General features: G+C 38.1%; 1 protein-coding gene across 1 annotated transcript; it reads left to right on the top strand.

The window, feature by feature from the left end:
• Nucleotides 1-222,238: 222,238 nt before the first annotated feature.
• On the top strand, nt 222,239-224,440 carry LOC132649893 (endogenous retrovirus group K member 7 Gag polyprotein-like). Its single transcript, XM_060374679.1, has one exon. It carries the CDS (start codon nt 222,239-222,241, stop codon nt 224,438-224,440), a length of 2,202 nt encoding a protein of 733 aa, XP_060230662.1.
• Nucleotides 224,441-288,358: the final 63,918 nt, after the last annotated feature.

Raw genomic sequence — 288,358 nt, 5'->3', positions numbered from 1 at the left:
AAATGTCCTTATTATATGATTGATCATATTTGGATATATACTCAAATATATAACTGTATTTTGAGGTAGCACTATTTCTAATTTTTCTGAGAAAATACCAGATTTATTTCCAAAGAGGTTGTAAAAGGTTCATTCCCACTGAGAGATCAAAAGATAAATTAGCAGCTATTATTAAGGCCTGAACTAGGTGGGTGGAGAAGTACAGTAATGCCCTGAGGGGAAGGGCCACCTCAGTACATTCTTTCCCCACCCAATAGAGATACAGTTGCTAGAAAACTGGACCATACCCCTAGGGAGGGACACTAGATCATTAATGGCCTGGGAACCTTCCTATAGCCAATCAATTCAAAATGTTGCATTTTGACCAATAGATGCTTTCCAGGCAGGAATTGCCCCTGCCTTGGGCATGCTGGGATAGACCAGTATCTTTAAATGACCCAACCAACGTGGGCACAGTGCTCTCGGCTCCCACCCCTTTGGCTGTGGGGGTGTGTGGGCCCAAGCTGGAGCTTGTAATTTACAATAAAAAGAACCTCATGTATTTACAGCAAATTCTGTTTATTCCTGGTCTTTTGGGGTTCGTGAACTGGGCAGAACACCACCAGCATTGTAGGAGGTTCCTCTTTCTCCATATCCTCTCTTGCATGTGTCATACCTTGAGTTTTTGACCTTATCCAATTTGAAGGGTGTGAGGGAAAGTCTCAGGGTCATTTTTATTTGCATTTCCATGAGGACTAAGGACATTGAGCATTTATTTGAGTGTTTCTCTGCCATTCAATATTCCTCTATTGAGGATTCTCTGGTTAGCTCTGTATCCTATTTTTTAAATTGGATTACTTTGTTTGTTGGCTATTAATTTATTGAGTTAATTATATATTCTGGATATTAGCCCTCTATCAGAGTTGGTGAAGATATTTTCCCAGTCTCTGAGCTCTCGTTTTGTTCTGTTGACAGTGTCCTTTGCTTTACAGAAGCTTTTCAGTTTCATGAGGTCTCATTTATTGATTTTTTTTATCTTAAGGTCTGTGCTTTTGGTGTTCAGTAAGTTGGCTCCTGTGCCAATGAGGTTAAGGCTCTTCCCTACTTTTTATAAAGTATTTAGTGAGTGTGGTTTTATGTTGAGAGCTTTAATCCACTTGAAATTTAACTTTGTGCAGGGTGATAAATATGGGACTATATCCATTTTCTACATGTAGACATTCAGATAGACTAACACCAATTGTTGAAAATGCTATTTTTTCCATTGTATGGTTTTGCATTTTTTGTGAAAAATCAAGTATGCATAGGTGCATGGGTTTATTTCTGGGTCTTTGACTGGATTCAATTGATCCATCATTCTGTTTCTATGCCAGTGCCCTGTTACTCTGCATTACAGCTTGTGATCAGGGATGTAGATACCTCTAGATGATGTTTTACTGTACAGGATTGTTTTAGTTATTCTGGGTTATTATTTTTCCACTTTAAACTGAAAATTGTTCTGTCAAGGTCTGTAAAGAATTGTGTTGGTATTTACATGGGAATTGAATTGAATTTGTAGATTGCTTTTGGCAAGATAGCCATTTTCGCTGTGTTGATCCTACAGATCCATGAGCAGGGTAGATCTGTCAATCTTCTGATATTTTCTTCAATTTCTTTCTTCAGAGAGTTGAATTTTTTCTCAAACACGTCGTTCACTTGCTTGGTGAGAGTCACTCCAAGGTACTTTATGTTATTTGTGGCTAGTGTGAAGGGTGTTGTTTCCTTAATTTCTTTCTCAGCCTGTTGGTCTTTTGTATACATGAGGGCTTCATTTTTTTTTTGTTGTTGTTTTTTGTTTTTTTTTTTTTTTAGTTAATTTTGTATCCAGCCCATTTGCTGCAGGTATTCACCAGGTTAAGGAGTGTTCTGGTAGAATTGTGGGGGTCATTATGTAGACTATCATATCATCTGGATATAGTGATACTTTCACTTCTTCCTTTCTGATTTGCATCTCCTTGATCTTCTTTACTTGTCCTCTTGCTTTAGCTAGGATTTTAAGAACTATGTTGAAAAGATAAGGAAAGAGTTAGCAGACTTGCCTTGTCCCTTCTTTCAGTGGGATTTATTTAAGTTGCTCTCTGTTTAGTTTTATGTTGGCTATAGGCTTGATGTATATTGCTTTTACTATGTTTAGGTATGTACCTTGTATCCCTGATTTCTCCAAAACTTTAAATAGGAACTGGTATTGGATTTGGCTAATGCTTTTTTTAGCATGTAAAAGGATATTTATATGTTCTTCTTTTTTATCTGTTTGTTATATGGTGGGTTACATTGATGGATTTACTTATGTTGAACCACTCCTGCATTCCTGGGATGAAGCCTCCTTGGTCATGGTGGATGATATATCTATATCTATATCTATCTATCTATCTATCTATCTATCTATCTATCTCTCTCTCTCTCTCTCTCTCTATATATATATATATATATATATATATATATATATTTGCTTGTTGGTTTTTTCTTTATTTTTATTATTATATTTTATTAACTCTGTATCTCAGCTGTATCCTGCTTCCTCATTCTCTCTCAATCCCACCCTCCTTCCCTCTTCTCCTCCTTGCCCCTTTCCAAGTCCACTGATAGGGGAGAACCATATATTTAATGTGTTCATGGATTCAGTTGGCAATTATTTTATTTGAGTATTTTGTGGGTCAATGTTCATAAGCAAGATTAGTCTGAAGTTTTGTTTCTTTGTTGGGTCTTTGTGCAGTTTTATGTATCAAGGTGACTAGGGCCTCATAGAATGAGTTTGGTAATGTTCCTTCTGTTTCTATTTTGTGGGGTGGTTTGAAGAGAATTGGTGTTAGCTCTTCTTTGAAGGTCTGGTAGAATTCTGAGCTGAAACCATCTGGCTCTGGGCTTTTTTTTTTTTTTTTGGATGGGAAATTTTTGTCGACAACTTTTGTTTCCTTAGGGGATATAGGTCGATTTAATTTATTTACCTGATCGTGATTTAGCTTTGGTAAATGGAAATTATGAAGAAAATTGTCCATTTCATTTACACTTTCAAATTTTTTTGAACATAGGATTTTGAATAGGACCTAATAATTCTTGGATTTCCTCAGTATCTGTTGTTATATCCCCATTTTATTTTTGATTTTGTTGATATGTGTACTGTTCCTCTGATTTTTAGTTAGTTTGGCTCTTGGTTTTGTTCATTCTTTGAATTGTTCTCTTTGTTTCTAATTTATTGATTTCAGCCCTGGGTTTGATGATTTCCAGCAGTCGACTACTCCTTTTGGGTGTGGTACTTTTATTTTTTCTAGTGCTTTCAGGTGTGCTGTTAAGTAGTTTGTGTGAGATGCCACTAATTTCTTTATGAAGGCACTTAGTGCGATGAACTTTCCTCTTAGTCTTGTTTTCATTGTTTCCCATAAATTAGGGTAAGCTGTACTTTGATTTTTGTTGGATTCTCGGAAGTATTTAATTTCTTTATTTCTTCCCTGACCCAGTTGTAATTGTGTAGAGAGTTTAGTTTCCATGTGTGTAGGCTACTTGTTTCTGTTATTGTTTTTTGTTTGTTTGTTTGTTTTGTTTTGTTTTGTTTGTTTCTGTTATTGTTAAGGTCTAATTTTAGACCATGGTGGTCTGATAGTGATAAGAGAGATTATTTCAAACTTCTTGAATCTGTTGAGGCTTGCTTTGTGCCCGATTATTTGGTCAATTTTGGAGAAAGTTCCATAAAGTGTGGAGAAGAAGGTATACTCTTTTTTGTTTGGGTGAAAGGATCCGTAGACATCTATTAGATTCATTTGATTTAAGACCTCTGTAAGTGTCATTATTTCTGTGCTTAGCTTCTGTCTCAATGATCTGTCCCTTGGAGAAAGTGGGGTGTTGAAGTCTCCCACTATTAAGGTGTTGGGATCAATGTGTGATTTAAGCTTATTAAAAATGTTTCTTTGACAAATGTGGGAGCCATTGTGGTTTTTGTGCATAGATGTTCAGGATTGTGACATCTAGCTGGTGGATTTTTCCTTTGATGAGAATGAAGTGTCCCTCTCCATCTCTTCTGATTAAAATTGGTTGAGAGTCTATTTTATTAGATATTATGATGGCTATTCCAGCTTCCTTCTTGGATCCATCTCTTTGGAAAACCCTTTTTTCTGCCCTTTACTCTGAGGTAGTATCTATCTCTGTTGCAGAGGTATGTTTTGTGGATGCAGCAGAATGTTTCGTCTTGTTTCAGCCACCATTCTGTTAGCCTGTGTTTTGTTTTGTTTTTTTGAGAGTTGAGACCTTTGATGTTAATAAATATTAGTGACCAATGGTTTTTCGTTTTTTTTTTTTTTATATTGGAGTTGGTGATGAGTGGGTGTCTGCTTGTTTTCTTGTACTTTTTTGTTGTGATGATGTTTTTATCCTGTATTTTCTTGGGTGTGGTTGATCTCATTGTGTTGAAGATTTCTTCTAGTATCTTCTGTAGGCTGAAAATTTTGCTGGATATAGTAGTCGGGGTTGGCATTTGTGATCTCTTAGTGTCTGCATGATATCTGCCAAGATCCTTCTGTCTTTCATAATCTCTGTTGAGAAGTCTGGTGTGATTCTGATAGTTCTACCTTTATATGTTACTTTACTGTCTTCCCTTGTAGCTTTTTATATTTTTCTTTGTTCTTTAGGTTCATTGTTTTAATTATTATTTGAAGGAGGAGTTTCTTTTCCAGTCTAGTTTATTTGGTGTTCTGTAGGCCTCTTGTATGTTTATAGGAATCTTTTTCTTAAGGTTGGGGAAATTTTCTTCTATGATTTTCTCAAACATATTTTCTGGGCCTGGGAATCTGGAACCTTCTTTTTCATGTATTCCTATTATTCTTCTCATGGTATCCTTGATTTCCTTGTTGTTCCATGTCTGTAACTTTTCCAATTTTATTTTTTCTTTGACTGATATATCAATTGCTGCAATTGTATCTTCATTGCCTGAAATTCTCTCTTTCTTCTCTTGTATTCTGTTGGTGAGGCTTGTCTTTGTGGTTCCTGATCTCTTCTCAAAATTCTCCAACTCCAGGGTTTTCTCTCTCTCTCTCTTTTCTTTATTGATTCTAATTCTCTTTTCATATATTGCATCATTTCTTTCATCTGTTTGATTGAATGTTGATTTCTGTCCTTCCATGATGACCTCTATTGTTTTCTTCATTTCCTGGTTATGTGTCTCTATTTTTTGTTCGTTTCTCCTTATGTGTTTCAATAACTGCATAATTATATATTTATGATCATTTTCATTTGTTTCAGCTGCAATAGAATATCCATTGCTTTTTAAAGATTCATCTGAAGCAGTGATATCCGGGTTCTTGTTGCCTGTTTTTTTATATCAGCCTCTAGCCATTTGGTTTTCTGTAGCCTTGACTGGTGCCTGTACTGCAGACTGGGTCCACCTGTCTCTGGAGTCTCAAATAGTTTCTCCTGTATTCACTTTCTCTCCTGGCTCAGTGTTTGTGACCCAGGTATACCAAGTACCTGGGGCACATGCAGAAAGATCACTGGGCCTAGAGCTATTCCAGGGTCCCTCCCACTGGCTTCCTTAAGATGGTAGAGGATGGAATTATGTCTCACACCTGGCTCAGCTCTGTGGTATTCACTGGCTGTTCTGGCCTCTTGTTTCCCACCCAGGTGAGCTAGACTGGTGTTGAGCAGGCAGAAAGATCCTGGAGCCTAGAGATGCTCCAGTGCCTACAGACCTCCTTGGGGAAGATGACAATTGAATTTGCATCAGATGCTCTGCTGTATTCTCTGTCTGTGCTGGGCTAGCTGTTTGTGGCCTAAGTGAGCCAAGTTATTGGAGTGCCAGCAGGTAGATCTCTGTGCCTAGAGCTGCTCCAGTGCCCCACAGGCTTCCTTAAGATGGTGGAGAATGGAACCTGTGTCTGTTGACTAGCTCAACTCCACTGTATTCACTATCTGTTTTGTGCTGGCTAATTCTGAATGTGGTGAGCCAGCTAATTGGGAGCAAGCAGAATTGAGCTTAGCTTTCTTGACAATAGGAGAATGTATACCCTCTACAGGGTAGTGGGAGTGAGTGCCACTATCCTCTTATACAAGGAGGTTGTCCACAGGATGTTAAGTGTGATCTCCAGGCTTTGGAACCAGGAGCCAGCAGTACTCAAAACGTGTCCACAGGACTATGAGAGAGGAAGCAGGGGTTTGGTGCTCTCTCCCTCAGTACAGGAAGGTATTCACTCCACAGGCAGTGAGAGTGAGTGCCCAAGGTCTTAGCTGCCAGGTGCTCATTACTAAAAGATATTCACAGATGGTGTTTTTGGGTTGGTGGCCTAGGGTTGCAGCAGTGCAGGGCGGGAGCCTGGGAATTTTCCTGGTACTAGCCAGGTGGCCTGAATATGGACCTTCGAATATCCCCATGGAGTCTCCTCTCTCCTGAGAAACAGAGAAGTCATGGTCCACAGTACAGCCTGCCAGTTACTCTGCTCTCACTGCTGAGCTGCTGTTCAGATACTCAGCTTGTTCAGTGCCCCCATCTTGGATCTCTCGAGGTACACATTTTTTAAAGTATTTCCTTATAATAATCTGTTTGTTGTTGTGTATTCTTTATGTGCTTTCTTGTTTATTTCTGATTATGTTAATTTGGTTCTTCTTTCTTTCTTCTTTTATTTTGTTTTCTTTTCATTGTTTCCTCCTCTTCCTTCTTTTTTGGTTACTTGGGCCACAGGAATGTAAATATTGTTTATTATCTCAAAGAACCAGCTCTTAGAATTTTTGAGTATTTGTTATGTTTACTTTTTTCAGTTTCTTTGATCTTTTTTGATATTTATTATTTCTTCCAAGTTAACTGTGTTTGGATTTAGTTTCTTTATTTTTTCCAACGTTTGAATTGTATCATGAAGCTATTTGTTTTCTTTTCTAATTTTTTTAAATGCAGGCATGTAGAGCTATAAACTTCCCTCAGGTACAACTTTCAATGTGTCTCAGAACTTTGTTTGTTGTTTTGTTTCTTTCTTAATATATTCTTTGACTTGTTTATTATCTAGTAACAAATTCTTTAATTTCTATGATTTTGTGTGTTTACTAAAGATTTATTTCATCAATTTTTAGTTTTCTTGCATTATTTTTAAATAGTATAGAAAGAGCAATTTCAATCTTTTTGAATTTGTAAAGATATAATTTGTAAAAATAATGTATATTTTGAATGTTCCAACATGTCATAAATTGTAGAAAATATTCCATGTGCTGCTGAGTAAAATGTGTATTCTTTATTACTTGGGTAGAGTATTCTGTATATATGTGCTCAGTCTCTTTAGTAAGAATTCAATCAATTCTCATGGTTCTCTGGTTATTATTATTATTATTTGGAAAGATGTCCTATCTGTTTGAGAAAGTAGGCAAGTGAAATAACTTACTACTAATGGACTAACAGTAAGCTGTGTCTTTAAACCTAGTAGTAGATTTTATATAAAATTGGGTATCCTAGATTGTGGTGTATATATGTTCAGGATAGTGATGTCATCTGAACTGTTTCTTCTATTAGCATCTTATGCCTGTTTTTATCCTTTTGATAGTTTTAGTTTAAACTCAATTTTGTTAGATAGGATAGTGATGCCTGTCTGCTTCCTAGTCCCATCTAATTAGAGTGCTTTGTTTATCATCTTACTCTAAGTTGGTTTCTGTCTTTAAAACTAGAATTTGTTTCTTGTTGAAACAGATGGTTTTGTTTCTTGATACATCAAGTCAGCCTGTATCTTTTAATTGTAGAATTGAGGACATTGCTATTTAAAGTTATTATTGAAATGTGTGTGGTAAGTTTAGTCACCATATTGTTGATATTTGATCATATTATTTCTGTTCTCAGAGGCACTTTGTATTTTAATAGTCATGACTTTTATTTCATCCCACAGTTTCTCTGTTATACTCATTCATTTTCTTCACCCCCGAAAATGTTTACTGTATTTTCTTTAATTTGAATATAGTTTTTAAGGCTAGTTCTGTTGTGAAATGCTTTTTTTTATTTCTCCTTCAATTATGGCTCATACTTTTGCTGTGTATATTAATCTATTTGAGTTTCCTAGTTGAGATATTAGGTTTTATTTTTTAAATGATTTATTTATGTATTTTATGAATATGGGTACATTATCTGTATGTACATCTGCACTCCAGAAGACAGCACCAGAATGTTGTGAGCTACCATGTGGGTGCTGGGAATTGAACTTAGGACCTTTAGGAAGAACAGTGATTGCTGTTAACCACTGAGACATCTCTGCCGCCCGGTATTAGGTTTTTTAATTCCATCTTAATTTCAGCCTGAGTCCTCTTCAGTGTTTCTATCTCCTGATTTAAATCTATTCTCAAGTCTTGGATTAACTTTGCCATTTCTTACAGCATCATGTTGTGTTTTCTTATACATCACTTGGGCATTTATTCTCCTTAAGCACTTTCTCCTTAACTTCATTGAACTGTTTCTTTGTGTCTTTTTTTTTTAAGTTCCTTGAGGTTTTTGTGAATGAAATCTGTGATTTTTCTTGTGAATTCTGTGTCCTTCATTTTATCTAGGTCAGTCTCATCCTCATACATTTCTACTAGAATGGCAGGCTTTAGAGAGAAGATACTGACTTGATCTTTAAAATTGTTCATATAGCCAGAACAATTCTGGGCAAGTGGACTTCTTTTTGTTACTTCTGAGTTTGTTATAGAAAGACTATGTTGGAGCATGAAAGAACAGGTGCTGTTGGGTAAGGTCCAGAGTTTTGAAATTGCTTGGTTGAATGGAATCAGTGAGCAGAGGGGACTGGGTTGGTACATAGGATGTGCTCCGCTTTCTATGTCTGGAGTTTGGGGTGGGTAAATCTGACTTCGAAGAAAAGTGAATATGCAATGAGAACTTTCTGTATGTTGGGGGATAGTTAAGGAGGATCATTAGGGAATCCAAGATCTCCCTTTGTGGTGCAGACAGTGGTGACCTGGCTAGGCTGGTACTGGTATCTGACAAGCCTAGTACTGGTATGGGACATGTGCTAGATCTGTCAGGTTGTGGAGAAAGCATGAGTAGAGAGGTCAGGGATACTTACCAGGTTAGATCCTGGAGAAGAACATGCAGAGTAGGATTGTGGAGGCAGCACATAAGGAACCTGTTGGCAGTCAAACTCATTATAGGTTTTAGTGGAAGCCTAGACTTTGGGTGTGTCATAGACAGGGTTGATCAGACTATGCTGAAACGAGGAATGTGGAACCCTGGGGAATTCTAAAGGTCAGTTGCTACACAGGTCAGTAGTGGTGGTCAGACTAGGCTAGGACACTCATTGTGTGACCAGGACTAGATCTGGTAAGTCATAGAAAAGGCATGGATGGAATAATTGGGGTGGACCAGGGATAGACTCACCAGGCTAGACCCTAGAGGAGGATGTGAAAACTTTTGAAATTGAGAGAGGTCTCTATGTTGTAATAACATAAAACCTTTCTTAAACTATTTTCTTTGACAATGTCAGTTATGCTAAATTATAACCCACATACAAACACATGTTTTACACTTTTGTTTGAACTTGTCAGAATGAAAACAATTAAGAGAAAGGTAAAAATTGATTGAGTTGTCATGGAGAGTATATCTTAATACATTTACACTGTATTTGCATCACTTCTACCTGTGCCTCCCCCTACAAGTACTCCGGTGTCTCACAACCCTCTCCAAAACTTACAATATCATTTAAAATCTTCCTTGTGCTAAAAAATATAATGTTCAAGGTGTCAGTTTTCAAAAGACTATTCATTAGTTTACTCTTTCACAGATCTTATTTTTGTGCAGTAAAACAGTAAGGACACTATTTTTCTGTGCATTTTTATTACTATATAATGTTTATAATCACCTATCAAAGGTACTAAAAGAAGACAACTAGGGATCTGTTATTATAGAGCAACTGTGTCCAAATGAAATATAATATAATGCACTTGTGCAATTAGAAAAAAATTAGTAGTCACATGAAATAGTAACAATAAATTGATTAAATAATGTTTTAACATTATTTAACACCATCTATTAAAAACACCAGTTATATGTTACATATTAATATTTGATTTTGAGGTTCTATGTACATTTTAAATGTTGAACAATTTAATTTTGTTTAACCACATTTCAAATGATATTGTATCATTTTGGGCAGTGAAGTTCAAGAAATGGAGAGTAGTGTGACTTTTAAAATGATTTATAGAGTGCCCTTTGCATTACTGATAATCTCAAATATATCAGAAGAAGGACAATGCATTGATTTCATTAAGGAGTCTGGGCTAACTGTTTTGAAAATAATTTACATTTCATTGCCTGTATTATGAGACACAAACTGTAGGGATTTTTTTTCTGAATGGACAGAAGCAGCTAAGCTAGGACCTCTTTGCAAGTAATTGAATTGTTCAGTGGTTTTGTGACATTATCTTTCTTCATGGGGGCTTTTATTGAAAACTTAAAATAAATTCATCCCACTGAATTTGATTAGCTTATTACTTTTGTTACAAGGTCTGTGCAAGACTGTTGCTGGGCCATTTTAGCCATTTTCTTATATTGTTAGGGTACCTCTTGGTTTAGTTGCACATAATTAGAATAACTAAGGTGTATGGTGTAGGGGACCTAATTTCATGAAATTTGTGTATGGTTTTCTATAACCTCATCTTCCTCAGATTAAAAACTATCTATAGGAGTCTACTCAATAAATTTTCCTCATTTATACACTAACTGATGATGGTGGTTGTAATGCTTCTGTATTTCATTTACTGTTTTGACACCATTCTCACCGGTGTTGCTTTAATTTTCACATTTTTTGCATGTTAAATAAATAAAACTTTTAGCAATTTTCAATAAAATCCAACAGAAATAAAATGCTAAGGAGAGATAGTTAATTTAAATATATGTATTTTTAAATGTTATAAATATACAGAGTAATGAAAAACATGGCTACAATTTGCAAAGTTTACTCCTATTCTAACCCATTTATTAGAAGTATTTACTATATTGAAAATAAATGAAAGAGCACAACATTTACAGTAGTTAGAGAAAAAGATGAAAGTTATTTTGATCAATGATTTTTATTATATTTTAAGAGAGCATAGTTCGTTTTAATATTGTATTGTAACAGTTTGGCTTTATCTCACTTTGGGGCAGCTCTGAAAATCTGCATATCCAATTGCAGTTTTCAGATGTATTCTTCAAGATTTCATCAGATTTGCTCTCTGCTCAAACATGGCTTTCTACCTCTTAATTAGAATATGCCTTCAATGATTCCTCTTGTTATATGTTAATATTAGTTTCAATGATTGACTTTTATCATAAATTTTCCATTGAAAATCTGAATTTATTCTAGTACCTCAAATTAGACAAAGCATTTCTACTTTGATATGATTCAGCTCATACTTCCTATTTAAAATAGTGTATTGGAAAGATCACTACCAGTTAAACAAGTATTAAAATGACTCAGTACAGTTTAAATGAAGAGTAACTTGGTAACAAATCGAAAAATGAATCTGGAGAATTAGACACTAACCTGGTCTTGGTAATCCTGGTGATATTTTTCTTTCAGGGAATGTGGAGACTTTGAACATATATTAAACAATAAAATAATAAACACAGACATACAACTTTGTTATTTTTACTATTTAATTTATTTATTTACTTTTAAACTTTTATTAATTACGCTTTATTCACTTTGTATCACCCCAAAACCCTTCCCTCCTCCCCTCCGAATCTCACCTTCCTTCCCCCTTCTTCATGCATGCCCCTCCCTACGTCCACTGATAGGGGAGTCCCCCTCTCTTTCCTTTTGATCTTAGTCTATCAGATATCATCAGGAGTGGCTGCATTGTCATCTTCTGTGGCCTGGTAAGGCTACTCTCGCCTCAGGGGGAGGTGATCAAAGAGCAAGCCAATCAGATTATGTCAGAGGCAGTCCCTCTTCCTATTACTATGGAACCTACTTGGACACTGAAATGCCATGGGCTACATCTGTGCAGGGGTTCTAGGTTATCACCATGCATGGTGCTTGGTTGGAGTATGAGTCTCTGGGAAGATCCTTGTGTTCAATTTTTCTGGTTCTGTTGCTCTACTTGTAAGTTCTCCAGATCTTACTATTTACCACTTCTTTCATAAGAATCCATGCACTTGTCCATAACAACAGTTGTCCATAAGTCTCAGCATCTGCTTTGATAGTCTGCAGGGCAGAGCCTTTCAGAGGTTTCTAGATTGATTCCTGTTTTCTTCTTCTTCTTCTGATATCCATCCCCTTTGCCTTTTGGGATGGGGATTGAGCATTTTAGTCAAAGTCCTCCCTCTTCATTAGTTTCTTTACTATTTAATTTTTGAGATTATACTATAATTACATTTCTTCTCTCCTTTCCTTCTTCAAAACCCTCTCATAAACCCTTCTTGTTTTTAAATTTTTGCCCTCTTTTTCAGTAGTTATTTCATGTATACAAGTATATTTATATACACGTATATTTCTAGCTATAACCTTCTCAACTAATGTAATGTTACATGTCATATGTATGCATTCAGGGAAAACACTATTAAAAGATATCTGTGCTATCAGTGGTCGATAGTGGATTGGAGATACATATATAAAAATAAAGACTTCAGAGGGGCTGAAAATATTGCTCAGAATTAAAGCATGCTTATTTATCTTGCAAAGGACCAGGGTTCATTTCATAGAACCTACACAGATGTTCAGAGCAGTCTGTAACTCCCATGCCAGGAGTTCTAACAACTTCTTCTGGCCCCTGCAGCACCTGTGAATATTGACACACAGACATAAATATATATAGTTAAGAATAATATATGGGGGGGGCAATATGGAGGCGCCGGGAGAGCATTGTGTCTGAGACGGGGACAGCACTCTCCGTGCAGCGACCAGGAGACTGAACTCTGGGCCCTCAAACTACAGTGATCATATTTCCCAGGTGAGGGAGGCTCCCACTGCGTGGGAATCAGTCAGGTCCACTCTTGTGCCGCCAAACCAGAACCCGGAAGAGATCCTGGGTTACATGGGCATTGGGTCGCGGGGTTGGAGCTGCACACTTGCGTGTCCCCATCACTTTCCCAGGATGATCAGTGGGCACAAGGGAGCCAGAGACTGGGAGTCGCAGTCACAAGAAAACCCCACTGAGAAGGAAAGTTGTGAGTCTGATCACAGGTCACCCAGTCTTTCCCTGGAAGGTCTTGCTGACTGCGGGTACCCGCCGCCATCACAACTGAGCTCCTGCCGCGCAGAGAGCAGCTGTGTGCCCAGCTCACCAGTATAGAAGAGCTGCACGCCCCAGTGCAACAGAGACTGGGAATCTCTGTCCAGAGAGGGCCCCACAGGGAAGGAAAAAACTGTGCTGCTGGGGTCACCTAGGCTTTGCCTGGGGAAAGTCTTGAAGCCCTCAGACCTCAGACAGGCCAGTACACCCAGCCATCATGAATCCAGGCCCAAGCAGGGAGCACAGAGTTATTGGGAACCCAGCTCACGCAGACTACCAGGTGGGCTCACGCACCACCAACCCAGAGACCTGCTTTGTACCAACTACTTCTTACAGACAGAACTGTGTGCCAAAAGACACCAGAGTCTTCCAGTCACTGTCTGGAGAAACCCTCACAAGGAACAAGGAACAAAGCAAAGGGAAAGGACTTAGGCAACCCAGTATATCCCCGGAAAAGGTCCAACTGACTGGCCCAACCCAGGGAACTGCTGTGCCACAGATAGCCTGCTGTTACCAGGAGAGCAGTACTCATCCGCCACAGATTCCCTCTCGGGTTCTGGCGCATAGAGCCCCAACCTCAGACCTTTAAAAGACCGGGAACACTGAGATCAACACCCAGATACTGTTCCAAGGGGCAACCAGTTATCCTTAACAAAACCGACCAAAACACTGAACACACAGGTTACAGCAGATGATCACTAAATTTACAGCAAGAAACCCAGAAGCAGGGCAGCTGTCTCCAGGACTTCTCCTGGTGAGAGGAAAGCCCTCTATACTAATAAGGACCACAGTTACCACCCAGGTCAATATGCCTGAGGTGAGCTGTAGCAACTCCTGAAAAACAGCGACCATCCAGTGACTATACCCAAAAAGCTGAAGAGGCCTCTTTCAGGAAAAACCATCTTCTTGCCAAAAGGATTCTCTCCACCACAGGACTCCAGGAACAACCAGAAACTAACCTCAAACATCGAAGTTAGCCCAATGGGTAGAGAACAGTGTAAAAGTTCAAACAACAAAAGCCAGAGTAATATGGCATCTCTAGAACACAGTTATCCAGGGGCAAATAGCCCTAGACACCCCAGCATAATTGAAATTCAAGAAGATGACCTAACATCTATGCTCATGAAGAAGATAACAGAGGAAACAAATAAAATACGAAAAGAAATACAGGAAGCTGCAGTCAAACAGTTTGTGGCCTTTAGAGAGGAAATGCTTAAATCACTGAATGAAATAAAAGAAACAGAGGATTTTTCAAACAAACAGCTGAAGAAATTGATGGAAAAACATGAAAATACAGTCACACAGGTGAAGGAAACCAACAAAATGGCTCAAGACCTGAAGATAGAATTGGAAAAATTAAAAAAACACAAATGGAAGAAATTGTGGAGAGAAAGAACTTAGGGAAGAAAGCAGGAACTACAGAGGTTAGCATTACCAATAGGCTACATGAAATGGAAGAAAGAATCTCAGGTGTGGAAGATACAATGGAAGAAATAGATGTATCTGTCAAAAAAATGTTAAATCTAAAAAATTCCTGACACAGACCGTCCAAGAAATTCAAGACAACATAAAAAGACAAAACCTAAAAATAATAGGAATAGAGGAAAAAGAAGATTCCCTGCACCAAGACCCAGAAAATATTTTTCAACAAAATTATTGAAAATAATTTCCCCAACTTAAAGGAGAGACCAATAAGAATACAAGAGGCCTACAGAACACCCAATATAAATTAGACCAGAAAAGAAAATCTTCCCGCCACATAATAATCAAAACAGAAAGTATACAGAACAAAGAAAAAATACTAAAAGCTGCAGGAGAAAAATGGCCAAGTAACATATAATGGCAAACCCATTAGAATCACACCTGACTTTTCAACAGAGACTATGAAAGCCAGAAGGGCCTGGACGGATATCATGCAGACCATAAAAAAAACACAGATGTCAGCCTAGGCTACTATACCCAGCAAAACTCTCAGTCCTCATCGACAGAGAAAACAAGATATTCAATGACAAAAACAAATTTCAACAATACCTACAAACAAATCCAGCATTACAGAAGGCACTAGAAGGAAAAATACAATCCAAGAAAACTAGCTACATTCAAGAAAACCCAGGAAATAAATAACCTCAATACAGTAAAACAAAAAGCAACCAAGCACACAACCATATGAGCACAGCCAACATCAAATTCAAAGGATCTAAAAGCCACTGGTCATTAATCTCTCTCAATATCAATGGACTTAATTCTCCAATAAAAAGACACAGACTAACAGAATGGATGCGTAAAAAAACCCCAGCAATCTGTTGTATACAAGAAACACACCTAAGTCATAAAGATAGACATTACCTGAGGGTAAAGGGATGAAAGACGGCTTTGCAAGCAAATGGATGCAAGAAGCAAGCAGGAGTAGACTTTCTAATATCTGATAAAATAGACTATAAAACAAAATTAATTTAAAAAGATGGGGAAGGACACTTCATACTCATCAAGGGAAAATTCCACCAAGAAGACATCACAATCCTGAACATCTATGCCCCAAATACAAGGGCACCCACATTTGTGAAAGAAACCTTAATAAAACTTAAACCACACATAGATCCCCACATACTAATAGTGGGAGACTTCAACATCCCACTCTCAACAAAGGACAGGTTAACTAAACAGAAATCAAACAAAGAAACAATATCTCTAACAGAGGTCATGAATCAAATGGACCTAACAGACATTTACAGAACCTTACACTCAAACACAAAAGAATTTACCTTCTTCTCAGCACCTCATGGAACCTTCTCCAAAATACACCATATAGTTGGTCACAAACCAAACCTCATCAGATACATGAAGATCGAAATAATCCCTTGTATCCTGTCTGATCACCATAGAATAAAGCTGGACCTCAACAACAACAGAAATAACAAAAAGCCTACACACACATGGAAACTGAACAATTTGCTACTAAATGACAGATGGGTCAGGGAAGAAATAAAGAGAGAAATTAAAGTCTTCCTAGAACTCAATGAAAACGAAGACACAACATACCTAAACCTTTCAGAAACAATGAAACCAGTGCTAAGAGGAAATTTCAGAGCACTAAGTGCCTTCAAGAAGAAATTCGAGACAGCCAATTCAAGCAACTTAATAGCTCACTTAAAAACCCTAGAAAAAGAAGAAACAGACACACCAAAAAGGAGTAGACAGCTAGAAATAATCAAACTCAGGGCTGAAATCAATCAATTAGAAACAAATAAAACAAGTCAAAGAATCAAAGAAACCAAGAGCTGGTTGTTTGAGAAGATCAACAAGATAGACAAACCCTTAGGCAAGCTAGCAAAAAGGCAGAGACATACCATCCAAATAAACAAAATAAGACATGAAAAGGGGGACATAACTACAGACACTGAGGAAATCCAATCAATAATTAGGACTTACTTCAAAAGTAACAAAATTTGAAAATATAAACGAAGTGGACAATTTTCTTGATTGATTCCACTTACCAAAGCTAAATCAGGAACAGGTAAATCAATTAAATAGTCCTATATCTCCCAAGGCAATAGAAGTAGTCATTGAAACTCTCCCATCCAAAAAAAGCCTAGGAGCTGATGGTTTTGGTGCAGAATTCTACCAAACATTCAAAAAGGAACTAACTCCAATTCTCTTCAAACTATTCCACAAAATCGAAACAGAAGCAACATTACCAAACTCATTCTATGAAGCCACAATCATGTTGCTACCTAAACCTCACAAAGACCTAACCAAAAAAGAGAACTTGAGGCCATTCTCTCTTATGAACATTGATGCAAAAATTCTCAACAAAATACTCGCAAACCAAATACAAGAATACATCAAAGATATCATCCACCATGACCAAGTAGGCATCATCCCAGGTATGCATGGGTGGTTCAATATATGGAATCCATCAATGTGATCCACCATATTAACAAACTGAAAGAAAAAAACCACACGATAATCTCCCTAGATGCTGAAAAAGCATTTGACAAAATCCAACATCCATTCATGTTTAAAGTCTTGGAGAGATCAGGGAAACAAGGCACATATCTAAACATAGTAAAGGCGATATACAGCAAGCCTATAGCCAACATCAAACTGAATGGAGAGAAACTTAAATCAATCCCACTGAAATCAGGGACAAGATAAGGCTGCCCACCCTCTCTCTATCTCTTCAACATAATTCTGGAAATCTTTGATAGAGCAATAAGACAGTTGAAGGAGATCAAGGGGATACAAATTGGAAAGGAAGAAGTCAAATTATCACTATGTGCAGATGATATTATAGTATACGTGAGCGACCCCAAAAACTATACCAGGGAACTACTACAGCTGATAAATACCTTCAGCAAAGTGGCCAGATACAAAATTAACTCAAAAAAAAAAATCAGTAGCCCTTCTGTTTACCAAAGACAAAAGGGTTGAGAAAGAAATTAGGGAAACAACCCCCTTCACAATAGCCACAAATGACATAAGGTACCTCGGAGTAACCCTAACCAAGGAAGTCAAAGACTTGTATGAAAAAAATTTCAAATCTCTGAAGAAAGAATTAGAAGAAGATATTAGAAGATGGAAAGATCTCCCATGCTCATGGCTTGACAAGATTAACATAGTAAAAATGGCCATCTTACCAAAAGCAATCTATAGATTCAATGCATTTTCCATCAAATTACCAACACAATTCTTTACAGACCTGGAAAGAAAAATTCTCAACTTCATATGGAATAAGAAGAAACCCCGAACTGCTAAAACAATCATCTACAATAAAAGATCTTCTGGAGGTATCTCCTTCCCTGATCTTAAGTTGTACTATAGAGCAACAGTTTTAAAAAACCAAGGACCATGTATGGATATAACCTAGAACCTCTGCTCAGATGTAGCCTGTGGTAGCTCAGTAACCAATTGGTTTCCCAAAGTGAGGGGAACAAGGACTATTTCTAACAGGATCTCAATGACTGGCTCTTTGGTCTCCCCACCCCCGAAGGGAGGAGCAGTCCTGTTAGGCCACAGAGGAGGGCTTTGCAGCCAGTCCTGAAGATACCTGATAAAACAGGATCAGATGAATGGGGAGGAGGTCCCACCTATCAGTGGACTTGGAAAGGGGCACGGTGGAGATGAGGGAGGGAGGGAGGGAGGGACTGGGAGGGAATGAGGGATCGGGACACGGCTGGGATACAAAGTTAATAAAATGTAACTGATAAAAAAATAATAATAAAATAACAAAAAACTGCATGGTACTGGCATAGAAACAGAATAGTGGATCAATAGAACTGAACATAGGACCCAGAAATAAACCCACACACTTATGGACACCTGATATTTGACAAAGATGACAAAACCATACTATGGAAAAAAGATAGCATCTTCAACAAATGGTGCTGGTCCAACTGGAGGTCTACATGTAGAAAAATGAAAATAGATCTATACTTATCACCCTGCACAAAACTGAAATCCAAGTGGATCAAAGACCTCAACATAAAACCAGACACATTAAATGGGCTAGAAAAAAAGTGGTGAACACCCTAGAACTCATTGGTATAGGAGACAACTTCCTGAACAGAACACCAACAGCACAGGCTCTAAGAGCAACAATCAATAAATGGGACCTCATGAAACTGAAAAGCTTCTGCAAAGCAAAGGACACCGTTATCCAAACAAAGCGACTGCCTACAGATTGGGTAAGAATCTTCACCAACCCTTAATCTGACAAAGGATTCATATCCAGTATATATAAAGAACTAAAGAAGCTGAAAAGCAGCAATCTAAATAATCCACTTAAAAAATGGGGAACAGAGCTAAACAGAGAATTCTCTGTAGAGGAATATAGAATGGCAGAGAAGCACTTAAAGAAATGCTCAACCTCACTAGCCATTAGGGAAATGCAAATCAAAACAACCCTGAGATTTCACCTTATACCCTTCAGAATGGCCAAGATGAAAAACCCAAGTGACAACACATGCTGGAGAGGTTGTGGAGAAAGGGGAACCCTCCTCCACTGCTGGTGGGAATGTGAACTTGTACAACCACTCTGGAAATCAATCTGGTACTTTCTCAGACAACTTGGAATAGTGCTTCCTCAAGATCCAGCCATACCACTCCTAGGCATATATCCAAAAGAGGGTCAAGTACACAAAAAGGACTTTTGCTCAACCATGTTTTTAGCAGCTTTATTTGTAATAGCCAGAAGCTGGAAACAACCCAGATGCCCCTTAACTGAAGAATGGATGCAGAAATCGTGGTACATCTATACAATGGAGTATTACTCAGCAATGAAAATTAAGGAAACCATGAAATTTGCAGGGAAATGGTGGGATCTGGAAAGGATAATCCTGAGTGAGTTGTCCCAGAAGCAAAAAGACACACACGGTATATACTCACTCATATAGACACAACATAGGACAAACCTACTAAAATCTGTACATCTAAAGAAACTAAGCAAAAGAGAATACCTAACTAAAACGCTCAATCCCCATGCTGAAAGGCAAAGAGGATGGGCATCAGAAAAAGAAGAAAACAGGAAATAACCTAGGAATCTTCTACAGAGGGTCTCTGAAAGCCAGAAGAAGTAAACAGGAAACAAATTAGGAACCTGCCCCAGAGGGCCTCTGAAAGCCTCTGCCCTGCAGACTATCAAAGCAGATGCTGAGCCTGATGGGCAACTGTCGGGCAGAGTGAATGGAATTTTATGTAAGAAGTGGGAAATAATAAGAGCTGGTGAGGACAGGAACTCGACAAGGAGATCAACAGAACAAAAAATTTGAACACAGGTTACTTCCGAGAGACTCATACTCCAGCCAAGGACTATTCATGGAGATAACCTTGAACCCCTGCACAGATGTAGCCCATGGCAGTTCAGTGTCCAAATGGGTTCCATATTAATGGGAAGAGGGACTGCCTCTGACATAATCTGATTGGCCTGCTCTTTGATCACCTCCCCCTGAGTGGGGAGCAGCATTACCAGGCCACAGAAGAGGACAATGCAGCCTCTTTTGATGACAACTGATAGACTAAGATCAGAAAGAAGGAGAGGAGAACCTCCCCTATCAATGGACTTGGGGAGGGGCATGCATGCAGAAAGGTGAGGGAGGGTGAGATCGGGAGGTGAGGAGGGAGGGGCTTATGGGGGATACAAAATGAATAAAGTGTAATTGATAAAAAATAAAAAAGTTAAAAAAATAAAAAAATAAAAGTCAACAATAAAAAAAGAATAAAATATGTCTTAAGGCTTGTAGACTAAAATAGTTTATTTCACCCTTTATGAATTTTAAGTATGCATTATTATAGCAAAATATACAAGTGAGTTACAAAATACAGAGAGAGAAGAGATGGTATTTCAAAAGATGTGATTTTTCAACCCATTTTGGAATTGGCCATAGCAAAATAGTACTTTTGAGAATAAATAATGTTTTTGTGATTATATTTGTTCAAGTTGATGTTCCTTTTCAGTCATATCCTGTACATTATCATTTTATTAAACATACATAATACAGGATTTCATCTGTTTTTACAATAAATATCATCCTATATAATTGTGTCACATATTGCTATAATAAGAAAAATATGTGATGTATTATATTTGATTCTGGAGATATATTTTGATATACTATGTGATGTTAGCTGTTTGGATCCTTAGCAAGTGGTCATGAGAAGTGACAGACAAAAAAATAGCTAAGGATTTCATCTTTTCTCAAACTTGGCAGTTTGAGAAACTTGATAGTTTCCCACTCTAAATAATTTTTTTTGTTTGAACTTTTAAAGACTCAATGAATAATCTTTCTAAAGATTACAAATTGCAAAATATCTTCTGAACATTAGTTGAAAGTTAATACTGAATCTCATGTTAGCAAATTATAATTTTAGTTTCAATTCAGAGCCAAAATAAGGGGAAAGGAAGACATTGTCACCTTTTCGATTAGTGGCACAATTTTTTGGATCTTGACCAGCACCCAAGTACCTTGGTTTCTCCTTCATCAAGTGGTTGATAAAAACCTATGTTAACTACTCTAGTTTCTTTTTGTTAATAATTTTTTTTATTTATTTTTTCTTATCAGTTACATTTTATTAACTCTGTATCCCAGCTGTATACCGCTCCCTTATTCCCTCCCAATCCTATCCTCCCTCCCTCATCTCCTCCCTGCCCCTTTCCAAGCCCACTGATTAGGGAATACCTCCTCCCCTTTCATCTGATCCTGTTTTATCAGGTATCTTCAGAACTGGCTGCAAAGTCCTCCTCTGTGGCCTAACAGGACTGCTCCTCCCTTGGGGGTGGGGAGGTCAAAGAGCCAGCCATTGATTTCCTGTTAGAAATAGTGCCTGTTCCCCTTACTATGGGAAACTACCACGGGCTACCACAGGCTACACCCGAGCAGAGGTTCTATGTTATATCCTACATGGTCCTTGGTTGAATACCAGTCTCAGAAAAGACCCTGTGCACAGATATATTTAGTCCTTGTGGAGCTCCTATCCTTTCCCCATTATACTAATTCCCCTTCTTTCATATGATTCCCTATACTCTGCCAAAGGTGTGGTTATAAGTCTTTGTATCTGCTTTGAAAACACTACTAGTTAGAGTCTTTCAGATGCCTTCAGTAGACTCCTGTCATACCTTCAATGCACATCCTAACTGTCTTTCTAAATTCGGATTGATCATCTTACCCTGTGTCCACTCTCTTGATTATCTTTTTTAGGTGTATAGATTTCATTATGTTTATCATATCTTATAGGTCTATATAAGTGAGTATATCCCATGTTTGTCTTCTTCTTCTGTGATATTTCACTCAGAATGATCTTTTCTAGATCCCACCATTTGCCTGCAAATTTCATGATTTCCTCTTTTTTGATTGCTGAATAGTATTCCATTGTGTAAAAATACCACCATTTCTGTATCATTTCCTCCATTGATGGAGATCTGGGTTATTTCCAGGTTCTGGCTATCACAAATAAAGCTGCTATAAACATGGTTGAGCAAATATCCCTTTTGTGTACTTGAGATAAGTTTGGGTATATACCTAGCAGTGGTATAGCTGGGTCTTGAGGAAGCAATACTCTTAATTGTCTGAGAAAGTGCCAAAGTGGTTGTACCATTTTACATTCCCACCAGCAGTGGAGGAGGGTTCCCCTTTCTCCACAACCTCTCTAGCATGTGTCATCACTTGAATTTTTCATCTTGGCCCTTCTGATGGGTGTGAGGTGAAATCTAAGGGTCGTTTTAATTTGCATTTCTCTGATGGCTAATGAGGTTGAGCATTTTTTAAGTGTTTCTCTGCCATTCGATATTCCTTTTCAGAGATTTCTCTGTTTAGCTCTGTTCCCCATTTTTTAACTGGATTACTTGTTTGCTGCTTTTCAGCTTCTTTAGTTCTTTGTATATACTAGATATTAGTCCTCTGTCAGATAAAGGGTTAGTGAAGATTCTTTCCCAATCTGTAGGCAGTCGTTTTGTTTTGATGAGGGTGTCCTTTGCTTTGCAGAAGCTTTTCAGTTTCATGAGGTCCCATTTATTGATTGTTGCTCTTAGAGCCTGTGCTGTTGGTGTTATGTTCAGGAAGTTGTCTCCTGTGCCAATGAGTTCTAGACTGTTCCCTACTTTTTCTACTAATAGATTTCATGTGTCTTGTTTAATGTTGAAATCTTTGACACACTTGGACTTTAGTTTTGTGCCCTGGGCCAGATGTTTTCAGCACGGAATTCTACCAGACCTTCAAAGAAGTGCTAACACCAATTCTCCTCATACTATTCCACAAAATAGGAACAGAAGGTACATTACCAAACTCATTCTATGAAGCGACAGTCACCCTGATACCTAAACCACACAAAGACCCAAGAAAAAAAGAGAACTTCAGACCTATCTCTCTTATGAACAATGAAGCAAAAATACTCAATAAAATACTTGCAAACCGAATCCAAGAACACATCAAAGATATCATCCACCATAACCAAGTAGCCTTCATCCCAGGCATGCAAGGGTGGTTCAACATACAGAAATCCATCAATGTAATCCACCACATAAACAAACTGAAGGAGAAAATCCACATGATCATCTCCTTAGATGCTGAAAAAACATTTGACAAAGTCCAACACCCATTCATGTTTAAAGTCTTGGAGAGATCAGGGATACAAGGCACATATCTAACCATAGTAAAGGCAATATACAGCAAGCCTATAGCCAACATCAAACACAATGGAGAGAAACTTAAATCAATCCCACTGAAATCAGGGACAAGACAAGGCTGCCCACTCTCTCCATAACTCTTCAACATAGTACTTGAAGTCCTAGCCAGAGCAATAAGACAACTAAAGGAGATCAAGGGGATATAAATCGGAAAGGAAGAAGTCAAAGTATCACTTTTCGCAGATGATATGATAAATATATATGAGCGACCCAAAAAATTCAACTAGAGAACTCCTCCAGCTGATAAACACCTTCAGCCAAGTGGCAGGATACAAAATCAACTAAAAAAAAAATCAGAAGCCCTTCTGTATACCAAAGACAAAAGGGCTGAGAAAAAAATTAGGGAAACAATACCCTTCACAATACCCACTAATAACATAAAGTACCTTGGGGTGACACTAACCAAGCAAGTTAAAGACCTGTTTGAGAAAAACTTCAAGTCTCTGAAGAAAGAAATTGAAGAAGATATCAAAAAATGGAAAGATCTCCCGTGCTCATGGATTGGTAGGATTAACATTGTGAAAATGACCATCCTGCCAAAAGCAATCTTCAGATTCAATGCAATTCCCATCAAAATACTAACTCAATTCTTTACAGACCTTGAAAAAAAAGATTCTCAGCTTCATATGGAGAAACAAAAAACCCAAAATCTCCAAAACAATCCTGTACAACAACAGATCATCTGGAGGTATCTCCATCCCTGATCTCAGGCTGTACTACAGAGCAATAGTAATAAAAACTGCATGGTATTGGCATAAAAACAGAAAGCAGGATCAATGGAACCGAATAGAAGACCCAGAAATAAACCCACACACCTATGAATACTCAATTTTTGTAGAAGAAGCCAAAACCATTCAATGGAAAAAAGACAGCATCTTCAACAAATGATACTGGTCCAACTGGATGTGTACATGCAGAAAAATGAAAACTACTCCAGTTTCAAAGAAAGAAAAAACTTATTTTCATCTTTTACTTGAAATGACAGGCATTTTAGTTACCATTTTATTAATATTAATATTATGTTAAATAATAACTAATACATTCAGTGTTGGATGTTAATTTTTTTCAAAACATACAACATTTCAAACCATATAGATAAAAAATGTCAGATTTTTGGTTGCTTGACAGTGAATTGGCTTTATAACTAGCTCTGGTTGATTACTTTAATTTTTTTTAATTTATTTTTTAAAATTTTTATTATTATTTACATTTTTTTTAACTCTGTATCCCAGCTGTATCCTGCTCCCTTATTCCCTCCCAATCCTACCATCCCTCCCTCATCTCCTCCCTGCCCCTTTCCAAGCCTACTGATTAGGGAATACCTCCTCCCCTTTCATCTGACCCTGTTTTATCAGGTATCTTCAGGACTGGCTGCAAAGTCCTCCTCTGTGTACTAACAGGACAACTCCTCCTTTGGGGGGTGGGGAGGTCAAAGAGCCTGCCATTGAGATCCTGTCAGAAATAGTCCCTGTTCCCCTTACTATGAGAAACAAATTGGTTACTGAGCTACCAAAGCCTACATCCTAGCAGAGGTTCCAGGTTATAGCCATACATTATCCTTGGTGGAGGGTCAGTCTCAGAAAAGACCCCTATGCCCAGATATATTTGGTCCTTGTGGATCTCCTATCCTTTTCACATCATATTAACTCCCCTTTCTTTCATATGGTTCCCTGCACTCTGCTACAGGTTTGGTTGAGTCTTGGAATCTGCTTTGATACACTGCTAGGTAGAGTCTTTCAGGGGCCCTCTGTGGTAGGCTCCTGTCCTGTTACTTGTTTTCTCCTATGTCCAATGCACATCCCATTTGTCTTTCTAAGTGAGAACTGATCATCTTACCCTGGTTCCTCTTTCTTGTTTATCTTCTTTAGGTGTATAGATTTCATTATGTTTATCATATCTTATAGGTCTATATGAGTGAGTATATAGCATGTGTGTCTTTCTGCTTTTGGGATACCTCACTCAGAATGATCTTTTCTAGATCCCACCATTTCCCTGCAAATTTCATGATTTCCTTGTTTTTGATTGCTGAATATTATTCCATTGTGTAAAAATACCACAATTTCTGTATCCATTCCTCTGTTGACAGGAGGAGTGGTATAGCTGGGCCTTGAGGAAACACTATCCCTAATTGTCTGAGAAAGTGTCAGATTGACTTCCAAGGCGGTTGTACCAGTTACTTTCCCACCAGCAATGGAGGAGGGTTCCCCTTTCTCCACAACCACTCCAGCATGTGATGTCATTTGAGTTTTTGATTTTAGCCATTTTGATGGGTGTGAGGTGAAATCTCAGGGTTGTTTTGATTTGCATCTCCCTGATGGCTAAGGATGTTAAGCATCTCTTTAAATGTTTCTCTGCCATTCTATATTCCTCTACAGAGAATTCTCTATTTTGCTCCATACCTCATTTTATTTATTTATTTATTTATTTATTTATTTATTTATTTTAATTACACTTTATTCACTTTGTATCCCCCCCCATAAACCCCTCCCTCCTCCCCTCCCGGCCCCACTTTCCCCTCCCCCTTCTTCAGGCATGCCCCTCCACAAGTCTACTGATAGGGGAGGTCCTCCTCACCTTCTGTCTGATCTTAGTCTATCAGATCTCATCAGGAGTGGCTGCATTGTCTTCCTCTGTGGCCTGGGAAGGCTGTTCCCCACTCACGGGAAGGTGATCAAAGAGCAGGCCAATCAGATTATGTCAGAGGCAGTCCCTCTTCCCATTACTATGTAACCCACTTGGACACTAAACTGAGCTACAGAACCAGCTATTTGAACACAGGGGTCTTCCCAGAAGACTCATACTCCAACCAAGTACCAGGCATGGAGATAACCTAGAACCCCTGAACAGATGTAGCCCATACCCCATTTTTTAATTGGATTACTTGATTTATTGCTTTTTAATTTCTTTAGTTCTTTATATATGCTGGATATAGGCCCTCTGTCATATAAATGGTTGGTGAAGATCCTTTCCCAGTCTGTAACCTGTAGTTTTGTTCTGACGCCAGTGTCTGTTGCTTTACAGAAGCTTGTCATTTTCATGAGGTCCCATTTATTGATTGTTGAACTTAGAGCCTGTGCTGATGGTGTTCTGTTCAGGAAGTTATCTCCTGTGCCAATGAGTTCTAGGCTCTTCCCCACTTTTTCTTCTAACCAACCAGTTTAGAGTATCTGGTTTTATGTTGAGGTATTTGATCTACTTGTACTTTAGTTTTGTGCAGGGTGATTGATACCTATGGATCTATTTTCATTTTTCTACATGTAGACATCCAGTCAGACCAGTACCATTTGTTGAAGATGTTTAATTTTTCCCATTGTATGGTTTGGCATCTTTGTAAAAAATCAGATATCCATAAGTTCGTGGGTTTATTTTTCGGTCTTCTATTCGGTTCCTTTGATCTGTTGTAGAGGATCATTTTGTAGATTCTGGGTTTTTTTTTTTTTAAAGAATCTCTATTTAGTTTCTGTTTTTAGTTCATGTAAGTTACATTTTGAATACAGGGATGTAAAATAAAAATTTGTGTCTCATCTGCTTTGTCACATTCTTTTGAAAATCACAGCGAAATTATTCCCCAAAGCAAAATCTTATAAAAGTGCATCCACCCAATTTTCTTTGTGAGGATTGCTTCTACAAATCCTCACACGTAAAATTGATACCCTATGGCAAATTGCTCAACTTGGCTGTCAATGAAAATATGCTGGACTTTGAGTCACTAGCATATAACATGAGAATTTTTCCTGTGCTGCAAATCTGTCTAAACAATTGTCGAGCTATATTTTAGGTAATTGGACTGGAGAATTCGATACTACGATGGAGCAGCTGAGAGTGGCCATTGTCACAGTAAATTCTACCACAGTGGACGCAGGACTAGCCATAGGATTATCATCATGGATTGCTGCAGCCATGAATCATCTGAAGGAATGGGCGGGCATGGGAGCATTAGCAGGCCTTCTGGTGTTGGTCTCCTTCGTTTGCCTGTGGTATATATGCAAGATTAGAGTCTCACAACAGCGTAATGCAGCCATGATCATTCAGGCCTTTACAGCCATTGAAGCAGGACAGTCTCCCCAAGCATGGTTGGCTACCATAAAAAGCTAAAATGTTATGCTCAGGATGTGAGGCTAAGCACTGCACTCAGGGTCAGCCGCTTTGGACCCAGAGAAGAGCAAGTCTGATTGCATGTGGGTTGATGCCCCAGGTCCCGCCTCTGAGAAAAAGGTATTGGACGGGTCTGATGCTCTTTGGGTGGATGACACCTAAATGAACATCAGTACAAAGTCCCAATTTATTTCTAATATCAGAGATCAGACCTCTACTCTTGCCTGATGCGTCTAAAACAAAAAGGGGGAACTGTAGAGAGCTGCGGAATGCTGTGCCTTAAAGATGGAGCTGGTTTCCGCCTTCCACCTTCCCGATGGTGAGTGCTCTCTGTCATGAGCAATTCCACATTTGGCTAAGGCTGAGGATCTGGCTTGTTTCCATGTATGTGGACTTATCTGCATTGCCCACGTGGCACCCTGGGGTTGGCTACCCAGAGGCTATTTAAGCTGTGGGCTGGCTTTCCCCAGGGTCAGATGATTGTTCAAGGTTCCTGAATAAACTGCATTGAAAAAAAAAAAAAAAAGAGTGACTGTGTCCCCATTAATCACAGTTATTGCCATAGACATAAGTGTCAGAAAATTACAGGAGGCAATGTTGATCCCTGTGTATATGCTCATTAATAATCATAGCTTTTGTTTCAAAGTTGAAGTGAGAGTTTTCAAAGTTCCTCAGGTAAGTTCTGGGGGAATTTCTGTCACTATCACAAAACGTACTTTTCTTGTTTCCATTTAATATCCCTTTCCTTATCATAACCAAGCTTCTAACTCAACATTTTAGTTGTCTTGGGAACACATGATATCTAAGCAAATCTAGAGTGAATTAATAGCTTTAGTTATTTGTATTTTGTCTGGTCTTTACATCTTTTACACTTGCTATGGTGTCATAACTCTCAGAATTTTTTGTTTTCTTATGGTAGCAGTCTGTTTCCACTTCACTTTATAATTATGTGGGAATTTTTATATTTACCTAACAAAACCTGAAGCAGTCTACAACAAGATTGTCCAAATCTTATGCAAGTTTATGTAACTACATTTGCCCAAATCTTATATGATCATCTGGTTACCTGATTATCTAGGATTTTCCTTCAAATGCTCTTTTTCGCACCTTATCTGCTGCTTCCTTAGAGAACAGGATAATAGTTTCCTAGGTCAGAACTCCACTGAAATTCATTTGAATTTCTTTCCTGAAATCATTCATTTAAAGTATATTGAATTTCATCTACTTCACACATACATGTTAGAAATGAACAATGAAATATATCTCAACACTTCTATTCTCATATTTAATAGTACTGAAGTCTGGGTAAATTCCACATTCTATCCTCTCTTTAGCATTGCCAAAAAAAAAAAATCTCTGTATTCTTTAGTAATTACAGTATTATCCACTTCTTTTTCATCTTGGTGCTCTTGTATAAATTTTAAAGGCTGTTTGCATTCTGATGTGAATCTTCAAGAAAACATAATCTTATTATCAGATCTTAGAAGACATGAACACTTTAAGTATATACATTTAAAGTGCAGTTGATTAATCTTTTCATATATTTTCTGAAATATTTCAAAATACTTAGTATTGCAATATAGCTATCTCACAGCTTTTGAGTTCATGTAGGAACTTTTACACTTTTAAATGATAGGAACCTACCACAAATGTCTTCAAAAAGATTCCACCCAGCTGATGCAGAAACTCACAGAAAACTTTGGACAGAACACAGAGAGTCTTAGGAAGAAGGACCAAGACGGGACAGGAACTCCACAAGGAGACCATCAATGCAAAAAAGCTGGGTCCAGTGGTGACTACAGAGATTGATGCATCAACCAAAGACCATTAATAAAGAGGACCTAAACCCCAGGTTCGGATGTAGCCCATAGACAGCTCAGTATCTATATGGGGAGAAGAGGCAGTCTCTGACATGAACTCGGTTGCTTGGTTCTTTATTACTTCTCCCTGGTGGGGTGACCTAGCCAGCCCACAGAGGAAGAAGATCCAAGCAGTCATGATGGGACCTGATAGTCTTGGTTCAGGCAGTAGGAGAGGAGGACTTTCTTTAGGGGAGTAATATAGGAGAGGAAGATGGAGGGATGTTGGGATTGGAAGGAGAAAAGGGGCTACAACAGGGATACAAAGGTAATAAATTAATAATAATAATGATAATTAGAAGGAGAAAAGAAAACAACAATAACAAACATGCTAATATACAAGAACATTTTTAAAGTTAAAATATTTGAAAGTAATGTTATATTGTCCTAATATGCTTCTTTTGCATATATTGGTACATATTTTTTGCAATCACAATCCAATGTAGGTAACTTTGACATAATATAGTCATATCATACTTGATCGTTACTTTAATTAACTTTGACATAATATAGTCTTATCATACTTGATCGTTACTTTACATTTCGTCAAACATTTTATTAGTAACTGTCATTTATCCAGAAAGGATCCAGTTCTGAGTAATATGTTACATTAATTGATATTTATTCAGTCTCCATCAGCTGTCATTTTCTTGATCTTCTCTTTACTTTTTTGATCTTGATGATTTTCAATATTGTAGGTGAATTATTTTGTTTGCACTTTCTGTATTCCTTATGTTAGGTTCTAATTAATCCTTCTTATGCAAATACTATTGAAAAAATTTATACTCATATAATTTTACAAGTTTTATTTTGTATGTTACTGGTAATATTTAATGATTATTCAATGTGAATGTAATTATCCATTTAGATGTTTACCTTGTAAAGTTGTAAATTTTGTCCATTGTTACTAATAACCATTTTTTATATGGTTGTAGTGGCACAAACTTACCACTCTCTTTCAGGGGTAGAGGCAAGAAAAAGTCAAATTTGAAAGCAGCAGAAAAATATATAATATTTGTGGGAAAACACTTTGTAAACAAGAGTTATTCATGGGCATCATATTTCAAGTTTATATATTTATTTATTTATAACATATTCTATATTAAATTTCTTATGATTGTTAATTAAGGCACCATTAGTTATATTAACAGTAAAAGTGTTGCATTTCCAGCCACTAGACTCTCATCAAAACTTTAGAACAAATTTTAAGAAATATTTCTTTATTCTGGGACAAATGATGTTACAAGTGCATCTTATTTTCCTTACAACAGAGCCATTCAACAAGTATCCCTGTTTTATTTAGGTAGAAGATAGTGTCAGAAACTATGGTATGGAAACTGTTCAATTCTAGGTATTGGTTTACCATTGATTATAGGACTGTTTAGTGAATATAAATACACACACACACACATTCTTTTCTATTGTCTTATGTATAAGTAATTATTTTTATTTGTTTCACTTTAAGACATGAATAATTTCAAAATGACATGAAACATATTTGTTGTAGAACTCATTAAAGTTTCACAAAAATACATTAAAGTAAAAGCTAAAGTTCCAGTGCCAACTGTTTTTTAGACAATTGTACATTTACATTAATCAATTTCTTAAAAGTACTGTATTCACAAGAAATCTCATTCTGGTTCTTATGGTTATATTCAAATATCTGTTCACATCTTTGTTTTCAAGAACAAATGCTTTCATTACTAAAATATATATATTCAACTTATTGTATCCTTTAGATAAAGAAACTTCATTTTTTGAGGGAGACTGATAACTTCAAACACATATTAATTATTAAATAATTAACTTATTGTTAGATAATTGGTTTTATAACACTCTCAATTTAACAGTGCCAAATTTGCTTCACACATTCACGAAAATATTCTGGCCCATATGTCTATGAATATTTATGTGGTGCAAAGATTATGTGATATAGAAACATTGTGACATAGATCTTGACACCAATCATCATTTTTGGTTTGACAGTCTATTTCAAATTCATGTGGACTACATTTCAGAGGTCATATAAGGACATTGATAAAACTATAATCATATACCAGTAACATGTCTAGAAAAAAATATCTGAAATAGAAGGGAAGCAGAAAGAAATCTTTATTTATTTATTTATTTGTTTGTTTATTTATTTATATATTTTATTGATTACAGTTTGTTCACTTTATATCTCAGCTCTAGACCCCTCCTTCAGCCTCTCCCAGTCCCACCCTCTCTCTAATCTCCTCCCATGCCCCTCCACCTCTCATATCAGGTCTCATCAGGACTGGCTATATTGTCTTCCTCTGTGGCCTGGTAAGGCTGCTTCCCCCTCAGGGGGATGTGATCAAATAATCAACCACTGAGCTACTGTCAGTTATAGTCCCTGTTCCCTTTACTAGGTTACCAACTTGGACACTGAACTGCTATGGGCTACATCTTTGCAGGGATTCTAGGTTATCTCCATGCATGGTCCTTGGTTGGAGTATCAGTCTCAAAAAATAGCACTTCGCCCAGATATTTTGGTTCTGTTGCTCTCTTTGTGGAGTTCTTGACCCCTCCAGATCTTTCTATCTCCACCTTCTTTCATAAGATTCCCTGCACTCTGCCCTAAGTTTGGCTATGAGTCTTAGCCTCTGCTTTGATACCTGGCTGGGTAGAGTCTTTCAGAGGCCCTCTGTGGTACGCTGCTGTTCTGTTCCCTGTTTTCTCCCTCTTCCGATGTCTGTCTTTTGCCTTTGTGAGTGAGGATAAATAGTCTTATCCTTCCTAAATAGCTACTTTGAGTGTACAGATTTTAGTGTGTTTATCCTATATTATATTTCTAGTATCTACTAATAAATGAGCGTACACCATGTGTGTATTTCTCCTGGGATACCTCACTCAGGATGATCTTTTCTAGTTCCCAAACTTGCCTGCAAATTTCATGATTTCCTTCTTTTTTTAAAATGGCTGAACATTCCATTGTGTAAATATACCAGAATTTCTGTATTTATTCCTCAGTTGAGGGCCATCTGGGTTGTTTCCAGATTCTGGATGTTAAGAATAAAGCTGCTATTAACATGGTTGAGCACATGTCCTTATAGTATACTTACGCATCTTTTGGATATATGCCTAGAAATGGTATAGATGGATCTTGAGGAAGCACTATTCCTAATTGCCTGAGAAAGTGTCAGATTGATTTCTACTTTATAAATGCAAATGATAGACTTCTTTTAAATACTGTGACATTTGCCTTTGCACAGTAAGCACTGAAATGCCTCACATTTTCTGAGTTCTTGTGATCATATTTTTAAAATGTTGCTTTTTTATTTATTTTTTATTTATTTTTTTATCAGTTACATTTTATTAACTCTGTATCCCAGCCGTGTCCCGATCCCTCATTCCCTCCCAGGCCCTCCCTCCCTCCCTCATCTCCACCGTGCCCACTGATAGGGGGAACCTCCTCCCCAATCATCTGATCCTGTTTTATCAGGTATCTTCAGGACTGGCTGCAAGGCCCTCCTCTGTGGCCTAACACAATAGCCACTAATAACATAAAGTACCTTGGTGTGACTCTAACCAAGCAAGTGAAAGACCTGTTTGAGAAAAACTTCAAGTCTCTGAAGAAAGAAATCGAAGAAGATATCAGAAGATGGAAAGATCTCCCATGCTCATGGATTGGTAGGATTAACATTGTGAAAATGGCCATACTGCCAAAAGCAATCTACAGATTCAATGCAATTCCCATCAAAATACCAACTCAATTCTTTACAGACCTTGAAAAAAAGATTCTCAGCTTCATATGGAGAAACAAAAAACCCAGAATCTCCAAAACGATCCTGTATGACAACAGATCATCTGGAGGTATCTCCATTCCTGATCTCAAGCTGTACTACAGGGGAACAGTAATAAAAACTGCATGGTATTGGCATAAAATGTTGCTTTAACTAGCCATCTCTTTCTTCTTGTCTTCTTCTTTAATTTCAAGGAAATAGAGCAGGGGCTTCACTGCTCCCCATGCTTTCTTTCATTCATTCTTTCTTCTTGAAAAAAAGAGCTTTTGGCAGTGATTCTGCATCTGCTTCAATCCCTTCTGGGTGGAGTCTTTTAGAAGATATCTGTGGTAGGCGCCATCCTGTTCCCTCTCTCTACTGCTTCCTGTGTCTATCTTGTTTTCCCTTCTGAATGAGAATTAAGCATCTTCCTTAGGGTTCTCCTTGTTGTTTAGCTTTTTTGGGTCTGTAAATTTTAATATTGTTCATCCTATATTAGTTACCTAATATGCACTTAGAAGTGAGTATATACCACGTGTAACTTTCTGCTTCTAGTTCCTTCCATTTGCCTGCAAATTTCATGATTTCCTTGTTTTTAATAACTGAGTAGTATTCCATTGTGCAAATGTACCACAAAGAGACAGTTTCTTACATGAACTCTGTTGCCTGCTCTTTTATCACTTCTTCCTGATGTGTTGACCTAGCTAGCCCACAGTGGAAGAGGATGCAGGTAGTCCTGATGATATCTGATAGACTAGAATCAGACACTAGGGAGGGAGGACTGTATCTCTCAGTGGACTAAGGAAAAGGGATAGGGAAGGAAGAGTGAGGGAGGGTGGGACTGGAAGAAGATGGAGGGGGCTACAATTAGGAAACATAGCAAATAAATTGTAAATAATAAAAAATAATAATAATAAAGAAAAAAGAGCTAGTGTACTTTGAGACAGTCCTTTTGTTCTAGTTATAAAATCATTGACTTTATAGTCACATGGTCTCATAACGAATTATATTGAGAGGCTGCTGGAAAAGTTCTTACTGCATTTTAATCATTTCTTTATGTTGGTAAATTTCTAATTCCAGCCACTTAGTTTTCTTTTAGATACTGTGGGATTACATATTCATCATCAAAACCTACCAATTATACATTTCCATGTTTTTCATAAAAACGTTCCATCTTATTATACTGCTATGGGTAAGCATCTCTCCCTTAGTTTCACAAAAAAATGCCCCACAAGCTGTTTCTGCACAGTTTCAGATCATCTTCTTAAGGATCAAAGTTATCAGATCCTGTACTACCATTTATTCTTTCTTCTTTGGGGGAAATAACTGTCTTTTGCATTTTCAAAAAAAAAACAAAAAAGAAAAAAAGAATAAATTCTCAAGTTCAGCATGTTTTGCCTAAGAATTATTTTCTATAAATGTGTGTGTGTTTGTGTATGTTCTTGTGTGTTTCCATATGTGAGTGAACGTATGTATGTGTTTGTGAACAGATGCATGCCAAAGCCTAAATATGAAAGTTAGAGAATACTATGAAGTATCCTCCTGTAAGTCATTGCATAGGTGTGTCACTGTGGGGTTGACCTCTGACATTGTTAATGTTCAAGCTACATCCAGTGTAGTACAAAGTATCCATTTACTGCCTTTGGATCAAGATGTAGAACGGTTAGCTCCTTCTCTAGCGTAATGCTCCTCCATCATGATGATAATGGACTAAACCTCTGAAAGTGTAAGCTAGGCCTCATTAAATGTTATCCTTTATATGAGTTACTGTAGCCATGATGAGTCTTTGTAGCAGCAATAAAATCCTAACTAAGACACCCTTCAAACTTCACCATCAATACAAAAAAAAAATATTCAGCACGATGAGCTAGCTTGAAACATATATGTGAATAATGACACTATTTCTAATTTTTCCAAAAACCCAAATATGCTAACAATTACAGATGATATTGGTGAAATGAAGCAAAAATAAGCATTTATCTTCCTCTTTCTAATTTTTAACTCTAATAAGTATCAGTACTTTTTTAACAACTGAATTATATGTTCTACACCTGAATCCTGATCTTTGACAGACTAAACGGCATCCATTCCTTCTACTTAAGTTAAAAACTTGCTTTTGGCAGAACCAAGATGGCGACTAGTATGCACAGTTTCTGAGCTGTGGAAGAGCTTAACGCCTAAGTGGGTGAGTGGAAGGACTTCTGAAGCCAGGGAAATGACAGTGAGACTTTCTAAACGACAGGGAACATAGCACAAGTGAAATCTTTGGTATCAGGTCACCCATGGACATGTGTGGGGAAGGACAGAAATGATCCTTTGATCTCCCAACTCTCCCCTTTCTCAGAGCTCCCTCCTCCTCAGCACAGCCAGCTCACCAAGATTCTCAGTTCAGTGCTCATGGCCTGGTGTCTGCAGCGGCTAAGACAGAGCCCCTAGCTCCTGAGCAGCAACTGCCAGATCTACCTGTCTTGGAGTCCCAGACTCGCGGCACCATCCTCCCAGGGTCCCAGGTCTGCTAGCCACTATATTGGCTCTGCTGGGTCTCTCAGCCACTGACTGTATGGCCTGCCCAAACCCTCAGTGACAGATAATACGCTATATACCCACCAAAGCCCAGCAGACCTGATATACAAGCCAGGCATAGCAGGAGACAGGCCTCCCAGGCTTGGAGAGCACAGTGGAGGGCCCCCAGGTCTTCCCAGAAGACATCTGGACCAGCACCCCAGCCTCAATCTGCAGCAGGACTTCCTAACCTGGAGGCTGCAGCAGCACTGAGCTGGCAGAGCATGTCAGTCCTCTTACATAAGACCAAGCAGGGCCAAACCAGAGAGCAGAGAGCCCAGATACCCTGATCCCTGCTGATGTGACATGCTTGAGAGTGAGTGCACACGAGTGTCTGCAGAGCCCCAGATCCGTGGTCCTTCTAAAATAGAAGCCAGGCATCGGAACCCTTCCACCCACATACCTACTGTGAGAAACAGAGTGTCACTTGGGACATTGAAGCCCTTGCTCTGCGGGTCCAACTGAGGAGTTAAGGCAGTTAATGCCAGAAATTGTGCAGCGACCATCAGCAGCACCTGATAAATATACAGAGCATGCACAAATAACGCACTAGAAGCCTGCAAGGCAGAGCCCCTCCCACATACTCAAGGGTTAAACATTCTCTATCACTCTGTCCCTCCATACACACTTCCATGCACACTTTTCCATGCACACTTACACACACACACACACACACACACACACACACACACACACACACGGGCAAACGCGCCTGCATTTGCCCTTTTGTGCCCACAGACATTCCTCCCATGTGCCAATGCACATGCTGAAGCCACAGGACCTCTCTCGGCTTCCTGAAGAACTCTCCAGATGCCAGAGAGAGACAGGACCCGTCTGAACTGCAGAATCTAGAAAGAAACCGGGAAAGTTTCAGATAAGCCAATGGCCAGGGGTAAGGGAAAGAACACATCGACCATAAATCAGGACATCATGACTTCACCAGCAACCCCCAAACTGTATGGATACTGCAATTCATCAGAAGCACAGGAAAATGACTTTGAAGCTATGCTTACCCAATTATTTGAGGCTCATAAAGAGGAAACAAATAATTCTCTCAGAGCAATAGCCATGCAAATTCAGACAGTTAAAGAGGAAATGAGCAAATCTATCAAAGATTGGGCCAGTAAATTCGAGGTAAAGAAAGAGGAAATGGAAAAAATTCTTAAAGAAATACAGACAAATATGGCCAAACAAATAGAGACACAAGTAGAGATACAAGTAGTGGCATATAGAGAGGACATGAACAAAAAAAAAAAAAAATAGATACCATCATAGAGAGACAGGAATCCACATTCAAACAGATGAAGGAAATGGTGAGAAGCATGAAAACAGAATTAGAATCAATAAAGAAAACACAAAGTGTGAAAACCCTGGGGCTGGAGAACTTGGAGAATAGATCAGGAACCAAAAGGTTAAGCATCACCAACAGAATACAAGAGATGGAAGAGAGAATCTCTGGAGCTAAAGATATACTGGCAGAAATTGATATTTCTCTGAAAGAAAAAGTAAAATCAGAAAAGTCTCAAACAGAAAATATCCAAAAAATCAAGGATGCCATGAAAAGAAGAAATCTAAGAATAATAGGAATTGATGAAAGACTCCAGGCTCCAAGGTTCAGAAAATATTTTCAAGAAAATCATAGAAGAAAATTTTCCCAACTTAAAGAAAGAGATGTCCATAAATATAAAAGAAGCCTACAAAACACCAAATAGACTAGACCAGAAAAGAAACATCTCAGGTCACATCAAGGTCAAAACTTTAAATCTACAGAATAAAGAAAAGATATTAAAAGCAGCAAGCGAAAAAGGCCAACTAATATATGAAAGTAGACCTATCAGAATCACACTGGACTTCTCATCAGAAACTATGAAAGCCAGAAGGGCCTGGGCAGAGGTCATGCAGACTCTAGAGACCACAGATGCCAACCCAGACTACTATACACAGCAAAGATTTCAATCAACATAGATGGAGAAAACAAAACATTCCATGACAAAACTGAACTCATGCAATATCTACACAGCAAACCAGCTTTACAGAAGATACTAGCAGGAAAAATCCAAACCAATGAAAACAACTTCACTCAAGAAAACAGCATACAGATAATATCCCAACAAAAATGAAAAGAAAACAAGCAATGGAACACAGTAAGACCACCGACCCCAATATGAAAGGAAAGGAACTAACGTTCTTTGGTCACTATTATCTATCAACATCAATGGAATCAATTCTCCAATAAAAAGAAACAGACTAACAGAATGGGTACATATACAGGATCCAACATTCTGCTGCATCCAAGGAATACACCTCTGCAACAAAGACAAGCATTACCTCAGAGTAAAGGGCTGAAACTTTTTCATTTAAGCAAATGGACCCAGAAAACGAGCTGGAGTAGTTATCCTAATATCTAATAAAATAGACTTTCAACCAAAATTACTCAAAAAAGATGAGGAGGGAAACTACATTCTCATCAAAGGAAAGATCCACCAAGAGGACATCACAATTCTGAACATCTATACCCCAACTACAAGAGCACCTACATTCATAAAGGAAAAATTATTAAAACTCAAATCACACATTGATCTCAACACCTTAATAATTGGAGACTTCAACACCCAACTTTCACCAAGGGACAGATCATCTAGACAAAAGCCTAATAAAGAAATAAAGACACTTACACAGGTCCTATTTCTAATGAACCTAATAAATGTCTACAGAACAGTCCACCAAAACTCAAAACAGTATACCTTCTTTTCAGCACCTCATGGAATCTTCTCCAAAATATACCATATAGTTGGTCACAAAACAAGCCTCAACAGATAGAAGGAGGTTGAAATAATCCCCTGTATTCTATCTGACCACCACGGACTAAAGCTGCACCTTAACAACAATAGATTTAGAAAAAAAGCCTACAAATACATGGAAAATGAACAACTTGCTGCTCAATGACAGCTGGGTTAAGAAAGAAATAAAGAAAGAAATTGAAGATTTCCTAGAATTCAATGAAAATGAGGTACCTTAATTTATGGGACACAATGAAAGCAGTGCTCAGAGGAAATTTCATAGCACTAAGTGCCTTCAAGGAGGAAATTGTGACATCTCATACAAGCAACTTATAGCTAAAGCAATAAGACAACTAAAGAAGATCAAGGGGATACAAATTGGAAAGGAAGAGATCAAAGTGTCAATATTCGCAGATGATAAGATAGTATACATGAGCGACCCCAAAAATTCAACCAGCAACTCCTTCAGCTGATAAACACCTTCAGCAAAGTGTCAGAATACAAAATCAACTAAAAAAAAAACCCCAAAAACAAACAAACAAACAAACAAAAAACAAAAGCCCTCCTATATACCAAAAGAAAAAAAAAAGGGGACTAGAAAGAAATCAGGGAAACAACAGCCTTCACAATAGCCACTAATAACATAAAGTACCTTGGGGAGACTCTCACCAAGCAAGTTAAAGACCTGTTTGAAAAAAACTTCAAGTCTCTGAAGAAAGAAATTGAAGATATCAGAAGATGGAAAGATGTCCCGTACTCATGGATTGGTAGCATTAACATAGTGAAAATGGCCATGCTGCCAAAAGCAATCTACAGATTCAATGCAATTCCCATTAAAATACCAACCCAGTTATTTATAGACCTTGAAAAAAAAAGATTCTCAGCTTCATAAGAGAAACAAAAAACCCAGAATCTCCAAAATGATCCTGTACAACAACAGATCATTTGGAGGTATCGCCATCCAAGATCTCAAGCTGTACTACAGAGCAATAGTAATAAAAACTGCATGGTATTGGCATAAAAACAGAAAGGAGGATCAATGGAACTGAATAGAATATCCAGAAAAAAAACCCACACACCTATGAATACTTGATTTTTGACAAAGAAGCCAAAACCATTCAATGGAAAAAAGACAGCATCTTCAACAAATGATACTGGTCCAACTGGATGTGTACATGCAGAAAAATGAAAATAGACCCAAATTTATCACCCTGCAGAAAACTAAAGTCCAAAACCTCAACATAAATCCAGATACTCTAAATCAGATAGAAGAAAAAGTTGGGAAGAGCCTAGAACTCATTGGCACAGGAGACAACTTCCTGAACAGAACACCAGCAGCACAAGCTCTAAGAGCAACAATCAATAAATGGGACCTCATGAAAATGAACAGCTTCTGTAAAGCAAAAAATACTGTTTTCAGAACAAAATGACAGCCTACAGACTGGGAAAGGATTTTCACCAACCCTATATCTGATAGAGGGCTGATATCCAGCATATATAAATAGCTAAAGAAGTTAAAAATCTCTGAAAGGACCAGGGTATCAAAGGAGATACTGAGACTCATTGCCAAACTTTGGACAGAGTGTTGCAATCCTTATGGAAGAAGAGGGAGATAGAAAGACCTGGAGGGAACAGGAACTTCACAAGGAGAACAACAGAGCCAAAAAACCTGGAGGGCACCTGCAGACCCATACTCCAACTAAGGACCATGAATGGAGAGGATATAGACCCCTTGTTCAATGGAAGCTCATTGGCTGCTCAGTTCTCAAGTGGGCTCCCTAGTAAGGGGTTCAGGGCCTGTCTTTAACATGAACTCAGTGGCCAGCTCTTTGATCACCTCCCCCTGGGGGGTGCTACCTTACCAGGCCACAAAGGAAGATAATGCAGTTAACCTTGATGAGGCCTCATAAGCTAGGGTCAGATAGAAAGAGAGGGGGTCCTCCCATGTCAGGGCACTAGGGAAAAGGAATAGGGGAGGAAGAGGGAGGGCTAGTGGGATTGAGAGGAAACAAAGGAGGATACAAAGTGAATAAATTGTAATAAATAAATATGTAAGTAAAATTAAAGAAAAAAGAAAAAAAGAAGTTAAAAAGCAATAAATCAAGTAATCCAATGAAAAAATGGGGTATCGAGCTAAACAGAGAATTCTCTGTAGAGGAATATAGAATTGCAGAGAAACACTTAAAGAGGTGCTCAACATCCTTAGCCATCAGGGAGATGCAAATCAAAACGACCCTGAGATTTCACCTTACACCCACCAAAATAGCTAAAATAAAATCTCAAATGACAATACATGCTGGAGAGGTTGTGGAGAAAGAGGAACCCTCCTCGATTTCGGGTGGGAATGTAAACTGGTACAACCACCTTTGAAGTCCATCTGGTGCTTTCTCAAACAATTAGGAATAGTGCTTCCTCAAGACACAGCTATACCACTCCTAGGCATATACCCAAAATTTGCTCAAGTACACAAGAAGGACATTTGCTCAACCATGTTCGTAGCATCTTTATTTGTAGTAGCCAGAACCTGGAAACAACCCAGATGTCCATCAATGGAGGAATGTGGTATTTTTACACAATGGAATAATACTCGGCAATAAAAAAAAACGAGGAAACCAGCATCAGAAGGCCTGCTAATGCTCCCATGCCCGCCCATTCCTTCAGATGATTCATGCCTGCAGCAATCCATGATGCTAATCCTGTAGCTAGTCCTGGGTCCACTCTGGTAGAATTTACTGTGACAATGGCCACTCTCAGCTGCTCCATCGTAGTATTGAATTCTCCAGTCCAATTACCTAAAATATAGCTCGACAATTGTTTAGACAGATTTGCAGCACAGGAAAAATTCTCATGTTATATGCTAGTGACTCAAAGTCCAGCATATTTTCATTGACAGCCAAGTTGAGCGATTTGCCATAGGGTATCAATTTGCTCCTGCACGGGGTCAATCCTCTGATTGAACACCATCAAGCTTCCTTTTAGTTGAGCATTAATTCCTTTTTGTACAACTAAGGCATGAGCTACATTGGCTAAATGATTATTCAGGGTCTGAGCAGTCTGCCCAGTATGACTCATGGCTAATGCCACAGTGGTAGCTCCAACAGCCGCCAATGAAATGGCAGTAATGGTTTGCCTGTCTCACAACAGCGTAATGCAGCCATGATTATTCAGGCCTTTACAGCCATTGAAGCAGGACAGTCTCCCCAAGCATGGTTGGTTACCATAAAAAGCTAAAATGTTACGCTCAGGATGCGAGGCTAAGCACTGCACTCAGGGTTAGCCGTTTTGGACCCAGATAAGAGCATGTCTGATTGCATGCGGGTTGATGCCCCAGGTCCTGCCTCTGAGAAAAAGGTATTGGACGGGTCTGATGCTCTTTGGGTGGATGACACCTAAATGAACATCAGTACAAAGTCCCAATTTATTTCTAATATCAGAGATCAGACCTCTACTCTTGCCTGATGCGTCTAAAACAAAAAGGGGGAACTGTAGAGAGCTGCGGAATGCCGCGCCTGAAAGATGGAGCTGGTTTCCACCTTCCACCTTCCACCTTCCCGATGGTGAGTGCTCTCTGTCACAAACAACTCCACATTTGGCTAAGGCTGAGGATCTGGCTTGCTTCCATGTATGTGGACCTATCTGCATTGCCCATGTGGCACGCTGGGGTTGGCTACCCAGAGGCTATTTAAGCTGTGGGCCGGCTTTCCCCAGGGTCAGATGATTGTTCAAGGTTCCTGAATAAACTGCATTGAAAAAAAAAAAAAAAGAAAAAAATAGTAGAGGGTGGGTATGAAGAGAGAGAGAAATGAGTGGGATCGGGGTGTATAATGTAAAATTCACAAAAAACTAATAAAAAGTTAAAAGTTATATATAGATACATAAAAAAAAAAACGAGGAAATCATGAAATTTGTAGGCAAATGGTGGGATCTAGAAAAGATCATTCTGAGTGAGGTATCCCAGAAGGAGAAAGACACACATGCTATATACTCACTCATATAGACCTATAAGATATGATAAACATAATGAAATCTATACACCTAAAGAAGATAAATAAGAAAGAGGAGCCGGGTAAATGGGATGTGCATTGCACATAGGAGAAAACAAGTAACAGGACAGGAGCCTACTGCAGAGGGCCTCTGAAAGAATCTACATAGCAGTGTATCAAAGCAGATACTAAGATAACCAAACCTTTGGCAGAGTGCAGGACATCATAGGAAAGAAGGGGGAGTTAGTATGACGTGGAAAGGATAGGAGCTCCACAAGGACCAAATATATCTGGGCACAGGGATCTTTTATGAGACTGACACTCCACCAAGGACCATGTATGGATATAACCCAGAACCTCTGCTTTGACATAGTCCGATTTAGCTCAGTAACCAATTGTTTTCACATAGTAAGGAGAACAGGGACTATTTCTGAAAGGAACTCAATGTTAGGCTCTTTGACCTCCCCACCCTCCAATGGAGGAGTAGTTCTGCTAGGCCACAGAGGAGGACTTTGCAGCCAGTCCTGAAGATACCTCATAAAACAGGGTCAGATGAAAGGGGAGGAGGTCCTCCTAATCAGTGGACTTGGAAAGAGGCAGGGAGGAGGTGATGGAGGGAGGGAGGGATTGGGGCGAACTGAGGGAGGGGAATACAGCTGGGATACAAAGTTAATAAAATGTAACTAATAATAAATAAAAACAACTTGCTTTTACTTTAACAACAATGTGTCTGCCTTCTGTAGAAAAAGTAAGTGATTTCCCAAATAAATAAAACCTTTTTGTTATTAATATAATGATGCATAATAAAAATTGCTAATGCATGAAAAATTAACATCATGCCATGAATTTGCATTGCATTTCCTAATTGTTTCTAAGAAGGAGTATATACATTTCTGTTCTGCTGTGTTAGCACATCTGATCCACAGGATTTTCAGTACTTGAAATAAAATATAAGCCTCAGCAAAGCAAAACTTAAGTAATCTTCCCTCCAAACACTCACTCTCTTCAATCAGCATTAGGTGATAAATGTCATTACACTGTTCTTAGAAATTTCTCAGTCCTTCTTTAGGTGTCTGCAGCTCAGCATTTTGGGTATATTTCACTGCTTAAATATAAGTATGTCGTGTCTCTGCTCCTAAATGTTAACAACTCTTATGTCTGGTTCAATCCTGGAGAGAGAGAGAGAATATAATTAATGAGTTATATATAATTTTGACCCCATTTAACTTGTTTTGAAGCTTAACATTTTACCACATTATTGTACCTATAATAACAATTTGGAATTATTAAATCAACAACATTCATTTACATTCTTAGTGTGAAGTAAAGTCTAGGAAACCTACTATTTGATTTTTAAGAAAATTGTCTGCTCTTTTCAAATGGAAACAGAAGTAGTGGATCTGGGTAACATGCGAGGGGGAGGGTAGCTTGAAGGAGTGGAGTGAAGGAAAATTGTGGTCAAAATATATTGTATGAGAGAAAAATCTATTTTAAATATAAAGATATATAACTTTTCAATTATAACAGTACCCAGTTTACATTACAATTAGTCAGTATACCTTTCGTCTTTTATTTTTTGCTACAGATATATTAATTCTTGGGCAAAAGAATTGTAAATAAACTGGGACAAATATTAACCTTTTCCTCATTTTTAATATTTAACAAAACCTTCACTGATGATAAACATACCAAATGTCATAAACTGAGTCTTATTTCAATACCTTTTCTACTGCTAACCTGAAAAACAATATTTTGTCACTACTTACATCCTTGACATTTTTAACACTGCCAACAGGTTGTTGATACAGGTTTGGAACATAAGATTACAACAGGTAAAAGAAAAGAAAAGGATACCAATGGAGTAAGACCTAATGATTGGATTTCCTCAGTATCTGTTGTTGTATCTCCCTTTTCATTTCTGATTTGTTGCTTGGACAGTGTTTTTCTGCCTTTTAATTATTTTGGATAAGGGTTTGTCTGTCTTATTGATTTTCTCAAAGAACCAGCTCATTGATCTTTGAATTGTTTTATTTGTTTCTAATTTATTGATTTCAGCCCTGAGTATGATTATTTCCAGCAATATAATCCTCTTGGGTATGTATGCTTCCTTTTTGCTTTTTTGGGCTTTTAGGTGAGACAGTAAGTTGCTGGAATGAGATGTTTCGAATTTCTTCTTGAAGGCACTTAGTGCTATGATTTCCTCTTAGCGCTGCTTTCATTGTGTCCCATAAGTTTGGGTATGTTGTGCCTTCATTTTCATTGAATTCTAGGAAGACTTTAATTTCTTTCTTTATTTCTTTCCCGACCCATCTGTCATTAAGTTGTTCAGTTTCCATGTAAGTGTAGGCCTTTTGCTATTTCTGTTGTTGTTGAGGTCCAGCTTTTATCCATGGTGGTCAGATAGGATACAAGGTATTATTTCAATTTCTTGCATCTTTTGAGGCTTGCTTTGTGAGAACTATATGGTCTATTTTGGAGAAAGTATCATGAGGTGCTTAGAAGAAGGTAAATTTTGTTGTGTTTGGGTGAATGGTTCTGTAGATGTCTGTTAGGTACATTTGATTAATGCCCTATGTTAGAGTCATTGTTTCTTTGTTTAATTTCTTTTTTTTTTTTTTTTGACCTGTTGTTTGAGAGTGGGGTGTTGAAGTGTTCCACTATTATTGTATGGGGATCTATGTGTGGTTTAAGTTTTATTAATTTTTTTAAATAAAAGTGTGCCTTTGTATTGGAGACATAGATGTTCAGGATTGTGATGTCTTCTTGGTGGAATTTTCCTTTGAAGGGTATGAAGTGTCCTTCCCCATCTTTTTTGATTAATTTTGGTTTAAAGTTTAGTTTATTAGATATTAGAATGGTGACTCCTGCTTGCTTATTGATTCCATTTTCTTGGAAAACCATCTTCCATCCCTTTATTCTCAGGTGATGTCTATCTTTGTGATTTAGATGTATTTTTGTATGCAACAGATTTTTGGCTCTTGTTTAAGCATCCATTCTGTTAGTCTGTGTCTTTTTATTGGAGAATTGAGTCCATATATGTTGAGAGAAATTAGTAACCAGAGGCTGTTAGATGCTTTGATTTTGATGTTGGTTGTGGTAGTTTGTTTGTTTGCTTGGCTACTTTTAGTTTTTCTGTACTGAAGCTATTTATTTCCTGTATTTTCCTGAAAGTAGTTAGTTTTCTTGGGTTGTATTTTTCCTTCTAGTATCTTTTGTAATGCTGGAATTGTGGGTAGGTATTGTTGAAATTTGTTTTTGTCATTGAATAATTGAATATCTTGTTTTCTCGGTCGATGAGGACTGAGAGTTTTGCTGGGTATAGTAGCCTGGGCTGATATCTGTGTTCTTTTAGAGTCTGCATGATATCTGTCCAGGCCTTTCTGGCTTTCATAGTCTCTGTTGAGAAGTCAGGTGTGATTCTGATGGGTTTGCCATTATATGTTACTTGGCCTTTTTTCCTTGCAGCTTTTTTTTTCTTTCTGTATGCTTACTGTTTTGATTATTATGTGGAGGGAGGATTTTCTTTTCTGGTCTAATTTATTCGGTGTTCTGTTGGCCTCTTGTATGCTTATATGCCTCTTGTTTAAATTGGGAGAATTTTCTTCTATGATTTTGTTGAAAATATTTCCTGGGATGTGGAGATGGGAATCTTCTTTTTCCTCTATTCCTCTTAAACGTAGGTTTTGATTTTTTCCCCTTCTCTTAGATTTCTTGAATGGTTGTGTCAAGACTTTTTAGATTTATAATTTTCTTTGACAGATACATTTATTTATTACATTGTATCTTCCACACCTGAGATTCTTCCTCGCATCTCTTATAGTCTGTTTCCACACCTGAGATACTTTCTTCCATCTCTTGTTATCTGTTGGTTATGCTTACCTCTATAGTTCCTGTTTTCTTCCCCAAGTTCTTCTCCATGATTTCCTCCACTTGTGTTTTCCTTATTTTTTCCAATTCTATCTTCAGATCTTGAACCGTTTTGTTGATTTCCTTTAAGTGTCTGACTGTATTTTACTTCAATTATTTCACCTATTTATTTGAACATTCCTTGTTTCATTTATTTCTTTCAGTGATTTAATCATTTCATCTCTGAAGGCCACAAATGGTTTGGCTGCATCTTCTTGTATTTCTTTATGGATGGCCATAATCTGTTTGACTTTATCCTCCTCTATTTCTTTACACATTTTATTTGTTTCCTCCATTATCTTCTTCATAAGCATAGATATAAGGTCATCTTAAATTTTACTTATGTTAGGGTGTACAGGGTTACTCAGTTATGGAGATGCCATATTGCTTTGGTTTTTGTTGGTTGTTCCTCTACCCATCTTACTGCCTTGGGTGTTGGCTGTTAATTTCTTTTGCCTGCTTTAATCCTGGGGTGGGGAGAATCCACTTGGAAGGATTCTGACGGATTCCTCCTCAGCTTTTTGGGTTTGCTAAAATGAATGTTGGTGATTCCTAGGAACTGCAACAGCTCACCTCAGGTGTATGGACAGTGTGGTAACTGCGGTCATTTGCAGTCAGAGGTTCTGTCCTCTCACCAGAAACCCTGGAGACTGCTGTCCTGCTGCCAGGTTTCTTGTTCTGAATTTAATGAACTGCTGCTGCTGCTCTTAAACCATGTTTTCTGGATGCAGCCCTCTTGAAAACTCAGGGAGCACCTCGGTTTGGTCAGTTTAGCTAGGGATAACTGGTTGTACCTTAGTGCAGTATCTGAGGGCTGATCTAGTGGCTTTCAGGCTTCTGTAGGTCTGAGGTTGGAGCACTGTTCCCCAGTATCCAAGCAGTAATCAGTGTCAGATGAGCTCAGCACTCATGAGTGTGGCAGGAGGCTAGTGACTAGAGCCTGTGGGAACTCAGATACTTTTTTAGAGCTGGGTGCCCTGAGGTCTGAACTGATGTTTTGAAGCACTGTGGGGTTTCCTCCCAACAGGGAGTCCCAGTCTTTTTTGATTTGGGGTCTATCCCAGTTCTGTCTGGGATAGTGAGGAGAACACACAAGCGCAGGTGAGTGGCTCGCAGCTTGTGCCCAGGGGTTTCCTCCAGACAGGAAAACCCAGTCTTTATTTCTCTGGGGCCCACAGTTCTGTCTGAGATGGTGAGTCCAGAATGCAGGCAGGTCTCTGGGCTTGCAGTTGAATGCCCACCAGACCCTAGGACCTTTCCAGGGATTGTCTATGTGATCTGAGGTCAGCCCTGATTGCTTCCTTCACCATGGTGTTTTCTCTTAACTGGAAATCTCAGTCTCTGGTCTTGTGGTGCCCACAGTTCTTTCTGGGATGGTGATCAGAGCACGCAGGCATGTGGCTCTTGGCTGGCGACCAAGTGCCTGCTGGGACCTTGGAGCTCTTCTGGGGTTTAGCTAGGTGACCTGAATCTGATTGCTTCCCAGACCAAGGGGTTTCCTCTCAGCCTAGAAACACAATCGCTGGTGTTTTAGAGTCCAGAGTTAGGTCTGTTGGTGGCTGTGCAGTTACTGTTGTCCTGCTTGTCAGACACAGTGTCCTTCTGACACCGCCATCTTGGATCACCAGATACCAATGGAAATTGATTTTTCTTTTTTTTTTTTGATTTTTCTTCTTTATTCCATGAATTAAATCTAGGATGAAGGATGATACCATTAAAAGTGTATACCAAAGAATCTACATCTAATGATAAGCTTTCCCAAGATTAACAAAATATAGTAATTTGTTTCTGACAATGAAAATTGAATATGAATCATGTATCATTATCTTTTAGGATATTTGGAGCATTCTATCAAGTAATCATCATATATTTTTAAATGAATACTAAAAGTCTTACACCCCAAGTTTACATTAAAGTAAGATTCTTTAGGGTCTTTGAATAGTGATTGGATTTAAAGTGTTCATTAAGGTTGAGCTTGAGTACAGATTATATTTCAAATGAAAAAGTATATATTTGCAGAAGATGAAATTCTATATCTTACAATGTCCCTAAAGTCATCTGAAGGTCAATCAAGAAGGTAAGATCTGAAACTATAAAATTACTAGAATGACTGTCTTCACTATTATTAAACTGATTAAGAATACTTTTTCCCAGATTAACCTAGATTGTGCCAAGTTGCTATAAAAAAACTAGCCAACTTTATAAAAAATTAGTTGGCCATAGCTTTCTTAGCTTATTTCTAGGGTCTCAAATCTGTGCCTTTTGTTTTCCTGTCTGGTTTTATGCCATTCTTAGACTCTTTTAATTTTTTTTGAGCTTTTAATAGGCTTACATCATTTCCCTTCTGCTTTCCTCTTTCCAAACACTCCAATGTTTACTCTTTTGCTCTATTTCACATCAATAGCTTATTTTCATGATTGGCTTTTATATTCATAAATATATAAATATATTTGTATATATTAATATGTACGTGTGTATTCGTTTTTTACTAAAGGAATATTTTCCTATATGGCCAAATATAACCTTAGCAGTCTGCATTTTGCTATTTTTATATTTGTTTTCCAGGCTGTCCATTTGGTAGTAGATAAACAATTGTTGTGCTTTTCCTAACACTTTTTCTTCTACTCTCAGAATTTCTTTGATACCTGTAGCTACTTATATCGATTAAGCCATGGTGTCATCAATACTGAGGTCATGTTAAGAATCAATGTTGGAAGTTGACTTGACAATTATAGTACTATAGTATAACTTGAGGCCCAGTATTTTGCTTTTACTTGCTATATGGCTTTATTTATTTATAGCCCTTCTGTATCTATGTGAATTTTTTTTAATATGTTCTCTGGATTTATTAAATATGACATCAAATTTTTGACTTATATTGTAATAAATCTAGAGATTGCTTTTGATATTTCATAAATTTTGTAATAATCAACCAAAAGGAGAAGCATGGATAATCTTTTCATCATTTAGTATCTTCTTTGACTTCCTTTTTGTATTTAGTTATGTGTCTTTCTAGGCACTAAGATAGAAGCAGATATTCCCAGTTTATTTACATAGTGTTACTACATATTTTCTTCACAATATAACACATTTTTGGAGTAGGTTTACTATTTTTATACTAACCTCAATGAAGACAAAGATTGCCTTATTTCTGTATTCTCATCTAGCATTACCTTTGGGAATATAGTAAAACTTTCTCTGGAGATATCTCCATCCCTGATCTCAAGCTGTACTATAGAGCAAAAGAAATAAAAACTGTGTGGCACTGACATAGAAATGGAATGGTGGATCAATGGAAAAGAACAGAAGATTCAGAAATCTACCCACACACTTATGGACAGCTTATTTTGACGAAGATGTCAAAACCTTAAAATAGAAAAAAAGTAGGATCTTCAACAAATGGTGCTGGTTTAACTGGATGTCTATATGTAGAAAAAAATGCAAATAGATCCCTACTTAGAACCCTGCACAAAACTAAAATCCAAGTGGATCAAAGACCTCAATATAAAAACGGACACACTAAACCTGTTAGAAGAAAAATTGGAGAAGAGCCTTGAACTAATTGGCACAGGAGACAACTTCCTGAACAGACAACAAATAGCAGAGGCTCTAAGATCAACAACTAATAAATGGGACCTCATGAAACTAAAAAGCTTTTGTAAAGCAAAGAACACTGTCATCAGAACAAAACAACTGCCTACAAATTGGGAAAGGATCTTCAGCAACCCTATATGTGACAGAGGGCCAATATCCAGAATATTTAGAGATCTTAAGAAGTTAAACAGCAACAAATCAAGTAACCCAATTAAAAAATCGGGTACAGAGTTAAACAGAGAATCTCAATTTAGGAACATTGAAAGGCAGAGAAACACTTAAAACAATGGTCAACATTCTTAGTCATCAAAACGACCCTGAGATTTCACCTTCCACCTATCAGAATGGCTAAGATCAAACTCAAGTGACAACACATGCTGGAGAGGATGTGGAGAAAGGGGAACCATACTCTACTGCTGATGGGAATGTAAACTTGTACAACAGCTTTGGAAATCAATCTCGTGCTTTCTCAGATAATTAGGAATAGTGCTACCTCAAGACCCAGCTCTACCACTCCTGGGCATATATCCAAAAGATGCTCAAGTATACAGCAAAGAAATTTGCTCAACCATGTTTGTAGCAGATTTCTTTGTAGTAGCCAGAAGCTGGAAACCACCCAGATGTCCCTCAATTGAGGAATGGGTACAGAAACTGTTGCACATTTACACAATGAAATACTATTCAGCAATTAAAAAAAAAAAAGAAATCATAAAATTTTCAGGCAAATGGTTGAGTTAGAAAAAGGTCATCCTAAAGGAGGTATCCAGAAGCAGAAATACACACATGGTGTACACTCCCCTATAAGGGGATATTAGACATATAATATAGGATAATCATAATAAAATCAGTATATCTAAGGAAGCTAATCAAGAAGGTGGACCCTGGGTAAGATGCACCATCTTCATTCAGAAAGGCAAATGAGACCGATATTGCAAGAGGGAGAAAACAGCAAATAGGACAAGAGCCTATCATACAGGGCCTCTGAATGAATCCACCCAGCGGGGTATCAAAACAGATGCTGAGATTCATAGCTAAACTTTGGGCAGAGTGCAGGGACTCTCATGAAATAAGGGGAGATAGAAAGACCTGGAGAGGACAAGCAGATCCAAATGGAGAGAAACAGAACCAAAAAGTCTTGGCAGAGGGGTCTTTTTTTAGACTGGTACTCCAAACAATGACCATGCAGGGAGATAACTTAGAGTCCCTGCATAAAAGTGGCCCATGGCAGCACAGTATCCAAGGGGGTTCCCCAATATTAGAAACATAGACCATCTCTGACATGAACTCATGGGCTGGCTCTTGGATCACCTCCACCGGAAGGGGGACAGACTTACTAATCCACAGAGGAAGACAAGCCAGTCCTGATGAGACCTGATAGACTAGGGTCAGATGGAATGTGAGGAGAACCCCTATCATTGGTGGGGCATAGGAGAAGAAGATGGAGGAATGGTGGTTTGGGGAGGGGAAGAGGGAGGGGCTACAGCTGGGATACAAACTAAATAAAGTGTAGTTAATCAAAATAAAAGAAAAATTTAAAAAAATGTCTCAATGTTTTTGGACTATATGGTTAAACAATGAGAAAATGCATGTTTTATAGTAATTAAGGCAACTTGACAATTCCATTATCTAAATCTTCCTCATTCAGTAGAATATTCATTACATGCAGACTATTACTAATGAAATGACAAATTGTTTAGATACATGGTACAAATTAACAAAAAAATTATTTTAAAAATTGCTTCTGATTTCATTAATTCTCCATGGAATATTTTTCTTCACATCCTGTCACAAAATCCCATCACTTATTAGGAGTAGAAAATGCTAATGCCCTAATGATACCAACATAATTTATATCCTTTTTTTTTGTTTCTTTTTAAGTATTGTAATCATTGTTGTTTTTGAATGTTTATTAATTAACTTCTTTACCTTACTATTTAATGCATGTAAATACCACATTCTAGTTACTTTCTTCTTTATTCTTTCAAATATCTAAGCCATCCTTATGAATTTTTTCCCACAAATGCACAAATTCTTTCTCTAGTTCATGAATTTTGGTTTTGTTTTGATGCATTGAGATTAACTAGAACTCTCTGTGTGACCTTTTATTTGGAAGTATCTATCAGACTATGGTGTAGTCATTTATGTGTATACAACTTAAAGGCTATGGGTCTCTGCATCAGTTTCCATTAGCTGCTGGGTGAAGCCTCTCAGAAGGCAGTCATGCTAGGATCCTTCCTAGAAGCACAGCAGAGTATCATTCATAGTATTAGAGGTTGGCTCTCTACCATGGGGTCAGTCTCAAGTTGGACCAGTCATTGATTGGCCGTTCTCTCAATCTCTGCTCCATCTTTATCACTACACTTCATGTAGTCAAGACAAATATTCGGTAGAAGGGTTTATGGGTGGGCTGGTGTCTCCCTCCACTGGAAGTCCCACATGGCTACAGGAGGTGGTGACTTCAGGCTCTACATCTCTCTTTCTTTTTTTTTTTTTTTTTTTGGATTTCAGCTAGGGTCACCCACGTCGATTCTTGGAGGCCTCTGCCTACGAGATGGTCTCCCATGGATTTTCATTCTCCCTCCAATTCCAATTTTCATTCCCATCCTCACACTGCCAGCTCTTTCTCCTGTTCTCCCTACACCTGATCCTCTCCCAATACTCTCCCCATCCCCAATCACACACAGTCCTCTTCTTCCATCTAATCAGATGTCTATTTCATTTCCTCTTCTGCATGAGTATTGATGATTATTAATACTTAATATTGATTTCTCTTTTGGCTAAACAGGGGTTATTCCTAAACCAGCTTTATACCCAAATCAACACACCGAGACTAAGATTTATGTAATTAACCTAGAGCACAATGCTGGGCAATGATTACTACATCCTAAACCTCCAAGCCTTCATCGCTTCTTCCCATTCAGATTTCCCACATTATATTTGCATTTTAGACATATCTTAGGTCCAGTTCATTTCTCCTGATATTTACTGGTCCTCCTCTCTCAGATCTCTCCTTCTACTCCTTCTTTCTCCTCCCCTTCAGACCAGGATACCCTATCCTCTCCATTGGTCAGAATGGCTGATTTTTTTTGTTGTTTATTTTTTTTTGGGGGGGGAGAATACAGAGAACAAATGGTAGCATGTGTACACAAACTTGAGAATAAGCATCAAAATGCAATGTCAAGAATAAAATCAGATAGTGAGGTAAAGAAATCAGCATTTGAATGAACAAGTGTAAAATGTATACATTCTATAAGAACATTATACCAAGAGAGGAAATTCAAGCATCTTCCCTTGGGCTGTTTTAAGCTTCATAGAGTCTATGGATTATAAAATGATTATCCTGTACATTATTGGCAATGTCTAAATATAAGTGAATAGAAACCATGTGTGTTGTCCTGCTTTTGGGTTACCTCACTCAGGATGATATTTTTTAGTTCCAGCCATTTGTCTCAAAATTTCATGATGTCCTTGTTTTTAATAGCTGACTAAAATCCCACTGTGTAAATGTACCACATTGTCTTTGTCCATTCTTCAGCTGAGAGAGATCTATTTTGTTTCCAGGTTCTGGCTATTACAAATAAATCTGCACTGGTCTCATAGAAGCAAGAAAGAATATGCTTAGTCCGACTATAACATGAGATGCCAGGATGGATTGGTACCCCTTTAGGGACCTTCCTTTCTGTGAGAAGAAGGAAAGGGGTAAATGTGGCAAGAGGGGCATGTGGGTGGGACTGGGAAGAGAAGGGGGTCAGGGCTGGGAACAGGCTGTAAAGTGACTAAATGAATAAAATATTGAAAAGAAAATGTCTTTAATGGAAAAGGCTACAGAACCAGAGATATTTTTTCTTTTGCATTCCTCTAGAGAACTATATATATATATATATATATATATATATATATATATATATATATTTCAGAGCTATGACACAGAGAATTATTCTCAGGCTATAAAACATAGTTTAACCTGTGTGGTTGAAATTTAAAGCTGCTTATGCTCAGTAATGCTTTTTTTCTTTTGTTTTAACACTTTTACTTATTTAACCAATTCCTTTTTTAAAAGTCTCATGTAACTCAAACTAGCACCAGACCCATTATATATGAAAGTCTGAACTTGAACTCTTGTTTCTTCTATGTCTACTCCCCTAAAGAGATGGAGTTACAAGTGTACACCACAATACCCAGACTACTTTACTTTTCTAAAAGATTTTATGGAGTTTTAATTCATATATGGCAAAATTAAATCACATAGAATTTACAATTGGACTTTTACAATATTAATAATGTTTTGAAACTATTACAGTGTATCTAAAAGTATTTTCCTTTCTTTATTATTCCTCATAACAGTCATTCCCTGCTTTCTAGTCCACACCCATGTAAACCACTAATCTTTCATTTTGAGAATGAATGGATATACACACTACTCCTTATCATCCTACACAATATATTTTGGGGTCAAATGAGCTGTTTATTTACCTTCAGAGGTTCACAGATAGAGAATTTTGCTGCTATATTGATTATAACATACCTAGTTACATGAATGATATGATTAGAACAGAGATTTATTTTTGGATGATAAGTTGGTGAATCATTTGACTAGAGATGATGTTTTAATGGACTGAGAATTTGGAGGATATTAAAATATTCTGTATATATTCTACATTTGGGACTGCTGTGTAACTGGGAGCTAGATGAAAGATTTCCCTGTCATAGAGTACCATGACCAAGGTAACTTAGGAAGAAAGAGTTTGTTCTGGCTTATGGTTGCAGAAAAATAAGAGTCTATGATGGCAGGGACAGCTTGATGGCAGGTAGCAGATATGACATGGTGGCTGATGAAGCAAACTGAGGACTCATATCTTGAACACAGACATGAAATAGAGAGATTAAACTGAAAATGCACTTGGCTTTGAAAACTCAAAGTCCCGTCCCAGTGACACACTTCCTTTAATAAAAGGACATACTCTCCAAAGCTGCCTCAACATGAGGAACAAGTATTAAAACCACATCCTGAGACTATGGAGGGCATTTTTATTCAAACCACTATATTGTGTATGTCTAAACTAAGCTTCTGCTAATTTGCTACAACAGCAACAGTAAATGAATATATGTTTTGTGCATTTAATAAATTTATTTTTAGAAACCAGTAGGAAAAAAAGTGCATTTCTCAAAAAAAAAAAAAATAAGATAATACTATTCCCTACTCCAAGAGCTATTCACTGAGAGCAGTGAGACCTGAAGAACAACTTTTAGCTGGCTTGATCTTATGCAGTAAACACAGATGCTGTGAGTTCATGAGTGTGATATCTATTATATGTTTCGAGGACAGCATTTCACTACACTCATCATCATCCTTCAGTTCTTATAGTCATTCCATTTCCTGTGTGTGTGTGTGTGTGTTTGTGATGTTCCCAGAACTTTGGCGGATAGCTTTGGTATGCATGCCCTGATTAGGCTGATTAGGAATGAGCACTCACATCTCATTTTTTTTTTGTTTTAGCTCTTTGATTAGTTATGAATCTATCCATTGACTACTGCCCACTTCTTAAAAAAGAAGTTTTACTGATCAAAGTTGAAGGCAGCCCAGAGCTATAGGCATAAACTTAAATATTCAGAAGGTGATTTGAAACTTAAGCATTTAGGAAACTAAGAATAACATGTTGCACACTAGGACCTATGACCTTATTTTTCTTCTCCTAAAAAAATATAGGCTATTAAAGGAAAAATTTCAGTACAAAGCATGCAGTATCTTCTTCCAAGTAAATGGTCAGAGAGGTCCCAGAGGTCTCCAAAATAACACAGGCTGTTGACATTCTCATTGGTTGACACCAAAACTACATAAAAAGACCTTATTAATTAAGATATTTTGGACTTTGGCTACAAGACATGGAGAAATCTATCTCAAACCAGCTGTCAAAGTTCCTAATAAGTAAGTTTCATAGCTTTGGAGTGTATTAAGCAGACTTCTGGAGAATAAAGAGCATCAATGATCTTACCCAGCTCTAGACTCTGCATGCTGTAAAGTAAACCACTGATGCAGTAGTGGCATGGTTTTAAAGATTGGATCATTAAATGTTTCCTCGTTTTGTTTGAGGCAGTCTCTAAAGATGAAAATTTTATCCCATATAATATAATCTTGATCTTTTTTTTTTTTTCAATGCAGTTTATTCAGGAACCTTGAACAATCATCTGACCCTGGGTAAAGCCAGCCCACTTTAAATAGCCTCTGGGTAGCCAGCCCCAGCATGCCACGTGGGCAATGCAGGTAGGACCCCATACATGGAAGCAAGCCAGATCCTCAGCCTTAGCCAAATGTGGAGTTGTTTGTGACAGAGAGCACTCACCATCGGGAAGGTGGAAGGCGGAAACCAGCTCCATCTTTCAGGCGCGGCATTCCGCAGCTCTCTACAGTTCCCCCTTTTTGTTTTGGATGCATCAGGCAAGAGTAGAGGTCTGATCTCTGATATTAGAAATAAATTGGGACTTTGTACTGATGTTCATTTAGGTGTCATCCACCCAAAGAGCATCAGACCCGTCTGATACCTTTTTCTCAGAGGCGGGACCTGGGGCATCAACCCGCATGCAATCAGACATGCTCTTATTTTTTGAATATGTGTAATGTTGCAATTTTCACAAAAGTCATATTTTAATAATATATAGTAATAGCTTAGTCCCTTAAGATATCATATACTATTCGATAAAAATGTCATTAACAAATACTGAGATGAATTCATGTTTAATTTTATATCCTAACGAATGTTAACAAAAAGAATTTTAGATATATCTTCTAGTACTAGACAATACGCAAATTTAAAAACTCAGCGTGTAAAGAGGAATGCAAAGGCAATTCTCTTTATATAACACACATATTGTCCACATTTTAAATTTCACATGGATTATAACCTCTTGTACCTATGTCAGTTTTCTAAACAAAGAACGTTTCCTCTAACATGATTAATAAAAACAAAAATAATTGCAAAAATTATTTTCAGCTGTTTCCAGCTTCTGGCTATTACAGATAAAGCTGCTACAAACATGGGTGAGCAAATGTCCTTATTGTGTACTTGAGCCTCTTTTGGATATATGCCCAGGAGTGGTATGGCTGGATGTATAGGAAGCGCTATTCCTAGTTGTCTGAGAATGCGCCAGATTGATTTCCAGAGTGGTTGTACAAGTTTACATTACCACCAGGAGTGGAGGAGGGTTGCCTTTCTCCACAACCTCTCCAGCATGTGTTGTCAGTTGAGTTTTTCATCTTGGCCATTTTGATTGGTGTAAGTGAAATCTCAAGGTTGTTTTGATTTGCATTTCCCTAATGGCTTGTGACACTGAGCATTTCATTAATTGTTTCTCTGCTATTCGGTATTCCTTCTAGATACCCGTCAACTGAAGAATGGATGCAGAAATTGTGGTACATCTACACAATGGAGTATTACCCTTCAATGAAAAATAAGGAAATCATGAAATTTGCAGGTAAATGGTGGGACCTGGAAAGGATCATCCTGAGTGAGCTGTCCCAGAAGCAGAAAGACACACATGGTATATACTCACTCATATAGACATATAACATGGGATAAACCTACTAAAATCTGTACATCTAAAGATACTAACCAAGAGAGAGGACCCTGACTAAAATGCTCAATCCCCATCTCAAAAGGCAAAGAGGATGGACATCAGAAGAAGAAGAAAACAGGAAACAACCTAGAAACCTGCCACAGAGGGTGTCTGAAATGCTCTGCCCTGCAGACTATCAGAGCAGATGCTGAGACTTATGGCCAACTGTTGGGCAGTGTGCATGGAATCTTATGTAAGATGTGGGAAATAGTAAGATATGGAGAAGACAGAAACTCCACAAGGAGAGCAACAGAACCAGAAAATTTGAACATAGGGGTCTTCACAGAGACTCACACTCCAGCCAGTACCAGGCATGGAGCTAACCTAGAACCCCTGCACAGATGTAGCCCATGGCAGTTCAGTGTCCAAGTGGGTTCCATAGTAATGGGAAGAGGGATTGCCTCTGACATAATCTGATTGGCCTGCTCTTTGATCACCTCCCCCTGAGGGGGGAGCAGCCTTACCAGGCCACAGAAGATGACAATGCAGCCACTCCTAATGTGATCTGATAGACTAAGATCAGAAGGAAGGAGAGGAGGACATCCCTTATCAGTGGACTTGGGGACAGGCATTCGTGAAGAAGGGGGAAGGGAGGTGGGATAGGGAGGAGAGGAGGGAGGGGCTTGTGGCGGGATACAAAGTGAATTAAGTGTAATTAATAAAATTAAATTAAATTCAAAAAATAAAAAATATATTTTCAGAATAAAAAAGAGTAGAAGAGGAAACAGAAAAAGAAAACATTAATTAGCTTATATCAGGAATGCATTGCAATCATTTCTATTCTGGATAACCTAATTCACAGGCAGAAAAATAACTCTATAAAATAATCTGTTAAAATAGTTTATTCCTACTTTGGTGAATAACTCTAGTCAAAACTTAAATTAAAATATGTTGCATTTACATGACTTTAGATATTTGTATTACAATTATAATGAAAATTTCTGCAACCATTTTATTTTAACAATAATTTAAAAATTTTAAATTATAAGTTGTTTATTAATATTAAGCTATTCTCCAAAAATTCTTATATAAGATTAGTTCTCACTGTCCTTTTTTTAACTTTTATTTAACTTTTAGTAATTACACTTTATTCATCTTGTATCCCCCCCATAAGCCCCTTCCTTCTTCCCTCCCTATTGCACCCTCCCTCACCTTTCTGCATGCATGCCCCTCCCCAAGTCCACTGATAGGGGAGGTCCTCCTCTCCTTCTTTCTGATCTTGGTCTATCAGTTCTCATCAGAAGTGGCTGCATTTTCATCTTCTGTGGCCGGGTAAGGCTGCTCCCCCCTCAGGGGGAGGTGATCAAAGATTAAGCCAATCAGATTATGTCAGAGACAGTCCCTCTTCCCATTACTATGGAACCCACTTGGACAGTGAACTGCCATGGGCTACATCTGTGCAGGGGTTCTAGGTTATCTCCATGAACAGTCCTTGGTTGGAGTATGAGTCTCTGCGAAGTTCCCTGTGTTCAAATTTTCTTGTTCTGTTGCTCTCCTTGTGGAGTTCCTTTCCTCTCCAGCTCTTGCTATTTCCCACTTCTTACCTAAAATTCCATTCACTCTGTCTGACAGTTGGCCATCAGGCTCAGCATCTGCTTTGATAGTCTGCAGGGCAGAGGCTTTCAGAGGCCCTCTGTGGCAGGTTCCTAGGTTGTTTCCTGTTTTCTTCTTCTGGCTTTCAGAGGCCCTCTGTAGCAGGTTCCTAGGTTGTTTCCTGTTTTCTTCCTCTTCTGATGTCCATCCTCTTTGCCTTTCACAATGGGGATTGAGAATTTTAGTCAGGGTCCTCTCTTTTGCTTAGTTTGTTTAGATGTACAGATTTTAGCGGGTTTATCCTATGTTGTATGAGTGAGTATCTACCGTGTGTGTCTTTTTGCTTCTGGGACAACTTACTCAGAATGATCCTTTCCAGGTCCCACCATTTACCTGCAAATCTCATGAGTTCCTTATTTTTCATTGCTGAGTAATACTCCATTGTATAGATGTACCACGATTTCTGCATCCATTCTCCATTTGAGGGGCATCTGGGCTGTTTCCAGCTTCTGGCTATTGCAAATAAAGCTGCTACAAACATGGTTGAGTAAATGTCCTTTTTGTGTACTTGAGTCGCTTTTGGATATATGTCTAGGAGTGGTATGGCTGGATCTTGAGGAAGCGCTATGCCTAGTTGTCTGAGAAAGCACCAGATTGATTTCCAGAGGACTTGTACAAGTTTACATTCCCACCAGCAGTGGAGAAGGGTTCCCCTTTCTCCACAACCTCTCCAGCATGTGTTGTCACTTGATAGATTTTAGTATGTTTACCCTATATTATATTTCTAATATCCACGTAAAAGAGAATGTACCGTGTGTGTATTTCTGCTTCTGGGATACCTCACTCAGGTTGATCTTTTCCAGTTCCTGCAAATTTCATGATTTCCTTGTTTTTCATTACTGAGTCATATTCCATTGTGTAGATGTGCCACAATTTCTGTATCCATTTCTCAACTGGGGGGCATCTGGGTTGTTTCAAGCTTCTGGCTATTACAAATAAAGCTACCTTAAACATGGTTGAGCAAATGTCCTTGATTTATACTTGTGCATATTTTGGATACATGCCTAGTATCCAAAGTAGGGGTAAAGCCGGATCTTGAGGTAGCACTTTTCTTAATTGTCTGAGAAAGTACCAGAATGATTTCCAAAGTGCTTGTTAAAGTTTACATTCCCATCAGCAATGGATGAGTATTCTCTTTCTCTACATCCTCTCCAGCATGTGTTGTCACTTGAGTTTTTGATCTTAGCCATTTTGATGGGTGTAAGGTGAACTCTTGGTGTCATTTCAATTTTTATTTCCCTGATGATATGGAAAATTTCTTTAAGTGTTGCTCTGCCATTCGATAGTCTTCTACTGAGATTTCTCTGTTTAGCTCTGTATACTATTTTTTAATTGGAGTACTTGATTTATTAATGTTTAACTTACTAAGTTCTTTATAAATTCCATGTATTAGCCCTATGTTAGATATAGGGTTGGGAAAGATTGTTTGCCAGTCTGTAGGCTGTCATTTTGTTCTGGTAACAGTGTCCTTGTCTTACAAAAGCTTTCTTAGCTTCCTGAGGTCCCATTTATTAAAGGTTGATCTTAGAGCCTGAACTCTTGATGTTCTGTTCAGGAGTTTGTGTCCTGTGCCAATGAGTTCAAGGCTCTTCCCCAATTTTTCTTCTAACAGGTTTATTGTGTCTGTTATAATGTTGGTGTGTTTGATCCACTTGGATTTTAGTTTTATGCAGTGTGATAAATATTTATCTATTTGCATTTTATACATATAGATATCCAGTTAGACCAGCACCATTTATTGAAGATGCTGTCATTTTTACATTATATAGTTTTGGCTTCTTTGTCAAAAATCAAGTAACCAGAGGTGTGTGGGTTTATTAATATAAAGAATATATAAAGAGCTTAAGAAGGTAAACAGCAACAAATCAAATTAAGAAATGGGGTTCAGTGCTAAACAGAGAATTCTCAATAGAGGAATATCAAAAGGCAGGGAAACACTTAAAGATATGCTCAAAGTCCTTAGTCATCAGGGAAATGGAAATCAAAACGACCCTGAGATTTCACCTTCTACCCATGAGAAGGGCTAAGATCAAAAACTCATGTATAATTTTGCCCTGAAACCATCTGGCCTGGTTTTATTTTTTATTTATTTATTTTATTTTTTTGGAAAGGAGACTTTTGATTACTGCTTCTATTTCCTTGGGGGATATCAGACTATATATTCCATTTACCTTATCGTGATTTAATTTTGGTAAATGGAGTCTATCAAGAAAATTGTCCATTTCATTTAGATTTTCAAATTTTGTAGCATACAGGCTTTTGTAGTAAGACCTAGTGATTGTTTGGTTTACCTCAGTGTCTGTGTTTATGTCCCCTTTTCAATTCTGATTTTGCTGATTTGGATAGTTTCTCTCTGCCTTTTAGTTTAGTTTGGCTAAGGGTTTGTCTATCTTGCTGATTTTATCAAAGAACCAGTTCTTGCTCTCATTGATTCTTTGAATTGTTTTCTTTGTTTCTAACTTATTGAGTTCATCTCTGATTTTGATTATTTCCAATTGTCTGTTCCTCTTGGGCCTGTCTACTTCTTTTTTCCCCTAGGTCTTTTAGGTGTGCCCTTAAGTTGTTTGTATGAGATGTCTCAAACTTCTTTCTGATGGCATTTAATGCTATGGACTTTCCTCTTAACACTGTTTTCATTGTTTCCATTAAATTTGGGTAAGTTGTACCTTCACATTCATTGAATTTTGGGAAGTCTCTGATTTCTTTATTTTGAATTTTTGGTTTTAATTTTTATTATTATCATTTATTACAATTTATTCAGTTTATATCCTGGCTGTGTGCCCTTCACTCATTTCCTCCCAATCTCACCCATCCTCCCTTGTCTTCACCCTTCTCCCTCCCGTAGTCCACGGATAGGTTAGGGCTTCCTCCCTTACTGTTTTACCCTAGCTTATCAGGTTTCCTATGGACTGGCTGTGTTTTTATTTTTTTTTTCTCTGTGGTCTGGTAAGGTTGTACCCTCCAGGGGAAGCTGATCACAGAGCCTACCACAGAGTTCATGCCAGAGAAAACCCCTGCTTCCTTTATTAGGGAATCCATTTGGAGACTGAGTATATGGACTACATCTGAGCAGGGATATTAGGTCCTCTCCATGCATTATCCTTGGTTGGGCTATTAGTATTTGCAAGGCCCTGAGCGGTCAGTTTTATTGGCTCTGTTGGCCTCTTTTGGAGCTCCTGTCTCCTCCAGGTCTTTCTTTCTTTTTTTTTTTTCTTTTATTTTTTTTATTATTAGTTACATTTTATTAACTCTGTATCACAGCTCTATCCCACTCCCTCATTTCTTCCCAAACCCTCTCCCTCCCTTACCTCCTCCCTGCCCCTTTCCAAGTCCACTGACTAGGGAGGACCTCCTCCCCTTTCATCTGATCCTGTGTTATCAGGTATCTTCAGGACTGGCTGCAAAGTCCTCCTCTGTGGCCTAGCAGGACTGCTCCTCCCTGGGGGGGGGGGGAGGTCAAAGAGCCTGCCACTGAGTTCCTATCAGAAATAGTCCCTGTTCCCCTTACTATGGATTACTGACCTACCATGGGCTTCATCCAAGCAGAGATTCTAGGTTATATCCATACATGGTCCTTGGTGGAGTTTCATAATGAAATCTATACACCTAAAGAAGATAAACAAGAAAGAGGACCCAGGGTAAGTTGATCAGTCCTCACTTAGAAAGACAAATGGGATGTGCATTGGAACATTGGACGTAAGAGAAAACAATTGACAGGACAGGAGCCTACCACAGAGGGCCCCTGAAAGACTCTACCTAGCAGTGTTTCAAAGCGGACACTAAGACTCATAACCAAACCTTCGGCAGAGTGCAGGGAATCATTTGAAAGAAGGGGGAATTAGTATGATGTGGAAAGGATATGAGCTCCACAAGGACCAAATATATTTGGGCACAGGGGTCTTTTCTGAGACTTACACTCCTCCAGGTCTTTCTATCTCTGCTTTCTTTCACAATATTCTCTTCACTCTGCCCAAGGTTTGGCTACGTGTTTCAGCCTCTTCTTCAAAACCTCAACCAATAGAATCTTTCAGAGACCATCTGTGGTAGGCTCCTGTACTGTGACCTGTCTCCTGTTTCCAATATCTATCATATTTGTCTATCTGAATGAGGATTGCACATCTTCCCTAGGGTCTTTCTTGTTGTTTAGTTTCCTTAGGAGTATGGATCTTAGAATGGTTATCCATATTATATGGCTAATATCCACTTATGAGTGAGTATAAGCCATGTGTTTATTTTTGCTTCTGAGTTACCTCATTCAAGATGATCATTTCTAGTTCCCAACATTTTCTGCAAATTGCATATTTTGTTTTTAAAACCTGGGTATTATTCCATTGTGTAAGTGTAACACAGTTTCTGTGTCAGTTCCTCCACTGAGGGACATTTAGGTTGTTTCCAGTTTCTGGCTATTACAAATAGATCTGCTGTGAACATGTTTGCGCGAAGTCCTTGTTGTATACTTGAGCATATTTTGCATAGATGCCTAGGAGTGATATAGCTGGATCTTGAGGTAGCATTAATCCCAATTTTCTGAGAAAGCACCAGATTGATTTCCAAAGTGGTTGTATGAGTTTACATTCCCACCAGCAATGGAGGAGGGTTCCCCTTTCTCCACAACCTCTCCAACATGTGTTGTCAGTTGAATTTTTGATGATAGCCATTCTGATTTTAGAAGGTGAAATCTCAGGTATATTTTTATTTGCATTTCCCTGATGAATAAGGACGTCGAGCATTTCTTTAAGTGTTTCTCTGCCATTCGATATTCCTCTATTGACAATTATCTGTTTAGCTCTGTATCCTATTTTTTAATTGAATTACTTCTTTGGTTGGTGTTTAATTTCTTAAGTTCTTTATACATTCTGGATATTAGCCCTCTGTCAGATATAAGATTGGTGAAGATCTTTTCTAATTTCTTTCTTATTTTTTAATTTTTTTTCTCTGACCATGCTGTCATCGATTAGAGAGTTGGTCAATTTTCATGTATATGTAGGCTTTTTGTTATTTATGTTGTGGTTGACCTCTAGTCTTAGACCATTGTGGTCTGATAGGATACAATATGTAATTTCTATCAAGTTGTATCTGTTGAGGCCTCCTTTGTTCCCAAATATATGGACAATTTTTGAGAAGGTTACGTGAGGTATTGAGAAGAAGGTATAGTCTTTTGTGTTTGGGTGAAAATTCTGCAAACATTTATTAGGTCCATTTGATTTAGGACCTCTGTAATTATCATTATGTCCCTATTTAGTTTCTGTCTAGATAGCCTGTCACTTGGTGAAAGTGGAGTGTTCAAGTCTCCCACTATTAAGGTGTTGTGTTGTGATCAATGTGTGATTTAAGCTTTAATAATGTTTCTTTAACAAATGAGGGAGCCATTGTGTTTGCCGCATAGATGTTCAGGTTGTGATGTCCTCTTATGGAATTTTCCTTTGATGAGAATGAAGTGTTCCTCTCCACCTCTTCCTATTAATTTTTCTTGAAAGACTAGTTTATTATATATTAGGATAGCTACTTTTTTCTGAGTCCATTTGCTTGAAAACACTTTGTCCAATCCTATTGTTTATCTTGGTTGCAGAGATGTGTTTCATAGATGCAGCAGAATGTTGGTTCCTGTTTCTATATCAAGTTTGTTAGTCTGTGTCTCTTTATTAGAGAATTGAGTCCATTTTTAATTAATAGATAATAGTGACCAATGAATGTTTTCCTTCTAGTACCTTCTGTAGGACTAGGTTGCTGTGTAGATATAGTTTAAGCTTTGTTTTGTCATAGAATTTGTTTTTTCTCCATGTATGTTGACTGAAAATTTTGCTGGGTATAGTAGTCTGGGTTGGCATCTGTGTTCTCTTAGAGTTTTCATGACATCTGCCTAGGACCTTCTGGCTTTTATAGTTTCTATTGTGAAGTCTGGTGTGATTCTGATATGTCCACCTTTATATGTTACTTGGCCTTTTTCACTTGCTGCTTTTAAATTTTTTTTTAAATTTTATTAATTACACTTTATTCATTTTGTATCCCCCCATAAACCCTTTCCTCCTCCCCTCCCGGTCCCACCCTTCCCCCCTTTCTGCATGCGTGCTTCTCCCCATGTCCACTGATTGGGGAGGTCCTCCTTTCCTTCTTTCTGATCTTAGTCTATCAGTTCTCATCAGAAGTGGCTGCATTGTCAGGGTTCTAGGTTGTCTCCATGAATAGTCCTTGGTTGGAGTATGAGTCTCTGGGAAGTTCCCTGTGTTCAAATTTTCTTGTTCTGTTGCTCTCCTTGTGGAGTTTCTGTCCTCTCCAGCTCTTACTATTCTTACATAAAATTCTACTCACTCTGCCTGTCAGTTGGCCATCAGGCTCAGCATCTGCTTTCACAGTCTGCATGGCAGAGGCTTTCAGAGGCCCTCTGTGGCAGGTTCCTAGGTTGTTTCCTGTTTTCTTCTTCTGGCTTTCAGAGGCCCTCTGTAGCAGGTTCCTAGGTTGTATCATGTTTTCTTTTTCTTCTGATGTCCATCCTCTTTGCCTTTCAGGATGGGCATTGAACATTTTAGTTAGGGTCCTCTCTTTTGCTTAGTATGTTTATATGTACAGATTTTAGTGGGTTTATTCTATGTTGTATGTTTATATGAGTGAGTATAGACCGTTTCTTTGTTCTGTAGATTTTGTGTTTTGACTATTATATGACATGAGGAGTTTCTTTTCCAGTCTAGTCTATTTGGTGTTCTGTAAACCTCTTGTATATTTAAAGACATCTCTTTCTTTGAGTTGGGAAAATTTTCTTCTATGAGTTTCTTGAAACTATTTTCATGACATTGTAGCCTGGAATCTTCATTTTTGTCAATTCCTATTATTCATAGATGTTATCTTTTCTTTCATCCTTCATTTCTTGGATGTTTTTTGTTTGTAACTTTTCTGATTTTCTTTTCTGTGAGAGATGTATCAATTGCTGAAGCTGTATCTTCAGCACCCAAGAATCTCTATTCCGTCTCTTGTATTCTGTTGGTGATGCTTAGCTTTTTGGTTCCTGATCTCTTCTCTAAGTTCTCCAAGCATAAGCTTTTCTCGGTTTGTGTTTTATTTGTAGATTCTAATTCTGTTTTCATGGCTTGCACCATTCCTTCATCTGTTTGACTGTGGATTCCTGTCTTTTCATTATGTATGCTCTTTTTTTTGTTCATTTCCTTTCTACAATCCTCTTTTTGTTCCTCTACATTTGCCTCTATTTTGGGGGGTATTTGCCTGTAATTCTTTCAGAGCTGTGTCCATTTCCTTGTTATATTCATTTAATAACTAGATAAGCGAAGCATAGATTTTTAGAACTTTTCTTATATTTCCAATGAATTAAAATATCCATTGACTTTTGCATTTGCTGGTGAAAACATGATGTCTTGAATTTTGTTGGATGAGTATTTAAACTGACCTCTGGCCATCTACTTATCTGTTAACTTTGCTGTTCATCCTGGAATTTGTACTTCAGCCTGGGTCTGTCTGTCTCTGGAGCCTGGAATATCCTTCAGGAAAGTTGAAAGTGGTTCACTGCTTTGAGAGTAGATGTTGGTGTTTCAGTTAGAGGTGAGGAAAGTCACAGGTGCATGTGTACAAATTAGAGAATGTGCATGGAAGTGTGCCTAGGAAAAGCAAGTACTAGTGAATATAGATTCCTGGGAAGATGGAGCATAACCACTCAGATCTGTCTTGGTTGCACCATTGTTGCTCCATGAATTGTTTTCCTGTAGTCCACTGGTAGACCCACAGAACAGGGGCTTGAATATTGAGAATGGTGTCCCAAGGATCCCTATGTTGCCCACAGTTTGGGTGTGGATGAAAGGGATCAGATGTCTTGCTGTTAGCATAGAAGGAGCCAGAGTCTGGGCCTCTGCATGTAGTCACTTGAAGGCACACTAACTCACTCCAGGCCTAGCAAGGGCAAATGAAAATCTAGGAGGTCGGTCGAGTGAGGCCCATAGTGAAGGGTGCCTCTGTTCTCTTAGTAATGGAGAAATAAGACACATGTTTAGGGCAGTGACTGTCTGCAGCAGCAGCTGTGTAGGGACTCCTGTACTTGAGGACACCTCTGCTGTCTCAGTCACCTTACACCCATTAGAAAGGCTAACATAAAAAATTCAAGTGACAATACATGCTGGAGTGGTTGTGGAGAAAGGGGAACCCTCCTCCATTGCTGGTGGGAATGTAAACTGGTACAACCACTTTGAAAATCAATCTGGCACTTTTATAGACAATTATGAATAGTGCTTCCTCAAGATCCAGCTATACCACTCCTAGGCATATACCCAATATTTGCTCAAGTACACGACAAAGACATTTGCTCAACCATGTTAGTAGCAGCTTTATTCTTACTAATCAGAATCTGGAAACAACCCAGATGTCCCTCAACTGAGGAAAGGATACAGAAATTGTGGTATTTTTACACAATGGAATAATACTCAGCAATCAAAAATGAGGAAATCATGAAATTTGCAGGTGAATGGTGAGATCTAGAAAAGATCATTCTGAGTGAGGTATCCCAGAAGGAGAAAGACATACATGGTATATACTCATTTATATATACCTATAAGATATGCTAAGCATAATGAAATCTATATACCTAAAGAAGATAAACAAGAAAGAGGACCCAGGGTAAGTTGATCAATCCTCACTTAGAAAGACAAATGAGATGTTCATTGCACATAGGAGAAAACAAGTAACAAGACAGGAGCCTACCACAGAGAGCCTCTGAAAGACTCAACCTAGCAGTGTATCAAAGCAGATACTAAGACTCATAACCAAATCTTTGGCAGAGTGCAGGGAATCATATGAAAGAAAGGGTATTTAGTATGACATGGAAAGGATAGGAGCTCCACAAGGACCAAATATATCTGGGGACAGGGGTCTTTTTTGAGACTGATATTCCATCAAGGACCATGTATGGATATAACCTAGAACCTCTGCTCAGATGTAGCCTGAGGTAGCTCAGTAACCAATTGGTTTACCTTAGTAAGGGAAACAGGGACTGTTTCTGACAGGAACTCAATGGCAGGCTCTTTTAACTCCCCACCCCCCAAAGGAGGAACAGTCCTGCTAGGCCACAGAGGAGGACTTTGAAGCCAGTCCTGAAGATATGTGATAAAACAGGATCTGATGAAAGGGGAGGAGGTCCTCCCCAATCAGTGGACTTGGAAAGGGGCAGGGAGGAGATGAGAGAGTGAGGAAGGGATTGGGAGGGAATGAGGGAACAGGATACAGCTGAGATACAGAGTTAATAATATCTAACTAATAATAAAAATAAAAAATACATAAAAAATAAAGTCACACATGGAAAAAAAAACCTCAAGAATTAAAACAGCAAAAAATGAAGTAACCCAATTAAAAAATGAGGTACAGAGCTAAACAGAGAATTCTCAGTAGTGGAATTGTGAATGGCACAGAAACATTTAAATAAATGCTCAACATCCCTAGTCATCAGGAAAATGCAAATCAAAATGACTCTGAGATTTCACTTTATACCCATCACAATGGCTATGATAAAAAACTCAATTGAGAGCACATACTGGAGAGGATGTAGAGAAAAGGGAACCCTCCTCAATTACTAATGGGAATGTAAATTTGTACAACCACTTTTGAAGTAAATCTGGAGCTTTCTCATACAATTAGGAATAGTTTTACCTCAAGATACTGCTATAACACTCCTAGGCATAGATCGAAAATATGTTCAAAAACACAATGACACATGCTCAACCGTGTTCATAGAAGCTTTATTTTTTACAGCCAGAATATGGAAACAACCCAGATGTCCCTCAAATGAAAATGGATACAGAAACTGTGGTACATTTAACATAATTAAATACTGTTCAGCAATTAAATACAAGAAAATCATGGAATTTATAGGCAAACAGTGGGAACTAGAAAAGATCATCCTGATTGTGGCATCTGAGAGATGGAAAGACACACATGCTATTTACTCACTTATAAGTGGATATTAGACATATAATATACTATAAACATCATAAAATATCTATATCTAAGGAAGCTAATCAAGGAGGAGGACCCTGGGTAAGAGGATTAATATTCATGCAGAAAGGCAAAGGGGATCAACATCAGAAGAGAGATAAAACAAGGAACAGGAGAGGAACATACCACAGTGAGTAATTGAAAGAGTTTACCCAGCAAGGTACCAAAGGAGATGCTGAGACTCATAGCCAATCTTTGGGCAGAGTGCAGGGAATCTTATGAAAGAAGGGGCAGATAAGAAGACATGGAGAGCACAGGAGCTCCACAAGCAGAGGAATAGATCAATAAATCTGGGCAAAACTGTCTTTTCTGAGACTGATACTCCAACCAAAGACCATGAGTGTAGATAACCTAGAACCCCTAGAAATCCTGCACAGATGTAACCCATGGAAGCTCAGTCTCTAAGTGGGTTCCCTAGTAATGGGAAAAGGAACTGTCTCTGACATAGAATCAGTGGCTTGCTCTTTTATCACCTTCCTCTGATAAGCGAGCAGCCTTACCAGGCTACATAGAAAAACAATACACCCTGCCCTGATGAACTTGATAGGCTAGGGTTAGAGGGAAAGGGAGGAGGACCTTCCCTATCAGTGGACTTGGGGAGAAGTATAGGAGGAAATTAGAGAGGGATGGTGTGATTGGGAGAAGATAAGGAAGGAGCTACAGTGGGGATATAAAATGAATAAACTGTAATTTATAAAAATATAAATGAATTTTTAAAAAGTGAAAAAAAAGAAACAGAGAATAGCTAAAACAATCTACTACAATAAACGATCTTCTGGAGGTATCACCATCCCTGAACTCAAGCTGTATTATAGACCAACAATACAACAAACAAACAAACAAACAAAAAAAAAACTTGCATTGAACTGGCAGAGAAACAGAATGGTGCATCAATTGAATAGAATACAAGACTCTGAAATAAACCCACACACTCATGGACACTTGTTTTTTACAAAGAAGCCAAAATCATACAATGGAAAAAAGGTAGCATCTTCAACAAATGGTGCTGTTCTAACTCTATATTTACATGTAGAAAAATGCGAATAGATCCATACTGATCACTTAGCATAAAACTACAGTCCAAGTCGATCAAAGACCTCCACATAAAACCAGACACAGTAAACCTGTTAAAAGGAAAAGTGGAGAAGATCCTGGATCTCATTGACACAGTAGACTACTTCCTGAGCAGAACACCAACAGCACAGGCTCTAAGATCAACAATCAATAAATGGGACCTCATGAAACTGTAAAACAAAGGACACTGTCATCAGAATACACTCATCAGGCTACAGACTGAGAAAGGATCTTCACCAACCCTATATCTGACAGAGGGCTAATATCCAGAATATATAAATATCTCAAGTTAAACAGCAACAAACCAAGTAATCCAATTAAAAAATCAGATACAGACTTAAACAGGGAAGGAAAAGATTTTTAGAAGACATGAATCATACAACTATGATAAAGTTTCAGGTGTAAATTCAAGTATATAAGTAAGAATCTTGAGTATAGAAGCTCAGATAGCTCAGAGGCAAAGTATGTATGAGCCCAGATTCAGTCTTTCGAACTATAGGAATCAAGACCCCAAAGGCAGGGACTACCAGAGTGGATTCAAACAAGTACAATAGCCAGCCATGGTGCTGACTATTGAGAGTTAAGTAAATGTATATTATTTGTCAGAATATGTCCACCCATACCCTAAACAATTGTTGAAGTCCTATTAGTCAGTAACTTAAGATATTATTATGTTTGATTCAAGACATTTTTATATTAATAAGTGGACACTTGGTAAGTACAACTGGTATTATTATTATTGAAAAATATGGTTCATTTTATGTGCATATTTTTGTTTATTTATTTAATTGCTCACCGATTCCTGTATAAAGAGCACTTCTAGGTCTTAAAAATAGGCATTGAAATATAATAAAAACAACATCTGTACTAACGATACTACAAAATAAGTTATAAATAAACACAATGAATAAATGATGCATATATTTTAAACAGCTTTAAAGAGATATGAAGATGACTACTGCAAGGAATTATATGTAAGATAAATAGTTATATTAGATAATGTTTTCAAAATAGGCTTGTATGAGAAAATGAAATCAAAGCAAAAATCTTACATAAGATGAAAGAAGACATGTACATATTAGAGGAAAGGACTTTTGAGGAAGACAGTATATATCGCAAACTCATAAACACAGACACAAACATATTATGTAAAGAATAGAAGAGAGAACATGCTTAATATAGAAGTGCAAAATTAGAGTGTTAGTCTGATTTATAGAGTTGTCCTTCTAACATGTGGTGTACTTATAATAGGAATCCCTAAATAAACTGAAACAGTAGGAGATATATAGAAAGAAAGAAAGAAAGAAAGAAAGAAAGAAAGAAAGAAAGAAAGAAAGAAAGAAAGGTAGCAGAGGAGAACAAAAAGGAATTAAATACAGAAAAAAATAAAGGAAAAAGAAAGACAAAAAAGAAGAAAGGAGAGAAGGAAGGAAGGAAGGAAGGAAGGAAGGAAGGAAGGAAGGAAGGAAGGAAGGAAGGAAGAAGGGAGAGGCAGAAAGAAAGGAGGGCTGGAGTGAGGAGGGGAGGAAAGAAGTGAGGAAGAAAATGGAGGAGAGAGACGAAAAAAAAAAACACAGGAAGGATGGTTTAGTTCAGCCAATGTTAGAGAATATTTTTTTGTATGTGCAAAGTAATGAATTCTAATTCTTAGTATCATTTAATGTTCAACAAATGAGTTTTATTTGAAGGGAATGACTTATAGACTTACAGAAGCTGAAAACTTCCACATTTTATCATTTCCAATCTGGAAATCCTAGAAATTCAGGCATATCTTGCAGAAGAGTCAATGTTGTCAATCCAAGTCCAAGAAATGGATATGATAGATAGCCCATTTAAAAAAAAAACAAACAATAGCCCCACTTCCTAAAATCATAACATTTAAACTTAAGTTTTCTTCAGATATTTTGTTAGTACTTTCAGTAATTTTTGTGAAATACCATTTTATTTTTATCATATTTAACTCCTAGTCCTCAGAGATCATCACCCCCCTCTCTATATACCCCTGTACTTCATGCATTTTTCTTCAAATGTAACCCATCAATATTAATTTGTGCTGTTTATATTTTACTGGTCATATACAGGAAACTGGAAAATATAAAGGAAATGGATGATTTTTTTCATAGATTTCACCTACCAAAGCTAAATAAAGTTTAGTTAAACATTTAAACAGTCCTATTACACCTAAGGAAATAGAAGCAGTCATGAAAAGTTTTCCAACCCAAAACAACCCAGGTCCAGGTGGTTTTAGTGTAGAATTCTACCAGACATTCAAAGAAGAGTTAATACCAATGCTCTGCAAACTATTCAACAGAATAGAAACTGAGGTAACATTGCCAAACTCATTTTATGAAGCCACAGTCACCCTGATACATAAACCAGAAAAAGACTCCATAAAGTGAGAGAATTTCAGACCACTTTCGCTCATGAACTTCGATGCAAAAATACTCAGTAATATATGTGCAAACTGAATACAAGAACACACCAAATACATTACCCACCATGATCAAGTAGGCTTCATCCCAGGAATGCAGGGATGGTTCAACATATAAAAGTCCATCAATGTAATCCACCATGTAAGCAAAGTCAAAGAAAAAGAATCATATGATCATCTCCTAGATGCAAAAAAAAATGCATTTGACAAAATCCAACACTGATTAATGATGAAAATCCATACCTAAACATAATAAACATACCTAAGTCCATACATAAAAATAATAAAGGCTATATACAGCAAGCCAATAGCCAACATCAAATTAAACGGAGATAAACTCAAAGCAATTCCACTAAAATCAGAGACAAGGCAAGGCTACCCACTCTCTCCACCCCTTTTCAATATGGTACTTGAAGTTCTAGCTAGAGCAATAAGACAACTAAAGGATATCAAAGGCATATAAATCATAAAGGAAAAGAAGATGCCAAACTATCACTATATGCAGATACATTAGTATATATAACCTAACCCAAAATTCCACCTGAGAACTCATACAACTGATAAGCAGCTTCAGCAAAGAACAGTAGCCCCAGCAGGGTATCAAAGCAGATGCTGAGACTCATAGCCAAACTTTAGGCAGAGTGCAGGGAATTTTATGAAAGAAGGCAGAGATAGAAAGACCTGCAGGGGTCAGGAGCTACAGAGAGAGAGCAACAGAACTCAAAAATCTGGGCAAAGGGATCTTTTCTGAGGCTGATACTCCAAACAAGGACAATGTATGCAGATAACCTAGAATCCCTGTGTTAGGCCCAGTAAGAGCCCAATTCCCGAGAGGACAAGTGAAGAAAACTCAGAGACAAAATTGATGTAATTGCAAAAGGTTTATTCAAGCCACCGAACAATGGGGCATCCCTCCTAACCAGCGAGGAACAACCCCAAGAGACAAAAGCCTTGGGTTTTCTAAAGGAAAAGGCACAGTAAGTTCAGGGGTTACAAGCTTGGCAATGTAGGATTGGCTGAAAGGGCTATAGGGTGGTTGACTTTTAAAATGATTGGTTCATTTTAGGCGCTAAATACAGTCAGTTCTGCCCTGGACATCTGGGGGATATCTGATCTTTAAGTCATGCTTGGAATGTCCTGCTATGTGACTCTAATCATAAAACAGGGGCTATCTAGGTGGGGAAGCTGTGACCACCTAGACCACTTGCCAGGAAATGCTATCTTGCAGCTGTAGGCCTGGTCACTCCTCTGAAACAGGGAGAAGACCTTTGGGTTAGTTGCTGGGCAACAATATCTAGCAATTACTGGCCTCATCACTCTTTTACTACAGGGTGGGCCCTGTCTCAGTTTGCCCATTTGCCCATATTGTCCGTGTCCTTCTGCTTTCTGGAAAAGTACTGAGAAAACTTAGTTTAACATCGGGTATAAAATTCATAAAGAAACCTGTAAAACTAACTTGTTCCTTTCACCTGCACAGTAGTAGCCCATGGAAGCTCAGTGTCCAAGTGGGTTTCCTAGTAATGGGTACAGTGACTGTCTTGGCATGAACTCAGTGGCTGCCTCTTCGATCACCTTCCTCTGAGTGGGGTACAGCCTTATCAGGCCAGAGGAAGACAAAGAAGACAGTCCTGATGAGACCTGATAGACTAGGGTCAGATGGAAGGGGAGAAGGGCTTCTTCTATTACTGGACTGCGGGAGAAGCATAGCACAAGAAGAGGAGGGAGGGGTTGGGAGGGTACAAGGGAAGGGGCTACAGCTGGATACAAAGTGAATAAACTGTAATAAATAAGAAAATTTCAAAAAAGAAAAAAAAATCTGTAGCCCTCCTATAAACAAATGACAAATGAGTTGAGAAAGAAATTCGGAAAACAACACTCTTCACAATAGCCACAAGTAATATAAAGTATCTTGGTGTAACTCGAAGAAAGTAAATGATCTTTATGAGAAGAACTTCAAGTCTATGAAGAAAGATATTGCAGAAGATATCCGAAGTTGGAAAAATATTCCACGTTCGTGAATTGGTAGGAATAACATAGTAAAGACGACAATCCTACCAAAGCAATGTACAGATTATTTCCAATATCTATCAAATTACCAGCACAGGTTTTTACATATCTTGAAAGAACAATTCTCAACTTCATATGGAAAAACAAACAAACAAACAAACAAAAAACAAAATAACTAAAGTAATCCTATAAAATAAAAGAAGTTGTGGAGGTATCATCATATCTGACTTCAACTTGTACTACAGAGCAATAGCAATACAAACTGCATTGTACTCGCATAGAAATAGTCTGCCTCATCAATAAAACAGACGACTCAGAAAGAAAACCACATACATATGGTGACTAGATTTTTAACAAAGGTGTCAAAACCATTCAATAGAAAAAAAAGACAGAATCGTCAGCAAATGGTGTTGGTTTAACTGGATGTCTACATGTAGAAATATGCACAAAACTGAAATCCAAGTGGATAAAAGACATCAATATAACACCACATACACATCTATATTAGAAGAAAAAGTGGAAAAAGCCTCAAACTAATTGGCACAGCAGACAACTTCCAGAACAGAACACCAACAGCTCTGACTCTAGGATCATCAATTAATAAAAAATGTTTCTGTAAGGGACAGGGCACTGTCAATAGAATGAAAGGAAAGTCTACAGACTGAGAAAAGACCTTCACCAATTCTTCATGTGGCAAAGGGCTAATATCCAAAATTTATAAAGAACTCAATAAACAGTGTACACCAATAAACAAAATAATCCAATTAAAATTGGGCACAGGACTAAACGTAGCGTTCTCAACAGAGGAATCTTTTTTTATTATTATTATTTTTTCAATGCAGTTTATTCAGGAACCTTGAACAATCCTCGGACCCTGGGGAAAGCCAGCCCACAGCTTAAATAGCCTCTGGGTAGCCAACCCAGGCGTGCCACGTGGGCAATGCAGATAGGTCCACATACATGGAAGCAAGCCAGATCCTCAGCCTTAGCCAAATGTGGAATTGTTCGTGATAGAGAGCACTCACCATCGGGAAGGTGGAAGGCAGAAACCAGCTCCATCTTTAAGGCATAGCATTCCGCAGCTCTCTACAGTTCCCCCTTTTTGTTTTAGACGCATCAGGCAAGAGTAGAGGTCTGATCTCTGATATTAGAAATAAATTGGGACTTTGTACCAATGTTCATTTAGGTGTCATCCACCCAAAGAGCATCAGACCCGTCGGATACCTTTTTCTCAGAGGTGGGACCTTTAGCATCAACCCGCATGCAACCAGACATGCTGTTCTCTGGGTCCAAAGCAGCTGACCCTGAGTGCAGTGCTTAGCCTCGCATCCTGAGCTTAACATTTTAGCTTTTTATGGTATCCAACCATGCTTGGGGAGAATGTCCTGCTTCAATGGCTGTAAAGGCCTGAATGATCATGGCTGCATCACACTGTTGTGAGACTCTAATCTTGCATATATACCACAGGCAAACCAAGGAGACCAACACCAGAAGGCCTGCTAATGCTCCCATGCCTGCCCATTCCTTCAGATGATTCATGGCTGCAGCAATCCATGATGATAATCCTGTGGCTAGTTCTGCGTCCACTCTGGTAGAATTTACTGTGACAATGGCCACTCTCAGCCGGTCCATCGTAGTATCGAATTCTCCAGTCCAATTACCTAAAATATAGCTCGACAATTGTTTAGATAGATTTGCAGCACAGGAAAAATTCTCATGTTATATGCTAGTGACTCAAAGTCCAGCATATTTTCATTGACAGGCAAGTTGAGCGATTTGCCATAGGGTATCAATTTGCTCCTGCACGAGGTCAATCCTCTGATTGAACACCATCAAGCTTCCTTTTAGTTGAGCATTAATTCCTTTATGTACAACTAAGGCATGAGCTACATTGGCTAAATGATTGTTCAGGGTCTGAGCAGTCTGCCCAGTATGACTCATGGCTAATGCCCCGGTGGTAGCTCCAACAGCCGCCAATGAGATGGTAGTAACAATGGTGGCTGTAGTTCCAAGATCCCTTTTCTGTCTGAAGAGAGTCATAGCGTGAGGGGCATCAACGGGCACAGGCACGCAGTGAGGCATGCGAGTAACCAGAATCTTGATTGGTCAAGTTGATGATGCTCACCTTCCTTTCTCAAGGAAATCAAAACGACTCTGAGATTCCATCTCACATTAGTCAGAAAGGCTGAGATCAAAATCTCAATGGACAGTACATGTAATAGGAAGAAGCTGGAAAGAACCTAGATGGCCCTCAACTGAGGAATGGATACAGATATTGTGTTACATCTACACAATGGAATATTACTCAGCAATAAAAAAAAAACATGGAAATCATGAAATTTGAAGGTAAATGGTAGGAACTGGAAAAGATCATCCTGAGTGAGCTATCCCAGAAACAGAAAGACACAAACAGTATATACTCACTCATAAGTGGATATTAAACATATAATATAGGATAAACCTACTACAATCTGTACTCCTAAAGAAACTAATCAAGAAAGAGGACTCTGGCTAAAAGGCTCAATCCCCATTCAGAAAGGCAAAGAAGATGGACATCAGAAGAAGGAGAAAACAGGGAACAGGACAGGAGTCTGTCACAGAGGGCCTCTTAAAGGCTCTACATTGCAGGGTATCAAAGCAGATGCTGAGAATTATGGCCAACCTTTGGGCAGAGTGCAGGGAATCTTAAGAAATAGGGAGATATTAAGACCTGGAGAGGACAGGAGCTTCACAAGGAGACCGTCAGAACCAAAAAATCTGGGCACAGGAATCTTTTCTGAGACTGATACTCCAACCAAGGACGGTTCAGGGAAATAACCTAGAACCCCTGCACAGATGTAGCCCATGGCAGTTCAGTGTCCAAGTGGGTTCCATAGTAATGGGAACAGGGACTGTCTCTGACATGACCTGATTGACCTGCTCTTTGATCACCTCCCCCTGGAGGGGGCAACAGCCATATGAGGCCACAGAGGAAAACAATACAGCTATTGTTGATGAGACCTGATAGACTAAGATCAAAAGGAAGGAGAGGAAGCCCTCTTCTATCAATGGACTTAGGGAGAGATGGGGGAGGGAGAATAGGATTGGAATGGGAGAAGGGAGAGGGCTACAAGGGGATACAAAGTGAATAAAGTATAATTAATAAAAATTAAAATAAAAATATTAAAAAAAGAAAAGAGAAACTGAGTGTGTGGGTATCTCTGTGACAAGTGACCTAAGTCAGGGTAGGCTCCTTGTAGCATATGAGAGAGACCCAAGCAGAGACTTCTACTATCAGAGGCCTTAGAGACTGAAGCGGACACTCTCTAACTAGACTAGTCTCCTAGAAGAGTGGGAACACCAACCCACCCACAAAAACTGCCACCCACAATTTTCCCTACGTACAAGTTGTACAGGGATAAAGATAGAACAGATAGAGCAGAGATTGAGGAAATGTCCAACCAATGTCTGGCCCAACCAAAGACCCACCCTACTGGAGAGTGCCAGCCACTGACACTATGAATGATACTCTGCTAAGCTTGCAGACATGAGCCTGTCAGTATTATCCTCTGAGGGACTCTACTCAGAAGTGCCTCAAAACATGCTGAGACTCACAACCAAACATTTGGTGATATGTAGGGTGTCTTATGGAAAAGTGGTAGAAAAGAAAACAGGACCTGGAGGTGACAGAAGCTCTACAAGAAGACCAAGAGGACCAATTAACCAGGGCCCAGAGGTGCTTGCTTAGACTGAAGCATCAACTAAGGACCATGTATGATCTGGACCTTGGTGCCCTACAAATATGTAGCAGATGGACAGCTTAAGTTTCATGTGGGTCCTGTTTAAAAGGAAGTGGGGACAACATTGTACACAGACTCACTTGACAGGATTTTGATCACTTCCCCCTGGTGGGACTGCCTTGCCAGAACACAGTGGAATAGCACAGACCCAGTCCTGATACAACTTGATGAGCTGGGATGGATGGGAAAGGGAGCTATGTCCTCTCTATACATGGTCTTTGGTTGATGCATCAGTCTCTGTAGTCCCCATTGGGCCCAGCTTTTTTTTTTTTTGGCTTTGTTGGTCTCCTTGTGGGGCTCCTGTTCCCTTCAGGTCCTTCTATCTCCCACTTCTTCCATAAGACTCCCTATGCTTTGTCCAAAGTTTGACTGTGATTCTGTGCATTTGCTTCGATCCCATGTTGGGTGGAGTCTTTTTTAAATTTAATTTAATTTTTATTAATTACAATTTACTCACTTTGTAACCCAGCTATAGACCCTCTCCATACCCTCCCAATCCCACCCTCCCTCTTCTTATCCAATGACCCTCCCCCAGTCCAATGGAGATCTGTGGTAGGTGCCAGTCTTGTTCTCTGTCTTCTATCTCTTTAAGTGTCTATCCGGTTTTCCAAAACTGATAAGAATTAAGCCTATTCTTGGGTCCTCTTTTTTGTTTAGCTTCTTTAGGTCTGTATATTTTAGTACTTTTATCCTATATTATATAACTAATATATACTTATAGGTGGTTATATACCATACATGTCTTTCTCCTTCTGGGATACCTCATTCGGGATGATCTTTTCCAGTTCCATCTAATTGCCTTCAAAATTCATGATTTCCTTTTTTAATAGCTGAGTTGTATTCCATTGTGTAAATGTGCCACAGTTTTTCCACCATTCAATATTCCTCTGTTGAGATTTCTCTGTTAAGCTCTGTACTCCATTTTTAAGATGTTATTCTGACTTGATGTTCTTTACCTCAATTTACTTCTATAGGAAACTTGTAAACAGAGATCCTTTTGGTTACTGCTTGAACCTAACCGAGAAAAGAAAATATTTCTAGAGTATTTGAGGAAGTATGTAGCTGTTATGTCCAATTATACCATTGGCTAATTTTCACATTAAATAAAATGTCCTTGAGAAGAATATCAATGGTTTACAGAGATCAGAAATGAATAGAATTTTTTATGACATTATAAAATTATTTCTCAATACTTAAAACATGAGCTTATGACTTCATTCCTGGTTGAAATACTAAAATCATTGGGATCACTTGGTACTATTGATTATGACTAGGAGAAAGCACCTCAATTAGAGATAAACTTATTAGTCACTTTCTTCTTTTAACAAAAAGTTTAAAATTATAAAAGTTCAGTTATAATTCTTTGGATTAATATTTACCTACTTTATTCTTTTTTTATTAATTACTATTATTTATTAGAATTTATTAACTTTCTATCCTGGCTGTGGCCCCCTCCCTCATCTCCTCACAATTCTACCCTCCCTCCCTCTTTCTCCCCATTCCCCTTCCCTAGTCCACTAATAGGGGAGGACCTCCTCTCTTTCTATTTGATCCTAGCCTATCAAGTCCCATTAGGACTGGCTACATTGTCTTCCTCTGTGGCTTGGCAAGGCTGCACCCCCTCCTACAGGGAGTTGATCAGAGAGCCTGCCACTGAGTTCATGTGAGAGACAGCCCCTGCTCCACTTACTAGAGAACCCACTTGAAGACTGAGTCTATGTGCTACATCTGAGCAGGGGTTTTAGGTCTTCTACATGCATGGTCCTTGGTTGGGGTATCAGTCTCTACAAGAACTCCAAAACTGAGTTGTTGTTGTTTGTCTCTGTTGGTCTCCTTTTGGAGCTCCTGTCCCCGCCAGGTCTTTCTGTCTCCCCTCCTGTCATAAAATCTCATGCATTCTGCCCAAAGTTTGGCTATGAGTCTCAGTCTCTGATTCAGTAGCTCGATCAGAGGAGTCTTTCAGAGGTTTTCTGTGTTAGGTTCCTGTACTGTTCCTTGTCTTCTCCTGATTCAGATGTCTATTGTGCTTGCCCTTCTGAATGAGGATTGAGCATCTTCCATGGGTCTTCCTTGTTGTTTAGCTTCTTTAGGAGTATAGATTTTAGTATGTTTATCCTATATTATATGTACTTTTATCTAACAGAAACACAGAATAACTTAAAGTTTTGGTGAAATTAAGAAAAAAAAAGTGTATTTATTGAAGATTCCACAAATACAGAGGCCCACAGTCAAACATTATACTGAGAATGAGAAACCTTGGGTGGTTGAGCCATAAATGGAATGTCTCCTTTAAATTCTTTACCTAGGGCCCTGGGAATTCTTGACAGAGAAGACAAGAGGAATGAAAGAGTCATGGGGGATGGAAAAAGTCAGGATAGCTAAGCCCTCTATATCAACATGATAAAAACTCCCATGAACTCAAAGACAGAGGCAGCATTCACAGGTCCTGCACAGGTCTGCATCAGGTCTTCGATGTATGTATGATGGCTTCTAGTTTAGTGTTTTTATTGGATCCATGAGCGTGTGAACAAGTAAGTCTTTGTGCCTTTTCCTGGACTCTTTTTATTCTGTTGGTTTGTTTTGTTCAAGTCTTATGTGTGAGGTTTTCTTTTAAATTGTTAAATTTTACTTTTTATGTTTTATTATCATTTAGAAGGCTGATGCTTTTCTAATGAGAAACAGAAAGGAGGTATATCTAGATGGAAGAAGAGCTGCATAGGAACTGAAAAAGATAGAGGATGGGAAACCCTAATCAGCATATATTATATGAGAAAAGAATCTATTTTCAATAAAAAAGTTTAAAACATCAAAAACTTACTATGAATTTAGGAAAAAGAAAAGCAATAAATAAGCAAAAACTTATAGTACTAGAAAAATAAGGGAATGATAAAATCCATTACTACATGAAGCAGAAATATATATAATTCAAGTTAGAGAAAGATTAGTCTTAGTATGAAAATGGAACTGTTCTTGCTTTGAACCGTTAAAAGGAATAAAAAAGACAAGTGGAAATCTAGAGAGGTTGTGAATTAAAGAGAGAAGATGAAGAACCTTTCTGGATAGCTTCCATTTATATCAAGTAAGCTGCCATGTCAGCTTTTTCTGGTGACTTGGGGGAAGAATGTCGATATTTGAACAAAAGATGTGAGGTACATGAGAGGATGGCAACATGAAATAAGGGAAATAGTGAAAGATTTTTGAGATCAAGAAAGATTTAGCTGAAATTAAGTACTCTGAATGTAGTAGGGGTACAATCAAGCTTCCACAGGAATAAATGTCATTTTGAACTCAATATTTTACAGTGGCTTTCACATAAAGGACTGTTTTTCATCCAGCTTGTACAAAAATAATACTCAAGTAAAACTCCTATTACTACAGGAGTTTAAATTCCCAATAAAATGATAAAGAAAAATTGAAGGTTACAAACAAAAACAAATAAGAGAACATGTTTAAGAATTAACTTTAAGTAAGAAATTAAAAATGTTATTCACACATTATCCTTCACTATTATTTTACAATGTGCTTCTTAGGAAACATTCATATCATTTGGGAAAGGAAAATTACAAATATAATTAAATTCTTGTTTTATTTGTCATAACACTTATTTTTAAAACTAAATGATTACCTCTGAAAGGTTCTACCCTGAAGGGTACCGAGGCAGATGCTGAGATTCATAGCCAAACTTTGGGCAGAATGCAGGGAATCTTATGAAAGATGTGGAACCTGGAGAGGAACTGGAGAGGACTGGAACTCCACAAGGACAGCAACATATCCAAAAATTCTGGGCACAGAAGTCTTTTCTGAAACTGATACTCCAGCCAAGGCCCACTCATGGAGATGGCCTGGAACCCCTGCACAGAGGTAGCCTATGGCAGTTCAGTGTCCAAGTGGCCTCCATAGTAATGGGAACAGGGACTCTCTCTGACATGAACTGTTTGGCCTGCTCTTTGATCATCTCCCCCTGAGGAGAGAGCAGCCTTACCAGGCCACAGAGGAAGACAATGCAGCCACTCCTGATGAGACCTGATAGACTAGGATCAGAGGGAAGGGGAGGAGAACCTCCATTATCAGTGGACTGGGAGAGGGACACTGTTGGGTAAGAGGGAGGTTGGGATTGGGATGCGAAGACAGAGGGAGGTACAGGGGGGATACAAAGTGAAGAAACTGTAATTAATAAAAATAAAATAATTTTAAAATGATAAACCATTTAATTAAACTGCTTTAAAATAATTATAATAAGGTTCAGTAAGTCATGGATTGAAGCCACTTTGGTGAAAAATAAAGCATCACATAAAGTATACTACAATGTATCATTTTAAATATTATATATAAATACTGCTAATTCAATATGCAGCTCTAGTATTATCTGACCAAAATTTTATAGACCAATTAGGAAGATGGCAATACATAAAATATAAATAATGACTGACATATATATATATATATATATATATATATAATCTATATTATTAACAATGAAAGTTATGTGTATTTAAATAAAACTTTAAATAGCTATGGTATTTAGGAGTTAACACATTTTAAATGACTGTTTCATTTCTTAATGACAATAGCCCTTACACAGTGCAGAGTAATGAATTAGTTATGTGCTGATTATTTCAAATAACAATGATTTTGCAAGTCAGTTGCTTACAAAAAGTTTCTGTCATTTAGAAATTTGGAGAAGACTTATATGGGGAATAATCTTGCCTCATGGTGCCTTATGCAGTAACGATCATATTCTTTCTTGAATTAGTGTCTTATGAATAATATTGGACTGCATGCCTAAAATCACTTACATTTTGTATCTCATAGATTCATGTTCACTAAAGACTGAGATCTCAGTTGGAGTTGTCAGTTAGACAGACTGCATTATCTCTTCTCAATAGAACAAACAAACAAACAAACAAACAAAAAAACTTGTCTTTCTTCATGACATGGTGGCCCAGCTAGAAAAGCTTCTAATGTGCCAGTTCAAGGTTACAACTCAGGGAAACCTAACAGAGAGAGTGAAAGTTTCATTCTTTTATTTTTTTTAGAATGGTTTTTTTTTTTCAAAGCAAGGTTTCTCCATGTAACCCTAGGTGTCCTGGACCTTCATTTGTAGATCAGTCTGGCCTTGAACTGAGAGATTCCCAACCTCAGCCTTGAAAGTGCTGGGATTAAAGGCTTGTGCCACCTCCCCCTGGTTGTGTAGTCCTTTGATTTATTGTGATGTAACACAACATGATTTGAGACATAGGTTTAGAAAAGTTACAAATCTACCCAGATTAAGGCAGAAGGGAATAAACAATACTCATGGGAAACTTATCAGACATAAAAGCCTTTCTTAATATAGCTATTGAAGCTGGGCATGGTGGTATATGTCATTATTCAGCATGGAGGAGGCAAAGAAAAGTAGATCTCAGAGAGTTCAAGGCTGGCTTTATCTATATAGACAGTTCCAGGTCAGCCAAAAGGTAGTCTAGTCTTTCTTTTAAAAAGACAAATAAAAAGAAAAGTTGCCATTCGAGAAATGCAATGAACCATGGGTAGAAATGATTTTTTTTTATTTAACTTTTATTAATTACACTTTATTCCTTTTGTATCCCCCCATAAGCCCCTCCTTTCTCCCCTCCCAGTGCCACCCTCCCCCACTTTCTGCATGCATGCCTCTATCCAAGTCCACTGATAGGGGAGGTCCTCCTCTCCTTCTTTCTGATCTTTTTTTTTTTTTCTTCTCAATGCAGTTTATTCAGGAACCTTGAACAATCTTCTGACCCTGGGGAAAGCCAGCCCACAGCTTAAAATAGCCTCTGGGTAGCCAACCCCAGCGTGCTTCATGGGCAATGCAGATAGGTCCATATACACGGAAGCAAGCCAGATCCTCAGCCTTAGCCAACTATGGAGTTGTTTGTGACAGAGAGCACTCACCATCAGGAAGGTGGAAGGCTGAAACCAGCTCCATCTTTAAGGCACGGCATTACGCAGCTCTCTACAGTTCCCCCTTTTTGTTTTAGACGCATCAGGCAAGAGTAGAGATCTGATCTCTGATATTAGAAATAAATTGGGACTTTGTACCAATGTTCATTTAGGTGTCATCCACCCAAAGAGCATCAGACCCGTCCGATACTTTTTTCTCAGAGGCGAGACCTGGGGCATCAACCCGCATGCAATCAGACATGCTCTTCTCTGGGTCGAAAGCAGCTGACCCTGAGTGCAGTGCTTAGCCTCCCATCCTGAGCATAACATTTTAGCTTTTTATGGTAGCCAACCATGCTTGGGGAGACTGTCCTGCTTCAATGGCTGTAAAGGCCTGAGTGATCATGGCTGCATCACACTGTTGTGAGACTCTAATCTTGCATATATACCACAGGCAAACCAAGGAGACCAACACCAGAAGGCCTGTTAATGCTCCCATGCCCGCCCATTCCTTCAGATGATTCATGGCTGCAGCAATCCATGATGATAATCCTGTGGCTAGTCCTGCGTCCACTCTGGTAGAATTTGCTGTAACAATGGCCACTCTCTGCTGCTCCATAGTATCGAATTCTCCAGTCCAATTACCTAAAATATAGCTCGACAATTGTTTAGATAGATTTGCAGCACAGGAAAAATTCTCATGTTGTATGCTAGTGACACAAAGTCCAGCATACTTCCATTGACAGCCAAGTTGAGCGATTTGCCATAGGGTATCAATTTGCTCCTGCATGAGGTCAATCCTCTGATTGAACACCATCAAGTCTCCATTCAGTTGAGCATTAATTCCTTTTTGTACATCTAAAGCATGAGCTACATTGGCTAAAAGATTATTTAGGCTCTGAGCAGTCTGCATAGTATGACTCATGGCTAATGCCACGATGGTAGCTCCAACAGCCGCCAGAGATGGCAGTAACAATGGCGGCTGTAATTCCAAGATCCCTTTTCTGTCTGAAGAGAGTCATAGCGTGAGGGGCATCAACGGACACAGGCACCCAAAGAGGCATGCAAGTAACCAGGACATACCTAAATTCACTAGCATTCTGGCATTGGGCAAAAAAGCAAGTATCATTACCACAATTACTTGGCTCTATCTGGCTAAAAATGAATAAAAATGGGGGTTATAAGCAAACAGGTGTGGACTTATAGGAAATATTATGAGAACCCTTAACCGCCTCGTTGGAACATTCTGCATCAGTTCTAGAACTAGCAATGGTGGTGTCCAAGGTCTGAGTAGGTTCAGGAGACCATTGCCCCCAGGGGCGAGACATGCTCCATGTAAATTGACTAACTCCATGTTTTCCTCCACTTTTGAAAGTCATTTAAGGTTCTTAAATTATCTTTTATTTTTTTCCTTTTTTTTAATTTTTCATCAATTACACTTTATTCATTCTGCATCCCCCCATAAGCCCCTCCCTCCTCCCCTCCCGATCCCACCCTCCCTCTTCTTTCTGCATGCATGCCACTCCCCAAGTCCACTGATAGGGGAGGTTCTACTCTCCTTTCTGATCTTAGTCCATCAGTTCACATCAAAAGTGGTTGTATTGTCCTCTACTATGGCCTGGTAAGGCTGCTCCCCACTCAGGGGCAGGTGATCAAAGAGCAAGCCAATCAGATTATGTCAAAGGCAGTCCCTCTTCCCATTACTATGTAACCCACTTGGACACTGAACTGCCATGGGTTACATCTGTGAAGGGGTTCTAGGTAATCTCCATGAATATGCCTTGGTTGGAGTATGAGTCTCTGGGAAGTTCCCCGTGTTCAAATTTTCTTGTTCTGTTGCTCTCTTTGTGGAGGCACTGTCCTCTCCAGCTCTTACACTTTCCCAGTTCTTACATAAAATTCCATTCACTCTGCCCAACAGTTGCCCATCAGGTTCAGCATCTGCTTTGATAGTCTGTAGGGCAGAGGCTTTCAGAGGCCCTCTGTGGTAGGTTCCTAGGTTGTTTCCTGTTTTCTTATTTTTCTGATGTCCACCCTCTTTGCCTTTCAGGATGGGGACTGACCGTTTTAGGTAGGGTCCTCTCTCTTGCTTAGTTTCTTTAGATGCACAGGTCATAGTGGGTTTGTCCTATGTTGTATGTCTATATGAGTGAGTATATGCCTTGTGTGTCTTTTTGCTTCTGGGACGACTCACTCAGGATGATCCTTTTCAGGTCCCACCATTTACCTGCAAATTTCATGATTTCCTTAATTTTCATTGCTGAGTAATATTCCATTTTATAGATGTACCACAATTTCTGCATCCATTTTTCAGTTGAGGGGCATCTGGGTTGTTTCCAGATTCTGGCTATTACAAATAAAGCTGCTACAAACATGGTTGAGCAACTGTCCTTTTTGTGTACTTGTGCCTCTTTTGGATATATGCCCAGGAGTGGTATGGCTGGATCTTGAGGAAGCGCTATTCCTAGTTGTCTGAGAAAGTCCCAGATTGATTTCCAGAGTGGTTGTACAAGTTTACATTCCCACCAGCAGTGGAGAAGGGTTCCCCTTTCTCCACAACCTCTCCAGCATGTGTTGTCACTTGAGTTTTTAATCTTGGCCATTCTGATGGGTGTAAGGTGAAATCTCAGGGTTGTTCTGATTTGCATTTCTCTAATGGCTAATGAGGTTGAGCATTTCTTTAAGTGCTTCTCTGCCATTTGATATTCCTTTGTCGAGAATTCTCTGTTTAGCTCTGTTCCCCATTTTTTAAGTGGATTACTTGGTTTGCTGCTTTGCAGCTTCTTTAGTTATTTATATATACTGGATATGAGTCCTCTGTCAGATAAAGGGTTGGTGAAGATTCTTTCCCAATCTGTAGGCAGTCCCTTTGTTTTGATGACAGGGTCCTTTGCTTTGCAGAAGCTTTTCAGTTTCATGAGGTCCAATTTATTGATTGATGCTCTTAGAGCCTGTGCTGTTGGTGTTCTGTTCAGGAAGTTTTCTCCTGTACCAATGAGTTCTAGGGTATTCCCCACTTTTTTTTTCAAGCCGATTTAATGTGTCTGGTTTTATGTTGAGGTCTTTGATCCACTTGGACTTCAGTTTTGTGCAGGGTGATAAGTATGGATCTATTTTCATTTTTCTACATGTAGACCTCCAGTTGGACCAGCACCATTTGTTGAAGATGCTATCTTTTTTCCATTGTATGATTTTGGCATCTTTGTCAAAGATCAGGTGTCCATAAGTGTGTGGGTTTATTTCTGGGTCCTCTGTTCAGTTCCATTGATTCACCATTCTGTTTCTATGCCAGTACCATGCAGTTTTTAAAACTGTTGCTCTATAGTACAACTTAAGATCAGGGATGGAGATACCTTCAGAAGATCTTTTATTGTAGAGGATTGTTTTAACAATTCTGGGTTTCTTGTTATTCCATATGAAGTTGAGAATTTTTCTTTCCAGGTCTGTAAAGCATTGTGTTGGTAATTTGATGGGAATTGCATTGAATCTGTAGATTGCTTTTGGTAAAATGGCCATTTTTACTATGTTAATCCTGCCAAGCCATGAGCATGGGAGATCTTTCCATCTTCTTATATCTTCTTATAATTCTTTCTTCAGAGACTTGAAATTTTTTTCATACAAGTCTTTGACTTCCTTGGTTAGGGTTACTCTGAGGTACCTTATGTCATTTGTGGCTATTGTGAAGGGGGTTGTTTCCCTAAATTCTTTCTTAGCCCTTTTGTCTTTTGTATACAGGAGGACTACTGATTTTTTTTTTAGTTAATTTTGTATCCGGCCACTTTGCTGAAGGTGTTTATCAGTTGTAGGAGTTCCCTGGTAGAGTTTTTGGGGTCACTCACCTATACTATCATATCATCTGCAAATAGTGATAATTTGATTTCTTCCTTTCCAATTTGTATCCTCTTGATCTCCTTCAACTATCTAAATGCTCTAGCAAGGACTTCCAGAAGTATGTTGAAGAGATACGGAGAGAGTGGGCAGCCTTGTCTTGTCCCTGATTTCAGTGGGATTGCTTTAAGTTTCTCTCCATTCAGCTTGATGTTGGCTATAGGTTTGCTGTATATCACCTTTACTATGTTTAGATATGTGCCTTGTATCCCTGATCTCTCCAATACTTTAAACATGACTGGATGTTGGATTTTGTCAAATGATTTTTCAGCATCTAGGGAGATTATCATGTGGTTTTTTTCTTTCAAATTGCTAATACGGTGGATCACATTGATGGATTTCTGTATATTAAACTACCCCTGCATACCTGGGATGAAGCCTACTTGGTCATGGTGGATGATATCTTTGATGTGTTCTTGTATTCAGTTTGCGAGTATTTTGTTGAGTATTTTTGCATCAATGTTCATAAGGGAGATTGGCCTGAAGTTTTCTTTTTTGGTTGGGTCTTTGTGAGGTTTAGGTACCAAGGTGACTGTGGCTTCATAGAATGAGTTTGGTAATGTTGTTTCTGTTTCGATTTTGTGGAATAGTTTAAAGAGAACTGGAGTTAGCTCTTTTTTGAATGTCTGGTAGAATTCTGCGCCGAAACCATCAGGTCCTGGGCTTTTTTTGGATGGGAGACTTTTGATGACTGCTTCTATTTCCTTGGGAGATATAGGACTATTTAATTGATTTACCTCGTCCACTTTGGTAAGTGGAATCGATCAAGAAAATTGTCCATTTCATTTAAATTTTCAAATTTTGTTGGGTATTGACTTTTGAAGTAAGTCCTAATGATTGCTTGGATGTCCTCAGTGTCTGTAGTTATGTCCCCCTTTTCGTTTCTGATTTTTTTGATTTGGATGGTGTCTCGCTGCCTTTTAGTTAGCTTGGCTAAGGGTTTGTCTATCTTGTTGATTTTCTCAAAGAACCAGCTCTTGGTTTCATTGATTCTTTGAATTGTTTTATTAGTTCCTAATTGATTGATTTCAGCCCTGAGATTGATTATTTCCAGCTGTCTGCTCCTTCTTGGTGTGTCTGCTTCTTCTTTTTTTAGGGTTTTTAAGTGAGCCATTAAGTTGCTTGAATGCACTGTCTCAAATTTCTTCTTGAAGGCACTTAGTGCTATGAACTTTCCTCTTAGCACTGCCTTCATTGTGTCCCACAAGTTTGGGTATATTTTGTCTTCATTTTCATTGAGTTCTAGGAAGATTTTAATTTCTTTCTTTATTTCTTCCCTGACCCAGCTGTCATTTAGTAGCAAGTTGTTTAGTTTCCATGTGCATGTAGGCTTTTTGCTATTTCTGTTGTTACTGAGGTCCAGCTTTATTCCATGGTGATCAGACAGGATACAAGGGATTATTTCAATCTTCTTGTATCTGTTGAGGCTTGCTTTGTGACCAACTATGTGGTCTATTTTGGAGAAGGTTCCATGAGGTGCTGAGAAGAAGGTAAATTCTTTTGTGTTTGGGTGTAAGGTTCTGTAAATGTCTGTTAGGTCCATTTGTTAGACATATTGTTTCTTTGTTTAATTTCTGTTTTGTTGATCTGTCCTTTGTTGAGAGTGGGGTTTTGAAGTCTCCCACTATTAGTGTGTGGGGAATCTATGTGTGGTTTAAGTTTTATCAATGTTTCTTTCACAAATGTGGGTGCCCTTGTATTTGGGGCATAGATGTTCAGGATTGTGATGTCTTCTTGGTGGAATTTTCCCTTGATGAGTACGAAGTGTCCTTCCCCATCTCTTTTGATTAATTTTGGTTGAAAGTGTATTTTATCAGATATTAGAATCGCTACTCCTCCTTGCTTCTTGCATCCATTTGCTTGAAAAGCCATCTTCCATCCCTTTAGCCTCAGGTTATGTCTATCTTTGTGACTTAGGTGTGTTTCTTGTATACAACAGATTGCTGGGGTTTTTTTACGCATCCATTCTGTTAGTCTGTGTCTTTTTATTGGGGAAATAAGTTCATTGATATTGAGAGAGATTAATGACCAGTGGCTGTTAGATCCTTTGATTTTGATGTTGGCTGTGGTCATATGGTTGTGTGCTTGGTTGCTTTTTGTTTTACTGTAGTGGGGTTATTTATTTCCTGTGTTTTTTTGAATATAGCTAGTTTTCTTGGGTTGTATTTTCCCTTCCAGTGTCTTCCGTAATGCTGGATTTGTGTGTAGGTATTGTTGAAATTTGTTTTTGTCATTGAATATCTTGTTTTCTCCGTCTATGAGGACTGAGAGTTTTGCAGGGTATAGTAGCCTGGGCTGACATCTGTGTGCTCTTAGGGTCTACATGATATCCGTCCAGGCCCTTCTGGATTTCATAGTTTGTTGAAAAGTCAGGTGTAATTCTAATGGGTTTGCCATTATATGTTACTTGGCCTTTTTCTCTTGCAGCTTTTAGTATTTTTTCTTTGTTCTGTATACTTACGGTTTTGATTATTATGAGGCGGGAGGATTTTCTTTTCTGCTCTAATTTATTGGGTGTTCTATAGGCCTCTTGTATTCTTATTGGCCCCTCCTTTAAGTTGGGGAAATTTTCTTCAATGATTTTGTTGAAAATATTTTCTGGGCCTTGGTGCAGGGAATCTTCTTTTTCCTCTATTCCTACTATTCTTAGGTTTTGTCTTTTTATGTTGTCTTGAATTTCTTGGACGGTTTGTGTCAGGAATTTTTTAGATTTAACATTTTCTTTGACAGATACATCTGTTTCTTCCATTGTATCTTCCACACCTGAGATTCTTTCTTCCATTTCTTGTAGCCTATTGGTTATGCTAACCTCTGTAGTTCTTGCTTTCTTCCCTAAGTTCTTTCTCTCCACAATTTCTTCCATTTGTGTTTTTTTTTTTTTAATTTTTCCAATTCTATCTTCAGGTCTTGAGCTATTTTATTGGTTTCCTTCCCCTGTCTGACTGTATTTTCATGTTTTTCCATCAATTCCTTCAGCTGTTTGTTTGAACAATCCACTGTCTTTTATTTCATTCAGTGATTTAAGCATTTCCTCTCTATAGGCCACAAACTGTTTGGCTGCAGCTTCTTCTATTTCTTTTCGTATTTTATTTTATTTTTATTTTTTGACGTTTTGTTTTTATTGTTTTTTTTTTTTTCAATGCAGTTTATTCAGGAACCTTGAACAATCCTCGGACCCTGGGGAAAGCCAGCCCACAGCTTAAATAGCCTCTGGGTAGCCAACCCAGGCATGCCACGTGGGCAATGCAGATAGGTCCACATACATGGAAGCAAGCCAGATCCTCAGCCTTAGCCAAATGTGGAATTGTTCGTGACAGAGAGCACTCACCATCGGGAAGGTGGAAGGCGGAAACAAACTCCATCTTTAAGACATAGCATTCCGCAGCTCTCTACAGTTCCCCCTTTTTGTTTTAGACACATCAGGCAAGAGTAGAGGTCTGATCTCTGATATTAGCAATAAATTGGGACTTTGTACAGATGTTCATTTAGGTGTCATCCGCCCAAAGAGCATCAGACCCGTCGGATACCTTTTTCTCAGAGGCGGGACCTGGGCATCAACCCGCATGCAATCAGACATGCTCTTCTCTGGGTCCAAAGTGGCTGACCCTGAGTGCAGTGCTTAGCCTCGCATCCTGAGCGTAACATTTTAGCTTTTTATGGTATCCAACCATGCTTGGGGAGACTGTCCTGCTTCAATGGCTGTAAAGGCCTGAATGATCAATTTGTTGAAGATACTATCTTTTTTCTATTTTGTGTTTTGACTTCTTTTATCAAAAATCAAGTGCCATAGGTATTTGGGTTTATTTCTGGGTATTTGATTTGCTTCCCTTTATTTTATTTCCAGACTATTTCTATGTCAGTACCATGCAGTTTTTACTACTTTTTCCTTATAGAACAACTTGAAATCAGGAATGGAGATATTTCCAGAAGATCTTTTATTGTTGTTAAGATCTAGTGTTGTTTTAGATGTTCTGTGGTTTTTTTTTTCCATATAAATTTGAGAATTGTTTTTTCAAGGTCTGTAAAGAATTCTGTTGTTATTTAGATGGGAATTGCAATAAATCTATAAATTGCTTTTGATAAGATGGCCATTTTTACTTTGTTAATCCTACAGATCCATGGGCATAGGAGATCTTTCCATCTTCTGATATCTTCTTCAATTTATTTCTTCAGAGGCTTAATTTTTTTTTCATACAAGTCTTTCACTGGTTGTTTAGATTTGCACCGTTACTTTATTTTATTTGTGGTTATGTTGAAAGGTGTTGTTTCCCTAATTACTCTCTCAGCCCATTTGTCTTTTATATACAGGAAATCTACTGACTTTTTTGAGATAATTTTGCATTCAGCCACTTTGCTGAAGATGTTTATCAACTGAAGGAGTTCCCTGATAGAATTTTTGGGGTCACTCACATATATGATAATATTATTGGTGAATAGTGATACTTTAACTTCTTTTTTTCTTATTTGTATACCTTTGATCTTATTTAGTTGTTAATTGCTCTAGCTAGGACTTCAAGAAATATGTTGAAGAGAAACAGGGTGGTCAGCCTTGCTTTGTCCCTGATTTAAGTGGAACTGATTTAAGTTTATCTCCAATTATTTTGATTTTGGCTATAGGTTTGCTGTATAGTATCTTTACTATGTTTAAGTATGTACCTTGTGTCACTGATCTCTACAGGACTTTAAACATGAATGGGTATTCATAGCAGAAAAAGAAAGACATGCATGGTATATAATAAGTGGATATTAGCCATATAATACAGGATAACCATACTACAATCCTAAAGAAACTAAGTAACAAGAAAGCCCGTAGACAGGATATATAATTGTCATTCAGAAAAGCAAGCAGGGTAGACACCAGAAGAGAGAGAACAGTATAGGAATCTACCAAAAATGTCCTCTCCAAGACTCTGCCCAGCAGGGGATCAAAGCAAATGCAAAGGCACATAGCCAGGCTTTGGGCAGATGACAGGGAGTCTTAGGAAAGAAGATGAGGACAGAAAGACCTGGAGAGTATAGAAGCTCCACAAAGAGATCAACAGAAGGGGGGTTAAGAACCCAGACCTCAGGGGGCTTGTAGACACTGATGCACCAAGGATTATGCATGGAGAAGACCTATACACCTTGGTCAGGCATAGCCCACAAGCAGCTCAGTCTCCTTGTAGGAATCCTCACACAGGGGAGCAGGGGAAGTCTCTGACAAGATCTCTGTTGTCTGCTCTTTGGATACTTCTCCAGGTAGGTAAAACTTGCCAGCCCACAGAGGAAGAGGATCCAGGCAGTCCTGATGAAACTTGGTAGGCTAGGATCAGATAGTAAGGAAGGAGGATGCCCCTTTTAAGTAGGCTAACAGAGCAGGATGTCAGAAAAAGGGAGGGAAGGTGGGGCCAGGAAGAAATGAGTGAGAGGGTTACAATCAGGTTATAAAGTAAATAAACTGGAAAGAAAGAAAGAAAGAAAGAAAGAAAGAAAGAAAGAAAGAAAGAAAGAAAGAAAGAAAAAGAAACTATAGTTCTTTTTTTTTCCTCTTCTTTTTTTTTTAATTTTTTATTTTTTTATTTTTTTTTTATCAGTTACATTTTATTAACTCTGTATCCCAGCCGTGTCCCGATCCCTCATTCCCTCCCAGTCCCTCCCTCCCTCCCTCCCTCATCTCCACCGTGCCCCTTTCCAAGTCCACTGATGGGGGGACCTCCTCCCCATTCATCTGATCCTGATTTATCAGGTATCTTCAGGACTGGCTGCAAAGCCCTCCTCTGTGGCCTAACAGGACTGCTCCTCCCTTCGGGGGTGGGGAGACCAAAGAGCCAGTCATCGAGTTCCTGTTAGAAATAGTCCCTGTTCCCCTCACTTTGGGAAACCAATTGGTTACTGAGCTACCACAGGCTACATCTGAGTGGAGGTTCTAGGTTATATCCATACATGGTCCTTGGTTGAATGTCAGTCTCAGAAAAGACCCTGTGCCCAGATATATTTGGTCCTTACACTTAAACTTGGGCTTGTTTAAAGAAAGAAAATATTTTGGAAATGCACATTGTCCATTACTTGTTATTCATAACTGTGACATCCTTTTTCCTGGCTTGGTGCATCTTTGAACTATATTTTAGATCATGGGGTTTTGTACTTCAATGAAATATTCCTGTAACATCATTAGAACTCTGGCGAAACAGAATACACCAATTATAAAAGAAAACAGATCATTGTTGACATATAACTGAATAGATAGCCACAGAAAATCATTATATATATTTGTCTAGTGACTTCGTTTCTCTCCTGTAGTTTTGGGATTTTATCTTACTAGTTATACAAGTTAAGAACATTGAAATTGTTTTATGTCTTTCTACAATAACTTCTGACATATTATTTTTACCATTTTTTTCTAAATCTGACTGTATTCAATAGGTATGATAACTTACATTTATTTGTATTGTTTATTTTACCAAAAGAAGGGTGTTTGCTGTTGTTTGGCTCACAGTTTAAAGGTTCTATCTACCATTGTTCATAAATCAAAGCATTAGGAGCTTGAGAGATTATCTTGTTACCTTGTATTCATAGGTATGAAGCAGAGTGTGAAACTTCAAGGTTCACTACCACCCTGAAATAAATTTGCTCCAGTGATGCTCCACAGCTTATAGATTTACTGACTTTCCCAAAGAATAGCACAATGAGGGATGAAGTGTTTATACAGAGAATCCAGTGGAATTCATTTGATAGTCTATTCACAGCAACTGATTTCAAATTTAACATAAACTTACTTCTTGTATGAGATTAGAGAGAATAGGAGGAAACAGTGAGAAAAAGCCACATTTTCTGGCCACAATTTGTTACAGGTTAATGGATGTAGAACTTTATCCACATGAGAAGCAAGCCAGTTAGCAACATTTCTACATAGACATCAGTTCCTGCCACCAGGTTCCTGGCCTGAGTTTTTATATGATCTTCCCTAGATAATGGATAACAATCAATAAGAAAAATAAGGTCTTTCTTTCCCAAGTTGTTTTGGTAATGATATTTTATCAAAAAAATGGAACTCTAACTAAACAGAAACTGGTATTGGATTATGAAGTATTATCGCACCAGATCTGGCCTCGTATTTTGGATAATATTATGGTGGCATTTGAATATTTGGCTAGAAAAACCACTGAGTTCTTAAAGCTCAGTGGCTCTTCTGAAGGAGTGGAGAAGATAATAATGTTGAGGGAATGCAGAAAATTTAAGCTTAGCTTTTGAAATTTCAGAAGAAAAATTGATAGTACATTTTATGATACTGGGAATGTTGCTTCCACCTCCCAACTCAATTTCCTCCCCCTCCTCCAGGGTCAGGAACCATAATTAACCATTTTTTCTTTAAAAAGGAAGCCCTATTATGCACACAATTTGCTCTATAATCATTCATATCATTTTATGAAAATTTCAAAGAGAAAGTAATGAAAAATAGCAATACCAGACATGAAAAATCCTCTTCGACTTGTTGACCAGGGCTGTCTAAAAGAAATATTGCTGGAACATGATGGTGACCAGGAGAACACTGCATCTGAGGAGCAGGACAACATTTTCTGTACAGCGACCAAGAGACTGAACTCTGAGCCCTAAAACAACAGCAATCATGTTTCCCAGGTGAGAGGAAACCCCCACTGCATGGGAATCAGTCCAGTTCACTCTCAGGTCACCCAGCCAGACCTCAGAAGAGATCCCGGGTTCCACAGACACTAGGTCGCCAAAGCAGAGCCACATGTCTGCTTGTCCTGATCACCTTCCCAGGCCCCACAAGGAGAGCAACTGAACCAGAAAATTTGAACACAGGGGTATTTCCGGAGACTGATACTTTAACCAATTACCATGCATTCAGATAACCTAGAACCCCTGCATAGATGTAGCCCATGGCATTTCAGTGTCCAAGTGGGTTCCGTAGTAATAGGAAGAGGGACTGCCTCTGATATAATATGATTGGCTTGCTCTTTGGTCACCTCCCCCTGAGGGGGGAGCAGCCTTACCAGGCCACAGAAGATGACAATGCAGCCACTCCTGATGAGATCTGATAGACTAAGATCAAAAGGAAGGAAAGGAGGACCTCCCCTATCAGTGGACTTGGGGAGGGGCATGCGTGAGTAATAAGGAGGGAAGGTGGGATTAGGAGGTTAGGAGGTAAGGGTTTATGGGGGGATGCAAAGTGAATAAGGTGTAATTAATAAAATAAAAATGAAATATCATGCCTTTTTATCTTGTTCATGTATATATTCTTCATCCTAAAGTAGGTAAGCATACGATCTGTCTATATCTCAGAGGGCACATGCCATTGCAAAGAAAAGCTTTATTTTATTAAAAAATTTCAATTTTCGGTAATATCTAAATAACAAGGCTATATTACTTAAGGACAGTGTTTATGACTCTATTATTTGTTATCCCTAGTACTTAACACTGTGGATAAATAAATATAATTTTTCTTATTGAATAATATTATTAAGAATTGACAACTGATTAGGTGGAACAAGTTAGGGGAAGGTTATATAAAGATAAAAGATTGTCATTAAAGACAAGCTATTTTAGTGATTTTCATCTCTACTCATAGTGAGAATCAACTGGTAAATTTATTAAAATATAGATTTCCTGACTTCATTCTGACATATTCTATTTCCCTAAATCTGAGTATGCTGCCAAGTATCTACCATTTTACCAACTTCCAAAATAACTTTATTTTTTATGCATAAAATTGAAGAAGCATTCATTATCACCTAAGACCTATGTTGAGGAATTATACTTAGAGTAGGATGGATTCTTGAACTAGGGTATCTAATGGAAAAAAGACAACGAAATAAAACTCTAATTTATATAGTCTACAGAGACATTGTATGTTGTCAAGAACATCACATCATGGAACATCACTTACTTTAAAATGGGAAAGATAGTAACAGTCTCTAATTCATATAATTATTTTTCTGGATCAGATGAATATATTTGTTTTTGTTTTTCTTGCACTCTTAACATATTCTAATTTTCTGGAGGATGAAGTATTAATCAGTGAATTTGGATTGATGTGGAAATGTCATAAATTATAGAGGCTGTTAAAATTTGCCACTTAAATTTTAGAGTAAAGTTAGCATGATAGAATATATGCCATCCGTAGCCACTCTGTATCTATTACATCATCCCTGCCAAGATCTTACTGCTACTGCATGTAGGATTGACAACCAGCCAATGACCAAGCTTGGAAGAGCCACTAATGAAGGTTCATCATGGCGGGACATTAAAAGCTTAAAATGGAAACATTTTGAGTAGTATGTACTAACTTCACATATCTAATTCAATACTTATACTTAAATCAGTCTCTGAATGTTCTTCACGTCAAGGGTTCACTATCCTGTTTACATTAACTTACTGTCATTTTCACATATAAATATGACACTTTTCTATAAGTACCACTTTGTTTACTCAATGAATTCATATTTCATCTACTTTGAAACTAATGGCATAATTTGGTTTAAATTTAAAACTTAATTAAGAAGATTTTTAATTTAGACTAGCTAACAAGAAATTATCTTCATTTTTATTTATATATTTTTTCTTTTTTTCTGAATATCTAGTTCTCAGTATTTTATGTGGATAGATATGTGTTTATGAAACCATAGTTAGCTGAGTGTCCTCAAATATATGTTTTAAATTATACTTTCAGTATGTTCTGTCTCTTTTCATTTCCTTTATGATATTGAGAAATGTATGTTGATGCAGTTAGCAAAATTTGTTTCTTAGGTCTCTTTGTTCTGTAATGTGGATTATATAATGTATCTTTTTTGTTACTATAAATGTAATAGACTCATCAATTGAATCGCTGTACTTATCCATGTTCACATTTCTTTACGCATGTGTATGGAGGCCAGAATTCAACTTTGAGTGTCTTCCTTAATCACTTTCTGCCTAAATATTAAAAACAAAATCAGTCATTGTACTTGGAACTCTCTGGTTCATCAAGGATGGCTGGCAAGATAGCTCTGAAGAACCTCCTCTCATCTTCACCACCTAAATGAGAGACCTGCTCCACCATGCTTAACACCTCACTGGTTGCTGGAGATTGACTTCAGTTATTCATGGTAGTGTGGCAAGGATTTTACTTACTAAGACTTCTCCTCATCCTTCTAGTGCACTTTAATTTGTGATATTCTGTCCATGTTTGTCTAACTAACTGTAGGATATGTCTTCATTTTAAAAATGAATATTTCTTTATACATTGATATTCCGTAAAAGCTTTGAATCATATATTACTTTATTTAAGATATTTTTTATTTTTTTATCAACCATGTTTATAACTATTGCTAAAAGTTTCTGTTCAGCAAACCATCTGTGAGCAGGCAGTTTCTGTCACTTGGTTTTCTTTTTCTGTGCATGCATAATTTTCTTGCTTCTTTCTTTCCATGTTTAACATTTTTGTATAATATGGGCATTAGAAGTAAAAAAAAATATAGCCCTGATATTAATCTACAGTTTGTCCATTTGTTTTTGTGGTTCCTTGAATGTTTATTTAGTGACTTAGAAAGGTTCTTTTATAAATACATTTTTTTCTGAAGTATGGAGACAATTATTCCTCAGAAGTTACTGCTCAATATGTATAGACTTTGCTTCTGGGATGCTAGTGGTATTAGAAGAGCTAATTTCAATATTTTGATCTCAACTTTCAGTTGGACTCACAATCAGATATTATGTACCAATAATTGCCAATGTCGGTTCTATTATTTCCAATAATATCATGAGGCATCAACTCATACATAACGTAATCCAATTAAATACAATCCCAATTTGCCATAGCATTCTCTGAAAACAGTCTCCTTGCAGGCTGGTTTGACCCAAGGAGTTCTTTTTACAGAATTCAATTTGGCACATTATATGTGATATAGTTTAACATATTATTTCATGGAATTAGCATTAATCCTCTTAATTGTTCATGACCATATTTATTTCTCTACCTGCTATTATACAAATAGAATCTAGGTATTACATACATGACAGGAAAATACATGAAGTAATATTTTCAGCAATATGATTTTCATTCTTTGTAAAATAAAAAAAACATCCTGAGTATAGTATTTTAAATATTAAACCAGAAAATATGTGACATGCTTATTTATTAATTTTTTTAAATATATCCATTTTACTTAAAATATCATTATATCAGATCCAAAATGGAAGCACCAACCACTCAGGGTATCTGAACAGCAGTAAGCAGTGAGAGCAGTAGGCTGTACTGTGGTCCCCAAAACCCCAACATCTGTGTTTCTCAGGAGGCCTGTGGGGCACTGGAGCAGCTTGGAGATCTTTCTTCTTGCTCTCCAGTTGCTTAGCCCACCTAGGTCAGAAAATACAAGACAAACACCGCCAGTGAACCCAGTAGAGCTGAGCCAGACCTAGGACCAAAATCCCATACTCCACCATCTTAAGGAAACCTGAATGACACTGGAGCAGACTCAGTGAGCCAGCAGAACCAGTGAATCCAGGGGAGATTTCTCCAGACTGCAGAGAAATATAGATCTACTCTGTAGATAAAGATTCAAGAATAATTAGTCAAGGCTACAGACAATCAGATGGCTAGAGTCCTGCATAAGAATACAGGCAACAAAAGGCAGGATATCATGGCTTCATCAGAATCTCCAGAATCAACGGATATTCTATTATACCTGAAACACAGGGAAATTATCTTAAATCTATAATTATGCAATTAATCAAGGCACATAAAGAGGAAATGAACAGAAGAAAATGGAGACTATCATGGAAAGAGAGATATCCACATTCAAACAGTTGGAAGAAATGAATAAAATCGTTCAAGACAAGAAAATGGAATTAGAATCAATAAAGAAAAACAGACAGAAAAAATACTGGTGTTGGAGAACTTAGAGATCAAAAAGCACAGAGGTAAGCATCGCCAACAGAATACAATAGATGGAAGACAGAATCTCAGGTGCTGAAGATACAATTGCAGAAATAGATATATCTCTCAAAGAAAACTAAAATCAGAAAGTTACAAACACTAAACATCCAAGAAAGCAAGGACACCATGAAAAGATGAAACCTAAGAATAATAGGAATAGACAAAAAAGAAGATGCTCAATCCCCATTCAGAAAGGCAAAGAGGATGGACATCAGAGGAGGGAGAAAACAGAGAATGGGACAGGAGCCTACCACAGAGGGCCTCTGAAAGGTTCTACCCTGCAGGGTATTGAGGCCGATGTTGAGACTCATAGCCAAACTTTGGGCAGAGTACAGGGAGTATTATGAAAGAAGAGAGAAATAGTAAGACCTGGATAGGACAGGAGCTCCATGAGGACATCGACAGATCCTAAAAGTCTGGGCACAGGAGTCTTTTCTAAAACTCAAGCCAAGGACCACTCATGGAGATGGCCTGGAACCACTGCACAGAGATAGCCTATGGCAGTTTAGTATCCAAGTGGGTTCCATAGTAATGGGGACAGGGACTGTCTCTAACATGAACTGATTGGCCTACTCTTTGATAACTTTCCCCTGAGGGGGGAGCAGCCTTATCAGGCCGCAGAAGAAGACAATGCAGCCACTCCTGATGAGGCCTGATAGACTAGAAACAGAGGGAAGGGGAGAAGGACCTCCCTTTTTTGTGGACTGGGAGAGGGACACATGTGGAGAAGAGGGAGGGTGTTATTGGGAGGGGAAGGGGGAGGGATGTACAGAGAGGATTCAAAGTGAATAAACTGTAATTAATAAAAATAAAAAATAAAAAAGAAAAACAAATTAAAAAACAAATAAAAAAAACCACAAAGATTTTACTCTCTAAGGCCCAGAAAATATTTTCAAAGAATTTTCCCCACCCTTAAGAAACAGATGCCCTTAAACATGCAAGAGGCATACAGAACACCAAATACTTAGGACCAGAAGATAAATACCTCTTACCAGATAATAATCAAAACACTAAATCTACAGAACAAAGAAAAATATTAAAAGAAACAAGGAAAAAGGGCCAAGTAACATATATATGCCAACCTATCAGAATCACACCAGACTTCTCAACAGAGACTATGAAAGCCAGAAGGGCCAGGGCAGATATCAAGCAGAAAAATAGAGATCACAAATGGCAACCCTGACTACTATATCCAGCAAAATTTTTATCAACATAGATGGAGAAAACAAAATATTCCATGACATAACTAAACTTAAACAATATATACGCAACAATCCAATCCTACAGACAATACTTAAAGAAAAACTTCAATGCATCGACATCAACTACACCTAAGAAAACAAAGGATGAAGACACCAACATATCAATAATGCAAACAAACAAACAAAGACACAATGACCACTAATCCCATAAAAATGGAACAAACAATCATTGGTCACTAATATCTATTAATGTCAATGGAACCAACTCTCCAATAAAGAGACACAGATTAAGAGATTGGTTGCATAAACAGGATCCAATATTCTGCTGCTGTATTCAAGAAGAAGAAGAAGAAGAGGAAGAAGAAGAAGAAGAAGAAGAAGAAGAAGAAGAAGAAGAAGAAGAAGAAGAAGAAGAAGACACACCAAAGAGGAGTAGATGATGGTTGGAAATAAACTCAGGGCTGAAATCAAAACACTAGAAAAAAAGAGAATAATTCAAAGAATTAAGGAAACCAGGAGATGGTTGTTTGAGAAAATCAACAAGATAGACAAAGCCTTAGCCAAACTAAAAGGCTGATGGAAACACTGTCCAGATCAACAAAATGAGAAGTGAAAAGGGGAATATAACAAAAGACACTGAGGAAAGCAAAAGGCTATATGCATCAAATTTTGAAAATCTTAAATGAAATGGACAATTTTCTTGATAGATTCCATTTACCAAATCTGAATCGAGATCAGATAAATAAATTAAATACCCCTATATCCCCTAAAAAAATAGAAGCTGTCATCAAAATTCTTTCTTACAAAAACAGCCCAGGGACAGATGGTTTCAGTGAAGAATTCTACAAGACCTTCAAAGAACAGCTAACACCAATACTCTTCAAACTATTCAACAAAATAGAAACAGAAGAAACATTATCAAAACTGTTCATTGAGACCACAGTGACCTTGATACCTAAACCACACAAAGATGCAACAAAGAAAGAGAACTTCAGACCAATTTCACTTATGAACATTGATGCAAAAATACTCAATAAAATACTCACAAACTGAATCCAAGAACACATTAAAGATATCATCCACCACAACCAAGGAGGCTACATCCCAGGCATGCAGGGCTGTTTCTATATATGTGCATCCAAAGGTGTAATCCACCATATAAACAAACTGAGAAATAAGAACACATGATCATCTCCTAGATGCCTAAATCGCATTTGACAAAGTTCAACACCACTTCATGTTCAAAGTTTTGGAGAGATCAGGGATACAAGGAATATACCTAAACATAGTCAAAGCAATATACAGCAATCCTAGAGCCCACACCAAACTAAACAGAGAAAAACTTAAATCAATCACTCTGAAATCACTGACAAGGCATGGTTGCCCATTCTCTCCTTTATCTCTTCAACATAGATCTTGAAGTCCTACCTAGAGCAGTAAGACAACTAAAGGATATCAAAGGGATACAAATCAGAAAAGAAGAAGTAAAACAATAAATATTCACAGATGATATGATAGTATATACCTGAGTGTTGTATTTGGTCTTTAATATTTAATATTGATATATCTTTAAGTAAAGCTGTGGTTAATCTTAAACAGCTGTATAACCAAATCACCACACAGAGACTAGGATTTGTTTAGTTAACTTAGAACACAATGCTGGGCAATAGTGACTCCATCCTAAACCTCCAAGCCCACCTGGTTCCTACCATTCAGATTCAACCATTATACTTGCTTTTAGTGATCTATTAGGACAGGTTCATTTCTCCATGTCGTTCGAAAACCTTTCCTCCAGCTTCTGCTCTCCCAGCTTCTGTTCTTCTCTCCTTTCTACTCCTTCCTCTATTCCCACTCCATTCCAGGATCTCCTACGCTATCCTCTCCATTGCTCAGCATTGTGGCTGGTTGTTTTAACTGACAATTTAGAGAAAAAAAATGGCGGCATGTTTACACAAACTTGAGACAGGTGATGCTTAGAATAAGTATCACAATGCAATGTCAAGTGTGAAACCAGATGGTGGATGAGAGAAATCAGCATTTGAATGAACAATGTTAAGGTGTATACATTCCAAAAGAACATTATACCAACACATGAGTGAGCCCAAAAAATTCTATCAGAGAATTTCTTAAGCTGATAAACACCTTCAGCAAAGTGACTGGTTATACAATTAACTCAGAAACATCTGAGGCTCTCCTGTATACAAAAGATAAATGGGCTAATATGAAATTAGGGAAACAACACCTTCTCACAATAGCCACAAGTAACATAAAGTACCTTGGTGTAACCCTAACCAAGCAAGTTAAAGACCTGTATGAAAACAAACAAACAACTTTCTGAAGAAAAAAAAATTGAAGAAAATATCAGAAGATGGAAAGATATCCCATGCTCATGGATCAGTAGGATTAACATAGTAAAAAATGACTATCCAACCAAAAGCAATCTACAGATTCAATGCAATGCCTTCAAAATATCAACACAATTCTTTACATATCTTGAAAGAACAATTATCATTTTCATATGAAAAAAAAAAGAATTGCTAAAACAGTCCTGTATGAATAAAAGATCTTCTGGAGATGTCTGCATCCTGCACCTCAAGCTGTACTATATAGCAACAGTAATAAAAATGGAATGGTACTGGTGTAGAAACAGACTAGTGGATCAATGAAATAGAATAGAATACCCAGATATTAACACACACACCTGTGGAAACTTAATTTTTGACAAAGAAGCCAAAACTATGCAATGTAAAAAAAAAAAAAAAAAAAAAAGACAGCATCTTCCACGAATGGTGGTGGTTTGACTAGATGTCTATACATAGAAAAATGAAAATAAATCCATATTTATCACCCTGAACAAAGTTAAAGTCTAAGTGGATCAAAGAACTCAACATAAAACCAGATATACTAAATCTGTTTGAAAAAAAAAATGCAGAAGAGCTCTTACCTCATTGGCCCAACATCCTGAGCAGAACACAAAGAGCACAGGCTCTAAGACCAATGATTTATAAATATGACTTCATTAAGTTGAAAAGCTTCTGTAAAGCAAAGTACACTCTCATCAAAACAAAATGACAGTCTACAGTCTACCCACCTTCCATCTTATAGAGGGCTAATAACCAGAATATATAAAGAACTCTAGAAGTTAAACAACAACAAATCATGTAACTCAATTTAAAAATGGGATACAGAGCTAAACAGAGAATCATCAGCAGAGGCATATCAAATGGAAGAGAAACAATTAAAGAAATTCTCAATGTCCTTATTCATTTGGGAAATGCAAATCAAAATGACCCTGAGATTTCATCTCACACCTATCAGAATGGCTAATATCAAAAACTCAAGGGATGATGCTTGCTGGAGAGGAACTGGCAAAAGGGGAACCCTCTCTTGCTGCTGGGAATGTAAACTTGTAAAACCAGTTTGAAAATCAGTCTGTTTCTTTCTCAGAAAATTAGGAATAGTGCTAACTCAAGATCCAGTTATACTATTCCTAGCTATATATCCAAAAGATGCCCCACCATTCAATAAGGACATATGCTCTGCTATCTTGATAACAGATTTATTTGTAATAGCCAAAATCTGGAAATCACCTAGATGTCAGTTAACAGAAGAGTGGATACTGAAAATATGGAACATTTACACAATGGAGTACTAAGTAACAATTAAAAACAAAGAAATCATGAAATTTGTAGGCAAATGGTGAGAACTAAAAAAGATCTTCCTGAGTGAGGTAGCCTAGAATCAGAAATTTACATATGTTGTATATTCACTTATAAGTGGATATTAGCCATATAATATAGGATAAACAAACTAAAATCCTAAAGAATTCCTAGGATAGAGGCTTAATATTCATTCAGAAGGGCAATCAGGACAGATAACAGAAGTAGGAGAATACAAGTTAGAGGACAGGAGCCTTTCACAGAGGACCTCTAAAAACTCTAACCACCAGGGTATCAAAGGAGATACTGAGATGCATAGCCAAACTTTGGGCAGAGTGCCAGAAACCTTCTGGAAGAAGATGGAGATAGAAAGACCTGGAAGGAACAAGAACTCAATAAAGAGAACAACACAACTATAAAACAGCTGGGCCCAGGGGGGTCTGCAGAGCCTGATACTCCACAGGCTTCTCAGTTTCCAAGTAGGTTCCTGAGCATGGGGGAATGGTGTGTCTCTCACATGAACTCAGTGCCTGGCTTTTTAATCACCTCTCCCTGGGGGGTACAGGCTTGCCAGGCCACAGAGGAAGATGATGCAGCCAGCCTTGATGTGACGTGATATGCTAGAGTCAGATAGAAGGGAAGGAGGTCCTCTCCTATCAGGGGACTATAGAAAAGGCATAGTGGGAGAAGAGGGAGGTTGGGTGGAACTGGAAGGGGACAAAGTAGGAGCCTGCAGTGGTGGTACAAAGTGAATAAATTGTAATTTAATTAATTAATTAATTATTTTTTTAAAAATATAAGAAAATAAAAATTAAAAATGAAGTGAGAACCAAGATGGTGGCCCCAGGAAGACATACTTTCTGACCAGCAGCACAGAAGGATCTGCACAGTGAACAGCAGAGAGAATTCTGAGTCCTAAAACAACAGCAACTGTGTTTCCCAGGCTCTAGGCTCTGGACTTCTTCTGCAGGCATGAGTGCCATGCTCACCTGCCATTGATAATGGCTAGGGCACTAGAACACACCGCTGCAGCCTCAGACCTACAAAAGCCATTGGAACAGCCCTCAGATACTGCTCCAAAGTATGATCAGTTTTCCCTAGCTAAGCTGATGAAACGGCTGGACTCCCTGGTTCTTCAAGAGGGATGCACCACACAAATAAACCTTAAGAGCAACAGCAGTAGCTCACTAAATTCAGAGCAAGAAACCCAGCAACAGGGCAGCCATCTGAGGAAATCCAAACAATCATTATGTCATACAACATATGATGCCAAACTTCTCCTGATGAGAGGAGAGAATTCCTGAACACCACACAGTTCCATATGCCTGAGGTGAATTGTGACATTTTCTGAGAAGCACCACCATTCAGTTGACCATACCCAAAAAGCTAAGGAGATTTCCTTCAGAACCCTGCCAAGGGAATTCTCTACACAACAAGAACCCAGCAGGCACCAGAAATTAACAGACAACCTCTGAGACATCCAGATGGGTAGAGGCCAATGTAAAAATACAACCAACAAAAGGCAAAGCAATACGGCATCCCCAGAACCCAGTTACCCAGGGGCAAGTAACCCTGGACATCCTAACATAAGTGAAATTCAAGAAGATGACCTTACATTTATGATTATGAAGAGGTTAATGGAGGAAACAAATAAAATGCATAAAAAAATTAGAGAAAGATAAAGTAAAACAGATCATGGCCATAGGTAAAGAAATACAAGAAGATGCAGCCAAACAGTTTGTGGCTCTCAGAGAGGAAATGATTAAAACACTGAAAGAAATAAAAGAAACAGAGGAATGTTCAAGCAAACAGGTAAAGGATTTGAAGGAAAAACAGGAAAATACAGTCAGACAAGTGAAGAAAATCAGCAAAACAGTTCAAGTTCTGAAGATAGAGTTGAAAAAATTAAAGAAAACACAAACAGAGGAAATCATGGAGAGGGAGAAGTTAGGAAAGAAAACAGGAGCTAAAAACGTAAGCATAACCAACAGACTACAAAAGATGGAGAAAGAATCTGGGTGCTGAAGATACAATGGAAGAAATCGATGTATCCATCAAAGAAAATAATGAATCTAAAACAATCCTGAAACAAACCATCCATGAAATCCAAGACAACATGAAAAGACAAAACCTAAGAATAATAGGAATGGAAAAAAAAGAAGATTCCAGTTTCCAGGGCCCAGAAAATATTTTCAACAAAATCATAGAAGAAAATTTCCCAAACATAAAGAGAGTCCTATAAGAATGCAAGAGCTATTAAATTAAACCAGAAAAGAAAATACTCCCGCCACATAATAAAAACACTAAGTATACAAAAACATAATAAAACATAATAAAAAAACATAATAAAAACACTAAGTATACAAATGAAAGAAAAAATACTAAAAGCTGCAAAACAAAAAGGCCAACTAACATATGATGCCAAACCCATCAGAATCTCACCTTAATTTATAACAAAGACAACGAAAGGCAGAAGGGCATGGACAGATATCATATAGACCACAGAGAACACAGATGTCAGCCTAGGCTACTATACTCAGCAAAACTCTCAGTCATCATAAATGGAGAAAACAAGATATTCAATGACAAAAACAAATTTCAACAATACCTGTACACAAAACAGCATTACAGAATATACTAGAAGGAAAAATACAACTCAAGAAAACTAACTATTTTCAAGAAATCACAGGAAATAATTAACATCACTACAGCAAAAGAAAAAGTAGCCAAGCACACAAACACCAAACACAGTACCTCAGCCAACATAAAAATCAAAAGTTATAACAGCCACTGGTCATTAACCTCGCTCAATACCAATGGACTCAATTCTCCAATAAAAAGACACAGACTAACAGAATGCATGCATAAAAAAATATTCTGCATACAAGAAACACACCTAAGTCACACAGATAATTATTACCTGAGAGTAAAGGGATAGAAGACTGTTTTCCAAGCAAAAGGCCCCAAGAGGCCAGCAGGAGTAGCCATTCTAATATCTAATAAAATAGACTTTCAACCAAAATTTATAAAAAGTGATGGGGAAGGACACTTCACACTCATCAAGGGGAAATTCTACCAGAAAGACATCACAATCCGGCACATCTATGCTCCAAATACAAGGGTACCCACATTTGTAAAAGAAACGTTAATAAAACTTAAAACAGACATAAATCCCCACATATTAATAGTGGGAGACTTAAACACCCCACTCTCAACAAAGGACAGGTCAACAAAACAGAAATTAAACAAAGAAACAATATCTCTAACAGAGGTCATGAATCAGATGAACCTAACAGACATCTAGAGAACCTTTCACACAAACACTTAAGAATTTACCTTCTCCTCAGCACGTCAAGGAACCTTCTCCAAAATAGAACATATACTTGGTCACAAAGCAAGCCTCGACAGATACAAGAAGATTGAAATAATCCCTTGTATCCTATCTGATCACTATGGACTAAAGCTGGACCTCAACAACAACAGAAATAGCAAAAAAGATACACAACATATGGAAACTGAACAATTTGCTACTAAATGACAGCTGGGTCAGAGAAGAAATAAAGAAAGAAATTAAAGTCTTCCTAGAATTCAATGAAAATGATGGCACAACATATCTAAATTTATGGAACACAATGAAGGCAGTGCTAAGAAGAAAGCTCATAACAATAAGTGCCTTCAAGATGAAATTTGAAACATCTTATACAAGCAACTTAATGGCCCAATTGAAAGCCCTATAGGAAAAAAAAAAAAGAAGCAGATACACCAAAGAAGAGCAGATGGCTGGAAATAATTAAACTCAGGCCTGAAATCAATTAGATACAAATAAAACAATTCAAAGAATCATTGAAACCAAGGGCTGGTTCTTTGAGAAAATCAACAAGATAAACAAGCCCTTAGTCAAACTAAGTAAAAGGCAGAGAAAAAGTATCCAAATCAGCAGAATCAGAAAGGAAAAGGGAGACATAACTACAGACACTGAGGAAATCCCAACAATCATTTTGTATTACTACAAAAGCAAGTATGCCACAAAACTTGAAAATCTAAAGGAATTGGACAGTTTTCTTGATAGATTCCATCTACCTAAATTAAGCCAAGATCAGGTAGAAAGACTGAATTGTCCCATATGCCCTAAGGAAACAGAAGCAGTCATCAAATTCTCACTTCCAAAAAAAGGCCAGGGCCAGATGGTTTCAGTGCAGAATTCTACCAGACCTTCAAAGAAGAGCTAACTCCAATTATCTTCAAACTCTTCCACAAAATAAAAACAGAAGGAACTTTACCAAACTTATTCTATGAAGCCACAGTCACCTTGATACCTAAACCTCACAAGGACCCAGCAACAACAACAACAAAATACTGCAGACCTATCTCTCTTATGAACATTAATGCAAAAATACTCAATAAAATACTTGCAAAGCAAATCCAAGAACATAAAAAAGATATCATCCACCATGACCAAGTAGGCTTTATCCCAGGCATGCAAGGGTGGATAAATATATGGAAATCCATCAATGTAATCCACCATATATACAAACTGAAGGAGAAAAACCACATGACACATGATCATCTCCTTAGATACGGAAAAAGGATTCAAAAAAATCCAAAGCCCATTCATGTTTAAAGTCTTGTAAATATCAGGGATATAAGGCACATATCTAAACATAGTAAAGGCAATATACAACAAGCCTATAGCTGATATCAAACTAAATGGAGACAAAAATAAATCAATCCCACTGAAATCACGGACAAGGCAAGGATGCCCACTGTCTCGATGCATGAATATAATCTAGAACCTCTGCTTGGACATAGCCCATGGCAGCTCAGTATCCCAGTGGCCACCCTAGTAAGGGGAACAAGAACTATCTTTAGCATGAACTCTATGGCTAGCTCTTTGACCTCCTCACCCCCCATTGGGAGGAGCAAACTTGATAGGCCACAGAGGAGGACATTGCAGCCAGTCCTGGGGAGACCTGATAAGCTAGGGTCAGGTGGAAGGGGAGGAGGACCTCCCCTATCAGTGGATTTGGAAAGGGACAGGGAGGCGATGAGGGTGAAAGGATGGGATTGAGAGGGAATGAGGGAGAGGGCTACAGCTGGGACACAGAATAAATAAACTGTAATTAATAAAAAATATATATTAAAACAACAACAAGGAAATCGTGAAATTTGCAGGTAAATGGTGGGAACTGGAAAAGATCATCCTGCTGTGGTATCCCAGAAGCAGAAAGACACACAGGGTATATACTCACTCATAAGTGGATATTAGATATGTCTACTAATCATACTATTTTCTGTACATCTAAAGAAACTAATCAAGAAGGACCACTCTGGCTAAGATGCTCAATCCCTATTCAGAAAGGCAAAGAAGATGGCCAACAGAAGAGTGAGAAAACAGTGAACAGGACAGGAGCCTACCATGCAGGTCCTCTGAAAGGCTCTACCCTGCTGGGTATCAAAGCAGATGCTGAGACTTTTAGCCAAACTCAGGGAATTAGGGAATTAGGTCTTCTCCCTGAAGAAGACCAATTCTCTGTTTCTCTCTTTTAATCTTTGTTAATTGTCTGTAGCTCTTATTGGGAGTGAGGCACTTTGAAATTTTCCCCATTCACAATGGAATGTCAACTGGAATTGTCCTTCTCGAAGTCTTATATTTAGGTAGCCATATTGTTGAGATTTCATGGCTGCACCTTCCCTGTCATATCTAGAAGATGGAAAGTTACAATCGCCTTCCTGGTCTGCTTCAGTTTTTATTTCTGTTGTAAAAGTTGTCGGAAAAGAATGTCTTAAAATAATTACTATATATTCTTTTGGTTTAAGAGACAAAATCTCTTCAAATCAAGGTGTTGCAGCTTATGGAGTCTCTGTGAAAAAAAAAAATTTGTCTCCTCAGCAGCAGTTTCAGCACTCTTTGATAAGTGGCAGCACAACTCCAATGTGTGCCTCAGTATTTGTTTCTTTGTGATGTCTCCCTATATGTTAAAATTCCATTATTGTAAAGGCATGTCATTATATTTAAAGCCAACCATAATAGCCATTACAATTTCATCTTAAGTTCTTCAAATAATTGCATCTTCTATACCCTACTGACAAAAAGACTTCATATTCTGAGATTCTGTTTAGGTGTGACTTTTGAAAGGTGCTACTGAAACCACCATAACAAGCTATTGTAAACATCAGTTAAATTTAGTTCTCTTCTTAATCATTTTCTGATAGAGAAAAACATTATACTGCTATATATGAGAGAAGAATAAATAAAAGATAAATGCAAAAAATTTTTTGTATTTTAATACTAATAGTCAAGGATGGTATATTTATGGTTAAACTTCTTGAATAGGAAGAAAATGTCCACGTGGAAGATAACAGTAGTGTCCTGGCCAACTATTCACCCAAAGTCCAATTCCAAATAATTTTACCTAAATTGAGTTTATATATTTATCTATGAAATGAAAAAAATACTGATGACAAATGATCATAAGTTCTACATTTCTGAGTATTTGACATTTGTGGTAATAACCTGCCATATTTGTGCTCTTGAATTAACTGATGACCTCAAAACACTTAAACATGAATAAAAGATAAAAGGAGAGTAGAAAGCTGAATCTATATTTTGTACATTCCTTTGTTGAGTGATGGCTTTATAATCTGATCTGTTCTCACTTTTTCTCTGCTTATTCATGTGACATATAAATAGCTGGTGACTACTTTAAATAGAGCAACGCTTTAAGAATAACTTATCCTAAAATACTGGAGTACAGTGTTGCAATACACACATTATTTCTTCTGCAAAAATACTTTGTTTTACCTCACTATCTATAATTACAGAATTATGATTCTTTGGGGGAAGGATTTTTTAATTGATTTTTTTATTATTAGTTAGATTTTATTAACTCTATATCCCAGCTGTATCCTGCTCCCTCATTCCCTCCCAATCCCATCCTCCCTCCTTTATCTCCTCTCTGCCCCTTTCCAAGTTCACTGATTGGGGAGGACCTCCTCCCCTTTCATCTGACCCTGTTTTATCAAGTATCTTCAGGACTGGCTGCAAAGTCCCCCTCTGCAGGAAGAATTTATGAACTGATGATGCACAGATATAAGATCCACACTTTAAAGTTATTAATGAAGAATATATTTTGGTGTCTCAAAACACTTTAACTAGTAAGGCAGATAATGGAAAAATTAGCTTCAAAGCCTATTTAATATGACTGTATATGGTTGTGTGTTTTAAGGATCAAAGCATAGTCATTTTGGTAGTATACACCTGCTAGAGAATAAATCAAGAGCATCACAAATTCTAGGCCAGGTATGTCTATCACTTTATAGACATGCCTTTTAAAAAAAATAGTAGCCTGAAATTGCCATGTGAAATGTTAATGTTTTATGAATACTGTACACTTATAATTATCTTCCTTTCTAGACACTAGAATGATATTGAATTTATATATCATTGCCATTCTTTATTTTTAAAACAATATCAAGTTTGTTTGTATAAATAAATTATACATTAGCAATTCAGAGACTGTTGGTATAATGTTCTTTTTAAATGTATACACCTTACCCTTGTTCATTCAAATGCTGATCTCCCCCCTCCCCCGTTTACAATCCGGATATTGCATTGTGATACTCATTCTAATTATCCTGTCTCAACTTGGTGCAAACTTCCAAATAAAGCAACTAGACACAATGTTAAGCTGGGAGGAGCCAAAGGACAGGAAAGAGGAGGAGCTAGAGGGCAGGAAATGAGTGGGAGGAGAAGGAGGCAGAGGAGAGCTTAGAGATGGAGCTAGAGGAGAGATCTTGGAGGACATGGAGCATGAACCAGACCTAAGAATTCACAAAAAGCAAGCATAATGTGGGAAATCTAAATGTTAAGAAACTATCAGGGCTTGGAGGTTTAGGATGAAGTATTGTGCTCTAGGTTAACTAAATATTTAACTGAATATTTAACTAAATAAACACAATGCCCAGCATTGTGTTCTAGGTTAACTAAATAAACCCAGTCTCTGTGTGGTGATTTGGTTATACAGCTGTTTAGGATTAACAGCAAGCATTACTAACAGATAATTATTAGTAAGTATTAATAACCGGTTACAATAAGACACCTTCCCTAAATTGCTTCTGTATTAAGGAAAATAGCTACCATGCTGATTAATTTTAAGTAAATCCTGTGCCTCAAAGTAAATTAAGTTGTATGTTTCTCAAATAGCATAATTTTCAGAGCTCTGCTAAATCTTTTTCATCCTGTGAGCTTCTTAGTCATGAAGAGTCATTTCAAAGTCTGTGCCAGCCCTCTTTTCTGCAGGAAGAACAATTTTCACAGATTGCCAGGTCCAGCTGTGAATTCCTCCTTCAAAATACCAACATTTTTGAGGCAATTTTTCACTTAGACCACACATTTACTTTGCTTCTACAAGGCTGTACTGACTGATATATACTCAGATCTATACATTTACTCAGCAGAATCAGGAGTGGGCATGAATACTGAACTGTTATTCTCACATAAGGTAGAGTTCCTAAAATTCTCTTGTCATTATTGCTGGCAATAAATCCTGGGATCTAATTAGTGAAGTTATTTTTTTTTCTATAAGAGGTGTTAATATCATGCATCCTATTCTGCATCAGTTGGACTCCATGGCAATAAATAAATTCAAAGATTTCTATCTTTTATTTAGATATAACAGTAGGGCAAGTTATATCTGCTTTTCAATTGCATGGAGGGCAGGTGAATATTTAGCTCCAATTACTTGTATTGCTCTAAGATTCATATTTTACCTCAATGACACCAAAAGCCAGTTTTTAGGGTAACCTTTGGGCTAATATTTTAGGTTAGTCTTTAGAGGCTGGGGTCATGTTGTTGAAGATCATTAAAATGTCTTTGTTTCACTCAGAAATCCACTGAGCATTGATCATCTTACCCGGGTCTTTCTTGTTTATCTTCTTTAGGTGGATAGATTTCAAAAACATGGTCAGATGAAAGGGGAGGAGGTCCTCCCCTATCAGTTGACTTGGAAAGGGGCAGGGAGGAGATGAGGGAAGGAGGGTGGGATTGGGAGGTAATGAGGGAGTGGGATACAGCTGGGATACAGATTTAATAAAATGTAACTAATAATAAAAATAAATTTAAAAGGAAGAAAATAAATAATAAATAAACAAAGCTATAAATATGAAAAAAAAAAGAAATCCACTGAGCTTCTGCTGATACTCTCATGAATTTTGGGAAAATAAAAGGGATGTTGATTAACATTCTAAGTAGATAATGTGTTATTTCTCCATTGATACAATGATTTGTGTCTAAAATATTCTAAAAGATTTGCTTCTTAGATATGAAAAGGTGTTATATTTTTAACGACCAATTTATTTTTATTTTTTAATTCAACACTTATTAAATATCTATGCATAACAGACACATTATTCTCATGCCTAGAGGAGCAAGTATGAAGGCTTATGTTTTATTTCAGTTTATTTGCTTTACATTCCTGCACCTTCTCCCTTTCTTCTCTGTCCTCCTTTCCCCTCCTTTCCCCTTTCTGTCTTCCTTTCCTCCCACAAAAAGAGAGCCCTCCTCCTCCCATATTAACCTTCCTCAGCACACAAAGTCACACCATAACTGAGCAAATTTTCATCCACAGAGGTCAGGCAAAGCAGCCTTGCCCAGGGGAAATAATCCAAAAGCAGGCAATAAAGTCGAATTTAGAAACAGCACCTCTCCTCCCTTTGTCAGTTGCCCCATATGAAGACCAAGCAGCCCATAGGCTACATGTATGCAGGAGGCGTAGGTCCAGACCATGTATGCTCCTCAGTTGATGTCTTTGTTCTTGAAAGCTCCCATGGGAATGGGTTAGTTGTCTCTGTTGGTCTTCTTATGAGGGTCCTGTCCTCTTCAGGTTCCAGCATCTGTCTTTATTTGCTGATGACTGGAGCCTATCAAAGGACAGTCAAGTTAGGCTACTGTCTACAAGCATAGTAGAGAATCATTAATAGTGTCAGAGGCTGGCTCTCTATCATGGGGTGAATCTCAGATTTGGCCAATTATTGATTGGACTTTCCCTCAATCTTTGTTCCCTCTTTATCCCTGCAATTCTTGTAGACAGGGTATTTTTTAGATTACAGATTTTGTTGGTGGGTTGTCATTCCCATCCTTCCACTAGTCTTGCCTGGCTAAGAGGTGGTCACTTCAGTCTTCTTATCATCTCCTTTCAAGAGTATCAGCTAGAATCACACCCATATCCTTCCAGGAGCCTATCCTGTTGCAAACCTCCAGCTTGTCAAAGAGATGTCCCTTGTCATTTTGCCTTCTTGTTCCAAGCCCTCTCACTTCCTACCCCTGTTCTCCCCACACCTGATCCTCACTCTTGTCTCCCTCACCATTTCATTTAAACAGAGTCTTATTAGTCACTAAACTCACATACCAGTCTAAGAAAATTACCACATAAAAGCATTTTAGGTGTTAATAAGTATGATGAAAGCTAAAAATTGGAGAAACACACAAATGGAAAATACGTGACTTATATTACTGTGTTTAAATATACTCATCAAGGCCTTTTTAGCACATCAAGGAGACTTACCTGATTCCTCATGACAGTTTAAAAGACTTCACTTGGAAAATAAGAAGGCAAATATAAACAGAATCAATTACAGTTCCACTCTACACATATGCCCTCATTCCTTACTGAGAAACAGTAGCCATCAGTTTAACAGTGAGATAGAAATGAGACATATCAGAGCAGATAAAACCTTTTGAGTTGATATTTGTTATGAGACATGGTACCACAGAAATATTTTGTTGACAAGCAAGACTATCTTATGTAACCAACACAGAAAGCTGCTGTCATTGATTACTATATTCAGGTTTCTAAGCTAGGTTTACTTGAAATATAGTTTCTCTTCAATGAGGGTAAAATAGCAAGATAAGATAAAGAAAAAAACAGTACTGAGCTATATAAATAGTACCCCCTCCATTGTTGGGGATCAAGCATGTATATTGCCACTTGACTTGATTCATTTTCAAAAACTGTGGTGTTGTTGTACTAGTAACTCTTTTTGCATTTTCACTTGATTTGTGTTTGCTTGTTTGATAGCTACTACTATCTTGATTTATGTTTAATTTGTAGTTTAATTTCCCAAGGTTCATCTTTTCACATTTGCCCTCTGACTATCCATTCTGTAGCTCATACACTGACACAATCACTGTAATATATGTCTATGATATCTGCTGATGACCTTATTAACTCTGTTGAATTATAAAGATTTCCCAGCATTGTGATTTTATGAATCTACTTAGTTCTAGAAAGTTCCGGTTTCCATTTACTTTTCTTACACAATGTTGGAGAGAAAACATCTATTATATGATTTCTCAGTTTTCACTGTAATCTTGGTGACCAATTTAGGAATATGGAACAACACTTATCTCAAATATTAATACACAGTTAATAACTTTGATACAGTTAAGAACACAGTTGATAATTTTACCATGGGAACATGGATCAGTCATTTGACATAATTTTAGTCGTCACAACTACATTGTATTTTCACAAACAGATTATATTGACAAGCCATTTGGAAGAATCCAGTGATTCTTGTTTCAAATGTCTAAGGCTTGGAAGCATAGCAGCGTATCATTAATCATTTCACCAGTTGGCTATCTCTCCTGGGATGGTTCTCAGGTTGGGCCAGTCATTAGCTGGACATTCCCTCAATCTCTGCTGTTTTTGTCCCTGCCCATTTATTAGGCAGGGTAAGTTTGTGTCAGTGCAGTTGTGGGTGGATTAGTGTCCCTTCTCTCCGCTAGGAGTCATGTCTAGTTACAGGGTTGCCTCCTCAGTCTCCATGACCCCGGTTACTAGGAGTCTCACATATCCTCTCAGGAGCTTATTCTGTCATTGGTCTCTAGCTTGTCCCAGAGAAGTCTACATCCAAGGTTTCTGTTCTCTCTTCATGCCCTCTGTCTTCCTGCCCCCACTCTGACCAGGTCTGATATGGACTCTCAATTTTTTCTGTGCTCCCTCTCTTACCCTGTTCTTTGTCTTTAACCACTTCACTCTCAGTTTTATTTTCAGTTCTGACTGGGAATTAAACATCATATTTTCGATCCTCTTTGTTCATTATCTTCTTTGGATCTGTGGGTTGTAGCATATTTATCCTGTACTATATGGCTAAAATCCACTTATAAGTGAGTACATGACATGTGTGTCTTTCTGCTTCTGGAATACCTCACTCAGGGTGATCTTCTTAGTTCTGTACAATTGCCTGCATATTTCATGATTTCCTTGTTTTTACTACTCAGTAGTATTCCGTTGTGTAAAAGAATTACATTTTCTTTATCCTTTCTTCAAGTTGTTTCCAGATTCTGAATATTACAAATAAAGATGCTATGAACATAGTTGAACAAATATTCTTATTGTATGGTGGATCATCTTCAAGACATATGCCAAAGAGTGGAATCTGGACCTTGAGGTAGCACTGTTCCTAGTTTTCAGGAAAAAGAGCGAGATTGGTTTCTAGAGTGGTTGTACAAATTTGCACTCCTATCAACAATGGTCAAGTGTTCTCTTTTTTCTACATCCTCACCACCATGTGCTGTCACTTGAGGGTTTTTTTTTTTTTCTTTTTTAAAATTTTTATTATTAGTTACATTTTATTAACTCTGTATCCCAGCTGTATCCAGTTCCCTCATTCCTTCCCAATCCCACCTTCTCTCCTTCATGTCCTTCCTGGCCATTTCCAAGTCCACTGATAGGGGAGGACCTCCTCCCCTTTTATCTGACCCTGTTTTATCAGGTATCTTCAGGACTGGCTGCAAAGTCATATTCTGTGGACTAACAGGACTGCTCCTCCCTTGGGGGGTGGGGAGGCCAAAGAGCCTGCCATTGAGTTCCTGTCAGAAACAGTCCTTGTTTGCCTTATAAGGGTAAACGAATTGGTTACTGAGCTACCATGGGCTACATCCGAACATTCTAGGTTATATAACATTCTAGGTTATATCAATACATGGTCCTTGATTAGAGAAACAGTCTAATATAAAACCCCTGTGCCCAGATATATTTGGTCCTATGGAGCTCCTATCCTTTCCACGTCATACTAACTCCCCCTTCTTTCATATGATTCCCTGCACTCTCCCAAAGGTTTGGTTATGAGTCTTAGTATCTGCTTTGATACACTGCTAGATAGAGTCTTTCAGAGACCATCTGTGGTAGGCTCCTGTCCTGTTACTTGTTTTCTCCTACGTCCAGTGCCCATCCCATTGTCTTTCTAAGTGAGGATTGATCATCTTACTCTGGGTCTTCTTTCTTGTTTATCTTCTTTAAGTGTATAGACTTCACTATGTTTATCATATCTTATAGGTCTATATAAGTGAGTACATACCATGTGTGTCTCTCTCCTTCTGGGATACCTCACTCAGAATGATCCTTTCTAGATCCCACCATTTACCTGCAAATTTCATGATTTCCTCATTTTTGATAGCTGAGTAGTATTCCATTGTGTAAAAATAGCACAATTTCTGTATCCATTTCTCTGTTGACAGACATCTGGGTTGTTTCTAGGTTCTGGCTATTACAAACATCTGGAGGTATCTCCTTCCCCAACCTCAAGCTGTATTACAGAGCAATAGTAATAAAAACTGCATGGTAATTGGCATAGAAACAGAAAGGCGGATCTTTGGAACTGAATAGAATACCCAGAAATAAACCCACAAACTTATGGACACCTGATTTTTGACAACGATGCCAAAACCATATGATGGATAAAAAGATAACATCTTCAAAAAATGGTGCGGTGTAACTAGATGTCTATACACAGAAAAATGAAAATAGATCCATACTTATCACCCTGCACAAAACTAAAGTCCAAGTGGATCAAAAACCTCAACATAAAACAGATACACTAAATTGGTTAGAAGAAAAAGTGGTGAAGAGCCTAGAACTCATTGGCACAGAAGACAACTTCCTGAACAGAACACCAACAACACAGGCTCTAAGAGCAACAAGCAATAAATAGGACCTCATGAAACTGAAAACCTTCTGTAAAGCAAAAGACACTGTCGTCAGAACAAAACAACAGCCTACAGACTGGGAAAGGAACTTCACCAACCCTATATCTGGCAGAGGGCTGATATCCAGCATATATAAAGAACTAAAGAAGTTAAAAAGCAATATATCAAGTAATCCAATTAAAAATGGGCTACTGAGCTAAACAGAGAATTCTCTTTAGAGGAATATAGAATTGCAGAGAAACACTTAAAAGAGATGCTCAACATCCTTAGCCATTAGAAAGATGCATATCAAAATGACCCAGCGATCTCAGCTTACACCCATCAAAATTGCTAAAATCAAAAACTCAAATGACAACAAATGCTGAAGAAGTTGTGGAGAAAGGGGAACCCTCCTCCATTGATGGTGGGAATGTCAACTGGTACAACCACTTTGGAAGTCAATCTGGTACTTTCTCAGACAATTAGGAATATTGCTTCTTCAAGACCCAGCTATACCACTCCTAGGCATATACCCAAAATTTGCTCAAGTACACAACAAGGACAGTTGCTCAACCTTGTTTGTAGCAGCTTTATTTGTAATAGTCACTTGAGTTTTTGATCTTAGCCATTCTGATGAATGTAAAATGAGATCTCATTGTCATTTTGATCTGCATTTCTCTGATGACTAAGGAAGTTGGGCATTTCTTTAAGTGCTTCTTGGCCAGTTGAAATTCATCTGTTTAAAATGTTCCATTTAGTTCTGTACCACATTTTTAATTGGTTTATTTTGTTTATTGGTGTTTACTTTCTTGAGTTATTTATATATATTTAGATATTAGCCCTTTGTCACATGTAGGTTTGGTGTAGATCTTTTTTCCAATCTGTAGTCTGTTGTTTTGTTCTATTGACTGTCTTCTACCTTACAGAAGCTTTTCAATTTCGTGTGGCCCCATTTATTAATTGCTGATCTTAGAACCTGAACTATTGGTGATCTGTTCAGGAAGTTAATTCCTGTGCCAATGAGTTCTAATTTCTAAGGTGTAACTTTTCAATTGTAGGTCTTAATTCCTGAGCAAATTGAGTGATATTTGGAAAGTCCTTTCTTGTACCTATGTATTCTTGGGCAGTGTTTTCTTCTTGCAGTTTTAGTGTTTCAGGTTTAACATTGAATTATATGATTGGTTTGGAGTTGATGTTTTTATTCAGAGTTGTAGGCATAAATCTTATTTCATCCTTGTACATATGACAAATATGGTCATGTAAAGAACAGAAGCACACATAATAAAAATACTAGTTAAAATGCTGGTGTGGATAATGGCATTCACAAAAGCCCACCTTCAGATGAAAAGCTGTAAGCAAGCAATTTATGTAACAACAAGAATTAAATGAATGTTCATGAACTTGAGAAGGAGTAGAAAGGGAACACAGAAAGGGTTAAAGAAAGGTAAAATACATTTTCAATTTCATGTGGCCCCATGTAAATACATTACTCATATTCTCCAAAATATAAAACTTTTGAATTTATTTATTCACTTTACATCCCTGTCATAGCCCCCTTCCTCCTCTCCTCCAGGTCCCAGCCTCCCTTCCTATTTTCCCCTACCCCCACTCCCTTACTCTTCAGAGAAGGTAGCTCCCCCTACCCACCTACTCCAGCATATCATGTCATATTAAGACTGAAAGCATCCTCTTTCCCTGTGATCTCATTAGGCAGCACAGCAAGGGGGAACTGATTATTCAGTCCATGTAATGCTCCCTGTACATATGTTTTCAGGGCTGACTGTTTGGTACTGGAAAACTATTAGAGTGCTCTGAGAGGACTTCTTTCTCATTCATAGAGTTCATCAATTGCCTGTAGTGGAGCTGAAGCCTCATGGGTTTGTCTCTGTTCAGTTTGGCATATTCATTGATGTCCTTTCTCACTTCACATTTTATCAATCATATTAGTGAGACTTTATTGGTGTATCTTCTGATTCAACTAATCACAGTCTCACAGGAAAATTCCTGATAATCTGGCTCTTATAATCATTCTGCTCATTCTTCTGCAATGTTCCCTCAGTGTTAGGTGCAAAATTGTTTTGTAGAGGTATCCAGTGAGATTGGAATCCACCACTGTGCATTTTGATTAATTGTATTTTTTTCTACAGTAGTTTCTGTCTGTTATAAAAAGAAGGGTGGGTGAAGACTACAGTACCTGTTGGTATAAAGAAAGTCCCAATAATTATAGATTGTTGCTAGGGATTATGCTGACTTAGTAAATTGTATTTATAGATTCTCCACCAATTACCATGCCTTCACTAGCACTGGGTAGTTATCTACTTTTCCATTACCAGGTATGACTTCCCTTTTCTTGAGCAGATCCTAAATCCAATTAGAGAGCTGTTGCTTACTTGTAAGGTATCCATGACACTACTGTACCATTAGAGTTATCATTGATATAGTTTTTAGGTACCATAACTGTGCAAGAGTGTAGTTTGACTCCCTGTTTTGGAAACTTGCATGGCTCCTAGCTCCTAGTCTTCAAATGTAAAGGTATAGCTTGTAGTAAGTACCAAAATATGGAAAGTAACAGCTAACTATTGCCAGAATAGGAACTTGGGAGAAATAGATAAAGAATTAGCTGTGTTCAAATAATCTTATCAGTGAAATAAAAAGGGAAGGCTCATTTGGGACTAGGGGCTAGGCTCATACAGAAGAAAGTGGAAGGAAGGTAAAGAAGAATAGTAGGATTGGGGCTCTATATAAAGTGGGAGGAAGGTAAATAAAGAAATGTCACTGTTTTAGGAATTTTGTTTTATAATGAGAAAACAATAATAAAGAGGTATTTTAACTATTTGTAGTATCTTCGTTACGCATACATTCAATACCAATGATTTTTTTTTTTCTCAAGAATGTAACCCATTATTTTCTCTCAAGAGGTGTTTCCATTTATTATTGTCTTCTGGGGTGTTTTCTCTTGGTTTTTTACATTCAGAGTAGCATTTCTTTTGAGTGAGTAACTGTCAGGAGAGAACAGTTCATTTTGATCAGAGGTAGTTTTTTGTCCTTTCTAACCAGAAACCGTATATGAAATGTAACATCACCAAATTATCAAGTTTCCCATTATCCCTAGCTGTGAATTTGACAACTACCTGGGCTTCATTTTGTTGTCAGAAAATATTTACTTGTGTGGGAGTCTGCCTTCAATTCCTAGCTTCATTCTCAATTCTCAAAAAGGACGTTCAAAGTGGTTTAACAATATTTATTCCCTTCATGCCTGCTGCACAGATATTAAGCCTACATTTTGGCCATTTAATGACTACTTTAAAAGTTTCTAATCTGTGAAGATGATAAGTTTGTGAAGAGAATTTTCCTGATTCTAGTCAGAAGCTAAGACATTACTAAACCCCAAAGGAAATAGAGAAATTTGTTCAAATACTCTAAATGTAGAAGATGATTCTAGTTGTTGTTGTTTTTTTATGTTTTATTACTGGAGACTGAAGCCATGGCCTCATGATTGCTTGGCAGCTGCCTTATAATCAACTAAATATCTAGCACTTTGAAAGTGGAAAACTAACGGGAATCATTAGCATAAGACATTCAGTACCAAAATAAAGTCTAGCAATTTTTACAACATTTACCCCCAAAAGTATAATAGCATATATCGAAGACTGAGGATACTGAAAGCAGTACTCTATATGTCCCTTTACAGTAGTCACAATTTAGTTCTGTGATGCCTGTTAAAATATAGATTCTATAAGTTACCTATAGTCAGATAAGAAATTTACATGGTGCATAGAAGTCACAGACACATATGATATAGATGAACTTTCAGATAAAATTACAAATATATTTTCTCTAGATGGCCTACATTGTCTACACATTAATACTTTTGGGTAGATAAGACAGCTAGATTAAACATGAAGAGCTACTTAAAACTGGGGAAATTTGGATACTCAGTCAACAGTGACAAGGTACTTATTTGGAGAAGAGACTCTTTTTCACGGAATGGCATGGAGGTAAGAATGCATAGATAAGGTAACTCTAGAATATACAGGAACTTGAAATAAGGAAACTGAAGTAATTTAAGCTACGCCAAACAGCTCGCTGAAGAACCATTGAATTCTTTAAATTAAAGCTGTTTTATAAATTCTTTATTTAAAGTTGTTTCCTAAATCTATGCTTTAGGAAATTTGTTCTGGCATCAAAGTCTAAGATGAATGGGAAGCAAAAGAACTTGAGAGATTCTAAAGGCAAGAAGCATTTGTTGTTAATTGACAGTATAAAAGGTGATAGTATACACATTAACATATTAACAGTGGGCAAATGTAAAGTGTATTCATGAGAAAGACTTCCCATGGACTAGAGGAACACAGAAGATGAAGGTGAAAAAAAAGACTCAGAAAGAGCTCTAAAGTTTGGTCCTGAGACCAAGGAAAGATTGGAGATCGCATGGACACACATAGAAGGAAATGAATGGGAAGAATACTTTAAAAAGTGAAAGCAAAAATTTGTACACATTGTTATCAGAACTGAGAAAAAAAATATACAAGAAAACTGACAGTTTCCTGATGAATTTACTACAGCATGAGAAAACAAATGTATACCCTGCCTCCTAAAAATGGTGACATGCTTATAGCTATATTTATATTACTGGGAGAAACACAAATATTTTTTTCTGATGGAAGAAATAACAAAACTCTGTCAGTATTTCATAAGTAGTCTCTGTCAACATAGTATCTTTGAAACTTTGTCATATTTCTAGTAAGACAAAATCTGCAGTCTTCTTATTTCTCCTTTCAACTGTGCATTAAAATGTCATTCCATGTTTTCTTCATCCTTTAGGGAGGAAACAATTGGGCTGATACTACAAGAATTTCTGTTTTGTGGAGTAGGTAATATAAAAACTTTTCTAATATCTGTTCAGATGTAGACTTCTGCTGACACCAAAATCTTGCATGTGTTCATAATTTCTAAGAGCAAGAACAGGCTCTAAGGAAATAGGAAGTTCTGACAATAGCAGAGATGGAAGATAATTGATTTATGAGTGGTAGCCTTCTTTACAGTAAGTTTTGTAGCTTCAAAGGAGAAAAAAAAAATCCCAACTCCAGCACTTTGGAATTAAATAATCAAAAAGTGATACGAGAGGAAGGTAAATTTATACTGTTTTAATTTACAGTTATTTAAGCAGAAGTATATATTTTTCATAGCTTATGAGTTATTCTAAGAGATTGCTTTTTGCCTTTCAGGAAGTATGTGATTTGAATATTCAAACTGTCAATATATTTGAAAAGAAGCATTGTAGCATCTAACTTGAAGTATCCAGAGAACAAATAGGTGTAATATAGATTACAGATATTTTCAAGAAACTTCTATAATCTAATCATCAATAGATTAACCATGTTAATTCAGTGGAAAATTAAGAGAAATGTGTCTAGAGAAGCTTACATTGTTCATCATTATCATGTCCTGGGCAAACACATGTAACATTAGGGTTTATACTTTTAAAAAATTAAAAGAAAAGGTAATTGTTTATAATTTAGAATCTAAAACTTAAAGTTCTTTATGTTACAAATGATAATTCTATTATTATATAACATTTTAATAATTATTTGAAGATTATTAAAATAGGTCATAGTAAAACTCGATTTTCAACTTCAAATTTAAAAATATACAAACAACAACAAAACAAACAGAATTTTCCAGCTATGGAGCAGAATACAAAACAAAAAGCTAAACAAACAAATACAATGCATAGTGAAGACAAAAACCATAGTTAGTCAGAGTCAACAAACTTTCATCTTTAGAAAAAAATGAAAAAATGGACAATGCAATAGTGGCTGCATCTTATTACTCAGAATTTTTTTTTCCTGTATACTCAAGTCACAATGAAATGCAGGCCTTAAGAAACCTATCACATGGTTAAATCAGCATGAAGTCAGTATCCAGCACTTCTGTTTTTCTTCCAGATCAGTGGCTTGACCTGTAACACATATGTATGCAAAAGCTTATGTTCATCATTTTTAAATGCAGTGACTCTCTTGGTCACCACCTGTCAGACATATATGGTCAAAGTTAAGCCTTTACTTGAAGGTAACTTCTTAAAAATTATGAAATATACATGCCTCCTTTGCAATAGTATAAAACAGAGTATTGAGCAAGTAACTATTTTTAACTCAAGGAGAAGGTACAATTATATGTTTAACAAACCAATTAGTGAGCATAATACTATACAGAAACTATAGAGTTGCTGAAATAACTATATATTTAAAAATAAACTAAGGTTTATTTAAAAAATAAACTAAGGTTTATTTTCCACTTACTAATATGTATTTTGAGTTCACATGCTGAGCACTTCTGGCATAAAATAGAAACCATAAAAAGTATTTGCTGAAGGTTCCAAGAACCTTCTCTCTGCATTTTTTTAAAATACTGAAGCAAAAACACAAATTGGAGACTGTTTACTATACAATATGAAAAGACTCTTTCACAAAATTACTTAGAGTAGCAGTAGGCTTTGGCCTTTCAATCAGTGTGAAAAGGAAGTTGACAGCTATGGAAAATTTTTTATTTCATGTCTTTAAACAGTAATGCAAAAGGCCAGAGAGTTGAAAATATCTCTAGGCTGCTTTAATTAAGAAGTTTATTCTAAGGGCTAGAAATAACCACCTATGTTTCCTAATCAGCAATTCTGCTCTCGGGAAGAGTCAAGCCTTTTGTTCAGTAAGTAGGTGAACTCCTAAATGAGATGTATTCATATAAGAGTGTCATCTCATTTTGATTTGAAGGTTATTTAGGAATTTTGCTCTGAAGATACAACTGCAGAAATTGATACATCTCTCAAAGAAAAACTAAAATCAGAAAAGTTCCAGACACAAAACATCCAAGAAACCAAGGACACCAAGAAAGAAGAAACCAAAGAACAGTGGAAATAGAAGAAAAAGAAGGTTCCAGACTCCAAGGCCCAGAAAATATTTTCAAGAAAATCATAGAAGAAAATTTCCCCAACCTTAAGAAAGAGATGTCCATAAACATACAAGAGGCATACAGAACACCAAAAAGACAGGACCACGAGAAAAGAAATTCCTCCCACCGCATAATACTAACACTAAATCTACAGAGCAAAGAAACATATTAAAAACTGCAAGGAAAAGAGGGCAAATAACACATAAAGATAGACCTAACAGAATCACACCAGACTTCTCAACAGAAACTATCAAAGCCAGAAGGGACTGGCTTCATGAACACACTAAGAGACTGCAGATGCCAACACAGACTATCATAACTAGAAAAACTTTCGTTCAATATAGATGAAGAAAACAAAATATTCCAGGACATACCTAAATTTAAACAATATAAACTCAGCAAACAATCCCTTCAGAAGATACTAAAAGGAAAATTCCAATCCGAAGAGATCAACTACACCCAAGAAAACACAGAATAAAGATTCCTTCCAATAAAATAGCAAAAGAAAACAGGCACAAAAACACGCAATAATCACTGACTCCACAATAAAAGGAACTAGCAATCACTGGTCACTAATATCTACCAATATAAATAGACTCAACTCAATAATAAAAAGACACAGATTATGTGAATGGTTTCAGAAATAGGATCCAACATTCTGCTACATTCATGAAACACACCTCTGCTTTCTCCTGCTTCTAAGGTCTATTGCATTTGCTCTTCTGAATGAGGATTGAGTATCTTCCCTAGGGTCTTCCTTGTTGTTTTGCTTCTTTAGGAGTATAAATATTTGTATGTTTATCCTATATTATATGTCTAATAACCACTTATGAGTGAGTATATACCATGTGTGTCTTTCTGTTTCTGGATTACCTTTCTCGATAGGACAGGAGTCTACCACAGAGGGCCTCTGAAAGACTCTACTAATTGAGGTATTAAAGCAGAAGTTGAGACTTATGGCCAAACTTTGGGCAGAATGCATGAAATTTTATGAAAGAAGGGAGAGAGAGAAAGACCTAGACAGGACAGGAGCTCCAACACAAGACCAAAAGAACTAAAGGAACTGAGCCCTCTGGGCCCTGAAGGGAATGATGCCCTAACCAAGGACCATGCATGTAAAGAACCTAAAACTCCGGCTGTAGCCCATAGAATCAGTTTTCAAGTGGGTTTACTAGTAAGGGGAGCAGAGGATGTCTCTGGCTTGAATTCAGTGGCAAGCTATCTGATCACCTCCCCATTTTAATGGGAGTGAAGCCTTGCCAGGCCACAGAGAAAGATAATGCAACCAGTCCTGCTGAGACCTGATAGACTAGGGTCAGATAAAAGGAGAGGAGGACCTCCCCTATTAGTGGAATAGGGAAGGGGAGTAGGGGGAGAAGATGTAGGGAGGGTGGGATTGAAAGGGATGAGAGAGGGGGCTATAGCAGGGATACAAAATGAATAAATTGTAATAAATGATAATAATTATAAATAGAAAAAATACACCTCTGCCACAAAGATAGACACTGTCTCAGAGTAAAAGGCTGGAAAAAGGTTTCCAAGCAAACAGACCCAAGAAGCAAGCTGTAGTAGCCATCCTAATATCTAATAAAATAGACTTTCAACCAAAATTAATCAAAAGAGATGAGGAGCAATACTTCAATTTCATCAAAGTAAAAATCCACAAGTAGGATATCACAATCGTGAACATCTATGCCCCAAACAAAATGGCTCCTGCATTTGTAAAATAAACCCTATTAAAGCTTAAATCACACATTATTCACAACACCTTAACAGTGGGAGACTTCAACACCCCACTCTCACCAAGGTACCGATCCTCAAGACAGAAACTAAATAGAGAAATAATGATATTTAGAAAGGTCTTAAAGCAAATGGACACAATCAATGTCTACCGAACCTTTGACCCAAACCAAAGAGAATATATAATTTCTTCTCAGAACTTCACAGACACTTTTCCAAAAGTTACTATGTAGTCTGGCACAAAACAAGTCTCACCAGAAACAAGAAGACTGAAATAATCCTTTCTATCATATCAGACCACCATGGCCTAGAACTAGACCTCAACAATAACAGCAATAACAAAATCCTACACATGCATGGAAACTGAAACAACACTCTAAGCAACAACAACTGGATCAGGGAAGAAATAAAGAAATAAATTAAAGACTTCTTAGAAATCAATGAAAATGAAGGCAAAACTTACCCAAACTTGTGGGACAAATGAAAGAAGTGCTAAGAGAAAGGTCATAGCACTAAGTGACATAAATAAGAAATTTTAGACATGTCATACAAGAAACATAATGGCACACCTGAAAGCACTAGGATAAAAAGAAGAAGCAGATATGCCCAAAAGGAGTACACAGCTGGAAATAATCAAACTCAAGGATGAAACCAATCAATTAGAAACAAATAAAACAATCAAAAGAATCAATGAAACCAAGAGCTGGTTCTTTGAGAAAATCAAGAAGATAGTCAAACCCTTAGCCAAACTAACTAAAAGGCAGAGAGACACTATCCAAATCAGCAAAATCAGAAATGAAAAGGAAGACATAACAACAGACCCTGAGGAAATTCAAAGAATTATTAGGTCCTATTTCCAAAGCTTGTATGAAAGAAAACCTGAAAATCTAAATTAAATGGACAGTTTTCTTGATTGATTCCACTTAACAAACCTGAATCAATATCAGGTAAATAAATTAAAAAGTCCTATATCCTCTAAGGAAACAGAAGCTATGATCAAAAGTCTCCCATCCAAATAAATTCCAGGGCCAGACGGTTTCAGTTCAGAATTCTACCAGACCTTTAAAGAAGAGTTAATACTAATATCCTTTAAACTATTCCACCAAATAGAACAGAAGGAACATTACCAACCTAATTCTATGAGGACACAGTCCCCTTGATACCTAAACCATAAAGACTCAACAAAGAAAGAGAATTTCAGATCAATTACTCTTATGAACATTAAAGGACATATATTCCATAAAATACTCAAATGGAATCCAAGAACACATCAAAGATATTATCCACCATGACCAAGTAGGCTTAATCCCATTCTTGCAGGGGTTGTTCAGTATATAGGAAACCATCAATGTAATACACCATATAAACAAACTGAAAGAAAAAATACACATGATCATATCCTTAAATGCTTCAAAAGCATTTGACAAATCCAACACCTGTTCATGTTTAAATGCTTGGAAAGATCAGGGATACAAGGCACACACATAGTAAAGGCAATATACAACAAGCCTATAGGCAATTACTAACTAATCAGAGAGGATTTTACGTCAATCCCACTGATGGACAAGGCAAGGCTGCCCACTCTCTCCATAGTTTTCAATATAGTAATTGAAATCCCAGCTAGAGCAATAAGAAAACTAAAGGAGATGAGGGGGATACAACCTGGAAAGAAGAAGTCAAAATATCACTAATTGCAAACAATATGAGAATACACATGAATGATCCCAAAAATTCTACTAGAGAACTCCTAGAGCTGATGAACACCTTTGGCAAAGTAGCTACATACAAAATTAACCACCCACCAAAATGAAATCATTATCCTTCTTGTACCCAAAGACAAAAGGGCTGAGAAATAAATTAGGAAAACAACACTCTTCACAATAGCTACAAATAACATAAAATGCCTTGGTGAAACTCTAACCCAGAAAGTGAAAGACCTACATGAAAAAAAAAATAACTTCAAGTCTCTGAAGAAAGAAATTGAAGAAGATATCAGAAGATGGGTAGATCTTACTTGCTCGTTGAATGGTAGGATTAACATAGTAAAATGCTTATCATACAAAAAGCAATCTATGGATTCAATGCATTTTCTATCAAAATATGAACACAATTCTTTACAGACACTGAAAGAACAATTCTCAACTTCTTAGGGAAAAACGAAAAACCTAGAGTACCTAAAACAATCCCGTACAATAAAAGAACTTCTCAGATGTAGCCTATGGCACCTCAGTATCCAAGTAAGGAGAACAGGAACTGTCTCTGACATAAACTGCCAGTCCACAGAGGAGGACAATGCAGCCAGTCCTGATGAGACCTGACAAGCTAGGGTCAGATGGAAGGGGAGGAGGACCTCCCATATCAGTGGACTTGGAAAGGGGCATGAGAAGAGATGAGGGAGGGAAGGTGGGATTGGGAGGGAGTGAAGGAGGGGCTACAGCTAGGATACAAAATGAATAGACTGGAATTAATATAAAAAGTAAAAATTTAATTAAAAAGAATGGACTGTAACCCATAACTGTAAGCTAAATAAACCCTTTCCTCACCAGGAAAAAAAAAAAAAAAGAACTTCTGGAGGTATCTTCATCCCTGATCTCAAGTTGTCAAGTTGTGCTCTCATGCAACAGTAATAAAAACTTCATGATACTGTCATAGAAACAGAAGGGTGGATCAATGGAATAGAATTGAAGACCCAGAAATACACCCACACATCTACAGATATTTGATTTTTTACAAAGAAGCCAAAACCATACAATAGAGAAAAAGAGCATCTTCAACAAATGGTTCCTGTCTTAACTGGATGTCCAAATGTAGACAAGTACAAATAGATCTATACATATCTCCTTGCACAAAAGTAAAGTCCAAGTTGATCAAAGACTTCAATATAAAACACACTAAATCTGTTAGAAGAAAAATTAGGGAAGAGCCTTGACTTCATTGGCACAGGAGATGACTTCCTGGACAGAAAACCAAGATCTCATGCTCTAATATCAATAATCAATAAATGGGACTTCATGACACTGAAAAGCTTATATAAAGCAACAGACACAGTCAACAGAACAAAACCACCGCCTATAGAATAAAAATCTATACCAACCCTACATCTGATGGAGAGCTAATATCCAGAATATATAAAGAACTCATAAAATTAAAAAACAAAAAATCCAATTAAAAATGGGGTACAGAACTAAACAGAGAATTCTCAGCAGAAGAATATCCAATGACAAAGAAACACTTAAGAGAGTGATACTCCAATCAAGGACAATGCATGAAGAGGACCTAAATCCCTGGCTCAGGTATAGATCATAGTCTCAGTCTTTTTTTTTTTTTTTTCAATGCAGTTTATTCAGGAACCTTGAACAATCATCTGACCCTGGGGAAAGCCAGCCCACAGCTTAAATAGCCTCTGGGTAGCCAGCCCCAGCATGCCACGTGGGCAATGCAGATAGGTCCACATACACGGAAGCAAGCCAGATCCTCAGCCTTAGCCAAATGTGGAGTTGTTTGTGACAGAGAGCACTCACCATCGGGAAGGTGGAAGGCAGAAACCAGCTCCATCTTTAAGGCGTGGCATTACGCAGCTCTCTACAGTTCCCCCTCTTTGTTTTAGATGCATCAGGCAAGAGTAGAGGTCTGATCTCTGATATTAGAAATAAATTGGGACTTTGTACCGATGTTCATTTAGGTGTCATCCACCCAAAGAGCATCAGACCCGTCCGATACCTTTTTCTCAGAGGCGGGACCTGGGGTATCAACCCGCATGCAATCAGACATGCTCTTCTCTGGGTCGAAAGCAGCTGACCCTGAGTGCAGTGCTTAGCCTCGCATCCTGAGCATAACATTTTAGCTTTTTATGGTAGCCAACCATGCTTGGGGAGACTGTCCTGCTTCAATCATAGTCTCAGTCTTAAGTGGGGTCCATAGGAATGGCAGCATGAACTCAGTGGCAGGCTCAGATCACCTTCCATTGGTGGGGGGGATGTGCAGCCTTGCCAGGCCATAGAGAAAGAAAATACAGCCAGTCCTGATGAGCCTTGATAGGCTGGGGTAAAATGGAGGGGAGGAGGGTCTTCACTCTCAGTGGACTAGGAGAGAGAGGCATGGGTGTAGAAAGCAAAGGGAGTGAGGGATTGGGAAGAGACAATGTAGGGGGCCACAGTGGGATAAAAATAGAATAAATTGTAATAAATGGCAATTTTAGAAAAAAGAAATTGCTCAGATGTAGCCCATAGCAGCTCAGTATCTAAGTGGGTTCCCTAGTAAGGGTAACAGGGACTGTCTCTGAGTTCTTTGACCACTCTCCCTGAGGGAGAAGCAGCCTATCCAGGTCACAGAGGAGGACATTGCAACCATTCTGAAGATACCTGATAAGCTAGGCCCTGAGGGAAGGAGAGGAGGACACCCCCTCTCAGTGGACTTGGAAGGGGGCAGGGAGGAGATGAGGGAGGGAGGAGAGGATTGGGAGGGAATGTAGGAGGGGGTTACAGCTGGTATACAAACCAAATAAAATGTAATTAATGTAAAAATTATTTAAAATGAAAAAAGAAATTCTCAAATTCCTCAGGCTTCAGACAATTACAAATCAAAATGACTCCTAGATACCCTCTCACAAACATCAGAAGGCTAAGATAAAAAGCTGAAGTGTCAGCTCATGCTAGTAAGGATGTGGAGAAAGGGCAGCCCTCCTCCACTGCTGGTAGGAATGAAAACTTGTACAACTTTGGAGATCAATCTGGAGCTTTCTCAGAAAACGGAGAATAGTACTACCTCATGACCCAATTATAGCAACCCTGGGAATTCATCCATCCAAAAGATGATCAACTATACAAAAAGGACATTTGCTCAAATATGTTCATAGCAGATTTATTTATAATCACCAGAATCTGGAAACAAACTATATGTCCCTCAAATGGTTACAGATACTATGTTACATTTACACATGGAATACTACTCAGCTATTAAAAAACAAGGAAATCATGAAATTTATAGGCAAATAGATGGAAGTAGAGGAGATCATCCTGAGTGAGATATCTCAGAAATGGAGAGACATGCATGGTATATCCTCATGTATAAATAGATATTAGACATATTATATTAGATTAAAAAGTGGATATTAGACATATAAGATAAACATATTAAAATCTATAGACCTAATGAAGCTAATCTAGGTAAGATGGCTAATTATCATTCAGAAGGGAAAACAGGATAGACACTGTGAGTGGTAGAAGAGAGTGGTAGAAACAAGACTGGAGCCTGCCACAGATTTCCTCTAAAAGACTCCAACTAGCACAGGATGGAAGTAGATACAGATGTTCACAACCAAACGTTAGACAGCACACGGGGAGTCTTATGGAAGAAGGGGACATAAAAGTGCCCAGAGGGGAGAAGAGCCACACAAAGAGAGCAACAACAACAACAAAGCAGGGTCCTGGGGGACTGCAGAAACTGATGCATCAACCAAGATCATGGATAGAGAAGGCATAGACCCCTGCTCAGAAGCATCGTTGTGGTTCCCTAGTAAGATGAGAAGAGACAGTCTCTGACATAAACTAGATTGCCTGCTCTTTGATCACTTCATCATGGGGGGGCAATCTAGTCAGCCCACAGAGGAAGAGGATCCAGGCAGTCCTGATGGGACCTTCTAGGCTAGGGTCAAACAGTAGGGTCAGAGGACCTCTCCTATCAGTAGATTAGGGGAGGGTGATAGGAAAAGGAGTTTGAGACTGGGAGGAGATGGGGGGATGCAACTGGCATACAAAGTGGATAAATTGTAAATAATAAGAGTAAGAATAATAAAAAAGATGAAGAAATAGTCCCTGTTCCCCTCACTTTGGGAAACCAATTGGTTACTGAGCTACCACAGGCAACATCTGAGTGGAGGTTCTAGGTTATATCCATACATGGTCCTTGGTTGAATGTCAGTTTCAGAAAAGACCCTGTGCCCAGATATATTTGGTCCTTGTGGAGCTCCTATCCTTTCCCCATCAGACTAACCACCCCCGAAGGGAGGAGCAGTCCTGTTAGGCCACAGAGGAGGGCTTTGCAGCCAGTCCTGAAGATACCTGATAAAACAGGATCAGATGAATCGGGAGGAGGTCCCCCCTATCAGTGGACTTGGAAAGAGGCACGGTGGAGATGAGGGAGGGAGGGAGGGACTGGGAGGGAATGAGGGATCGGGACACGGCTGGGATACAGAGTTAATAAAATGTAACTAATAAAAAAAATAAAAAATAAAAAATAAAAAAAGATGAAGAAAATATGATGTTTATATCTGATTTTTGACTTAAATATTTAATCTTTTTCTTGTTCAGTTATAGATATTTTTATATTTTATATTCTAATTGTCTTTGTTAAACAAATACATTACAATGGTTTCCCCAACATACAGAATTTATTTTTTTATATTGAAAGTAGTAGAGACAATATAGATAATTTTAGCAATTCTGAGTTAGCATTATGAACAAAACCTTTCCTGTAAAATTCTTTTTGCAAGACTGTAGATCACAGTCTTTTAAAAATTATTTATTATATTACTTGTCCACCTATTTCTGTTAAAATTGAAAATGATAATATTTTAACATTTTGTTACAAAATTCTTTGTGTTTAGTGATTCAGAACATTAAGAATTAACAGTATTAAAGTTCAAATTATAAAAGAATTTTTAATTTACTTAACAATGGAAATAAATGAAATTAGAAGTATGCAAACCTAGCATATAGTTAATAAAGCCATGCATAAAGAGGATTTTGCATAATTATATGCATTTACATTAATGCACCCATCAGTTATATGAAAAATACCAATTCCTAACAATGCCAAGTAAGAGGACAAAATTTGTGTTCTGAGAATCTGTGAAGTGACTACCCTGACTACACAAACTCTGTGAGTAGCACATTAGGAATGCTCATAAAAAAATAAACCTTTATTATGATTCATCAACAGAAAAAAATTATAGATTAATTTAAAAAAATTGAACATCTATTTTTTTATTTTTATTTTTATTATTTAAAATTTATTTATTACAGTTTATTCACTTTGTATCTCCCGTTTCTCCTACCTCCCCTCCCTCTCTCTTCTCCACTCATGTCCCTCCCTCAGTCCACTGATAGGGGAGGTCTATTTAAAAAATAATTAAAAGTCAAACTACTGTTAACCTCTTCCTTAGCAGTAAAGGAGAACTAATTTGACTTCAACATAAGGTACAGGAAAAAGTATCTGCTACAATAGCTGACAGCCTAAAGGATTTTACCGAACCCTGTCTTGCAGGGTCAGGTAAAATGTACAGGGTATGTTTTCTGCATAGAGATAAGTTTTTAAAATATCTGTGTCATAGGAAGGAGAAAAGAGACCCTAGCTAGCAATGAAGTGTAGTTGAACAATCTTGTAATCTTGGTCTATGGAATTTTAAAATGTTAGGTTTACAGATGGGCCAGAATGTGTGAATATTTTTCAAAACTGCATAGTAAAATTGGAAGGCTTGCCTGGTAATTATGGCCTTCACCTGTAATTCCAGTACTCAAGAGACTGAAGCAGGAAGATAATGTGTTCCAAGCCAGTATAAACTAAAATGTGAAAGTCTGTCAAAAAACAGTTCATTTGCTTAAGCAACTCTATTTTCAAAATTCACATGCTAAGTATGTTTATATTATTGGAGCTTATAGTGATAGAAAATTGAGAAACAGCTAGGAATAAAACAATTTTTTAAAATACGATACTAATCCAGGATCACCCATGTTTCTGCAAATAATTATTCCAACCATTTGTGGCTGAATAGCATTTTTTTTTTGTACAAAGCTGCCATGTTATTTTTACATTTCAGTACATAGATGATGTACATTTATGTTGACTTGTGTATACTATTGCAGTACTTCAGGGAGTTAGGGTGTTTCTAAAATATAATAACTTAAATGTTAAAATAAATTTTAAAGTAAAACAACTGTGATCCAAGCTTTTAAATTCAGTATACCTGATAGTCAAGTATAAGGGTAGGAACAATTGTGTAAACTGTACCATTTAAATTGGCATGCTTGAATAGTCTCCAGTATTACAGAGAACCAAAATAAAATTAAATCCTTTTTGTGTGCTATGATGCATCAAGGTATGCAGTAAGAATAGAGTTCAGATAAATATGAAGGATGCCAGAATAGTGGTTATAAACATAACTATAAAACTCAGCGAAAATGTCAGAAAACATCTCACATTAGAAGATCTATTTTATTTATAATATGGAATATAAATCTCAGATTATGACATCAAATTAAGAAATTACATTGTAAGAATGAGTGTGTTAATTTCTTTGTGTTTCCTGTAAAAAATCCAAAAAAAATAATTTAATTTTTATCTGATAAAAGGAGAATTATGAAAAGCATTGGTGCCTACTAACAGAATTTAAGATGAAAATTATACATACTAAAGTATTTAAAAATGTGAAAAGAAACAAAGACCAAAGATTTATTTAAAGTATAGCATACAGAGGAAATAAAATCATGAAACTATATAAATAAAATAAATGAGTAATAAGACAAATATGCATTTCTATGACAAGAAAAATAAACAGCTTAAAATGCTCCCTATGTGATTGTTTTTTACCTTCCCAGAAGGAATTCTGTTTCTTTTTGTAGTTAACTATTTACCTGGCCTGTGAGGTCTGGCAGTGCACCAGACATTCCCTTAACACATCCAGTATTAGATGTATGAAGAAATACAATGGTTGTTTTTGTTTGTTTGTTTGTTTGTTTGTTTTTAATCAAGCACATTGTTCTGTACAAGAAATGAATTTAAAAACTTTAACTTAAGCATTTATAAAATAATTCTGTTAAGGCTATATGCTTAGGAGAACATTAGGACATCATAATCAGGATATATTATATGAGAACAAAAACTATTTTCAATAAAAAGAAGCAAAGAAAATTATGATATTATTTTTAAATGCACAATGAAACTTCCAGTCTTCCATATGCATAGTAAATTGAAATTCTCTTACCATACATCATAAATAAACAGAAAGAAAAATAGACAAAATGTGCAAGGCATCAGTTTTCAAAAATTGGACTGTAAAAAGAAATAACATCATCCTGCTTTCAGGTCACAGTAATGGTAATTGGAAAGACTAAGGCAGATGACATTTGGAAAAAGATGAATATCAAAATGAACACTATTCTGTACACAAATATCTTCAGAAGTGTTCAAATAATCTCTATTTAGCATTTTGTTGTGTAACAGCCTATAAATGTGGTAGTCACACAAAGAAATACTTCAGAACCTAATAGGTGTCTAGTTTCTAAGGAAAAACATGCAGAGTTGCTAAGTTATTTTTATAAAACTGTGAGTTTTTTTTCTGTTTCTCTCTTAATCCTACTATTACACAAATAACCAAGACTCTGTTATATTTGTTTAATAATAAAATTCACAGCACAAGAACTGAGCAGTTCTTAATTTATTCTTTTTTGTTTCTTTATTTTTATTTTTTTAATTTTTATTAATTACAGTTTATTCACCTTGTATCAACCCCCTGTACCTCCCTCCCTCCTCTCCTCCCAATCCCACCCTCCCTCTTCCCCACCTGTGTCCGTCTCCCAGTCCACTGAAAAGGGAGGTCATCCTCCCCTTCCTTCTGATCTTAGTCTAGCAGATCTCATCAGGAGTGGCTGCATTGTCTTCTTCTGTGGCCTGGTAAGGCTGCTCCCACCTCAGGGGGAGGTTATCAAAGAGCAGGCCAATGAGTTCATGTCAGAGACAGTCCCTGTGTCCATTAGTATGGAGGCCACTTGGATACTGAACTGTCATAGGATACCTCTGGTAGGGGTTCCAGGCCATCTCCATGAGTGGTCCTTGGCTGGCGTATCAGTTTCAGAGAAGACCCCTGTGCCTTCTATGCTAATTTGGTTTCCTCCCAGTGTGTGTCTCAGAGATACATGTAAGTTGTAGTTTTCTTGCTGAGCTGGTCTGTCCAGGACATCTGCCTATGGTTGAATCCCCTCTTACCTTCTCTACCTCCTCCTACCCTGAGTGGAAGGAAGTCCAGTTCTCTTCTCACCCGTCCTCAGTGATTGGATGTAAGCTGCTTTATTAGCATAACAGGAGATAATAAGGAGCAGGTTTTACACAATATTGAGATAGAAGATTCTCAGAACAGGGAATGCAACTAGATATGGAGGGTACAGAAATCAGCATTTAAATTATACAATAACCTTATGGCTACACATAATAATAGTGATATCAACAAATCTAGAATAGAAGAACACTTATTATCCGCTTAGGACACTGAGTAAAGAAAGATTCCAGATAAATCAAGTTGTAGTTGTAATACAGCCCTAAGCACAGAATGCTGGTTAAAAGCTAGCCTAGATTAACTTAATATTCCCAATGGTATCCATTTTCCTGCAAATGGCATATTTTTATTCTTTTTTAGAAATGAAAAAAAATTGCTATGGGTATATATACCACATTTTATTATTGCTGTATTTTATGACACCTAGATAAGTTCTATTGCTTGGCTATTACATTAATATATTCAATGATGTGTGTGTGTGTGTGTGTGTGTGTGTGTGTGTGTGTGTGTGTGACATAAATATAGAAGACTAATTAAGGCAAGAAAAGGAATTTATCAGAGGAAAGCAGTTTGACAAGACAGGTTGTAGGGGAGTATTGGAAGAATCATACTCAATTTAAATATGTATTTTATGAAAGTTTTAAGATAATTACAATTCAGAGTAAAAGGAAAAAGATAGCAAACACTAAAGTTATTTAGCAAAAATCATATGGAAACTTACTACTAAAGAAATTTCTTAAAATATATAATAAAACATATAAATAAATAAACAAATAAAATTACCCTACAATTGGGAAAAATGTCCCTACTAGATATCACATGCTAAGAAATAATTCCACTACAAATAGTGTATTATAACTTTCTGAGTTATTGGTCAGTAGGGTCCCATATGTCCTCAAACATTACAGGTTTCTGCCATTGTTCTTAGGCACACACCCAAACTTGATGGTCGAGACACCAAGTACTTGAAAAATAAAATATGAAGAAATCAAGTTGACACTCACCTAGAAGCTTTGTCCCAGCTGGCTAGCTTTCATAGTGCAGGTAAGTGCAAAATAGTAGAGAAAAAAAAAGTAATCATCAGTTTGAACTATCTTCACACCATATGAGTTACAGTAACTGCTGGTAAAAATATGCCCACTGGTGAAATAATGGCATGACTGTAATGAGAGTAATCAATTACTTTCTGATTGCTTCTAAGATCCACATCATGAAATGGAATCCAAGGCTAGTATTGAAAAATGGCCCTTTGTGGATAGACAGGTAATATGTCATAGTGAAAAACATAGTAATGTTATTCTACTAAATGGTTATAGTACTGAAATTACTTCTACTGACTTAATACATTAGTGCATTGTGGAATATTTATAAAAATGTTTACACTAGATGAAGATTAACACAAAGACTCATAACTGATGATGATGAAGCCACAAGAGTGTAGAGTACACTTCCCCCGAAACTCATGGATCTTTGGTGGAAAGATGCTAAGAGCCATAGGGAATATATGACTACAAAGGAAGAGAATTATCTGGATACAACTGGACAGTTCCACAAATGGATTCAGAGAGAATGTGACAGCATGCTTAGGACCTGCACAAGTTCTAGCATGACAGAATTTCAGCATGGAAAGGAAGAAGTGGGTACTAAGTCCACCCCTTCCTGAAGCGCTAAGGAAAATTTATAACTGAAATAAAAGGGAGAGTCTGTTGTTTTTGTTTTATTTTGTTTTAAGGCTGTGGTATACAAATAGGTTGACAACATCCAGGACAAGCCTTATATTTAAGAGTATTTGAGCAATAAAAATTGAACTACATGGGCTTAGAAAAAGTAGAAAGAGATCAGGAAGTTGGTTGGACAGAGAGGTGGGAATAGGTCTTGAAAGAGTTTCATATGATCAACATATACAATCTGAAATTCTCAAAGAGTTAATAAAAACATTATTTTATAATGTTGTAAAAATTAAAAAGCCTTCAAAGAAAAGTACAGATGCTTCACATGTATGTTAAATGCGTGCCTGAATAAACTTGCCTATCATAATTCTAAAATTAGCACTATGCCTTCCTTCTCTAAACACTCAAAATTAATTTCAAGATGTTCATTTTACATTAAGACTTTACTAGACTGGTAAATTTGAAAATATAACCTATTTCTATGAAAATATTCAGTAATTAAAATCAGACTGTGAAATAAGCCAGCAAAGTTATGTGAATTTGTGGTGCTAGGCAGGCAAAGTGTCCAAAAACATACATGAGGTCAGGATGGTGTGGTCCTAATTAAAAATGCTATCTTGTAGCAATTAGCCGTAAAAATTTTAGAATTTTTTAAAATGCTGATCTTTGTGTAGGTGTAACTTAATCTTTAATTTTACTTTTTTAATTTTAGTTTTTATACTAATTACCGTTTATTCACTTTGTATCCAACTGTAGCCTTCTCCCTCATTCCCTCCCAATCAGACCTTTCCCCCCTCCCTCATCTCCTCCCATGCTCTTCTCCAAGTTCACTGATAGGGAAGGTTCTCCTCTCCGTCCCTCTGACCCTAGCCTATCAGGTCTCATCAGGACTGGCTGCATTGTTTTCCTCTGTGGCCTGGTAAGGCTGTTTCCCTTTCAGAGGAAGGTGATCAAAGAGCCAGCCACTGAGTTCATGACAGAGACGTGACCTGTTCCCCTTACTAGGTCACCCACTTGGAGACTGAGATGCCATGGGCTACATCTGTGCAGGGATTCTAGGTTATCTCCATGCATGGTCCTTGTTTGGAATATCAATCTCAGAAAAGACAACTGGGTCCAGATTTCTTGGTTCTGTTGCTCTCCTTGTGGAGTTCCTCTCCCCTCAAGGTCTTTCTATCTCCCCCTTCTTTCATAAGATTTCCTGGACTCGGCCCAAAGTTTGGCTATGAGCCTCAGCATCTGCTTAGATACACTGCTGGGTAGAGTATTTCAGTGGCCCTCTGTGGTAGGCTCCTGTCCTCTTCCCTGTTTTCTCCCTCTTCTGGTGCCCATTCCATTTGTCTTTCTGAGTGAGAATTGATCATCTTACCCTGGGCCCCCATTCTTGTTTAGCTTCTTTAGGTGTACAGATTTTAGTATGTTTATCCCATATTATATGTCTAATATCCACATATACATGAGTATCAACCATGTGTCTCCTTCTGCTTCTGGGATACCTCACTCAGGGTTCTTATTCCTTGACTTTATTATTCTAATAAATATACATGAGACCGGCCTATAAAATATGTTCAAATGCTATTTTAGTTTATAAGAAATTTACTTTTTTTAATTTTAATTTTTTTATATTAATTAGAGTTTATTCACTTTGTATCCCAACTGTAGCCTCTCCCTCATTACCATCCAATCCCAACCTCCCTCCCTCATCTCCTCCCATTCCCTTCTCCAAGACCACTGATAAGAGAGGTCCTCCTCTCCTTCCATCTGATCCTAGGCTTTCAGGTCTCACCAGGATTGGCTGCATTGTCTTAATCTGTGGCCTCGTATGGGTGATTCCCTGTCAGGGTATCAAACCAGATGAAGAGACAAACTTTGGGCAGAGTGCAAGGAATCTTATGAAAGAAGGAGGAGATAGAAAGACCTGGAGTGGACAGGAGCTTCACAAGGAGAGCGACAGAACCAAAAAATCTGGACACAACAGGGGTCTTTTCTGAGTCTGATACTCCAACCAAGGACCCTTGCACAGAAGCAACCCGTGGCAGCTCAGTCTCCAAGCTGGTGACCTAGTAAGGGGAACAGGGATGGTCTCTGACAAGAAGTTTACTTTTAAGAAGCTTTTTAAGTTATTCAATGACATTTATTACTGTGTGTGTTTGTGTGTATGTGTGTGTGTGTGTGTGTGTGTGTGTGTGTGTGTGTGTGTTGCATGCATATCTTTTCAAATCAGATGAAAACTCAGAGAGAAATTTGGCTTTGGGCATCTGAGTTTAGTAACCAAACTATGGTCATAGAGCTTTATGGCAAGAGCCATAAAGGTACTTTCTCCCCAGCACAAGTTCAGTACGCCACAAGATCAATGCCTTACTGTAAATGCATGTTTCCTCCCACATTCCAGGTCCCAAAATCACAACACTGGGACTTAAATATATTTACAAAAGCCTAGGCCAATATAACTAAACATGTTTCTTGACTTGCTTATAACTAATATCCCGTTTATTCTATTCTTAGTTCTCCACATGGCTGGTTACCTCTGCTCAGTTTCATATGTTCATCTTCTTCAGAATCCCAGGGTGGGAGTGAATTCCTTTCCTGCCTCTGACTACCTTCCAGAGTCTCTCTCTCTTTCTCTCTCTCTCTCTCTCTCTCTTTCTCTCTCTCTCTCTCTCTCTCTCTCTCTCTCTCTCTCTCTCTCTTCCCCCTCTCTGTCTCACCTCCTTATTTCATGCCTCAGCTAATAAGCCATTAACATTTTGCTGACAGACACAAGAGATTCCTTCTACACCTTAAAGCTTGACTACCTCACCTGACCAAATTAGATTGTTTTAAATCTCTTGTTTGCATACCTTTTGTACTTACTGTCTGAAAATGACTTATTTTTGAATATTATTGCTCTCATGGGTGTAAATTTTCTCTGTCTATGAGTTAACTTGGAGTTTATTTTATGGTGGAGATTTTTCTGTGTGTGTGTGTGTTTCTTTTTAAAAATATTTTTATTGTTGTTTATTTTTCTTTAAAATGTTTGTCATCCATACTCTGATCATATCTTTGCAATTTCTCAAATCCTCCCACATCTTCCTCAACTACCTACCTGAGGAGACAAAATGACAGCACTGAGAAGAGGGGTTAGATATCAAGTTCCACCCCAAACAAAGAATCTTTTTGAAATTGAAACTTATTGCTCCTACAAAAAGGAGCAACTTTTTCCATGTATCACCATGTTCCAGGCATATTCCAATGCCAAAAATTAGTTTTCCAGCTCAAAAAGGACTCAATGTTTTATGTGTGTACTTTTTGCTTTGGTGGTCATTTTATTTTAATGTATACTTTATTATTTGGTTGTAACTATTTTAACATACACTTTATTTTATACAAACACACATATATGTGTGTGTATGGTTAAACAATTATTTTATTGAAAATAGATTCTTCTCTCTTACAATGTGTCCCAATGATAGTTTTCCTTCTCACCACTACTGCTAGATCCCTCCACCTCCCTTCTTCTCCAGTTTCACTCTTCCTTCATTTAATTTCATTGATTTTTTTTCCTGCCTATTACACTGAGTTCTACCCTAGGTCTCTGGACTATCTTTGAGAATTTTCTGGAAATCTGTGCATAAACATGGGACCATGTAATCAGAAATAAGAAAATTATCAGTGGAAATATCCTCAGAAAGAATAATTTTTCTACACCCAACATCTATCAATTTCCAATAGCTCCTATGTAAATTGTCACATACTGCAAAGGACCTCCTGTATATATTAAAAAATTTGGTAGACTTGATTTTGTCAGGATGACCAAAGGAGCTCACCGCACCTGTGATTTACCTACACCACACCTGAATAAGGTAGAAACCTTAAGTATCATTGTTTTTTGTTTTTTTTTTTCTTGTTTTGATGAAGAATTTGGTGATTATGGGTCAAAAAGATCTTATCCACTCTTCAAAACTATTTAAATATTACATTCACTAAGAAAGTAAGACATGTAAGACAATACAGAAATCTTATGCCATCTCATGTGAATTAGTTCATAGAAGACATCCAGTGAATGTAGGGATAACTGAATTTAATTCAGTGGGTTTTCTATGATTCTTTTCTATGTTAAATGAAAACAACAACATGTAATGGCTTACATGTTTGAAATGAAGTTCATTGGTTGTCTCAAAATATACTAGCGCTTTGGCATTCTGTTATGTATTTGTTAATTAATTTGAATATATAATCAGTGTAATTTTAAAATATTTCTGAAAAAAAACACAAAAAGGTGCTTGGATAAGAAAAATCAGTAGCCCTCTTGTATACAAAAGACAGAAGGACTGAGAAAAAAATTAGTGAAACTATACCTTTCACAATAGCCACAAGGGACAGAAAGTACCTTGGTGTGACCCTCACCAAGCAAGTGAAAGATTTGTAAGAAAAAAACTTCCAGTCTCTGAAGAAAGAATTAGAAGAAGATATCAGAAGACAGAAAGATCCCCCATGCTCAAGGCTTGGCAGGACTCTAACATAGTAAAAATGATCATTTTACCAAAAGCAATCTACAGATTCCATGCAATTCCCATTAAATCACCCAAACAATTCTTTACAGAACTTGAAAGAAAAATTCTCAACTTCATATGGAATAACAAGAAACCCAGAATTGCTATCTTCTACAATAAAAAAAACTTTTGGAGGTATCTCCATCCCTGATCTCAAGCTGTAATATAGAGCAACAGTAATAAAAACTGAACTGTATTGGCATAGAAACAGAAGGGTGGATCACTGGAATCAAATAGAAGACCCAGAAATAAAGCCACACACTTATGGACAACTGATTTTTGACAAAGAAGCCAAAACCATACAATAGAAAAAAGATAGCATCTTCAACATAGTGCTGTTCGATGTCTACAAGTAAAAAAATGCAAATAGATCCACACTTATCACCCAGCACAAAACTAAAACCCAAGTAGATAAAAGACCTGAATATAAATATGGACACACTGAACCTGTTAGAATAAAAATTGGGGAAGAGCCTTGAACTCATTGGCACAAGAGACAACTTCCTGAGCAGAACACTAACAACACAGACTCAAAGATCAACAATCAATAAATGGGACCTCATGAAACTGAAAGGTTTCGGTAAAGCAAAGGATACTGTCATCAGAACAAAACAACAGCCTACAGAATTGGGAAAGGATCTCACCAATCTTTTATCGGACAGAGCTCTAATATCCAGAATAAATAAAGAACTTAAGAAGTTAAACAGTAACAAATCAAGCAACCCAACTAAAAAATGGGGTACAGAGCTAAACAGAAAATTCTCAATAGTGGAATATCAAATGGCAGAGAAACACTTAAAGAAATAATCAACATCCTTAGTCATCAGGGAAATACAAATGAAAATGACCTTGAGATTTCACCTTCCACCCACCAGAATGCCTAAAATCAAAAACTCAATTGACTTTTTCTCTGTTTTCTCCTTCTTCTGATGTCCATCTGGTTTGCCTTTCTGAATGAAGATTGAGCATCTTACCCAGGGTCCTACTTCTTCATTAGCTTCCTTAGGTGTACAGATTTTAGTATGATTATCCTATATTATATTTCTAATATCCACTTATAAATGAGTATATACCATGTGTGTCTTTCTGCTTCTGGTATACTTCACTCAGGATGATCATTTCCAGATCCCACCATTTGCCTGCAAATTTCATTGTTTCTTTATTTTTAATTTTTGAGTAGTATTCCAATGTGTAAATGTACCAGAGTTTCTGTATCCATTCCTCAAATGATGGACATCTGGGTTGTTTCCAGCTTCTGGCTATTACAAATAAAGCTGCTATAAATATGGTTGAACAAATGTCCTTGTTGTATACTAATTGTCTGAAAAAGCAACAGATTGATTTCCAAAGTGGTTGTACAAGTTTACATTCCCACCAGCATTGGAGTAGGGTTCCTCTTTCTCCACATCCTCTCCAGCATGTGTTGTCACTTGAGCTTTTTTTATCTTAGCCATTCTGATGGGTGTAAGTTGAAATCTCAGGGTCATTTTTATTTGAATTTCACAGAAGTAGCCCATGGAAGCTCAGTGTCCAAGAGGGTTCACCAATAATACAAACAGGGACTGTCTCTGACATGAATTCATGGGTTAGCTCTATGATCACCTCCTCCTGAGGGGGGAGCCATCTTACCAGTGAACAGAGGAAGACAAAGGAGCCAGTCCTGATGATATCTGATAGACTAAGTTCAAATGGAAGAGGAGGAGGACCTACCCTATCACTGGCCTAGGGGAGGAGCATAGAAGAATAGAGAGGGTGAGTGGAATTGGGAAGGAATGAGGAGGGGGAACAACTGGCATACAAAGTGAATAAATTGTTGTTAATAAAATAAATAAATAAATAAGTAAATAAATAGCAACAAAAATAACTCAAGTGACTACACATGCTGGAGAGGATATGGAAAAAGAATAACCCTACTTCATTGCTGGTGAGAATGTAAACTTGTACAAGCACTTTGGAAATCAATCTGGTGCTTTCTCAAGGCATATTTCTCTTAGGCATATTTCCAAAAGATGCTCAAGTATACAACAAGGACATTTGCTCAACCATATTCATAGCAGCTTTATTTGTAATAGCCAGAAGCTGGAAACAACCCAGATGTCCCTCAGTTGAGGAATGGATAGAGAAATTGTGGTATATTTATACAATGAAATACTACTCAGCAATTAAAAACAAGGAAATCATGAAATTTGCAGGCAAGTGGTGGGATCTAGAAAAGATTATCCTGAGTTAGGTGTCCCAGAAGCAGAAAGATACACATGGTGTACACTCACTTATAAGTGGATATCAGACTTATAATATAGGATAATCATACTAAAATCTGCAAACATAAGGAAGTTAATCAAAATGGAGGATCCTGGATAAGATTCTCAATCCTCTCTCAGAACGGCAAATGGAAAGGATATCAGAAGAGGGAAAAAACAGGAGCCCAACACAGAGGGCCACTGAAAGACTCTACCCAGCAGGCTATCAAAATTTATGCTGAGATTCATAGCCAAACTTTGGGCAGAGTTCAGGGAATCTTATGAAAGAAGGGAGAGAAAGAAAGACCTGGGGGAAGAGGAGTTCCACAAAGAGAGTAACAGAACCAAAAATCTGGGCACAGGGTATTTTCTGAGACTGTTATTCCAAACAGGGATCTTGCATGGAGATAACCTAGAATCCCTGTACAAAAATAGCCCATGGCAGCTCAATGTCCAAAAAATGTTCCCCAATAATAGGAACAGGGGCAGTCTCTGACATGAACTCATGGGCTGGCCCTGTGATCACCTCTATCTAAGGGGAGAGTAGCCTTACCAGTCCAGAGAGGAAGACAATGAATCCAGTCCTGAGGAGACCTGATAGAATAAGGTCAGGTGGAAGGGGAAGAGGACCTACCCTATCTTTGGACTGAGGTAGGGGTATAAGAGAAGAAGAGAGAGGGAGAGTGGTGTTGGGAGTGAATGGGGAAGGGGGCTACAGCTGGGATACAAAGTGAATAAACTGTAGTAAGTGTGAAAAATAAAAAATAAAAAATATAAAACAAAGATAAATGAGCTAAAGTTAAAATGGAAGAGCTAGAATGTTATGAATATGTAAATATTGTATGCAGATTTTTTAATGGTTGGTATTTTATTTACTTGACATTCAAACAAATGCCTCCATATACATAGTGCTAAATTGCTGGAATAATTTAATGAGATTAGTGAGAAATTTTTATGCAGTGGTGACCCTTTCCCGTGTAGTGCTAGGATTTGAACCAAAGGCCTCTTGCATGCTACACCAGCACTTTTCCACTAAGTTATCGCTGATGCTTAAAATGGTGTTTCTTAAGCAAGCAGCTGTAAAGGAAAAGTACTCTGTTTACTTCTTCAGAATCCCTACTCATCTGAAGTTATTCCTTTTATATTAAATTGTATTTAGTGAATATTGTCTACAAAGCCGACTTTTTGCTATGCAATCCTTTAATTGGAAAAATGGTGTGTATATAGTCGTCAAAGTCTTTTTAACATACTGTAGATGTAAACTAAGTGTGATACCATTATGGAAGACCTCAAGTCAATTCAGAATAAGAATGATGTGTGTGTTTGTGTATGTGTGTGTAAAAGTGTATATGTTATAATTGCCTCCCTCATAGTCTTTTATTATATTCTCTATTAATTACACGTTATTCACTTTGTATCCCCCCTATGGTTCTCTCCCTCCTCCCGTCCCAGTCTCTCCCTTCCTCCCCCCTCTGCACACATGCCCCTCCACGAGTCCACTGATGGGGGGGTCTTCTTTTCCTTCCTTCTGATCCTAGTCAGTTAGGTCTCATCTGGAGTGTCTGGTTGTATGCAGTTTTTAAATTGTTTCTTTGCAACTTTTATTCATTTTTAGTTGGAAGAAACTGGTTCCTAAATCTAATCTGTTAGATGGCTAATTCACTATAGTTTGAATTCTCAAGGAAAACCATGTCATCAAGCTGGCTAATAATTCTCACTTTGATTGACTTATGAGAGAATTTTAGGAGGAAAATTTAAATGTCTGTCTTAGTTAAGATCACTACATCATGACCAAATAAAGGTTGGATGAACGGGTTTATCTATCAGTCTGTCTGTCTGTCTGTCTGTCTGTATCTATCTATCTATCTAGTTTTTTTTTTAGTTTATAAAGCAAGGTTATCTACTTTTTCAATAATTGTTATTATTTATTACAATTAATTCACTTTGTATCCCTGCTGTAGGCCCCTTCCTAATCTGATCCCAGTTATACCCACCCTCCCTCTTCCCCTACTATGTCTCTCCCATAGACCCTAGCCTATAAGATCTCATCAGGACTGTCTGGATCCTCTTTCTCTGTGGATTAGTAAGACACCTCACCAAGGGAATATGATAAAAGAGCAGGCAACCAAGTTCATGCCAGTCACTGCCTCTGCTCCCCTTGCTAGGCAACCCACATGGAGACTGAGCTTCCCATGGGCTATCTTTTAGCAGGGGGTCTAGGTTCTCTCCAGGCATGGTCCTTGGTTGTTTCCTAAGTCTCTTCAAGACACACTGAGCTCAGATATTTTGGCTGTTATTGTCTTCATGGAGCTCCTGTCCCCTCCAAGTCTTTGTATCTCACCTTTCTTCCATAACATTCCCTTCACTCTGCCCAAAGTTTGGTATGAGTCTAAGAATCTGCTTTGATACTTTGATGGCACTCTGCCCAAAGTTTGGTATGAGTTTTAGCATCTGCTTCCATACGCTCCCTGATGGGTAGAATCTTTCAGAGGCCCTCTGTAGTTGGCTCCTGTCCTTTTCACCGTCTTCTCCCAATTCTTTAAGGTTCTCCTTGTTGTTTAGCTTCTTTGGGACTATAGATTTTAGTATGTTTAACTTATATTATATGTCTGATATATGTCCCTTTTGTGTCTTTCTGCTTCTGGGATACCTCACTCAGGATGATCTTTTCAAGTTTTATCCATTTGCCTGAAAATTTCATTATTTCTTTTTTTAATTGCTGACTAGTATTCCATTGTGTAAATGTAGCACAATTTCTGTATCTGTTCTTTAGCTGAGGGATGTCTAAGTTGTTTACAGATTCTGGCTATTAAAAATAAAGCTGCTATGAACATAGCTGAGCAAATATCCTTGTTGTATGGTTGAGCATCTTTTAGATATATGCTCAGACTGAGAAAGGAAAGGTTTTATTCAGCTTATGCTTCCACATCACAGTCCATTATTGAGGGAAGTAAGGACAAGATCACAAAGAGGGCAGGAACTTTGAGGCAGGAACTAATGCAGAGGCTATGGAGTATTGCTGTTTAATGGCTTGTTCTCTTGTGAAATAAAAATAAAATATGTACTTTTCTTACTTGTATTTCCATTGCTGAGATGAAATATTATGTTGTTTTTGATTTTTGTTTTTTGGTTTGTTTGTTTATTTGGCTTATATGTCCATGAAACTGTTCATTATTGAAGAAATTCAGGAGAGAAACTCAAACAGAGGAGGATCCTGGAGTAGGGAGATGAAACCAAGTTCTTGGATGGGTGCTGCTTACCAGGTTGTTCTCCATGGATTGCTCAGCCTGCTTTTTATAGAACTTAGGACCACCAGCTCAAGGATGGAATCACACATCATGGGCTGACTCCTCATCTATAAATAACTAATTTTAAAAATGCGGTATAGCTGGATGAAGGCATTGTCTCTGATGAGGATTCCTCTTTTCACATAGCTAATTTGCATGTCAAGTTGAAAACATTAAACTGCACAGTACCTTTAGTATAAAATATGTATTCTGACAATTCAAACTTTTTTTGTGATTTTATCCTAGAAGAACATTTTTCTTCATTTTTTTAAAATTTTAATGTTTCAAACAGGATAGACATGAGAAGTCATAGAATTGAAGGAACAGGTCTGGAGTCTACCATAGATCTCATCTAAATGACTCCATGCTGCAGGGAATTAAGCAGATCCAGAGACTCACTGCCAAATTTTGGACACAGTTCAGGGAGTGTAATGGAAGAAGGGCGGGATAGAAGGAAGCAGAGTAGACAGGAGCCACACAATGAAAGCAACAAAGTCAAAACAGCCAGGCCCAGAGGAGACTGCAGAATGATTAATCAGCCAAAGACCATGCATAAAGAAGGCCTAGATGCAGCCCATAGGCAGATCAGTCTCCATGCTGGTTCCCTAATAAGGGGAGAAGAGACAGTATCTGACATGAACTCTGTTGCCTGCTCCTTGAATTTTTTTCTTTGGTGGGGAGACCTAGCCACCCCACAGAAGAAAAGGATACAGACAGTCCTGATGAGACCTGATAGGCTAGGGTCAGACAGAAGAGAAAGAGGTCTTTCCCTATCCACGGACTAGGGTAGAGGGATAGGGGAGGAAGAGGGAGGGAGCATGGGACCAGGAGGAGAAAAGGAAGGGGCTACAACCAAGATACAAAGTGAATAATTGTATAAATAATAACAATAATTTATAACAATAATAAAATAATAAAAATAATGAGTCATATTTCTTTGTTCTGTTTGAAATTTTCCACACTGACAACCTTTCTCTTCTTTTTTCAATTTTTGACTGAAAATAGAGTCTTCTCTCATACAATAGATCTCAATCACATTTCCCCTCCCTATACTCCTCCCAACTATCCCTCTCTCACAGAACCACTTCACTTCTATTTCCTTTTCAGACAAGAACAGGCCAAAAGCCAACAGTCAAACAGGACAATAGAATGTTATAATAAGACAAGGTGAAAGCATTTTTATCAAGGTTTAACAAGGTAACCCAATAGGATAAAAAAAAAGTCTCAAGAGCAGGACAAGGAGTCAGGAATAAATCTGTTCTGTTTGTCCCCCCCCTCCTTTTAGAAAAGTCTCTTCTATGAGTTCTAGAATGCCCAAGGGTGGTGGGTAAGCATCAAAGAAAGTGTATAGCAGAGGATGACTGGATACTTCTGGGCTTACTCTTTTCACCTTTCTAGTGCAGTGCTGGGATTACATTTGCACATCTTCAGGCCTGATACCTGCAGTATGGGGATCAAACCAAAGGCTTCATGAATGCTAAGCAACCACTCTATCAACAAAGCTTTATCCCTGAGCTATTATTAAGTCTTTTTCTATCTGCCTGTCTCTCTATCTATCTGACTATCTGTATCTCTCTCTCACTCTGTAGAGATGAGGGGAAGAAACAGCAAAAAAGAGGTGCAAGCGTGCACAGACAAGTTTTTAATTGTTTTGTTTGTTTTCATCTATTGTGCAGTAAATAGTTCATGTAAGAAATTGAGGGAATAAAATCCATTTATTAATTTATTTGATCAATTTTTCATTTCTTTTATTAAATACATATTCTATTTAGTAAACATTAGTTGAGCTTCTTTTATATAGAGAGAAATTCACTGCCAATATATAACCATATGAGATAAACTACCGTATTGAAAAAATTAACAATATAGAAGGTGATACAGAAATATCTAAAGTATGATACAGGTTGTTATAGAATAAGAAAAACTTATAACTGATTTTTGTGGCTAGAGAGATGAACATTATAATTTTCTGTGTTTGGAGCTTTATGTAAGTCACTTCCATTGATAGGTTCTCAGTTCTACATTAAAAGTTGTGTTATAGTATAATACGGAGATAATATGTGAAAATAAATGTACTTTCAAAACACCAGGCATTTGGAGAATAGCTATCGTTATCCAATAAGTGTATGTGAAAGTTTTTGTGACATGAACTACTTATTAGGCTTATTTCCAATGCATTTATATTTATAGTTACTCTTAACATTCTAACTCCAAGGAGTCATTATTTCCTCTTTAACCACTTAATTTATATTTATAAAGTCAGATCAATGCCTGGACTATCATATCACAACACCTAATTTAATTCACTCTCAATCACTCACTAGTTTTTGCCATCTTTAAAGATATTTTGTTAGGTATATGCAATATTAGTGACATTTGTTATCAACATGCCTCCTCCTTCAGTCTCCCAAACCATATGTTAATTTCTCAAATGTATCGTTTAAGTCTTACTTCAGTATACAGTCACCACATGGAAAATCATTCTAAGAATTTGTGTATCATACATGATATATCATTACACTAATTTTTTATAATGTTTTCTGTTTTAACTCCTATAATAGGTATTTAGTGTAAACACTGTTATTCAGGTAGCTAGAAGATTACCAAGCACTTACTAGGTTGTGTTTCTGTGTGCTTGTTTGTTTGTTTGTTTTGTTTTGGGTGTATTTTGTTGTTGTTGTTGTTGTTTAGCATTTTGCATACCCAGCTCAATAGGAACAATTTCTTCTCTGCACTCCCTTCTACATAAAATGAAATCTTTCATGAGCCTGGCTTAGTCTTGTCTTTATACTCCATTAGACAAAAGAGGGTGTTATTTTGTCACATTAATATTCTATACGTTGAGAAGGTAAAACGGCAAAGTGATGGGTACATTATTCAATTGCAACCAAAAAGTTTTATTATTTTTCATTCTTGTAGATTTAGCAATAGAGACAATTTTTAATCTAGCATAATAAAAATGCTTTCTGGAAGAGAAGAAAACAACAAAAATTTTAACATGAATTTAATATATTTTTGTTGCTCAAAAGATGATAGAGTTGTACTTCATAAGATTTTTAATTTTATGTATTATTAATAACCATTCTATAATTATCTGATAGGTATAAAGTTAATACTGTGAAGCATAATGTTCAGGACGAATGTTTCATGCCATGACATTGAGCTTTAAAATTTTGATGAATGTTATTCTATATTTATATATGTTCTATAAAATTTCAAATGCTTTATATAGATAAATTCAGTTCATTTTCCTTCATTGTTTCTCTTTATTTTCAAATTTAAAGCGAAGAGAAAAAAAATAAGTGATCAACAACCAACCTTATTATCACTACTTCATATCTTACTTTCTTATCAATGGTTGAATAAAAATGTTGAATAAAAACTATTCCAGCTTCATAAATTAATATGAATGAAAGTGAACCTTAATGTGATGAGACACAAATAAAAAATACAACATCAGCTTGTTTTCTGCAAAAAAACTTGTCAGTAAAGATGAACTATTGCTTGGAGAGTTAAAGTTCTCAATATTGTACTATTCAAAACTTTTGTAATTAATTTCTGAAACAAAAAATACAAAATTTGTGATGTCTTTCTCAACTTCCATGAAAAAAAATATGGTCAGATTCATCAAATAGTTCTACTATTTTCCATTCAAATCCTAAAGGAAACCACTGCCTATTAATGAATTTTTGTTCATTGTTCAATAGAGCTTGCTTTAAATAACTTCTACTTCAACTACATATTTCCCAAATATTTTTAATTTATTTGTATTTTCTTTTTATTTACTTTACATATCCCCTCTCCTCACAGTCCAACCCTTCCCTCTTTCTCTCTTTCCCCCAGAAAAGCAGAATGCCCCCAACCCTATCAATTTTCCCCAGCATATCAAGCCACATCAGGACTAAGCATATCTTAATCCCCTAAGGCCAGGCAAGGCAACCCTGCCAGAGGGAAGTTATCTAAAAACAAGCAAGAGTGTTCATGTTAGAAACAGCTCTCCCTCCTTCACTTGGCAGGCAACCCATATGAAGACCAACCAGCCTATGTATGCAGGGGACCTAGGTCCACATCATGCATGCCCTTTAACTGATGTCTCAGTCTCTGAAAGCTCATATGCAACTGGGTTAGTTGACTCTACTGGTCTTCTCATGAGGTTCCTGTTCCCTACAGGTCCCTCCATTTTTTCCCAACACTCCCATGGGACTCCCTGGAGTTCCAACCCATGCTTGGCTGCAAGTCCCAGAATTTGTTCCAATCCAATGCTGGCTGGATCCTCCCAGAGTACAGTCAGTGAAAGAAATGTATGAAAAGAACTTCAGATATTTGAAGAAAGAAATTGAAGAAGATATTAGAAGATGGAAATATCTCCCATGCTGGTGGATCAGTAGGATTATCATGGTAAAAATGGCAATCCTACCAATAGACATCTACAGGTTCAGTGCAATTCCTATCAAAATTCCAACACAATTTTACAGACCTCCAAATTGAAAACACTAACTTCATATGGAAAAATAAAGGACTCAGGATAGTCAAAACATTTCTATACAATAAAAGAATCTCTTCTAGTATCAACATCCCTCACCTCAAGCTGTAAGACAGAGCAATAGTAATAGAAACTACATGTTACTGACATAGAAACAAACAGTTTGATAAATGGAACATACTGAAATACTGACCCAGAAATAACCCTACACTCCTATGGGCACTTGATTTTCAAGAAAGAAGCCAAAAACCACACAATGGAAAAAAGAAATAATCTTCAACAAATGGTGTTAGTCTAGCTGGATGTCTGCATGCAGAAAAAATGCAAATGGACCCATATTTATCACCCTGAAAAAACTCAGGCTTAAGCAGATCAAAGACCTTTAAAAAGAGAGAGAGAGAGAAAGAGAGAGAGAGAAAGAGAGAGAGAGAGAGAGAGACTCTCAACCTGTTAGAAGACAAAATGAGGAAAATCTGGAACTCGTTGGCATAGGAGTCAACTTCTTGAAAAGGACACTAATGGAACAGGTTCTAAGGTCAACAATTAATAAATGGGATCTCATGAAACTGAGAAGCTTCTGTAAATCAAAGCACACTGTCAACAGAACAAAATAACAGCCTACAGATTGGGAGATTATTTTAACCAAACCTACATCATACAGAGAGCTTATATCTAAAATATAAAAAGAAGTTAAGAAATTAAACATGACCAAATCAAGTAATCCAATTTTTAAAAAGGGGCTTCTGGGAATTCACAACAGAGGAATCTTGAATGGCTGAGAAGCACTGAAAGAAATGCTCAATGTCCCTAACCATCAGAGAAATGCAAATCAAAAATAATCTAAGATTCCATCTTGCACCAGTCAGAATGGCAAAGATCAAAAACGCAAGTGACAACACATGCTGGAAAGGATGTGGAGAAAGGGGAGTACTCCTCCATTGCTGGTGGGAGTGCAAACCTGGAGAGCAACCTGGTTCTTTCTTAGAAAAAAAAAATGGAAATAATTCTACCTCAAGACCCAGCTATACAAATGTAGCTGGTCATATACCCAAATGATGCTTCTCCATACAACAAGGATTTTTGCTCAACTATGTTCATACAGGCGATATTTGACAAATATTTAGCTTTCTGAAGAAAAGGAGAAGTAGATAACTTTTCTTTTTCTGAAACTCACTAACTATTGAAATTGACTGGCATGAAACTACATATACGGCAATATTAGTTATAAGGGCATTGTAGTAAAAATGTCAGAGAAGTGTGGGAAAGTACAGAAAAAAAAAGAGCTCAGAATGACTGTGGTGAGAGCTAGATTGGTACCTTGAAATGGAGATGACTGAAAATTTCACCAGTAGTTATTTTCCCATTTCTGTGTTTACACTAACTTTTTAAATATTTTATGGGTCATATTATACAAAAGAAAAATGAAAAAGGATCTTACTAAGTACAGACTAACACTAGAAGGTTTAAATCTACTCCAGTTTCCTTCTTGCACAGATTTTGATAGTTTTGATTATACTTTAGTTCACTCACACAAAATCTACAGTCAGATTGATAATCCCTTTGTCTCAGCTGCCAATACCCTCAGGCCTTCCCTTAGACACACAGCTACTCTGGTCAATTGTATAAGTAGATGACCTATTCTCTCTTTCTTGTCCTCCAAATCCAGTCTCCTAGTCCAATCCCTAACTGTGTGCCAACCTATCTGCTGTGATTTCTTTTCTCTCTCTGCCCACATCCCTAACACTCTATGTGGAACACTCTGCTTTCCTTCTTCTCATTGACACCTTTACCACTGGCCCTTTCTAGCCTATGTCCATTCCTTTCAGCTTCCAATTCCTAGAAACACATTCTACACAAAACAACGAATGACCATATCTGGCAAGATATGAGAAGCATTCCAGCATTACATACTAGGCAACCCACAGCCACCACAAAGAACCAGAGAGGGCAACAGAAAACCAGACATAAGTACCTAAAATTACAACCTTCCCAAACCAAGATTTCTAAATTATAGCAAAAATACCATCAATATCAGTGGGACAATATGTCTCCACTAAAACACAGTAACCTTACTTCAGTAGGCCCTGAGTAAGGCAAAATAGCTTAAGCAAAAGTAAGAAACTTCAAAATAGCATTCATGAATAAGCAGAGGTTCTTAAAGAGTATATAAATAAATGTGTTAATGAAATCTATGAAAACACAAAAAAATAGAATGAAATGAAGAAAATAATCGTAGCATGGAAAGTTGAAATATAATAATAATAATAATAACAATAACCCAAACTTATACCAACACTCAAGGACAAACATCATACTCAGGAATAGCTGACCAATATATAATGAACTCTACATTTTGTGTGTCTGTGCTTTTTGTTGGTGTGCCTTTCTTTTGTTACAGTTCGGTGTTTTTTTTTTTGTGTGTGGGGGGGTGGATTATTTTGTTTTCTTAATTTGATGGCTTATTGTTATGGGATTTTGTTTTTATTTTTGAGAAAGAATTTAAAATTAGGTGCATAGGGAAGTGGAGAGGATGAAAGAGCTTGGAGGAAAGGAAGAATATGATCAAAATATAATTAAACTTAAAAATTATTTTAAATGTTGGTTTCCTAGTAAGGGGAGCAGGGGCAGTGTCTGACATGAACTCGGTTGTCTGCTCTTTGATCAATTCCCCTTGGTGGGATGAGCGTGGCACCCCACAGAAGAAGAGGATCCATGCAATCCTGATGAGACCTGATAGGCTAAAATCAGATAGAGGGGGAGAAAGACCTCCCTTATCAGTGCACTAGGGGTCGGGGATGGGGAAAGAGGTAAGAAGGAGAAGATGGAGGGGGTTACAATAGGGAGACAAATTGAGTAAATAATAATGATAATAATAACAATAACATAACAAATCAATAGCTCATGTGATAATGAGTGCTAGAAAATTTAAAGTCTTCACTTTAAGCAGACTGAGAAGCTAAGGAAAAGTTAAAGTTCTGATCTCTGACAGAACTCCTTTCCTGTGAAAAGTCAGTTCTATATTGAGAACACCAAATAATGAAAGGTGTGGTGATGTTTTCCTGTAATCTCGGGATTTGAGAGTCTGAGACAAGAGGACCATTATGAGTTTGAGACTATCCTACTTATTGAGATTTTTCCAATGAAAAACCCTCCAATTGTTTGGATGGTGCTTGACCGCACTATGGAGACAAACCACTCATTGTCTGCAGAAGGAAATACTAATCTCATCTAAAAATGACTTTACAGAAACTTAGAGTGCCTGTTGAACAACCATCTGTGTACTGCAGCCCTAGCTAAGATGACACATAAAATTAATCATAGAGAGAATCATGTCTTAAGAATTTATAATGTGTTCTATGAAATGTTTCTTTTCTTTATCTTGAAATTGGATTATATTTCACTTTAAATGCTAGTAGCTTCAGTGTTTGATGCAAGGAAATACCCAGTGAATATTTGTTATATTATTTTTAAAGACAAGAATAAACATAAATGTTTATGAGCTCAGAAGATGTCTCAGCAGATGAAAGTGATTGCCAAGAAACCTGATGATCTGAGTTGTGTTCCTGAGATCCACATGGTTGAATGGGATAACCAATCCCTAAAAATTGTCCTCTGATTTCCACATGTATACTATGGCATGTGCTAATGCATGCATGTACATGTGTGCACATACACACACAGAGAGAAGAAGTGCATCACTTTTTCTTTTATAAAAAGAAAAGAAAAGGAAAGGAAACCCAAACTTAAGGGAAAATGGCAATGAAGTATTTAGAGACTCAAATAGAAACCTCAGAGGTAACCCTTACCATCTGATTACAAAAGATGGAAGAAAGAATTCAAGAATTAAAAATGCAATAGAAAAACTGAATACCTTGGTTAAAGAAAATGTTAAATATAAAAAAAAGTACAAGCACAAAACATCTAGAAAATCGAGACACTATTAAAAGATCAAATCTAATAGTAAGAGAATACAGGAAGGATAAGAAACCCAGAGCAAAGACACTGAAAATATTGTCAACAATAACATCAAAAAAAATTTTCCTAACACGAAGAAAGTTCCTATCAAGGTAAAGGAAGCATACAAAACACCAAGTAGATTGGACCAGAAAAGAAATCCCCTATTTCACTGCCATGTCTTAGTTGAAACACCAACACCAAAAATTCATGGGGAGGAAAGGGTTTATTCAGATTATGCATCCACATCACTGTTCATCATGGAAGAATTAGGGACAGGAACTCACACAGGGCAGGAACCTAGAGGCAGGAGCTGATGAATAAGCCATGGAGGAATGCTGCTTACTAGAATTTTGCCCATGGCTTAATCAGCCTGCTTTCTTATGTAGACACTGTCCACTATGAACTGAGTCTTTCCACATCAATAACCAATTAAGAAAATGTCCTACAGTCTTCCCTAAAATTCAGTCAAATGGAGGCATTTTCTCAGGTAAAGTTCTCTCTTCTCTAATGACTCTAGCTTGTGTCAAATTGATATAAAACTAGCACATAAAACACATAATAATTAAAACATTAAACACACAGTACAAAGATATTAAAGCACATAATAATTAAAACACTAAATATATAGTACTAAGATATTAAAAGCTGCAAGAGAGATTGGAGAGATGGCTCAGCAGTTAAGAGCACAGGCTGTTCTTCTAGAGGACCTGGGTCCAATACACAGCAACCACATGGCTGCTCATAACTGTAATTCCAGTTCCAAGGGATCTGACACCTTGACAAATATTCATGCAGACAGGACACCAATGTATATATAATAAAGTATTAATTAATTAATTTTAAAAATCTGCAAGAGAAAAAGACTAAATGACACATAAAGGAATAGGTATTAAAGTAAAAACTTGCTTTTCAGTGAGGACTCTAAATGCCAGAAGGGTTAGACAGATGTTATAGAAATTCTAAGAGACCCAGAATATTATAATCCTCAAATGTTTCAACTACAGTACATAAAGGAAATATGACATTGCACGATAAAAACAAAATTCAAGCACAATCTGTTTATAAACCTTCCCTACAGAAGGTGCTAGAAGAAAACTTTAACCTGAAAAGGTTAAGCACATGCAAAAACAAAATAAAAAAAAAAAAAAAACAAAAAACAAAACAAAACAAAACAAAGAACAAAAACCTCCACCAGCAACAAATAATATCAGAGAAGAAAATCAGAAAAAGAGGAAAACCCACACTACCACAACAAAAATAACAGAACTACACAAACACTGTTGATTTGTAAACTCAGTATCAGTGGTCTCAATTCCGTAATAAAAAGACAGACTAATAGAATGGATGTGAAAACATGATCCTTCTGCTACATATAAGAAATGCACCTTAACATCAAGGAAAGACATCACATCAGAGTAAAAGGGTAGAAAAAGGCATTCCCAGAAAATGTACCTAGGTCTTTTCTTTGGTTCTTTTCCTTCTATTGCTTTGTTTAGTCCTATTATGTTATGTTTTTATTTTCCTTTTTTTTAGAAATTTATTTTTAATTTATATATTAACTTTACATCCCTATTGTAGCCTCCTCCCTCCTATTTTATTTTATTGTTATTACTTAGATAAATATTTGTTTTCAAGGAGAGAAATAAAGGTTATGGATCCAGAGGAGAAGGTAGAGGGGAGGAACTGCAAGTAGCTGGTTTAGGAAACACAACAATTGGAATATATTGTCTGAAAAACCCATTTTTTAATTATAGAAAAAAATAAAATAAAATCGTATTGATAATTTTCCGAGAAGACAAGCTTTTATTTAGCATTTAATTAAGTCTATAGAAATGTTTGTGGATAATAACTTTATGAAATTGAGTTGTGTTTGTATGAACAACATATGTATTTCTACTCATCTTTCTTTGTTTGTTCTGTGTTATTCTAGAATTGTCCTAATGAAAGCATTTATAGTTCATTGATAGATGAGGAAGTTGTCACCTACTATAAATATTACAGTCTGTCTCTCAAATGCTTTCTAGTGTTTCTTTATTTATACTTTAGTTTGCCAGTTAATTTTATTATTACTGTCAAAAAATACCTGACAAGAATTAACAAGGGAAGAAGGGTTTGTTTGGGATTACAGTTCTAGGTAATACTTTTCATCTCTGTGGAAAAGTAATTGTAGCATAAGCAGAAGAGAGCTGGTCAAATTGTATATGCACTCAGAGAACCAAGAGGTGACTAGGGAATGTTGTCATGCTACAAAAGCTCCTGACATCACCCATTTTCTTCAGTAAAGTTACAATTTTTAAAGTTTCCAAAACCTTCCAAAATAGAGAAGTCAACAGGAAACCAAATGTTCAAGCAGAGGAGCCTATAAGGTCATTGTCAAATCACAGCAAGTAGTTTCACTAAATATAGCTCATTGCTTATGAGTATGTTTTGTAAAGTTAAGTAACTACAGTATGAAGTATGGATCTGCAACTTTTGTTTTATAAACATTTTTGTATTGCTAAAATTTTCTCTGTCTAATTTTTTTTAGATGTAGAATAGGAATGTTATGTATTGTAATTATGTAAGATACTTAATATGACAAAAGGGCTCTAGTAGTACCTGATCCAGGGAAGGAGAAAAAAAAAAAAAAAAAAAACTAAATGAGACTCATTTTGTGTGTTTTCTCAATTGAGTTTTATTCTTCATACTTTTAGGTAATGTGAATATGTTTTCTAATCAATAAACTAAGACACCTACAAATATGAAAGTTTTGTTTATCTTCATCTTCTACTTCTGACACATTAATTTTCTTTGCTTAAATTTACTTCCTATATCTTGCCATACAAACTTAGGTATTGATGGTGAATCATTTTTATCCTAGATTATAAGGAATATGATCCAAATTCTGCATCATTAATGAAAATAATATGGTTTATGTTTAATAAATTCAAGTTCAGTAAGTTCTCTTTACCTTCTACAAATTCTATATAAGGCATCATTCCTTTAAATTGAAATTTTGAATGAAATGGGTCAGTCCTCTACTAAGTAGCCCTTATTTAGTGTCTTTGTGAACTGTAGTTATCAGATTGAGTTATTTGTAAACATTAATCTATAAAATGTAGCATTTATTTATTCCATGATATTTTATTTTATTTTTTTAATTTTATTTTTTTCTTATCAGTTACATTTTATTAACTCTGTATCCCAGCCGTGTCCCGATCCCTCATTCCCTCCCAGCCCTTCCCTCCCTCCCTCATCTCCACCGTGCCCCTTTCCAAGTCCACTGATGGGGGGGACCTCCTCCCCATTCATCTGATCCTATTTTATCAGGTATCTTCAGGACTGGCTGCAAAGCCCTCCTCTGTGTCCTAACAGGACTGCTCCTCCCTTGGGGGGTGGGGAGGCCAAAGAGTCAGTCATTGAGTTCCTGTTAGAAATAGTCCTTGTTCCCCTCACTTTGGGAAACCAATCGGTTACTGAGCTACCACAGGCTACATCTGAGCAGAGGTTCTAGGTTATATCCATACATGGTCCTTGGTTGAATGTCAGTCTCAGAAAAGACCCTGTGCCCAGTTATATTTGGTCCTTGCTCAGCAATCAAAAAGGAGGAAATCATGAAATTTGCAAGCAAATGGTGGGATCTAGAAAAGATCATTCTGAGTGAAATCCCAGAAGGAGAAAGACAAACACGGTATATACTCACTTATATAGACCTATAAGATATGATAAACATAATGAAATCTACACACCTAAAAAAGATAATCAAGAGAGCAGACATGGGGTAAGATGATCAATCCTCATTTAAAAAGACAGATGGGATGTGCATTGAATGTATGACAGGAGTCTACTGAGCGCATCTGAAAGACTCTAACTAGCAGTGTTTTCAAAGCAAGGACTCATGACCAAACCTTTGGCAGAGTACAGGAAATCATAAGAAAGATTGGGAGTTAGTCTGATACAGAAAGGATAGGAGCTCCACAAGGTCCATGATATTTTAAAAGTAACAAAACCAGGACTCCAAAATCTTCAGTCTGAACAAAGGTAGTTAAATTAGTAAAGGCTGCAGGGGGTTCTCAAAGCATTTCACATCTCAGCACAGTCATTGGGTGATGTTATAGTGTGAGAATACACTAGGAGATACCCAATAATAGTGCATTATGAATTAATAATATTCTTTGATGATCAGGCCTTTCACTACACTTTTTTGTAAACTAACAACTCATAATAATGGCTCTGTCTGGAACTAAATGTCATGAATAGTAAAAATAAGATTGGGGAACATAATTTTAAGAACAGATTATAGTAAGGAAATTGCTGCTTTGCTTCCTTAAAATTTTAATTATCCAATTAAATTCTGAATTTTAACAACTGTTTACCTTTAAGAAAACAACACAATTATGTTCATAGTAGTTATGTTACTAGAAAATAACAAGATAGGAGACTAGAAAATTCTCTCTTGTGCTTCACAAAAACAAGGATGAGGATGTACACTAAGGGGAACATGAAAGAAGATAGAATGTGCTAATGTGTTAGGAGTTTCCAAGGGAGTGAAAACGTCATTAAATATCAATGGGGAATAGAGTTTACTTGTTTTCTTTCTAGATTGTTTTTCAATTCCTATGCCAAATGTTCCATGTCAATATTTAGCTGGTAAAATTTTAGAATTCAACAAAGAAGTTTTATATGGCACAGAACGAGTTCATCTGGCATCCATGAATTTCAAAGGTTTGGTATTATCATCTTTAGAAAACTGCCATAAATTGAGCAAGAAAAGTACCTTTTGAAATTGTAGATATTTACAAAAACCACCATTATTTCAGAAATAGTTGAAAAACTGCTCTGAGTCATTTGATTATGTAGCTTTAAAATCCATTTTTGTGTAATTAACAATGGAAGAATAGGCTGTGATATATATTGATTTGACAGAGAAGCATTTATTTTTTACCTAATATGTGCCATCCAAAGGATGAATAATTCTTAGTTACTTTATTTGAAAATTAAATGTAGGCCAGAAAAATTAAACTAGACATAAAAATTATAATGTTTGTATGGTAGACCTTAATAAAAGTAAGTCTTGATTGTTATAAAAATATTGAAGAATATTGTTTACTCATGGCTAAGTTAAAATACAGGATTTTTTTAAAAAAGGCAATGACTTATTAATAAGATATTAAATGGAGAAAATGTATATTTAAATACCTTACAGAACTATCTTCTTGAGTATGAGTGATCATATAGGGCCCTGTTCTTGTCAGGGACTCTTGCTTAGTAGGTATTGCCATCTTGAAATTATTAGGATATGCCACAAGTTACCATGTTCATTTCAAATGGACTCTTGAAAACTATATAGTCTGTTCTGTACAGATGTAAAGAGCCTATTAAAATATTCATATACTTTCTTTCCTCACACAGTTATCAGGAAAATACAAAGGGGGTTGTAACTGAATCATTTTGAAGAAGAAAGGAAGCAATACTATGCAACGAATTTAGGGGTATAAAGACATATATAAGTTATTGAAGCAAGTAAAAAAAAATGCAGAGATGGCTTTTTCCTGAAATGAGAAGTAACAGTGCATTTAGGCCTTGGCAATGTTCCTCATATTCTAAAAAAAAGGTTTTAAAAATGCATTTAAGTCTGAGAAAAAAGTTTATGTGAAAAAAATGAAAACATTAATTTATTTTAACAAATACTTATTTGTTACATTGAATTACAGATAATCTCAGAATGAGAAAAGCAATGCTTCTCTGGTGAAGCCTGCAGTTTAGGAAGAAAACTTAAATTTTAATCTTCTTCTTTCATACAAATACATCCTGACCTCAGCCTCCTGTCTCTCTCTTGTCAGCACTCCCAAACTCCCCATAAGCCTCAGATCAACCTTACCACCCTCCTGCAATAGACTGTTTCTCTTTTACGTTTCAGAGTATAAAAAGGCTACAGAGCCTGCATTGGGTCTGCTCTAGGACCTCTTCTTACATGTAATTTGGAGTTTTTGTGGGACTCCTAACAGTGGGGGTGTTTCTCTGACACCTTTGCCCTTTTACTTCCACTTATTTGCCATGTCCAGCCTTCACATGAGGGGTTTGTGCCTAGTAATACTGCTTCTTGTTATGCCATGTTCAGTTCATATCACAAGGATAACTATTGACAGTATACAAATACATGAATAATATTAGCATACAGTATCAGAAGTGGAACTGTGACAAAAAAGCACTTAAAGGACATGGAGAAGGCACTTTTAAAGGCATGAGAGAGTATGTCATGTATTAAGGAAGATTTTGTTCAAGATCCAAAGATGACAGCAACACTTAAAGTGAAGGAAAATATGGTGGCTAGTAAGTAGACAGAATATTAGAAACAATGAAAGAAAAAACAGTGCTGAAAAGAGAGATGGTAGGTCATGATGAGGATTTTAGATTTTAATCTCAGAAAAATAAGAAAAGTATTTACTATTAGAGTTCAGAACAAGGGTAGAATGTTCCTAGCTGTAGAAATTAGAGTGTGAAAGAATACATATGCAGATGTGTAAATGATTGACTATAGAAGGACAAGAGTAGAAACAGAAAGGTCAGAGAGAAAGTAATTATAACAGCAAACATAATATTCATTATGATCTTCCCTAGGATGGTTGTGGAGTTTGGAGAAATGGCCCCAAACTTAAATGTGCTTATTGCTTTTCTGAAGAACTGGAGTTTAGTTCTCAGCAACCAAGTAAGGTCGCTCACAACCTCCTGTAACCCAGCTCTAGGGGACTTTTCAGACTAATACACATACAGACACCCACACACACAAAAGACAAAAAAATAAATGTTAAAATACTAATTGTGATACAGATACTGGGTGGCATTAGATGTGGAGTGTATGCTCAATGTAAATACAACGTGATTTGTTATTGGATTAGATCAGTATGTGACTGACCCATGTGTTTATGGAAAAAGAGAAAAAATATCTTGTCAGGTAGTATTGGTTAAGGACGTACATTTATCTTCCCCAAGAATTTTTAGAAACAAGGAACACAATATTCCTTCATTTAAAATGGATTATTTTGAATTTTTATATCTAAGTTTTATAAAATATGGTTTTATCACCCCCTGCAAATTTGGCTTTTATGGAGTAATTCCTTTCAAAACGTGGCATGAGGAACAATTAAGAGACAATTCTTGTAATCTATATGACAGACAGTGCATATGTTACATGGTGGCTGATTTGAATATAGGGGAAAAGACTAATGTGGAGAGAATATAGCCAGGAAAGAATATGGGAATTTTGTGGGAGAGATTGCAGTTGTAAGTATGGGGATTACAAAAAGTTTGGCTGAAAAAATGATATCAGAGTAAAAACAAAAGCTTTGCAATCAGCTGGATGTCTCAGAGGGTGAAAATCTTGCGTCTCATGACTGATACCTCAATTCAATCCCCAGAACATACTTAAAAGTGAAAGGAGAGATTGGGGAGGAGCAAAGATGGCAGTGCTGGTAGAGCACCACGTTTGAGAAGCAGGACAGCACTCGCCGTGCAGAGACCAGGAGACTGAACTCTGGGCCCTGAAACTACATCAATCGTGTTTCCCAGGTGAGGGGAGGCTCCCACGGTGTGGGAATCGGTCGAGTCCACTCACGGCTACCCAGCCAGAACCCGGAAGAAATCCCGGGTAACGCAGGCTTTGTGTCTCCGGGCTGGAGCCGCAAGCGTCCGTGTCCCAATCACTTTCCCAGGCTGATCCGTGAGCACAAGGGTGCCTGAGGCTGGGAGTCCCAGTCGAGGGGGGACCCCACTGGGAAGCAAAGTTGCAGGGCTGTTCACGGGTCACCCAGTCTTTCCCTGGAAGGTCTCTAGGATGGCGGGTACCCACCACCAACAAAACTGAGCTCCTGCCGCACAGAGAGCTACGAGCTCAGCTCAGGGGTACAGACAAGCTGCTTGCCCCAGTACAACAGGGACTGGGAACCCCTGTCCAGAGAGGACCCCACAGGGAAGGAAGAAACCGTGCTCCTGGGGTCACCTCGGGAAAGTCTAGCAGCCTGCAGATCGCAGACAGGTGAGTACGCCCAGCCATCACAGATCTGGGCCTAAACAGGGAGCACAGAGTGATCAGAAACTCAGCGCCCGCAAACTAGCAGGCAGGCGCACGCTCCACCAGCCCAGAGGCCTGCATTGTACCAAATACACCTTACAGGCAGAACTGTGCGCCCCAAGACACCAGAGCAGCACTTACCCGCCACAGATTACCTCTTGGGTTCTGGGGCACAGAGCCCCAACCTCAGACCTACAAAAGACCGGGAACCCTGAGATCAACCTCCCAGATACTTCTCCAAGGGGCAACCAATTATCCCTAACAAAACTGACCAAACAACGGGACACACAAGTTACAGCAGTTGATCACTAAATTTACAGCAAGAAACCCAGAAGAAGGGCAGCTGCCTCCAGGACTTCTACCCGTGAGAGGAGAGCCCTCTCGACCAATCAGGACCACAGTTACTACCCAGCTCTCCATGCCTGAGGTGAGCTGTAGCAACTACTGAAAAACACCGGACATCCAGTGACTATACCCAAAAAGCTGGAAAGGCTTCCTTCAGGAAAAACCATCTTCCTGCCAAAGGGATTTTCCCCACTACAAGAGTCCAAGAACAACCAGAAACTAAATTCAAACAATTAAGATAGCCCAATGGGTAGAGGACAGCGTAAAAGTTCAACCAACAAAAGCCAGAGCAATATGGCATCTCCAGAACCCTGTTATCCAGGGGCAAATAGCCCTAGACACCCCAACAAAAATGAAATTCAAGGAGATGACCTAACATCTATGCTCATGAAGAAGATAACAGAGGAAACAAATAAAATACAAAAAGGATTAGAGGAACATAAAAATAAACAGATCGTGGCTATTTGTAAAGAAATGGAGGAAATTAAAGACAAGGAGGTTATGGCCATCCGTGAAGAAATACGGGAAGCTGCAGCCAAACAGTCTGTGGCCTTTAGAGAGGAAATGCTTAAATCACTGAATGAAATAAAAGTAACAGTGGATTGTTCAAACAAACAGCTGAAGGAATTGATGGAAAAACATGAAAATAGTCAGACAGGAGAAGGAAACCAACAAAATAACTCAAGACCTGAAGATAGAATTGGAAAAATTAAAAAAAAAAAAACACAAATGGAAGAAATTGTGGAGAGAAAGAACTCAGGAAAGAAAGCAGGACCTACATAGGTTAGCATAACCAATAGGCTACAAGAAATGGAAGAAAGAATCTCAGTTGTGGAAGATACAATGGAAGAAATAGATGTATCTGTCAAAGAAAATGTTAAATCTAAAAAATTCCTGACAAAGACAGTCCAAGAAATTCAAGACAACATAAAAAGACAAAACCTAAGAATAATAGGAATAGAGGAAAAGGAAGATTCCCTGCACCAAGGCCCAGAAAATATTTTCAACAAAATCGTTGAAGAAAATTTTCCCAACCTAAAGGAGAGGCCAATAAGAATACAAGAGGCCTATAGAACACCCAATAAATTAGACCAGAAAAGAAAATCCTCCTGCCACATGATAATCAAAACCGTAAGTATACAGAACAAAGAAAAAATACTAAAAGCTGCAAGAGAAAAAGGCCAAGTAACATATAATGGCAAACCCATTAGAATCACACCTGACTTTTCAACAGAGACTATGAAAGCCAGAAGGGCCTGGACGGATATCATGGAGACCCTAAGAGAACACAGATGTCACCCCAGGCTACTATACCTTGCAAAGCTCTCAGTCCTCATAGACGAAGAAAACAAGATATTCAATGACAAAAACAAATTTCAACAATACCTACAAACAAATCCAGCATTACAGAAGACACTGGAAGGGAAAATACAACCCAAGAAAGCTAGCTACATTCAAGAAAACACAGAAAATAAATAACCCCACTACAGTAAAACAAAAAGCAACCAAGCACACAACCATATGACCACAGCCAACATCAAATTCAAAGGATCTAATAGCCACTGGTCATTACTCTCTCTCAATATCAATGGACTTAATTCTCCAATAAAAAGACACAGACTAACAGAATGGATGCGTAAACAAAACACAGCAATCTGTTGTATACAAGAAACACACCTAAGTCACAAAGATTGACATTACCTGAGGGTAAAGGGATAGAAGACAGCTTTTCAAGCAAATGGACTCAAGAAGCAAGCAGGAGTAGCCATTCTAATATCTGATAAAATAATCTTTCAACCAAAATTAATCAAAAGAGATGGGGAAGGACACTTCATACTCATCAAAGGAAAATTCCACCAAGAAGACATCACAATCCTGAACATGTATGCCCCAAATACAAGGGCACGAACATTTGTGAAAGAAACATTGATAAAACTTAAACCACACATAGATCCCCACATACTAGTAGTGGGAGACTTCAACACACCACTCTCAACAAAGGACAGGTCAACTAAACAGAAATTAAACAAAGAAACAATATATCTAACAGAGGTCATGAATCAAATGGACCTAACTGACATTTACAGAATCTTACACCCAAACACAAAAGAATTTACCTTCTTCTCAACACCTCATGGATCCTTCTCCAAAATAGACCACATAGTTAGTTGGTCACAAAGCAAGCCTCAACAGATACAAGAAGATTGAAATAATCCCTTGTATCCTGTCTGATCACCATGAAATAAAGCTGGATCTCAGTAACAACAAAAATAGCAAAAAGCCTACACACACATGGAAACTGAACAACTTGCTACTAAAAGACAGCTGGGTCAGGGAAGAAATAAAGAAAGAAATTAAAATCTTCCTAGAACTCAATGAAAATGAAGACACAACATATCCAAACTTGTGGGACACAATGAAAGCAGTGCTAAGAGGAAAGTTCATAGCACTAAGTGCCTTCAAGAAGAAATTTGAGACAGTGCATTCAAGCAACTTAATGGCTCACTTAAAAACCCTAGAAAAAGACGAAGCAGACACACCCAGAAGGAACAGATGGCTGGAAATAATCAAACTCAGGGCTGAAATCAATTAGAAACAAATAAAACAATTCAAAGAATCAATGAAACCAAGAGCTGGTTCTTTGAGAAAATCACCAAGATAGACAAACCCTTAGCCAAGCTAACTAAAAGGCAGCGAGACACCATCCAAATAAAAAAAAAATCAGAAATGAAAAGGGGGACATAACTACAGACACTAAGGAAATCCAAGCAATCATTAGGACTTACTTCAAAAGTCTATATGCAACAAAATTTGAAAATCTAAATGAAATGGACAATTTTCTTGATCGATTCCACTTACCAAAGCTAAATCAGGACCAGGTAAATCAATTAAATAGTCCTATATCCCCCAAGGAAATAGAAGCAGTCATCGAAATTCTCCCATCCAAAAAAAGCCCAGGACCTGATGGTTTCAGGGCAGAATTATACCAAACATTCAAAAAAGAGCTAACTCCAGTTCTCTTCAAACAATTCCACAAATTCGAAACAGAAGGAACATTACCAAACCCATTCTATGAAGCCACAGTCACCTTGGTACCTAAACCTCACAAAGACCCAACAAAAAAAGAAAACTTCAGGCCAATTTCCCTTATGAACATTGATGCAAAAATACTCAACAAAATACTCACAAACCGAATACAAGAACATATCAAAGATATCATCCACCATGACCAACTAGGCTTCATCCCAGGTATGCAGGGGTGGTTCAATATACGGAAATCCATCAATGTGATCCACCATATTAACAATTTGAAAGAAAACCACATGATAATCTCCCTGGATGCTGAAAATGCATTTGACAAAATCCAACATCCATTCATGTTTAAAGTATTGGAGAGATCAGGGATACAAGGCACATATCTAAACATAGTACAGGCAATATACAGCAAACCTATAGCCAACATCAAACTGAACGGAGAGAAACTTAAAGCAATCCCACTGAAATCAGGGACAAGACAAGGCTGCCCACTCTCTCCATATCTCTTCAACATAGTTCTGGAAGTCCTTGCTAGAGCAATAAGACAGTTGAAAGAGATCAAGGGGATACAAATTGGAAAGGAAGAAGTCAAATTATCACTATTTGCAGATGATATGATAGTATACGTGAGTGACCCCAAAAACTCTACTAGGGAACTCCTACAGCTTATAAACACCTTCAGCAAAGTAGCCGGATACAAAATTAACTCAAAAAAATCAGTAACCCTCCTGTATACAAAAGACAAAAGGGCAGAAAAAGGAATTAGGGAAACAACACCCTTCACAATAGCCACAAATGGCATAAGGTACCTCAGAGTAACCCTAACCAAGGAAGTCAAAGACTTGTATGAAAAAAATTTCAAATCTCTGAAGAAAGAATTAGAAGAAGATATGAGAAGATGGAAAGATCTCCCATGTTCATGGCTTGGGTGGATTAACATACTAAAAATGGCCATTTTACCAAAAGCAATCTACAGATTCAATGCAATTCCCATCAAATTACCAACACAATTCTTTACAGACCTGGAAAGAAAAATTCTCAACTTCATATGGAATAACAAGAAACCCAGAATTGCTAAAACAATCCTCTACAATAAAAGATCTTCCGGAGGTTATCTCCATCCCTGATCTTAAGTTGTACTATAGAGCAACAGTTTTAAAAACTGCATGGTACTGGCATAATAACAGAATAGTGGATCAATGGAACCGAACAGAGAACCCAGAAATAAACCCACACACTTATGGACACCTGATCTTTGACAAAGATGCCAAAATCATACAATGGAAAAAAGATAGCATCTTCAACAAATGGTGCTGGTCCAACTGGAGGTCTACGTGTAGAAAAATGAAAATAGATCCATACTTATTGTCCTGCACAAAACTGAAGTCCAAGTGGATCAAAGACCTCAACATAAAACCTGACACGTTAAATCGGCTAGAAAAACAAAAAAGTGGGGAATACCCTAGAACTCATTGGTACAGGAGAAAACTTCCTGAACAGAACACCAACAGCACAGGCTCTAAGAGCAACAATCAATAAATGGGACCTCATGAAACTGAAAAGCTTCTGCAAAGCAAAGGAAACCATCACCAAAACAAAGCGACTGCCTACAGATTGGGAAAGAATCTTCACCAACCCTTTATCTGACAGAGGACTCATAAAGAAGCTGAAAAGCAGCAAACCAAGTAATCCACTTAAAAAATGGGGAACAGAGCTAAATAGAGAATTCTCTGTAGAGGAATACTGCATGGCAGAGAAGCACTTAAAGAAATGCTCAACCTCACTAGCCATTAGGGAAATGCAAATCAAAACAACTCTGAGATTTTACCTTACACCCATCAGAATGGCCAAGATCAAAAACTCAAGTGACAACACATGCTGGAGAGGTTGTGGAGAAAGGGGAACCCTTCTCCACTGCTGGTGGGAATGTAAAATAGTACAACCACTCTGGAAATCAATCTGGCGCTTTCTCAGACAACTAGGAATAGTGCTTCCCCATGATCCAGCCATACCACTCCTAGGCATATATCCAAAAGAGGCTCAAGTACACAAAAAGGACATTTGCTCAACCATGTTTGTAGCTGCTTTATTTGTAATAGCCAGAAGCTGGAAACAACCCAGATGCCCCTCAACTGAAGAATGGATGCAGAAATTGTGGTACATCTTCACAATGGAATATTACTCAGCAATGAAAAATAAGGAAATCATGAAATTTGCAGGTAAATAGTGGGATCTGGAAAGGATCATCCTGAGTGAGTTGTCCCAGAAGCAAAAAGACACACATGGTATATACTCACTCATATAGACATACAACATAGGACAAACCCACGATAACCTGTGCATCTAAATAAACTAAGCAAGAGAGAGGACACTAACTAAAATGTCCAATCCCCATCCAGAAAGGCAAAGAGGATGGACATCAGAAGAAGAAGAAAATAGGAAACAACCTAGGAACCTACCACAGAGGGCCTCTGAAAGCCTCTGCCCTACAGACTATCAAAGCAGATGCTAAGCCTGATGGGCAACTGTTGGGCAGAGTGAATGGAATTTTAGGTAAGAACTGGGAAATAGTAAGAGCTGGAGAGGACAGGGTCTCCACAAGGAGAGCAACAGAACAAGAAAATTTGATCACAGGGAACTTCTCAGAGACTCATACTCCAACCAAGGTCTATTCTTGGAGATAACCCAGAACCCCTGCACAGATGTAGCCCAGGGCAGTTCAGAGTCCATTTGGGTTACATAGTAATGTGAAGAGGGACTGCCTCTGACATAATCTGATTGGCCTGCTCTTTGATCACCTCCCCCTGGTGGGGAGCAGCCTTACCAGGCCATAGTAGAGGACAATGCAGCCACTTTTGATGTGAACTGATGGACTAAGATCAGAAAGAAGAGGAGAACCTCCCCTATCATTGGACTTGGGGAGTGTCATGCATGCAGAGGAAGGAGGGAGGGTGGGATTGGGAGGGGAGGAGGGAGGGGCTTATAGGGGGATGCAGAATGAATAAAGTGTAATTGAGGAAAAATATTTAAAAAAAAGGGAAAAAATAATTTAAGAACCTTAAATGACTTTCAAAAGTGGAGGAAAACATGGAGTTAGTCAATTTACATGGAGCACGTCTTGCCCCTGGGGGCAATGGTCTCCTGAACCTACTCAGTTCTAGAACTGATGCAAGATGTTCCAACGAGGGGGTTAAGGCTTCTCATAATATTTCCTATAAGCCCACACCTGTTTGTTTATATCCCCCATTTTTATTCATTATTAGCCAGATAGTGCCAAGTAATTGTGGTGATGATACTTGCTTTTTTGCCCAATGCTGGAATGCTAGTGAATTTAGGTATGCCCTGGTTATTCGCATGCCTCGCTGGGTGCCTGTATCCGTTGATGCCCCTCACGCTATGACTCTCTTCAGACAGAAAAGGGATCTTGGAACTACAGCCGCCACTGTTACTGCCATCTCATTGGCGGCTGTTGGAGCTACCACTTTGGCATTAGCCAGGAGTCATACTGTGCAGACTGCTCAGACCCTGAATAACCTTTTAGCCAATGTAGCTCATGCCGTAGATGTACAAAAAGGAATTAATGCTCAACTAAAAGGAAGCTTGATGGTGTTCGATCAGAGGATTGACCTTGTGCAGGAGCAAATTGATACCCTATGGCAAATCGCTCAACCTGGCTGTCAATGAAAGTATGCTGGACTTTGTGTCACTAGCATACAACATGAGAATTTTTCCTGTGCTGCAAATCTGTCTATACAATTGTCTAGCTATATTTTAGGTAATTGGACTGGAGAATTCAATACTATGATGGAGCAGCTGAGAGTGGCCATTGTCACAGTAAATTCTACCAGAGTGGACGCAGGACTAGCCACAGGATTATCATCATGGATTGCTGTAGCCATGAATCATCTGAAGGAATGGGCGGGCATGGGAGAGTTAGCAGGCCTTCTGGTGTTGGTCTCCTTGGTTTGCCTGTGGTATATATGCAAGATTAGAGTCTCACAACAGCATAATGCAGCCATGATCATTCAAGCCTTTACAGCCATTGAAGCAGGACAGTCTCCATGAGCATGGTTGGCTACCATAAAAAGCTAAAATGTTATGCTTAGGATGCAAGGCTAAGCACTGCACTCAGGGTCAGCCGCTTTCAACCTAGAGAAGAGCAAGTCTGATTGCATGCAGGTTGATGCCCCAGGTCCCGCCTGTGAGAAAAAGGTATTGGACGGGTTTGATGCTCTTTGGGTGGATGACACCTAAATGAACATCGGTACAAAGTCCCAATTTATTTCTAATATCAGAGATCAGACCTCTACTCTTGCCTGATGCGTCTAAAACAAAAAGGGGGAACTGTAGAGAGCTGCGTAATGCCATGCCTTAAAGATGGAGCTGCTTTCCGCCTTCCACCTTCCCGATGGTGAGTGCTCTCTGTCACAAACAACTCCACATTTGGCTAAGGCTGAGGATCTGGCTTGCTTCCATGTATGTGGACCTATCTGCATTGCCCACGTGGCATGCTGGGTTTGGCTACCCAGAGGCTACATAAGCTGTGGGCTGGCTTTCCCCAGGGTCAGATGATTGTTCAAGGTTCCTGAATAAACTGTATTGAAAAAAAAAAAGAGAAAGAAAAATTGGGGAAGAGCCTTGAACTCATTGGCACCGGAGACAACTTCCTGAACAGAATATCAACAGTACAGGCCCTAAGATCAATAATCAATAAAACTGAAAATCTTTAGTAACACCAAAGACCCTGTCATCAGAACAAAATGACACCCTACATACTGTGAAAGGATCTTCACAAATCCTATATCTGACAGAGGACTAATCTCCAGAATATATAAAGAACTCAACAAATTAAGAAGCAACAAATCAAGTAATTCAATTAAAATGGGATGCAGAGCTAAACAAAGAATTCTCTATAGAGGAATACTGAGTGGCAGAGAAACACTTAAAAAATGCTCAATGTTCATTGTCATTGGGAAAAAGCAAATCAAATCGACCCTGAGATTTCACCTTACAGGACTCAGAATGGCTAAGATCAAAACCTCAAGTGACAATACAGGCTGGAGAGGATATGGAGAAAGGGGAACCCTCCTCCATTGCTGATGGTAATGTAAATTGTACAACCACTTTGGAAAACTATCTGGTGTCTTTTGTGAATAACCTGGGGATGCAAAATATAACTAAGCACAGTATGATAAATACTCCACCTCCTTTTTTCATACATTCTTTCTATTTTTCTATTTCTATTTATTTTTGTCTTCTCCAAAACGTTCATTTGTTAACATCTAGCATGTAAAGCATAAGGATTTAGATTTACTGCTTCCTGATGGTCCTTCTAGTTCTATAAACTGTTGCTTCTTATTGCTATGTGTATAATCTTTGAGCCAATGATTGCCCTTCCCACAATGATGTCAAAAATACCTTATCTACTAACCTACATGAATCCAAACATGAAGGTTAGTAGTCAGGTAAACCACATTTACCATTATAAATGACAGCTATATGCTGTATTACATTTGATTCTAGAAGATCTCCTATCAAATACTTATGTTTTTTCCATATTTACATAATTTAAAATGATATAAATTCCAGTAAGTTTTCCAAGTGATTTTAGCATACACATTTTACTTTGAAAATATCCAAGAAAATGAAGAGTAGACTATTATTTCAGTAATTGAGGAAGTTCACTATATGCCCTAAACTATATCCATAATTTTCCCTGGTATCCAACATCTCCTAATAATTGATATAGAATGTATTGAGGAAATATTTGGTTAATGAGCTTTACCATTCATATTTCAATACACAGACTGAATGAATCTTCTAATACAGTTTTCCTTACAATAAAGATTAAAGAAATAATCACAGATTAAAAGGATTTGAATGGGTAAAAGATATTTTATAAAGCTTATCTTTGAGTGTCACAGCGCTATTAGATGAAACAACAACAATTTTCCCAAGGTATCATTTTAGAGTATATATACTTAGACCATTTTCACTTGCTCTACATTAGTGCCTACTCAGTCAAACAATATGATATTTTTCTTTCTTAAACTCTTATATACTACTCCAAAAATTAAATATAGACTCAATATTCCTTTAAGGTGATGGATGGATAAACTGAAAATTTTAGGAGGGTAAAAAGAAAGACTTATTAAGGATGAAACTGTCAATTTCTCCTGGTAGCCAGGGGATGGGAGGTAGTACAGAGAGAAGAGCAAATGACAGAAGAGCAAGCAGATTTAATGTGACTGCAAGGTGGTAGTCTTTGAGCTGATAGGAGGAAATATTAAGAATGTTTCCTGGTAAACCCGAACCCCTGATATATATTCCAATAGAATAAAAAAAAATGAAAGGAAACACCTTATGTTTTATGTTTTCAATAAAATGAATAGGTATAGAGGTGTGTAAACCGGAATAGTTTCTACTAGTTGAAATTAGCTCAGCAAACAAAGATAAATACTGCATAAAATCACTTATATGTGCATTGCACTAAAAGAAAATAATAACCAAAACATGAAATGATATTTGTCATTACTTAGAGAAATAAGGCAGATGTTTTTCCAAGGTAAAAATTTTAGTAATTTCCATGTTAGATGTTCCTAATAAGAACTCCTAATGTTTTCAAATACAATTCTAATCTTTTCAAGTAAAATTCCATGAATTGTACTTAAAAAGATCAGATTTTACATTTTAGGGGATTTTATAAATTGAATATGTCATCCTTCCCTCAAAGACCTTAACTAAAGCATTAATTCACAACTGGTAATGCTACTTCTGTTATTAAAAAAAAATTAGAAAGTGGAAACACCTTCCAGAAGCACTTCTTAAGTGTTGGATTATACTCTAGGAGTTATCTATCATCACAAGCTTCATTCATTCCACATTATTTTATTTTATATTTTTATTATTAGTTACATTTTATTAACTCTGTATCTTAACTGTATCCCGTTCCCTCATTCCCTCCCAAACACACCCTCATTCCCTCATCTCTTCCCTGCCCCTTTCCAAGTCCACTGATTGGGGAGGACCTCCTCCCCTTTCGTGTGACCCTGTTTTATTAGGTATCTTCAGGGCTGTCTGCAAAGTCCTCCTCTGTGGCCTAGCAGGACGGTTCATACCTTGGGGGATGAGGAAGTCAAAGAGCCTGCAATTGAGTTTATGTCAGAAATAGTCCCTGTTCCCCTTACTAGGGTGAACCAATTGGTTACTGAGCTACCACAGGCTACATCCGAGCAGAGGTTCTAGGTTATATCTATACATGGTCCTTGGTGGAGTGTCAGTATCAGAAAGGACCCCTATGCCGAGATGTATTTGGTCCTTGTGGATCTCCTATCCTCTCCATGTCATACGAACTCCCCCTTCTTTCATATGATTCCCTGCACTCTGCTGAAGGTTTGGTTATATGTCTTAGTATCTGCTTTGATACACTGCTAGGTAAAGTCTTTCAGGAGCCCTCTGTGGTAGGCTCCTGTCCTGTTACTTGTTTTCTCCTATGTCCAATGTCCATCCCATTTGTCTTTCCATGTGAGGATTGATCATCTTTCCCCAGATCCTCTTTCTTGTTTATCTTCTTTAGGTGTATAGACTTCATTATGTTTATCATATCTTATAAGACTATATGAGTGAGTATATACCATGTATGTCTTTCTCCTTCTGGGATAGCTCACTCAGAATGATCTTTTCTAGATCCCACCATTTGCCTGCAAATTTCATGATTTCCTCGTTTTTGATTGATGAGTAGTATGCCACTGTGTAAAAATACCACAATTTCTGTATCAATTTCTCTGTTGACGGACATCTGGGTTGTTTCCAGGTTCTGGCTATTAAATATAAAGCTGATACAATCATGGTTGAGCAAATGTCCTTTTTGTGTACTTGAGCAAATTCTGGGTTTATGCCTAGGAGTGGTATAGCTGGATCTTGAGGATTCTTAATTGTTTGAGAAAGTGCCAGATTGACTTCCAAAGTGGTTGTACCAGTTTACATTCCCACCATCAATGGAGAAGTGTTCAACTTTCTCCACAACCTCTCCAGCATCTGTTGTCATTTGAGTTATTCATCTTAGACATTCTGATGGTTGTAAGGTGTAATCTCAGGTTCATTTTGATTTTCATCTCCCTGATGGCTTAAGGATGTTGAGCATCTCTTTAAGTGTTTCTCTGCAATTCTATATTCCACTACAAAGAATTCTCTGTTTAGCTCCGTACTCTGTTTTTAATGGGATTCATTGCTTTTAACTTCTTTAGTTGTGTGTATATGTTGGATATCAGCCCTCTGTCAGATATAGGATTGGTGAAGATCCTTTCCCAGACTGTAGGCTGTCATTTTGTTCTGAATATGGCGTCTTTTGCTTTACAGCTTTTCCGTTTCATCAGGTCCTATTTATTGATTGTTGCTCTTAAAGCTTGTGCTGTTGGTATTCTGTTCAAGAAGTAGTCTCCTGTGCCAATGAGTTCTAGGCTCTTCCCCACTTTTTCTTCTAACCGACTTACAGTATCTGGTTTTATCTTGAGGTCTTTGATCCACTAAGACTTTAGTTTTGTGCAGGGTGATAAATATGGATCTATTTTCATTTTTCTATATGTAGATATCCAGTTGGACCAGCACCATTTGTTGTAGGTGCTGTCTTTTTTCCATTGAATGGTTTTGGCATCTTTCTCAAAAATTAAGTATTCGCCAGATTCGCGCAGCGGCTGCACCATCCACCCAGGGCACGAATCTGCTAGACGCCATACTAGCTCCACAGGATCGCGATCACTGACAATATGGCCCGCAAAATCACACAGTGACAGAGAATACACTATATACTCACCAAAACCAGGCAGAAACATCATACAACCTGGACACACCAGGCGCTGGGCCTCCCAAGCTTGGCGAGCACAGTAAAGCGACCCCAGGACTTGTCAGAAAGCATCAGGACTAGCGACCCAGTCTCCAGTTACAGCAGGACTTGGCGGCAGAGCAGCACTGAGCTGGCAGGGCACAACAACCATCCAGTTTAAGACTAACCAGGGCCAAACCAGAGAACAGAGAGCCTGGTTACCCCATCCCTGCTGATGTGACCACCCTGAAATCTCCAGCTGCAGCAAGACCTCAGAACCTGGCAGTGACAGCAGCACAGATCTGGCGGAGCACATCAAAGAAGCAGGGCCAAACCAGAGAAGAGAGAGCCCTGGATACCACGATCTCTGCCAAGTGACCTGCCTGGAAGTGAGTGCACCCTTGAGAATCTGCAGTTCCCCAGATCCTGGGTCCTTCTAAAACAGAAGCCAGGCATCGAACCCCCTCCCACCCACATACCCACTTTGGAAAACAGAGGGGCACTAGGGACATTGAAGTTCCTGCCCTGTGGGTCTAACTGAAAAGTTAAGGCAGTTAATGGCAGAAATTGCGCTGCGATCATCATTAGCGCCTGCGACATATACAGTGTAGAGTCCCTCCCACACACTCAAGGGTTCAACATTAGCCATCACTCTGTCCCTCGAGGCACACGTCCACGCAAACTTACACACACACACACAGACACACACACAGACACACACACAAGCACGCGCTCACACACACATGATTGCATTTGCCCCGTTTGTGCCTGCGTACTTTCCTCCCACAGGTACAGCTAGTCCTCAGCACGTGCTAAGAGTTGTCAGCTTCCTGAAGAACTCTCCAGACACCAGAGAGAGACAGCACCAGTCTGATCTGCAGAATCCAAAAACAAACAGGGAAGGTTTCAGATAAGCCAATGGCCAGGGGTAGGCGAAAGAACACTTCCAACATAAATCAGGACATCATGACTTCACCAGCAAACCCCAAAATCGATGGATACTCCAATTCAGCAGAAGCACAGGAAAATTATTTTAAAGACATGCTTACCCAATTATTTGAGGCTCATAAGGAGAAAGAGATGGCCAGTCAATTGGAGGCAAAGAAAGAAGAAATAGACAATATCCTTAAAGAAACACAGGCAAACATAGCCAAACAAATAGATATACAACTAGAGGAAAAATTAGTGGCATATAAGAAGGAAATGAAAAAAGAAATAGAGGCCATCGTAGAGAGACAGGAATCCAAATTCAAACACATGAAAGAAATGGTGCAAGGCATGAAAACAGAATTAGAATTAATAAAGAAAACACAAAATGAGAAAACCCTTTAGCTGGAGAACTTGGAGAAAAGATCAGGAACCACAAAAGTAAGCATCACCAACAGAATACAAGAGATGGAAGAGAGAATCTCTGGAGCTGAAGACACACTTACAGAAATGGATACTTCTCTCAAAGAAAAAGTAAAATCAGAAAAGTTCCAATCACAAAATATCCAAGAAATCAAGGATGCTATGAAAAGACAAAATCTAAGAATAATAGGAATTCATGAAAAAGAAGACTCCAGGCTCCAAGGTCCAGAAAATATTTTCAAGAAAATCATAGAAGAAAATTTTCCCAACTTAAAGAAAGAGATGTCCATAAATATACAAGAGGCCTACAGAACTCCAAATAGACTAGACCAGAAAAGAAACACATCACATCACATCATAGTCAAAACACTAAATCTACAGAACAAAGAAAAGATATTAAAAGCAGCAAGGGAAAAAGGCCAAGTAACATATGAAGGTAGACCTATCAGAATCACACCGGACTTCTCATCAGAAACTATGAAAGCCAGAGGGGCCTGGACAAGTATCATGGAGACTCTAAGAGATCACAAATGTCAATCCAGACTACTATACCCTGCAAAGCTTTCAATCAACATAGATGGAGAAAACAAAATATTCCATGACAAAACTAAATTTACACAATATCTACACAGCAAACCAACCCTACAGAAGATACTAGAATGAAAACTCCAATCCAATGAAAACAAATTCACCCAAGAAAACAGGACATACAGATAATATCCCAACAAAAATGAAAAGAAAACAAGCAATGAAACAGGGTTAGATCACCGACTCCATTACAAAAGGAACCAACATGCATTGGTCACTATTATCTATCAATATCAATGGACTCAACTCACCAATAAAAAGACACAGGCTAACAGAATGGTTGCAGAAACAGGATCCAACATTCTGTTGCATCCAAGAAACACACCTATGCAACAAAGATAAACACTACCTCAGAGTAAAGGGCTGGAAAAATGTTTTTCAAGCAAATGATTCCAGAAAACAAGCTGGAGTAGCCATCCTAATATCTAATAAGATAGACTTTCAACCCAAGTTAATAAAAAAAGATAAGGAGGGCCACTATATTCTCATCAAAGGAAAAATCCACCAAGAGGACATCACAATCTTGAATATCAATGCCCCAAATACAAGAGCACTGTCATTCGTAAATGAAACATTATTAAAGCTTAAATCATACATTGATCCTAATACCTTAATAGTGGGAGACTTCAACACTCCATACTCACCAAGGGACAGATCAATTGGACAGACACCAAATAGGGAAATAAAAGCACTCACAGAATCCCTAACTCAAATGGACCTAATAGACGTCTACAGATCGTTTCACCCAAACTCAAAAGAGTACACCTTCTTTTCAGCACCGCATGGAACCTTTTCCAAAATAGGCCATATAGTGGGTCACAAAGCAAGCATCAACAGATACAAAAGGATTGAAATAATCCCTTGTATACTATCTGACCACCATGGACTAAAGGTAGACATCAACAACAACAGAAACAACAAAAAGCCGACACGCACATGGAAACTGAACAACTTACTACTCAATGACAGCTGAGTTAAGGAAGAAATAAAGAAATTAAAGACTTCCTAGAATTCAATGAAAAGGAAGGCACAACATAACCAAATTTATGGGACACATTGAAGGCAGTGCTCAGAGGAAAATTTATAGCACTAAGTGCCTGCAAGAAGAAATTCGTAACATCACATACAAACAACTTAATGGCCCAACTGAAAAACCTAGAAAAAAAAAGAAGCAGATACACCCAAGAGGAGCAGATGGCTGGAAATAATCAAACTAAGGGCTGAAATCAATCAATTAGAAACAAATAAAACTATCCAAAGAATCAATGAAACAAAAAGCTGGTTCTTTGAGAAAATCAACAAGATAGACAAACCCTTAGCCAAACTAACTAAGAAACAGAGAGAAACTATTCAGATCAGCAAAATCAGAAATGAAAATGGGGACATAACCACAGACACTGAGGAAATCCAAACAATTATTAGGTCATACTACAAAAGCCTATATGCCACAAAATTTCAAAATCTAAATGAAATGGATAATTTTCTTGAAAGATTCCCTCTACCAAAACTAAGTCAAGATCAGGTAGAAAGACTGAATAGCCCTATATCTCCCAAGGAAATCGAAGCAGTCATTAACAGTCTCCCCTCCAAAGAAAGCCCTGGACCAGATGGCTTCAGCGCAGAATTCTACAAGACCTTCAAAGAAGTGCTAACTCCAATTCTCCTCATGGTATTCCACAAAATAGAAACAGAAGGAACACTACCAAACTCATTCTATGTAGCCACAGTCACCTTGATACCTAAACCACACAAAGACCCAACAAAAAAAGAGAACTTCAGGCCTATCTCTCTTATGAACATTGACACAAAAATACTCAATAAAATACTTGCAAACCGAATCCAAGAACATATCAAAGATATCATCCACCATGACCAAGTAGGCTTCATCCCAGGCATGCAAGGTGGTTCAACATACGGAAATCCATCAATGTAATCCACGACATAAACAAACTGAAGGAGAAAAACCACATGATCATCTCCTTAGATGCTGAAAAAGCATTTGACAAAGTCCAACACCCATTCATGCTTAAAGTCTTGGAGAGATCAGGGATAAAATGCACATACCTAAAGATAGTAAAGGCAATATACAGCAAGCCTATAGCTAACATCAAATTCAATGGAGAGAAACTTAAATCAATCCCACTGAAATCAGGGACAAGACAAGGCTGCCCATTGTCCCCATGTCTCTTCAACATAGTACTTGAAGTCCTAGCCAGAGCAATAAGACAACTGAAGGAGATCAAGGGGATACAAATTGTAAAGGAATAGGTCAAAATGTCACTATTCACAGATGATGTGATAGTATATATGAGCGACCCCAAAAATTCAACCAGAGAACTCCGCCAGCTGATAAACACCTTCAGAAAAGTGGCAGGATACAAAATCAACTCAAAAAAATCAGAAGCCCTCCTATATACCAAAGACAAAAAGGCTGAGAAAGAAATTAGGGAAACAACACCCTTCACAATAGCCACTAATAACATAAAGTACCTTGGTGTGACTCTAACCAAGGAAGTGAAAGACCTGTTTGAGAAAAACTTCAAGTCTCTGAAGAAAGAAATCGAAGAAGATATCAGAAGATGGAAAGATCTCCCGTGCTCATGGATTGGTAGGATTAACATTGTGAAAATGGCCATATTGCCAAAAGCAATCTACAGATTCAATGCAATTCCCATCAAAATACCAACTCAATTCTTTACAGACCTTGAAAAAAAGATTCTCAGCTTCATATGGAGAAACAAAAAACCCAGAATCTCCAAAACAATCCTGTACAACAACAGATCATCTGGAGGTATCTCAATCCCTGATCTCAAGCTGTACTACAGGGCAACAGTAATAAAAACTGCATAGTATTGGCATAGAAACAGAAAGGAGGATCAATGGAACCGCATAGAAGACCCAGAAATAAACCCACACACCTATGAATACTCGATATTTGACAAAGAAGCCAAATCCATTCAATGAAAAAAAGACATCATCTTCAACAAATGGTGCTGGACCAACTGGATGTCTACATGCAGAAAAATGAAAATAGATCCATATTTATCACCCTGCACAAAACTAAATTCAAAATGTATCAAGGACCTCAACATAAAACCAGATACCCCAAATCAATTGGAAAAAAAAAGTGGGGAACACCCTAGAACTCATTGGCACAGGAGACAACTTCCTGAACAGAACATCAACAGCACAGGCTCTAAGAGCAACAATCAATAAATGGGACCTCATGAAACTGAAAAGCTTCTGTAAAGCAAAGGACACCGTCATCAAAAGAAAACGACTGCCTACAGTTGGGAAAGAATCTTCACTAACCCTTTATCTGACAGAGGACTAATATCCAGTATATACAAAGAACTAAAGAAGCTGAAAAGCAGCAAACCAATTAATCCAATTAAAAAATGGGGAACAGTGCTAAACAGAGAATTCTCGACAGAGGAATATCGAATGGCAGAAAAACACTTAAAGAAATGCTCATCCTCATTAGCCATCAGGGAAATGCAAATCAAAACGACCCTGAGATATCACCTTACATCCATCCGAATGGCCAAGACGAAAAACTCAAGTGAATAAAACATGTTGAAGAGCTTGTAGAGAAAGGGGAACCCTCCTCCACTGCTGGTGGGAATGTAAACTGGTACAACCACTCTGGAAAGCTATTTGGCGCTTTCTAAGATAATTAGGAATAGTGCTTCCTCAAGACCCAGCTATACCACTCCTAGGTATATACCCAAAGTTCGTTCAAGTACACAAAAGGGATACTTGCTCAACCATGTTTATAGCAGCTTTATTTGTAATAGCCAGAACCTGGAAACAACCCAGATGTACATCAACGGAGGAATGGGTACAGAAATTGTGGTATTTTTACACAATGGAATACTATTCTGCAATCAAAAAGGAAGAAATCATGAAATTTGCAGGCAAATGGTGGGATCTAGAAAAGATCATTCTGAGTGAAATATCCCAGAAGGAGAAAGACAAACATGGGATATACTCACTTATATAGACCTATAAGATATGATAAACATAATGAAATCTATACACCTAAAAAAGATAATCAATTGAACGGACATGGGGCAAGATGATCAATCCTCATTTAGAAAGACAAATGGGATGTGCATTGAAAGTATGACAGGAGTCTACTGAGCGCATCTGAAAGACTCTAACTAGCAGTGTTTTCAAAGCAAAGACTCATGACCAAACCTTTGGCAGAGTACAGGGAATCATAAGAAAGAAGGGGAGTTAGTCTGATGGGGAAAGGATAGGAGCTCCACAAGGACCAAATATATCTGGGCACAGGGTCTTTTCTGAGACTGACATTCAACCAAGGACCATGTATGGATATAACCTAGAACCTCCACTCAGATGTAGCCTGTGGTAGCTCAGTAACCAATTGGTTTCCCAAAGTGAGGGGAACAAGGACTATTTCTAACAGGAACTCAATGACTGGTTCTTTGGCCTCCCCACCCCCGAAGGGAGGAGCAGTCCTGTTAGGCCACAGAGGAGGGCTTTGCAGCCAGTCCTGAAGATACCTGATAAAACAGGATCAGATGAATGGGGAGGAGGTCCCCCCCATCAGTGGACTTGGAAAGGGGCACGGTGGAGATGAGGGAGGGAGGGAGGGACTGGGAGGGAATGAGGGATTGGGACATGGCTGGGATACAGAGTTAATAAAATGTAACTGATAAAAAAAATAAAAAATAAAAAAAACAAAAATTAAATATTCGTATGTGTGTGGGTTTATTACTGTGTCTTCTCTTCAGTTCCATTGATCCTTCTTTCTGTTTCTATGCCAATACCATGCAGAATTCATTACTATTGCTCTGTAGTACAGTTTGAGATCAGGGATCGAGATTCCTACAGATGATCTGTTGTTGTACAGGATTGTTTAGGAAATTCTGAGATTTTTCTTTCTCCATATGAAGCTGAGAATCTTTCTTTCAAGGTCTGTAAAGAACTGAGTTGGTATTTTGATTGGATTTGCATTGAATCTGTAGAATGCTTTTGGCAGGATGGCCATTTTCACAATGTTAATCCTACCAATCCCTGAGTATAGGAGATATTTCCATCTTCTGATATCTTCTTCAATTTCTTTCTTCAGAGACTTAAAGATTTTTTCAAATAAGTCTTTCACTTGCTTGATGAGAGTCACCCCAAGGTACTTTATGTTATTAGTGGCTATTGTGAAGAGTGTTGTTTCCCTGATTTATTTCTTGGCCCTTTCGTCTTTGGTATACAGGAGGGATTCTTATTTTTTTTTTTTTTTTGAGTTGATTTTGTATCCTGCCACTTTTCTGAAGGTTTTTATCAGCTGAAGGAGTTCTCTGGTTGAAATTCTGGTGTTGCTCATGTAGACTACCATAACATCTGTTAATAGTGACAGTTTGACCTCTTCCTTTACAATTTATATTCCCTTGATCTCCTTTAGTTTTCTTATTGCTTTAGCTAGGACTTCAAGTAGTATGTTGAAGAGATATGAAGAGAGTCGGCAGCCTTGTCTTGTCCCTGATTTCAGTGAGATTGATTCAAGTTTCTCTCCATTGAGTTTGTTGTTGGCTATAGGCTTGCTATATATTGCCTTTACTATGTTTAGGTATGTGCCTTGTATTCCTGATCTCTCCAAGACTTTAAACATGAATGGGAGTTGGACTTTGTCAAATGCTTTTTCAACATCTAAGGAGATAATCATGTGGTTTTTCTCCTTCAGTTTGTTTATGAGGTAGATTACATTGATGGATTTCTGTATGATGATCCACCCTTGCATACCTGGGATGAAGCCTATTTGGTCATGGTGGATGATATATTTGATGTGTTCTTGGATTTGGTTTGCAAGTATTTTATTGAGTATTTTTGCCTTAATGTTCATAAGAGGGATAGGTCTGAAGTTCTCTTTTTTGTTGGGTCTTTGTGTCGTTTATGTATCAAGGTGACTGTGGCTTCATAGAATGAGTTTGGTAATGTTCCTTCTGTTTTTTATTTTGTGGAATAGTTTGGAAAGAATTGAAGTTAACATTTCTTTGTAAGTCTGGCAGAATTCTGCACTGAATCCATCTGAGCCAGGGCTCTTTTTGGAAGAGAGAATGTTTATCACTTTCTTTGGAGGATATAGATATTCAGTCTTTTTTCCTGATCTTGACTTAATTTTGGTAGATGGACTCTATCTAGAAAATTGTCCATTTCTTTTAGATTTTTGAATTTTTTGGCATATAGGCTTTTGTAGCCTGACCTAATGATTGTTTGGATTTCCTCACTGTCTGTAGTTATGTCCCCCTTTTCATTTTTCATTTTGCTGATTTCGATAATTTCTCCTTGCCTTTTAGTTAGTTTGGTTAAAGTTTTGTCTATCTTGTTGATTTTCTCAAAGAACCAGCTCTTGGTTTCTTTGATTCTTTGAATAGTTTTTTTTGTTTGTTTGTTTCTTGTTGATTGATTTCATCACTGAGTTTGATAATTTCCAGCTGTATGCTCCTCTTGGGTGTATTTGCTTCTTTTTTTCTTTTTTCCTAGGGCTTTCAGTTGGGCCATTAAGTTGCTTGTATGAGATGTCACAATTTTCTTCTTGAAGGCACTTAGGGCTATAATTTTTCCTCTGAGCACTGCTTTCATTGTGTCCCATAAATTAAGTTATGTTGTACCTTCATTTTCATTGGATTCTAGGAAGTCTTTAATTTCTTTCTTTTTTCTTCCTTAACCTAGCTGTCATTGAACAGCAAGTTGTTCAGTTTCCATGTCATTGTAGGCTTTTTTCTACTTCCATTGTTGTGAAGGTGCAGCTTTATATTCCATGGTGGTCAGAGAGAATGCAGGGGATTATTTCAATCCTCTTCTATCAGTTGAGGCTTGCTTTGGGACCCCCTATATGGTCTATTTTGGAGAAGGTTCCATGAGGTGCTGAAAAGAAGGTTTACTCTTTTGAGTTTTGGTGTACTCTTCTGTAGACTTCTATTAGGTCCATTTGATTTAGAACCTTTGTAAGTGCTTTTATTTCTTTATTGGGCTTCTGTCTAGATGATCTTTCCCTTTGTGAAAGTTGGGTGTTGAAGTCTCCCACTATTAAGGTGTTGGGATCGATGTGTGATTTGAGTTTTAATAATGTTTCCTTTATGAATGTAGGCGCTCTTGTATTTGGGGCATAGATGTTCAGAATTGTGATGTCCTCTTGGTCGATTTTTCCTGTGATGAGAATGTAGTGCCTTTCTGCATCTTTTTTGATTAATTTTGGTTGAAAGTCTATTTTTATCAAATATTATGATAGCTACTGGGCTTTCTGGGTCTGTTTGCTTGAAAGACATTTTTCCAGCCCTTTACTCTGAGGTAGTGTTTGTGTTTGTTGCAGAGGTGCGTTTCTTGGATGCAGCAGAATGTTTGATCCTGTTTCTGCACCCATTCTGTTAGTCCATGTCTTTTTATTGGAGAGTTGATTCCAGTGATGTTGATAGATAATAGTGACCAATGAACGTTAGTTCCTTTTATATTAGAGTCGGTGGTTTTACTGTGTTCCATTGCTTGTTTTCTTTTAATTTTTGTTGGGATATTATCTGTATGCTATGTTTTCTTGGGTGAAGTTGTTTTCATTGGATTTGTAGTTTTCCTTCGAGTATCTTTTGTAGGGCTGGTTTGCTTTGTAGATATTGCATAAATTTAGTTTTTCATGGAATGTTTTTTTTTTTTTCTCCATCTATGTTGATTGAAAGCTTTGTAGGGTATAATAGTCTGGGTTGGGATCTGTGTTGTCTTAGAATCTGCATGACCCCTACCTATGCCCTTCTGGCTTTCATAGTTTCTGATTAGAAGTCCGATGTGATACTGATAGGTCTATTTTTATGTGTTCCTTGACCTTTTTCCCTTGCTGCTTTTAGTATCTTTCCTTTGTTCTGTAAATCAAATGTTTTGACTATGATGTGATCTGTGGTGTTTCTTTTCTGGTCTAGTCTATTTCATGTTCTATTAGGCCTCTTCAATATTTATGGACATCTCTTTCTTTATTTATAAGGTGGGAAAATTTTCTTCTATGATTTTCTTGAAAATATTTTTGGACCTTGGGGCCTGGATTCTTCTTTTTTATCAATTCCTATTATTCTTAGATTTCTTCTTTTCAAGGCGTCCTTGATTTCTTGGATATTTTTTGTTTAGGACTTTTCTGATTTTACTTTTTCTTTGAGAGAAATATCAATTTCTGTGTGTGTATCTTTAGCTCCAGACATTCTCTCTTCTGCCTCTTGTATTCTGTTGGTGATGCTTAACTTTGTGGTTACTGATCTTTTCTCCAAGTTCTCCAGCTCCAGGGTTTTCTCAGTTTATGTTTTCTTTATTGATTCTAATTCTGTTTTCATGCCTTGCACCATTTCCTTCATCTGTTTAATTGTGGATTCCTGTCTCTCTACGATGGTCTCTATTTTTTTTTTTTTTTTTTTTTGGTTCATTTCCTCTCTATATGCCACTAATTGTATCTCTACTTGTGCCTCTATTTGTTTGGTCATATTTGCCTATGTTTCTTTAAGAATTTGTCCATTTCCTCTTTCTTTGCCTCCAATTGACTGTCCAAATCTTTGGAAGATTTGTTCATTTCATCTTTAACTGTCTGAATTTGCATCGCTATTGCTCTGAGAGAATTGTTTGTTTCCTCTTTATGAACCTCATTTAATTGGGTAAGCATAGCTTCAAAGTCATTTTCCTGTGCTTCTGATGAATTGGAGTATCTATTAATTTTGGGGGTTCCTAATGAAGCCATGATGTCCTGACTTATGTTGGTTGTGTTCTTTCACCTACCCCTGGCCATTGGCTTATCTGAAACCTTCCCTGTTTGTTTCTGGATTCTGCAGTTCATACTGGTACTGTCTCTCTCTGGCATCTGTAGAGTTCTTCAGGAAGCTGAGAGAGGTCCCATGGCTTCAGTATGTGCGTTGGTCCACTATCTGTACCTGTGGGAGGAAAGTATGTAGGTGCAGAAAGGCAAACACAGGCACTTGTGCATGCCTGCACGTGTGTGTGTGTGTGTGTGTGTGTATAAGTGTGCGTTGAAGTGTGTCTCGAGGTACAGAGAGATAGAGAATGTTGAACCCTTGAGTGTGTGGGAGGGGCTCTGCCTTGAAGGCTTCTAGGTGGTTATTTGTGCATGCACTGTATATTTAGCAGGTGCTGGTGCTGGTTGCTGTGCAATTTCCAGCGTTACCTGCCTTATCTCCTCATTTGGACCCACAGAGCAGGGGCTTCAATGTCCCAAGTGACCCTCTGTTTCCCACAGTGGGTATGTGGGTGAGAGGAGTCCAATGCCTAGCTCCTATTTTAGAAGCACCCTGGATCTGGGCTCTGCAGACACTCAAGGGTGCAGTCACTCTCAAGCAGGTCACATAGGCAGGGATCAGGTTATCCAGTCTCTCTGTTCTCTGGTTTGACCCTACTTGGTCTTATGCAGGAGGACTGACCTGCTCTGACAGCTGAGTACTGCTGCATCCTCCAGGTTAGGAAATTCAGCTGCAGCTGTATGCTGGGATATTGGTCCAGATGTCTTCTGGGAAATCCTGGGGACCTTCTATTGTGTTCTCCAAGCCTGGGGAGCCCAGCGTCTGGTATGTCTAGCTTGTATGTTGGGTCTGCTGGGAAGTGGTGGATATATAGCGTATTATCTGTCACTGACAGTTTGGGAGGGCAGTATAGTCAGTGGCTGAAAGACCCTGTGGAGCCAGTATGGCAGCTAGCAGACCTGGGGACCCTGGGAGGATGGTGCTGCAGGTCTGGAACTCCAATACTGGTACAGTTGTCAGTTACTGCTAAGGGGCTAGGAGCTCTGCCTCAGTCACTGCAGACCCCAGCTGTGAGCTCTGAGCTGAGAATCTCTGTGAACCAGCTGTGTTGAGGAGGAGGGAGGTCCGAGAAAGGGAAGTGCCAGGAGATCAAAGGATAGTTTCTCTCCTTCCCCAAACAAGTCCACGGGTGACCTGAGACCAAAATTCTCACCGCGTTCCGTTGTTTCCCAGGCTTCAGAAGTCCTTCCACTCACCCACTTAGGCATTCTTCCCTTCCACAGCTTAGAAACTATGGATGCTAGTCGCCATCTTGGCTCTACCACTCTTATTCCACTTCTTAGCCACCATGATATTGGCCATTTTCCTGTTTCCTGTTCCACAAAAGATTAAAGTAGTGAAAATCATGAGCAAAATAAAACTTTTCTCATTTAGTCTCATATTTTCTCAAAACAATAAGAAAACTAATAACATACCAGGGAAATAAACAACTTCTGTGATAACATAACTGGCAGGAGCATTTGATATATAGTTATGGCTTTTTTATGTGTAATTTTGAAAAAAGTTAGTACTAACTAGACACTAGCTTGTGGTTTTAATTTTTCATTTTAAGCTATGTTTAATCATCATTCAGTAGACATTTTACTCAAAATAGTGTTTTCATGATTTTTCCATTAGTTAGAGTACTTTTTCAAAACTTTTTGATTATTTATGAGCATATGTCACTTGATGCAGAATTACACATAGTGCATTTTCCGTTTATTATAAAAATACTTAGGAAGGATGTTTACTCCAAAATAGGGCTATTATAAAATAATTTCAAATTTCCATCTTTTAAAATAATTTTATGATTGAATTATTTTCCCTTCAAATGAAACAGTGTAAGCATATTGCATTGTTTACTAATGTCACAAGCTATCCCTTTACAAAAAACAATTTAGTATGACCTCTTTATGACTCTTCTAAACACATGTAAAATATCAAAGAAGCATGAAATTAGGAGAGCTGGATATCCAAATAGTTGTTCTTTTTTAAATTAAATTTTATTTTTATATTAATTAGAGTTTATCCACTTTGTATCCCAACTGTAGTCCTCTCCCTCTTTACCTCTCAATCCCACCCTCCCTCTCTCATCTCTTCCCATTCCCCTCTCCAAGTCCACTGAGAGGGAAGGTCCTCCTCCCCTTCCATCTGACCCTAGCTTATTAGGTCTCATTAGGACTGGCTGCATTATCCTCCTCTGTGGCCTGATAAGGCTACTTCCCCCTAAAGGGGAGATGATCAAAGAAGCAGAACCTGAGTTCATGTCAGAGACAGTCCCTGTTTCTCTTACTAGTGAACCCAGTTGGATACTTAGCTGCCATGGACTGTATCTGTGCATGGGTTCTAGGTTATCTCTCTGCATGGACCTTGGTTGGAGTATCAGTGTAAAAGAAACCTGAGCTTAGATTTTTTTTTTTTTTTTTTTTTTTTTTTTTTTTTTTTTTTGGTTCTGGTGCTTTCCCTGTGGAGCTCCAGACACTTCCAGGTCTTTCTATCTCCCTCTTCTCTCATATGATTCTCTACACTCTGCCCATAGTTTGGCTATGAGTCTCAGCATTAGTAAACTGCTGTGTAGAGTCTTTCAGAGGCCCTATGTGGCAGGCTCCTGTCCTGTTCCCGCTTTTCTCCCTTTTCTGAAATCTGTCACATTTGCCTTTCTGGATGAGGATTGAGCAACTTACCCAGGGTCCTTCTTCTTAATTAGCTTCTTTAGGTGTACAGATTTTAATGTTTATTCAATACTTTATGTCTAATATCCACTTATAAGTGAGTATATACTATGTGTGTCTTTTTGCTTCTAGGATACCACAATCAGGATGACCTTTTCTAGATACCACCAGTTGCCAGCAACTTTCATGAATTCCTTGTTTTTAATTGCTGAGTAGTATTCCATTGTGTAAATATAATTCAAATTATGTATCCATTCCTTAGTTGAGGACCATATGGGTTGTATGCAGGTTCTGGCTATTAGGAATAAAGCTGCTACAAACATGCTTTAACAAATGTCCTTTTTGTGTACATAAGCTTGTTTTGATATTTGCCTAGGAGTGGTATAGCTGTATCATGAGGAAGCAGTATTCCTAATTGTCTGAGAAAGTGCCAGATTGATTTCCAAAGTGGTTGTATAAGTTTACATTCCCACCAACAATGGCAGAGGTTTCCCCGTTCTCCACACCCTCTCCAGCATGTATTGTTAATTGAGTTTTTGATCTTAACCATTCTGATGTTTGTAAGGTGAAATTTCAGGGTTGTGAATTGCATTTCCCTGGTGACTAATGATGTTCAGCATTTCTTTAAGTGTTTCTCTGCCATTCAATATTCCCTTATTGATAATTCTCTCTTCTGCACTGTATGCCATTTTTTTTTATTGGTTTCCTTGATTTGTTGCTTTTAATTTCTTTAGTTCTTCATGTTCTGGACATAAGCTCTCTGTCAGATATAGGATTGGTGAAGATCCTTTCCCAGTCTGCAGGCTGTTTTTTGTTCTAACGACAGTGTCCCTTGCTTTAAGGAAGCTGTTCATTTTCATGAAGTCCCATTTATTGATTGTTGATCTTACAGCCTGGGCTATTGGTGTTCTGTTCAGGAAGTTGTCTCTTGTGCCAATTAATTCAATGCTCCTCCCCACTTTTTTCCTAACAGATTTAATATGTCTGGTTTTATGTTTTTTGTCTTTCATATACAGGAGAACTACTGATTTTTGAATTAATTTTGTATTGAGCCACTTTGCTGAAAAAGTTTATCAGCAGAAGGAGTTCATTGGTTAAATTTTGGATCACTCATGTATACTCTCATATCATCTGGAAATAGTGATACTTTTACTTCTTCCTTTCCGATTTGTATCCCATTCATCTCCTTTAGTTTCATTATTGCTGTAGCTAAGACTTCAAGTACTGTGTTGAACTATACAGAGTGGGGAGCCTTGCCTCATCCATGATTTCATTGGGATACATTTAAGTTTCTCTACCTTTAGTTTGATGTTCCCTATAGGCTTGCTGTGTAATGTTTTTAACTATGTGTAGGTATGTGCCTTGTATTCCTGGTCTTTCCAAGTCTTTAAAAATGAATGGGAGTTATATTTTTTCAAATGCATTTTGTGCATCTAGGGAGTTGATCATGTGGTTTTTCTCCTTCAGTTTGTTTATATGGTGGATTACATTGATGGCTTTCCATATATTTAACAACACCTGCATGTCTAGGATGAAGCCTACTTGGTCATGGTAGATGATGCCTTTTATGTGTTTTCGAATCCAGGTTGCAAGTATTTTATTGAGTATTTTTGCAACAATGTTTATAAGAGAAAAAGGTCTGAAGTTCTCTTTTTTTTTGTTGGGTCTTTGTATGGTTTAGCTATGCAGGTGACTGTGTCTTTATAGAATGAATTTGGTAGTGTTCCATCTGTTTTGATGTGAAATAGCTTGAAGAGAATTGGAGTTAGCTCTTCTTTGAAAGCCTGGTAGACTTTTGCACTGAAACCATTTAACCATGGGCTGTTTTTGAAAGGGAGAATTTTGATGACTACTTCTATTTTCTTGGGTGATACAGGACTATTCAATCTATTTATTGATCTTGATTCAGTTTTGATAAGTGCAATCAATCCAGAAAAATGTCCATTTCATTTGGAATTCCAAATTTTGTGGCATATAGGCTTTTGTAGTAACACCTAATCATTGTTTGGATTTCTTCAGTGTCTGTTGTTATGTCTCCCTTTTCATTTCTGATTTTGCTGATTTGGATTGTTTCTCTCTGCCTTTCATTTAGTTTGTCTAAGGGTTTGTCTATCTGGTTGATTTTCTCAAAGAAGTAGCTCTTGGTCTTATTGATTTTTTTGTTTTGTTTTCTTTGTTTCTAATTCATTGATTTCAGGTCTGACTTTGATTATTTCCTATCATCTACTCCTCTTGAGTATGTCCACATTTTTTTTCTATTGCTTTTAGGTGTGCTCTTGAGTTGCTTCTATGAGATGTCTCCAACTTTTTTCTGGAGGCACTTATTGCTATGAACTTTCCTCTTAGCATTGTTTATGCAACAATTCTGTTAGTCTGTGTCTTTTTATTGTAGAATTGAGTCCGTTGATGTTGATAGATAATAGTGACCAATGAAGGTTAATTCCTTTTATTGTGGAGTTAGTAGTATTACTGAGTTTCAATGCTTGTTTCATTTTAGTTGTGTGTGTGTGTGTGTGTGTGTGTGTGTGTTTGTGTGTGTGTGTGAAGTTATCTACAACCTAGGATTTCTTAGGTGTAGCTATTTTAGTTGACTGGGAGTTTTCCTTCTAGTATCTTCTGCAGGGCTGGTTTGCTGTGAAGACATTGTTTAAGTTTAGTTTTGTAGTGGACTATTTTGATTGAAATCTTTGTTGGGTTTAATAGTCTAGGTTGACTTCTGTGTTCTCTTAGAGTCTTCATGACACCTGCCCAGGCCCTTCTGGTTTTCATAGTTTCTGTGAGAAGTCTGGTATGATTGTGATAGGTCTACCTTTCTATGTTACTTGATCTTCTTCCCTTCCTGCTTTTAATATTTTTTTCTTTGTTCCGTAGATTTAATGTTTTGACTGTTATGTGACTTGATAAGTTTCTATTCTGTTCTACTTTATTTAGTGTTCTGTAGGCCAGTTGTGTGCTTATGGACCTCTCTTTATTTAAGTTGGAAAATATTTTCTTCTATGATTTTCTTGTAAATATTTTCTAGACCTCGGAGCTTGGGAAACTTCTTTTTTATCTATTTGTACTATTCATGGTGTCCTTGATTTCTTGGATGTTTTTTTCTTGAAACTTTTCTGATTTTACTTTTTCTTTGAGATATGTATCAGTTTCTCTAAGTATATCTTCCACACCTGAGAATCACTCTTCCATCTCTTGTATTCTATTGGTGATGCTTACCTTTGGGTTTACTGATCTTTTCTCTAAGTTCTCCACCTGAAGTGTATTCTCTGTTTGTGTTTTCTTTATTGATTTTAATTCTTTTTCCATGTCTTGCACCATTTCCTTCATCTGTTTGAATGGGGAATCTTGTGTTTCCATGAATGGCCTCTATGTTTTTGTTTGTTTTTTCTTCGTTTCCTCTCTATATGCAACTAATTGTGACTCTACTTGTGCAGCTATTTTTTGGCTGTATTTGCCTGTATTTCTTTGAGAGCTTTGTTTGATTCCTCTTTATTTGCCCCAATTTGTGTGGCTATTTCTTTGAGCGGTTTTTTTCATTTCCTCTTTATGTTTCTCTAATAACTGGATAAGCATAGATTTAAAATCATTTTTCTGTGTTTCTAATGAATTACAATATCCATTGATTTTTTTGGGGGGGTGCTAGTGAGGCCATGATGTCCTGATTTTGTTGAATGCTGACTTCTAGCCATCTGCTTATAGGTAACCTTCTCTGTTTGTTCCTGGAGTCTGTACTTCAGACTCAGTCTGTCTTTCCCTGGTGTCTGGAGTACTTTTTAGGGAAGATGAGCGAGGTCTACTCCTTAGAGAATGTGTGTTTGGTCTTTCCACTGTAGCTAAGGGATGACAGTTGCAGGCACAAGTGCAGGTGAGCAAGAGTGGGCATGTGCATGGAAGTGTGCCTTGAAGGACAGGGTGCTAGAGAGTGTAGATGCCTACAATATGGGTCTTAAGGGCAGGAGTGGGTGCGGTTATTGGTGCTGTTCTCAGGCCTAATGTGTATGAGATGGTTCCCTGAATACCTTAATTTTCTACAGGCTTGTAGTACCGTCCTTCCGGTATTCAGATCTGTCTGGGCTCCAGGAATTGTTTGCCTGGATCCCACTAGTAGACCCACAGAACAGGAGCTTCAATGTTGAGAACACTGTCCCAAGAATCCCAATGTTGCTCACTGTGGGTGTCAGTAGGAGGTATCCTATGTCTGGCTGCTAGTAGAGAGGGTCCCTAGATCTGGGTCTCTGCATGTACTCACTTGAAGTTACACCAACTTGCTAGCAGGCCTAATCTCAAAGCACATGTGTTCTGCCTGTTCTCTACTCTCAGATTTGTTCTTGCAAGGGCAAATGAGATTGTAGGAGATCCTTCAGCTCAGTTGTTTCCATTGTTCATCTGCTAGGCAGGGGAGACACTTGGGATAGTCATGTCTGTTTTCTGAGTCAGGGAACATGGAGGCTACTATAGGGCCAGCTGCCACACTGCTTCCACATAGGTGGCTTATACAGCTGCCTACCTCCTGCCACTGCAGCTGCAAAACTGGAAGGCTGGTAGATTTGGCCCCTGGGAGGCCCTGAAAAGCCTGTGAAGTTGCCTGTAGACCTGAGAGGCCTATATAACCGCCCACCCCTGAGGAACTAAGAGGACTGCCTCTGTTTTCTCAGTTACCAAGCAGGGAGGTCCATGCTTGTAGCAGTAGGTACTGCGGGTTGCCTCTCCTGAGGAGGGAGGCCCATCAAGGAGAAGTGCAGGGTGATTATGTTCACCACTCTCAGTCCATGCAGATGTCTGTGGGTGACATAGATCTAAATGGTCTCAGCTCCTGAGTTGTCCCCTCTCATCCTGGAAGCCTCAATGTTGACGTTCTGGCTGCAGCTGCCCCTGCACTCACCAATTTTCGAGTTTCAGGTCCTGTACTCTTCAGATACAGTGCGCGCTGGTCACAGCCATCTTGGATTGTTCCTACTTATTTAATTTTTATGTACGTGTGGTATGTTTCCATCTTAGATCTCTAAGACCATATTTCTACTCATGCCTAGACAGAACTGAAAATAATATAACAGTAGTTGCAGTGTTCATAGTAGTACATAGAATAAATCTTGTTTACCTTCCCAGACAATCACATTAACTTCTTTACACACTTTCAAAACTGAGATTGAAACTGATAAAAACAATTATTGAAAAAAAATTTATGAATAATTCCAAAACTATGGAAAATATTGCCACACATTCTGATAAAATAATTTTGTAGATTATATTTTTCTTTTTCAGTTAGCTAGTTGTGAAATACCTTCCATTTAGGGAAAGGTTTGGTAGATCTGTTGGTAAACATAATGGGCATTTAGCCTTTATCTGCATTATGTAACTATTCAGTCTTCAGAGAGAAAGATTAAAATATAGCAGAAAACATGTGTGAGGAAAAAGAAAGAAAGAAATGAAAAGAGAAAAGGAAAAAAGGGAAAGAAAGATAGACAGAGATTCAAGACAAGGGAAAAACGAAAACAGATACCGAGAACAAAAGAGTGAGAAAAACAGAAACAGTGACAGAGAGTTTTAATCTCTGTGCTCAAAGACTAAATGCAGTAATAACTTTACCCAAAGCTTCGGGGTCTCTTTTGTCACCATAGCTAGAGTTTTAAGGAAATGATAACAGCTGATACAGTAAAACCCTTGAGATATTTGCCACTGCTTTTGATCAGTTCACAATTTTTCTCAGTGTTTCTCCTTCAGAAGAAATATTCAATGTTCTCTGAGAACAATTTCAGGCAAGTCAGGATAGTTTTTCTTATTGCTTAAGTGATATTCTCTTTCAGATAAGTTCAGATTCCAAATAGTATAGTACTTATACAACTTCCTATCTCTGTTGCCTTAAACTTACTCCCCAAATGTATCTGAGACTCAGATTTCTTATTTTCCAAATGAGTACAATGATTATATTGTTACTTATAAATTTGTTTACCACTGAAATTATATTAGATATTTACTCCCTGACATACAACTTACCACCCATTATACTTTCACAAAGTGATATAGCTATCAAGTTACATAACAAATTAATATTTTTTTGCAACCTCATTTATACCTCAGCTACCATACTGCTTTTTGACTACCCTTCCAAATAGATTCTTATGACTATTTCTGAGGATTATAACAAATATCTTCTTAAATTACCATTAAAGTCCCTACTTATTATGTTAGAGAAATATCGGAATAGAAAGAAGAAAGAAATTGTCCAGTTGGTATGGTTTTGACATTGGCAAGACTGAGACTTGCATACTAGTCTTTGACTCTATGTAAATAGTACCTTGTTCAGTACTATCCTTGGCTCCTTTATTCATGTCATTCCAAGAGTAACTCCAGGCTTAGGATTCTGGAAATCGAGGTATCCGTGCAATGTTTTCTTTGTTTTATTTTTACGTTACACTAGAAATGCCAAAAAATAGTAAAATTCAATATAGAAATGTTGGAGATAAGAAAGTATCTAAAATGACAAAAGTGGGACAAGAGGGAGGGAAGGAGGGGTTAGGAAGGGAAGAGAGAGGAGGCTACAACTTGGATACACAGTGAATACACTGTAATTAATAAAAATAAATAAATTTTAAAAAGGAGTAAAAAATACAAAAGCATCAAACAAATTAGTATTAAATACATATTTAAAATGCTTACTATCTGCTTACTGCACAGTGGACATATAGAAAACAGTGACACTACAGTGTTTTGAAGAATATAAAAAGTCCAGTGTCTTTAGACACTGGAAATAAGCTTCCAGATAACAAGAATCTGCACTATATCAACCCTCTCATTAGTTTACTGCTACCTATATATAGTTGTCAGTTACTTATTCTACCTATATTTGTGGCAAGATGGAAAGACACACTATTTAATTTATCTATGTATAACCTACTGTAGATATGAAATATAAATGTTTAATACATGTAACAGATTAAATCAGTATTGTAATTTATACATAATTAAGATATTAATATTTGCATAAATGTGATCTCTTAATTTCTTGCTGCATTTTCCTTGCTCTTCACACACACTTTTACAGATATTTTCATAAGAAAATACAAATAAGCTGAATGCTATATGTACTGTTGGTTGTATATCAGTATTTGTAAGCATTAAGCAAGTGAAAAGGCTGTATGATAAGATCTTCAGGTCTCTGAAAAAAGAAATCAAAGAAGACATCAGAAGGTAGAAAGATACCCCCATGCTCATGGATCAGTAGGATAGTAAAAATGTCCATCTTACCAAAAGACATCTACAGATTCAATGCAATTTCCATTAAAATACTAACACAATTCTTTATGTACCTTCAAAGAACAATTCTCAACTTCATATGGAAAAACAGAACACCCTAAAACCAGACACATTAAATCGGCTTGAAAAAAAAGTGGGAAATACCCTAGAACTCATTGGTACAAGGGAAAACTTCCTGAACAGAAAACTAACAGCACAGGCTCTAAGAGCAATAGTCAATAAATGGGACCTCATGAAACTGAAGAGCAAAGGACACCATCATCAAAACAAAGCGACTGCCTACAGATTGGGAAAGAATCTTCACCAACCCTTTATCTGACAGAGGACTCATATCCAGTATAAATAAAGAACTAAAGAAGCTGAAAAGCAGCAAACCAAGTAATCCACTTAAAAAATGGGGAACAGAGCTAAACAGAGAATTCTCTGTAGAGGAATACCGAATGGCAGAGAAGCACTTAAAGAAATGCTCAACCTCACTAGCCATTAGGGAAATGCAAATCAAAACAACCCTGAGATTTCACCTTACACCTATGAGAACGGCCAAGATCAAAAACTCAAGTGACAACACATGCTGGAGAGGTTGTGGAGAAAGGGGAACCCTTCTCCACTGCTGGTGGGAATGTAAACTTGTACAACCACTCTGGAAATCAATCTGGCGCTTTCTCAGACAACTAGGAATAGTGCTTCCTCAAGATCCAGCCATACCACTCACTACTGGGCATATATCCAAAAGAGGCTCAAGTACACAAAAAGGACATTTGCTCAACCATGTTTGTAGCAGCTTTATTTGTAATAGCCAGAAGCTGGAAACAACCCAGATGCCCCTCAACTGAAGAATGGATGCAGAAATTGTGGTACATCTATAAAATGGAATATTACTCAGCAACGAAAAATAAGGAAATCATGAAATTTGCAGGTAAATGGTGGGATCTGGAAAGGATCATCCTGAGTGAGTTGTCCCAGAAGCAAAAAGACACACATGGTATATACTCACTCATATAGACATACAACATAGGACAAACCCACTAAAAGCTGTGCATCTAAAGAAACTAAGCAAGAGAGAGGACCCTAACTAAAATGTCCAATCCCCATCCGGAAAGGCAAAGAGGATGGACATCAGAAGAAGAAGAAAACAGGAAACAACCTAGGAACCTACCACAGAGGGCCTCTGAAAACCTCTGCCCTTCAGACTATCAAAGCAGATGCTGAGCCTGATGGGCAACTGTTGGGCAGAGTGAATGGAATTTTAGGTAAGAACTGGGAAATAGTAAGAGCTGGAGAGGACAGGGTCTCCACAAGGAGAGCAACAGAACAAGAAAATTTGAACACAGGGAACTTCCCAGAGACTCATACTCCAACCAAGGACTATTCATGGAGATAACCCAGAACCCCTGCACAGATGTAGCCCAGGGCAGTTCAGAGTCCAATTGGGTTACATAGTAATGTGACGAGGGACTGCCTCTGACATAATCTGATTGGCCTGCTCTTTGATCACCTCCCTCTGGGGGGGAGCAGCCTTACCAGGCCATAGTAGAGGACAATGCAGCCACTTTTGATGTGAACTGACAGACTAAGATCAGAAAGGAGAGGAGAACCTCCCCTATTAGTGGACTTGGGGAGTGGCATGCAAGCAGAGGGAGGAGGGAGGGTGGGATTGGGAGGGGAGGAGGGAGGGGCTTATGGGGGGATGCAGAATGAATAAAGTGTAATTGATGAAAAATTTAAAAAAAAAACTGGGATGCGAAACCTTTAAAAAAAAAAAAAAACAGAACACCCATGATAGATAAAACAATCCTATACAAGAGAATAACTTCTGGAGGTATCTCTTCACTGACTTCAAGCTGTACAACAGAGCAATAGTAATAAAAAACTGCATGGTAATGGTATAGAAACTCAGTGGTAGACCAATGGAATTGAACTCAACACCAGACATAAACCCACATATCTATGGCCACTTAATATTTGATAAAGAAACCCAAAACATGCAATGAAAAAATGAAAGCATGTTCAACAATGGTGCTGGTCTAACTGGATGTCCACATGTAGGAAAATGCAAATATTTATCTCCATGCACTCAAGTACAAGTGGATCAAAGACTTCAACATACAACCAGAAATATATTAGAAGAAATTGTAGGGAAGAGCCTTGAAATCGGCACAAGAGACAACTTCCGGAACAGAACACCAACAGCATAGTATCTATGATTTAACAATTAATAAATGGGACCTTATGAAACTTAAAATTTTCTGTAAGGCAAAGGACATTCAACAGAACAAAACAGTATTCAACAGACTGATAAAATATCTTCATCAACCTTACCTCTGACAAAGGGTTAATATCCAAAATATATAAAGAACTCATTAAACTGAGCACCAACAAAATAAATAGCCCATTTAAAAATGGGTCAGAGAAGTAAAGAGTGAATTTTCAACAGAGGAATGTTGACTGGCAGAGAAACACTTAAAGAAAATCTCAATATTATAAGTCATCAGAGAAATGCAAATGATGATTCTGAGATCCATCTTACACCCATCAGAATGGCTAAGATCAAAATTTTCAAGTGACATCAATTACTATTGAGGATACCAAGAAAAGGGAACACTCTTCCATTGCCAGTGGGAATCTGAACTTGTGCAACCACTTTGCAAATCAATCTGGGGGTTTCTCATAAAACTGGGTATAAATCTACCTTAAGACCTAGATTTACCACTCCTGGACAAAACCCAAGAGTTGCCCCACCATATAACAAGGATATTTGCTCAGCTATGTTCTTAGCAGCTCTATTTGTAATAGTCAGAACCTAGAAACGACTCAGATATCCCTCAACCAAAGGATGGATGAAGAAACTGTGGCTTATTTACACCATGAAATACTACTCAGCTACTAGAAACAAGAAAATGATGTACTCTGCAGGCAAATGAATGGAACTAGAAAAGATCATCCTGAATAAGGTAACCCATACACAGAAAGATACACACAGTATGTAACTTACTTATAAGTGGATATTAGCCATATAGTACAAGATAACCATACTACAATCCACAGACTCAAAGAAATTAAGAATCAAGGAAGGTACAAGGGAGGATACATGGATCTCACTCAGAATGGTAAATACAATAGTTAGCAAAAGTGGGTGAAGATTTGGTTGAGTAAATACCCTTGTTGTGTACTTGAACAAATTTAGGTATATGCCTAGGAGTGGTATAGCTGGGTATTGAGGAAGCACTATTCTTAGTTGTTTGAGAATGTGCCAGATTGATTTCCAAAGTGGTTGTACCAGTTTACATTCCCACCAGCAATGGAGGAGATTTCCCCTTTCTCCACAACCTCTCCAGCATGTGCTGTTATTTGAGTTTTTGATTTTAGGCATTTTGATGGGTATATGTTTGTAGCAACTTTATTTGTAATATCCAGAACCTGGAAACAACTCAGATGTGCAATAACAGAGGAAGGGATACAGAAATTGTGTATTTTTACACAATGGAATACTACTCAGCAATCAAAAACAAGGAAATCATGAAATTCACAGGCAAACAATGGGATCTAGAAAAGTTCATTCTGAGTGAGGTATCCAAGGAGGAGAAAGACACATATGCGATATACTCACTCATAGTCCTATAAGATATAATAAACATACTGAAATCTATACACCTAAAGAAGATAAAACAAGAAAGAAGACCGAGGTAAGATGATCAATCTCCATTTAGAAAGACAAATGGGATGGACATTGGAAGTATGAGAAAAAAAAGTAACAGGGCAGGAGCCTCCCACAGAGGGCCTCTGAAAGACTCTACCTAGCAGTGTATCAAAGCAGATACTAAGACTCATAACCAAACCTTCAGCAGAGTGCAGGGAATCATATGAAAGAAGGGGGAGTTAATATAACATGGAGAGGATAGGAGATTCACAAGGACCAAATATATCTGGGCACAGGGGTCTTTTCTGAGACTGATACTCCACCAAGGACCATGTATGGATATAACATAGAACCTCTGCTTGGATGTAGCCTGTGGTAGCTCAGTAAACAATTGGTTTACCCTAGTAAGGGGAACAGGGACTATTTCTGACATAAACTCAATGGCAGGCTCTTTGACTTCCCCATCCCCCAAGATAGGAACCATCCTGCTAGGCCACAGAAGAGGACTTTGCAGGCAGTCCTGAAGATACCTGATAAAACAGGGTCATACAAAAGGGGAGGAGGTCCTCCCCAATCAGTGGACTTGGAAAGGGGCAGGGAGGAGATGAGGCAGGGAGGGTGTAATTGGGAGTGAATGAGGGAGCAGGATACAGCTGGGATATAGAGTTAATAAAATGTAACTAATAATAAATAATAATAAACATCAGATTCTTCACTCCAATAGAAGATGGATGAGACTCTGATCAAGAGAAGTGGGAAGCGGTTATTTTATTTTGGAAAACAGTTCTAATGTAACTAATTTTGGCCAAAAGTCAAGCTATCTTATTGGGAATTCCACAAATACTAGCCCTACCCTTTTTAATTTACTGTCAGAATGTAAATAAAAATAATATATTAAAATTAAAAAGTGGGTGAAGAAAGAACAGGATAAAAGAGGAAACAATGAAAAAGATGAGGGTGGGGATCAGTTGTACCATTAGCAAGGGGGAGACAACAAAGGGCTTGCAGAGAGAGAAGTAACCATGGTATGGTCATCTCTTGGACATGCTGGGATCCTGAGAGGATATGGGGGTTACTCTAGCTAAAACTTCTGGTGGGAGTCAGAGACTGGAGAAGCCACCCTCTAACCTGACAGGACTCCTGCTGGGGAGAGGGGAACACCAACCTACCTACAAAAACTTCCACCCAAAATTTAACCTGTCTACAGTTTATGCAGGGTTTAAGATAGAGCAGAGATCAAGGAATGTGCTACCAATGCCTGGCCTACCCTGATACACCTTCCATGGTATAGAGCCAACCCCTGACACATAGTTCTACTGACAAAATAGAACTATGAAGTTCTACTGTGTTTGCAGATGGGAGTCATGCTTTGTTGTCCTCTGAGATGCTCCAACCAGTAACAGATTGAAACAGAACTTGAGACTCAGAGCCGTACATAGGGTGGAACATAGGGAACCTTGTAGAAAAGTGAGGGAAGAAAAGAATTACCACAAGTGGACAGGAGCACCTCAAGATGACTAACGGTTCCAACTAACCTGGACCCAGAGGGCCTGGCAAAGTCTGAAGGACGAAGAAAGGACCATGCATGAGCTAAAAATAGAATATCTACACATAGATATCCAATGGGAACATTAGCTTCCATGTGGGTTCCCCAGAAAGGGGATTAAGGGCTGTCTCTGACATGGTCTCCGTTGTATGATTTTTAATCACTTCACCCTGACATGGCTGCCTTGCCAGGACACTGAAAGAGAAAGTCCACAGTCCTGATGAGACTGGATGTGCTGAGGAGGGTTTGTGGGAAAGGAGGTTCATTTTTTCAGGGGCAATTGAGGTGGCTTAGGGGAATGAGAGAGGGACAGCGACGAGACATGGTGGAGAGGAGTGGGCTGCAATTGAGATGTAATGTGAGGAAATAACTAAATAAAAAATAAAAAGACAAATTGGTTACTGAGCCAATTGGTCTCCCATAGTAAGGGGAACAGGCACTATTTCTGAGAGGAACTCAATGGCAGGCTCTTTGACTTCCCCACCCCCAAAGGGACGAGCAGTCCTGCTAGGCCACAGAGGAGGACTTTGCAGCCAGTCCTGAAGATACATGATAAAACAGGGTCAGATGAAAGGGGAGGAAGTCCTCCCCAATCAGTGGACTTGGAAAGGGGCATGGAGGGTGGGATTGGGGGTTAATGAGGGAGCGGGATACAGCTGGGATACAGAGTTAATAAAATGTAACTAATAATAAAAAATTAAATTAAATTAAAAAAATAAAAATAAATGAAGAGAATTAAGAAGCCCATTAAATTATAGCATTGATTTCAATGGTAGCTATTATAACTGAGAGAGCTGGTATAAATTATTGTCAAAATCTATATTAACAAAATTATTTTTCACATTTCCAATCGTATTTCTTCATATATCATTCAATATTTTAATTATATAGTTTGAAATTTTTGCTGCTTACTTTAATATAAATCAGGTAATCAATAGAATGTTTATCAGAAATTGAAGGTTACATTTAAATGTACTCTGTAAAATGACCTTTACTGAATAATTGTGTTCCAGTAACTACAAGATCAGAATTGGCCAAGGAAGATGGGAAATAAAGAAAAGACATGTGTCAAGCTCAAAATTTGAGGGCTTCAGTAATGGGGTAATGACAATCAATAAAATTGTGGAAAAATACAGAGAGAGCTTATAGCAATTTCCCTCTTTGACCTAGATTTCCTCCGATGTATTTTCAAATCATTTATATTAGAAATTCGTAAAGGAATATAAGGGAAACAATTAACATTTCAAATGTGCTATGAGGGTTACACTTTAAAAGGATTTTTAATTTTCAGTAGATCTACCTCATTTGATTAAATATTAGCTTAGTTTTACTAAATCATTTTAATTTATTCAGTTTCTTACATGTATACTGTATTTACATCATTTTCTCACTTTTTTTCATACCTGAAACTCCTCCTGGTATCTGGTGGGGTAATGGACCAAACAGGAGAATATACTTATGCCATTTTCCTAAACCATAGATAGTACTTTTAAGCGCCATTCACACTTATTCTTTTCAAGTATTGAACACTGAAATGCTATATTTTTAAACATGGGTGTTTAAGAGTTTTTACATTTGGTAAAATGTTAAAGGAATAAATGGTATTTTATATTATCATCCATAATGTGTTGTCATAAAAAAACATTATTAACGTTTTGGTGAATTGTTCCATGCACTGAGAATTTGGGAGATATCAGTAGCCTATAAGGAACTGGTGGGTTATTGGTGATTTATCAGTGCATAGAGGACCCAGAGTTGCTGATATCATGGTAGTATAGCTCAGAAAAGGACTAAAAACAATGAATAGAGAATAAATAGTTTAATAAGTACAAGTGAACAGAAATTAGAAGTGTAGCTGATAAAGATGAATGTAAAATTATAAATAATTATACTGAGAATATTTAAGTTATTGCATCAGGTTTGAGATCTGAGTGGCTAGAAAGAGACAGCTCTACCAAAATCAGAATAAACTATACTCCAAGGTAAATGATATATAATGTAAAAGTCCAAGGGCAAGAAAGTATGTAAGACCATATGGAACTAATGAAAGGTGAGTTTCTGAAGCTCTAAGAGACAAAAAAGGTACTATTAGTTCAGTTTCTACTGAGGTTCTAAAATACTTCGGTATAACAATTTTATATACCAAGGTCTTTTTCTTATTTTATCAATATTCCTTATTTTTTAGAGTTTCATTAAGTTTAATGAACATTATACCTTTCTATGTATCTAATAACATAAGTGTTTGTTAATAAGGTCATTATTAGGCTTTTCTCTTAAAAAATAGTCCTGCATTGCATTTTGTATATTGATTAGAACAGTTTCTCAAACATCCATTGTTTTCTAGGTGTTTGGATAGTTAAGACAGTGATAGAAGAAATACATCAAGAAAATACTACTATACTAGACTGTTGGCTGGCTTATTACAATATGGTATATAGATACATGCCAATAGTTTTCTTTTTCATATTTATTTAATTATTTATTAATTTACTTTTTTGTTCTTTTTAAAATTAATTTATTTTTTCATTAATTTCAGGTTATTCACTTTGTAGCCACCTCCATAGTACCATATCAATCCCACCCTCTCTCCCTCTTTTTCTCCCATACCCCTCCCCCACTGATATTGGAGGTCCTCCTTTCTTTCCATCTGAACCTAGTCTATCAGCTCAAATTAGAACTGACTACATTGTTTTCCTCTGTGGCCTAGAAAGGCTGCTCCCCCATCAGGTGCAGGTAATCAAAGAGACAGCCCCTGGTTCATGTCAGAGACAGTCCCTGTTCTCAATACAAGGTCATCCTCTTAGACACTGAGCTGCCATGGGATACATCTGTGCAGGAGTTTTAGGTTATCTCCATTAATGGTCTATGTTTAGAGTATCAGTCTCAGTAAAGGCCCCTGTGACCAGATGGTTTGGTTCTGTTGCTCTCCTGGTGGAGCTCCTGTCCCTTCCAGGTCTTTCCATCTTCCCCTTCTTTTGTAAGATTCCCTGCACTCTGTCCAAAGTTTGGCTGTGAGTCTCAGCATCTTCTTTGATATTATGGTGGGTACCATTTTTCAGAGGCTCTCTTTTGGAGACTCCTGTCCTATTCTTTTTTTTCCCCCTCTTCCCATGTCTCTCCTCAGAATGAGGTTTGAGGATCTTACCCAGGGTCCTCCTTCTTGATTAGCTTCTTTAGGAGTACAGCTTTTAGTAGTATTGTCCTATATTACATGTCTAGTATACACTTGTAAGTGAGTATATACCATGTGTGCCCTTCTACTTCTGGGATACCTCACTCAGGATATCTTTTCTATTTCTGACCATTTGCCTACAAATTTCATGATTTCCTTGTTTTTAATTGCTGAATAGTATTTCATTGTGTAAATATACCATAATTTCTGTATTCATTACTCAGTTGAGGGACACATGGGCTGTTTCCAGATGTTTACTATTTAGAATAAATCTGCTATAAACATGGTTGAGTAAATGTCTTTTTTGTATGCTTGACCATCTTTTGGATATGGGCCCAAGAATGGTATAGCTGCATCTTGAGGTAGCAGTATACTTAATTGTTTGAAATCACCAGATTAACTTCAGAAGTGGTTGTGCAAGTTTACATTTCCACCAGCAACTGAGGAGGGTTTCCCTTTCTCCACATCCTCTCCAGCATGCGTTGTTACATGAGATTTTAATTTTAACCATTCTGATGGGTGGAAGGTGAAATCTCCGGGTCATTTTGATTTGCATTTCCCTGAGAGATCAGGATGTTTAACATTTCTTTAAGTGTTTCTCTGCCATTCGATATTCTTCTATTGACAATTCTCTCTTTAGCTCTGTATCCCATTTTTTTAATTGGATCACTTGATTTGTAGCTTTTTAACTTCTTGAGCTATTTATATATTCTGGATATTAGTCCTTTGTCAGATACAGAGTTGGTGAACATCCTTCCCCAGTCTGTAGGCTGTCCTTTTGTTCTGGCGACAGTGTACTTTGCAATACAGAAGCTTCTCAGTTTCATGAGTTCCCGTTTATTGATTGCTGATCTTAGCCAGTTCTCTTCAGTAAGTTGTCTCCTGTGCTAATGAATACAAGGCTCTTCCTCACTTTTCTTCTATAAGGTTTAGTGTGCCCAGTTTTATTGAGGTCTTTGTTCCACTTGGATTTTAGTTTTGTTCAGGCTGATAAGTAATTACATTTTTCTACATGTAGATATTCAGTTAGACCAGCACCATTTGTTAAAGATGCTATCTTTCTTTGATTATATGGTTTTAACATTTTGGGGAAAAATCAGGTGTCCCTAAGTATGTGGGTTTATTTCTGGGTGTCCTGTTTTATTTCGTTGATCTAAATTCTGTTTTTATGACAGTACCATGGAGTTTTTGTTACTTTTGCTCTATAGTACAGCTTGAGATAAAGGATGGAGATACCTCCAGAGGATCTTTCATTGTAGAGGATGGTTTTGGATATTCTGGGTTATTTGTTATTCCATATGAAGGTGAGAATTTTTCTTTCAAGGTCTCTAAAGAATTCTGTTTGTAAATTGATGGGAATTGTACTGAATCTATAGATTGCTTTTGGCAAGATGACCATTATTACTGTGTTAATCCTGCAAAGCTATGAGCATGGGAGATCTTTCTGTCTTCTGATATCTTCTTCTATTTCATTCTTCAGAGACTTGAAGTTTTTTTGATATAAGTTTTTGAATCTCTTGGTTAGAGTTAAACCAAAGTACTTTCTGTCCTTTGTGGCTATTGTGAAGGGTGTTTTTTCCCCTAATTTCGTTCTCAGCACGTTTGTCTTTTGTATACAGAAGGGCTACTGATTTTTTTTTTTAGATAATTTTTTATCTAGCTACTTAGCTAAAGGTGTTTATCAGCTGTAGGAGTTCCCTGGTAGAATTTTTGTAGCCACTCCTAACTCATATATACTGTCATATCATCTGCAAATAGTGATACTTTGACTTACTCCTTTCTGATTTGAATACCCTTGATATACTTTAATTGTCTTATTTCTCTTGCTAGGACTTCAATAACTATGTTGAAGAGTTAGAGTGAGAGTAGGCAGCCTTGCCTTGTCCCTGATTTCAGTGAGATTGATTTAAGTTTCTCAGTGTTTAGTTGATGTTGGTTATAGGCTTGCTGTACATTGCCTTTACTCTGTTTAGTTAAGTGCCTTGTATCCCTGATCTCTCCAATATTTTAAACATAAATGAATGTTGGATATTATCAAATGCTTTTTGGCATCTAAGGAGATGGTAATGTGGTTTTTCCCCTTCAGTTTGTTTGTATGGTGGATTACATTGATATATTTCCATATATTGAAATACCCCTGAAAAACTGGGATGAAGCATATCTGGTCAGAGGGGATGATATCTTTGATGTTTTCTTGGATTCAGTTTGCAAGTATTTTGTTGAATATTTTTGCATCAGTGTTCATGAGGAGATTATCCCGAAAATCGCCTTCTTTGTTGGGAATGTGTGAGGTTTAAATATCAAGGTGACCGTAGCTTCATAGAATGAGTTTGGTAATGTTCCTTCTGTTTCTATTTTTTGAAGCCTATGAAGAGTATTAGTGTTAGCTCTTCTATGATGGTCTGGTAGAAATCTTCGATGTAGCCATCTGGCCCTGGGTTTTTTATGGTTGCAAGACTTTTGAAGACAGCTTCTGTTTCCTTATGGCATATGGGACTACTTAATTTATTTACCTTGTCCTGATTCAGCTTTTGTAAGTGGAATTGATCAAGAAAATTGTCCATTTCATTTAGATTTTCAAATTTTGTGGCATATATGCTTTTGAAGTAAGACCTAAAGACTGTTTGGATTTCCTCAGTGTCTGTTGTTATATCCCCCTTTTCATTTATCGTTTTATTGATTTGGATAGTGTTTCCCTGCCTTTTAGTTAGTTTCACTAAGGGTTTATCTATCTTTTGAATTTTCTCAAAGAACCAGCCCTTGGTTATATTGATTCTTTGAAATGTTTTACTTGTTTAAAATTCATTGATTTCGGCCCTGAATTTGATTATTTCCAATTGCCTACTCCTATCAGGTGTGTATTGTAAGTGGCATTTAATATTTACTATTGAGTTATCTTCCGGTAATGCTGCTGTTAGTCCTAAACAGCTGTATACCCAAATCACCACACAGAGAATGGGTTTATTTAGTTAACCTAGAACACAATGCTGGACAATAGTTATTCCATCATAAACCTCCAAGCCCTCATAGTTTCCTAACATTTACATTTCTGACATTATACTTGTTATTAGTGATATGTTATGTCCAGTCCGTCTCCTCCAGCTCTCTCCCTTCCCTCTCCTCTTGCCCCCCTCCTCCCACTCATTTCCTGCCCTCTAGCTCCTCCCCTCTTTCCTGTCCTCTGTCTCCTCCCATCTCAATATTGTGTCTAGTTGCTTTATTTTGGCCTGTTTACACAGTTGAGACATGATGCTTAGAATGAGTATCACAATGCAATATCTGAATTGAAACCAGAGAGTTGGGGGGGGATCAGCATTTCAATGACCAAGGATAAGGTATATGCATTTTAAAAGAGCATTATACCAATAGGTGTGTCTGCTTCTTTTTTCTGTAGTGGTTTTAGGAGTGCCATTAAGTTTCTGTATGAGATGTTGCAAATTTCTTCTTGAAGGCATTTAGTACTATGAACTTTCCTCTTAGCACTGCTTTCATTGTGTCTGATCAGTTCGGGTGTGTTGTGCCTTCATTTTCACTAAATTTTAGGGAGTTTTCAATTTCTTTCTTTATTTCTTCCCTATCCCAGCTGTCACTGAGTAGTAAGTTGTTCAGTTTCCATGTGTGTGTAGGCTTTTTCCATTTCTATTGTTGTTGAGGTTCATCTTTAGTCCATGGTCGACAGATAGGACACAAGGAATTATTTCAATCTTCTTGTATCTGTTGAGCTTGCTTTGTGACCAACTACATTGTCTATTTTGGAGAAGCTTCCATGAGTTAGTGAGAAGAAGATAAATTCTTTTGTGTTTGGGTGAAAGGTTCTGTAGATGTCACTTAGGTATCGATGATTCTTGACCTCTGTCAGAGTCATTATTTTTCTGTTTAATTTATGTTTTGTTGATGGGTCCTTTGTTGAGAGTGGGGTGTTGATATCTCCATTATTAATGTGTAGGGATCTATGTGTGGTTTCAGTTTTATTAATTTTTTTTTTTTTTTTTTTTTTTTTACAAATGTGGGCATAAATGTTCTTAATTGTGATGTCTCCTTGGTGGATTTTTTTTTTTTTTTTTGGTGAGTATGTAATGAACTTCATCATCTCTTTTGATTAATTTTAGTTAAAAATCTAGTTTACTAGATATGGAATGGCTAATCCTGATTGCTTCAAGGGTTCACTTATTGGAAAACTGTCTTCCAGCCATTTACTCTCAGGTAATGTCTATCATTGTGACTTAGGTGTGTTTCTTGTAAGCAACAGACTGTTGTGTCTTATTTAGGTATCTGTTCTTTTAGCCAGTGTCTTTTTATTAGAAAGGTGAGTCCATTAATGTTGAGAGAGATTAATGACCAGATGCTGTTGTATCCTTTGATTTTGATGTTGGTTGTGGTAGTGTGTTTATGTGCTTGGCTACTTTTAGTTTTGCTGTAGTGGGTTATTTGTTTCCTGTGTTTTCCTGAATGTAGTTAGCTTTCCTGGGTTGTATTTTTCCTTCTGGTAACTTCTGTAATGCTGGATTTGTGGGTAAGTATTTGATAAATTTGTTTTGTCGTTGAAGATCTTGTTTTCTCCTCCTATGATGACTGAGAGTTTTTCTGGGTATAGTAGCCTGGGCCAACATCTCTGTTCTCTTAGAGTCTGCATGATATCTGTCCAGGCCCTTCTGGCTTTCATAGTCTCTGATGAAAAGTTAGATGTGATTCTGATGGGTTTGGATTATATATTACTTGGCCTTTTTTCCTTGTACCTTTTAGTGTTTTTTTTTTCCTTGTTCTTTATACTTACTGCTTTGATTATTATGTGGCTGGAGGATTTTCTTTTCTGGTCTAGTTTATTAGGTATTTTGTAGTCCTTGTGTATACTTATAGTCCTCTTCTTTAAATTAGCAAAATTTTCTTCTATAATTTTGTTGAAAATATTTTCTGAGCCTTGGAGATTGGAATCTTCTTTTTCCTCTATTCTTATTATTCTTAGGTTTTGTATTTTCATGTTTTCTTGGATTTCTGTGTCAGGAATTCTTTAGATTTAACATTTTCTTTGACAGAAACATCGATTTCTTCCACTGTGTCTTCCACACCTGAGATTCTTTATTCCATCTCTTGTAGTCTATTGGTTATGTGTACCTCTGTGGTTCTTGTTTACTTCCCTAAGTTCTTCCTCCCCATAAGTTCCTCTATTTGCGTTTTCTTTAATTTTTTCCAAGTCTATCTTAAGATCTTGAATCTTTTTGTTGATTTCCCTCACTTGTCTGTTGTATTTTCCTGTTTTTTTTCCTTCAATTCCTTTAGCTGTTTATTTGAACATTTCTCTGTTTCTTTTATTTCTTTCAGTGATTTAATTATTTCCCCTCTGAAGACCACAAACTGTTTGGCAGCATCTTCTTGTATTTCTCTATAGATGTCCATATCTGTTTGTCTTTATCTTCCTTTATTTCTTACAGATAGCTCTGATCTTTTTTACTTCATCTTCCTCAGTTACTTCACTCATTTTATTTGTTTCCTCTATTATCCTTTTCATAAGCATAGATGTAAGGTCATCTTCTTGAATTTCACTTATGATAAGGTGTGCAGGGTCGCTTGCCCCTGGGTAACTGCATTCTGGAGATACCGTATTGCTTTGGCTTTTGTTGGTTGAGCTTTTATGCTGGCCTCTACACATTTGGGCTATCTCAGGGTGTTGGCTGTTAGTTTCTGGTGCTTCCCAGAATCTAGGGTTGGGGAAAATCCCATTGGCAGGAAGATGGTTTTTCCTAAAGGAGGCCTCCTCAGCTCTTTGGTTATAGTCACCAAAAGGTGGTACTTCTCAGGAATTGCCAAAGCTTACCTCACATGTATGGATCTCAGAGGTAACTGTGAGTTTTGGTAGTTTGTGGGGCTCTCCTCTCACCAGGAGAAGTCCTAAAGACAGCTGCTCTGTTTCTGGGTTTCTTGGTCTGAATTTAGTGAGCTGCTGTTGCTGCTCTTACACTGTACTTTCTGGACACAGCCCTCTTGATCAGGCTGGCCTGCAGTTTGGTTAGTTTATCTAGGGATAACTAGCTGCTTCTTGGAGCAGTATCCATGGGCTGATCCCCTGAATCTCAGGTTTCTGTATGTCTGGGGTTGGGGTTCTGTGCCCCAGTACCCAAGTTGTAATTAGTGGCAAGTGAGTGCAGAACTCATGTGTAACTGCAGAAGGCTAGAGACTAGAGCCTGTGGGAACCCAGAAACTTTTAGAGGCTGGGTATCTTGAGGTCAGACCTGTTTCCCCAACTGTGGCATTTCTTCCTGAGAGGGAGACCGAGTCTGTAGTGTTTTGGGGTCCATAGTTCAGTCTGGGATGGTGAGTAGAACATATAGGCATAGACATGTGGCTTCCAGCTGGTGACTGGGTGCGTACAGGAACCATGGAACTTTTCTCAAGAAAATTTTCCAAGAACTTTTCTAGGGGTTGGGGTGGTGTCAGTTGAATGTCCCGAGGTCAGACATGATGATTCCCTCACTGTGGGATTTCCTCCCCCAACAGGGAATCCTAGTCCCTGGTGCCCTGGTGCCCATAGTTCTATCTGGGACGTTGGTTTGGGCATTCAGGCAGGTCTCTGGGCTGGTGGCTGAGTGCTTGCTTGCCCCTGGGACCTTTTCCAGGGATTGTCTGGGTGACCTGAGGTCTGTCTCAATTAATTGCTTCAACGTGGCATTTTGTCTTTACTGGAAATCCCCTTCTCTGGTGTTGTAGTGCCCTCAGTTCAGTCTGGGATGGTGATCAGCGCATGTAAGCATGTGGCTCTAGGCTGGAGACCAAGCTCTCCTGCCAGAACCCAGGAACTCTTCTGTTGTTTAGCTGGGTGATCTGAGAACAAACCTGATTATTTCCCACACTGTGGGGTTTTCTCTCACCTGGGAAAAAGAATCACTGTTGTTTTAGGGCCCAGAATTTGGTCTGTTGGTCACTGTGCAGTCACTGCTATCCTGCTTTTCAGACACAGTGTCCTCCTGGCACTGCCATCTTGGATCTTCCTCTTATATAATCACTTTACAGCCTAATCTTTTCCTGCTTCCTTTTCTCCTTCCAGTTCCAACCACAAGACCCATCACCCGCCCCTCCCTCTTCTTCTTTTTAAGGAGGGATAGGCTGCCCCCTTCAAGGGATGCCAACATACCCTGGCACTTCAAGTCTGAGAAAGATTAAGTGATTCCTCTTCCACTGATGTCAGGTAAGGTAGCCAGGGCAGGACACAGAGTCAGAGAAGGCCCCTAAACCCATTGTTAAGGTACCCACATGATGACCAAGTTGCACATCTGCTACATACATCTAGAGGGTCTAGGTCCAGTCCTTGCACACTCTTTGGTTGGTGGCCCAGTCTTTGTGAGCCCCCTTGGCCCCAGGTTGATTGATTCTATAGGTCTTCTTGTGGTGTTCCTGACTCCTCTATCTCCTTCTATGCTTACTTCCAGAATTTCACAAAACTCCCTGAGTTCAGTCTATTGTTTGTCTGTGGATCTATGCAATCTGTTTCCATCAGCAACTAGATGAAAGCTCTCGGAAGACAGTTATGTTACATTCTTGTCTGCAAGCATAGCAAAGCATCATTAATAATGACAATGGTCAGTCCTCTCCTGTGGGGTGGATCTCAAGCTGGGCCAGGCACTAACTTGTCATTTTCTCAATCTGTTTCATCTTTACTCCTCCACTTCTTGTAGACAATATACATTTAGAGGTAAAGGTTTTATGTGTGGGTTGGTGTCACCCTCCCTCAACTGGAAGTCTCACCTGGAGAAAAGAAAGCATCTCCAACAAATTGGGCTGGTCTCACTGGATATGTGCATGTAGAAGAACACAAATAGATCCACATTTATTACCCTTCACAAAACTCATGTCCAAGTAGATCAGTGTCTCAACAAATACCTTAGAAAGTGGTAATAGACTACCATATAGAACCCAGATATAATTATGTCTGCACATAGAAAATTTAAAAATTATGGGAAAAAGAGTACTTATATATTGTATACATAATTATATAGTATATATAATATTATGTATTATATATAAAGGACTATCATGTACAATTATATATAATATATAATACATCATCTACAATTATAGGTGACATATTATATAATATATCATATTCAATTATACCTATAATATAATATGTCATAATAATAATATATAATCTGTATAGTATGCTTAATATTGTTCATAACATATAATTTTTGTTAGTTTATTTAACTTTTGACAAAATTGATGAATGGCAGAAGGAAGTTAATTCAAAGAATATACAATAAAAGTACAAGCATTTCAGTTAGTTTAAATAAAATTCTGTGGTTTATGTATCAGGGTAACTGATAAAAAAATAAATGGGAAATGTTTCTTCTGTTTCTATTTCATAGAATGATTTGAAGTGAATTGGAATTAATTTATTTATCACAAACTCAGCTGACTGCTCTTTGATTACTTGCCCGTGGTAATGTGGACTTTCCAGGGAATGGAGGGAGAGGATCCAGGCAATCCTAACAAGATTTAACAAGCTATGGACAGATGGCTACAGTGGAGAATTCCCCCTTTCAGTGTACTAGGGGAGAGAGATAGGGGGAAGAGGGAGGTAGGGTAGGACTGGAGGTAGTTGAGAGACAGGGTTTCAATTGGGATATATAATGAATATATTGTGAAGAAAAAAGTAAAAATTAAAAAAAAATCTTGTAGACTTCTACAGTAAAATCATCTGGCTCTGGGCTTTGATTGGTTGAGAGATTTTTAATTTCTGTTTCTATTTCACAAGTAGTTATAGGTTCAACAAAGAAAGAGTATTACAGACCAATTTCCTTTATGAACATAGATACTAAAATCTTTGTAACTTGAATCCAAGAGCACATCAAAAAGATCGTTCACCATGATCAAATAAGCTTCACCTTTGAGATGGTTCAACATTTGAAAATAAATAAATGAAATCCACCATATAAACACTTTAAAATACAAAAAGGCAATGATCATTTCATTAGAGGCAAAAAAGGTCTGTGAAAAATCGGGAGAGATCAAGGATGCAAGGGACATACGTAACCATAATAAAAGCAATTTGCAGCACATCCATAACCAACATAAAACTAAATGAAGTGAAAGTCCAAGCAACTCCACCAAAATAAAAAAAAAAGTCAAGGTTGTTCACTTTTTCGATAACTATTCATACAGTACTTAAAGTCTTAGCTAGAGCAATAAGACAAATGAAAGGGATCAAAGCTGTACAAATAAGAAGGAAAGAAGTCAGAATATCTTTATTTTCAGGTGATATGATAATATTCATATATGAGCCTAAAAATCCTACAGGAAACACCTATAGCTGATAATCACTTTCAGCAAAGCAGATGTATACAAAATTAACTCATAAAAAAGTAAGTAGCCTTCCTGTATACAAGCAGCAAATAGAATGAGAAAGAAATCAGGGAAATAGCTATTTCACAATAGCAGTAAGTGAAAGAACGAATGAATAAATGAATGAATGAATAAAATATCTTTAGGTAACTCTAACCAAGAGAGTGAATGACTTATATCATAATATTTTTTAGACACTGAAGAAAGGAATGTAAGAAAGTATCAGAATATGAAAAGATTTCCCATCCTCATGGATCAGGAGGATTAGGTAATTAATAATTACCACCATACCAAAAATTATCTACAGATTCATTGCAATCCCCATCCAAATTCCAACACAATTTTTAAAAATTGTCTTGAAAGGACATTTTTTCTCTTCATATGGAAACATAAAAAAAAAAAAAATCAAGGACAATAAAAGACCACCTGGAGGAATCATCAGTCCCAATCTCAAATTCTTCTACAGAGTTGTAATAATATAAACAGCATCAAATTGGCATACAATTATACATGTTGACCAATATAATTGAATTGAAGATCGCAGACATAATTTCACATACCTATGAATACCAGATTTTTTATTTTTATTTTTTAATATTAATAATTTTTTATTTTATTTTTTAATCTTTATTTTTTAATATTAGTTACAGATTGTTAACTTTGTATCCCTGCTGTATCCTGCTCGCTTTCTCCCTCTCAATCCAACCTTCCTAACTTCATCTCTTCTCTGCCCCTTTCCAAGTCCACTGATAGGGGAGAACTGCCTCCCCTTCCATCTGATACTGGATTATTAGGTGTCTTCAGGACTGGCTGCAAAGTCCTCCTCTGTGGCCTAGCAAGGTTGCTCCTCCCTGGAGGATATGGGGGGGCAAAGAGTCTGCCATTGAGTTCATGACAGAAACAGTCCCTGTTCCTCTTATTAGGGTACCCACTTGGATACTGAGCTACCAAGGGCTACATCTGAGCAGAGGCGCTAGGTTGCATCCATACATGGTCCTTGTTTGGAGACACAGTCTCATAAAAGACCCCTGTGCCCAGGTATCCTTGGTACTCGTGGAACTCCTGTCATATCCAGGTCATATTAACTCCCCCCCCTTTTGTTCCCTGCACTCTGCCAAAGGTTTGGTTATGAGTCTTAGTATCTACTTTGATACAATGCTAGGAAGAGTCTTTCAGAGGCCCTCTCTAGTAGGCTCCTGTTCTGTTGTTTGCTCCTACATTCAATGTCTATCCCATTTGTCTTTCTAAGTGAGGATTGATCACCTTACCCTGGGTCCTCTTTCTCGTTTATCTTCTTTAGATGTATAGATTTCAGTATGTTTATCCGTATATACCATGTGTGTCTTTCTGCTTTTGGGATACCTCACTCCAGATGATCGGTTCTAGTTCTCACCATTTGCCTGAAAATTTCATGATTTCTTCCTTTTTAATTGCTGAGTAGTATTCCATTGTGTAAAAATACCACAAATTCTTTACCCATTCCTCCGTTGATGGACATCTGGGTTGTTTCCAGGTATGGCTATTGCAAATAAAGCTGCTATAAACATGGTTGAGCAAGTATCCCTTTTGTGTACTTGAGCAAACTTTGGGTATATACCTAGCAGTGGTATAGCTGGGTCTTGAGGAAGCACTATTCCTAATTGTCTTAGAAAGCGTCAGATAGATTTCCAGAGTGGTTGTACCAGTTTACATTCCCACCAGCAGTGGAGGAGGGTTCTCCTTTCTCCACAACCTCTCCAGCATGTGTTGTCACTTGAGTTTTTGATCTTAACTATTCTGGTGGGTGTCCGGTGAAATTTCAGTGTTGTTTTGATTTGCATTTCTCTGATGGCTAAGGACATTGAGCATTTCTTTAAGTGTTTCTCTGCCATTCTGTATTCCTCTACTGAGAATTCTCTATTTAGCTCTGTACCCTATTTTTTTTTAATTGGAATGCTTGATTTGCTGCTTTTAAAAATCTTTTTTATTTATTTTATTTTTTTCTTATCAGTTACATTTTATTAACTCTGTATCGCAGCCATGTCCCAATCCCTCATTCCCTCCCAGTCCCACCCTCACTCCCTCATCTCCACCGTGTCCCTTTCCAAGTCCACTGATAGGGAGGGACCTCCTCCCCATTCATCTGATCCTGTTTTATCAGGTATCTTCAGGACTGGCTGCAAAACCCTCCTCTGTGGCCTAACAGGACTGCTCCTCCCTTCGGGGGTGGGGAGGCCAAAGAGCCAGTCATTGAGTTCCTGTTAGAAGTAGTCCTTGTTCCACTCACTTTGGGAAACCAATCGGTTACTGAGCTACTACAGGCTACATCTGAGCAGAGGTTCTAAGTTTTATATATATATATATATATATATATATATACATGGTCCTTTGATGAATGTCAGTCTCAGAAAAGACCCTGTGCCCAGATATATTTGGTCCTTGTGAGGCTCCTATCCTTTCCCCATCTGACTAACTCCCCTTCTTTCTTATGATTCCCTGTATGCTGCCAAAGGTTTGGTTATGAGTCTTTGCTTTGAAAACACTGCTAGTTAGAGTTTTTCAGATGTGCTCAGTAGACTCCTGTCATACTTTCAATGCAAATCCCATCTGTCTTTCTAAACGAGGATTGATCATCTTACCTCATGTCCGCTCTCTTGATTATCTTTTTTAGGTGTATAGATTTCATTATGTTTATCATATCTTATAGGTCTATATAAGTGAGTATATACCGTGTTTCTCTTTTTCCTTCTGGGATATTTCACTCAGAATGATCTTTTCTAGATCCCTCCATTTGCCTGCAAATTTTATGATTTCCTCCTTTTTGTTTGCTAAGTAGTATTCCATTGTGTAGAAATACCACAAATTCTTTACCCATTCCTCCATTGATGGACATCTGGGTTGTTTCCAGGTATGGCTATTGCAAATAAAGCTGCTATAAACATGGTTGAGCAAGTATACCTTTTGTGTACTTGAGCAAACTTTGGGTATATACCTAGCAGTGGTATAGCTGGGTCTTGAGGAAGCACTATTCCTAATTGTCTTAGAAAGCGCCAGATAGATTTCCAGAGTGGTTGTACCAGTTTACATTCCCACCAGCAGTGGAGGAGGGTTCCCCTTTCTCTACAAGCTCTTCAACATGTTTTTTCACTTGAGATTTTCGTCTTGGCCATTAGGATGGGTGTAAGGTGATATCTCAGGGTCGTTTTGATTTGCATTTCCCTGATGGCTAATGAGGATGAGCATTTCTTTAAGTGTTTCTCTGCCATTTGATATTCCTCTACAGAGAATTCTCTGTTTAGCTCTGTTCCCTATTTTTTTAATTGGGTTACTTGGTTTGCTGCTTTTCAGCTTCTTTAGTTCTTTGTATATACTGGATATTATTCCTCTGTCAGATAAAGGGTTAGTGAAGATTCTTTCCCAACTGTAGGCAGTCATTTTGTTTTGATGACGGTGTCCTTTGTTTTACAGAAGCTTTTCAGTTTCATGAGGTCCCATTTATTGATTGTTGTTCTTAGAGCCTGTGCTGTTGGTGTTCTGTTCAGGAAGTTGTCTCCTGTGCCAATGAGTTCTAGGCTGTTCCCCACTTTTTCTTCTAACAGATTTAGAGTATCTGGTTTTATGCTGAGGTCTTTAATCCACTTGAACTTTAGTTTTGTGCAGGGTGATAGATATAGGCCTATTTTCATTTTTCTGCATGTGGACATCCAGTTGGACCAGCACCATTTGTTGAAGATGCTATCTTTTTTCCATTGGATGGTTTTGGCTTCTTTGTCAAAAATCGAGTATTCATAGGTGTGTGGGTTTATTTCTGGGTCTTCTATGTGGTTCCATTGATCCTCTTTTCTGTTTTTATCCCAATACCATGCAGTTTTTGTTACTATTGCTCTGTAGTACAACTTGAGAGCTTGGATGGAGATACCTCCAGATGATCTGTTGTTGTACAGGATTGTTTTGGAAATTCTGGGTTTTTTGTTTCTCCATATGAAGCTGAGAATCTTTTTTCGAGGTCTGTAAAGAATTGAGTTGGTATTTTGATGGGAATTACATTGAATCTGTAGATTGCTTTTGGCAGGATGGCCAATTTCACAATGTTAATCCTACCAATCCATGAGCAGGGAAGATCTTTCCATCTTCTGATATCTTCTTCAATTTCTTTTTTCAGAGACTTGGAGTTTTTCTCAAACAGGTCATTTACTTGCTTCGGTAGTGTCACCCCAAGGTACTTTATGTTATTAGTGGCTATTGTGAAGGGTGTTGTTTTCCCTAATTTCTTTCTCGGCCTTTTTTTCTTTGATATACAGGAGGGCTTCTGATTTTTTTGAGTTGATTTTGTATCCTGCCACTTTGCTGAAGGTGTTTATCAGCTGGAGAAGTTCTCTGGTTGAATTTTTGGGATCGCTCATATATACTATCACATCATCTGCGAATAGTGACATTTTGACCTCTTCCTTTCCAATTTGTATCCCTTTGATCTCCTTTAGTTGTCTTATTGCTCTGGCCAGGACTTCATGTACTATGTTGAAGAGATATGGAGAGAGTGGGCAGCCTTGTCTTGACCTTGATTTCAGTGGGATTGATTTAAGTTTCTCTCCATTGAGTTTGATGTTTGCTATAGGCTTGCTGTATATTGCCTTTACTATGTTTATATATGTGCCTTGTATCCCTGATTTCTCCAAGACTTTAAGCATGAATGGGTGTTGGACTTTGTCAAATGCTTTTTCAGCATCTAAGGAGATGATCATGTGGTTTTTCTCCTTCAGTTTGTTTATGTCGTGGATTACATTGATGGATTTCCGTATGTTGAACCACCCTTGCATGCCTGGGATGAAGCCCACTTGGTCGTGGTGGATGATATCTTTGATGTGTTCTTAGATTCGGTTTGCAAGTATTTTATTGAGTATTTTTGTGTCAATGTTCATAAGAGAGATAGGCCTGAAGTTCTCTTTTTTTGTTGGGTCTTTGTGTGGTTTAGGTATCAGGGTGACTGGTGCTTCATAGAATGAGTTTGGTAATGTACCTTCTGTTTCTATTTTGTGGAATAGTTTGAGGAGAATTGGTGTTAGCACTTCTTTGAAGGTCTGGTAGAATTCTGCGCTGAAACCATCTGGCTCAGGGCTTTTTTTGGAGGGGAGACTGTGAATAAATGCTTTAATTTCCTTAGGGGATATAGGGCTATTCAGTGTTTCTACCTGATCTTGACTTAATGTTGGAAGATGGAATCTATCAAGAAAATTGTCCATTTCATTTAGGTTTTTAAATTTTGTGGCATATAGGCTTTTGTAGTATGACCTAATGATTGTTTGAATTTCCTCAGTGTCTGTAGTTATGTGTCGGGAGCCGGCAAAGCCCCCAGACTCTGATTTGTAATATCCTGCCGGACAAACAACAAAGGTCTGTGAATCATACGTTTCGGTTAATAGCCCTGCCGGACAAACAACAGATGTCCGAAACCATAGACGTTGTTTTTAGTGACTGTATAACCTTGTGAGCCTCCACTGTAACAATCACATGAATCAAGTGATTTCTTACAATAGTCTTGGTGATTTTCCACTGTTATTTCCTCCTCCTCGAAACCCCCCCTCCCTGCCAGAACTGCCCTATAAAAATAAAACTACTACACAATAAAATCAGCACTTGAAAGGCATTCGTCTACTTGTGCTCGTTTCTCTCTCTCCCTCATCTCCTACAGGTACGACCCCCTTCGCCCCCACGAATAACTAGGTCCCGCGGGGCGTGACAGAGTGGCGCCCAACGTGGGGCTCGAAGTACGGGTCGACCCTGATGGACCCTCGATAAAAGAGCAGGCCTGCGACATCAATAGATTGCTCACACTCCTCTGCCCGGAGAAGACTGCATGACCTGGTGAGTTTTTACGCTTCCGTCTTATTGAGATGGGGCATTCTTTGTCTAAGGAGGCGTCCTTCATTAAGGATCTTAAAGCCTCCCTTCGAGAGAGAGGAATTAGGGTCAAGAAAAAAGATTTAATAAATTTCTTTATTTACATTGACAAGGCCTGTCCTTGGTTTATGTTGGATGGCCCTACCATTCATCCCAAAAAATGGCAAAAGGTAGGACGTGAGCTCAATCAAAAATTAACTGAGGAAGGAGATCAATCACTCTCCCCTACAGTCTTTTCCTTTTGGGGCATTATAAGAGATATTGTTGAGGATGCCGACAATGATGCTGGCAAACGACAGTTACTTTCGGTTGCTGAATATTGTCTTTCTTCATCCAAGCAAAATTCACCTGCCGCTTCTCGTCCTCCCTCTCGTGCTTCTGATTCCTTCTCTTTGGCTAATGCCTCTCCTCTTCCTAGCCTCCCTCGACTTTACCCGCCTCTTCCCACTGCTGATGTCCCACCACCATACTCTGGGACGCCTAATCACAAAGAATCTTTAAAATCCCTCGGCCCACCCGTCTCTTCTGTACAAGATCCTAAACCCCTAGATCCTGGAGATGCCGCTATGCTCGAGGACGAGGCCGCTCGATATCATAATGGTGATGACCCTCCACTCGCCTCCGCACCTCCACCTTCCATCCTTCCCTACACTGCCTACAGATACCTCTCCGAGACCCGGTCTCGTCTTTCTGCCAAAGTCCATGACATGACCGAGATCCTCCATCTCCAACAACAACTTTCGCGACTTACAACTCGCTGCTCTGCCCTCCCTACACCCAATCCTGCCTCCGCTATTCCTGAGCATTCTCCATCCAACTCTTCGCTCATAAATCCGGTTTTTCCTCTGTCCACCCTGTCTCAACTTACTTTTCCTGTTACTACTCGCTCGCAGGCAAGCCGTATTTCTGGCCCTTCTCAATCCACGCCTACTCGCCCTGATCATGTTAGCATTAGAATCCTTGACGATGAGGCCTCCGATGAACAAAATAGCAAAAGTGAAAGTGACGGCGAGGAGGGGCCCCAGGCTCCCAACTCCTCTAGCGCCCCTGCTAGTTCTTCCGCTAAAGCCAGAACAAAATCCTCCTCCGAGGAGCCTGGTGACTTCCATCCCCTTCGCTTCAAAAAATTAGAAAAACTTAACTCAGCCGTCCGCACCTATGGCCCTAATGCTCCTTTTACTATTTCCCTCCTTGAAAGTATGGCTGGGGGCGGATTCCTGACACCCAGTGAGTGGCTTACTGTTGTCCAATCGGTTCTCACAAGAGGCCAATTTCTCTCATGGCAGGCTGACTGGTATGACCGCTGCCGCAATCTGACTAATAACAATTTAAAAAATCCTGACAAAGCCTCAGCAAAATGGACATTTAATAAATTAACAGGACAGGAAAAATATGCTCCAGAACAAGCACAGCGTGCTTTTCCTGTCGGGCTCTTAGCTCAAGCCCATGGGGCTGCCCTTGCCGCGTGGCTGGCAATTCCAGTTAAGGGGTCTGTTCTTTCACCCTTAACAAAGATTATCCAAGGCAATAATGAGGACTATTCAGAATTTGTGGGGCGCCTCCTTGAGGCGGCAGAGCGATCATTGGGATCCGATAAAATAGAACAAAAAGAAAGTAAACTCCTTAAACGGCTGGCCTTCGAAAATGCTAACTCTGCCTGTAAGGCAGCCCTGCGGGGCAAATATAAAGATAAGGACCTTCCTGAGATGATCCGTATCTGCTCAGATGTTGACACCTTTACTCATAAGATGTCTCAGGCCATAAGTCTAGTCATGGGAGCCGCACAAGGCCCCAGTTCAAAATTCCCTTGTTTTAAATGTGGACAAGTGGGACATTTTGCACGACAATGCCCTCAACAAAATTCTTCCCCTTCGGGACAAAATGGAGGGCTTCCTCGTCCTTTGCCCACTACTGTTTGTCCACGTTGTCGGCGGGGCAAACATTGGGCCGCTGCCTGCCGCTCCCAAACGGATGCTGCGGGAAATCCTCTCCCTCCCCCACAGGGAAACATGAGGAGGGGCCAGCCCCGGGTCCCTCAGCCTATCAACTTCATGCCGGCCTCGGGGGTAAGCCAGCCATGCCACAATCAGACCCTAATGCAGCCAGTGCCAGACCAACAGCCTGCCTTCGCAGGGCCACTCCAGGAGCGCAGGATTGGACCTCTGTGCCTCCACCGACTCAATTCTAACCCCTGAAGACGGGGTACAAGTTATCTCCACAGGAATTTTTGGGCCACCTCCCCCACAGACTTACTATTTAATTTTGGGTAGGGCATCTAGTACATTAAAAGGCATTAATGTCTTCCCCTCTTTAATTGATAACGATTATACTGGGGAAATAAAAATTTTGGCTAGCAGCACGCGGGGACCCCTCCCAATTACTAAGGGACAGTGATTGGCTCAAGCACTCCCCCTACCCCTAGATTTAACCGCTCCCGCTTTAGGCCCTCCTCGAGGACCATCTACTCCCGGATCCTCGGACATTTTCTGGATTCACCAAATGACTCAAGAGCAACCCACTCTAAAACTTAAACTCAATGGAAAAACATTTGAGGGCCTTTTGGATACAGGAGCAGATTCCACAGTAATTTCTCAAAGAGCATGGCCTTCTTCCTGGCCCTCCCAGCCAACTTTAACTCAGCTACAAGGCATAGGTCAATCTCTTAATACCCTACAGAGTTCCCAATTGCTGACCTGGGAGGACCTTGAGGGAAACAGCGGACACGTGCGTCCATTTATAGTCCCTGGGCTCCCTGTTAATCTCTGGGGGAGAGATATTCTTTCTCAAATGGGAGTCCTCATGTTTAGCCCCTCAGAGGCAGTCACCCAACAAATGCTTAAACAAGGCTTTATACCAGGAAAAGAATTAGGAAAAAATAATCAAGGACCACCCAAGCCTATTTCGGTTACTCCAAAATTTTCACATACAGGACTTGGTTATGAATCACATTTTTCTTAAGGGCCATTGCTCCCCCTGCACTCCAGGCAGATAAAATAACATGGAAAAGTGACTCCCCTGTCTGGGTTGACCAATGGCCCCTTCCTCAGAAAAAATTAGCAGCAGCCATGAAGTTGGTGCAGGAACAGCTTTTGGCTGGGCATATTGTACCCTCCACTTCCCCGTGGAATACACCCATATTTGTTATTCAAAAGAAAGGGGGAAAATGGAGACTTCTCCAAGACCTCAGAGAAATTAATAAGACTATGGTACCAATGGGGGCACTCCAACCAGGACTCCCCTCTCCGGTTGCCATTCCTAAAGGCTATACAAAATTGGTTATTGATTTAAAAGATTGTTTCTTTTGTATTCCACTCCATCCTGATGACTGTAAGCGCTTTGCTTTCAGCGTTCCTGTTGTTAATTGTATTGGTCCGTCACCCCGCTTCCAGTGGAGAGTGCTGCCCCAAGGGATGGCCAACAGTCCCACCCTTTGCCAAAAATATGTTGCCCAAGCTATTGACCTTTTTAGACTAAAATACCCCAAAATATATTTCATCCACTATATGGATGATATTTTATTGGCAGGACCCGATGCAACCGAATTACAGGCTATTGGACAGAACCTAATTATTTCACTCCAACAACTGGGACTTCAAATAGCCCCCGAGAAAGTACAGCTTCACCCTCCCTATCTCTTTCTCGGTTTTGAACTCCTTCCCAATAAAATCCTGTCTCAAAAGATACAACTTAGACGAGATTCACTTTCTACTTTAAATGATTTCCAAAAGCTTCTGGGAGATATTAATTGGCTTAGGCCTTACTTAAAGCTTACTACTGGGGAACTTAAAACTCTCTTTGATATTTTGCGAGGGGATCCTGACCCGGCGTCCGCCCGACAGCTCACCCCAGAAGCCATTCCTTAGGTATAGTTGAAAAAGCTATACAAAATCAAAACGTTGGATATTTTTCCCCAGACCTGTTGCTTTGACTATTAATTCTCCCCACAGCCTTTACTCCTACTGGACTTTTATGGCAAACTAAGCCCTTGTTCTGGATTCATCTCCCAGCGTCCCCCTCTAAAATACTTCCCACATATCCCTCATTGGTTGCTCAAATCTTCAAATTAGGAAGGGAGGCATCTCTCAAACTTTTTGGAAAGGACCCAGATATCGTCTGTACACCATATAATTCTTCTCAAGTACAGTGGTTAATTCAGATTTCAGATGATTGGGCTGTTAATAGCATTTCCTTTCAGGGAAAACTTGATAATCATTATCCCGCTGATAAACTTATTCAGTTTTTGCATAAACAATCTGTCTTTTTTCCAACGCGAACCAAGACTTCTCCCATTCCCGGAGCTACATTGGTTTTTACTGATGGCTCCTCTTCAGGAATTGCTGCTTTTAGTATTCAGGGGCGGATTTTTCAATCTCAGACAGATCTCTTGTCCGCTCAACTGGTGGAGCTGGTTGCAGTCATAAAAGTCTTCGAGACTCTCGCAAGCCAAGTGTTTAATCTTTACACTGATAGTGCTTATGTTGCTACTTCTGTTCTGCTACTTGAGACTGTCCCTTATATTAGGCCTTCTACCAATGCTTCTCCTCTTTTTGCCAAATTACAAGCTTTAATACTAAGACATTTAGAACCCTTTTTCATTGGACACATTCGAGCTCACTCCGGCCTTCCGGGACCCCTGAGTGAGGGAAATGACTTGGTAGACCAGGCCACCCAACCTAAGTTAGCCCTTCTTATGACATCTGTTGAACAACCTGACCCCCTGATACAAGCCCAGGAAGCTCATCGCTTACACCATTTCAATGCCCAAACGCTTCGTCAGATGTTTTCTATTACAAGGGAGCAGGCTAGACAAATAGTCCACCAATGCCAAAATTGCTTAATATTTTTGCCCGAGCCTCACCTAGGAGTCAACCCTCGAGGTCTGACACCGGGAGAGCTCTGGCAGATGGATGTTACACATTATTCCCCTTTCGGAAAATTAAAATACATTCATGTGTCTATAGATACCTTCAGTGGATTCATTTTTGCCTCTCTCCAATCGGGAGAAGCTACTAAACATGTTATAAGCCATATTCTTGCATGTTCTGCCTGCATGCCCTTACCTAAAATCATAAAGACAGACAATGGCCCTGGATATACCAGTAATAACTTTAAACAATTTTGTGCTCAATTAAAAATTAAACATATCACAGGGATCCCTTACAACCCACAGGGCCAAGGCATTGTAGAAAGAGCACATCAAACCCTTAAAAATATGCTTCAAAAATTACAACATTCTGGAGGAATTTTATATCCACCAACAGGAAACTACAAAACCCTTTTAAATCATGCTTTATTTGTCTTAAATTTCCTTACTCTTGATAATAATGGCAAGACTGCAGCTGACAGATTCTGGCACCCTTCCACATCGGATACCTATGCTCAAGCAATGTGGAAAGACCCATTGACTTACAAGTGGTCTGGTCGGGACCCCGTATTAATTTGGGGAAAAGGACATGCATGCATATTTGACTCCAAGCAACAAAATGCCAGATGGCTCCCTGAAAGATTAATAAAGTTAATTAATCCCCCCAGGGAAACCCCTGAGGAAAAATCTAACTGTGTTTAATTACAGAAGGATGTTCGGCCTTGCCACTCTTTCGCTCCTGCTTGTAGTCCGGCTGGCGGTAAGTGCCCCCTCCCCTTATCAGATTTATAATTATACCTGGGTTATTGAAAATCAGGCTGGAGATATTGTTAATTCTAGTTCTTCGGTCGGAACTCAGCCTCATTGGCCCGATTTAGAAGTGGACCTTTGTGCCCTTGCCCTTGGTGCACACCCTGATTGGGGTGTTGCCGAGATTCTTTGGCCTCGGCCCAGAGGTATAGCACCTGAGTCTCCGCATTTTCCTCCCAATCCTGGTTGTGCAAATGCTCTTGATAGAAGGATTCTTCAAAACCAGCATGGTATTTATGTCTGTCCAGGGGCTCATAGGGACCGATCTCTCAACTATAAATGCGGATGGGCAAATGATTATTTTTGTGCTTCATGGGGCTGTGAGACTACCGGAGATACCTACTGGAAGCCCACTTCCAATTGGGATTATATTACTGTTAAACAAAAATACACCCCTCCAGAAAGGACTCTTACCTATGCTTGCCCTTCATTGGGCTGTGTTCCCTCCACCTTTTCCAAACTCAATCCTCAGACATTGCCCTTATCATGTAAAAATAATGATCCTATTACTAAAGGATGGTGTAACCCCCTGCTAATTCAATTTACTTCCCAGGCCAAGCAACAAACTTGGACTGGTCGGGGGTTTGAATGGGGACTTAGGTCCTATAAAACACATATTGGGCTCACCTTCAAAATCAAGTTACTTAAAACCATTCCCCATAAAACTCCTGTTGCTGTTGGACCTAATCCCGTCCTCCAACCAGCAAAACCTAAGCTCCCTGCTGTTTCCAGTTTTACTACCCCTAATTCTACCCTGTCGCCCCCTTCTGGAGCAACTCTTTTTCAGCCTACTCTCCCAGAGGGATATATGAGTTCCGCAGATCTCATCATTTCTTTGGTTAATGCTTCTTTAGAGGCAATTCGTAACACCAGTAACCCTGCCTATGAGGAATGTTGGATCTGCTTTTCTCCCACTCCTCCGTTTTATGAAGGCATAGCAATAATGGGTGATCCTATCCCCACCAATGACTCTAAGTCCCTGCTTTGGCATGCTTCCCCTGAGGGAGGCCTTACTCTTAGCTCAGTCTCGGGTTTTGGCCATTGCTTCCTGGGACCCAATATGATTCCCCCACGACCATTACAGATGATCTGCAACCAGACATCTATTATTAATCAAACATTTTTATTCACTAAGGCTCCCAATAGTACCTATTTTGCTTGTTCTACTGGACTTACTTCCTTTATTACTAATAAGGATTTTTTAGAAAAAAGAGACTACTGTATCATTGTTGTTATTCTTCCCTGGTTTTTTATTCATGATCCCGACAGCTTTCTGTCCTTTTATGATGGTGGTATTCTTATTCAAAAAAGAGAACCTATAATGGCCATTACTCTTACTGTGCTTTTGGGCTTAAGTGCCGTGGGGGCTGGAACAGGTATTGCTTCCATGGTCACTTCTCAACAACATTTTTCTCAGCTCCAAGCAACCATTGATAAAGATTTGAGTGAGCTCCGAGAAGGAGTACAAAATCTTAAAGACTCTGTGGCTTCCCTTTCCGAAGTAGTTCTCCAAAACCGGCGAGGCCTTGACTTAGTTTTTCTAAAAGAGGGAGGCCTTTGTGCCGCCCTTAAAGAGGAATGCTGTTTTTATTCTGACAAGACTGGATTGGTACAAAACAGCTTAGATAACGTCAAAAAGAACCTGGAAGAGCGTAAAAAGGCTCGAGAACAACAGGAGTCTTGGTACCAAAATTGGTTTGCCACCTCTCCTTGGCTTTCCACTCTTCTTCCCAGTCTTTTGGGCCCCCTTATGGGTCTGTTTCTGCTCCTCACCTTTGGCCCTTGGGCCTTTAATCGTCTCTCAAGTTTTATTAAAAGACAGGTGGATTCTGCAATCAAGCCCATCCAAGTCCACTACCATCGCCTGGCTGGGAAAGAAGAATTTGCCATGGAGCTTCCACCTGATGCCCCAGCCTCCTGCCCTCTAGATTTTTCCTCCCTGCTCTCCCCTGTCCCGAGATGGAAGTTTTGGGGCCATCCTCGTAGCTAAATTTGGACTTTTACGACTCTCACAATTGGCTGACCAAAAATAAAATTTCTTCATTAGTTAACTAAGACAGATTTAACCGCTGCCTTCTAGTCATTAGGGTACACCCTCATAATTCTCTTCCTTACAAGTCTTTGGGGAGGATTAATGCGTTACATTTCCACAAAGTGAGTGGTCTGGTAAGTCAGAGACGGAATGAGTGGGTAAGTCTCGCCCCGCCTAAGACAGGACAACCTCGCCTAGAGGAGGCCGATCCAATGACGGGTAAGGGTCCGGCACCGCCCTTCCAACAGGCTCAGACCCCGTTTGTGCCCCTGTTTTTATAAGGACTCTTGCCTCTCCTTTCTGTTGATTCAACTCGTCTATGGCCTTTGCACTTTGAGGGCTTTGTCCCATTGCACCAAAAATGGCATAGACCTATAAACAAAGGTAATGATGTCCTTAAGTCTCTCTGGGGAACGTAACCTCCATGGCTTGTTTATGTGGGTTACCCAGGCAGGCTACAAAAATTGGCTGATCAAAATTATTCTTTACATGTTCATTGAGAGTCTTAAAAGTCCCCTTGCTTCTAAAAAGATAAAAAGGGAGGAGATGTCGGGAGCCGGCAAAGCCCCCAGACTCTGATTTGTAATATCCTGCCGGACAAACAACAGAGGTCTGTGAATCATACGTTTCAGTTAATAGCCCTGCCGGACAAACAACAGATGTCCGAAACCATAGACGTTGTTTTTAGTGACTGTATAACCTTGTGAGCCTCCACTGTAACAATCACATGAATCAAGTGATTTCTTACAATAGTCTTGATGATTTTCACTGTTATTTCCTCCTCCTTGAAACCCCCCTCCCTGCCAGAACTGCCCTATAAAAATAAAACTACTGCACAATAAAATCAGCACTTGAAAGGCATTCGTCTACTTGTGCTCGTTTCTCTCTCTCCCTCATCTCCTACAGGTACGACCCCCTTCGCCCCCACAAATAACTAGGTCCCGCGGGGCGGGACAGTTATGCACCCTTTTCATCTCTGATTTTGCTGATTTGGATAGATTTTCTCTGCTTTTTAGTTAGTTTGGCTAAGGGTTTGTCTATCTTGCTTATTTTCTCAAAGAACCAGCTTTTTGTTTCATTGATTCTTTTAATAGTTTTATTTGTTTCTAATTGATTGATATCAGCCCTGAGTTTGATTATTTCCAGCCGTCTGCTCCTCTTGGCTGTATCTGCTTCTTTTTTTTTTCTAGGGTTTTCATTTGGTCCATTAAGTTGTTTGTATGTGATGTTACGAATTTCTTCTTGCAGGCACTTAGTGCTATAAATTTTCCCCCAGCACTGCTTTCAATGTGTCCCATAAATTTAGATATGTTGTGCCTTCAATTTCATTGAATTCTAGGAAGTCTTTAATTTCTTTCTTTATTTCTTCCTTAACCCAGGTGTCATTGAGTAACAAGTTGTTCAGTTTCCATGTGCTTGTAGGCTGTTTGTTATTTCTGTTGTTGTTGAGGTCCAGCTTTAGTCCATGGTGATCAGATAGAATACAAGGGATTATTTCAATCTTCTTGTATCTGTTTAGGCTTGCTTTATGACCAACTATATGGTCTATTTTGGAGAAGGTTCCATGAGGTGCTGAAAAGAAGGTATACTCTTTTGAGTTTGGATGAAGAGATCTGTAGACATCTATTAGGTCCGTTTGATTTAGGGTCTCTGTAAGTGTTTTTATTTCCCTATTTGTTTTCTGTCTAGTTGTTCTGTCCCTTGGTGAGAGTGGAGTGTTGAAGTCTCCCACTATTAGGGTATTAGGATCAATGTGTGATTTAAGCTTTAATATTGTTTCATTTACGAATGTAGGTGCTCTTGTATTTGGGGCATAGATATTGAAAATTGTGATGTCCTCTTGGTGGATTTTTCCTTTGATGAGAATATAGTGGCCCTCCTTATCTTTTTTGATTAACTTTGGTTGAAAGTCTATCTTATTAGATATTAGGATTGCTACTCCCGCTTGTTTTCTGGAACCATTTGCTTGAAAAACATTTTTCCAGCCCTTTACTCTGAGGTAGTGTTTATCTTTGTTGCATAGGAGTGTTTCTTGGATGCAACAGAATGTTGGATCCTGTTTCTGCAACCATTCTGTTATTCTGTGTCTTTTTATTGGAGAGTTGAGTCCCTTGATGTTGATAGATACTAGTGACAAACAATTGTTACTTACTTTAGATGTGGGGTTGGAGGTGTCACTGAGTTTCATTGCTTGTATTCTTTTTGTTTTTATGTTGTGTAGTTATCTATTTCCTCTGTTTCCTTAGATGTAGTTGTTTTCTTTGTTTTGGAGTTTCCCTTCTAGTAACTTCTGTAGAGCTGGGTTACTATGTAGATATTGTTTAAATTTGGTTTTGTCATGGAATATTTTGAATTCTCCATCTATGTTGATTGAAAGTTTTGCTGGGTATAGTAGTCTGGGTTGGAATCTGTGGTCGCTTAAGGACTGTATGATTTCTGTCCAGGCCCTTCTGGCTTTCATAGTTTCTGTTGAGAAATCTGGTGTGATTCTGATAGGTCTACCTTCATATGTTACTTGGCCTTTTTCCCTTGCTGCTTTTAGATTTTTTTCTTTGTTCTGTAGGTTCAGTGTTTTGACTATGATGTGATGTGAAGAACTTCTTTTCTGGTCTAGTCTACTTGGTGTTCTGTAGGCCTCTTGTATGTTTATGGCCATCTCCTTCTTTAAGTTGGGAAAGTTTTCTTCTATAATTTTCTTGAAAATATTTTCCGGACCTTTGAGCCTGATGTCTTCTTTTTCTTCTACTCCTATTATTTTTATGTTTTGTCTTTTCATGGTGTCCTTGATTTCTTGGATGTTTTGTATTTGGAACTTTTCTGATTTTATTTTTTCTTTGAGAGATGTGTCAATTTCCGCAAGTGTATCTTCAGCTCCTGAGATTCTTTCTTCCATCTCTTGTATTCTGTTGGTGATGCTTACCTTTTTAGTTCCTGATTTTTCTCTATGTTCTCCAGCTCCAGGTTTTTCTCTATTTGTGTTTTCTTTATTGATTCTAATTCGGTTTTCATGTCTTGCACCATTTCCTTCATCTGTTTGAATGTGGAGTCCTGCTTTTCAATTACAGCTTCTATTTTTTTTTTGTCCGTTTCCTCTCTATGTACCACTAATTGTGCCTCTACTTCTTTGGGTATAATTGCCTGTATTTCTACGAGAGCTTTGTTTATTTCTTCTTTATTTGCCTTGATTTGTGTGGACATTTCTTTGAGAGCTTTGTGCATTTCTTCTTTGTTTGCCTCAATTTTTGTGGTCATTTCTCTGAGAGCTTTATTTGTTTCCTCTTGGTTCGTCTCGATTTCTTTGGTTATTTCTCTGAGGGCCTTGTTCATTTCATCTTTATGGGCCTCTAATAGCTGGAGAAACATAGTTTTGAGGTCGTTTTCTTGTATATCTAGTTAATTGAAGTGTCCATTGTTTTGTGGGGTTGCTGGTGAGGTCATTATTTCCTGATTTTTGTTGGGAGTGTTCTTACCTCTGCCTCTAGCCATCTGATTATTTATAATCCTCACTGTTTGTTCCTAGACATTGGTTTCTGGACTGTTTTTTTGTTTTGTTTTGTTTTGTTTTGTTTTTTCAGGAAGATGAGAGAGGTTCACTAGTTTGGGAGTGTGCACTGTGGTTTCAGTTTTGCCTAAGTAAGGAATGTGATGCTGGCACTATTCGTGTGTGCTTTTAGCTGGTGCAGTGTGCATGCAAGGATTCTCTGACTATTGCAGTGGCCTGCAAGCTACTATTATGCAGTTCTGTCTGAGATCCAGGGATTATTTGCCTGGATTACACTGGTGGACCCGCAAGGCAGAGGCTTCAACGTTGGGGTTGCTATCCCAAGAATCCCTATAATGCCCACACTAGGGGTGTGGGTGGCAGGAATCTCATCTGGTTGCTTCTGTGGAGAGGCCCTGGGTCTGGGGCAAACTCTCCCTAGAAGGCTCACTCACTCTCTTGCAGGACCATTTGGAATGCACAGGGGTTCTCCTTGCTCACTACTCTCTGATTTGGTCCTGTTGCAAAGAGTGCACAGGTAAGCTAACAGTCAGCTCTGTGACACTGTGGCCGCAGGACTCGGTGTCCACCTTTCCTGCGTGTTGCCTCTCTGTCCTTTCCCTCTGCCTGGAGGGTTTATGTTGACTGGTCCCGGGGTGGTGCGGGAAAGAGTTAGGTTGAGTGTTCTCAATCCCAGATCCCGGGCCCAGATCTCTCTGCCAGAAGTAGCCTGGCAGTAGAACCTATGTTTGCTGATCCTGAGAGAGTACCAGGTAGGGTTGAGTGTCCTCAGATCTGGAGCTTGGGTTTCTCTGCTAGGGACCACTGGGTGAGCTGGAGAGAGGGTGCTGTGTCCTTGGCAGGCTGCCTCTCTGTCCTTCCCCTCTGACCTTCCCCTCCTCTAGTGCAAGCTTATGGAGGTGTTCTCAGGGGAGTGCCAGAAGGGGTTGGGGCTTCTCAGTCAGATCCTGCTCCAGGGTTTCTCTGCCAGGGGTTTGGCGTGGGGGGGGTGTGTGTGTGCTGGTGATAGAACTTGCTGCTAGACCTTATTGCACTGGACCCAGGAGAATCTCAGGATGTGTACAATGACCACAGTCCCAGATCCCAAGCTGAAGTTTGTTTGATAGGAGCAGCTGGCAGCACTGGAGTTCCAGCACTGTGAAGCTGCTGTGTGCCTCTCTAACCCTCTGCTCCGCTGCGGCAGGGTTATGTTGGCGTTTGGGGGAGTGCCCGAAAGGATTGGGTTTTCTCAGCCCCGATCTCGGGTCGGGGTACAGACAATGTGGTCTGTGGCAGATTCTGCTGGCCGCCTCCTGCCTCCTCCCAAGAGAGAGTAGGGATTTTGAGCTGGGCGTGCAGCTCCCACCGTGCGGGAGCTCAGTTGTGATGGTGGTGGGTACCCGAGGTCCACGAGACCTTCCAGGGAAAGACTGGGTGACCCATGATCAGTCTTGCAACTTTGCTTCCACGTGTTTTTTTTTTTTTTTTTTTTTTTTTTTTTTTTTTTTTTTTTTTTTTTTTTTTTTTTTTTTTTTTGTGACTGGGACTCCCAGTCTCTGGCACCGTTGTGCCCACCAATCAGCCTGGGAAAGTGATAGGGACAGGCAGGCTTGTGGCACCAGCCTGGAGCCCCAAAGCCCGCATTAGCCGGGTTCTCTTCTGAGTTCTGGCTGTGGAGCCCAAGAGTAAACCTGACCAATTTCCACACCGTGGGAGCTTCCCCTCACCTGGGAAACATGACAGCTGTTGTTTTAGGACCCAGAGTTCAGTCTCTTGGTCGCTACATGGAGTGTGTTGTCCCGCTTCTCAGACACAGTGTTCTTCCGGCGCCGCCATCTTGCCCCCCTCCCCCCCGCTTTTTAAATTCTTTAGCTCTTTATGTATTCTGGATATCAGCCCTCTGTCAGATATAAGGTTAGTGAAGATCCTTTCCCAGTCTGTAGGCTGTCGTTTCGTTTTGATGACTATGTCCTTTACAGAAGCTTTTCAGCTTCATGAGGTCCCATTTATCAATTGTTGCTCTTAGAACCTGTGCTGTTGGTGTTCTGTTCAGGATGTAGTTTCCTGTGCCAATAAGTTCTAGGCTTTTCCCCACTTTTTCTTCTAACCAATTTAGAGTATCTGATTTTATGTTGAGGTCTATGATCCACTTGGACTTTAGTTTTATGCAGGTTGATAAGTATGGATATATTTTCATTTTTCTGCATGCAGACATCCAGTTAGACCAGAACCATTTGCTGAAGATGCTGTCTTTTTTCCACTGAATGGTTTTGGGTCTTTGTCAAAAATCAAATATCCATAGGTATGTGGGTTTAATTTTGGGTCTTCTATTTGGTTCCATTAATCCACTATTCAATTTCTATGCCAATACCATGAAGTTTTTATTACTATTGCTCTGTAGTACAGCTTGAGATTGAGGATGGAAATGCCTCCAGACGATCTGTTGTTGTAAAGGATCATTTTGGAAATTCTGGGTTTTTTGTTCAGAATTTTTAAAAAGAAGCCAAAAATACACACTTGAAAAAAAAAACAGTATTTCCAATAATGGTGCTGTTAAAATTGGATTTAAAAAATTCAAATAGACCCATACTTATAACCTTGCACAAAAATCAACACTAACTGGATCAAAGACTTCAATATAAAACCAGATACACCAGAACTGATAGAAGATAAAGTAGGATAGCCTTGAATGCATTAGCACAGGAAAAGACTTTCAAAAAATAACATTATTAGCATAGGCACTAAGATCAACAATTAATAAATTGGACCTCATGAAATGGAAAAGCTTCTGTACAGTAAAATACACCATCATTCAAAAAAGTGTCAGGCTTCAGAATGGGAAAATAATTTTATCAACTATACATCCAATAGATGGCTAATACCTAAAATATAAAAAATTAAAAACTGGACATCTAGAACATAAGTAACTCATTTAAAATATGCAGTAAATATGTAAATGGAAAATTCTGAAAAGAAGAAAAAAGAAGAAAAACTCAGAAGCACATAAAATTCACCATGTTTATCAATCAGAGAAATAAAAATCAAAACTACTTTGAGATTATTTGTGGTCCCCTTAAATTATTTTTCTGTACTCATTCTTCTCTCAGACACTGCTTCCTAACCTCACTTTTCCCTCCCCGCACTTTTCTAAGTGCCTTCTCCGGCTCTCCTCCAGATCCACTCCTTATCTTATGGCAGTTAGAATGGTCAAGGTCAGTAAAACCGAAGATAATTCATGCAACCAAGGACATGAAATTAAAGGAACACCAATTTATTGCTGGTGGGAGTGCATACTTTTATAACTACTGTAGAAATCATTGTGGTGATTCCTCAGGAAGCCTGAAATAGATCTACTTAAAGGTATAGTTATATCACAGTTGGGCATATTCTCGAATGATGCTTCGTTATACTATAGAGACACTTGCTCAAACATTTATGCTTATGCTCTATTTACACAATAGTCAGCAATTAGAAAAGTCTAGATCTCCACAAATGAATGAATGAAGAAAATGTGCTGTATTTACACAATGGAATATTTATTCAGCTATTAAAAATAATGAAACCATAAAATTCACAGCTAAATGGATGGAGCTAGAGAATTTAATCCTGACATAACCAACACCCAGAAAGAAAATTGTGCTATATATTCTCTTATAGGTTGACAATAGCTGTTAAATCATTGATACACAAGGTACAATCCATGTAAAGACATATGTTAGATAAAGAGTTTGGAAATGGGAGAGAAGTATGAATCTGCCTGGGATGGAAAAATATAACATAGTTATTGATGAAATATAGGGGAACTGGAATCACATGAGCATAGGGAAGACAGAGGGATGGCAAAGGAAGGAATATGGGGAGGGACAGCTAAAGTTAATTGTCCTTTGCAGAATTTTAAGGAAATTTATTATACTGTCATTTTCCTGAAATAAATACGTAAATGAAGATATTCGAAATCAAATTGCCAAAAGTGTGGGGACACAGATTCCCAACTGGGCTTGGATTATCACCAACATCCAGTACTATGAAAGGCTTACATCTAATTGAGCCATTGGCCAAAAGGCACCCTCAAACAACCTAGGATATTTTAAAAGTGTGTTTTCCACAAAGTGATGGCAAATCCCTATTAGCTGAAAATAACACCTAGACAACTCATTGAACACAAGAATTTGATTTGATGCCTACCTAAAGCATTCACCTCTAAGGACTTGTAGCACTCATGGTACTGGAATATATTCTGCATGAAACTAAAGGAGAAATTAAATTACAACCAGAACTATAATTATGAAGTTCCTGCTAGAGTGTTATTTCAATAGTGGCACAAAGCTTGTGGGAATAATCAACCAACACAAGAATGGAATGAAGGCCCACTCCATGAGATAGAACCCACACTAGACAATGCTTGGGTGATCAAAAACAGAGGGCCTCTGAAAGACTCTACCTAGCAGTGTATCAAAGCAGATGCTGAGACTCATAACCAAACCTTGGGCAGAGTGCAGAGAATCATTTGAAAGAAGGGGTAGTTAGTATGACCTGGAGATGACAGGAGCTCCACAAGGTCCAAATATATCTGGGCACAACAGTCTTTTCTGAGACTGTTTCTCCAACCAAAGACCACGCATGTATATAACCTAGAATCCACACTCGGATGTAGCCCATGGTAGCTTATTATCGAAGTGGGTACCCAAGTAGGGGGAACAGGGACTATTTCTGACATGAACTTAATGGATGGCTCTTTGACACCCCCCAATGGAGGAGCAGCCCTGCTAGGCTACTGAGAAGGACTCTGCAGCCAGTCCTGAAGATACCTGATAAGCTAGGGTCAGATGAAAAGGGAAGAGGACCTTCCCTATCAGCGGACTTAGAGAGGGGCAGGGAGGAGATGAGGGAAGGAGGGTGGGATTGAAAGGGAATGAGGGAGGGGGCTACAGCTGGGAGATGAAGTAAGTAACCTGTAATTAATATAAAAATAAAATTATAAAAAAAAATAATACTGAAAAAAATCTGAGAAAATATGTTCCCGGGACAGAGGATGATAACCAAATAGTGCTGTTCTTCCAAAAACATATAGCAATTAAATGATGCATAATGACATTCTTCTGTGTTCACAGATCAGGGCCTTGCTCACCTATCAACAGAGAACAATCCTCCTGTAGTAGATGGTAACAAATACAGAGATCCATAGCTGCATAATGTGGAGAGAGTGAGAGACTTTGGAACACTCATTTGTAACAGGGATATTTCCATTATATCCTCTCCTTAGGGTTCAGGGAAGCTCGCATAGAAGCAGAGACAAAAAGATTGTAAGAACTAGAGGTGATAGAGGACACCAAAGAAATAAGGCCTTCTAAAGATAGCTATACTGACACTCCTGTAAAGTTCCAGAAACTATGGTACCATGCACTGAGCCTGCATGGGTGTTCTTCAGATAATTCCCAGCTATGATGGGGAAAGTGAACACAGAAGCTCTTATTTCTAGCCCATAAGCTATCTCCAAGTAATAACCACTTATACATGATACATTTGTTACTTTATCAATTATCTGCAATAGAGTCTCACTGTGAATACAAACCAATCTTAAGGGAAAGTTTCATGCCAAGTATGAGATGGCCAACTCAAAAAGAACAGAGAAGATCTTTGGAAGTTGGTTGTCACTAATGCTTAGTTGAAGTATTTTATTTATTTATTTATTTATACATTCATTCATATTTTGTTTTATTTACTTAATTTATTATTTTACCTTTCAGGTCCTTTGTGCATATATTATGACTTCTGGTTTTGTATTTTCATGAGAATCATGTTTGTGAGAAAATTAGTGTTTCTGCATCTGTATGTTTTTTGTACTTTTTCTTTGCTTGTTTGTCTTCTATTTTTTCTGTTCTGTAGTGTTATTTTTTTATTATTTTTTAAATTTATTTATTTTGTATTAATTACAATTTATTCACTTTGTATCCCAGCTCTAGCCCCTCCATCATCTCCTCCCAATCCCACCATTCTTCCCTCTTCTCCTCCCATGCCTTTCCCCAAGTACACTGATTGGAAGGTCCTCCTCCTCATCCATCTGACCCTAGCCTATTTGGTCTCATTAGGACTGGCTGCACTGTCTTCCTCTGTGGCCTGGTAAGGCTGCTCTCCTCTCGGGGGGGGGGGGGGAAATCAAAGCCACTGAGTTCATGTCAGACACAGTCCCTGTTCCCTTTACCAGGGAATCCACTTTGACACTTACCTGACAAGGGCTACATCTGTGCAGAGGTTCCAGGTTATCTCTATGCATGGAACTTGGTTGGAGTATTAGTATCCAAAAATACCTCTGTGCCTTGATTTTTGGTTCTCCTTGTAGAGCTCCTGTCCTTTCCAGGTCTTTCCTCTCCCACTTCTTTCATTAGATTCCCTGCACTCTGACCAAAGGTTATAAGTCTCAGCATCTTCTTGGATACCCTGCTGGCTAGAGTCTTTCAGAGGCCTTCTGTTCCCTGTTATATGCCCATTTGTTTTCTAAGGAGATACAGAATATATGTGGATTTAGAAGAAGTGAGGTGGATCCCAGAGTAGTTGGGCAATATGAAACAATTATTAGAATATATCCTATGAAAAACTGTATTTCCAACAAAAGGAAAATAATAAAAAACAAATAATGATATTTATTGGCTTGGGATATGAAGAAGATAAATAAATAAATATGATTTTGTGAGTGGCTGGCCAATAGTTGTGAATTTGAAATATATGTTTTCATCTTTAAAATAAGATGTTGAGATCAATCTGTGCCCAGAGCAAAAAAAAAATATTCTGTCACTTGGAATTCTTGTTTGTCCCAGAGTTTTCTAATTGACTTGTACCAGGCTGTTGATATAGTCTACTCAACACATTTTCTTTGTTCCTTTGTCTAGACTGATCCTGCAATTCTATCCTTCCCTCTATTAATTCAGCTCTGGTCTTGTCCTTTGTTGATAAAATTCCTTCTCAGGCGGAGATGTGAGCAGTTCCTCCTCTTACTCCTAAACTTTCAATGACAAATTGAGGATTTATTGCATCCAACGTTTATGCTGAGGAACTAATAAGCTTATCAGATTTTCATATAGAACACAGATGAGGAGTTACATATACCACTATGGTACTCCTTATGCAAAAGAATGTACCTGGAAAACTTTTACTCAGTATAAATAGCCACACAAATGGAGGCCGCTCCCTAAAACCATGTAAAATTAAGGCAAAGTTGCATGGAATCCATGGTAGAGATAAGCTCAATAATCGGGTGAGGGACTTATTAACATCCCCACCATTATAAATCTTTCTTGACCAGTTCCACCAATACTATAGAACAAGTATTGATACATATGAATCTATTGGAGCCAGTCTCATTCAATCAACCACATTCCACTCTCTGGGCCACTTAGACTGGTAGCCATATCATGATCCAAAATACACCCAGTACAACTTCAAAGTCTCTATAATATTTTACAGGCTTAGCACTATTTAAAGTTTCAAAGTCTCTTCTGAACCAAAAAGCAATTTCTTAGTTGCAACTCTTCTAAAATACAAAAGCAAATTGCGTACTTCCAATAAACAATGACCCAGAATATATATTACCACTAAAAAATGGGGTAATAAGAACAGATTAAGGAAATTCTGGATTAAAGCAAGATAAAAAAAATGTTAGGGCAAATTTCCAATGTCAAAGGGCATAAAATTGCTCAGTATTTCCATCTCTGCTGCGTGCAACATGCATCTTTTTTCTTGGATTAGTTCTACTTCTATTTTGTAGCATTTCTTTGCAAACATCTCACAGCTCTAAAATATCTACATCTTAGGAATCTCCAAGCAACACATGCTTGAATTGCATAGCATCATGAAATGGATTTTTATGTAGGAACTCTGATGACACAGGTCTAGGCTCAACGGCTCTCTCTAACTGTGGAAAAATATTCCAAAACATCTTTCTTCCATAAATCTAAAGCCAAACCACTGTCAATGGCACTTCCACGTTTGGTTTCAACTTTATGATTACACCTGGTCCCTTTGCAATAGCTTTTATTTATTTATTTATTTATTTATTTATTTATTTATTTTTTTCTGATATGGGGAAGCAGAAAATTCTTTAGACCATTTTCTTTTACAAGTTGAAAGCTTATTTGGGTGGAATCTGGCCCTGAGGGTATCCTCCTTATTTCACTGGAGATATCCCCACCAAAATGACACTAACCTCTTTAAAAATTACAGTATCCATTCCACGACAAACCTTGGCTATAATATTAGTCTTGCCAGTGTGTTTTATCCTCTGAACTTCACATTTGTGTTTATTCATCTGATCTTTGCATTATATATCTACACAAGAGTAATTGCTATTAATCATGCAATAGAATCAATATTTGAATGTTATGAAATATTTGTCACCAAAGGAATTACTCCACTACTCTAAATGTAGATTTAATCGAGTTCTTATGATAAAGGAGGAAACCAGCCAGATTTCCTACCAAAATACTAAAAGAATTCTCTAGTCCAATTACTAAGGCAGTTCCTTTCTGAAATCTCTTGTACTTAGTTTTTACAGTCCATATTACCTCTGAAAATCATCATCCTTTCATCACATCATAACCCACTTCCTGGTACAGATTTTGATATTAGTTACTTTTACATTGCTATGACAAGATGTCCTGAGCAAGGTAAGTTATAGAAGAATTTTTTTGGGGGGTATGCTTCCAGAGTGTTAGAAGCCCTGATGATAGAGTAAGTATCAGAGAGCAGATCTATTGAACAGTAATTGACAGTTCACAACCTCTACAACAAAAGTAAGCAGAGAGATCCAACTGGGAATATGTGTGGATTTTGATACTGAAAGGAACAGCTAGCTTTACAGGTTTCTTTATAAATTCTATACCCCATGTTAAACCACATTTCCCAGCACTTTTATAGAAGGCAGGAGGAGGAGTGGATAAATTGGGATGACCCATATGCGAAAGGTCTCCTCCCTGCTGTGGAGGAGTGTCCAGATCTGCAGTATGAGATAACGTTGCTTAGCAACCGGTTCAGATTCCACCAGTTCCCCAACCCGATCGGGGGCAGGACCAGAAGGACTTGGCACCTAAAATGAACCAATCATTTTAAAAGTCAACTACCCAATCCAGTGTCGCCAAGCTCGCAACCTCCGCAATTCACGTGCTCCTTCCTTTAAAACCCTCAGACTTCTGTCTCCCCAGGCTGTTCTTCTCTGGTTTTGTGGGGGAGGCAGCCCCATCATACAATGGCTGAATTAAATACCTCATGCTATTGCATCGATGAGTGGTCTCCTGAGTTCTTTTCATCCCCCTCGGAAAGTTAGGGTCCCCTAGGGGGTTCCCCCTTGGGCCTAACAATACATCAAAGCCTGTCTGAGGTTATGCATCAACCAATCAACTCTTAATCCTTCCTTAAAATTTCTGTCAACTGAAGACCAAGTATTGAAACATCTTCCATCTAGGGGACAGTCTCATTTAAATCACCACACATCCCTCCTTGAAGAGTTATAAGCAATCACCAAGCCCAGCTGTAATAATCTTTTTTCAAAAGGTCACAGCTAAACAACCTAAGATAGTGGTTGCTTGGCTCAGAAAATAATCACTTATAATATTCTTTCTTCTTTGCAGCTAAATTTAACTGTACAGCTCCTCTCATATATACGATTCCACAGAAGTCTAACTATATTGTAGTATAAATTTAGTTTAAAAACTTTTATTATTTTATCCCCTATACATAAGAGTTGTGTAGATTTCTTACTGTCTCAGCTTCCTTTTCAGGCCTCTGAAAACCCCTGAGTTCTGCTGCATCATCTTAACACTTTACATCTATTCTATAACACACATACACACACATATAAAACATTAGTTCTTTTTATTGATATATAATATAAAGATAGACATAATATGTCAGTCTAGAATGTGGATGAAGAAGTGTTTCCCCACCCCCGAAGGGAGGAGCAGTCCTGTTAGGCCACAGAGGAGGGCTTTTGCAGCCAGTCCTGAAGATACCTGATAAAACAGGATCAGATGAATGGGGAGGAGGTCCCCCCTATCAGTGGACTTGGAAAGGGGCACAGTGGAGATGAGGGAGGGAGGGAGGGACTGGGAGGGAATGAGGGATCTGGACACGGCTGGGATACAGAGTTAATAAAATGTAACTGATAAAAAAAATAATAATAAAATCAAGAAAAAAAAAGAAGTGTTTTATATAAATTAATTTGCACAGACCTTAGCAAGGAGAAATGGTTCGTTCCTTAGAAAGCTAGACAAACACAAAATATATAGGAATCCAATGAGGATAAAATGAAACATAAGTGATAATTGATATCTTTCTATCAGACATAATTCTTGTGAAGTTTTTAGTGTAAAAACATTGTTCCTATTCATTATTTTATTCTATCTCTTTGACTCTAAAATTACTGAACGTTTACAGGCTTATTGGAGCTAATGAGTGGTTCATTGACAGAACAGACATGTCCCATTTCCCACAATTTCTTTTCCTTATGTAAGAAAATAGATTACACTTTATTCTCATGCTATAAAATGGAATTTTTTAAAGCTACGTACTTAAGACTGTCCCTGTATATTTTTTTTTCCAATTTGATACACATATTTCTCTATCCCACAGTGTACATTTCCTGATAAACTTGTGGTTCTGGGAATTATTTCGTAAGTTATGACCTATGAGATTTCTTGGCCAGCTACCTTATTGCATACCCTAAATATGGTTCTATCGAAGTGTGTATTTTCTAGACTTTCAAATAATTAACCTTAGTGTTTATCATTGTATTCATTATTTTAAGTGTTATAAAGAAGCCATTTATAATCAGTGAATTTGCGTGACATGAACAGAACAGTAAATTATGATTTATCTTTATGATGCATCATTGTGCAGCTATTGAAGTTGTGTTTTCAAAGTGTTTTAATGGCATAAAATGCTAATTATGTAATGTCTAGTGAATAAAAAATAAGTTATAATAATGTTTAATGTAATATGATTTAAATCATGTAGGAATAAAATTTTATATATATGAATTGTGAGTGGTGTCGCACAACTGTAATCATAGCACTTAAGGAGGGAAAGGTAGGTTGATCTCTGTGAGTTTGAGGCCAGCCTGATCCAAAAAAGAGGTACAGAACAACCACTGTTAGGGGAGATCCTCCTCCCCTCCTATTTGACCCTAGCCTATCAGATCTCATCAGGACTGGTTGCATTCTCTTCCTGTGTAGAATGGCATGGCTGTACCCATCAAGGGAAGGTGATCCGAGAGCCTGCCATTGAGTTCATGACAGGGAAATGCTCTTACCCCTTTACTAGGGAAGCCAGCTGGAGACTGAGTCTATGGGCTACATCTGAGCAGGGGCTTTAAGTCCTCTCAATGCATTGTCCTTGGTTAATGTATCATTCTCTTCAGGGCCCCTAGGGCTCAGTTTTTATATCTCTTTTAGTCTCCTTTTGGAGCTCCTGTCCTCTCCAGGTCTTTCTATCTCCCCCTTCTTTCTTAGGATTTCCTGCACTCTGCCAAAAGTTTGGCTATGAATCTCAGCCTCGACTCTACTCTACTCATACCTTCAACAGTATAGTCTTTCAGAGGCAGTCTGTGGTAGGCTCCTGTCCTGTTCCCTGTCGTCTGCTTCTGATGTCTAGCATGTTAGACCTTCTAAATGATGATTGAGCATCTTCCTTAGGGTCTTCCTTGTTGTTAAGCTTCTTGAGGAGTATAGATTTTGGTATGTTTATTCTATATTATTTGGCTAATATCCAGTTATGAGTGAAGATATACCATGTGTGACTTTCTGCTTCTGGGTTACTTAACTCAAGATTATCTTTTCTAGTCCCCACAATTTGCCTGCAGATTTCAAGATTTCTTTGTTTTTAATAGCAAAGTAGTATTCCATTGTCTAAATGACCACAATATCTGTATCCATTTCTCAGTTGAGGGACATCTAGTTTGCATCTAGCTTCAAGCTATTATGAATAGAGCTTCTAAAAACATGGTTGAGCAAATGTCATTGTTGAATACTTGAGCATATTTTGGTTGTATGCCAAGGAGTGGTACAGCTGGATCTTGAGGAAACAGTATTCCTAATTGTCTAAGAAAGGGCAAAATTTATTTCCAAAGTGGTTGTACAAATTTAAACTCCCACCAGCAATGGAGGAGGTTTCCCCTTTCTCCACATCCTTATTGCCACTTGAGTTTTTTATCTTAGCCATTCTGATGGGTGTGAGGTGAATTCTCAGTGTTGATTTTATTTGCATCTCCTTGATGGCTAAGTACTTTGAACATTTCTTTAAAGGTTTGCCTGCCATTCGATATTCCTTTCTTGAGAATTCTCACTTAAGCTCTGTATGCCATTTTTTAATTGGATTACTTGGTTTGTTAATGTTAAACTTCTTGAGTTCTTTACATATTCTGGATATTAACCCTCTGTCAGATATAGGGTTGGTGAAGATCCTTTCCAAGTCGTTAGGCTGTCATTTTGTTGTGATGACAGTGTCTTTGGTTTTATTGAAGCTTTTCTGTTTCATGAGGTCCCATTTATTGATTGTTGATCTTAGAGCCTGTGCTATTGGTGTTCTGTTCAGGAAGTTGTCTCTTGTGCCACTGAGGTCAAGGATCTTTCCCATTTTTTTTCTTCTAACAGATTTAGTATAACCGGTTTTATGTTGTGGTCTTTGATCCACTTAGACATTAGTTTTGTGCTGGGTAATAAATATGATTGTTTCTTTGCATTTTTCTTAATGTAGACATCCAGTTAGACCACCACCATATGTTGAAGATGATGTCTTTTTTCCATTGAATAGTTTTGGATTCTTTGTCAAAAATTAACTTTCCATTAAGTGTGTGGGTCAATTTCTTTGACTTCAATTCGATTCCGTTGATCAACCAGTCTGTTTCCTTGCCAGTACCATGCCATTTTAATTACTGTTGTTCTAAAGCATAGCTTGAGATGTGGGATTGAGATGCCTCCAGAAGATATTTTATTGTACAGGACTGTTTTAGCTATTCTCTTTTTTGTTTGTTTTTATAAAACTGAGAACTGTTATTACACATTCTGTAAAGAATTGTGTTGGGATTTTGATGGTGATTGCATTGAATCTGTGGATTCCTTTTGGTTGGATAAGCATTTTCACTGTTACTCCTACTGATCTATGAGAATGGGATATCTTTCCATCTTCAATATCTTTCTTCAGCGACTCAAAAAAAAACTTTTTTTTTAATACAGGTCTTTACATACTGGGTTAGAGTATACCAAAGTACTTTATGTTATTTATGGCAATAGTGAAGGGTGCTGTTTCCCTAATTTCTTTCTCTGGCAATTTTTCTCTTGTATAAAGGAGTGATTCAGAATTTTTTGAGTTACTTTTTTATCCAGCCATTTTGCTGAAGGTGTTTATCAGCTGGAGGAGATCTCTGGCAGAATTTTTGGGGTCATTGATGTATACTATCACCTCATCTGCAAACAGTGATACTTAGACTTCTTCCTTTCTGATTTTTATCCTTTTGAAATCTTTTATTTGTCTTTTTGCTCTAGCTATGACTTCAAGAATTATGTTGAAGAGATAAGGAGAGAGTGAGCAACCTTGCCTTGTCCCTGATTTCCGGTGGATTAATTTAAGTTTCCCTTTCTTTAGTTTGATGTTTACTATAGATTTGTTGTATATTGCTTTGAATATGTTTAGGTATGTTCTTTGTATCCCTGATCTCTCCAAAACTTTAAACATGAACTGGTGTACAATTTTTTTAACTTTTATTAATTACACTTTATTCACTTTGTATCCCTCCCATAAGCCCCTCCCTCCTCCCCTCCTGATCTCACCTTCCCTCCCCCTTCTTGACGCATGCCCCTCCCCAAGTCCACTGATAGGGGAGGTCCCCCTCTTCTACCTTCTGATCTTAGTCTATCATATCTCATCAGGAGTGGCTGCATTGTCATCTTCTGTGGTCTGGTAAAGCTGACCCTCCTCAGGGGGGAGGTGATCAAAGAGCAGACCAATCAGATTATGTCAGAGGCAGTCCCTCTTCCCATTACTATGAAACCCACTTGGACACTGAACTGCCATGGGCTACATCTGGGCAGGGGTTATAGGTTATATCCATGCATGGTACTTGGTTGGAGTATGACTCTCAGGAAAGACCCCTGTGTTGAAATTTTCTGGTTCAGTTGCTCTCCTTGTGGAGTTCCTGTCCTCTCCAGATCTTACTATTTCACACTTCTTTCATAAGATTCCATGCACTCTTCCCAACAGTTGGCCATAAGTCTCAGCCTCTGCTTTGATAGTCTGCAGGGCAGAGCCTTTCAGAGGCCCTCTGTGGCAGGTTCCTAACTTGTTTTCTGTTTTCTTCTTCTTCTGATGTCCATTCTCTTTGCCTTTCGGGATAGGGATTGAGCATTTTAGAAGCCGAAAGACACACACAGTATATACTCACTCATATAGACATATAATATGGGATAAACCTACTAAAATCTGTACATCTAAAAATAATCATCAAGAAGGAGAACTCTGACTAAACTGTTCAATCCCTCGTGTTCAATTTTGCCAAATGATTTTTCAGCATGTAAGGAGATGATCAGGTGTTTTGTTTTTTGTTTGTTTGTTTGTTTTTTCTTTCAATTTGTCTATATGGTGGATTGCACTGATGAATTTTCATATGTTGAACCACCCCTGCATGACTGACATGAAGCCTCTTTTGTTGTCATGGATGGTATTTTTAATGTGTTCTTGGATTTGATTTGCAAGTATCATATTGAGTATTTTTGCCTCAGTGTTCATAATCGAGATTGGTTTGAAGTTTTCTTTCTTTGTTGGGTCTTTGTACGGTTAAGGTATCACCATGACTGTGGCCTCATAGAATGAGGTTGGTAATATTCGATCTGCTTCTCTTTTGTGGAATACTTTAAAGAGTATTGGTATTAGCTCTTCTTTGAAGTCTGGAAGAATTCTTCATTCAAACCATTTGGCCCTGGGCTTTTATGGATGGGTGACTTTTGATGACAGCTTCTGTTGTCGTAGGGGATACAGGACTATTCAATTCATTTACCTGATTGTGATTCAGCTTTGGTAAATGGAATCTATCAAGAAAATTGTCTATTTCATTTACATTTTCATATTTTGTTGGATATTTGCTAATGTTTCCTTGGAATTCCTCAGTGTCTGTTGTTATGTCTCCCTTTTCATTTCTCATTTTGTTGATTCGGGCACTGTCTCCCTGCCTTTTGGTTAGTTTGGCTATCTTGTTGATTTTCTCAAAGAAGCAACTCTTGGTTTCATTGATTCTTTGAATTATTCTCTTTGTTTCTAACGTATTGATTTCATCAATGAGTTTGATTATTTCCAGCCATCTACTCCTCTTTTTTTGTCTGCTTCCTTTTTTTCTACTATTTTCAGGTGTGCCATTTGGTTGCTTGTACAAGATGCCTAAGTTTCTTTATGAAGGCACTTAGTTCTTTGAACATTCCTTTTAGCACTGCTTTCACTGTGTACCATAGGCCCCTTTTGGTAGGCTCCTCTCCTGTTCCCTGTTCTTAAGGAAACCCTTGGGACACTGGAGCAACTCTAGATTCAGATAACTTTCCACCTGTTCCCAGCTACCTGGGTCACAGACAGTGAGCCAACAGAAACAGTCAATCCAGTGAAGAACACTTGAGACTACAGACATAGGTGGATCCAGTCTGCAGTACAGGCTCCAAGAATAATCAGTCAAGACTACAGACAACCAGATAGTTAGCGGCCTATGTAAGAATACAGGCAACAAAACCCAGGACATCATGGCTTCAACAGAATCTCCAAAAATCAGTGGATATTCTATTGCAGCTGAAACACAGGAAAAGTATCTTAAATATACAAGTATGCAGTTATTTGAGGTCATAAAGAGGAAATAAACAAAAATATGGAAGCACATATAGAGGTACATGAAGAGGAAATGAACAAAAAAAATAGAAGCCATCATTGACAGGAGAAATTCCATATTCAAACAAATGAAAAAAATAGTGCACACTATGAAAACAGAATTATAATTAATAAAGACAACACAAACAGAGAAAATACTGGACCTGGAGAACTTAGAGAAGAGATCAGGGAACTACAAAGTTAAGCATTACCAACAGAATACAAGAAATGGAATAGAGAATCTCAGGTGCTGAAGATACAACCACTGAAACTGATACATCTCTCAAAGAAAAAGTAAAATCAGAAATGTTACAAATAATAAACATCCAAGAAGTCAAAGACATCATGAAAAGAAGAAACTTAATAATAGGAATAGAAGAAAATGAAGATTCCAGGCTCCCAAACCCAGAAAATATTAGAAGAAAGAAAATCACAGAAGAAAATTTTCCCTACAGAAAAAACAGATGCCCTTAATCATAAAAAGGCTTGCAGAACACCAAATAGACCATAAAAGCAACACCTCCCACCACATAATAAATAAACACTAAATCTAGAGAAAAAGAAAAAAATATTAAAAGTAGCAAGGGGATAAGGCCAAGTAACATGTAAAGGCAAACTTATCAGAATCACACCAGAATTTTCAAGAGAGACTATGAAAACCAACATGGCCTAGACATATATCATGCAGAAATTTAGAGATCACAAATGCCAACTGAGACTACTCAGCAAAACTTTCAACAAACGTAGATGGAGAAAATAAAATATTCCATTACATAATTAAATTTAAATAATGTATATGCAGCAGTTCAGTCCACCAGAAGATAACAGAAGAAAAATTTCAACCCAATGAGATCAATTACAGCCAAGGAAACACAGGATGAAGACACCATCACATCAAAAAAGCAAAAATACCAAACGCTCAAACACACAATCACCACCAACTCCACAATAAAAGAACTAGCAATCATTGGTCATTAATATCTATTAACATCAATGGTCTCTACTCTCCAATAAAAAAAAAACACAGAGTAACAGATTTATTGCAGAAACAGGATCCAACATTAGGCTGCATCAAGACACAACTCTGCAACAAAAATAGACACTACCTCTGAGTAAAGGGCTAGAAAAAGGTTTTCCAAGCAAATAGACACAAGAAGAAAGCTGGAGTAGCCATCCTAATGTCTAAAAACATAGAATTTCAACCAAAATTAATTAAAAGAGATAGAGAGGGACACTTCATTCTCATCAAAAAAAAGTCCACCAGGAGGACATCACAATCCTGAACATATATGCACCAAACAAAAGGGCTCTTGCATTTGTCAAGAAACATTATTAAAATTTAAATCACACATTGATCCCAACACCTTAATAGTAGGAGACTTCAACATCCCACTCTTGAGAAGGGATAGATCTTTGAGACAGAAGCTAAACAGAGAAATAATGACACTTACAGATCTAATAAATATCTACAGAACCTTTCACCCAAACATAAAAGAGTATACCTTCTTCTCAGCACCTCATGGAACCTTCTTCAGAATTGACCACTTAGTCAGTCATAAAGCAATGCTCAACAGATACAAGAAGACTAAAATAATGCCTTTTATCCTATCAGACCATCATTGTCTAAAACTAGACCTTAACAATAACAGAAATAACAAAGAGCCTACATACACATGGAAACTGAACAAAGAGCCTACATACACATGGAAACTGAACAACTCTGTACTCAATGACACCAGAGTCAGGGAGGAAATAATGAAAGAAATATTAAAGATTTCCTAGAACTTAATGAAAAAGAAGGTACTACTTACCTTAACTTATGGGACACAATGAAAGCAGTGCTAAGAAGAAAGTTCATAGCACTAAATGCCTTCATAAAGAAATTTGGGGCACTAGTTGGATAATCTTTTTGCCTAAAGCTCCGCCAGTGTCCCATAGGTTTCCCTTGAATAGTGGGGAATGGAACCTGGGTCCCAAGCCTAGCTCAGCTCAACTGTGTTCACTCTCTGTGCTGTGCTGGTTGATTCTGACTTGGGTGAATCAGGGAGGAGGGTAGTAAGCAGAATGGAGCCCTGCCTCCCCCACAGTTTCAGAATGTATCCCTTCCACTGGGCCATGAAAGTGAATGCCACTAGCAGCTTCGACAAGTAAAGTGACCCCAGGATGTCAGGTGTGGTATCCTGGTCTTAGAAACAGGAGCCTCTAGTACCAAGAGGTGTCCACAGTACTGTGAGAGTGGATGCCCATATTTGTAGTCTCACCCACAGTACAGGAATGTATTTACTCCACAGGCTGTGAGAGTGAGCACCTAAGGTCAGAGCTACCAGGCTGTGGTTCCAGGAAGATATCCTCAGAAAGTGGGCTTGGTCGTTGTGTGGTCTGAAGCTTCAAGGTCAGAACTGCCCATGCCCTGCAGTTGCCTGTCCAGGAATGTATCCACAGAGGGTGTGTATCGGCTGGTAAGTGGCCTAAGGCTGTAGGGTAGGATTCCTGGGTGCATGCTTCTGCTTGCAGGAATATATCCATAGATGGCAAGTTTGGGCCAGTAGCCTAGGGATGCAAGGTCAGAGCCCAGAGAACTGTTGTGTTTCCCAGGAAGGTATCTGCAGATGGGGGGACTGAACAGGTAGCCTAGGGCTGAGGTAGTGCTGGGTGGGAACCAGGGATTTTTTTCCCAGGTATTAGCTGGGTAGCTTGAAGATGGAACTTCAAGTATCCCCATGGAATCTCCTCTCAGACTTCAATGTTTGGGGTCGACAGTACAGCCTGCTCAGCACCCTTTAGTAACTGATGAGCTGCTGTTCAGATACCCTGCCTGTTTGGTGTGACTATCTTGGATCCTCTTTGACTCTAGAATTTTAATCACAGCAATATCTCTTGATTTTGTTAAGTGTTGATCCTTATTATTCCTGACCATGAGTTTGGCCTTAGAAGGAAGCAGTGTTACTCCACTGAAGAAACATGATTTTCCTTCTCCCAGCAGCAGCTATTCAAGAATAGCTTCTTTTTTAATACACCTAATAAACCATATTAGATCATTACCTTTAAATTAACTGCAACAGACATTGCTTTATAATATTCAAGTTTCGTTCACATTTTGTAAATAGGCACAAACTTGACTAAAATGAGCATTATTTGGCAGGGTGTAAAGAAGTCTGAACTAGCAGAGGCCGTTTTTTTGTTTAACAAAAGCAAAATTCAAAGGTGCACTTGAAGCAGTTGAATTCTAAGGTATAATCAGCTAAATTAATAAAGAGACCATTCCGTTGGAATATGGTAAGTGCTTTTCTAAAGTTTCAATCAATTGAAGCAGGTAAAGCATTATATTCTTTTTTATCTTTTTTAATCAAATTTTTATTTTTATATTAATTATAGTTTATTCACTTTGTATCCCAGCTATAGCCCCCTTCCTCATTCTCTTCCAGTCCCACCTTCCCTCCTTCATCTCCTCCCATGCCCCTCTCCAAGTCCACTGATAGGGAGGTCCTCCTCCCCTTCCATCTGACCCTAGTTTATCCGGTCTCATCAGGTTTGGCTGCATTGTCCTCCTCTGTGGCCTGGCACAATATGCCCACTAGTTGAAAATGGCAAGAATATCATAGGCATAACAAACCCATTTCTAATTCGGTTGAAAGCACATTTCACGAAGTGAAACTCATACCTGACTTATTATAAAGTCAGGAATCTGTGGCTACACAGGTCATATGCCATAGGGAGAACCTAACACTATTAATTTACTAAATGGATATTGTAATAAAAGTCCCCTAAGTTATTGCCTTTATACATAAAGAGTAGAGCATATTTTAATCTTCCTCAGAGAGGCTTCTATTTTCAGTAAAGAGTAATTACTGCAGAGAGACACAGCTGATCAACATTCAGAAAATAAGATATTGTGGAATTCTCAACTGTAAATGAGATATTTATATTTCATCCTTTAAGGATGATTTTGGAAAGGGAGACAGAAAGACAGTAAGTGTATGAAATACTAGTCTCCTAGTTCATAGAGCCAGTTTGAAGAGGGACAGTTCTGAGCAGTGCTAATATACCAGATTACTAAGACCCAACAGGACTGTGTAAGTCAGAGCCAGATGACCTTTTTCACAAATCTTTGTCTAAATCTCTGTCATAAAATCTCACAATTTAGTCTTTGCAGAAAAAGATGCATATTTTATAACTTTCCCCCTTTACTCTAGTTTGCATCTCTTTGTTGTTATTTGGCTAATGCTGAGTGTCATGGTTTGGGGTTTTATACTCTGAGGTTGGACTGTTTGCATTACTTTATTTAAAATATATGTAAAATAATTTTCTACTTATGAACACCTTATCATTTGCTCTGAAATGGGAAACATTATTGTGATAGTGTTTCTAACACCTTGGTTTGCTTACTGAGAGTTCTGGATCTTGTCTTCAGCACAGCAGTAAATCTAGAATCTCATATTGTTGTGTTTTGGCATGTCTTGTGAAGAATTTTATAGATTGATTTGGGGTTTTCTTGCTTTTATTCAAAAGAATGAATTTTTATTTGTTTGACATGTCAGTGATACTGTTCTTGGAAATTTTAAATGTACAGAAAATTAGTAATTATCTGTAACTCTACCAACCAAAGAATGACCATTAATTCATATTTAGCTATATTAAGAGTATTACTGCTTGTTAGATAAAAATGAACATTTACATCTATGGTAAGTAAAACAAATTATTTTAGATTTTGACCAACTTATAATACTTCTTTTAGAGGAAATGATTTTTGACATATGAAATATCCTATTAGTTTCATGCAAGCAACTTTTCAAATAATTCCAACAATGTAGGAGGGTTGATGTCCAGTGCTTTATCTGTCCACTGTCCCTGTTGTGATTCTGGCCTTTCAGAATCTGGGTAGTCTATAATGTTATATTAAGAAAGTGAGGGCCTCAGAAACATACTTGGTAAATTTCAGTCTACCTCATAATCATTTTGAAGGTGTTTTATTACTACTAATTATCGTTGGGTATCAAATATTTTATATATAAACACTATCTACATGATATCTTCCTTCATCTCACTGATTCTTTCAGAATGTCTCTTCCTGCTAGAAGTTCCTGATGGTTCAGTCTTACCATGATGGAGGAAAAGTCACTGGTATGCAGGTTAGTAATAAGTGTTGTCAGCCAGATGAAATAGGCAGGTGTCATTTCCAGTGTGAATATATATATATATGGCCTGCATTGTAAGATGAAAGTATGCATAGAGATCCATTTCTAAATGTTCCAAAATACCTTCTGTGGAACTTTATAAGCAAAGGTTGAAAAGTTCCAGGCAAGAAAGTGATACATCCCCAGAGGAAACCAAAGGAGGACAAATACAGTGACGACTGAGACTGAAAACTTGACTCTGTTGAGGTCTTTGATCCACTTGGACTTTAGTTTTATGCAGGGTGATGAGTATGGATCTGTTTGCATTTTTCTACATGTAGATATCCAGTTAGACTATCACCATTTGTTGAAGATGCTATATTTTCTCCATTGTATGGTTTTGGCATCTTTGTCAGGTGAACATAAGTGTGTGGGTTTATTTCTGGGTCTTCTGTTCAGTTCCATTGATCCTCCTTTCTGTTTCTATGCCAGCACCATGCAGTTTTTATTACTGTTGCTCTATAGTACAGCTTAAGATCAGGGATGGAGATACCTCAAGATGATCTGTTGTTGTTCAGGATTGTTTTGGAGTTTATGGGTTTTTTGTTTCTCCATATGAAGCTGAGAATCTTTTTTTTCAAGGTCTGTAAAGAATTGTGTTGGTATTTTGATGGGAATTGTGTTGAATCTGTAGACTGCTTTTGGCAGGATGGCCATTTTCACGATGTTAATCCTACCAATCCATGAACACTGAAGTTCTTTCCATCTTCTGATATCTTCTTCAATTTCTTTCTTCAGAGACTTGAAGTTTTTGTATAGTGATTTTTTTAAGTTAATGGAAAAACATCATGATTTTCTTCTGAGGCACATTATATGATACAATGGTTTCATTTTAAAAAAAATTAAAAATACTGATATTATGAAAAAATATAATATACCCAGCACTCTGGGTGCTAGAAACAGGAGGGTCTTTGTGAGTTCAAAGCCAGCCTGGTCTAAAGTGAGTCTAGTGCAGTCAAGACTACACAGAACAACCCTATCTCGAAAAACCAAAAATAACACCCCCTAAAAAAAATACACATTAAGCATAAACAGATATTTAAAGGAAATGATTATAATGTGAAAATTCTTATGAATAGTTGTGTAAACTATTAAGTCTTTAGCTGTTAAATTCCGTTTAAAAAAAAAAGCAAAAGTAAATTGCTTATGTGTTTCTAATTGACTCCGTACAATGCTATTTTATGATAGAGGGAGGAAAGGGTTTAATCAGCTCACACTTCAGTGACACAGTCCATCACTGACAAAAGCCAGGACAGGAATTGAAACACTACAGGAAACTGGAGGCAGGAAATGAAACACTATAGGGAAAAGAAGTAATGAAGGGTTGCTACTTACTGGCTTGCTCCCCACGGCTTTATTAATCTGCTTCTTCTGTTTTTTAAGGTTTTCACATTTTAAAAATATTTATATATTTATTTATTACAATTTATTCACTTTGTATCTCCACTGCATTCCCATCATTTGTCTCCTCCTAGTCCCACCCACTTTCTCTCTTCTCCTCCTAAGCCCTTTTCCTAGTCCCTTGATAGGGGAGGTCCTCCTCCCCTTCTATCTGACCCTAGCTTATCAGGCCTCATCAAGGCTGGCTGCATCATCTTCTTCTGTGGCCTGGTAAGGCTGTACCTCCTCACGGGGAGGTAATCAAAGAGCCCGCTACTGAGTTCATGTCAGAGACCTCTTAAAGAACCTAGGACCATCAGCATTATTACATTTTATTTCAAGGTAATTTAAATATTAGATTTTTTCCCTTTTATTTCTTAATGCTTCTTTCTTTTATAATCTTTAAGCATTTGGTTTCTATTTGAAAGTATATTTGAAAAAAAAAAAAAGAAAATATATTTGAATCAATATTTTACTAAATTAATGGTAGGGATTTCAGTCACTACAGAATCCAAAGAGAGAAAATTATTTTTTCAAATTGGACAATCTAATAATTATTTTAAAATATTTTCTTTATGAATGCAATGAAATGATGGGGCAATTAGAATTGAACCATATAAATGTGTACTCCAATTGTACACCCTAGAAAGGTGGCAGTGTAATGAGATTTGATAGCATGTAGAAAGGTGAAAACTCATTAACAAGCTAGGTTCTGCATTAAAATGATTAGCATTTTTGTATTATGTAACAAAATTGCTTAGCATTTCAGGAGGAGAGCAGCAGTTGTGTGGCACTTAAATCTATTCTAAATTAAAAATGATCAGTTTTAAAAAATAGAGAAAATTCTTATGCAAATGAAATGTAATCAAGCATGTTTCAGACTCATTATGTGTGATTGATATGCTCTGTAACTTGCTTACTAATTCAAGGAGCAGAGGAATTCCAATTATTATATTGTTTCTGCAGCACTATGTCACAATGCTGGAAGTGATATTAAATTGCTTACAATAAATGGTGTAAACCAACAAGATGGGTCCTTATAAAACTTGACATTTAATTTATATGAAATGATGACAACTTGTTACTATTCTGACTTTCTCAGAAATATTTCCATTTTTATAAAGGTATTAAAAAGAGAGTGGGAGAGAATGTAGAAAAGAGAGAAAACTACTCTCTATTTCCTTTGGTAGAAGACATTTTGTTGTTGTTGATTTAGAAGATTATTTGTGGTTTGTAATTAGAGAACTCCCAAATGCATCCCTTTAGTGACTTTACATACAGGTGATAGGATACTGGATAATAAAATGGTAAATTAAGGTAACCTTAGAAAACTATGAAGCTAACACAGTCAAATTAATCAGTTTCCAGAATTTCAACAATTTTTAAATGTATCTTAATAATAAAACCCATACTACTCTACTTCAGTAGTTACTGACCTAACTTCAGGATTTTCACAGTGATCACTGATTTACATTTAAAACCAAGGCACCCCTACACACACACATATTAAAAGTATGTGTTTCATACTTGAGTTTTTTTTTATTTTTATTAATTACACTTTATTCACTTTGTATCCCCCCTGTAGCTCCCTCCCTCCTCCCCTCCCAATCCCTCCTTTTCTACCCCTTCTCCACCCACCCCCACCCCCAAGTCCATAGGGGAGATCTTCTTTTCCTTCCTTCTGATCCTAGTCTATTAGGTCTAATCAGGAGTGGCTGCATTCTCTTACTCTTTGGCCTGGTAAGACTGCTCCCCAGTCAGGGGCAGGTGATCAAAGAGCAGGCCAATCAGTTCATGTCAGAGACAGTTCCTGTTCCCATTACTATGGAACCCACATGGACACTGAACTGCCATGGGTTACATCCGTGCAGGGGTTCTAAGTTATCCCCCTGAATGGTACTTGGTTGGAGTATCAGTTTCAGGAAAGACCCATGTGCTCAGATATTTTTTTGATCTGTTGCTCTCCTTGTGGAGCTCCTGTCCTCTCCAGGTCTTATTATTTACCTCTTCTTTCATAAGATTCCCTGCACTCTGCCCAAAGGTTGGCCATAAGTCTCAGCATCTGCTTTTACAACCTGCAGAGCAGAGCCTTTCAGAAGCCCTCTGTGGCAGGCTCCTGACTTGTTCCCTGTTTTTTCCTTCTTTTGCTGTCCAACCTCTTTTCAGTTTTGGATGGGGATTGAGCATTTTAGCCCTAGTCCTCCCTCTTGACTAGTTTCTTTAGGTGTACATATTTTAGTAGGTTTATCCTATATTGTATCTCTATATGAGTGAGTATATAGTGTGAGTCCGCTTCTGGGATAGCTCACTCAAGATGATTTTTTTCCAGTTCCCACCATTTGCCTGTAAATTTCATGATTTCCTTGTTTTTGATTGTTGAGTAATATTCCATTGTGTAGATGTACCACAAGTTCTGTATCCATTCCTCAACTGAGGGACATATAGGTTGTTTCCAGCTTTTGGCTATTTCAAATAAAGTTGCTACAAACATGGTTGAGCAAATGTCCTTATTGTGTACTTTGGGTATATGCCTAGGAGTGGTATAGCTGGATCTTGGATTCTAGCTATTCCTAGATGTCTGAGAAAGCGTCAGATTAATTTCCAGAGTGGTTGCACAAGTCTAAGATGTTAACTTGCAAGAATACAGTTGTAAGTTGCTCTTTTTAAAAATATTAAGTTATACTTTTCTGCAAAGTCAGCATTCTTGATTTTCCCAAAGCTTTGAATGGTTTCATAATTCACATTTTAGTTGTGTGATATTTGTTTGTTTGTTTGTTTGTTTCTTAGGGATACAGTTGTCTCAATATAATATCTAAAGTTGTATCAAAATTTTAAGTCAGATTTGTGATGTGTGCTTAGTGTATATGTGTATATGCTCTTGTGTGTGAGCAAGTGTGTGTGTATGTACAGATGCTTGATTAGAGTATTGAGAGATATTTTTTAATTAAGGTTTTTGAGACAGGGAATCTCACTGATCCTGGGTTGTTGGATTCTGCAAGACTGAATGCCATGTTGAAAGCCCAGGCTTTCAAACTGGAATGAGACTAACGGTCCTGGGTCTCTCAGAAAAAGCTAGAATGCTTTAAGGGGAAACCTGTGACCTAGGCCAGTGTGTGGACTTTTCCTCTAAGTGTTACATTTTAGCTCTTTCAAATGACATTTCTGTTATCAATGACAGTGGAAATTCTGGAGTACCAGAAGCCTGTGGTAATAAAGAAGTATCACAGCTCATTGGTTAAACTGTCACACTAAGTACAGCAAAGGGTACAGATGGAAGCCTGTGCCTGGTCAGCTCATAGACCAGAAGGAAGGTAAGGTGAGGCACAGGTCTGGCCAGCCTAATGCAGGCTTTGCCAGAGGTCAGCATCTATCTGTCCAGTGAAAGGCAGAACAGCATTCAGAAGTACCTGGCAGACTGGTAGTCAATCCCTGGGTGGTCTGAAAGCTCCAGGTTTTGAGTAGGCTGCTGCTTGATCAGCAGCCAAGCTCAGGACATTCAGCAAAGATTTCTCCAGGGAGGAGGGAATTCCTCTCTCTCCTAGAGATGATAGGTCTCAGGCAGCCATGGTGGAAGCCTGATGGTGTCACACAGCAAAAAGCAGGAAGCACAAAACATGCATGTTATTTCATGTGAAATAAGGGACTTATAAACCTTGAACAGTGGCAGGAGTTTCAAGAGTATATGTGCTTGAGCTCAAGGTCAAGGTCGCCAGGAATACTTAATCTATCTGGACCAAAACAGTGCCATCAGAAGAAGGGAAAAGCAGTAAGTAATTATCCTGTGTGTGGAAGAATAACTCCAAGTAAAGGCAAGGTTATTGGTGGAAAGCCAGGACATCAAGCCGTCTTATTAGCAAAGACTGGGTATCTACAGGAATCCTAGGTACTTGCTAAACAGGTTTTCTTATCAGGAAATGGTCTGGCTTTATTCTTAATAATCAAAATCTGGAAATAACCCAGATGTCCTTCAACTGACAAATGGATACAGAGGTTGTGGTACATTTACGCAATGGAATACTATTCAGCATTTAAAAACAAGGAAATCATAAAATTTGCAAGCAAATTGCCGGAACAAAAAAAGATCATTTTGAGTGAGGTATCTCAGAAGCAGAAAAACACATATGGTACAAACTCACTTATAAGTGGATAGTAGACACATGATCTAGGATAAACATACTAAAATCTGTACACCTAAACAAGCTAAACAAGAAGGAAGTAAGTAATCCTCATTTAGAAAGGCAAACAGGATGGACATTGGAAGAGAGAGAAAAAGAGGGAACAGGACAGGAGCCTACCACAGAAGTCCCCTGAAAGACTCTAGCCCGCAGGGTATCAAAACAGATGTTGAGACTCAGAGCCAAACTCTGGGCAGAGTGCAAGAAAACTTATGAAAAAGGGGGAGATAGGAAAACCTGGAAAGGACAAGAGCTCCACAAGGAGAACCAAAAATCTGGGCATAGGTGTCTTTTCTGAGACTGATACTCCAACCAAGGACCATGCATGGAGATAACCTTGAACCTCTGCACAGAAGTACCCCATGGCAACTCAGTCTCCAAGTGGGTGACCTAGTAGAGGGAACAGGGGCTGTCTCTGACTCAGTGGCTGGCTCTTTGGTCACATCCCCCTGAGGTGGGGGCAGTCTTACCAAGACACAGAAGAAAACAGTCCTGGTGAGACCTGATAGGCTAGGGTAGGAGGACCTTCCCTATCAGTGGACTTGGAGAGGGGCATGGTAGGAGATGAGGAAGGGAAGGTGAGATTGAGAATGGACAAGGGAAGGGACTACAGCAGGGATACAAAGTGAATAAATTGTAATTAATAAAAAATAAATAATTTTAAAGGAAATGCAAGGGGGCATCATATTCTTTTTTATTTATTTTATTCTATTTTATTTATTAATTTTGTATTAATTACAGTTTATTTATTTTGTATCCTAGCTGTAGCAACCTACCTCATTCCCTACTAATCCCATCCTCTCTCTCGAATCTCTTACCATGCCCATCTCCAAGTCCACTGATATGGGAGGTCCTCCTCCCCTTTCATCTGACACTAACCTATCAGGTCTCATCAGGACTAGCTGTATTTTCCTCCACTGTTGGCCTGGCAAGGATGCTCCCCGCTCAGGGGAAGTGATCAAAAAGCCAGCTACTGAGTTCATGTCAGAGACAGTCCGTGTTCTCCTTACTAGGAAACCCACTTGAATACTGGGCTGCCATGGGCTACATCTGAGAAGGGGCTCCAGGTGATATATATGAATGGTCCTCGGTTGGAGTACCAGTCTCAGAAAATACCCCTGTACCCAAATATTTTGGTTCTGTTGCTCTCCTTGTGGAGTTCCTGTCCTCTCCTGGTCTTACTGTCTCCCTCTTCTTCCATAAGATTTCCTGCACTCTGACCAAAGTTTGGTTATGATTCTTAGATTCTGTTTTGAAACACTGCTGGGTATAGTCTTTCAGAGGCCCTCTGTGGTAGGCTTCTTTCCTGTTTCCTGTTTTGTCTTTCTTCCAATGTCCATCCCATTTGTATTCCTGAGTGAGGACTGATCCTCTCACCCAGGATCCTCCTTCTTGCTTAGCTTCTTTAGGTATACAGAATTTAGTACGTTTATCCTATATGATACGTCTAATATCCACTTATGAGTGAGTATACATAACCAAACCTCTGGCAGAATGCAGGAACCAAAAAAGGGGGGGCGGTTATTATGACCTAGAAAGGACAGGAGTTCCAAAAGGACCAAATATATCTGAAATATATCTGGGCACAGGGTTTTTTTATGAGACTGTTTCTCCAAACAAGGACCATGTATGGATGCAACATAGAGCCCCTGCTCAGATGTAGCCCTTGGTAGCTCAGTATCCAAGTGGGTAACCCTAATAAGGGGAACAGGAACTGTTTCTGACATGAACTCGATGGCGGGCTCTTTGACCTCCCCCACCCCCCGGGAAAAGCAACCTTGCTAGGACACAGAGGAGGACTTTGCAGCCAGTCCTGAAGACACCTGATAAACCAGTATCAGATGGAAGGGGAAGAGGTTCTCCCTTATCAGTGGACTTGGAAAGGGGCAGGGAGGAGATGAGGGTGGGAGGGTGGGATTGGGAGGGAAAGTGGGAGTGGGATACAACAGGGATACAAAGTTAACAAACTGTAACTAATATTAAAAAATTAAAATTAAAAAAGTGAATATATATTGTGTGTGTCTTTCTGATTCTAGGATGCCTCACTCAGGATGATCTTTTCTAGATCCCACTGTTTGCCTGCAACTTTCATGGTTTCCTTGGTTTTAATTGTTGAGTAGTATACCATTCTGGAAATGTACCACAATTTCTGTATCCATTCCTCCGGTGATGGATACCTAGGTTGTTTCCAAGATCTGGTGATTATGAATGAAGCTGCTTCAAACATGGCTAAGCAAATGTCCTTATTGTGTTCTTGAGCATATTTTGGATATATGCCTAGGAGTGGTATAGGTGGATCTTGAGGAAATGCTATTCTTAATTTTCTGACAAAGTGCCAGATTGATTTCCAAAGTGGTTGTACAAGTTTACATTCCCACCAACAAGGAAGGAGGGTTTTGCTTTCTCCATATCCTCTCCAGCATGCATTGGAACTTGAGTTTTTGATCTAAGCCATTTTAATGTGTGTAAGCTGAACTGTCAGGGTTGTTTATATTTGCATTTCTGTGATGACTAAGGACTTTGAGCATTTCTTTAAGTGTTTCTCAGCCATCCTATAATATTCTTCAAAGAATTCTCTGTTTAGTTCTGTAAACCAATTTTTAAATTGGATTGCTTAATTTGTTACTTTTTAGCTTCTTGAATTCTTTTATATTCTGGATATTAGATTTCTGTCAGACATAGGGTTGGTGCAAATTCTTTCCCAGTCTGTAGGCTATCATTTTGTTTTGAGGACAGTGTCCTTTGCTTTACAGAATCTTCTCAGTTTCATAATGTCACCTTCATTGATTGTTGATCTGAGAGGCTGTGCTGTTGCTGTTCTGTTCAGGAAGTGTGTCCTGTGCCAATGAGTTCTAGGTTCTTCTCCAATTTTACTTCTAACCCATTTAGTGTGTTTGGTTTTATGTTGAGGTCTTTGATTCACTTGGACTTTAGTTTTGTGCAGGGTGATAAACATGGATCTATTTTCATTTTTCTGCATGTAGACATCCAGTTAGACCAGTATCATTTATTGAAGATGCTGTCCTTTTTTCACTCTGTGGTTTTGGCTTTTTTGTCAAAAAATAAATTATCTGTAGGTGTATGGGTTTATTTCTGGGTCTTCTATTTGATTCCATTATCCACCACTCTGTTTCTATGCCAATACCATGCAGTTTTTATTATGCTTGCTTGAGATCAGGGATACCTGCAAATGATTTGTTTTAGTACAGGATTGTTTTGGCAACTCTGGGTTTTTTGTTTATCCATATGAACTTGAGAATTTTTCTTTCAAGGTCTGTAAAGAATTGTGTTGGTATTTTGATGGGAACAGCATTGAATCTGTAGATTGCTTTTGGTAGAATGGCCACTTTCACTATGTTAATCCCACTGATTCATTAGCACAGGAGATCTTTCCATCTCTTGATATCTTCTTCAATTTCTTTCTTCAGAGACTTGAAGTTCTTTTCAAACAGGTCTTTCACTTGGTTTGTTAGAAAAACACCAAAGTTCTTTATGTTATTAGTGACTATTGTGAAGGGTGTTGTTTGCCTGTTTTCTTGCTCTAACACTTTTGTCTTTGGCATACAGGAGGCTTCTGACTTTTTTTTTTTTTTTTTTTTAGTTAATTTTGTAAACAGCCACTTTGACGAATATGCTTGTCATCTGAAAGGAGTTCTCTGGTTGAATTTTGGGGGTCGTCAAAGTATACTTTCATATCATCTAAAAACAGTGATACTTTCACTTCTTCCTTTCCGATTTTTACCCCATTGATCTTCTTTAATTGTCTCATTGCTCTAGCTAGGAATTCAAGTACTATGTTGAAGAGATATGGAGAGAGTGGGCAGCCTTGTCTTGTCCCTGATTTCAGTGGGATTGATTTAAGTTTCTCTCTGTTTAGTTTGATGTTGGCTATAGGCTAGCTGTATATTGTGTTTACTATGTTTAGGTATGTGTCTTGTATCCCTGATCTCTCCAGGACTTTAAATATGTATGGATGTTGGATTTTTTTCAAATGATTTTTCAACATCTAAGGAGATGATGATGTTTTTTCCTTCAGCTTGTTTATATGTGGATTACATTGATGGCTTTCTATATATTGAACCACCCCTGCTTATGTGGGATGAAGCCTATTTGGTCATGGTGGATGATGTCTTTTTTGATTCAGTTTGCAAGTATTTTATTGAGTATTTTTGCATCCATATTCATAAGAGAGATAGATCTGAAATTCTCTTTTTTTGTTGGGTCTTTGTGTGGTTTAAGTATCAAGGTGACAGTGGCTTCATAGGATGAGTTTGGTATTGTTCCTTCTGTTTCTATTTTGTGGAATACTTTGATGAGAATTGGATTTAGCTCTTCTTTGAAGCTCTGGTAGAATTCTGCACTGAAACCATCTGGCCCTGGGCTTTTATTGGAAGGGGGAATTTTGATGACTGCTTCTATTGCCTTGGAGGAGACTATTGAGTCTTTTCACCTGATCTTGATTTAATTTTGGTAAATGGAGTCTATCAAGAAAATTGTCCATTTCATTTAGATTTTCAAATTTTGTGGCACTTAGTTTTTTGTAGTAAGACCTAATGATTGTTTGGATTTCTTCAATGTCTGTTGTTATATCCCCCTTTCATTTCTGATTTTACTAATTTTTATAGTTTCTTTCTGCCTTTTAGTTAGGTAGCTACGGGAGTGTATCTTGTTGATTTTCTCAGAGAATCCATTCTTAGTCTCATTGATTCTTTCAATTGTTTTATTTTTTTTCTGATATATTGATTTCAGCCCTGAGTTTGATTATTTACAGAAGTCTCCTCCTCTTGGGTGTGTTTGCTTCTTCCCCCCTCCTCAGGCTTTCAGTTGAACCATTAAGTTGCTTATATGAGAAGTTTCAAATTTCTTTTTGAAGGCACTTATTGCTATGAGCTTTCCTATTAGCACTGTTTTCATTGTGTTCCATAAGTTTGGGTATGTTGTGCCTTCATTTTCATTGAATTCTAGGAAGACTTTACTTTTTTTAATTTTTTTTTCCTAAATCAGCTGTCATTGAATAGTGAATTGTTCAGTTTCCGTGTGTGTGTGTGTGTGTGTGTGTGTGTGTGTGTGTGTGTGTATTTGTGTGTATGTGTGTGTGGGCTTTTGCTATTTCTGTTGTTGTTGATTTCCACCTTTAGTCCATGGTGGTCAGATAGGAAACAAGGGATTATGTCAATCTTCTTGTTTTTGTGGAGGCTTACTTTGTGACCAGTTATATGGTTTATTTGGACAAGGTTCTATGAGATGCTGAAAAGAAGGTATACTCTTTTGAATATGGGTGACAAGTTCTGCAGAAATCTATTAAGTCTGTTTGATTTAGGACCTCTGTAAGTACCTTTATTTCCCTATTTAGCTTCTGTGTAAATGATCTGTCCCTTGGTGAGAGTGGAGTGTTGAACTCTCACACTATTAAGATGCTGAGATCAATGTGTGATTTAAGCTTTAATAATCTTTAGTTTACAAATGGAGGTGGCATTGTATTTGGGACACAGATATTCAAAATTGTGACATCCTCCCAGTGAATTTTTCCTTTGATGAGAATGAAGTGCCCCTCTTCAACTTCTTTAATTCGTTTTTGTTGAAAGTCTATTTTATTCAATGTTAAGATAGCTATCACAGCTTTTTTTTGGGGGGGGGGGGGGTTCATTTGCCTGATAAACATTTTTCCAAGCCTTTACTCTGAGGTACTGTTTATCCTTGCTGTACAGATGTGTTTGTTGGATGCAACAGAATGTTGGATCCTGTTTTTTGCAACCATTCTTTTTTTTTTTTCATAAACACCTGTTAGTACTTTTTAAAATTCTTTATTAATTACACTTTATTCACTTTGTATCTCCCCTGTGGTTCCCTCCCTCCTCCCAACCCAATCCCTCCCTTCCTCCCCTCTCTGCACGAATGCCCCTCCCCAAGTCTACTGATTGGGGAGATCTTTTCCTTCCTTCTGATCCTAGTCTATTAGGTCTCATCAGGAGTGGCTGCATTGTCTTCTTCTGTGGCCTGGTAAGGCTGCTAACCCCTCAGGGGGTGGTGATTTAAGAGCAACCCAATCAGTTTATGTCAGAGACAGTCCCTGTTCCCATTACTATGAAACCCAAATGGACACAGAACTGCCATGGGCTACATCTGTACAGGGGTTCTAGATTATCTCCATGCATGGTCATTGGTTGGAGTATCAGTCTCAGGAAAGACCCACGTTCTCAGATTTTTTGGTTCTGTAGCTCTCTTGTGGAATTCCTGTCCTCTCAGGATCTTACTGTTTCCCACTTCTTTCATAAGATTCCCTGCACTCTGCCCAAAGGTTGGCCATAAGTCTCAGGATCTACTTTGATAGTCTGCAGGGCAGAGCCTTTCAGAGGCCCTTTGTGGCAGGCTCCTGACTTGTTCCCTCTTTGTTCCTTCTTCTGATGTCCATCCTCTTTGCCTTTCTGTATGGGGATTGAGCATTTTAGCAAGAGTCCTCCCTCTTGATTAGTTTCTTTAGGGGTACAGATTTTAGTAGGTTTATCCTATATTATATGTCTATATTAGTGAGTATATACCGTGTGTGTCTTTCTGCGTCTGGAATAGCTCACTCAGGATGATCTTTTCCCGATCCCACCATTTATCTTCAAATTTCATTATTTCCTTGTTTTTTATTTCTGATTAATAATTAATAATTGTGTAGTTGTACTACAATTTCTGTATCCATTCCTCAACTGGGGGAGGCGTCTGGGCTGTTTCCAGCTTCTGGCTATTACAAATAAAGCTGCTACAAACAGGGTTGAGCAGATGTCCTTATTGTGTACTTGAGACTCTTTTGGGCATATGCCTAGGAGTGGTAGAGGAAGCGTAATTCCTAGTTTTCTGAGGAAGCACCAGATTGATTTCCAGAGTGGCAAACATTCTTTTAGTCTGTGTCTTTTTATTGGATGTTTGAGTCCATTGATGTTGATAGATAATAGTGAACAATGAAAGTTATTTTTTTGTGTGTGTGCGTGTGTGTGTGTGTTTTGTGGAGTTGGTGGTGTTACTACTGTGTTTCATTGTTTTCTTTTATTTTTTTGTTGTGCTTTTATCTATATCCTATGTTTTCTTATGTGTAGTTGTTTTTGTTGGGTTGGAGTTTTCCTTCTATTATCTTCTGTAGGGCTGGTTTGTTGTATAGATAGTGTTTAAGTTTAGGTTTTTCATGGAATATTTTGTTGTCTCCATCTGTGTTGATTGAAAGTTTTACTGGGTAGAGTAGCGTGGGTTCTCATCCATGGTCCATTAAATTCTGCATGACATTTGCCCAGGCACTCTGGCTTTCATAGTTTCTGTTGAGAAGCCTAGTGTGATTCTGATAGGTCTACCTTTATATTATGTTATTTGGTCTTTTCCCTTGTTGTTTTAATATTTTTCTTTTAACTGTATATTTAGTGTTTTTTTTTTATTTTATGATGTTAGGAGTTTCTTTTCTTGTCTAGTCTATTTGGTGTTCTGTAGGCCTCTTGTATGTTTATGGACATCTATTTATTTAAGTTGGAAAAATTTTCTTCTATGATATTCTTGAAAATAATTTCTGGACCTTGTAGCCTAGAATCTTCTTTTTTATCTATTCCTATTATTCTTAGATTGCATCTTTTCATGTTGGCCTTGTTTTCTTGGATGTTTTGTTTTGGAACTTTTCTGATTTTACTTTTTCTTTGAGAGAAATGTCAGTTACTGCAAGTGTATCTTCAGCACCTGAGATTCTCTCTTCCATCTCTTGTATTTTGTTGCTGATGCTTACCTTTGTGGTTCCTGATCTTTTATCTAAGTTCTTCAGCTCCAGCGTTTTCTCTGTGTTTTCAATATTGATACTAATAGTGTTTTCATGCCTTGCAAGTTTTCCTTTATCTGTTTGAATGTGGATTCCTGTCTTTCTATGACGGCTTTTTTTTTTTCATTGATAAGAATGTGGTTTAATGGGGACAACAGGTCATAAAGAAATTTAAGGCAGAATTTTAAACTTATCTTTTTTTCTTTTTTTTTAGCACTCACTTGGAGTGTCAGCCCTAGACTCTTTATTTTATTTTATTAATTACACTTTATTCATTTTGTATCCCCCCATAAGCCACTCTCTCCTCCCCTACTGATCCCACCCTCCCTCACCTTTCTGCATGCATGCCACTCCCCAAGGCCACTGATAGGGGAGGTTCTCCTCTCCTTTCTGACCTTAGTCCATCAGTTCACATCAAAAGTAGATGAATTCTCCTCTACTGTGGCCTGGTAAGGTTGCTCCCCTCTCAGGGGCAGGTGATCAAAGAGCAAGCCAATCAGATTATGTCAAAAGCAGTCCCTCTTCCCATTACTATGTGACCCACTTGGACACTGAACTGCCATGGGCTACATCTGTGCAGGGGTTCTAGGTTATCTCCATGAATAGTCCTTGGTTGGAGTATGTGTCTCTGGGAAGTTCCCTGTGTTCAAATTTTCTTGTTCTGTTGCTCTCCTTGTGGAAACCCTATCCTCTCCAGCTCTTACTATTTCCCACTTCTTACATAAAATTCCATTCACTCTGCCCAACAGTTGCCCATCAGGCTCAGCATCTGCTTTGATAGTCTGTAGGGCAGAGGCTTTCAGAGGCCCTCTGTGGTAGGTTCCTAGGTTGTTTCCTGTTTTCTTCTTCTGGCTTTCTGGAGCCCTCTGTAGAAGGTTCCTAGGTTGTTTCCTGTTTTCTTCTTCTTCTGATGTCCATCCTGATTGCCTTTCAGGATGGGGAATGAACATTTTAGTTAGGGTCCTCTCTCTTACTTAGTTTCTTTAGATGCACAGATTTTAGTGGGTTTGTCCTATGTTGTATGTCTATATGAGTGAGTATATACTGTGTGTGTCTTTTTGCTTCGGGGACAACTCACTCAGGATGATCCTTTCCAGGTCCCACCATTTACCTGCAAATTTCATGATTTTCTTATTTTTCATTGCTGAGTAATACTCCATTGTATAGATGTACCACAGTTTCTGCATCCATTCTTCATTTGAGGGGCATCTGGGCTGTTTCCAGTTTCTGGCTACTACAAATAAAGCTGCTACAAACATGGTTGAGCTAATGTCCTTTTTGTGTACTTGAGCCTCTTTTGGATATATGCCCAGGAGTGGTATGGCTGGATCTTGGGGAAGCACTATTCCTAGTTGTCTGAGAAAGTGCCAGATTGATTTCCAGAGTGGTTGTATAAGTTTACATGCCCACCAGCAGTGTTGAAGGGTTCCCCTTTCTCCACAACCTCTCCAGCATGTATTGTCACTTGAGTTTTTGATCTTGGCCATTCTCATGGGTGTAAGGTGAAATCTCAGGGTTGTTTTGATTTGCATTTCCCTAATGGTTAATGAGGCTGAGCATTTCTTTAAGTGTTTCTCTGCCATTCAATATTCCTTTACAGAGAATTCTCTGTTTACCTTTGTTCCCCATTTTTTAAGTGGATAACTTGGTTTGCTGCTTTTCTGCTTCTTTAGTTCTTTATATATACTGGATATTAATCCTCTATCAGATAAAGGGTTAGTGAAGATTCTTTCCCAATCTGTAGGCAGTCACTTTGTTTTGATGACGGTGTTCTTTGCTTTACAGAAGCTTTTCAATTTCATGAGGTCCCATTTATTGATTGTTGTTCTTAGAGCCTGTGCTGTTGGTGTTCTGTTCAGGAAGTTTTCTCCTGTACCAATGAGTTCTAGGGTATTCCCCACTTTTTTTTTTCTAGCCGATTTAATGTGTCTGGTTTTATGTTGAGGTCTTTGATCCACTTGGACTTCAGTTTTGTGCAGGGTGATAAGTATGGATCTATTTTCATTTTTCTACATGTAGACATCCAGTTGGACCAGCACCATTTGTTGAAGATGTTATCTTTTTTTCCATTGTATGGTTTTGGCGTCTTTGTCAAAGATCAGGTGTCCACAAGTGTGTGGGTTCATTTCTGGGTCCTATGTTCGGTTCCACTGATCCACCATTCTGTTTCTATGCCAGTACCATGCAGTTAGTTTTTAAAACTGTTGCTCTATAGTACAACTTAAGATCAGGGATGGAGATACCTCCAGAAGATCTTTTATTGTAGAGGATTATTTTAGCAATTCTGGGTTTCTTGTTATTCCATATGAAGTTGAGAATTTTTCTTTCCACTTCTGAAAAGAATTGTGTTGGTAATTTTATGGGAATTGCATTGAATCTGTAGATTGCTTTTGGTAAAATGACCATTTTTACTATGTTAATCCTGCGAAGACATGAGCATGGGAGATCTTTCCATCTTCTCATATCTTCTTCTAATTCTTTCTTCAGAGACTTGAAATTTTTTTCATACAAGTCTTTGACTTCCTTAGTTAGGGTTACTCCGAGGTACCTTATGTCATTTGTGGCTATTGTGAAGGGTATTGTTTCCCTAATTTCTTTCTCAGCCCTTTTGTCTTTTGTATACAGGAGGGCTACTGATTTTTTTTGAGTTAATTTTGTATCCGGCCACTTTGCTGAAGGTGTTTATCAGCTGTAGGAGTTCCCTGGTAGAGTGTTTGGGGTCACTCACATATACTATCATATCATCTGCAAATAGTGATAATTTGACTTCTTCCTTTCCAATTTGTATCTCCTTGATCTCCTTCAACTGTCTTATTGCTCTAGCAAGGACTTCCAGAACTATGTTGAAGAGATATGGAGAGAGTGGGCAGCCTTGTCTTGTCCCTGATTTCAGTGGGATTGCTTTAAGTTTCTCTCCATTCAGTTTGATGTTGGCTACAGGTTTGCTGTTTATTGCCTTTACTATGTTTAGATATGTGCCTTGTATCCCTGATCTCTCCAATACTTTAAACATGAATGGATGTTGGATTTTGTCAAAGGCTTTTTCAGCATCTAGGGAGATTATCATGTGTTTTTTTTTTCTTTCAGTTTGTTAATATGGTGGATCACATTGATGGATTTCCGTATATTGAACCACCCCTGCATACCTGGGATGAAGCCTAGTTGGTCATGGTGGATGATATCTTTGATGTGTTCTTGTATTCGGTTTGTGAATATTTTGTTGAATATTTTTGCATTAATGTTCATAAGGGAGATTGGCCTAAAATTTTCTTTATTTGTTGGGTCCTTGTGAGGTTTAGGTACCAAGGTGACTGTGGCTTCATAGAATGGGTTTGGTAATGTTCCTTCTCTTTCTATTTTGTGGAATAGTTTGAAGAGAATTGGAGTTAGCTCTTTTTTAAATGTCTAGTAGAATTCTGCACTGAAACCATCAGGTCCTGGGCCTTTTTTGGATGGGAGACTTTGATGGCTACTTCTATTTCCTTGGGGGATATAAGACTATTTAATTGATTTACCTGGTCCTGATTTAGCTTTGGTAAGTGGAATCGATCAAGAAAATTGTCCATTTCATTTAAATTTTCAAATTTTGTTGCGTATAGACTTTTGAAGTAAGTCCTAATTATTCTTTGAATTTCCTCAGTGTCTGTAGTTATGGCCCCCTTTTCATTTCTGATTTTGTTGATTTGGATGGTGTCTCTCTGCCTTTTAGTTAGCTTATTTCCTCTCTAAATGCCACTAATTGTGCCTCTACTTGTGACTCTATTTGTTTGGCTGTACTTGTCTTCATTTCTCTGAGAGCTTTGTTTGTTTCTTCTTTATTTGCTTCCATTTGTGTGGCTATTTCTTTGAGAGATTTGTTTCTTTTCTCTTTATGTGCCTCTAATAACTGTATTATCATAGTTTTAAAATATTTTTCCAATGAATTGAAATATCCATTGATTTTGGGGGTTGCTGGTAAAGCCATAATTTCCTGATTTTTTTGTGGGGGGGGTTCTTACACAGAATTCTGTCCATCTACTTATCTGTAACCCTCACTGTTTGTTCCTGGAGTTTGTACTACAGACTGAGTCTGTCTTTCTCTGGTGTCTGGAGTAATCTTCAAGAAGATGAGAGAGTTCCACTGGCTTAAGAATGTGTCTTGGTGTTTCAGCTCTTCCTAAAAGAAGATGGTATGCAAGCGGAGGTACACAAGTGTGGGCGAACAAGTTTGTGCATGTGTGTGGAAGTGTACCTTGAAGGACAGGGTACTATATAGTGTAGATGCCTGGAATTTGGGCAGGGGTTGCAGGCTCAAGAGGGGGTGCAGGCACTGGTGCTGTTTCCAGGCATAATGCCCATGTGCAGATTCCCTAAATATTTCATTGGCCTATATAGCTTTCATACTGCTCTTCTGGTATTCAGATCTGTCTGGGATCCAGGAGTTGTTTGCATGGACTCCCCTGGTGAACCAACAACAGTGGGTTCAGTGTTTGAAATGCTGTCCCAAAAATCTTTATGTTGTCCACAGTGGGAATGTGGGTGGGAGGGATCTGAAGTCTGGGTGCTAGCGTAGAAGGACCCTGGATCTGGGGCTCTGCACGCATTCTCTTATAGGTGCATTCACTCTATAAGATGTTAAAATGGAATGCTCAGGGGTGCCCCCTGCTCTCTACTTTAAGATTTGGGCCTGCCAGGACAGATGCAAGTGTAGGTGATCCATCAATTCAGTGGTGATGCAGCTACAGAACTTGGAACCTGGTATAGTGGTCCACTGAGTGTCCAGCCACAGCAGCAGAACTGGGAAGCAGGTACAGATGCCTTCTGGGAAGCCCAGGGGAACCGTGGAGCTGTTTGGTCAAGAGGACCTGCGTGGCCCAGTGGACCTAGGTGGCCTGTACACACAGCAGCCCACCCCTGAGGGACAGGAAGGCCTGCCTTCTCTATCTCAGATACTGAGCAGAGAGTTCTGGGACATTATACTCTTAAAATTAAATTTTGTTTTTTTAATCCACTATTTTATATTTTATTAGCATAGGATAGATTTAAAATAAAACTACTTTTTGTTGCCTGGGTGGAAAACCATTTTTTTTTTCAGGGGTATACTTAAAAAATTAGAATATTGGCCAAGTTCTGGAAAGCATAGCTGTATCTTTTTCCATCCAGTCTCTGTAATTTTTGTCCATTTTTTGTGTTTTCTATTTTGTCTCTGAGTTTTCCGTCCAGTGTCAGTGGTCTCTATCTATTCTGTTTGTTTTCTGTCTAGTCTTTGTGCTATAGATCATTTGGGCTAGCCGTTTTGAAGTTGACCTATTGTAAGTTTTCATTCCTCTGTCAACTCATGGGTTGATTTAGTTCTACAGTTCTTTTTTTTTCCTATAACCCAGTGTCTTTCAGCTGCTGTTGTCCCTTTTTCACCAATATTAAGAAAATTTAGGATTAACAAAGCATTATTTTGTCAGACCATGGGTGGTCTTTACTCTCCCTTTTTGTTAAAATATGAATCTTTTTAAAAGTATGAATGGCTCTTTCTACAACTGACTGTCATTTAGGATTGTGTGGTATACAAGTAATGTGTTTTATATTATAATATGCAAAGAATTGCTTCATCTTACTGGATCCATATGCAGTAGCATTATCAGTCTACATTTTTACAGGTATTTTGATAATAGCCATTATTTCCAGCAAATGTGTAATTATACAATGAGCCTTTTTAGAACATAAAGCAGATGCTCATTAAAACCCTGAGTTTGTATCAATAGTATGGTGTATACATAAATGATTACTTACTTCTGCAAAATGAAACATATCTATATGTCATATTTCATTTCTTTTAATACCTCTAGTCTTACTGCCAGCAGGCAATGAAGTTTGGTCATATAGAGAATATGTAGAAAAATTTTTTATTATATCTTTGGCTTGCTGCCAAGTGATAGAATTTTTTTCTTTAAACCTTTGCTGTTACATAGTGCTTTTCATGAAATTTAGAGGCTTCTAAAACATTTGTTAATAGTAACTGTTCAATTTGAACATTTTCTTGGGCCAGTGGACATGGCAACTGGTATGAGACCGAATGTGACTAATATATAATAGACAGTTTCTACTTCTGTTGGACTAATGAAATTGCATAAATAACAGTTAATTCTGAGTTATCAGGAATAAATTCAGAAGTTTTAATATGCAAAACAACTCTTTCTGCTTATTGAGAGTCAGTGATTACATTAAAACATTCAGCAAATCTAATAATAACACAAGGATTGCATAAAGTCCTGATTTTTTAAAAAATTTAATTTTTCAAAATTAGGTATATGGCTTTTGATCACCTTGCTTATTTTGTCTGATTTATAACCAGCCATTCCCATCAAATTTGCGTCAAATTTGCATCAGTTGGTGCCTCTAGAATTGGTATTCTCATTACAATATGTAGAATAATCCAATTACTTCTTTTTATAAATTTTATATGTTTGCTTTTAGGATATTTGTTATTAATTTCCCCCAAATCATTACTACAAGCTCTTCACCAATCTTCATTGATTACCAATAATAACATAATCTCCACATTATTGAGAGGCACTATAATTTTAGCTGGATCTGTTCCTGATAATTGAGGTAGTCTTTTTATTTATTTTTAAAATTTTTATTTAAATTATTTTAATTAATTTATTTTTAATTAATTACAGCTTATTCACTTTGTATCCTAGTTGTAGCCCCCTCCTTCATTCCCTCCCAATAACACCCTCCCTACCTCATCTCTTCCCTTGCCTACTCCATGTTCACTGATAGGGGAGGTCCTCTTCTCCTTCCATCTGACTCTGTTCTATCAGGTTTCATCAAGATTGGCTGCATTGCCTTCCTTTGTGGCCTGGTAAGGCTAATCCTCCCCCAGGGGGAGGTGATCAAAGAGACAGCCTCTGAGTTCACATCAGAGACAGTCCCTGTTCCCATTAGTATGGAACCCACTTGGAGACTGAGCTGCCATGGGCTATATCTGAGCAGGGGTTGTAGGTTATCTCCATGAATGGTCCTTGGTTGGAATATCAGTCTTAGAAAGGAACCCTGTGCCCAGATTGTTCTCTTTCTCTCTCTCTCTCTCTCTCTCCTTGTGGAGCTCCTGTCCGTCCCAGGTCTTTCTATCTCTCCTTTCTTTCATAAGATTCCCTGCATTCTACATAAAGTTTGGCTATGAACCTCAGCATCTGCTTTGATACACTGCTGGGTAGTGTCTTTCAGAGGCCCTCCGTGGTAGGCTCCTGTCTTGTTCCGTTTTCTTCCTCTTCTGATGTCTGCCCCATTTGCCTTTCAAAGTGAGGATTGATCTTCTTATACAGGGTTCTCCTTCTTGCCTAGCTTTTTTTTAGATGTACAGATTTTAATCTGTTTATCTTATATTATATGTCTAATATCTACTTATAAGAGAGTATATACCATGTGTGTCTTTCTGTTTCTGAGATACCTCACTCAGGATGACCTTTTCTATTGTCCACCATTTGCCTGCAGATTTCATGATTTCCGTATGTTTAATTGGTGAGTAGTGTTCCATTCTGTAAATGTACCACAATTTCTGTATCCATTTCTCTGTTGAGGAACATCTGGGTTGTTTCAAGTTTCTGATTATTACAAATAAAGCTGCTATGAACGTGTAAAAAAAATGTCCTTGTTGGGTACTGGAGAATTTTTTGGATATATGCTTAGGAGTGGTATAACTGTACCTTGAGGAAGCACTATTCCTAATTGTCTGAAAATGTGCCAGATTGATTTTCAAAGTGGTTGTACAAGTTTACATTCCCCCCAGCAAGGAATAGGGGTTCCCTTTTTCCAAATCTTTTCCAGGATGTGTTGTCACTTGGGTTTTTGATCTTAGACATTCTGAAGGGTGTAAGATGAAATCTCAGAGTTGTTTTTATTTGCATTTCCCTGATGACTAAGGGCGTTTGAGCATTTCTTAAGTGGTTCTCTGCCATTTGATATTCCTCAGTTGAGAATTATCTGTTTAGCTCTGTACCCCATTTTTTAATTGGATTACTTGATTTTTTTATTTTTAACTTCTTGAGTTCTTTTATATTCTTGATATTAGTCCTCTGTCAGATAAAGGATTTGTGAAGACCCTTTCCCAGTCTGTAGGCTGTAGTTTTGTTTTGAGGACAGTGTTCTTTGCTTAATTATTATTCAGAAGTCAAACAGGATAGACATGGGAAACAGCAAAAGAAAGGGAACAGGATTGGTGACTCTTATAAATGTCTTCTGAAAGACTCCATCCAGCAAGGGATTGAAGCAAATGCATAGACTCACAGTCAATATTTGGGCAGAATGCAGCAAGTCTTATGGAAGAAGGGTGGAATAGAAGGGCCCAGACTCAATTATTTTTCTTCTGCTGCTATTAGACATCTTGGGCTGTTAAAATCTGAATTCCCTTGTAATGTTTGAAATGAATAACTTAACTCATATGTACCCAGTTATATGCCTCAGCTAGTTAACATCTCCATAAATTTTTGAACATTGTTTAAGAGTTGGAAAAAATTTCTTCTATGTTTTTCTTTTTGGAGGCACTTAGTGCTATGAACTTTCCTCTTAGCATTGCTTTCATAGTTTCCCACAAGTTTGAGTAAGTTGTGCCTTCATTTTCATTAAATTTAGGAAGTCTCTAATTTATTTTTTCATTCCTTCCCTGACCAAGCTGTCATTGAGTAGAGAGTTGTTTAGTCTCCATGTGTATGCAGGCTTTTTTTATTTCTGTTGTTGTTGAGATCTGATTTTAGGCCATGGTGGTCTGATAGGATACAGCTTATTTTGATCTTGTTGTATCTGTTGATGTTTTCTTTGGTCAGTTTTTGAGGTTTCTTGAGGTGTTGAAAAGAAATTTCACTCTTTTGAATGAAAAGTTCTGTGGATATATATTAAGTCCATTTGATTTAGGACCTCTGTAAGTGACATTATTTCCCCATTTAGCTTCTGTCTAGAAGATCTGTTCCTTGGTGAGAGTGGAGTGTTAAAGTCTCCCACTATTAATGTATTGGGATCGGTGCGTGATTTCAGCTTTATTAATGTTTCATTTACAACTGCGGGTAGTATTGGGAGGGAATGATGGAATGGACTATAGCTGGGATACAAAGTTAATAGACTATAATCAATTAAATCAATTAATTAAAAAAGAAAATTGTTAAGATTTTGATATTAGTCTCTCTTGATCTGAACATTTTGTGATCAACTTTTTTGTTGACTTATTTTATAACCCAAATAGTTAAGTGAATTTCCTGTTTGCATTTTTTCTGGAGCAATCTGTAACAACCAGTATGGCAGAATTCTTTGTGTTTCCTTAAACATATATTTTTTCTAAAATATCAGCGTTAGAATCAGCCAACAAATATCATCTGTGTAATGATAAGTGATATACTGAAGTAATTGCTTATGAATTATTTTTTTTATTTTTTTATTTTTTATTTTTTTCAATGCAGTTTATTCAGGAACCTTGAACAATCATCTGACCCTGGGGAAAGCCAGCCCACAGCTTAAATAGCCTCTGGGTAGCCAACCCCAGCATGCCACGTGGGCAATGCAGATAGGTCCACATACATGGAAGCAAGCCAGATCATCAACCTTAGCCAAATGTGGAGTTGTTCATGACAGAGAGCACTCACCATCGGGAAGGTGGAAGGCAGAAACCAGCTCCATCTTTAAGGCATTGCATTACGCAGCTCTCTATAGTTCCCCCTTTTTGTTTTAGACACATCAGGCAAGAGTAGAGGTCTGATCTCTGATATTAGAAATAAATTGGGACATTGTACTGATGTTCATTTAGGTGTCATCCACCCAAAGAGCATCAGACCCGTCTGATACCTTTTTCTCACAGGCGGGACCTGGGGCATCAACCCGCATGCAATCAGACATGCTCTTCTCTGGGTCCAAAGCAGCTGACCCTGAGTGCAGTGCTTAGCCTCGCATCCTGAGCATAGCATTTTAGCTTTTTATGGTAGCCAACCATGTTTGGGGAGACTGTCCTGCTTCAATGGCTGTAAAGGCCTGAATGGTCATGGCTGCATTATGCTGTTGTGAGACTCTAATCTTGCATATATACTACAGGCAAACCAAGGAGACCAACACCAGAAGGCCTGCTAACGCTCCCATGCCAGCCCATTCTTTCAGATGATTCATGGCTGCAGCAATCCATGATGATAATACTGTGGCTAGTCCTGCGTCCACTCTGGTAGAATTTACCGTGACAATGGCCACTCTCAGCTGCTCCATCATAGTATTGAATTCTCCAGTCCAATTACCTAAAATATAGCTAGACAGTTGTTTAGACATATTTGCAGCACAGGAAAAATTCTCATCTTGTATGCTAGTGACACAAAGTCCAGCATACTTTCATTGACAGCCAAGTTGAGCGATTTGCCATAGGGTATCAATTTGCTCCTGCACGAGGTCAATCCTCTCATTGAACACCATCAAGCCTTTTAGTTGAGCATTAATTCCTTTTTGTACATCTAAGGCATGAGCTACATTGGCTAAAAGATTATTCAGGGTCTGAGCAGTCTGCATAGTATGACTCCTGGCTAATGCCGCCGTGGTAGCTCCAACAGCCACAATGAGATGGCAGTAACAATGGCAGCTGTAATTCCAAGATCCCTTTTCTGTCTGAAGAGAGTCATAGCGTGAGGGGCATCAACGGGCACAGGCACCCAGCGAGGCATGCGAGTAACCAGCTAGTAAATTTACTAGCATTCCAGCATTGGGCAAAAAAGCAAGTATCATTACCACAATTACTTGGCTCTATCTGGCTAATAATGAATTATTTTTAATGATTGTTGTACAAAATATTGCCCTAAAGTTGTCGTATTTCACATTCCCTGTGTAAGTGCCTTTCAACAGTATCTCTTTATTGGAGGACTATTACTCAGAGTAGGTACAGGAAAAAAAAAAAAAAAACAAAACAACAACTTTCCCTATCCTGCTCATGCAAGGGTACTGTGAAAAAGCAATCTTTTAAATCAATTATTATTTATAGGACAAGATCTATGTAACAAAGAAAGTAATGGGAATGCAGGTTGCAGAAGACTCTTTGGTTGAATGACTCTATTTATTGATCTTAAATCCATTATCATCCTCCATTTTCCTGATTTCTTTTGTACAACAAATACAGGGGAATTCCATGGGCTTGTAGACTCTTCTATATATTGAGCCTTCAGCTACTCTCGTACCAGTTGTTCAAGTACCTGAATTTTTTCTTTTGTTATGGGCCACTCCTCTTTCCACACATTTGATATCAATTATAGGGATAAAGCTGTTGCTATTTCAACACCGGCTCTTCTTATGAATTTGGAAACTCAGTCCCTGTGTTGTCCTGTGCTTATGATTGCTCTTGATTACACATGGCAGTACTTTCCCTGTGAGCACCTACCATTTCATCTCTAATTTCATCATTTTCTGTCTCTGGGATTGCAGGAATATTAACTTGAGTACCCCATTGTTGTAAAAGGTCTCTTCTCCATAAATTTATGGGTTTATCAACCACATAGGATCTCAACTTCCCTGTTTGCCCTACTGGTCTCAAACATGTAATCTACTATACACTTTGTCTCACTTGCAATAATTTACCAATCCTTATAAACTGTGTATAAACCCTCTGAAGTGGACAATTTGGATTCCAAGACTTTTGGGAGAGGATACTGATGTATTTCAATACCATTCATTTGTACCGTTAATTTTGGTCTCTGATCATTAACCACTGTTTGCCAGAACACATGTTTTCCAGTACTCCCAAATGCACCTGTGCTTTCCACCAGAGCAGCTTTGCCCTTGATGAAGGGAAACAGTAACAGCTGAGCAATTCTAGCCCCTGAATTAATTAGCATCTTCTTTTTAACATATGCCATGATTTTAATTTATTCCTTGCAATCCCCATAAACAATACCTGGAAGCACAATAAATCCTTGAAATATTAATTCATTTCTTCCCAATATCATCCATTTTTATCCCTAAAGGCAAAGGATCATAAACATCTGTGGTTAATTTGTAACATTTAACTCTTGGGGATAGAGTAAGAGGTTTATCTGTAGCCAGATTCAAAGTTGTACTACTTCCAGTAACATGTACCAAATCTGAGATTCTTAGTTTAAGTTTTCCTGCCTGCCCCTTACCTTCTGGCTGTCCAACAAAGACTGCTTGTATTTTTTGCTGGGGGACTTTGAGCTGACAGGCCACTCTGCTGTTTCCTAATGGTAAGAGGTTACCTTGTATGTCCCTCATGGAATGACATTCCCTTGACCAATGATTTCCCATGTCACAGTGGCTACAAAACTGTGGGAGCCATTGTATTCCATTGCAGCCAGAATCTGCTTGTTCCCATCTATGAGTAACTAACTGTACCTTATTCCTTGGTGTTAAATCACCTCTTATTTTGAACTCTAATGCATTTAACCTTAGAGTATTTGTTTGTTTGTTTGTTTGTTTGTTTATTTATTTTGGTAAATGGCCAAATTCACTGCAGTTAAAGCATCGGACATTTTGATTTTTCAGACTTTTAGCTATGGCTTGTCCTATGATATTGGCATGATGCTCTTAAGAGCCAATATCAGATGTCTCTCTTATCCATTAGTCTATCAGGGTTGCTCATGCTTTTAATAGTCTAAGTGCTCTCCTCAATGTTTGCATTCTCATAGGCTAAAAACAGTATCGATGCTTGTCTTGTCTCAGGGTCAGTATGGCTTTATTTACAGCTGGACCCAATCTCTGTAAACATTAAGTTAAGGCTTCTGCAGGGACTTGTACTACCTTAGTAAAAGAGGTGTATATTGTTCCAGGCTCCTCATCCATATCTCACACTCTTAACACTGCAACAAGACATTGTTCAATTACAACATCAACATATTAGATTTGTTCACATTAATCAGCATAATGCCCTTCACCAAGCAATTGATTGTTAACAAAATTTATTTCCCCCCCCCGCTATATCTATATTCCCTTGTTCTATTTTCTTTTCTTTTCTTTCTTTTTTTTCCCCTTGTTCTATTTCCATGGCTTCATTTATCTACCACAGTAACAATTGTAACTACTGACCAGCTTCTAACACAATGGACACAAATCCCTTGCAATCTCAGGGAATGGGTATATTTTGTGTTGGCATACTTTTAAAAAATACCTTTTTTATTTCTTTTTCTCCCTACTCTACCCTAATCTCTTCCAACACCCCAACACCAGGTAGTTGAGAGAAAAGTTTAATGGGAGAAGAGGCGCCGTTCTTTTAGCTGCTTCCTACTTTTAGGGTTGTCAGATTACTTTGGAATTATTCCAAGTCCATTCCTTGTCTCAAAAGATCTCCAGCTCTTGTCTTACAACAACAACCAGGAGCAGCAAAGGGGAAGAAGCAGCAGCATTGTTCTTTCTCTCATCTCCTCCACACTCTCTGGGCTATGACATTTATTCTCTCTCTCCAGAGTTCTCAGATTTAAACTATCTACAGCTGGCATAGAGTTCCTTTCAGAGCCTGCATGAGGCAAATGGTCTGTTGTTGTGGATCATCTGAATCAGTCCTGCATCCCACACATAGAGCCAAAACAAAAACATGTTTATATCCACAACAATCTTTGGTAACCCAGTGACTTAACATTTGCTTAAAGAAAAATGAATGCATTCAATACTTTAAAATAGACTCTTTAAAATGTTTTAAATTTAACATTTCTATTGGACACCAGGCCCTCTCATCATAATCCTCACAATCATCATTAGCAGGTATATGTTGCACAAAGACTCGAAAAGCTGATGGTGCTTACATTGCCACAAACGAGTCCTCTGGCAGTGAACTTAGCTTGACAGTAACCCGTTTTTCCCTGTTCAGCCTCCTGCTCTTCCAAGCCTCTTGCTTCATGCACGTGCTCTGGGCACCTGGCAGCAAAAGTGCATGGAGCAGGGAAGGGATGCAATCTGGCGTTCCAGCCTAATTTTTCTTCCTCTTTCATCCTGTGGGAAATTTCTGCTCCCAGACATTAGGCCTGAACACTTTTCTTCTCCTTCCACTGTCATTTTGCTTTCAAAGTACTTTAACCTGTATTCACAAACACTAGGTACCTAGCCAGTTCTGCATTTTTTTTCTAACACAAGAGGACTGAGTGAACCTTCTGAGTTTTCTACTTTCCTCCCAACCTTTTTCAAAATGGAATATATAAAGAATTCAAAGCCAAAGCAGAAAACCCCCTGTGGGAGCAATGGAGAAGACCACCCAGTGGCAGTAGCCGCTATTTTGCTACCCTCCTTAAACGAGATTGCCAACCCATCAAAACCTACCAGTTCCTCTGCTACATTAGAAATGAAGTTACCCTGCTGGGTGCAGCTTTTTAGAGGACATCTGTCCTAGGTTTCTCTCCTGTTCCATCTCTTCTATCGCTTCCGGTGTCTGTTATGCTTTCCCTTCTGAATGAGGATAAGCATCTTCCCTAGGTTCCTGCTTTTTGTTTAGCTTCTTTAGGTCTGTAGATTTTAGTATGTTTATTCTATAATATACGGGTAATATTCACTTATAAGTGAGTATATTTCATGTGTGTATTTCTGCTTCTGGGTTACTGCACTCAGGATGATTTTTTTTTATTTCCATTCATTTGCCTACAAATTTCATGATTTTCTTGCTGTTAAAAGCTGCGTATATTCTACCCAAAAGGAGACCAAAGTACATGTAAAGACTCAGAGCCACACTTTGGACAGAGCACAGGGAGTCTTATGGAAGAAGGGGATATAGAAAGTCCTGGACAGGACAAGAGCCCAGAAGGAGACCAACAGAGCCAAAAAAAAAAAAAAAAAGGGCTCAGGGGGATATTGCAGATACTAATGCATCAACTAAAGAGCATGCATAGATAAGACCTAAAACCCCTCGTCAGATGTAGCCCATAAACAGCTCAGACTCCATGTAGGTTCACTAGTAAGTGGAGAAGAGACAGTCTCTGAAATGAACTTGATTACCTGCTTCATGATCACTTCTCTGTGATGGGGCAACTTAGCCAGCCCACAGAGGAAAAGGATGCAAGCAGTAGGGCAAGAAGACTTACTTTATCTGTGGACCAAGGAATAGGGATAGGGGAGGAAGAGGGAGGAAGGGTGGGACAGGGAGGAGATAAGGGAGAGGGCTACAAATGGGATACAAAACAAATAAATTGTAAATAATAGTAAGAAAGGAAAAGTAAAAGAAAGAAAGAAGGAAGGAAGGAAGGAAGGAAGGAAGGAAGGAAGGAAGGAAGGAAGGAAAGAAAGAAGGAAGGAAATGAAGTTGAAGTTATCCATTATGCCTACCCACATTGGGACACCTCCTGTAGGCACTAAATTTTTTTTCAAAAGCTACTTTACTTTTGGGATTCCTTAAAGATTTTCCCTCCCTTCCAGCCCTCCAATCTTAAGTAGGGGAGACAAAGATTGTAAGGGAAAAGGAACATAGCCCTCTATACTAATTCCTGCTGGGTAGAGTCATAGGATTCTTTTGGGGGCAATACCAATATCCATCTTCAGGAAAACCAGAAGTCCAGGTAACCAAAAAACCAGCAAGCACAGCAAGCAGTCCTTAATCTCCTCCAAGCCACTGTGCCTTCTTCCTCTGGATTATCATATTTATACCCTTCAAAGTCTCCAGAATTCAGCTAATTCCAGCTGGCAAAGAAAATGCTCTGCTCAAAACAATTAATAGATGTGGATAAACTAAAACTCCCCACTTGGGATTAGTACAAAGACATGTTTACATATCATAAACCAAAATGTTTACAACAATAAATAAATAGGATATAGTTTTTGTTACTGATAACAAGCTAATACTTGGGGGATGATAAATATGAATTATATTTTAGAGCTTCTGGAACTGTCAAATCCTTCTTTTTCCTAAAGCCACTCACTTCCCATATATTGCATCAAATTCCCACACTATTATATAAATGACTTAGTTAATACTACATTAAAGCCATTTTAGATGAGTCCTTGAATATATTTGGTGGGACAAATGATTTAAGGACAAAAAGGTAAAAGGAAGGGGAAAGAGATTCTAATAAAGCTATGTGTACATATGGCAGCTACTCTTTGCAGACAAAGTTACAATGGATGAAAGAATTGGAAAAAAATTCTCTATTCACATGTAAAGAAACACAAAGTCTCAGATGACGGTACCAGAATATATATTTTTCCAGTTTCAGACCTTAAAATCTGCTTGGACCACAGAGTGAGTTTGAAGCCAATGTAGCATAAAAAGCACCACTGCCTTTATCTTTTGGCACTGAAACAACATATAAATATATATATATATATGTGTGTGTGTGCCTGCACAAATTGTATTTTAGAGATGAATATTTTTTAAAGACAAAATTTCAGATGGTTGTGGAAAAGAGGTGGCCATAGGAAGAGTGTTTAAAATTGTGTGATGAGGTATAACTTTAAGCAATCCTGAAAATTCCTTGCGTTTGTAAAAGTTAATTTCCAACAGACATGCAAAGAGGCACAATACATGACTCATTATGGATTCTGTCATGCTGACAATTAACCATCACAACTACCATAAACATGTAATTAGGGAATTATTTCATGAGTCATTGAATTCACTGAACTGGATCATATATGCAGATTATGGTAGAACTTTACTTGGAAACCTAATTTTGGAAGCAATTGTGAGTTAAAAGAATAAATAAATAAAGGATAACATTTTTGACTCATTAAATAACAAGATCATTTCTGTCTTCTCTGTGGTGAACATTCCAAATGGAGAAAAAGATGGGAGCAAAGAAAAGAGATGAATAGGTGCAATAGAACAAGAATACGTGGTGACTTGGAAAGATAGTAAGATATACGTACAAGTATGGGCTGTATAAAAGAAGGAAAGATAGAAAAAAGCTGACTCAATAACTTTTTGCTTGAGTCATGATGAAGATGACATTTCTGCTTACTGAGTAGGAAAGACTGATAATAAAATATATTTCATGTAATGTCAAGTTTTAAATTGTTATTAGTTATGGGGTTTATATTTCAAAAGTCTAGAAGATATGATATACAATGTTTTCACTATGAAGAAATGATATGTGAGAGACATTGATTTAAAGCAAATAAAAACATGCATGAAAATATCACAACATACCATTCTATAGTGCACATTTTAAATGATTGTACCTATTATATAAAAAATTAACATAAAAACAAAAAGCTCAAAGAATAATATTATAAAATTAAAATGAAGTACAAAAAGTTAACATACTTACTTTAAGATATCTACTAAGAAAATTGTTGAGTTGACTAAGAAGTGATACACACCAGTATAAATTTCAGGACAGAAAGGATAGATTTTGAACTCCTGAAAATTTATATAGTGCTAAAGACAAGTGAGTGGGTAAGAACTTTTACGGAAAAGATGTATATGGAAAATACAACCTATCCTATGACTGAGACATGGAACCACCACTCTTAAATATACAATAAGAGTTCAATTAACAATAGAAACAGTGATGGTACAGTCGAGAAAAATTCTATGTCTAAGTGGAAACTAAGTAGAGAAGGGAAGCATATTAAGAAGAAAAAGAAGGGGCATCTGTTTCAGTTAATTCTGCGTGTAATCACCTAAGATGATGGATGGAAACAAACCTAGGGATCCATAACATGAAGGTCAATTTGAAGAATTAAAGGATAAGCTTGGTTCAAGTAGATTACAGAAGAGAATTGAGACAGAGACAGATACATTGGAAACTGTTTCAAGGAGGGGTGTTGAACATGGAAGCAGAAGAACTAGGAGATACATGAAAGAGGTTTTGAGATCCAAAGTAGTTTCTGTTGTTTGTTTTATAAAACTAGAGAGGTTATAGTATGTCTATCTCTGTATTTATGGAAATAGTCAAGTTGAAAGTGAACATGCAAGAAACATAAGGAGACCAAGGGCATCAATGCCCCTTTGTAGGTAAGGTAAGAAAGGATGGGATTTAGGAAACATGTGGAATGACTGGCTTTCTATAGGATGAAGTCTATATCATCTACAGCAACAGGATCTGTTAGTCGCACAAACATGTACCTAAATATATAATCTAATTATGTTACTAAAAGGATCTTGACTGTTTTGTCACATGGTAAATTCTGAAATTTCTCCTGTCAGTAATTGACTAAGAAGAGTTTAGGCTTCAGAGAATTTAGCTGGAGGTCTAATTAGCTCCTAAGAATATACTGGGTACATTGTGAAAAGATTGCTGATTCAAGTAGGCTAAAGTGTAGGAGTGAACCCCACCACACTGTGTTTTGTGCCCTAGAATTTTAGCTTCTCTTGATTATTCTTGGTACTCTTGGGTAGGTGTTTATTTTAGAACATGAATCACTTCAATTACATATATTTAATGTGTTTTATTTAAGAATATCCTCTTAAACTAGTAATGCATTAGAAATGTCAAGAAAGTATTTTGTGATTTTTATGGAAAAGCTACATTCCTTGTTTCTAGTGAATAAAAGAAATTTCAGGCTCATTTTGGGTCTGGCTGTGTTTATATTTCATGTCACAGTGTCTGCTCACTTATTTATTCACAAATAAAACAATGGGTATTTTAAGCCGTGTGTATTACATAGATAAATGGCCTAAAAATTATGGTCTGACATAGTAATATTTCATAGGATAATTTACAATTTGGCAGTAATGAAATTCATAAATAGTAATAGCAGTGCTGAAAAAGGCAGAAATTATTTAAGTTATAATGACCAGTTACAACATGAAAATAGCTTTTGAAACTGTTTGGCTGAAAACTTAATTGCAAGTTATTAAATCCGAAAAATAATGTTGCAAGCTTTTTAGCCCTTAAATTAATATTTTAAAATTAATTTTCATTTCCTGAAGTAGTTAATTTTAAGGAGAATTCTAATTATTTAATCACAATAATCAATCGCTGTAGGATTTGTTTCAAATTCTCCTTGTTATGCTCTTTGTATGATGATGTTGAGGAAATCCAGAAATTCTATACCTCAGTACGTACCTAGAAAAAATTAGATATCCACAAAGAAACTCAGAATGTTCACAGAAACATTATTTGTAATTTCTAAAAACAAATAGTTCCCATTTATCAAATAAAGAATGAATAAGTAAATATGTTGTACACATGGTGAAAGAACACTGAATGAAATCGGGTATAAAATCACATTGTTACTATTATTTATCTGAAATGTTCAGAGTAAGCAAATATATTAACAGAAATTTGACCAGTATGTACTTGTGGTAAAAGACAGAAGAGAGATTAGGTGAGTATCAAATTTCTTTGGGGAATAATGAAAACAGCAATATTAAGTACTAATGATAATTGAACAACATTTTAAATATATCATAAATGACTGAACCTTAAATGTTACTTTTTGAATATATTATAAATAATTGAAATGTAAAGTTTAATAATTTAAATATTATAGTTAGTTAATTTTGGTTTAATAATCCCATAAAGAAACAGACAGCATGGAAGTTACTTTAACCACATTTCAAATAATATAGGGATTTTATCTTCCTTCTCCTCTAAAGAATATCCTTCATGTGACTCACTAAAAACAAACAATAATCTGTGATAAAAGAATAGGCATTTTTCAACATTTTTTTCTTTTTTAGAAACTGCCTGTAGAAAGGTTGATTAGAGGTCAAATGAGATGAATAACTCTAGAAATATTTTTTCAAGTTACATGAAATCTCAGACAATCAGTGTTGATTGTACAAAGAGACACAGATGGATGTGGAAAAGGGCTGTTTCAATGCCAATTTTTAATTAATTTTTTATTTTTTATATTAATTACAGTTTATTTATTCTGTATACCAGCTGTAGCCCCCTCTTTCCTCCCCTCCCAACCCCACCCCCATCTCCTCCTATGCCCCTTTCCATATCCACTGATAGGGGAGGACCTCCTCTTCTTCCATCTGACCATAGCTTATTTACTCTCATCAGAACTGGCTGCATTGTCCTCCAATGTGGCCTCGAAAGGCTGCTCCCCCATTAGGGGGAGGCAGTCAAAGAGCTAGCCACTGAGTTCATGTCAGAGACCATCCATGTTCCCCTTACTAGGGAACCCACTTGGATACTGAGCTGCCATGGACTACATCTGAGCAGGGGTTCTAGTTTATATTCATTAATGGTCCTTGGTTGGAGTATTAGTCTCAGAAAAGACCCCTGTGACCACATTTTTTGTTCTGTTGCTATCTTTGTAGCACTCCTCTTCAGGAATTACTATCTTCCCTTTCTTTTCTAGGATTCCCTGCACTCTGCCCAAAGTTTGTTTATGAGACTTGGTATCTGCTTTGATACACTGCTGGGTAGAGTCTTTCAGAGGCCCTCGGTGGTAGGCTCCTCTCCTGTTTCCTGTTTTCTCCTTCTTCCATATCCATCCCCTTTACCCCTCTGAGTGAGACCTGATCATCTTACTCAGAGTCCTCCTTCTAGATGAGCTTCTTTAGATGTACAGATTTTTGTAGGTTTATCCTATATTATATGTCTAGTATCCACTTGTAAGTGACTATGTACCAGGTGGGTCTTTCTATTTCTGGGATACCTCACCCAGGATGGTCTTTGCTAGTTCCTAACATTTGCCTGAAAATTACATGAT

Source organism: Meriones unguiculatus, chromosome X, assembly GCF_030254825.1.
Source record: "Meriones unguiculatus strain TT.TT164.6M chromosome X, Bangor_MerUng_6.1, whole genome shotgun sequence".
NCBI classification, from domain to species: domain Eukaryota; kingdom Metazoa; phylum Chordata; class Mammalia; order Rodentia; family Muridae; genus Meriones; species Meriones unguiculatus.
This window is presented reverse-complemented; position numbering and strand designations above follow the sequence as displayed.

Coding starts and splice junctions, on each gene's coding strand:
- LOC132649893 (XM_060374679.1), top strand. CDS start 222,239: ATGGGGCATTCTTTGTCTAAGGAGGCGTCCTTCATTAAGGATCTTAAA.